Source organism: Callospermophilus lateralis, chromosome 7 (genome assembly GCF_048772815.1).
Source record: "Callospermophilus lateralis isolate mCalLat2 chromosome 7, mCalLat2.hap1, whole genome shotgun sequence".
Taxonomy (NCBI): Eukaryota; Metazoa; Chordata; class Mammalia; order Rodentia; family Sciuridae; genus Callospermophilus; species Callospermophilus lateralis.
Window position 1 is genome coordinate 131,162,162 of NC_135311.1, and position 281,547 is coordinate 131,443,708.

Consider the following 281,547-nt stretch of genomic DNA (forward strand, 5'->3'; position numbering starts at 1 on the left):
CACTGATAGTTTCTTGATGCTAAGTCAAGTTTGTGAGATTGTGGACAGTGGGCGCTGATAAAGGGTTTCTTAGATGAGGGGCAGCAGGGATCGAGTGGCCAAAGAGGAGAGTTTGTAGCCTGGCCTGGGGCCACCTCTGCTACCTCCTGGCCGCTCCTTTCCATGCCCCTTCCTTGGTTTCCTCAGTGGGCTGAGGTCCCGGCGGGAGCAATCCTAAGAAATTCGTTTTAAGAAAATGGCCTTTAGCAGCTGGGTCCATGGGCTCAGGGACAGACTCCTGGGACTTGGAAGCAGAGGCATGTCCTCCACCCCATGGGTCACTAGATAGCGCCTAGAAGTTCCCCGGTGGCACTTAGCAGAACAGGAGACAGCCTTGTCAGGATGTGGTGGCAGGAGCCCTGGCCCTGAAGCCAGCAGCCTGCCTGCACCTCAGGAGGGGTGAGGGCTCAGATGGACGACCCTGGGGTCTTCAAACCTTCCCCTCCCACTGCTGCAGCCCAGACAAATCAGCCACAGGGGCCCTATCTGGGGTGGTCCTGAGGCCTCGGGCCTCCCTGGCTCTGCACATTCACTAAGCAGCTGCTTTGTGGCAGCTCTGGCTCCACCTCCAAGGGCACGGGACCCTGGCTGCTGGCAGGCCTTAGACATTCTGCTGCCTCTGCACCATGTCACCTCCACACACCACGCAGTGCTCTCAGTTACTCCTCCCAGAGGAGAGAGTCTTGGAGCCTCCTTGGCTTCTGTCCTTCCAGACGTGGAAGCCTCCCCTTCTGCCACCTCCTGTGACAATTCACAGTCCATGTAGCTTCCTGGGCTGCTTGCTGAGTGGGGGGCACTCCAGTTATCAGGGAGCCCTAGGGGTCTGGGGGAAGGAGTGTCCTGTCTGACCACCTACTCTTCGCGGTCACAGGGCTGGAGGCTGGCATTGAACCCTCATAAGCCAAAGAGGCTTCTCCCTGTGAACAGATCCGGGGCAGGTCAGAGGGCAGCCCCCGCTGCTCCACTCCACAGCCAGACTTGCCCCACACCTGGCTGCTTGCTCAGCGCCCAGCAGGCCCCTCATGCCCACTTCTGAGTTCCAAGAACTGGCTTTTTCTCCTTTTCTCTCTGTAACTGTTGCTGTTTTGGTGCCGGGGACGGAACCCAGGGCCAAACATAAGTCATGTAGATATTTGTTTTAGCTTTCCACTGCTGTGACTAAAAGAGCCCAACCAGAACAATGTACGGGAGAAAAGGTTGATTTAGGGGCTCACAGTTTCAGAGGTCACCATCCATAGGCAGGGGCTCCCTTCCTTGGAGCTTGAGGTGAGGCTGAACATCATGGCGGAGAGTGTGGAGGAGGGAAACGGCTCACAGCATGATCAGGAAGCAGAGAGACTCCACGCCCAGATACACAGGTATACTCCCCAGCCACGGCCCAATCCCCACCTCCCCAGCCACCACCCAGTTAATCCCATCAGGGGTGGCTGAGTCACTGGCTGGATGAAGATTCTCATGCCCGGTCATTTCTCTTCTGAACCTTCTTGTATTGTCTCATGTGAGCTTTTGGGGGACACCTCACATCCAAACTATAATAATATTATAAATATTATAAAAGTTAAAATAACTTTAAGCACCCTGCCTTATATTCTCAACAGAACTAAGATTTTTAGCACCTGCTGCAGGAAAACCACATTAATCACAGGCTGTTAAATCTGTCAAACTGGACCAGTTAGCTACAAATATTTTGAGAACTTTGTTACTGATCTGCTTTGTTTTATTTATTTATTTATTTGTTTGTTTATTTATTTATTTATTACTTTTAGTTGTAGATGGACACAATAGCTTTATTTTATTTATTTATTTTTATGTTGTGCTGAGGATCAAACCCAGGGCCTCATACATGCTAGACAAGTGCTCTGCCACAGAGCCTCAATCCCAGCCCCGTTGTTTTAAATTTTTGAGGCAGCTCTTACTATGTTGCCCAGGATGACCTTGAACTCCTAGTCTCAATGGTCCTCCTGCCTTAGCCTCCTGAGTAGCTCGGACCACAGGAACGAACCACCGAGCCTGGTTTTCTCACAGATGTTGCAGTTTACTGTGAAGTTAATGATCAATTTATTAAACAGATGGTTCTTTAGCCCAAACTAGTCTGTGCTATCTTTTTCTTGATTTACAGTTTGGGTATCATTTCTATCTCTCTTACTCTATTCAATTACCTTTTTAAAAAGACAAAGTTCAGAATATAAGCATCATTTTATATAAACTTATAAATTAAGTTTCTGAGCCAGATGTGGTAGTACATACCTGTAATCCCAGAAATTTTGGAGGCTGAGGCAGGAGGATTGCAAGTTTGAGACCAGCCTAGGTGATTTAGCAAGACCCTCTCTCAGAAAACAAAAAAGGTTGGGAATGTAACCTAGTGGTGGAGTATCCATGGGTTCAAGCCCCAGTACCAAAAAAAAAAAAAAAAAAGAAAGAAAGAAAAAAAAATGCATTCTGAAATATACTTTATCCAAATTTTCCATTCTTATTTTCTGTCATTTAAAGTGTTTCTTCACAGATGAGCACTCCCATATCACTGTCTCTTCCTCTTTTGTGAAACTTTTTAATCTGGAATTAGTGCTCAATAAATGCTCTGTAGAAGTCAGGCTTGGTGGCACACACCTGAAATCCCTGCAGCTTGGGAGGCTGAGGCAGGAGGATCCCAAGTTCAAGGTGAGCCTCAGCAATTTAGCCAGACCTAAGCAACTTGGCAAGACCCTGTCTCAAAAAATAAAAAGGGTTGGGGATATAGCTTATTTGTAGGGCCCCTATGTCCAATCCCCAGTTATGTAAAATAAATAAATACATGCTCTGTAGAATGAGTAAACTATATCATATGTATGTATCCCTTTGAGTTTTTAGAAGTAAATGAAATCTTTACTTCTTTCTAGCAACTAATTGCCCGCATTCTCCTGCCTACACAGCTGGCCTTCAGACTACTTAGGATTGTTATCTGGGTAGAATTGTCACAGGATGCAATTATATTCTCATTACCCTGAACTTCTCACTCAAATACGTTGATGGACTGTTCAGCATCCACTTATTCACCATTTATTGAACTCCTACTAGGTACTGGGGCTACAATGGTGAACAGGTTAGATGGTCTCTGTACAGTCCTGTGGGGATAGGGAAGTGGGCACAGTGGAGGTGACTGTGTCCTCTGGGCTGTCACAGGGTTGAGGGACTGGATCGGCTGACCCGAGTCAATCCACACTGACAGGCGCCCCACACCGCGCTCAGGGCTAATGGCGATGCCGACTGGCTTAATGCTCCCTCGTCTAGTTCAGGACCTGGCTGCTTCCCTGAGAACCTCTGAGGTCCTGCCATTCCGCCCCGATGAAGCCAAGTCCCACCAGAGAAGGGCAGAAGGGGTGAGTTGTGGACTTCAAGCCTTCCCGGAGAGCAGGAGAGCTGAAGGCCATGTTGTTCCCAAAAGTTCTCAGGTGCCATAGATGACCAACCAACAGGAGGCGGACGCTGCCTCATTGAGAAGGGCCCAGCTGCTGGCCAGCTCCTCCTGCCCCTCACCCCACCCAGGGACTTGGGGGAGGCAGCAGGCTGTGGAGCACGGGGCCAGGCACTTCCACAGACCTAGCCTGCCAGGGTAGGGACGTGTGGGGTGACCAGCCTAGCCTCAGGCTCCCATGCGCATCCTGAGGGAGACCCTCCTGGGCAAGGGCCACTGGTAAGTACAGTTCCATTTCTGTGGCGAAGCCTGGCCTGAAGTCAACACCCACACATCTGGCCTGGGGATTTGGCAGGGAGTGGGGGCTCTTGTCCCATCAGGCCCTAGCCTTGCCCAAGGACAAGAGGAGAGAAGGGAAAGCCACGAGGGTCCGGGCTCTGAACTCCCACCCCACGGCGGTCAGCAGGGCCACAGCAGCATGGAGGTGTCTACCAGCTGGGCTGGCCTGGGAGGAGCCGGGAGCTTCCAGGATGGCTGAGCTGAGACACCCAGCTCCTGCGCAGGCCAGGCGCTGGGCAGCTCACAGCGCGGCCCGTTTTATCATCGCAACTGTGTTCTGAGGCACAGGGCGTCACAGCTGGTCCCACAGGATGAAGCAACCAAACCTTGGGACGTCTTGCCAGGTCACAGGCCTTAGAGGGGTGTGCCTGGGACTCAGGATGTCAGACCTCAAAATCTGTGCCCCCACACTGCCCTCCCACTCGGGTGTCACCAAGTCACCCCACCAGGGCATGGAACATGAGGCCCTGGGGCAGGTCACCAGGCTCCTCCAGCCCTAGAACCAGCTATATACCAGGCTTTCTTTCTTTTTCTTTTCTTTTTTCTTTTCTTTTTTTTTTTTTGTATCAGAGTTTGAACCCAGGGGTGCTCAACAATTGAGCCACATCCCCAGCCCTTATTTATTTATTTATTTATGCACACACTTGATTTGTTTGTTTGTTTTTTAGTTGTTGATGAACCTTTATTTTATTTATGTGCAATGCTGAGAATCGAACCCAGTGCCTCACTCATGCTAGGCAAGTGCTCTACCACTGAGCCACAACCCCAGGCTCTGAGCCCTTTTTCATATATATATTTTGGGAGGGGGTACTAGGGATTGAACTCAGGGGCGCTCAACCACTGAGCCCCATCCCCAGCCCTATTTAGAGACAGGGTCTCACTGAGTTGCTTAGTGCCTCGCTTTTGCTGAGGCTGCTTTTGAACTCATGATCCTCCTTCCTCAGCCTCCCAAGCCGCTGGGATCCAAGATGTGCGCCATCGCGCCAGCCCAACTGCATTCGCTGCATTGGAGCCGCAAATGAGGCCTCCAACGTTGAGGAGGCCAGCTGTGCCCCAGCTGCCCACAGGGGCAGGGAAGACGCCTCCTCCATCACACAGGGCACTCCCCGGGGCAGGGGCCACCCCTCCCCCATCAGACTGGGGCTTCCTGAGCCGAGGGAGCCACAGCTCTCAGCAAACTGGACACCTGAAAGCAAGAGTGCTCCATCAGCCTGGGTACTTCCCAGAGGGAGGGACAATGACACTCCCACTAGACGGGGGCTTCCCGAGGCCGGGCTGTGGTTTCATTTTCTCCCCTGCCCAGCTCTAGTTGGGCCTGCCCTTGGGTTCATGCTGCTACACTGAGCACGGGGCCTTCAGGCTGACAGGGTGCCACCTGGCTCCAGGTGAGCGGCATGGAGCCCTGGATGGAGCCACATGTCGGGCTGGCGAACGGTACCTGACGCAAGCTTGAGCTGTGGCCAGCAGTGGCCAGGAGCACCCTCCCCTGTGGTCCAGGGAAAGGCTGCCCAGATTGGAAGGGGGACTGAGCCCAGCAGAGTAAGGCTGGATGGCACCGCCACACCCAGGACCCCCAGCCAGGGAGGGAGCAAGAGCCCTGCTCCAGGCCTCGGCTCCAACCGGGTGAAGAAGGCCACTGTCAGCCGAGGGCCTCATGTGTCACCCAGGGGACACTCCCAGCTGGGCAACCTTGGCAAGTCACCCAACTCCTCTTTCCCGTCATTCCACCTGTCACAGGGCGCGAGTGGCATGGACTGGGGTCTGCGGGTGACATCGAGGCACGCGGCCTGGCGGCACTCAGCAGACCAGCTGCATAGCCGACGGCACACTAGCTCCACAGCACCTTCAAGATGGGACTGGGGACACTGGCCATTCCTGCTCTCACTGCCCACCTGGACCCCAGTCCTCTCCTCACTCTCTCCAGCCACAGAGGTTCTCCCCAACCAAACCCTGTCCACCCACGAGCTACCTGCACAAGCCCTGTCCCCAGAACCTGGTCCTTGTCCTCAGCCTAGGTCTGGCCTTCATTCAGGAAGGCTCTTGGTAGGTGGGAACGGCCCAGGCCCCAGCCCCAGGCCTTGCACCTGCCCCCGCCCCCAGAATTGGCTTCAGCTGGAGGCCGGGTGCCGGGGCGCATGCCTGAAGTCCCAGCTGCTTCGGAGGCGGAGGCAGGAGGGTTGCAAGTTCAAGCCCAGTCTCAGCAGTTTAGGGAGACAGCCACAACACCCTGCTCTTCCCCTGATGCCTGTCACCACCTCCAGGAAGCCACCCTGTCTCCGGAGAGACCTGACTGTCCCTCTTTTCCAACTGAAAATCACCAAGGCTAACCTTTGCTGAGCAATTACTACATACCAGAGTTTGGAGCTAAACTCCAAACTACACTATCTCCTTTAATCCTTAAAAGGACACATGAAATGGTGTCACTGTCACCCCATTTCACAGAAGAGGTCACTGAGGCATGAAAAGCTAAGAGGCCAACTGAGCTGAACCCTAACTATTCTGCTTCTTCTGAGCACCAGGAACAAGGACCCCACTGATGTGATTCTCACTCCTGTGTCCCCACTACCAAGGTGGGGTGGGTTAGGGCTGTGGGCAGATGAGTCCCCTCCGGCCCCGCTCATACTGGGTCCCCATCCACCATGTTCCTCAGAGCAGCCCAGGCCCCTGGCACCTGGGGAAGGAGCAACAGAAAAGGTGGTTCTGGGAAGTAGCGTTTACTAGGTCATCTTGAGTCAACCGGACTGTCCCGGGTCCACCTGCTGCAGCTGTGGCCCCAGTGTGCAGGCAGAATGAGGTAGGTGGCTGGAGGGGCGTCGCGCTATCTTCTGAGCCCTGAGCTCTCTGCGCAGCCCCTCCCTCGAAGCTTCCTGGGACAGCTGCCTTGGACCGGGAAGTGTCTCCAGGGTGGCTGGGTGGCCCTGGGACTGTCTTGCTTCTAGAAGAGTCAGTCAATCTGGTGGGGAGACAGTTGGGCCGGGAACTCTAGGCCTCCCCCAGGCTGTCACCAGGGCCCACTCCAGGGGCAGCAACACCTCTCGTTTCCTGGGCGTGGCACCTGGAGGTCCCTGTCCTTCTGAGGTGGCGGTCAGCTGGGGAGGAGGGGCTCATGCTCTGAGGAGGCGGAGTTGTTCCTGTACACCAAGAACTGGACAGAGATCTGAGGGCTGGCGTCAAGGCTAATGGAGCAGGAGCAGCGGCCCATGTCCCCTCTTCTCACCCTCCCTCGGTACCCCCCTCTCTCAGGGGAGGGGCCAGGCAGGACCCCCCCACCCCGGCTCTTGCTGTACCCTCCCCGCTGCATGCTGTCCTGGCTCCCAGTGCCCAACCACACTCCACCCGTCTCCAAGTCCAGCCAAGGCCTTCCTCAGGTGGCCTCGCAGGCCCAGGACCTGCTGTCCAGCCACCCTACAGCACCCTGGGGTACACCAAACGGCTAGGCCATTTGGGGCCACTAGAGCTTAATTTTTTTTTCCTTATCACATCCTGCAGGGACTCAGCAAATGTTAAAACAAGGCCCAAGTTTCCTTTCTCCCAAATAATGTCCTGTTCTGCCATTCAGCAAATATTTACTGAGCACACACTGAGTGCCAGGTCACGTGGGGAGTTTTCCGATATCTTATCTGACGTAAGCACCCATTATCCTGGTGAGACAGCAACTGTCAGCTTAGATGAGGATATGGGGACACAGGTGGATGGTCTGCGCTGTGTCACACAGCTATGAAGTCGTGGAGGAGGCAGGATCTGAACCCAGGGTTTCTGACTCTAACTCCCGTGGGGCTCCATGTTCCAGCTTGTATTCCCATGGCCTGGATGGAGCCCTCTTTCCTATTCCTCAGGCCCTTTGCACAAGCTATGCCTGGAACTCTCCTTCCACACCTCTGCCTGACCAACGTCTCCTCCCTCAGGCCAGCTCAAATGCCAGGGCAGTCCTCAGGAGAGCACTCTTGCCACCTTTCTCTGCAGCTCTTGGTGTCACTGAAGGAAGTAACTAGCTGACAGTCCTGTGTCCTGCCTGGCTCTCCACTGAGCTCTAAGGGTCACCAGGCAAGGGCCATTCTGTTCTTGCTCACTAATGAATCTGGTGCCTGGCAGACAGGAGGTGGGAACTCTAGAATGGATTAATACGAGGAGGGAGGGAGGGATGGGTGGGTGGGTAGGTTGATGGGTAGGTGGGTGGTTGATGGGTAGGTGAGTGGTTGATGGGTAGGTGGGTGGGTGGATGGGTAGGTGGGTGGGTGGGTGCCAGGTTGCCCAGGTAGGTGGGTAAATGGTGGGATGAACGTCTAGGTAGACGGGTAGACAGACGCTGAAGCTCCACCCCCCACTGCTCCCCAGCCCTGGACACCTAGAAGGATATGACAGTGTCAAGCAGCAGCACGCCCAGGCTGCCCACGAGCCAGGGCAGGTGGTGCAGCAGGTAGCTGCCCTCGCTCTGGCCGACCTCGGGGTTTTTGAGCAGCACACTCAGTCCATACAGCGTGTTCCCCAGCATCACCAGCGCGAACAGCGAGTAGGAGATGCCCTGGGTTGACTTCCGCAGGAACTGGGGGCCAAGAGGGCTGGGGTTAGAGACATCAAAGATGGCTCTTGTCACTCCGGACCGTAACTGTCCACGTGTCTGTCTGCCCTGTATTATGACACTCTGAGCGGGTTTTTCACCGTGTGCCCAGCACCCAACATGCGGCCTGGCACACAGACCAGCCATATCCAGGGCCAGACACCTCATCCTCGCTCCAACCACTTGACCCAGGCCCTACCCGTGACTGGCGGCCCCAGGTCCTCACTCTCCAGCCCTGCCCGGACTCCTGGGGCCCACCAGCCTCCTCACCGCTGCCCTCACCTTCTCCCCTCAGCCTCCAAGCCTAGCTCCTCCCTCTCGTGTGACCTCCAATTGCCCTGGGACACCCATGGGTCTCATGCAGCCCTCCATGGCGGCCCACACACGCCCATTTTCCAGAGGCAGACACTGAGGCAGAGAGTGGACGTGACTCGCCCAAGCCAACAGTGAGGCAGGTCCCAGACCATCTGAATAAAAATTCCCGCACCAGGCTCGTTCTTAACCCAGGAGAGCTGCTCTGTTCCCTGGCACCCGCCCACCCCTACTCGGGGCTCACGTTGGTGCGGATCTGGGGCAGCCTGGACAGCAGGTACAGCACGCTGGAGATGGAGCCGATGACAAAGCCAATGATCTCCTGTTTCGTGAAGGGCTGGGTGGGGGCAGAAGAGACTGCTCAGTGGCGAGTGGGAGCTGCAGGTGCAGAGAGATCCCTCCCAGAGGGTGATCCCCCACCCCACTTGACCATGCAGCGGGGAGCCCACCCACTGTACCACCACTAACCCCACCTCACCTTATTGCCCGGCTCCACAGACAGGAGTGTCCTCCCCCGGAAGACCTCCCTCTGGGCAGCCACAGGGCTGGTGCCCCTCAGTAGTGGCATGGTACACACGGTCCCCAAGATGAACAGGAGCACAGAATTGATGGGTGCAGATACTGGTCATGAGGCCGAAGAGAAAAGCCAAGGTTAGGGATCTGAGTGGCAATAGACAGACTGGGATAGAGTCCCAGCCTCGCCCCTATGCTTTTAGGTACTGGGTGGCCTTGAGCAAGTGACCTAACCTCTTTGAGGGTTTTTATTTTTACTTTTACTTTTTTGATACCACTGAGCTATATCCCCAGCCTTTTTATTTTTTTATTTTGAGACACAGTCTCATTAATTTGCTTAGGGCTTTGCTAAGTTGGTAAGGCTGGCCTTGAACTTGTGATCCTCCTGCCTCAGCCTCTTTTTTTTTTTTTTTTTTAAGAATTTAACTTTTATTTTATTTGTTTTTATGTGATGCTGAGGGTCAAACCCAAACCCAGGGCCTCCCTTGCTAGGCAAGTGCTCTACTCCTGAGCCACAACCCCAGCCCTGCCTCAGCCTCTTGAGTTGCTGGGGTCACAGGCACGTGATCCAGCTAACTCACCTCTTTGAGTTTTAATTCTTCATCTTTGGATCAGGTAAAATGACAGAACCTTCCTCAAGGTGAAATGACGGCAGCGGGGGCGGGGGGGGCAGTTATCACAAGCAGAGAGGCCAGTGAGGCTCAGTGCCCTCCTAGGCGCCTCCACTGTCTCCGCAGTGACCTGTCTTTAGTGCCTTCTGAGTCCTGCTGGGCAGAGGCAGCCCGTGTGACACGTCCTCAATTCCCAGCTCTGAGGCTGGGGCCAGGCACAGAGGAGCGAGGCCATGTTTGCTGAATGGGAATTCAGTGAAGTGACCCTCCCTGTGGTCTGGGCCGGATGTGTTCACGCCCTGACCTTCCATCTTGTTTCACTGAGGTCCAGGCTTCTAGATAAGGCCTGTGTGCGGTCAGTTTCATCAGCCTGCAGTGGGAACCCTGCTTCCTCCCCCGCCCCGGGCCCCCTGGGCTGCCAGCAGAGCTCCTGACCAGAGCAGCCGCTACTCACAGAGAGAGGGCCGCTTCTTGAACTTGTAGTGGAAGTACAGCGTCAGCATCATCAGGTCGGCCAGGACGTAATAGACAGCTGTGTAGGTCTGCAAGACAAGGGGCAGGGCCCTCGCGCTGGCTGCGGTCCCGGGAGACTGCTGCAGCCCAGCTGGGGGACCTGACTGTGTCACTTCACCTCCCTGAGCCTGTTCCATCACCTGGAAAGGAGGAGTCGCCTACCCTGGCACGAGAGAGCAGGCGGGCCACGGGACCCACGAAGCATCCAGCCCCGGCAGGTGCCACCTCGGGGGTCACGTGATGCCTTGGTTTGGCCATGAGGGCAGTCGAGGCTTTATGGTCCTCTTGGGAAGACACTGTCTTCCTGTGATTCCCAGTTCTACCTGGCCACAGGTCATGATGACATCTGGGGTTCCCAGAGACTTCATTTCCTCAAGGGCCCCACATCCAGAAAACATGTCAGAAGCTAAAGAGCCCTGGGTTTGGTAAACTCAGACTGCAGATGGGGAACCTGAGGCCCAGAGAGGGCAGTGACTTGCCCACTCTCACACAGCACGGCAGGCAGAAGGCTCTGTCTAGGTGTGGGGTCAGGATTCTGAAGCCTGGACCTCTTTTGCTAGCTGCTCCCAAAGCCTCTCTGCCAGGGCTGTCCTTAGCTGCCCCACCTGCCCAGGGACCTGCCCACCTGCAGGGGCAGCTGGTCAGCCAGAAAGGAGCCGATGAGGTTGCAGGAATCTCCGCCAATCCAGCCGAGGAGGAACCACAGGGACAGGGCCTGGTCCATGTTGCCGGTCTTGCAGGCCTTGATGTACTGGCTATGGAAGAGGAGGGGACACAGCTCAGAGGCTGGGGGCTGTGGAGCCACCTTAGAGGGCCAATGAGGGAACCTTCCCCAGAAGAGGCGGCTGACCGTGGTACAGGGAGGCAGGGGCAGCAATGGCCGGCAGGCAGCCCAGGAGCCCATCCTTCCTTCCTTTCTCTGCCCTTCAGAGGATTGCTACGGGGCTCCCTCTTCTGGCCTGAGAGCCCTAGGGCTGCACATCTTCTGGAGAGACCCCAGCACTTCTCAGGATCCCCTCCACAGGACCCGGGGTCCCTGGGGACGTGGGGCCCTAAAGTTTGTGTCAGGCCCTAAGGACAACTTCATAGGTTCCCTGGATGCTCTTTTTTTTGGATCAGGACAGGGGGGTTGGAAGCAAGATGGCATTGGTGGCCGGGCCCAGGACCCTGGAGCACCTGATATGACAGGCCAGACCACAGGCTGATTGTCCTCAGAGGGCCGGCGAGGAGCGCAGTCAGGGATCCTGTCACTCTGGAACAAATGTCTCAGGCTTTTGCCTCCCTGGATGTTTTCCCAAAGGTCCCTGGTGTTGGGACTCTTTCTCTGGAACTGTGATCGGGTGGTAGTATGAGCCCGAATCCCAGCGTGAGCCAGTGCTGCCACAGAGGGTCACAGGGCTCAGAGCCCCTTGTGTGTATTAGCGCCTCCAGTGCCCACAGCCCCCATGAAGTCAGGCCTATCATGGTCCTTGCCCCGGGGACCGCGGAGGTTATGTCACACGGCTTGGATTCACACCCCGACCCAAGCCATTTGCTGCTCAAACTTCCCCTCCCCCCCCCCTAGTGCTGGGGAGGGACCCGGGGCCTGCCACGTGCTGGGCAAGACCGTCACCGAGCTGCACCCTCAAGACCTCAAGCTTCTTTTGAATCATGTGCCAAGAGGAAAAAAGGAAGGACCAGCAAAGGAGAGAAGAGGGGGCTCGGGTGGCCTCATGGTGGGGCTTGTGCGAGGCCCTGGGTTCCATCCTCAGCACCAGAAAGAAAAGGAAAGAGAGAAACTAAACGGCCTCTCATCCACCCGCTGCCCAAGCCCAGACCAAGAAAGCCAGGCCTGGGCCTGGCCCTTGCCACCGCCACATCTCTTACAGCCCCCTCCCCCCCCAGGTCTAGCCAAGTCGGTTCCCCTCAAAGCCACCCTTCCTCTCGGGGATTTTTCTAAAACCCCAATCTTGCCAAAAACAGCTGTCCAGTGTTTTGCTCCTCGGTAAGGACCACATCCTCTGGCACCTCCCTGCAAGGCCCCGGAGGACCCCACCCCGACTCAGGGCTGCCTTCCCTTCACCTCAGGATGGCCTGCAGGCCCCCTCTGGGAAGGGACGGGACGGGACTGGACGGGACGGGACTGGACGGGACACCTCTTCATCTTTCACGTTTCAGAAATAGCTCCTCCCTGGGCTTCCTCCTCGGGAGCCCTGCAGGCCTCTTCTCCTCCCTCTTGGTGACACCCAACAGCCCCACCCCTCCTGGACTCACACTTGCTGGGGGCAGGGGAGAGGCCCAGCAGGGAGAAGACCCTGGATGAAGGCTTACCCCCTGGCCCTCAGGCGCCTCCTAAGATGCTCTGACTTGGTTGTCTCATAAACTGCAGGAGAGTGACTTTGTCCACCCAGGGGACCCAGAGTCCTAGGGAATAACTAGGAGGTGGCTGCCCTTCCGCTGTCACTTGGGGCTCCCTCCACAACCTCCAACCCCCTCACTGGTTAATCAGCCAGGCCCAGGCAGGAAGCGGAAGCCCCAGGAGCTCCTCAGATACTGCTGGCAAGTTCCCCCGGGGGACAGGTGGCCTCCCCAGCCTCCATCAGTCACCCAGCCCCGTGCAGGGTTCCTCCTGTGGCCCCTATTCCCCACCCCCCCCCCGCCCACTGCTCACTGAGCTTCCTGGCCCCCAAGCTCCAGCCTCTCCCATCCTACTTCCCTAGATGCTTCTGCAGAGGTAAGAATGCACCCTTCCGGCTTCCCATGCCGCGGGTCACAGGGCACCTGGGAGCAGGTGACTCAGCAGAATGGAAGCCTCCGACAGGGCCCTGGGGTGATTCAACAGGGAAGGGACAGTCTGTTCAACACACAATGCTGGGACAACTGGAAATCCACAGGTGTAAGAATGAAGGTGAGCCCCTACCTCACACCATATATGATCTCTAACACAAACAGATCAAACCACCAAACGTAAGTCACATCTGGAAACCTCTTAGAATAAAAGGCCCAGTCTTTGGTACTTGGATTAGATATGACACCAAAAGGAAAAACAAAAAAACATAAAGTAGACATCATCAGATACCACGGCACACGCAGGAGGACGGCTGTGATAAAACCACACAGTGCCGGGTCCTGAGGGGGATCTGGAGACAGTGGATCCCTGGACACTGCTGGGGGGAGTGTGAAACGAACAGCCCATTGGAAAAAGAGTCCAGCAAGTCCTCAAAAGTTTAAACAAAGTTAGGCTGGCCATGGTGACAAACACCTGTGATCCCAGGGACTCAGGAGGCTGAGGCAGGAGGATCGCAAGTTCCAGGCCAGCCTCAGTAACTTAGCAAGGCCCTCAGCAACGTAGCCAGACCCTGTCTCAAAATAAATAATAAAAGCCGGGCGCGGTGGCACATGCCTGTAATCCCAGTGGCTTGGGGAGGGGGGGCGGAGGCAGGAGGATTGCGAGTTCAAAGCCAGCCTCAGCAATTTAGTGAGGTGCTAAGCAACCCAGTGAAACCCTGTATCCAATAAAAAATATAAAATAGGGCTAGGGATGTGGCTCAGTGGTTGAGTGCTCAAGTTCAATCCCTGGCAACCAAAATAAATAAATAAATAAATAGGACCTAGGATGTGGCCCAGCACAGTACCACCCTTGCACCCTGCCCCCACGAAAAAGATTAAACAGTTACTATTTGACTCAGTAATTCTAATCCTAGGAAAATTACTCAAGAAAAGTAAAAACATAAATCTCCACTAACACTTGTATATGAACACACATACAACAGGAATCACAGTATCTAAAAAGGGCAATGAATGCATGAACAAAATGTGGTATGTACATAGAATGGAATACTATTCAGCTATAAAAAGGACTGAAGTACTGATACGTGGTACAACATGGATGACTAACCTTCCTTTCTTCCATCTTTCCTTCCCTCCCTCGCTCTCTTCTTATCTCCCTCCTTCCAGCTGAACCCAGAGGTACTTTACCACTGAGCCACAACCACAGGCCTTTTCATTTTTTATTCTGAGACAGGATCTCACTTAGGGCCTCACTAATTTGCTGACGCTGGCCTTGAATTTGAATCTCCTGCCTTGGTCTCCCAAGTTGCTGGAATTGAGACTGCAGGTATGTGTCACTGAGCCTAGCTTCTCTCTTCTCTTCTCTTCTCTTCTCTCTCTCTCCCCCTGTCTCTCTCTCTCTCTCCTCCATCTATCTATCTATCTATCTATCTATCTATCTATCTATCTATCTATCTATCTGTCTGTCTGTCTATCTATCTTCCTCTGAGACAGGGGTTGCCTGAGCTGTCCTTGAATTCCTGGGTTCATGTGATCCTCCAGCCTCAGCCTCCCAAGCAGCTGGACAAGAGGCAGATACCCCTGCACCAGCAACAGGATGAATCTTGAAGACCTTACTGATTGACAGAAACTAGTGCCAAAAGTCACACACTGTATGATTCCATTTAAGTCAATGATGAAATGTCCAGCTCAAACATCTCCATTTGCAACCTAAGGACTGTTGTATTTTATTGACTTTTAAAAATCAATTTGTTCCTCTCTCTAATATTAGTGACTCAGCATATCAATTTAAAAGGACTGTGTCTTGGGGCTGGGGCTGTAGCTCAGTGGTAGAGCACTTGGAGTGTGGGCCGGGGAGAGGGTGGGACACAAGGGTGAGGGATTGCCAGAAAAGACATCATGAAGGTTCTTAAGCCCGCAGGAATTTATGGGATAATTTCCATCCTTAAAAGAGGTCTTTGAAGATTTTCATGCTTTCTTGTTACCGGCAGGGTCTTCTGTTGAAATAAGATAATTTTTGTGTTTGTATACCCCAGAAGAGCAAGATAAAAAAACACAGCCATATTAGCACCATCATTTTAAGGTATCAAACTAAACAAAATGACGTTCTGAGTGAAGGACAGAGAAAAGCAGCAAGCTTTGCAAATGTCGTGGATCAGATACATTGTTAAATATTATAATGTGAATGATATTTATATGCTTAACACAAGTATTTGTATAAGATACTTATATAAAACTTGACAAAGGCAATAAAATTTTACTGGCCTAGTATCTCAGGGGAGCAGAACTGCCATTAGAAATTTCTGGATTAGAAGCAATTCATTAATTACATGAAGAATGAGGTGCCTAAATCTAAAAATATTCCCAAGCTTCATAAATTAAGGGGCTCATTTTTTTTTTTTTCTGAAAAAAACAACAAAATCAAGGGACAAAATTCAGGGCATATAATAAAGAAGCTGCTATCTAGTTTCATTAAATAAAAAGATTTATGCTAATATCAGATATTAAAATATACATATATTTCATGGGTTTCATTATCCAACCTTCCCCATAGCACAATTTCCTTGAAAAATGCTTATCTTATTGAGTTATTATCCAGGTTTATATCCCCATGGGGTTTAAGCAAAGGCCTAAAAAGTTTGATAAATGCTTAAAACATGGCTCCTCTTGCTCATTCTTGTAGTGACAAGAATGCCAAAAGAGGAAAGAGACAGACATTGCATTTTTCATCAAATACTGAAATACAGGTCACCTGTGAAACGCAGTTTTCCCCCGGGAGCTTCTGGGAAGTGGTTTGATGTACTTGATAGAGATCTGAGCGTTTTTTATTGTGTGGGTGGGTGGCTCTGTGTGTGTGCACTTGCACATTTTAGACAAAAAGTGCCATCCTGTTCTCAGTGTCCTGGGCTTCCTGGCAAACTGACCACAGTCCCTCCCCCGATGGCACTGAGCAGGCCTATCAATCACTGTGGCGTGCGGGTGCCGGGCAGGCAGTCTCCCACGGCCTCGTTTTCTCCATCCCCAGCTATCCTTGGGGTTCTTTGAGGCCATTTATATGAAAATTCCGAGTTGACTCTTTTAGAAACACCATCAATTTTAACCACCTACTTATCCAACAGCGAACACCTGCTCACCTAACCAAGACTCTGCGTCCCAGTTGTCTCGTGAGCTCGTCACCTGGACAACCTTCTGTGCTTCCTGTTTCCTCTCAGTTATGTATAAATTTCCAGCTGCTCAACAGAGTGCAGACACGACAGTATTTCGTGCCTGATGAATTGCACTGTAGATCTACTTAGAATGTCAAAGTCAAGGGGATGAATTTAACCTGCAGTTCTCAAAATCCTTTCTCTATGAATCCCTTCATATCCTAAAAAGATTTTTATTTGTTTGTTTAACATCACTTGATGTTTATTCTGACTGTCAACAGCATTCTCATGTAAAACTATGTATGATATAAAATAATACATAAATAAAAAATTAGAATTCTGTTTTCAGGGCTGGGGATGTGGCTCAAGCAGTAGCGCGCTCGCCTGGCGTGCGTGCGGCCCGGGTTCGATCCTCAGCATCACATACAAACAAAGATGTTGTGTCCGCCGAAAACTAAAATAAATAAATAAATAAATAAATATTAAAATTCTCTCTCTCTCTCTCTAAAAAAAAAAAAAAAAAAAATTCTGTTTTCAAAAAAACAAGAAATGTCCCGATCAGGCTAATCTACAGAGACAGCGAAAGGAGATGGGTGGCCGCCAGAACAGAGGGTTGGGGAAAGGAGAAGTGACTGCTGACGGGTGCATTTCTTTTCGGGTGAGGAAACCTTCTAAGATGAATCGTGGCAACCGTTACCCAATTCTGGATCCACTAAATCGTTGACTTATACGTTGAAATGGGTCAGCTGTACCACATGCAAATGCTCTTAACGAAGCTACTAAAACCGCGGGAAGCCCCTGATCAAACCATGATCTCGGGCCTCACAATAAAGAGCAGCGACCTTTTGGTGGTGGTTGTCTTTCTGGGGTTGGAACCCAGGGCCTCCGCGAGCCAGGCACACGCTCTACCATGAGCTCATTTCTTAACACTGGAGAGCAAGCCTCGGGGGGCACCTCCTTTGCTGACCTCCTTGATCTCCCCACACTGTCCAGAGAAGTGCTGTGACACTGTCCCTTGTCTCCTCCACCTGCTGTCCCCTGACGCACTCTCCCCCCAACACTCCAGTTCTCACCTGTCTGACAGCTCCTGGCTCAGGGCGGCCCTCCAGGCCCTTTCTGACTGCGGCCCCCTCCTGCCCTGCAGCCTGGGGAGGCGCCCTCTCCTCTGCGTGTGAAGGCCCAAGTGTCACCCTCGCAGCAACCCAAGGGTGGCAACCTGTCCCCATTTCAGAGACGAGGAGACACCAGACTCACAACAGTGATGTGATGGAGCCCAGTGTGGACGCTCCTGACCCCTGTGCTGTCAGGCACAGTGTCCCTGGACCCCCAAAACAGCAGTGCTCACCCCACAGCTCCGTCTCCACCCCCAGACTGTCCAAGCTCCGAGGTCGAGAGCCCGCTTGCTGCCTCCAGGCCGCCCGCTCCCCACCTTCACAGCTGTGCAACCCAGGGCCAGTTCCTTCACCCCCCTGGGTTTCAGTTCCCTCATCTGTCAAATAGGGAAAGTAACTGGCTCTGTCACAGGGTTGTTAAGAGGACCAGATGAGGTAAAAGCATGTCCAGCCCTTGGAACTGAGCCAGGTACACAGCAGGCACTCAATAAACTGCTGCAAATGTTCTTACGTCTCTATGGCATTGCCCAGCATGAGGCTGGACCTACTGAGGGACTCCAGGCAGCCCCTCCAGAGCTGGCTGGAAGTCAGTGAATATGGCTGGAGGAAGAGAAGGGGGTATACCTGGCCTGGAGGCCAGCACAGCCACTGTCCCCACCCGACTCTGCCACCAGGGACTACTCACGGGAAGGTGGATGCTGCAAAGCAGAAAATGGAGATCAAGCCCAGGCCCACGCTGGCCTCGTCCCAGGCATCCTGGGCACATTCGCCGAACACATCCCATATCCACTGGCTGGATCCATTGGGGCAGCTGGAGAAGTTGCCAGGGCCCAGTTTCCTCCGGACCATGGCTGCAGGGAGAGGGGCCCCCCCCTGTGAGGGCTGCGTGGGAGAAGGCGCTGGCGTGCAGAGCAGGCGAGGGTTGGTCCTACAGGGAGAGAGAGGAGGCCTCAGAGGTGGAAGGTCCAGCTCCTGTCCATGGTCATCCCGACCTATGCTGCCTGGGCCCAGTCATCTGCCCCTGACCAAGCCCCTGAGCCAGAAGAGGAGGAAGACACAGTCCTCCCCCCACAGGATGCAATGGCCTCTGGGGACACTGATCAAATCAAGCTCTGACAACCTCAAACATGCGCTGGGGGAGTGCAGGGGCTGTGGTCAGAGACAAGTGCATTCACCTCCCAGCATCTCGCTAGGCAGCGCTTCCACCGTGGGCCAGTCTCGGCCTCTCGGGCCTCGGCCCTCTCCTAAGCAGTGGGGTAGCGACAGGGCCTGCCTCGTATGGCTGCTGTGCTACTTAAGTGCATTCAGACAAACAGCACGTAGAACTGGGTCCCCAAGGTGATCTTTTGTTATAACCCATAAACATTTAGGTTGATTCTGTTTTTGTTGTAAATTATTCTGGGAGGGTCTGGGAGGCCAGGCCTGTTAAGTTCATGATCTTATTGGAAGGACAGCTGCCTATGCATTGGTCAGATGGCTGGGATCCACACACAGGATGCCCGAGTCCCCCCCTAGGAGCTCCTGTTGTGGCCCATGGGAATCGACAGCCACCTCCCAAGCCAGAACATGGCTGGCATGGGGGCCAGTAGAGAAGGTCCCTCCCAGGACAGAGTAGAGCCATCACTGCCTAAGTGATAACCTACAGGGAAGAGGAAGCAGGGTCTGGCCAGGGCCACCTTCATCCAGGACAGTCACCACCATCCTAACTGCCGGACTCTGTCCAGTATTTTCTGTGCTCAGCAGGGACCACTGATAGATCCAGGAGGCACCTCAAACTAGCAGAGGGCCGTGATCTGCCAGGCCACCCAGATAGGAAGCAACGGAGCCAAGCCCAGGACGGAGACCTGCCACACCCCACTGCCTCAGATGCTTCTTGTCCCTGCTAGTGCTGCTGGCTTCTGGCAGAGGAGAAACCTGGCTTCCCCTTTTCTCGCTGTGCCAAGAGGGAGTTTCCTCACCCAGGCTGGGGGTGTGCTCCTGCCACCTCAGTTCCCACTTATGCCGGGAGTCGGGGGGGGGGGGGTCCTCACAAAGCAATGCCCTGGCTGGATGCAGGGAAATGCTGAGGTCGCAGGGAGGGGGCAGCGTCAGGGAGGAAAAGGAAGCGAGTCAGCTCCTTTTCTTAGGAAGCTGAAGTTCTCAGTCCAAATGTGACTAGCTGTGCTCAGAAGCCCCGGCTCTGAGGGCAAGGGCGTCCCAGGTCACTGTCTGCCCTGCTCATTGCAATATCTCCAGGGCCAGGCTCAGGGTGGCAGAAAGCCTCCTCCTGGATCTCGGTGGCTACCCTTGATGGAAGCATATACCTGATGTCTGTCACTGGCACCCACAAGGCCACCATGATTAACACTCGGTCCAGGTAAAAACTGCACCTGTGCAATGCCACAGGCATTTAAAATCCAGACCTTTTGCTCCCCAGCCAGCCCCTCACCTGGACTGCCTCCCTCGTCCTCCTCCGTGGATTCTAAGCATGCCCCTGCAGTGCATCATGCGTCAGCACATGTCATTAAGAAGGCACACACTCAGATAGTAACCTTCAGGGAACACTGACCCATCTTACAGATGAGGATGAGTGGACTTGGGCAAGTGAGTTAATCTGTCTGAGCCCATCTATAAAACAGGGCTAATGACACTCCATCCTTGGGGTGGCTGGGTGACGAAATGCACATGACCCTCTCGGTCCATGTCTGATCCAACACAGGCTAGTGTCTGATGTAAACAAGAGAGTCCAGTATCTTGACCACCCTGGGGCCTCTTGCTCACTCCCACCTTTCACCAGATTAAGACAGAAATGGGGTGGACAGGGATCCTGGGTTCCCACAGGACCCTCTGCTCAGCTTCTTAAAGAATCCCAGTGCACACGATGCACTTTGAGAAAGGCTGAGCTGGAGAGAGCATCTCTAGCCCCACCCAAACCTTCTCCTGGATCCCAAGGGAAGCCAGAGAGATGACTTCCCACCAAAGCAGAGCAAGTGTCCACCTTGGTTTACCGGATCAAGTTAAAGTCCTTGAGGGCAAGGCCCCAAGACACCAGAACTGCCCTCTTAACTTTATCTCCTGCTCCAAGTCCTCAAAGAGTCATTTCAGGGTTAGACATCTTCACATGCTTTCTCTTTCCCTAGTAAGGCCCTTATCACCCTTGAAGGCCTGGAAAAGACATACTATGACCCAGTTCTGAACTGCCCTATCCAAGAGGCCTAGAAGAGGTAGCCAGGGAAGGCTGCCTCCTTCCCTGCCATAGGCCACACACGAAGAAGGCTTACCCACAGACCTCAGCCAACCACTGCTGTTTACACACGCTCTTCTCCCCTTAACCTGGTTGTGTACTTCCTATTCTCACGGCCTGTGACACCAGGTGCACAGTAAATGTTGACATGGAGAGAAAGGAAACAGGAGGGAGGAAAAGAGAATCAGAAAGGAGGAAAAAGAGAGAAAAAGAGAAAAGAAAAGGAAAGAAGAGCAATATTGTGATCTCAGAGGGCCTGGGATGGAGGGCAAGAGCTAACCTGCCTGCTGCCTGCCAGAGTTGGATGAGATAACCCAGAGCCAGCCCTTAGAATGGTGCCCAGCACAAGGCACACACTCGGACAGTAACCTTCAGGGGTGGCTATTTGTCTGCTCTTGCTATCCCACTCCCACCCCACTCCAACCCACCAGGGTACCAGGCACAGAGTAGCCTTCAGTAAGCTGAATGGACAAGACCCTGGCCAGACCTCAGATATCTAAATCCACACTCCCCCAGCACACACTTGGACCCTTGCTCCAAGTATGGCGTGGGAGGGTCCCATCTGGGCTCCCCTCCCTGCATACCTGGGCAGAATGTGGCGTGGAGCGTCCTGGCTTGAGGATTCCACCCACTCCAAGCCTCCGGAGCGGCGGCCACAACTCCCTCCAGGTGACTCAGCCTGGCGCGGGCCGCCTGTTTAGAAGGATAATGACAGGGCGGCCGCTGGGGCCAGCGCCGCGAGCCCCCCTCGCCCGGCCCGCCCGGGGGAAAACAAAGCCATCGGAAGCCAGGGGGCCCGTCGACCGCGACCAGCAGGTGAAAGAGGACTCAGACCCCAGACACTGGCCAGGCCAGCCCAAGAAGCCGTGGTGATCGCCCCTCAGGTGGGGGCGACCGGGGCCCTGAGGGCTACCCAGTGCCGGCCCGATGTCTCGCCCCAGGATCTCGCGCCACAGGAGGGGACGGAAGCCCGGGACCGTGCAGAGGCTGGAGTAAGATGCTGGAAAGACGTGCAGAAAGCACCAAGAGTCCCGACCCCCAGCCTTGGGGTCCGCTGTCAGCCCCCAGCCACCTCACCACGTCGAGATCCGCCGCGGGACCAGGCTTCTGGGTTTGGTACCAGCCTGGGTCAGCTGACAGAGCGCCGTCGCCAGGTCCCCAGAGCCGCGCGGCTCCGCCTCTTACGCCGCGCACTTGGCAGATGGTCCCTGGAGGCGTCTCCGCGCAGCGAGTGTGCGCCGGAAAGCACCGCGCGCCCTGGCCTCGCTCCCTTACCCCAACGCTCCTCCCACGTTGTAGGCGGGGCCCGCCAGCGCGCAAGCGCAGTCCGATGCTGCTCACAGCGTCCCGAGCCTTGGGCCGCGCTGCGGTCCGCACTGCGAGTGGTTTGGATCCAGCGGGCGCTCTCACTGTCATCATGTCCCGGCCACCGCCGTCTCCTCGGGCTGCCTCGGGCGCCCGGGCCCGACCTGCCACGGTGCTGGGCACCATGGAGATGGGTCGCCGCATGGACGCGCCCGCCAGTGCCACAGCAGTGCGCGCCTTCTTGGAGCGCGGCCACACCGAACTGGACACGGCCTTCATGTACTGCGACGGCCAGTCTGAGAACATCCTGGGTGGCCTGGGGCTCGGGCTGGGTGGCGGCGATTGCCGAGGTAACAGTCGCGCCGGACCTTACCCCGCCGGGTGCAGAGCTCAATCCCTCCTCCCCTAGCGGTGCAGTGGCCACGGTGGTCATCAATGCCCCCAGCCCCTCCCTGCCTCGCCCCGGCTCTGTGAACTCCAAGCTCCTCAGGCACATCTAGCTTCAGACAACTGAATAGTGTTTTACTGCCTTTCCTCTTCTCTGGTAGCTGCATCTCGGTGGCCCCCATCCTGTATCCATGCGCGCCACAAGCACCCTTTTCTCTTTCTGGTCTTTGACGGGTCCCTAGACTTTGTCCTTTGCATCTGGCAGTGCCTCTGGAGCTCACGGAGAACTGTAGGAATGCCAAGGGCCCAGTTGAAGAAGTAAGGGTGGTGAGGTCTGGGGGTGAGAATAAGGCTTCTGTGTCTGCTCTGTGCCAGGCTTTGTCATGCCTTTGTGGGAGGGAAGGTGACCAAGCCACTGAGGGCAAATGAAGCAACCATTGCTCTATGGGGTGCAGAAGAGAGCACTTTAGGGGAGGCAGTAGGGAGGGCTCAGAGAGCATGACCTGGGCATTAAAGAGTCTTTAGTACTTTCCTTGAAGGAGAGGCACAGGGCAGAGCTGGTCAGAAGACAGCTTGGGAATGCAGAGTTCATGGTATGTGGAAGGATGGCCACATGTGGCTTGACAGGGATGCTGTGAGTGGGGACTGCCCCTCATTAGCTCGGTGCCACTGGAAGTGCCCAGGAAAGTACCTGGCCTCCTCTTTACCATCCTGAGGCTCCTCCTTCCCATTCCTGAGGAGTGGTCTCTCTGGGCCCTCCTTGTCTTCACAACTTGGTGGATCTAGAGAGACAGATGGGAATGTGTCCCAGGCCACGCTTTCTCGTTCACTGGCTCCCTCTCACTGATAATGCAGATTTTGTTTCTGGATTGGTTTTTCTTCCCCAGTCCTTCCCTGCTTCCTTCTTTGAGGCCAGGGATTCACTGGACCAAAGTCCTCAGACCAGACTTGAGGCAAAGTTCACACAAGAATGCCTGAGGGGGTGGGGAGCTATGGGCAAAGAAACTGTGGGCTTTTTTCCCGTATTCAGAATGATCAGGGTCAACCTGGTGAGTTGACTTTGCCCAAGTATGAAAAATGCAGAATCTCTCCACCCTTCAGTCTAGAGAGCTGGGATGCTTTCAGGGGGGAGGAACAGGGATAAGTTAGCTCATGCCAAGTTGCTTGGATGGCAGAACACGGTCGTTCTCATGGCCGTTCTCATCGCCTCTGCAGTGCACGGTGGCTGTGGCGGGCTGAGAGTCTGGAAGGGAGAAGGATTCTGCCTGCTGTTCAGTCTCCCTCTCTCTTTCAGATTGGTCCATGCCAGGGGCCCACATTCAGGTGCCGCCATCTCTTTCTTAAATACTGCGATGGCCTATTGACTGGTCTCCTGCTTCCAGGCCTGCCCTCCAGAGTTCCTTCTCCATCCTGCAGAGGGAACTAGCTAAATGGTTCACACCCAAGAAAACATGGGAATGATCAAGCCCAGATTCAGTGGGATGGTATTTGAGGTGGAGTCTGTGTCCCCATCTCTTGTCTCATGTCCCCTGCCCTGGAATTGACAGGCTTATAACTCAGAATTGGACCTGTGTTTTCTTACCTGTGTGACTTTATGTCCCCAGGCTTGTCCTTTGTTGGCTAAGACTCACTCTTGTGCACTCCACTTGAGATATTCCCTGGAGAAAGCCTCCCCTGGATTCCAGGATTGGCCTCGTGCCTCTCTTTGGGTTCATGTGGCACCATGCACATTTCTCCTACTGCACCTAACCATACCGTAGTGACACCCTCTAGACTGTGACTTCCACAGGGCAGAGATCAGTGTGCTTAGTTCATTGCTGCCCCTAAGTCTCTAGCACAAGGCCTGGCAAAACCAGCAGTTTGGTGACTAATGATGGTGATTGGAACAAAGGTGAATATTGAGACCTTAGACATTAATTACTACTCATGACGTCCATGTGGAGACAGTTACATTATTGTCACCCCATTTTACAGATTAGGGAATTGAGACTCAGGGAACTTAAGTAATTTATCCAGTTATATGTCCACTAAGTGGCTCTAGTAAGTCTCTTAACCATTACATTCTTCTCCAAGTGAAAATTGCCACCAAAGCCAACCCTTGGGATGGAAAGTCACTGAAGCCTGACAGTCTCCGGTCCCAGCTGGATACATCATTGAAGCGGCTGCAGTGTCCCCGAGTGGACCTCTTCTACCTGCATGCACCTGACCACGGCACCCCCGTGGAGGAGACGCTGCGTGCCTGCCACCAGCTGCACCAGGAGGTGAGGGTGGCCCCAAACTCTGGGCAGTCACCTCTGCTCCGCTCCTCATCTTGGCACTACCAGAAAAATAGGGCACCCTGAGCAGAGCGGGGGACACACCCGCCACCCTGGTGCCCCCTTCCTGGTCTCCTGGTTCTGACTGTGTTCTCGCCCCCACAGGGCAAATTCCTGGAGCTTGGCCTGTCCAACTATGCGGCCTGGGAGGTGGCTGAGATCTGTACCCTGTGCAAGAGCAACGGCTGGATCCTGCCGACCGTGTACCAGGTGAGGCTCCCTGGTGTGCCAGGGCTGCAGAGGCCTCGGGCTCCAGGGCTCTGCTGCTCCCAGGTTTCCCTGGCCCTCTGACTGGCCCCTGTGCCCTCTACCTATCAGCCACACCCCTGCTCAGAGTCTGTGGGAGGCTCCCAGGTGCCCTCAGGCCCAGCTCCCCAGCCTGGCCCCTGGGCACGAGCTTGCTTCAGTGCGCACCTTGATCCCTTCCTTCCATGCCCCGCTCCCTGGGAGAGGTGCTCAGGTCTCAGTTAGGTGGCTCTTCCTCTGGGAGCCCCTCCTCACAGTCCCAGGAGCCTCCAGTCTTCAAACCTCATATGTACCCACTGTGATCTGGTAATTCTCTTTGTCTTTTGGAGGGAGAGATTCTGGGGACTGAGCTCAGGACACTTTACCATTGAGCTACATCCCTAGCCCTTTTTATTTTTATTTTTTTAAACATCTGTTTTTTTGTTTGTTTTTTTATTTGTAGTTGGACACAATACCTTTATTTTTACGTGGTGCTGAGTGGAGGGGGACCTCGCACATGCTAGGCAAGCACTCTATCGCTGAGCCACAACCCCAGCCCTGCCAGTCCTTTTTATTTTAATTTTTTCATTTTTTAGTACTGGGTATCTAACCCAGGGGCTTAATGAGCCACATTCCCAGCCCTTTTTATTTATTTACTTTTTTGAGATAGATAGGGTCTCACTAAATTGCTAAAGCTGGCCTTGAACTTGCCATCCTCCTGCCTCAGCCTCCTAAGTCACTGAGATTATAGTGTGTGCCACTAGCCTCAGATTTTTATTTTTAGTGGTATTGGGGATAAAGCACATTCATTATACATGCTAGGCAAATGCTCTACCACGGAGCTACACCCCCAGCCTTTTGTCTATTTTTTAAAAATTTGATTATAATATCTCTTAGAGGCAGAGATTTTGCCAGGCTTGTCAATAGTTGTAAATCCAGTATCCAGCCCATAGAATGGGGCCAATAGATATTTATCGAATGATAAATGAAGGCCAGTTTCTCTTCCCTGGGCCCAACACTTCTTTTTTTTTTTAATTTTTTTTTATTTTTATTTTTTGGCAGACACAGCATCTTTGTTTGTATGTGGTGCTGAGGATCGAACCCAGGCCGCATGCGTGCCAGGCGATCACGCTACCACTTGAGCCACATTCCAGCCCACCAGCACTTTACTTCATACCAGTACAGTGTTTAGAAATAATTGCTGAATGCTGGGTGTTCTGGTTCACACTTGTAATCCTGGCTACTCTGGAGGCTGAGGCAGGAGGATCCCAAGTTTGAGGCCAGCCTAGGCAACTTAGTGAGACCCCATCTCAAATAAAATAAAAAGGGCTGGGGATATAGCTCAGTGGTAGAGTACTTTCCTAGTATGAGGCCTTGGGTTCAATCTTCAGTATTGGGGGGTGGAAAAAAAGAGAGAAAGAGAGAGAGAGGGAGGGAGGGAGAGAGAGGGAGGAAGAGGAAGGAAGGAAAGAGGGAAAGAAGGCCTAGGGGCAGGAAAGACGGGGCTGGTGTGGACTTAGAGTCATACAAGAACAAGATGGTGGCACACACTATGCTCCCAACTACTCTGTAGGCTCAGACAGTAGGAGCACTTGAGCCTAGGAGCTCAAGGATGCCTGAGCCACATAGCAAGACCCTGTTTCTTAAAACAAACAAACAAAAAAACAGCTCAAAAAATTTTTAAAAATGTTTTTAATAAAAGGAAGGCTGGGGGGCTGGGGATGTGGCTCAAGCGGTAGCGCGCTCGCCTGGCATGCGTGCGGCCCGGGTTCCATCCTCAGCACCACATACAAACAAAGATGTTGTGTCCGCCAAAAAAACTAAAAAATAAATATAAAAAAATTCTCTCTCTCCCTCTCTCTGCCTCTCTCTGCCTCTTTCTTTAAAAAAAAAAAAAAAAAAAAGGAAGGCTGGGTTCCTTTCCTGGATACACCCACCTTCTCCAACTGTCCCTTCTCCCTGCAGGGCATGTACAACGCCACCACCCGACAGGTGGAAACGGAGCTCTTCCCCTGCCTCAGGCAATTTGGACTGAGATTCTACGCCTACAACCCTTTGGCTGGTATGGGCTGCCCTGGGACAAGGCCCTGGGGGTGGGGGCGCATTCCTGGCCCTGTCTCTGCCTATTCCTGCCCAGGTAGATGCCCAGCCCTGGCCCTGGGAAGTAGAAGGGGCTTTGACAGATGCTGGGCTGCACCCCTCGTCCCTCCTGGGTCCCTCCTGCTTCCCAGTCCAGATCTGTGAGGGGTGTCAGCCCTGGGAGCGGCCTGGGCCGGGGTGTGATGCATGCTTCCGCAGGGGGCCTGCTGACCGGCAAGTACAAGTACGAGGACAAGGATGGGAAACAACCGCTGGGCCGCTTCTTTGGAAACAGCTGGGCTGAGACCTACAGGAATCGGTGAGCCACCTGTCTGCATCAGGATGGGTAGGGTGGAAGGTCCCTTTGGTCTGAGATGTTCCAGATGTTTCCTGGGTCAAGACTTTCCTCTAAGAATGACCAAACCCTCTGCCAGGCCTTTTATTTTCTTGTGGCCTCTGTGAGGACCCCAGGGCCATGTGGTTGTCACGTCAGAGATCTTCCCTGAGGAGCAGCTGCTGAGAAGAAAGTACCCAGATGAAGGCCCAGGAGGCCTGGGGCTGGATCTGGCCCTTGCACTAGCTGTGTGCTTCACTGGGGAGAAGAAAGGCAGGTTTGGTGCTCTCAAGAATAAAGATGTCATTGATGTCTGATGAGGTAGCCAGCAGCCTGGGCGGAGTAGGAAGCCACTGTCAGGGAGGACCTGGGCCTTCACTGCTTCAGGCCTTGAGGGGCAGCCACCCTGGTGGGCTTTTTGACTGTGACTCCCAGCATGACCCTCAAGGTTCTGACCCCTGTGTCACCTCCCCACCTGCTTAGCTTCTGGAAGGAGGAACACTTCAAGGCCATTGCCCTGGTGGAGAAGGCCCTGCAGGCCACCTATGGCACCAGCGCCCCCAGCATGACCTCGGCCGCCCTGAGGTGGATGTACCATCACTCGCAGCTGCAGGTAACCAGCTCTCCCTGGGGCACGACTTCTGCCCTTTTACGGGACCCAAAATTATCTTTGGGTGATTTCTAGAGAGTGTTTTGTCTTTTCCTCTGAAAGCTCTCCTCCTTCCTAAGGAGAGTGTTACAAACGTGGATTGAATTATCACTTATTAGGAAGCATCCCAGTTTTATTGAGAAGGAAACTCGAGCTTGCACAGGTGTTAAGTGGGTAGACATCGAAACACAGCTTTACCTCTGCAACCCCTGGGTCTCGCTCCTCTGGTGGGAGCTGAGTTTCCTTCTCCCAGGGCCCTGTCTGCCTTGTGAAAAATCCCTCCAGCTTTGGCCTTAGGAGTTGCTCATCATGTGACATCCCCATGTCCTCATCATGTGACATCCATGTCCCTCATGCTCAGTAAACAGGGCCTAAGTGTTCTATGTGATTTTTTTCTTTCTCATAACCACATTGAAAATGGAGAACAAGAGTGACTTTCAGAGAGGTTAATAATGAAGCTGTTTGCCCAGCTGTTGGGTAGCAGAACTTTCTTAGGTCTCTATATAAACAGGGGATGAAGAGAAGAGAAAAGAAGGTACAGAGTTTCCTAGGTGTGACTGTTGAAGGCACCTTCAGTTCTTTCTGGATGTAGAGGATATGAATAAAGATTGGGCTGAGGATAGAGCTCAGTTGGTAGAGTGCTTGCCTTGCATGCACAAGGCCCTGGGTTCAGTCCCCAGCACCACACACACACAAAAAAAGAATAAAGATCCCAAATCTTGGCAGGGGTGGGGCAGGGACATGTGACTGGAGCCACTAGACAGTAGAAGCCTGCTGAAGTCTGGCCTTCTCCGCTTATAGGGCACCCAGGGGGACGCAGTCATCCTGGGCATGTCTAGCCTGGAGCAGCTGGAGCAGAACTTGGCTGCAACTGAAGAAGGGCCCTTGGAACCAGCTGTTGTGGACGCTTTTGATCAAGCCTGGCACCTGGTTGCTCATGAGTGTCCCAACTACTTCCGCTAGGCCCTGACATGGCTCGGGTACCAAAGGCTTTTCTATCACTTCTCTTGCTCTCTCACTCTGGCCAGTCTTTGCCTTAAGCTGACTTAGCATGGTCTTTCCTGGTTGTTTTGATCATGCAGTATTTTTCTAGATTCCTGCCCTCTCCCTGCCCCTCTATGATGAGAGGGTGCTGGAGCCGAGGCCCACACCAGCATTTCCTGGCTGAACAGAGCAGGCACTCGGCTTGGCTGCAGCTTGGGCCTGGGCAGAACCACAGGCTCATCTTCTGCTGCTCATCAAGAGGAGTTTTCCCACCTGCCTGGGGACCTGCAAAAGGGTCTGGCACCATGAGCTGGGGTCTCCAGAGAGCAAAGGAAGTGGGAAGGTCTCAGGAACATGCTGCCTTTGTAAGGGTCTCCTCGCCTATCTCCAGCCTGATCGCTCAGTCTTCTCCTGGTGATAGAAAAACGGGCCGTGCACCCCGGGAGTAGTTTCTGCTCATTCAGAATCAACTCACTCGATAGAAACGACAGTCTGGGCAAATGCTACCATTAGTGTCAACATTAAGAAGAATAAAGAAGTGTCTCAGAATGCTGTGGACCTCTCTGTTTCTGAAATGAGGTCCTACTGTTTCGCCCACAAGGGCCTCAAACTCCTGGGCTCGCGCGACCCTCCCACCCAGTCCTCAGGAGCATCTGGGCTTTAGGGCATGCGCGCTCAGTGTCAGCAGTGGCTTTGCTCTCGTCTTAGTGAAGCCTCTTGCCAGGTCATCCTTGGGATGTTTGGCCTTCACTTTGAGCCTCCTGTTGGAGGTGGGGACACAGTGGTATTATAGTTTGGATCTGGAATGTGCCCCAAAGGCTCATATGTTGAAGGCTTGGTCCCCACTGGTGGAAACTAGGAGGTGGGCCCTAGTTAGTTCACTGGGCATGAACCCTGAAGAGTGTACTAGGAACGGGGCCCCTTCCTCTTGCTCTTCTGGCCTCCGTGTGGCGGGCAGCCTTGCTCCACCATTACTCTTGTCCTGACGTTCAGCCTAGCTGCAGGCCCAGAGTGACAGGAACAGAAACCTTGAAGTCATGAGCCCAAAATAAACCTTTCCTCCTTTTAAGTTGTTTTTCTCGGGCATTTTGTCATGACTCCTACCTGCAGCCAGGGTCCCCATTCCCTTGGCAGATCTCTCGTCCAAACAGGAGGCAACAAAGGCCTGAGAAGAAAATCCCAGGTCTGGTGGTTGCTGTTGGTCAGTTTCCATGTGGCAAATCCCTGTAGCTGTGGGAGGGTTGGGAGCACAGGTTGTGGGACAAGTGGCGGCTGCAGTCAGCAGTAAGAGCCCCCTCTGGGAATGATGAGAGGGGCGCAACTGGGAAGCCCCATGTTCTGCCTAGAGGGAGACACCCTGCAGTCCACAATGACGATATCATCATCGTCATCTTGCAGTACTGGGAACGGATCCCAGGGGTGGGTCCACTGAGCTAAACCTCCAGCCTTTTTATTTTTTAATTTATTTTGAGACAGGGTCAGTCTCCCTAAGTTGTGGAGGTTGGCCTGGAACTTGAGATTCTCCCCTCCTGAGTTGCTGGGGATTACAGATATGTGTCACTACAACGAGTTCAGCTTTGTCATTTATAGGAAGAAGTCACTCTCCTTTGTCCTCATCTGTACCAAAGCAGATGGTCCCCAGTGGGCTGGTGTATCCATTGTCATTGCACAACAACCCCCCCCAATTGCATAAATATGTTTTTTTCCAGTTGATCTAAAGGATAGAATTGCAATGGCTTTTTTGGGGGATGGGATAAACAGAATGGGTAAACTGATCCTAAAATTCACAGAAATTCAAGGACCCAGAATAGCCAAAACAATCTTGAAAAAGAACAAAGTTAGAAAAATCAATGTTTCCTGGAAAGGTTACCACAAGCTACAGTATTAAAGACGGTGGGGAACTAGCATTATGATAAACACAGATCAATACCACCAGAGAATCAGAAGGTGAGAAATAAACCCTTACATGTACCTTATATGATGATTTTTTTATTAGTTACACATGACAGTACAATAATCTTATGATTTTTAAAGAGGATCAATGGGGAAAAGAATCACCTTTAACAAATGGTACTGGAACTACTAGATGTCTTTATTCTTCTTCATGTGGAAGAATGAAGTTGGATCCCTTCCTTACACCATATGAAAAAATTAACTCAAAGTGGATAAAACACCTAAATGTCAGCCCTAAAACCCTAGGAAGAGAATCTGGGAGTAAATCTTCATGACTTTGGTGAGATATGACACCAAAGTACATACAACAAGAAACACATAATTTGGACACCATCAACAAGAAAAAGTTTTGAGTTTCAAGAGACCAATGGGAAGGTGAAAAGACAATCCACAGAATGGAGGAAAGTATTATTTATTTATTTATTTATTTATTTATTTATTTAGAGAGAGAATTTTTTAATATTTATTTATTTTCTTAGTTCTTGGCGGCCACAACATCTTTGTTTGTATGTGGTGCTGAGGATCGAACCCCGGCCGCACGCATGCCAGGCGAGCGCGCTACCACTTGAGCCACATCCCCAGCCCTGGAAAGTATTTTTTAAATCACATATCTTCCAAGGAACTTGTATCTAAGACATTTTACATATTCTGTATGGACTCTTACAACCTAATAAAAGACAGACAACCCAATTAAACAATGGACAAAGAATCCAAATGGGCCATTCTCCAAAGGAGATATACGAATGGCCAATGAGCACATGAAAAACTGCCCAACATGATGATAATTAGGAAAAAGCAAATCACAACACTTCACACTCTCTAGGATGCCTAGAGTTGGAAAGAAAGAAAGTAACAAGGAAGAAAGAGGAGAGAGTAACAACTGTTGGTCAAGGTTGGAGAGAGTGGAACTTTCATACATTGCTGGTGGGAAGGTAAAAGGGAGCAGCTATTTGGAAAACAGTCTGGTGGGTGCTCAAAAAATTAAACATGGAGCCAGGCATGGTGGCACACACCTGTAATCCCAGCAGTTCTGGAGGCTGAGGCAGGAGGATCACAAGTTCAAAGCCAGCCTCAGCAACTTAGTGAGGCCCCGAGCGACTCAGCAAGCCCGTCTCTAAATAATAAATAAAAAGGGTTGTGGATGTGGCTCAGTGGCTAAGCACCTCTGGGTTCAATCCCTGGTACCAAAAATAAAAAAGACAAAGGAACAAGTTGGGCGATGTGGCTCTAGTGGTAGAGAGCTTGGCCAGCAAGTACAAAGCCTGGGTTCCATCCCTCGCACTGCAAAATAAATAAATAAAAAGGGAAAAGAAGCTGTGTTTGATCTGAAATGTAGCAACTATATTTAATCAAAATAAGAAAAACTGGTCCATAGAGTATAAAAAATTGAATGAAGCAGCAGAGGCTTTATATTGGAATTGGTTTCTTTTTTCTCTCTGTAGATTAGATGGACAGAATGCCTTTATTTTATTTGTACATGTGCTAGGATCGAACCCAGTGCCTCACACGTGCTCGGCCAGCGCTCTGCCCCTGAGCTCCAGCTCCAGCCCTGTTGTAGGCCATTTTCTATTGCTGGGATAGAGCACTTGAGACGATTGGTAGAGGTCTTTTTTTTTTGTATTTTTGGAACCAAGGATTGAACCCTGGGGCACTTTACCACTGAGCCACATTCCCAGCTCCTTTTAAGACAGGGTCATGCTAAGTTTTTAGGGCTTTGCTAAATTGCTAAAGCTGGCCTTGAAAATGCAATCCTCCTGCCTCATCCTCCCCTGTTGATGGGATTACAGTCGTGTGCCTTCTCACCGGGCAAGAGGTTTTCCTATTGGTCCACAGTTCTAGAGATTGAGAAGCTCAAGAATATGGCCCTGGCATCTGCCCAGGTCCTGGTGAGGGCCTTGCTGCTTCAACTCACCAGGGAAAGTAAAAGGGTGAGCGGGGACCCACTCTCCAGTCCTGCCAAAGAGAGAATTCACTAATTCCCAAGAGCAATGACCCAGTCCTACAGGGTCAGCAAATTCCTCCTGCAGGTCCCACCTTCTAGTACCATCACAATGAAATCCAATGGCAATATGAGTTTCCGAGGGGACAATTCACATTGAATCATGGCAGGAATCAATGAGAAGGGAAACCACTGGTGCTGGAGGCTGCAGAGAGGGCTGACCTACTTGTTTCCTTTCAATTCTGGCCTACTTGTTGCTAATGATTGTGAGAGTGCACATCTCCAGTATTTGCATCCTGAATACATTCCAGAAGCAATCGGAAGGTATGAAGGTCAGGTTCCATAATTGCTTATGCGTATGGATGCTTCTGCTCCATAGAGTTTTAGTTTAATAAGGCTCTTTTCATCTTGACACCATGTCCCACCAGAATTCAAATTTGTCCACAGCAAACCCAAATTTCTATCTTCAACGTTGAACTTTGTAACTAAATTTAACATGACGTTCACAGAAGTGGCAATGCCTCATTTTGAAAAAAATGAGCTTCAAAAACTCTACAGTGGCTCGGGAGGCTGAGACAGAAGGGTGGAAAGTTCAAGGCAGGCTTTGGCAATTTATCAAGACCCTGTCTCAAAAACAAAGATAAAAAGGAGTGGGGGTTTAGTTTGGTGGTTAAGAACCTCTGGGTCCAATCCCAGTAGCAGAAAAAAAGAAGAACAAGGAAAAAAAGAAAATGAACCTTCTGCATTGTAAAAGCGAAATCTCATTCTTCAGATGCAATCTTCAAAAATTAGCAATTACGTCTCTGGGAGTGTCACTCAGTGGTAGAGCACCTGCCTAGCATGCACCAGACCCTGGATTGAGCCCCAGAACCACACACACACACACAGCAATTATATGCCTCTTCAACTGTTTTCTGCTTTTCTTTGCATGTATATGGGGGCAGGGGGTGTATTGAAGGTTGTACCTAGTAGTGCTTTACCACTAAGCCACATTGCCCTTTTAATTTTTATTTTTTATTATTTTTTTCAAGGCCTAGGACCGAACTCAGGGTCTTGCAGATGCTAGGCAAGCACTCTGCCACTGAGCTAAATCACCAACCCCTTTATTTTGAAACAAGGTCTTGCTAAGTTGCCCAGGCAAGGCTTGAACTTGTGATCCACCTGCCTCAATTTCCCAAATATTTGGGATTGAAGGCATGTGCCACTGTGCCCAGCTGTCTTCTGCTTTTCATGTGGCCAGTGACATTATTATACTTCATGACAGAAGACAAATATTGACATTGTGATTAAGTCATGTATTTATTATCAACTTTCTCGAGAAATGGAAATCCAGGGCTTAATATTCAATTAACTAGGCATCTGGCCCTTTGAAAGTGACTTGGACTCTGTCTTTGGCTGATCCTGTTAGAATGGTTGTTCTTCTGTGCAGATACACACCCTGCATTGAGAGAGGAAATGCGAAAAACCTGAGAAATAAGTTTTGGTTTATGATGAAATTGTTGTTGGTAGAATTCTCCCCAGAGATTGTCTTCATGTAAAGTTATGTTGCTATGAGTTAAAGAATATGAATAACCAGGAGCGGTGGTGCACACCTGGAACCCCAGCAGCTCAGGAGGCTGAGGCAGGAGGATCGGGAGTTCAAAGCCAGCCTCAGCAAAAGTGAGGTGCTAAGCAATTCAGTGAGACTCTGTGTCTAAACAAAATATAAAAAAGGGCTGGGGATGTGGCTTAGTGGTTGAGTGCCTCTGAGTATAATCCCTGGTACCTGCCCCCCTCAATAATATGAATAAAGAATCCCCAAGCCCTGAGACTAAAATAATATGAGAGCATTTGAGTATTTTGTGTTGAGTACAATGGCCCTGCCCTGTCTAGAATGCATAATTGAGATGTATATTTATAGTTTTTTGAGCAAGGTGCAAATTCTCTGACATGCTGATTAGAAGCGCTCACAATCTCCACAGAGTTGGTTGCATGCATTGGGTAGAGCACATTTAGGAGGAATTGCCGATGCCCGAAGCTTACAAATCAGGGAATTACCATAGAACCACAGGTAGCAGAGGGGAAAAAATACTCTCTTCATTCAAGAAATAACACAATTCTATTTCTCCATTTTAATAGTATTTTCTGTAGATGAAAAAAGATGGAATCGGTTGGCAAATAAATCACTCTGGACTACCGAAGCTCAAGTCAAAGGGGCCAATTTTGCTCCATCAGCATTGAACATTCATGACAGAATTATTGCAGTTACTGGCAGTTGGCATGTGAACTTGGACTTGCTAATGAATGGGCCTTTCAATATTTAATCAGGCAAAAGGTGGGGAAAAAAACCTCCAAATGCTTTCACCTGTCAAGATATGCAAAACACATTCTCTTCCTTTAACAGAGTTTTCAATATGCTTCTGGATTATTTTTATTAACAGGTTAGACAAACACTAGTACAAAAATATCTGTCACGACAGATGTCCAAACTCTTTATTATTAAAATGGAACTAGGGCTGGGGATATAACTCAGTTGGTAGAGTGCTTACCTCGCATGCAAAAAAAAAAAAAAATAGAACTAAAGGTGGGTGCCATGGTATCCACCTGTAATAACAGCAAATCAGGAAGCTGAGGCAGGGGGATCACAACTTTGAAACCAGCCTGGGAAACTTAGCAAGACCCTCCATCCCTGCCAAATGAAAAAGAAAGTAACCGAGTAGCACACATTCTGATAATGGCTCCCCTGGAAGAAAAGTTATCACTGCACGCATCCAAGACTGTGTGGAACATAAATGGGGGGTCGTGCGAGGGAGGCGCACATCTGTAATCCCAGCAGCTTGGGAGGCTGAGGCAGGAGGCTCACAAATTCAAAGCCAGACTCAACAATTTAACGAGACCCTAAGCAGCTCAACAAGATCCTGTCTCTAAAGGACTGGGGATGCGGCTCAGTGGTTAAGTGCCCTGGGTTTAATCCCTAGTACTCCCTCAAATCCAAGCAATATTTCTCAAGTAATCTTTCTTTTCTTTCTGTGTTTCCTTCCATCCTTCCTCCCTCCCTTCCTTCCATCAGTCCTTCCTTCCTCTCTTTCTTTCTTTCACAGGGTCCTTCTGTGTTGTTCAGGATAAATTAATCTCAAACTCCCGGCCTTAAGAGATCCTCTTGCTGCAGTCTTCTGAATAGCTGGACCACAGGTGCGTACCATCACCATGCCCAGGTCCTCAACTAATCTCATGTGGGGCTACTTTGGCAGCTTCCAGAGACATTTATGACTCCTGTAAAGCAAATTGTTGGCTTGTTGCCCCAGCCATGAAGGACAAAGCCCAACATTAGGAAGCTTGAGGATAGTCCATTCCATGCCCTGAAATTCTATCACATGTTCTGTACCAAGTTATCAGACACACGTTGGAATGGAAAAGGAGTCTTTGAAAGGGGCAGGCAGCAGGGACCAAGCTCTGCCTTCAGGTCCTGTCTCACTGGAATCTTCAAAAACTTACAGGTTGGCACTGGGGTGGTGGCTCAGAGGTAGAGCGCTTGCCTGGCACATGTGAGGTACTGGCTTTGATCCTCAGCACCACATAACAATAAATAAAGATAAAAAAGACTTACAGGTGTTCGTAATAAACACATAACTAGCTAGAGACTGGCGTTTCATTACTATGGTCGTTTGCTCTCCCCTGAGCTTACAGTGCCTTTTCCTTGAGCTCATTTATTTCTAGATCCCAGGACAGGAATTGTGTAATATAAGAGGAGGTCCTGCCTCTCTGATTCAGCATTCATTAATGCTATTTTTTCAATCAAACCCACATAAACTGGGTTGTGTCCAAAAATGGGACCCGACAGGAGAGGATACCATCGAGGACCCAGCATGTGGCTTCCAAGGCCATGTTCATGATAAGTAGCTGCCCACACTTGAGGGACAGAGACTGTCTCTACCACTGCTTCCCTCAAATCACTGGATTTGCCGTGTCTCTGAGATTTGCTCCCTGATAGGAAAGCCCACGTCAGCAGTCAACACCGCAGCCGTCAGCCACCGCCAACCGGTTGGTATTAATTTTACCTCTTCTCACGGGGGTGTAACTGCACCTCCTTGTGGTCTTAACTTGCATTTGGAGATAGTTCCAATCTTTAGCAATCCAGTTTTGTGGTTTGGATGTGAGGTGTCCCCCAAAACCTCCTGTGTGAGGCAATGCAAGACAGTTCAGAGGAGAAATGACTGGCTTGGCGGCGGGGTGGGGGGTGGGGGGGGCGTGGGGTGGGGGGCGTGGGGGGGTGGGGTGGGGGTCTAAGCCCAATCAGTGAATTAATCCCTGAGAGGGATTAACTAGTGGTAACTGGAGTGGTGGGGTGTGGCTGGGGGAGGTGGGAATTAGGGGGGGGCTTTGGTGTATATATTATCTGGAGAGTGGGATCTTCCCCTGCTTCCTGATCATGATGTGAGCCGCTGCCCTCTGCCACGCCCTCTGCCGTGATGTCCAGCCTCACCTTCAGCCCAAGGAATGGGGTCTGCTGTCTCTGGATCGAGACCTCTGAAACGGTGAGCCCGCAAATCAACCTTTCCTTCTTTACAGTTGCTCTGGTTGGGTCCTTTAGTCGCAGCAGTGAAAAAGCTGACTAAAATAGGTTTATTGAGATATAATTTACATGAAATAAAAATCACCAGTTTTAAATGTTGGTCCCTTATACTTTTTTTTTTTTTTTTTTGTACCAGGGATCGAGCTCGGGGGCACTCAGCCACATCCCTAGCCCCATTTTGTATTGTACTTAGAGACAGGGTCTCACTGAGTTGCTTAGTACCTCACTGTTGCTGAGGCTGAGCTTTGAACCCGGGATCCTCCTGTCTCAGCCTCCGGAGCTGCTGGGATTCCAGGTGTGCACCACCACACCCTGCTCCTTATACTTCTTTGTCGTCAGTTATCTCCCCCAAATTTGACTCTTGGCAACCACTGCTGAACCCAGGGCTCTTTGCATGCTGATAAATGTGACTTTTCTAGAATTTCACAAAAATGCAATCATGTAACATAGGTTTTTGTGTCTGTTTTTCGTAGCAAATATTTCTGAGATGCATCAATGACAATGTGTATCAGTGGCTCACTCCATTTTATTGCTGACTTTATCATATTCCATTGTAAGACTAGACCACAGTTTATCCATTCGAAAGGTGATTTTGGTTGGAACATTGTGAATGAACTGATATGAATGTTTGTGTATAAATCTTTTTTTGAATATGTTCTTATTGCTCTTTACTACATATCTAGGAGTATAGCTGCTATCACATTCAAAGTATATTTTTAACTTTTTTTTTAATGCAAATTCTCACCATGTTGCTCAGGCTGGCTTTTAACTCCTTAGTTCCAGATCCTGCCACCCCCACCTCCTCAATAGCTGGGATTACAGGTGCATGCCATCAAAGCTGGCTGTTTAATTTTATTTATTTTGGGTACTGGTGATTGAACCCAGGGGCACTTAACCATTGAGTCACATCCCCAGCCCTTTTTTGTATTTTATTTAGAGACAGGGTCTCACTGAGTTGCTTAGGGCCTCTCTAAGTTGCTGAGGCTGGCTTTGAACTTGTGATCCTCCTGCCTCAGCCTCCCAAGCCTCTGGGATTACAGGTGTGCATGACCACACCAGCTTTCCTTTACTTATTTCTTACACAAGTGGACAGCCAAATCCCGCCAGCTGGGACCAATTCAGTTTCCCTGCATTGGCTTCCTGTAACGTCAGAATCTAAGGAATGACAGGTGAATTTCTTGGGTTTTTCTTTTTGCCACTCATAGATCTCAGATTTAAAGCTGAAGAAGACAGCAACCTGGAAATGCCAACTGGTGAATACAGGAAAGGTCCCAATTAAAGTCTCGTTCTTACCAAATCAAGAGAAAAGGGGTAGGGCAGCAAGATGGAACAGCTGGAGGAAATAACTGCTTTACTCCAGTCAAACACCAGAGAACAGAAACTGGGGCCTTATCACCATCCAGGTGTGCAAATGTTGAATGGGGAGCCCAGACCTCCACCCTTCCAGGCTGCCAGGAAACACCCCAACCTCTCAGGGTGGTTAGAGAAGCTGGGCAGCAGCTTGCACGTTCCTCCCTCCCAGACAGCACAGGCCCCCCCCAGCCCCACCCAGCAGTGTCTGTCCATGGAGACCCCTCCAGGAGCCTGGACCCCCTACCCACCCCCAACCAGAGCAGTGTCAGAGGAGGCCTAGTGCAGTGTCAGGACATTCACTTCTACGCTAAAGAGGCTCCTCACCTCCCAGTGGGGTCAGTAGAGGCCACGTGGGGAGCAATAAGGAGATCTGCCACTCCTGTTAGCCAAGGAGTGATCACTGGAGGCTTGGTGGGGAGACTGCATCTTTACCCTCCCCTGACAATAAGGAAGCCCTTAGAAGTACCAGAAGAAATGCACTAAAACAGAAGGTTTAAATAAAATCAAGAGTCTCATAGCAAGCTGGACACAGTGGCCCCTGCCTATATTTCCAACTACTCAGGAGGCCAAGGAAGGAGGATTGAGTTTGAGGCTGGCCTCTGCAACTAGTGAGACCCTGTCAGAATAAAACAAAAAGGGCTGGGGATGTTGCTCAGTGGTAGAGAACCCTGGATTCAATCCCCAATACCCCGCACGCACGCGCGCACACACACACACACACACACACACACACATCAAGCTCTTAATAGCCCAAATTTCCAGGTTTCAATAAAAAAAAAAACCCAAAAACTGGTCATATAAAGAATCAAGAATATCTTGCCGTGCATGGCGGTCGGTGCTTGTAATCCCAGGGGCTTGGGAGGCTGATGTAGGAGAATCTCAAGTTTGAGGCCAACCTGAATAATTTAGGGAGATCCTGTATCAAAAAAAAAAAAAAAAGAAAAGAAAGAAAGAAAGAAGGGCTGCGGCTGTGGTTCAGTGGTAGACCAGGTCACGCGCTGGCAGCCACAGCCATGCCCCAGGTTGCGCAAGGGGATTGAAGCCGGTACCAGCTCGACCGGAACAGTGGCGCCAGTGGCAGCCACACACTCCCGCCCCTCGCCCGCCGGCCCCGCCCCTAGTGGGCGGGACCCTGCTAGCTTCTTAAAGCAGCGTCCAGGTCGGGGTGCGTCGGGAGGCTGGTGTGGCCCTGGCTCCACGACCTTCAGTCTGAGTTTCCCTCCGCTACCGCAGTCATGTCCCGACCGCTGTCGCAAGCCCGGCCCGCCACGGTGCTAGGCGCCATGGAGATGGGGCGCCGCATGGACGTGCCCACCAGCGCTGAGACTGTGCGTCTCTTCCTGGAGCGCGGACACACGGAGATAGACACTGCCTTCGTGTACGGTGACGGACAGTCCGAGAGCATCCTAGGCGGCTTGGGGCTCGGGCTGGGCGGCAGCGACTGCAGAGGTAACAGTCACCCCGACCTCGCCCTGCACTGCGCAGAGCTCTCCCTTCCCAGCTAGCTTCGTCCTCCAGCACCGACCTCCGGAGCCTGTCCCACAACTCGAGAACCCCAAGCTCCTCAGGCACTTCTAGCCTCTAACAACTGGAGGTGCTTTTCCCTTACTCCTTTCTTCCTCTTTCCCTTCTGGGAAGGTGGCCCAGGACCCTTCCCACAGCGTTGCCCCAGCCTTGGTCTAGCCTGGATCCACTGGACCAGGTCTTTCGGGGGCGGAGAACATTGAAATCTGGTACTGTGCAGCCCCACCCATCTCGTCCCTCTCAAGACCAGCCTCAGCAACTTAGCAAGAACCTGTTTCAAAAATTAAGAAGGACTTATAACTCAGTGGTAATCAACTCTGGGTACAATCCTTAGTACCAGGAAAAAACCTGTCCTTATCCCTGGCATTCTGGAACTGCCACCCAGATCTGACTTTGGACCTGGCGAAGGACTTCCTTATTTGCTCAGGTCAGCCTTTCTCTGGGTCCTAGAGGTAACTCCTAGTAGCTGGCTGCAGGTGGCTATTGGGTTCCCAGTGCCTCCTGCTTCAGCAGGTGGTAGCCCTGGGGGTCCTTAAGAGGGTGGTGCAACTAATCTCTTGAAAAATAACAGAGGAATCGACTCTGGCTCACTCTAGGAGGCTCAGGTTTTAAAGGTGGCTGGGCAACCCTGAAGGGGCACCTCCCCGGAAGGAGCCATGGAAGAAATGTCCCACAGGGGAATGTTGACCTTAGAGAAAGGAAAGAGTTTTGCCAGGGAGGGAGTAAGAGGGGAAAGAGCTTCCAGGCAGTGGGCATGGGTATGCAGAGGTCATGAGATCTGGTGGTGCTGAGGGGGCTGAAGTGTCAGGGGAAGAGGTGTGTATGGGGCAGGTCCGATGCCATTTCAAGTGCTTGCGCACAGTGAGGCTTAGACAAGTTGGCTGTTGCTTTCTTTTTCTTGATGTTTGTTTTGAGATGAGGTCTTCCTACTTCACCAAAACGGATCTCAAACTACTGGGCTCCCATAATCCTCCTTTAGTTTTTGAAGTGCTGGGACTATCAGTGTGTGCCACCCAACCAGGTGATTTGCTTTCTTCTTTTATTTCCCCTCCACATTTTCTACATTGGTGCATTATCGCTGTACCTAATGATGGAATTTGTTGTTCCATATTTGATAATGCACGCAATGTCACAATGTGAAATTTCATGGTTGCTTTCTTCCAAATATTGCCCTTAGCTTCCTTCCTCTCTGGCTTTTTCCTCTGTCCCCCTCCAATGGAGCCTTGCTCTTTGCTTCACAGTGTTACACCAGGATGCAAGAAAAGACCACTGACTCCAGTTAAAATCAAATTAAAGCAAACTTATTATTTCGACCGGCCGGGCTGCCTCTCCCACCCAAAACCACGGGAACAAGACAGCAGCCGCATCTTTCCTGAAGCCGAGATTTATAGCCCAGAAAGTTACACAAAGGGGGGGGGGGTTACAAATAACAGAACTCTGACGAGCATAACACAAAGGCTAGTTTACATTTTTGGTGGCCCCGACATCAGAATTTATGAAGGTCATTAGAGCCTCAGAGAGGTTGTTATCTGGCCAGGGAAGGCCAAGATTTGTGAGGCATCACTAAAGTTTCAGAGAGAACTGCTATCTGGTCAGAGAGCAAGGCATGGGTGAGTTCAAGGCACGGGCAGGCATTCCAAGCTAGTTCAGAATTTGCAGTAATTTATAGTAAAGCCGAAATTAGCTTTGCATGGCTTTGTGGCGAGATGGCTCCAATTTTAAGAGAAAATCTGGCGGCATCTATCACACAGCATGATAGATCTGGAACAAAAGGAGATATGAGTATTTCAATGCCGCCCTCTTTCTAGAACCCCTGGCTGCCTCTCAGTGAGAACTCTGATCTTTTATTTCTGATTTTCTTTTTCCTTTTCTTTTTCCTTTTCTTTCCCAACACCTACTTCCCAGGGTTTGCTGGGCCAAAGTCCCAGATCTCAGATCTAAAGTTAAGTTGACATGAAGGAGGGAAAATGTGGTGGGAAGCTAAAGTTCCAAATGCATACTTCTTCGAACTTGTTCTCTCCTGGGTTTCAAGGGCATTGGGGACTGCCCTCTGACCTGCCCAAGTGACTTTCCAAACACGGAAAGCAAGAAGAGGACTCTCCTCTCACCCATCTGTCCAACTAACTCGGGTTCTCACAGGGGCAGGGAGAAAAGCGTAAACTCACCTGGAGGCCCCTTGCTAGCCTGTGTTCTCGGGAACAGTCTCCAGCTGATACTTGCCCTTTCTCTCCTGGGAGCCCCGAGTTCCAGTTGTGCCCTCCCACTCTTCTCCCTGTCCCCACACCTGTGTTTCATCCATATTGCATTCAGGGTCAAAACTATGACTTTGACCATGGAGCTCCCCACTCAAAGGCGTTTAGTCCCCTAAAGTCCCTGGATGCAGTTAGGGCTGGTTGGTGTCTGGTCTGTGGCCCCTTCTATTGCCCCATGTATGCAACCGGAGACTGGTGCCCTGAGCTGTAACTAGCAAGCATGGCTCCCACACAGGACGTCCTTGCCCTGGGTTCTTGCCTGTGTCCCCATGCTCTGGAGTGAGCCTCCCACTTCTCCTCAACTGGTGGCCTCTGACTTACCCTTGGAGATTCAAATTGTGGTTCTGGGGAAAGCCTTCCTGAGTGCCTAGGTAGCTGTATGCCTCTGCTCCAGGCTTCTCTAGTACCTTGTGAATATTCCTGTCTTCCTTTCTCCTGAGTGGCCCCTTAGACTCAGTCCTTGAGGGCAGGGAGCCCCTTCCTTTGCCAACGACGGAGGAAGAGACCACCAAGAGACCATCTCATGCAATAGCAAAAGGGGTTTATTGAAGATCCAGCTAGCTGGGGCTCCGTGCTCACTCAACAAGGGAGAGCGGCCAAGAGCCCCAAGCAGGGGTTGAGCAGTGCTTAAGTACACTTTTTGGGGAGGGCGGAGGCTTTGCATACATCAGAGCAAATCATCATGAGGCACGGGAAAATCAAACAACAACTCTCAAACATGATTAGTACATTCATTGGCGGGAACAGGTCGGGAGGGGGTGATAGGTCAGTCATAAAGTGGGGTGCACATTCAAACTGATTGGTTTAGGCCCTGAGATGCCTACGTGCTAAGCTGCACAGGGTCCCAGGTTGTTAAACAACTAGGTGGACAGGGGAGATTATCTAATGGGCAGTCCCGGGAATTGTCCTAACAGCTACAGGAATTTCAGGCTTTGGGTGTAGCATAGGAACTTAACAATACCTGGTCCTTTACATTTTAAGTCAGGCTTTGCAGCTTAGAAACTTTACCCTTTCAATATGATCACCATAGTGAGGCCATCAGCAGCTCAGACTTTGGCTAAGTCTGATCAATCTTCAGGATTTCCCTATATGATATCATTTTTTGCTGGGTGCGCGGCACATGCCTGTAACACCAGAGGCTCAAGAGGCTGAGGCAGGAGGATCGTGAGTTCAAAGCCAGCCTCGGCAACAGTGAGGTGCTAAACAACTCAGTGAGAGCCTGTCTCTAAATAAAATACAAAATAGGGCTGGGGAAGTGGCTCAGGGACCAAGTGCCCCTGACCAAGTGCCCCTGAGATCAATCCTCCATTCCAGAGGAAAAACAAACAAACATCTTTTTCACTCCCATTTTACAGTTGAGAGGATTGAGACTCAGAGAGATTAAGGAATTTAGTCAAGGCCACAAAGATAATGGCAGAGCTGGGATACAATCCAGCTCTGGCTTAATCATTATCCTGATGTTTGGTAAACTGGCTTGAGCTTCCATTTCTCTCCTCAAATAGTGAAAATTGCCACTAAGGCCATTCCATTGGGTGGGATGACACTAAAGCCTGACAGTCTACGGACCCAGCTGGAGACATCACTGAAGCGGCTGCAGTGTCCCCGAGTGGACCTCTTCTACTTGCACATGCCGGACCATGATACCCCTGTGGAGGAGACGCTGCGTGCCTGCCACCAGCTGCACCAGGAGGTGAGGGTGGCCCCAAACTCTGGGCGGTCACCTCTGCTCTGCTCCTCTTCTTGGCACTACCAGGAGAATGGAGGCACCTGGGCACCCAGAGCAGAGCGGGGGACACACCCACCACCCCGGTGCCCCCTTCCTGGTCTCCTGGTTCTGACTGTGTTCTCGCCCCCACAGGGCAAATTCCTGGAGCTTGGCCTGTCCAACTATGCGGCCTGGGAGGTGGCTGAGATCTGTACCCTGTGCAAGAGCAACGGCTGGATCCTGCCGACCGTGTACCAGGTGAGGCTCCCTGGTGTGCCAGGGCTGCAGAGGCCTCGGGCTCCAGGGCTCTGCTGCTCCCAGGTTTCCCTGGCCCTCTGACTGGCCCCTGTGCCCTCTACCTATCAGCCACACCCCTGCTCAGAGTCTGTGGGAGGCTCCCAGGTGCCCTCAGGCCCAGCTCCCCAGCCTGGCCCCTGGGCACGAGCTTGCTTCGTGCTTCAGTGCGCACCTTGATCCCTTCCTTCCTTGCCCCTCTCCCTGGGAGAGGTGCTCAGGTCTCAGTTAGGTGGCTCTTCCTCTGGGAGCCCCTCCTCACAGTCCCAGGAGCCTGACATCTCGGGCTCCGTCCTCCTCCCCCTCAGACAGCAAATGTTTGTGCATCACTTGGTGCCCAGTGCTTGTGACGGAACTTACTCGTGTAGTAAGAGGACGTCATCAGAGTTAATTTCCACGGGAATAAGCCCTCTCCACTGCTGTTTGTCAGCACAGGTCCTGATTGGCAGGGTCCTGGGACCGTTAAGGTCTGAGTTGAGGGTTTTGTGGGTTACATCTGATGTCCCTTCCCTTGACACACCCACACTCTCCAACTGTCCCTTCTCCCTGCAGGGCATGTACAATGCCACCACCCGGCAGGTGGAAATGGAGCTCTTCCCTTGCCTCAGGCAATTTGGACTGAGATTCTATGCCTTCAACCCTTTGGCTGGTATGGGCTGCCCTGGGACAGGGCCCTCTGGGGCGGGTGGGCATTCCTGTCCTGTCTGTGCCTATTCCTGCCCAGGTAGATGCCCAGCCCAGGCCTTGGGAAGTAGAGGGGGCTTTGACAGATGCTGGGCTGCACCCCTCGTCCCTCCTGGGTCCCTCCTGCTCCCCAGTCCAGATCTGAGAGGGGTGTCAGCCCTGGGAGCGGCCTGGGCTGGGGTGTGATGCATGCTTCCGCAGGGGGCCTGCTGACCGGCAAGTACAAGTACGAGGACAAGGACGGGAAACAGCCGCAGGGCCGCTTCTTCGGGAACATCTGGGCTGAGATCTACAGGAATCGGTGAGCGGGGTGGACGGTCAGGATGGGACGTGGGTGGGTTCCCTTAGTTTGAGACAGTGATCCCTGAGGCTGCTTTCAGGGGCAGCCTCTTCCCCTGCTGCTCAGAACTAGGTCTCTGGGTTCCCAGGGGCTTTACGGAGCCCCTTCTCCCCCTTTGCTGTCCTCATGGCCTCTGGGAAGGGCCCTGGGGCTGGAGTGTACAACTCTGCTTTCTTCCAGTCTGTACTGTTGTCTGTTCCCTGGGAAGAGCTCCTCCAGGGTCCACAGGAGGGGACAACTGTGGATGGACTTGGGGGAAATGGGGACTCGGTGCTGGCCCTGTCCCCTGCGGCATGATGAGTCTTGTCAACTCTTGGCAGTAACACTGTCATCAGTGCCTCAAGTCTGTTGGTTGGACAGCTGTTGGGGCCAGCCACTTTTTCCCTTCCTTTTCTTTTTAAAAAATATTTTATTTCATTCATTTATTCATTTGCACAAAAGATTGAACCCACAGTACTTAACCATTGAGCTATGCCCCCAACCCCTTTGATATATGTGGCTTTTACATATATAGTGGTGCTGAGGATTAAACCCAGGGCCTTGTGCATGCGAGACAAGGACTCTACCAACTGAGCTATATCCATACCCAGTCCCCATTTTTTTTAAAAATATTGATTTGTTTAATTGTAGTTGGACACAATAATCACAATATCTTATTTTTATGTGGGGCTGAGGATGAACCTATGGCTTCACTTGTGCTAGGTTGTGCCTCTCTAGGTTGTGTTTATCTATCGCTGAGCCACAACACTAGGCACTGCCCCCCACACTTTTACTTTTTGAGACAGGGTCTCATTAAGTTGCTGAAAGTCTCTTTATTTACTTATTTTTGGTACCAGGGATTGAACTCAGGGGCACTCGACCACTGAGCCACAACCCCAACCCTTTTTCATTTTTGAGATGGGGTCTGAGAGTCGCTTAGTGCCTCACCATTGCTGAGGCTGACTTTGAATTCGTGATTCTCCTGTCTCAGCCTCCCGAACTGCTGGGATTACAGGTGTGCACCACGCCTGACTGCTGAGAGTCTCTTTAAATTGCTAAAGCTGCTCTCAATCCTTCTGACTCACTGAGATTATAAGCATGTGCCACTGGTACCATCTAGGGGTTCTGGGTTCTTTGTCTCTGTTCAGAAAAGAATTGAAGAACAGAACACACAGAAAGGAAGCAAATAAATAGGTTTATTTATTTATTTTTTGTTTTAATCTTTATTTTATTTATTTATTTTTTATGTGGTGCCGGGGATTGAATCCAGTGCCTCTTGTGTGCTAGGCAAGTGCTCTACCACTAAGCCCCAACCCCAGCCCTGAAATAGGTTTATTATAAAAGTGGCAGAGATGGACTTCTCCAGAGAGAAGGGGCCCCACAGCTGGGAGTCTGGTGGGGAGTTTTGACCTGTGCTTTTTATGGTCTCTGGAATTTCCTCCTTTCCTCATCTCCTCCCCATCCACATGCTCCTCGCTATCATCGATCGGTGCCCTCTGTCCATGCAAGGAGTTGACCTCATCCGAAGACCCTCTTCTCGCCCCTTTATTCTGGTCCTGCCCGTGACCTCCTCACTTATCATCTTGCCCTGACTTCCTGTGCCCTTCTTTTTTTATTTTTAAATTTTTAGTTGTCAATGGATCTATTAGTTTATTTATTTATGAGAATCAAACCCAGTGCCTCACCCATGCTAGGCAAGCGCTCTACCACTGAGCCACACCCCCAGCCCCCTATGCCCTTCTTCATTCATCTCCCTCACCACCTGCAAATAGATCATACTGTACACAGAAATTAACCTTGGAGGCTTGACTTCTGCAAATTGAGAAATAGTTCTCCAGTAGTCCAAGGGGACGTGTCAATTTAATGAATTAAAGAACGGCAACAAAGTGTATGCCTCAGATCACAAAGTTAATGCTAGATATTTGCTTTTCTTTTTCCCCCAAGGGAGGGGAAGGCAGAGCAAGTCAAGCAGTGTGCAGGAGACCCCAATGCTAGTTTTGTGAAATGGCCAGGGACGAAGAGGCAGAGCATCTGATATTTGTGCTCACTTTGGGTACTTTGCTGATTTAAAGGCTTATCTGCACACACCCTCTCCACCCCCCCACCCCCGTTTTGGGTCCTTCCTGCTGTGTTTAGGAACCATGGCCCTGGTCTGTGCTTCTCAAGTTCCTTTTTGCTTGTGCCAGGGAGCAGGCCTCAGCTCTGGAGAATCAGGGCCTGATGGTCTTCTCTGGTGCGCCCTCTCCTGTCCACAAGGCATGATCAGTTTGTCACCTCTTGTAGTCACTATATGGGACTGGCAGGGAGTGTTTCCTTCCTTCACTGAGCAGATAATTGAGGGCAGGGAAGGGAGGTGGCTTAGCCAAGGCCACAGAAGCTGGACCTGGGCCCAGAACTTGTCATGGGTCCTTCCTGTGACCCAGGGCAACAGATGTGGTGCTATAGGTACTTGAGTGTCCCGATTTGGGAGCTGTATTGTTACCGCCTGCTGGGCATGTTAAATGCCAGGATTCTTGCCCAGTGCATCCCCAGACTCGAAACAGGGCACCTGGAAATCTGCAAGCATTCTGAAGTTCAAAATTTAACACTTCTGGGGCTGGGGTTGTGGCTTAGTGGCAGAGTGCTTTCCTAGCATGTGTGAGGCACTGGGTTCGATTCTCAGCACCGCATATAAATAAATGAACAAAATAAAGGTCTATCAGCATCTTAAAAAAAAAAAAAATTTTTTTTTAAAAATTTAACACTTCTACTTGAGGATGCTGGTCTCAGTGTGTCTAGGACTGGGCCACCCTGGAATGACCCCAAGGTACTGACCCCTGTTCCACCCTCCCCACCTGTTCAGCTTCTGGAAGGAGGACCACTTCAAGGCCATTGCCCTGATGGAGAAGGCCCTGCAGGCCACCTATGGCACCAGCGCCCCCAGCATGACCTCGGCCGCCCTGAGGTGGATGTACCACCACTCGCAGCTGCAGGTAACCAGCTGTCCCTGGGGCACAGCTTCTGCTTTTATATTAGGGGTGGGGGTGAGATAGGGAAGAGGGGAGGGGGCCTATACAATTATTCAGCTATTTCTGTGATTATTCTTTTTCTTCCTCTGAAATGGCTCAGTTCTTTTGGGTGGCCTTCCTGTTGTTCTAGAGCAGTTACTGAAGTGCCAGCTTACCATATTGGCTCAGAGATGCTATTTCATTTGCCTTAGTTCCCACAGCTTCATGTGGTAGGGAGTAAGTATAGATTTGACTCTGAAGTCTGCATTTATGTTTTTAGTTTTGTAGTTTTTTTCTTGGTCCTGGGGATTGAACCCAGGGTTCTCTACTACTGAGCTATATCCTGAGCACCCCCCGCCTTTTTTTTTTTTTAACTTTTTGAGACAGGTCTTGTTAAGTTGCTGAGGCTGGGGCTCTCCCTGACTTGGCCCCCCCAGTGGTGGGATTACAGGCTACCATACCCAGTTCCATTGTTTTGACCATTAGCAATTATTGCCTCTCTGCCTGCCCATCCTGGACAGACCCCAGTTCTACACCTGTGGCTGGGGGACCTCCCTCTCTCCCTGCTGCCCTGGTCTTCCTGACTGGTTTCTCCAGGGTGGGCATTCTAGGGAAATGGCTCCCCTTTAGCGAGCATCTGTTAAGCCCCAGACCTGGAGCTAGGGATGTGGCTCAAGTGGTAGCACGCTGCCTATCATGCGTGAGGCACTGGGTTCTATTCTCAGCACTACATAAAAATAAAATAAAGATGTTGTGTCCACCTAAAACTAAAAAAATAAATATTAAAAAAAAAAAGAACCAGACCTGGAGCAAAGTACTTTGCGAAATATGTAATTGCTACAGCCACCCTCCAAAGTAAAGGCATTTGGAAATGGAAAGTGACCAGCCCTAACCCGCTGCTGAGGCTCTCTACTGATGAGACATGGAGGGATGGCTCTATGAGCCACATGGCTGTGACTATTTGGGGACAATAGAAATTCTTGCCAGAATAATAAAAGACTTAAATAACGGATCCAAAATCTTGGCAGGGGCAGGGCAGGGAGGGACATATGATTGGATCCACTGGACAGAGAAGCATGCTGAAGTCTGGCCTTCTCCCCTTATAGGGCGCCCATGGGGACGCAGTCATCCTGGGCATGACCAGCCTGGAGCAGCTGGAGCAGAACTTGGCTGCAGCTGAAGAAGGGCCCCTGGAGCCAGCTGTTGTGGATGCCTTTGACCAAGCCTGGCACCTGGTTGCTCACCAGTGTCCCAAATACTTCCGCTAGGCCTGAACCCGACTTCGGGTGCAGAGCACTGCCTGTCTTCTTTTTGTTCGGTTTTAGCTTTCAGTTGATTTGGTCCTTCTCTCCCTCCTCACCACAGTTCGCAGATCATTTCTCTTGTTTTCTTATGATACTCCCAGATGCCTTCACAATGCGGGGCCACCTGAGCTCGGCCCCAGCATCTCCTGTTGAATAAAGTTGGTACTTGGCCCGGCTGAAGCCCAGGCCTGAGGTGAAGCCGGTGAATATTTCCTCTGCTGCCAAAGGCTGCTTCTTGCTGTTCTGGGGGAGGAGGAGCATGGGTTGAAGTCTCAAGGGCCTACGCAGCAGGGTCTCCCAGCCCCCACCTCTTGAATCTAGCCTGCCCTCTCAACAGCGGGGCTGCGAGTGGCCTCATTCTTATGTGCCTGATGGATAGAGGGCCACGCATGACGCTGATAGGAAAAGCACTGGCCTTCCTCCCCTTCGCACCTATCAACAGGGAGGTTTTCACCCAGCAAATGAATAGACCATTCAGCAGCAGTGGACACCAGTGGGTGCTCTATCCAACCTGATCTCCAAACCACCTTCTTGGGGGACAGTATCAGATCCCATAGTCCCACAGATTAGGGGGGCAGTCCCCAAGACTGCCCCCCAACGCTTCAGATGACATTGCAAACTTCATGTTGCTTCACCTGTGCTTCTGACCCACTGGCTACAACCAGGGTTAATCTGCTTAAGCAACTCACAGAACTCATTGCTTATAGTTCTTTGTTTACAGTTTTATTATGAAAGATATTACAAAGGAAACAGGTAAAGAGATATGTAGGGTGAGGAACGTGGGGGTGGGTGATGAGTTTCCAGCCCTCTCTGGGTGTGCTGTCCTCTCTCTGGGGAACTGCCGGGTCCACATAGCCAGATGCTCTCTGAATGTCTTTTTTTTTTTTTAAGTACTAGGGATTGAACTCTGGGGTACTCCACCAATTTACCTCCTTAGCGCTTTTTAGTTTTGTATCTTGAGATGGAGTCTTGCCAAATTGAGGCCAGGCTCAATCTTTGTGAGCTGGAATTACAGGTGTGTGGACACTGCACTTGGGTTTTTGATGGTACTGACCCTATGCTGGGCAAGCACTCCACACTGAACTACATCCCCAGCTCTTTATTTATTTTATTTTTTAAAGAGAGAATGAGAATTTTTCAATATTTATTTTTTAGTTTTTGGCGGACACAACATCTTTGTTTGTATGTAGTGCTGAGGATTGAACCCTGGCCGCACGCATGCCAGGCAAGCGCGCCACCGCTTGAGCCACATCCCCAAACCTCCATTAACGATTTTTCAAATAGGGTCTCACTAAGTGTCCAGGATGGTTTCAAATCTACCTGTCCTGCTTTAGAGTCCTGAGAAGCTGGAATCGATGGGGTACCACATCAGCCCCCTGTGTGTTTCTACAGAGGCTTCCTTGCACAGGCATGCTTACCAATAGACTGGGTGGGAAGCCCAGCATGGATGTCTCTTCAGCTTTGTCTTGGCCTCTTGGTGCAGCTTTCCTCCCTTGAGGGTATGGGGCAGGATCCCTCTGGAATGGGGGTCTTAAGACCTACTATTCCAACAGGTAGGTCAGAGAATTTATTTCTTGGTGACGCTGGGAACTGATTCTAAGACCTCAAGCATGCTGTGCTAGACAAGCACCACTGACCCACACACTCAGGCCCCACAGAATACCTTTATGGCCAGGTAAAGGCAGAGGAAGATTAAAGGGAATTAGACGCCATGAAGAGTAGACATAAACCAAAAAATAGATGTTGCCTGAAACAGAAGCTCTCTCATCTGATGCTTTCACTGAATACCTGTATATGAAGCAATATGGACAAAGACCTACCACGGTAGCCACTCAGAGCAGAACCTCCAGAGTGCTGCGAGACGCCCAACGCTCGCTCTCACCCCCAACAGAGGCTTCACATACTACAGCCTTGGCTTCTTGGCAGCCACCAGCAGGCCCTGGTTTAGGGAGCGTGTAAGCAGGGCTGCAAAGGGCCACCAGGGGCCTGGGCCTGGTTTTCTTCAGCAAGTCTATTCCAAGTAAAGGGCATCAAGGCTGGAAAGGAGGACAAAGCCTAGTTCTAGGGGCTGCTCTTGGCTGTCCACAGAATCGCAAAGCTGCACTGCCACTGTGGCCCCACAGGAGCCAAAGCTGTACTGGCCATCTAGGTCACCAGACTGGGTGGTACCAAACCCAAACAGAGCATATACCCAAAGGCCTTTTTTCTAAGAAAAGTCTCCTGCTATCTATAGGGTGGCACCCCATAGACCAAGTTTTATTCTTTATGGAACAGTCAGTTCCCGTCACCCACACTTGGCTTCATCAACAGCAAAAATAAATAACTGCTTCCTCCAGAGGGGCAGTAGCAATTCTGCATGGTGTGATGGAGACCCAGAACGTGCTAGAAGGCCTTCAGTCCTGAGTCCCCGAGTCAGTCATCTTCGTCGTCCTCTGATTCCTCTGAGGATTCAGATGCACTTTCTGGCAAGTCATCTCCCATCTGCTGGAATCTTCCAGACTGTGCATCCCACATGTATTTGACGGTCACCTTGAATTCAGCCATCTCATACCCAAAAAGCTTCTGCAAAGGGAAGTAAGAGTGAGGAGAAGAGTATGACCCCAGGCACAGGGGAACACTTGCAGCGGGTGACAGGTGGCATCCCTCCTACCAGAGCCCTTGTGTCCCAGACTCACCAGGACGCGGGCCTGCTCCGGGGTCAGCACATCACCCTCCTTGCACACCTCGTAGTCAGACAGCAGGGTCACCACACCTGCAGGAGGGTGGCCATGTTACTCCTGCACAGAGGCCTGCATGACACTTTCTGCCACTGTAGCAAGAACTAAGCATGCGGTGAGAGCTCATCGTCCCCATGGCTCATACTCAGTGGGACGGTGGCTGCCTCCTCAAAGTTCTTTAAGTGCTGTACTCTGGTTTTAACCCACTGTCCACTCCAACTAGGAGGGGGGCACTCGACTCCATTTTCACATGAGAAAACAGAGGCTTGCCCGGCCAGGAAGGGGAGAGCCTGTGTGTGCATGCTCCTGGGCTCTGGGCCGTGGCCTCTCAACTCTAGGGACTGTCCGTACCTCTCTTGAGGGCAGTAGGCAGGCCCAGCTGCCTCAGCTGTGGCTCCATGGAGTGGGGGAACTGCTCCAGGGGCCCAGGATCCAGGCTCACGGTGAAAGTTGCTTTGTTGCCAGCTCGGGCAAAGTCCATTTCTGTGTATTTTGTGAACCACCTTGAGGAAAAGAGAAGCAAGAGGTGGGGGGAGGTTCCAGACTGGGCCACCAGCCAGCTGAGGTCAGGTCCTCCCAGCTAGTGTGCTGGGGCCCTGTAGCCAGGCTGGTCACCATGCTGGAGAGAACAAAGATGCCTCTGGTCACAGGCCCCTGGAATCAGTGAGAGGCTTCCAGAAGCCAGCTCCCACTTGATGCCCTTGGGATCCTCCTACCTTCCCTCCCTCTGTTCCTCACCAGCACTTACTCATTCACCTCTTCCTTTGTGCGGTTGGTAAAAAGAAGACCAACTTCACCCCTCAACTTCTTGCTGACCTGCAAACCAAAAGTGAGCCCTGATTCTCTACTGGGGGTGGTGTTGTCCCCCAGGGGACACCTGACAATGTTTGAAGACACACACACACACACACCTCTCCTCACGTCTCAAGGTGAAGGGAGAACTCAAAGTTATAAGACATGCCAGGTATGTCGATGGGCTGGCCACGAGGATGGAGGAGGTGGGTGTGGCCCGTGGGAGCAGCTGGAGAGAAGGCAACTTAGCCTCAGCCCCTCCCTGTGAGGGTCAGTGATTTACCTGGTGCAGGTTGTCTTTGTATTCATCAGACGGGCTTCGGCCCAAGGCCACCATCATCACCTTGTTTTTGCCAAAGAACATTCTACCAAGAAAAAGAGGGGGCTGTGAAGGAAGGCCCTGCCTCTCCATTAAATTCTCTAATTCACAGGAGCCCAGGCCCAAGCACGCCAGGAGGCATGGCTAGAAGCGCCTAGGTATCCACACGGCCCATCATGCTGCTGCCAGCCCAGGGTTCCTTCATTATCTTCCTACCACAGGAACCAACACTGACGACATCCTTCCACAGGCCCACCCTGAGTGCCACGGAACGATCCCTCCTCATCTGGATATGGGCAGAGGCACATCTAGCAGTCTCCCCAGCGCTGGTACAGCACGGCCAACCCCACAGCTGTATTTTTTATTATTTTTTTTAATTTTTAAAAAATTGTTGATGGACCTTTATTTGTATTTTTGTTTTTTGTTTTTTTTTAAGAGAGAGTAAGAGAGAGAGAAGGAGGGAGAGAGAGAGAGAGAGAATTTTTTTAATATTTATTTTTTAGTCTCGGCGTACACAACATCTTTGTTTGTATGTGGTGCTGAGGATCGAACCCGGGCTGCACGCATGCCAGGCGAGTGCGCTACCGCTTGAGCCACATCCCCAGCCCTATATTTGTTTTTATGTGGTGCTGAAAATCTAACCCAGTGCATCATACACCATACATACTAGGCAGGTGCTCTACCACTGAGCCACCACCCCAGCCCTTTACAGCTGGTTCTTGAGCAGCGTGGCACCTTTGCCACTCCAAGGAGTCCTCTTCCCTCTGCCCACTCACCGGCTGTGTTTCCAGGCATTCCTGATGTCCTTCAGCTTGCTGTTCCTCATATTGGCCACAGAGAAAATGAAGAGGTACTTGTATGTGTCCACACATTTCCGAAGCTGTGGGACAATTCATGAGGCTCTGGAGTTCAAGGGGCAGCATGGGTAGGGCAACTGTAGCCTCAGATGGGAGAGAACCTGCTCTAGCCTTTTTTTTTTTTTTGGCTTGAACCCTGGGGGGCTTAACCACTGAGCCACACCCCCAGCTCCTTTTTATATTTTATTTAAGCCTTGTTACCTTTGGGGGCCTGGTGGGGGGGGGGGAGCTTATCTATACTGCTCTATCTATGTTGCAAGCCAAAGCCATCAGGAGGTAGAATTCCATTCTCATTCTCTCTCTCTCTCTTTGGTACTGGGGATTGAACCAGGGGTACTATTAACCACTGAGTCACATCTCCAGCCCTTTTTATATTTTATTTTGAGATGGAGTCTTGCTAAGTTTCTTGTGGCCTCACTAAATTGCTGAGGCTGGCTTTGAACTCACAATCCTCCTGCCTCAGCCTCCTAAGCTGCTGGGATTACAGGGGTGTGCTACCATGCCCAGCAAAGCATTCCATATTTCTTTTGGTACCAGGGATTGAACTCAGGGGCACTTGATCACTGAATCACATCCCCAGTCCTATTGGGTATTTTATTTAGAGACAAAGTCTCACTGAGTTGCTTAGCACCTTGGTTTTACTGGGGCTGGCTTTGAACTCCTGATCCTTAAACTTTAGTCTCCCAAGGTGCTGGGATTATAGATGTGAGCCACCTTGCCAGGCATAGAATTCCATTCTTAAGGAATGAAATCTCTAGCAGGAGACTGAGTGCTCTCGACCTGCTGTGGCCCAGGACTGGCAAGTTAGAAGTAGTGCAGATAGGTGGGTGCAGTCACCTGTACTAGCTAGTCTTTTGACTTTGGGTAGGCAAATAAACCTGGTGAAGCTTCAGTTACCCCAACAACAAAACAGCAATACCATAATTTAGTATCTATATTACAGGAATGCTAGCAGGGAAAGATTTATGCTGAGACAGTCAGCACAGTGCTAGGCACAAAGGAGGGGCTCAAGCAAAGCTGGAGATCCCCATGATGGGAGTTTTTATTGGTATTACTGCTGCTAAAGGAAAAAGGGCTCAATCAGCAGTTTTAGTTTTATTTTCCTTAAAAAAAAAAAAAAAAAAAACTCCCTACAGTAAGCTCCCCTAGCAAACAGTCCTATCCCTACCTTTATAAACCAAACACAGGCACTAAAAGAAAAAGAATGACCTCTTACCTCTTCTATCAAGTTCTGTTTCAGTTCCAACCCTTTCTTGGTGGTTTTGGTTAAGGAAACTAATAAATACAAAGAAGAAAAAAGAATGGTGAGAGATGAGTCTGGATGTCTTGGAGACTTATTTTCTAGCATGCAAGGCCATTCCCAGGCTCTGTGGAGTGACCACTCTCTAGTGTTCCTGGGCCTGGCGATTCCTAGGCACATCTCCTGTAACTTATACAAACGAACCACAGCAGTAGGGGGCCAGGCTTGTTCTTGCTGTTGGAGTGCCCCTCACCTGCTGGTTGAGGTAGATTCCTTTCTGCTCTTGGCCATGGTGCACAGAGGCCATCAATGGTTGGCCTCAGAATGCTGAATCTGGGGACTGTATATCTCCTATTGCATACGTGCACTTTAGAATGTAGCAATGCGTTTGAGGAAGGGACAACTACCTCCACTATATAAATAACTGGGGCTCAATTTGCTCCCTGTCCAGGAGAATTTAGGTTTGGCCAGATCTGACCAGGGATCACCCCACAGAAACAAATTATTCCACAAACACCAAAGCACCATCTGCAAAGCCTTGAGTGCTCCTGACAAGCGGCCTGGTCCCCTCTATTCATCCTGCCTGGTGCTCACAGTCCTTAAAAGGCGCACAGAGTAAAAGGCACTCAATACCAGTCACCGGCAAGTACAGCAAAGGAGGGCAAACGAAATTCAACTGGCCACGTCCGAACACCTCCACTGCTGCGACTTTGGTCCAATGCAGCATTACTGCCAGCCTTGCTGCTTTCATCCTTGCCCTCCGACCCCATCTTCCAGTGCTATTCTCAACAAGGCAACTAGAATGATCCTTTAAAAGCCAAGTTAAACCATGCTATTCCTCCCCTCAAGCTCCAGGATGTCCACCTATTTCACCTGCGTGTGAAAGCCAATTCCTTACAAAGGTCTATGAAGCCCCTCCCCAACTCTATTTTGCCCACTCTGCTCCAGCCACACTGGCCTATTGTCCCACAACATGTCAACCATGCACCCACTTTAAGCCCTTTGCACTTCCTGCTCCCTTCACTTGGAATAAACTTTTCCCAGATATCTCCACTGGTTGCTTGTTTCCTTTCCTCAGACTTCTGCTCATTTGTCACCTCATCACTTTCCTGAGGGCATTATACAAAATAATGTCACCTCTACCTTCTCTTTACCCTACTCTTACTCATCACCACCTGACAAACACTCAATTGGGGGGTGGGGGATATATCTATTTCCCGACTAGGCCCTTCCTGTAACTGCTGTGTTTTCCCACACCTACAGTGCCAGGACCCAATATATTTGTTTGCATGTGCCAGAGGTCCGCGGCGAGGCGCACGGCAGCATAGTAAAGGTGGTTGGGAACGCTCTCAGAAGGTGCCCGTAAACTGACAACCAAGAAGGGACGGCCCCATGAAAAAAGAAGCACAAGTATACTAAGAAGAGATTGCAAAGTGCCAGACGTGGCAAAAAGCCTGTGCTGAAAGTAGGGAAAGGAAACCGGGGTGGCAGGGGCCCAGAGAACGAAGGGACACGGGAAGGGGCTGAGGGGGGAAACGTGGGCCAAATCGACATCGGGCACAGCCCAAGTGTTTGGGATCTGCATTTTCTCCCAGGAGAGCTGCGAGAGCACTCGAGGCCATGCAAAGTCTCCGATCCCTGGACCCGTCCAGGCTCCAGCTCCCTCCCGTGACTCCGCCGCCCCAATCTTCCACCCGCGGATGCTCCAGCGACCCTCTCCGTGTCCCCACCCGCCAGAGCCGCCCCCCACCCCCAGATCCCGATGCCCCCTTCGCCCACCTTTCTTGTCACGCTTGGATTTTGGCATCTCGCTGAAGCCACGTGGGGCACTCAGCGATGTGGGCCGACAGGACGCGGCGCGCGGGCCTCTGAGACGGCCCTCGGGGGCGGCCCTCGCGTGTGCCTGACCCAATCGGCTCTGCGACTCGCCTCTTCCTCGGGAGCTTGCAGAGCGACTTCCCGGAAGTCCCGGAGGCCTCCAAGTCCCGGGCACACTCCAGGGCTTCGCGTGCTACCCCAACTCTATGGTCCGCCGGGGCGGAGCCTGCGGCGCGGTGCATGCCGGGCCGGCGGCGTCTGAGCTCCCGTCATGGCGGCGACGCTGGCTTCCCGGTGCTGGCTCTGGGCTGCGCTGCTTATCCCTGCGGCCGCAGTGTATGAAGACCAAGTGGGCAAGTTTGATTGGTGCGTACGTGTGTGGCCTGTTCGCGAAGTAGATGGCTGTTTTCCCAGCACCTGTCTCTAAGCGGGAGGTTACCGTTGAAGCAGGATCGGCTACATGACTTGCGGCATCCTGTGCAAAATGAAAATATGTGATTTCTTAAATCAGAAACCAAGAATTTTTAGACATCGACCGAGTAGCATTAAGCCAAGCGCCGGGCGCCTCTTCTAAGCTGGTCCTTGTACGGTACAGGTTGCATGCCCACGGTGTCGGCGCCACCATACAGGCAGGCTTTGGGGTTCTGGTCAGGGATCACTGATTCCTTCTCCCTCTTCAGGTTTCATTTCTATGACTGTCAGGTTGCTGGTCTCCCGGGTGTCAGAGATCACCAGGCCTCGGTGGACTTTCAATCTTTCTCTAATTGGCTGTTGTCTCGTAGGCACGTAAACCGGGCTTTATGTCTTGTAAGTCTGAAACTGAGGCCTCTTTCCCCCCTTTTCATCCCAGGGCAGCCCTGGGCTCAGAGTATGGCCACCCCAAACTCATCAGCCAGGAAATGCCATGAACTTATTCACTTACCCCTTCCTTAAGGCCCTGTAGATGGCTTTCTTCTATTTAAATGTCCATTTAGCCCCCTAAGAATTTGTAATCTTGGGAAAGTGACTGAATCTCTCTGTGCCTTGGCTTACTTATCTGTAAAACGAGCTTACTAACTGTCCATCCGTCCTCTAGAAGTTCAGAGGATGAATGAGAAAATCTCTTTAAAGTACTTAGCACAAAGTCTGATTCATCGAGTGCAATCAATAAATGTTACCCATTATTACTGTTTACACTCCATCAGGGCCCAACTCAGATATCTCCTCTTCTGTGAACTGTTTTTGTCTCAGATAGATTCATATATTCAGTCCATATCATACTAGGCAAGCACTCTACCACTACCCCCTGTCCCCCAATTTAGAGATTGGGTTTTGCTGTATTGCCTAGGCTGGTCTCAAACTCCTGGCCTCAGTGATCCTCCTGCCTTAGCCTCCTGAGTAGCTGGAACCACAGCTACGTACCACTGCACTGGCCAAAACAACAGTATTTCAAGAGATAATGTGATTTATTGTCAGAAAGTCTTCATTTTGGGTCCTAGTTCTAACAGTAATTAATTGACCTCTCTGGACTTTGGGTTTCTCACCTGTAAAATGGGGGTAATACTACTTTTTTTTTTTTTTAAACATACTTTGTAGGGTTTTTCAGTGGATACAGTGAGAATAAAATATGTGCAAATGCAGGTAGAAATTGCCAAATATAAACCCATCTCTCTACTACTAGTTTAGTTTCTTTAAAAAAAATACAAAACAAAAAAACTGGACTAGGTACTTGGGAGGCTGAGGTGGAGGATTACAAGTTCAAGGCCAGCCTGTGTAACACTCTGTAACAAAAAATGAAAAAGGGATGGGATGTAGCTTAGTGGTTGAGTGCCTGTGGATTTAACCCCCAGTCTCACACACACACACACAAAAAAAAACCTAGACCAAACAACATCATGATAAAGAGAAATGCAGTGTAAATGTCATGTGTACTTAGTGTGCTAGGGATGGCAGACCTTTTTTGATAGGAACAGGCAAGCGCTCCTATATGTGACAGTCTACCTTGTGAAACTAGTTTTGTTCCCTTTTTGTGCAGGTAAGAGTGCTGAGTGGTGGATGTAGCCCAGCAAGAGAGTGAGTGCTGATCAGGTGGATACTGAGTATGTGTGGGCTTACAAAGGGCCACGGAGGACGAAGGCCTCACCCAGTTGGTGGAGCTGGGTTGGAAATGCTTTTTTCTCCATAGCTAGTGAAAAGAGTTGGATTGTATGCTCATCGAAGGCAGGGCCTGGGTTCTTCCATTTTTAAGTGAGTGCCTAGTCAGACTATCAGTGAATACAGAAAAGACTTTAGCTTTGTTCTAGTGGGATTTGGGACAGGGGCTTTTTAAAGTATCACCTTGAGCAAATACTAAGCTGGAAGACTTAGTATTTCTCAGCTGTTCAGACGTTCATACCCTTGTTCCCTTTGCTTCTGTCTGCATTGCATGGACATCTTGCCTTTAGTCAGCTCTTTCCATTAACAACCACTTCTTATCTGTCTTAAGGTAGATGTGATGATGATAACCCAGTGAGTTGTCTTTTTGCAAAGCATTTTGTGCAGTGATTTTTGCCCCTTATGTTCCCCTGCACTCTTTTTCTCAGGAGACAGCAGTATGTTGGGAAGCTCAAGTTTGCCTCCTTGGAATTTTCCCCTGGATCCAAGAAGTTGGTTGTGGCCACGGAGAAGAATGTGATTGCAGCTTTAAATTCCCGAACTGGGGAAATCTGTGAGTGAGCCATGCAGAATGACTGGCTTCAGGGTGGCAAGGCTGATACTATGAATCCAAGTGGCCTGTGGCTTGCTGTGCCTGCCTGACTAGTCCCCAAGTCAGGGACATGATGGCCAAAAGGTGCCTTTCTTGGTGGATTGTGATAGTTTTTTCAGACGACTTCTCACCTTTGACTATTTTACATATTCCTAGCACTGGTCTTTGCAGTTTATTGTCTCAGTCTTGAGTAGCCTTAAATAAGACACTGCTGCAGAAAGCACATTATACTATTTTGCAGTAACTCCTACCTTCAAATCACATCTGCTGGGTGGATTGTGTTTAGGCACTAAAATCATGACAATAGAATTTATAATCACTGTTTTCTTGTAATACTTTTGTTAATCTTATCATTATTTATTTTGTGTATCTTTTTATGTATATGTGCGTATATATATATATATATTTTTTTTTTTTTTTCTTTATAGTACCTTTGGCTTTGCAAATTGCTAGGCAAGTACTGCAAGTACTGTAAACTGAGTTTCATCCTCAGCCCTTTTTAAAAAAAATTATTTTGAGACTGGGTCTTGCCAGGTTGCCCAGGCTGACCTCCAACTGGCAATCCTCCTGCTTCAGTCTCTTGTGCAGCTGGCATTACAGGTGTGCATCACCACACCCATCTCATTTATGTGTTTGATGCGGGTGGCAGTGGGGCCTGGATGAGTAGACACTTCAGATGGGCATATTTCTGCCTCCTCTCTACCCCTTCTACGCAGCGAGCAGGACTGCATCATGGGCAGTTAGTTGAATTTTTTTCCTCCTTCTAAATAAAATTGGAGGCTTTTATGCAAACAAAGACCTCTTCAGTCCTCTTTTTGGGTCATGGTAATGTTCATAGTAAGGCCTGACTTTTGTGTCTCTCAGTGTGGCGCCACGTGGACAAGGGCACGGCAGAGGGGGCTGTGGACGCCATGCTGCTCCATGGACAGGGTGAGCAGAGGCCTGCGGGGCTTCCACTGTGGGGGCAACCCCTTCCCATTCCTTGGTTCCTTCCTTTGTATGGGGTCTGACAGGGAAAAGAGGAGGGGTGCTCCTGTTTATCATCTGTTTATATGGACCCTAGGAGGTGACAGCAAGTTTGGGAAATAATTTCACCTTGGTCTTTTCTTTTCCAGATGCAATCACTGTGTCCAATGGAGGCCGCATCATGCGTTCCTGGGAGACTAACATTGGGGGCCTGAACTGGGAGATAACCTTGGACAGTGGCAGGTAAGGGAAGAAGCCGTATTTCATTTTGGCTGAGTGAAAGTCTCTGTGGAGCACAGATCTGCATGGGCAGCAACCCCAGGCCTTTTGTTTTTTCCCCCAAGGATAAATGAAAAGGCAAAGATCACCAAATGCCTTTTTTTTCTTTTTAGTACTAGGGATTGAACTCAGGAACCCAGGGACACTTAACCACTGAGCCAAATCCTCAGCCCTTTTATTTTTTGAAACAGAGTCTAAGTTGCTTATGGCCTAAGTTGCTGAGGCTGGCTTTGAACTTGGGATCCTCCTACCTCAGCCTCCTGAGCTACTGGGGTTATAGGTGTATGTCACTGTGCCTGGTTATCAAACATCTGTTCTTGATGTTCTGTGTGGCACATGTTTACTCAGCATTTACTGAGCACTTATTAGATGCAGAGCTCTGTGCAAGGCACAGTGCTTATTCTTATGCTTGAATTCTTTTCCTAATCATGATGCATGAACTTTGCCATGTTCTAGGTATGAAAACATAATATAAAACTTTGTGTTTTAGTTTCATGTTTAGAAAACAGCTTGAGCCACTGTTCCATCTTTGCCAAGGTTAAGTTATAGAGTCATTTACATTAGCTTATATGTCTTAGGATGATAATTCACTTGGTAAATTCTTAGTGGCCCCAGGCAATGGGCATATATGTGAAATAACTTCTTCCATCAAGTTTACAGTCGGACAGGTAGGTAGCCTGATAATGATAGTACTGTCTCATGGGTGCATGGTAGAGGGTTGTGATCTGTTTGCTCTGAAGTTTCAGGGAAAGAAAGGAACAGCCCTTAGGGAATTTGGGGGGTTCAGGGAAGCAGTGTGTAAACTTTCGAGGCAGCTAACAAGCTGGCAGAGACAGGATTAAGATCCAAGCATGTTTGAATTCAAAGCCTGTTTTCTTACCTACCAAGCCTCAGGGAAAGTGGTGGGACTGTCTGCTCTGGCCTGAGGCTCACTCTCTACTTGTACTCAGTTTCCAGGCACTTGGGCTGGTGGGCCTGCAGGACTCTGTGAGGTATGTTGCAGTCCTGAAGAGGACGACTCTTGCCCTCCATCACCTCTCCAGTGGGCATCTGAAGTGGGTAGAACAACTCCCAGAAAGGTAAGGCTGTCTCCTTCCAGATGGTGGCTACCTATTTCCTCTCCCTTATAAGCCCCTTCTTCTCCTTAAGGGGCCTCCAGCGTTTGCCAGGCCCCCTGCACATTGGTGTCACGTGTGGTGGGTTGTGCTCTCTGGATGTGGGTCTGAAGGCAGAAGCTGTGGCTACGCCTGGAGTGCCTTTGCAGGGAGGAGAAAACCCCTGAGCCACCAAGCAGGGGAGCCGTGGGTTGGGTGTTGCTTGCTCCTGGGCGTGGTGCTCTGGGCCTTTCCACTTCTAGTTCCAGTTAAACTGAGCCTTTCGTTCATAGTAAGAGCTAGAATAATCAAGAAGAGTTGTTTCCAGGGGTCTGGTGGAGGACACTTGAAGCTGAGAAGGAACAAGAGGGGGGAGGAGAAGGAAAGGTTCTGTTTAGACCTCGTGTGGCAGTTTTCAGATACGGATGGTATCAAAAGTCAAATTGCTGTGGGACCAAGTGTGTAATATCTATGAGTCACATTGGCCCCATGAGGACTGCTGGGAACTGCAGTGTACCTAGCTTACCTCCAGGGGTCAGCCTTACTTAGCTGATTGGTGTTCTGTGGGTATATAGGTAGACATATACTTAGGTCCAGTGTCACCACATCTCTGACCTAAGAAAAGCTGGAAATATTATTTTTATGTATAATCTCAGTTAGGAATGTTTACAAGAAATTAAAAACAAAAGCAAGTTAATTAGGTGTGGTGAAGTACACTTGAAATCATATACTTTGAAGGTTAAGGCAGAAGGATTGCAAGTTCAAGGCCAGCCTGGACAATTTACTGAGCTGCTGTACCAAAATGAAAATAAAAAGGGCTGGAAGTGTGGGTCAGTAGTATAGAGTGCCCCAGAGTTCAGTCCCCAATACTGTCAGACAAACCCCTAAAAGCAATGAAAAAAAAAAAAAAAAAGACTAGGGGTCTTTTGGTAGAGTGCTTTCCTAGTACAATGAGGTCCTGGGTTTGATCGCAATCCCAGCACTGCAAACAAAACAAACCCAGAAGTAAAACTCTAAACCGTATGAGATAAACAAACCTATCTGGGAATTTCCAGTTTGTGACATCTGTCTAAGGATTAGCATCCAAGTTTTGGAAGACCCTTAAAGATGTTCCTGTCTGAGGGATAAAGCTGTTCCCCCTGCTCTCTCTTGCCTCTTAGTGACAGCATCCACTACCAGATGGTGTATTCCTACGGCTCTGGGGTGGTGTGGGCCCTCGGCATCGTTCCCTTTAGCCATGTGAATATTGTCAAGTTTAACGTGGAAGATGGAGAGATTGTTCAGCAGGTATGGGAGGGCATGACACTTGAGGAGCCTCGTGAATGGGGAGGGGAGTCAAGAAAACCCTTCTTTGCACTGGGGACCAGGGAAGTTGGCTGGACAGATGCAAAAGTCATTTAGTCCCTAATTCTGGTCACTTGCTGCTGTCTTATCTTCATCTGTGTGTATTTAAAGTACGTTTCTTCTTGTGGTTCTCTTCTGGGGTGGCTAAAAATTACACAGATCTCGTCACTGCATGTAGGTGTCTTCCAAGATAATTCTGTAAAATAACAATAGGAAGCCACATTTGACAGACAGTAGGGAAATACCTGTCTGAAGTGTTAGGCATTTATAGATTTATAGTTATCTGGTGTGTTTTCCAGTGACCAGAAAGAAGCTCCTGATTTTTTTTTTTTTTTTTTTTTGTCTTTGGAGGTTCTTGGGAGGCACATTGGGGTTGGGCTGGGGATAGGAAAACCCCTGTGGAACCAATCTAAGCCTTTGGACTTAGGACCCTCCATGGGATTTTAGCAGTGATGCTGCTGATGAGCTGAGAGAAATGTGAAGATCCCTTGTGAGTGTCCTGTTATGTTGTCCCTCTGCAGGTCAGGGTTTCGACTCCATGGCTGCAGCGTCTTACCGGAGCCTGTGGCCTGGTGGATGAGGCTGTGCTGGTGTGCCCTGACCCAGGCTCACGATCCCTCCACACTTTGGCCCTGGAGACAGAGTGGGAACTTCGGCAGATCCCACTGCAGGTGACGGGCTGCAGCTGCTTTCCCTGGTCCTCGGCTTTGCCTGCGGGGTGTGGATAGGGCACACAGTTCTATGGGGGCCTTTCTTCTGGTGGTGTTGCTGCTTCTTTTTTGGGTTGTGGTAGCCTGAGGAGAAGTTCAAGTCTTTGGCAGAGCTGGTGTCAGGGGAAATGGGCCACTTTCCCCTTTGAGGAAGCTGAATGGGAGCTTCTGGGGCCACCTTCCTGGCTTAGTTACATCCCTTAGCAAAGTGGGGCAGAGGACTCCAGCATGGTGGGCCAGTCACTGGTTGGCTTCATGTCCTCATCCTCCTTGTTCTTTCCTCCCTTAGTCTCTTGACTTAGAATTTGGAAGTGGATTCCAACCCCGGGTCCTGCCAACACAGCCCACCCCAGTGGATCCTTCTCGGGCCCAGTTCTTCCTGCAGTTGTCCCCAAATCACTATGCTCTGCTGCACTACCACCATGGGGCTCTGAGTCTGCTCAAGAACTTCCCCCAGGTAACCACTGGCAGTGTGGGTGGCTAGGATTCAGGAGTGAATGACTGGGCTGTCGATGCTAGGAGACAGTGCCCTCGAACCTGGAGACATTGGCTTCTGGACCGAGATTGGAGGTAGCCTTACAGTAGGAATAGGATACTTTTTCTTCTTGGAGGGTCTTTAGAATAAAAGTGTCACCTTCCTTGCAGTCCACAGTCATTCAGAGCCTCTTATGAATACAAGAGCAACATGGGGCTTAGGGGGACTTGTGCCTGGATTGTTAGATGTGGCTGAGGTCTGCTTCTGCTCACAGATGCCCTGGCCATCATTTTCAAAGCTGGGAACACTTTGAACTCCAAGACAGGTGACCCTCCAGAAGGCTGCTGGCTGGCATAACTCCCATTTGGAAACTGACCCTTCCTTTCCCCACAGACTGCCCTGGTGAGCTTTGGCACCACTGGGGAGAAGACCGTGGCTGCAGTCATGACCTGTCGAAACGAAGTGGTAAGTACTGAGAATCTTAGCCGGGTGTGTGGGGGGAGGGTCCTGACTCTTCTCTGCTGGGAGTCCTGAGCCAGTAATCTGGGTGCATTCTCCTGGTCAGGTTGAATACATGAGGCTGCTGAAAGATGAATTTGCCTCATATCTGGAGCTTTCTGTATACCCCCTTTCTCCCCAGGAAGGAGGCCTTAATAGGACATCCCCACTTTTACCTGGGAGTTAGAAAACACATAGGCTTTGTGGCCAGGATGAGAAGTGAGATTTGCCTTCTCTAAGAGACAAGAAGACAGAAATAAAAGCTTTGTTTGGGGATTGGAAGGGACCCTTTATCTGAATTTTCTTCTGTCCTTCTCTTTCTTCTAGCAGAAACCTAGCAATTCTGAAGATGGGTCAATGGGGAGCTTTTCGGAGAAGTCTAGTGCACAGGTAGGGTGTGGCATCTGGCAGCATGCCAGACCTGGAGTCCCAGGAGGCCACTTGGGCAAGTTGGGAGCAGCTGAGGCTAGCTGGTCTCCCTGAGTTCCCCTGGGTTTCTAACTACTGTCAATTAAATGGTGTTGCTCTTGACCCCTTTTCACGGTGAGATGAAGAGGTAGAATCCATAGAATCTGTTGCTAACTGCGTCCTTCTCTAGGCCTCAGTTCCCCTGTTTCTTTTGGGGTCCAGCTGGTAGAGCTGAGTGTACCCTGTGCAGTTGCTGTGCGACAGAAATGTGGCCCTGGCTGAAGGCACGAGTTGTAGCTGTGGCTTCCTGTGAGCTCTTCCCTGCTTTCTGTCCTTGGGTAGTCGCGCCTCTTTTTGGGACGCCTCTGCCACACTCTACTTACTGGTTTCCTTCTAAAACAAGTGTAGTAGTTGTAATTTCATTTATTCACCCAGGTGCCTCATTTCTGCCTCAGTATTTGGCTTTCTCTGTTTTTTTATTTTCCTTTGCGACCTATTTCCCTTCTGGCCTGGTCCCTTCTCTAGGGTTTTTGCCCCTGGTATTGGATATCTTTTGGGGGACTGACCATTGGCAGATTCCTCTAGTTGATATGTGCTGTTTGCACTCCTAGGACTCGCTGGCTTGCTTCAACCAGACCTACACCATTAACCTCTACTTAGTAGAGACGGGTCGGCGACTGCTGGACACTGCAATTTCATTTAGCCTGGAACAGAATGACACTCGGCCAGAGCGGGTGAGCCAGGACCTTGGCCTGAAGACGTTGAAGTCCTGCAGGTGTCTCATCATGGGGCTTCCTGTCCTCAGAGCTAGGTCACAGCCATGGGTCCTGGGTTAGGGCTCTGGACATGGGTTCTAGCTCTTTCCTGAGCCTCTGACTAGTCACAGACAGCCAAGGCAGATATTGTTTATGCCTGGTTGTCACTGTGCTCCAGGCCCTGTGATGAGCTTTTTGCTGATGCACTAATTGATGTGGCCTTCTTGTAGTCCTCTGAAGTGCTAGTTACTGACCTGGTTTTACCAATGTAACTGTGGCCTGGTGGCAATTGGTACCGTATCCAGAGTTGCAGAGCTGGTAAGACGTGTTGCTGGGGGTGCAGCTGGCGCTGCTGAGCTGCACAGCCTGCGTTTGTGATCCCAGTGTTCCTTCAGGGAACTGAGTTGTGTTCCTCAGCCTCTTGGCTGTGGCTTCTTCATCTTACGATGGGAAGTCTAGTCCTGGCCTCCTGCTGGCTTTGTGGGGCATGGATGGGTGATGTGATATGTCAGGTGCTTGGGTTCCTTCATGGACTGGTCTGAAAGAGCTGAGGGACCATTGTATTGACTCCAGGGAACGTGTGTTACCTTGGTGGTGTGTGGATGGTAGTTATAGATGTTGCCGTGACCTGGACCTGATGTGCCTAATACTTGAATCCTGGGATTCTTATGATCTTGGTTTCTAGCTGTACATCCAGGTGTTCTTGAAGAAGGACGACTCAGTCGGCTACCGGGCCTTGGTGCAGACGCAGGATCACCTGCTCCTTTTTCTACAGCAGCTGGGTGAGTGTACCTCATTCAACCTGGTTTTGTTTCAGCCTGCCCAGACTGGTTTTGGGGGACTGTGAACAGGTCTGGGAAAGGTTCAAGTGGAGTATAGCTTGAATATTTTCTCCAGAACCATATGTCACCTACTTTTGAGTAATTCCTTAGCATTATAGGGTGGCATATAGAACGTTCTGCATTTGACTTGCTGATTTCAACTCCTTACTCTGCTATTTCTGATTCCTTATTTTATTTTATTTTATTTTATTTTGGTATGGGGGATTGAACCCAGGAGTGCTTTACTACTGAGCTCCATCCCCAGCCCTGTTATATATGTATATGTATACATATATATATATACGTGTACCTGTACAATACATATATGTGTACTTATATGTATGCTTATATTTATGTATATGCATGTATGCATACATGTATGTTCAAGTTGTTCATGGACCTTTATTTTATTCACTTATTTGTACGTGGTGCTGAGAATCAAAGCCAGTGTGCCTCACACATGGGCAAGTACTCTATCACTGAGCTACAACCCCAGCCCCCAGCCCTTTTTTACTTTTTTTTTTTTTTTTTGAGACAAGTTCTCACTAAATTGCTGAGGCTATCACTGAACTTGTGATCCTCCTGCCTCAGCCTCCTGACTTGCTGGGATTACAAGCATGTACCAGTGTGCCTGGCTTTGCCTCAGGTCAGGGAGGCAAGCTGAGCTTTTGCAAACTGGTTTCCCATAGCAGGGAAGGTGGTGTTGTGGACCCGGGAGGAGTCCCTGGCAGAAGTGGTGTGCCTGGAAATGGTGGACCTCCCCCTGACTGGGGCGCAGGCTGAGCTGGAAGGAGAATTTGGCAAGAAGGCAGGTATGAACCCAGGGACGGGACAGCAGAGGTGCTGGAGGGGGCTGCTCTGGACTGAGTTTGCTAGTTGAACCCGAGGAGATGCTGCCTCATGGTACCCTGGCGCACTGATTCAGCCAGATGGCCAGTCTGTTGTGAATGAGCTCCATTTCCAGTGCATTGGTGGCCCTGTGGTTTATGCAGCCACCCTTTCCAGTGTATGAGTGAACTGTGAACCCCCCAGGAAAGATTCTGGGGCCAAAAAAAAAAAAAAACAACTCAGTAAAGCAATAGCTCTTATCCCCTGAATATCTAAAGGTTGTCAGACACAGTTGTTAAGCACTATCCACACTTGCAGAGACAGGACTGTATTAATCTGTTTATTATGGAAATAGCTCCATGTCCTTCAAAGCCAGCCATAGTCCCTACTGCCCAGATAAGATTGATCCACCCCACTCTGATTCAGTTTTACCTCCTTCCTCTCCCCTTCATGGAAGTGGTTGTTAGGGTCTGCTCTGGGCCAGGTGCCCTGCTAGGCATTGCAAATTTTCTTAAGTGGAGAATTAATTTGATTTTACTGTTTATTTCTGCTTCCTGGATCCAGCGATTCAAGGTAAAGCCCACCTCCTGCCGCCTTGCTGCTTGCTGCCTGCCCACACGGCTAGCTTTTGATTAATTGTTTTTCCTAACTTGCATCAATGAGGTGTATGCTGTGCGTGTGAACTGCTCTACTTGTGACTTGTTCTCTCTGCCTCTCACTTCTCTTCCTTGAGCTGAGGTGAATGGAAAATAGATCAACAAAGGTTCTATTTTGTAGTGAGCACTTACGTGCCAGGCACCATGCTAAGTCCTGTATCTGTGTTCCGTGATCTGATCTCTATAACAGCCCTCCAGGATGCAGGCTATTTTACAGATGAGGAACTCAAGGCCCAAAGGTCTCACAGGAGTAAGGAGTAGATTTGGGATTTTAATCCAGGCCAGCAGGCCCCAGAGACACTGCTGTTTACTCTGTCAGCTGGTAGCTGCCACCAAGTCTCCAGTCTCTGATGATGAAGATTTGAAGAATGCAGCCTCATGATGAAGTTAGGAATAGAGGGAAGGAGGGCCTTGGGATGGGTCGCAGGTATGCTGTCAGGAGATGTTGAGCAGTTGACAGAATAGGAATGAGGCAATGGGAGGTGACAGCGCCTGTCCATGATACACACGTGAACATACTCGTGCCCCTTCACCCCCACCCCATACTCTATGGCTCTGTGTGGCACCCAGAAGCCTTCCCCACCACCCTCGGTGTGGGACTGTGCTAGACATTTCACAGCATGGCTGCATCCTGCATGGTGAACCTGGCCTCAGTCCTCTAGTCCCAGTTCCAGGCAGACGTGGTTAAAGGAGCTGGAAAAGTGGGTTTGTGAAGCTTGAGTGTGGCTAAGTGGGAGACTATTGTTGTCAGAGCAAACTGCCCTTTGGTCTTTGGCCTGGAGCAACAGTGACCTGGATGCTCTGCAGGAGAGAGCAGGGTCCCTCCTTGGAGAGTGGGTCCAGACGCCTTTCCAGACCCCCTGTCTGATGGGGAGTGCTTTACCCTTTTCCTGATGCTAGATGGCCTGCTGGGGATGTTCCTGAAACGCCTCTCGTCTCAGCTCATCCTGCTGCAGGCGTGGACTTCACACCTCTGGAAAATGTTCTACGATGCTCGGAAGCCCCGAAGCCAGATTAAGAACGAGATCAACATCGACACCTTGGCCAGAGATGAGTTCAACTTGCAGAAGATGATGGTGATGGTAACAGCCTCAGGCAAGGTGAGGGCTGTAAGCTCCGGGTACCAAATCTTCTGAAGTTCAGGGGGTGGGAGTCAAAAAGCCTTGCTAGAGGATGGCACTGGTTCCAGTTTGCAAGGGCGGAATCGGTTCTTTGGCTTCTCTATAGTGAGTCAAGTATTTGTTTACCTTGCAGCTTTTTGGCATTGAGAGCAGCTCTGGCACCATCCTGTGGAAACAGTATCTACCCAATGTCAAGCCAGACTCCTCCTTTAAACTGATGGTCCAGAGAACGACTGCTCACTTCCCCCACCCGCCCCAGTGCACCCTCCTGGTGAAGGACAAGGTGAGGCTGTCTTGTGTGACTTGAGGCAGAGTGGGTGTGGCTCTTTTGGTGTTTTGAAATTTAATTTTTGCCCAGGCTTTTGGAATTCTCCAAGTGCCCAAGAGGAACATTCAGGGGTTAGGGGTTGTTTCTTCCAGTTTCTTGCCTGGCAGGAAGAATTGACTAGAAAATGGATCTAGCTCTAGCCAGCTTTCTTCTTTTCTAGTCATAGGCTACTGTTGGTGACTGAGTGACTGTTTTCTATAAGGAAGAGTGGAACACAAAGCTATTTATATCTCTCTCCCAAAATCAGAATGGATTTGGGGGATCTCTGATAGTAAGAGAGAGGGAATGTGGACACTTCTGGAATGGCCGTTGTGGGGTTGCTGAATTGGTATTTACGTGACCTTCTTATTTGTTCTTTTGTTTTTTGTATCTGGGACTGAACCCAGGGGTGCTTAACCACTGAACCACATCCCCAGCCCTTCTTATATTTTATTTTGAGATAAAGTCTTGTTAATTTCCTTAGGACCTTGCTAAGTTGCTGAGGCTGGGTTTGAACTCGCAGTCCTTCTGCCTCAGTCTCCTGAACCGCTGGGATTACAGGCGTGCACCACTGTGCCTGACTCTTATTTGTTCTTCAGTGTGTCCAGTTCTTGGTTATGTTTGGAACTAAAGGCAGTTTGACTTTTTTCCTTTGACATTAGCTCTGGGACTATTCACCTTCAGCCAAGAATCTATTTCCACAAAGAGGGCAAAAGAATAGGGACTTTCTCACAGTTGAGCCAAAGTCTCAGCTATACTGATTTACCCTTAGGATTTGCAATTTTTTTGACAGTTTGCTCTGTCCATTTTAGGAAACAGGAATGAGTTCTCTGTACGTCTTTAATCCCATTTTTGGGAAGTGGAGTCAGGTGGCTCCCCCCGTGCTGAAGCGGCCCATCTTGCAGTCCTTGCTTCTCCCGGTCATGGATCAAGACTATGCCAAGGTGCTGCTGTTGATAGATGATGAGTACAAGGTACTACATTCCTGGGGGATGCATTCCTGGGGAATGGCAGGTGGAGTAGGGTGTGGCATGGGTTGGTCAGACACAGGTGGCGCACAGGCAGATGCTGTCTGCAGTCGGCATATGCTTGCCCTCAGAGACATGACTGCTGTGTGTGCCTGGCTTTTTTGTGACTGCTGTTTCTGAACATGTGAATACACAGGTATTAGTAGAATTAAGCTTAATCCCTAAACGGAGTTGCTTCTAGATCCTTTAGGATTTGCTCTTTTATTTTTGAGGCTGTCTCTTATGGGGAAGCAGTAATGAGTATTGGGAAATGGGGCTGAGCAATTCCTGAATTTTTCTTTAACGTTTTTTATGGGTTCTCTGGGGTTTTCAAGGTCACAGCTTTCCCAGCTACACGGAATGTCTTGAGACAGCTACATGAGCTTGCCCCTTCCATCTTCTTCTATTTGGTGGATGCAGAGCAGGGACGGCTGAGTGGATACCGGCTTCGAAAGGTAGGAAGAGTGCTCTGGCAGGACTCTGTGGGAGGATGTGGGTGTTGCCAAGTTATTTAGCTGAGATGCTATTCATCTTTTTGTACACTTAGATCAGCACAACCCTGGTATCTGATTGAAACTCGATCACTTGCTCATGTTGGTTGGCAGGTTCTGCGTTGGTCTGGGTGCTGTGGACAGAGCAGGGCATGGTGGACTAAGCCTCTGTCCTCATGGCCTTTTTTTTTAGGTATCGGGATTGAACTTAGGGGCACTCACCCCCTGAGCCACATCCCCAGCACTGTTTTGTATTTTATTTGGAGATAGGGGCTCACTGAGTTGCTTAGAACCTCACTTTTTCTGAGGCTGGCTTTGACCTTGTGATCCTCCTTCTTCAGCCTCCCGATCTGCTAGGATTACAGGCATGGGCCATTGTGCACGGCTCCCTCATGGTCCTTTTTTTTTTTTTTTGGTACTAGGGATTGAATGCAGAGGTCCTTCACTGAGCTACATCTCCATTTCTTTTTATTTTTTTATTTCAGGACAGGGTCTTCGGGTCTCTCTAAGTTGCTGAGGCTGGCTTTGAACTAGGGATCCTCTGCCTCAGCCTCCTGAGCCACTAGGATTGCCTGGCCCTCATGAACTTTTCACTCCACATTTCTTTCCTATAGCCCAGGGAAAGGATGTTTCCCCCTATTCTTAGAGGGAAAGGAGGGTGGGACATGGGAATAGGGGTTGAGTAATGAGTTGTATATTTATATGAAGGAGATATTATTGGACAGCTCTTGATAAAGCATGTGCTTTAAATTTTATTTCTAGAAATAGGGTTGGTTTGCTTTGATCCTGACGCGCTTGAGCTGAGCTCTTCCATACAGCAATACACACCAGCTCTGAGGTTCACAAGCGATGGCTTTGGCCTAGTTAGCAGGGCTGCATAGAGGGGTACTTGGTGGTGTGTATTCAGCGAGAGACCTCCTCTCCTGTCCTGGAAGAGCTTTTATTTTATTTATTTATTTACTTTTTTATTTTTGCAGTGCTGGGGATTGAACCCAGGAACACTCTACCACTGAGTCACTCCCTCAAATTATTTTATATTGTTTTGAGACAGGGTCTTGTTAAATTGCCGAGGCTGGCCTTGAACTTGCAATCCTGCCTTAGCCTGAATGACTGGGATTATGGGCATGTGACGTCATGCCTGGCTTAGCTCTGTCACATTAACTTTGTGAACTGGGACATATATCTCCAATGTTTTCTTGTCTATAAAATAAGATGGTAAAGGCACCTGCATCAGGTAGCTGTGAGGATCCAGGGATTCTTACATGTAAGTCATGTAAATCAGTGGCTGACATTGAAAAAGTTCCATTGGAGGTTGGGCTCTTGTCGTTTTGACAGTGTGATGCCCTTTCCTGACGTATGTGTGGCAGCTCAACTTTATCATAAACAGCATAGGAGTGGCCTGCCCAGAAAACACATGCTTTACCCTCACGGGGAAAAAGGAAATTATCTTTCTAAGTTCATAAAAGGGACCTTGCAGGAGATGTTCTTTGTAGACAGGGGAGCAAAGAGGACGTGGCTGTTGTGAGTCAGTGATCAAGGGAAGATGGAGGAGGCAAATCTTCCCATGGGCCTAAGCCAGGGCTGCCTTTCCATCTGACCTCCAAGCGTGTTCACTGCCTGTCCCCTCATGTGAATGTTTTAGTCCTCAAAGGAGGCTGTGGCAAAGACACCTTATTTGGTATTAATAAGAAGGTTTATTAAAACACTTTAAGTAATGCATGAATTCATTCTCATCACGAGAGATTGCATTGCTACCGAGGCACACGGCAGGGTGTGAGAGCCCCGCCACCCGCTCCCTGCTGTCGTCCCATGGCACTTGCCGCCTCTTCTCTGGTGCACGTGCATTTATGAGGCTGTGTCCACAGCTGTGTGGATACACACCTGTGTCTCAAGAAAGTTTTCTTACTGAAAGGAAATTGGCCTATATTTATTTGCTTTTTTCATCTGATGTGTTTTCTGCTTTAACCTTTTGTTCAGAATTCCGTTTTGATTTAAGTGAAACATTGAAAAAAGTATAAAATCATGAGGCTCAATGAACCTGCATGAAAGAAATCCACTGGTGTATGTGGCAGTCACATCAGGAATCGAAAGAGCACCAACACTTGGGAAGGCTCCTGTCCCTTTCCAGTTCCGAGCCCTCTGTCCCCAAAGGCTCCATGTAATTCTGTGGTGTGGATGTCTAACAACATACTGAGTGGTGAATGCATGTTGGTTTCCTACGACTGTGGAACCATACAGGAAAGGTTTTGAGGTCCTGGCTAGCTGACTAATTCACTGCTGCCCTGGTGTGCAGGGATCTCAGATTTTATTAGTAAATGCTAAACTTTCCTTGGAGACATCCTCCTTGGATAAACATTACTGTTTATGGAATACTGTTGGGTATTCTTTTCTTTACTGGCTTTAGTATTTTTCTTTCTTTGTTTTTAATACTGGGAATTGAACCCAGGGGCACTTTACCAGTGAGCTACATCCCCAGCCTTTTTTATTTTCTATTTTGAGATAAATAGAAAGTTTTATAGTCTGGCCTCAAATTTATGATCCTCCTGCTTCAGCCTCCTGAGCCTCTGGGATTATAGGCGTGGGCCACTGTGGTGCCTGGTATTTTAGTATTTCTCTTGATCAAACCAGGGGTTCCAAACTTCTTTATAAGCTAGGTCTTTATTGCTATTTTTCAAGGAGTTCTGATCTTGTTTCTTTTAACCCAGAATATTCAGACACTGAACTGCAAGATGGACCAGCTATAGCTGCTGAGGTCTGTGTGTCCCCTTCTGAACACAAGCACTTTTTTCCCTGCCCTAGGATCTCACCACTGAACTGAGTTGGGAGCTGACCATTCCCCCAGAAGTACAGCGGATTGTCAAGGTGAAGGGGAAACGCAGCAGCGAGCATGTCCATTCCCAGGGCCGGGTGATGGGGGACCGCAGTGTGCTCTACAAGGTATGTTACAACAGCCTGGCAGAGTGAGGCCTTTAGTATGAGGGAAATAAGGGCTTCAGTTCTGGCACTAGGACTAGTAGATAGATGACCTACTTTTGCTTTTAATTCCTTTGAGCCTATATTTATTATTTGTGAAGTGGGTGTCATTTTTTCCCTTTGGTGCTAGGGATGGAACCCAGGGTTTCCCCTGTGTTTGGCAAACTCTCTACCACTGAGCTACACCCCAATCTGGATGTGATATACCTTCTTCCTAGAGTTGTGGTGATGATCACATGAGATAGTATGCTGAACCCAGTGCCTGCTGTATAGTAACTACCTGATAGGTATTAGCTTTTATCATTAGTAGTAGCACTGATAAAAGCTAACCCTTAGTTAACTGGAGCTAACCGTTAGTCAGTCCGTCAGGGAGACAGGGTGACGGTGGGCTGCAAGACTGTCTTGTGTGAGAAGGTAATCCTGGTAGCAATGACCTTTCATACCTCTTTTGATGGAGTCAGAGACTAAGTTGGAGGAGGGTGCAGTAGAATAGTGTAACAAGACTGTGGAACCTCCCCAAGACGCTGCTTCCCTGAGCATGAAGCACACAGCAGAGTGCAAGCCTCCAGTGGGACTGTCAGGTCCAGATTTGCCCAGCCACAGACTTGCTCTTCATCAGGGGTCATTTACTTAGTTACTTACTCTTCCTCTGTGACGAGTATCATGGGGTTAGTAGCACTGACATCTGAGGATTGTCTTAAAGGTTAAAGGTAACATGCTTGGAATAGTGCCTGCCACGGGGTCACATTATTATTATACTTATTTATTTGATTCCTTATTTTGAATACTGGGAATTGAACCCAGGGGTACTTAATCACTGAGCCACATCCCCAGCCCTTTTCTTCCTCTTTTTCTTTTTTTAAAATATGTTTTTGGTTGTAAGTAGACACAATGCTTTTATTTTTACTTATTTATTTTTATGTGGTGCTAAGGATTGAACCAAGTGCCTCACCCATGCTAGGCGAGCACTCTACCACTGAGCCACAACCACAGCCCTTCTTTTTTTTTTTTGGTGGTGGTGCTGTAAATTGAACCCAGGGCCTTGTGCATGTGAGGCAAGCACTCTGCCGTGAGCTATATCTCCAGGACCCCCAGCCCTTTTCATTTTTTATTTTGAGACAGGGTATCACTAAGTTGCTTAGGGCCTCCCTAAGTTGCTGAGGCTGGCTTTGAACTCCTGATCTTCCTGCCTCAGCCTCCTGAGCAGCTGGGATTACAGGCATGCACCATCGCATCTGTCCTTAACTTGAATTCTTTACTGATGAATGTCTTCTATGTGACAGCAGTCAGTTTTAGTTCATTTGGAATGCCCAAAATGTTACAAATTCTAAAGTACATTTTGGGCTGGTGGAATACTTGCCAGGCATGTACAAGACACTGGGTTCCATCCTCAGGATCATTAAAAAAAAAAAATCATATTAGTGTGTGTGTGTATATACATAGATAAATTTTTAAAAATAAACTTTGATCCATAAGTATAAAAGTTAAAAATCAACTAGACCACTTGTACTTTCATGTGCTGAAAAGAATAGTAGCTACCAGTAGGACTTTGTGACTTCATAGTCATAATCCAGAGGTGCTCTACCACTGAGCCCTTTATTTTATTTTTAATTTTGAGACAGGGTTTTGCTAAGTTGTTGAGGTTGGCCTCAAACCTGTGATTCTCCTGCCTTAGTCTCCCAAATTGCTGAAATGACAGGTATATGCCACTACACCAGGCTCCTGGTCTCAATAGTTTTATTTTTTTATTTTTTTAATTGTTGTTTTTTTGTTTTTTAAATAAGCAGATTACACAAATACTTGAAAATTTGCCTATTTTATTTTTATTTATTTATTTTTTTAAAGAGAGAGAGAATTTTAATATTTATTCTTTAGTTTTCAGTGGACACAACATCTTTGTTTGTATGTGGTGCTGAAGATCGAACCCGGGCCACACGCATGCCAGGCGATCGCACTACCACTTGAGCCACATCCCCAGCCCTATTTTTTTAGTTGTTGATGGACCTCTATTTTATTTGTTTACATGTGGTGCTGAGAATTGAACCCAGTGCCTCACACATGTTAGGCAAGTACTCTACCACTGAGCTACAACCCCAGGTCCTGAGCCCCTTTTTAATATATATTTGGAGTTTGGAATGGCGGGGGAGCCAGGATTTGAACTCAGGGGCACTTGACCACTGAGCCACAACCCCAGCCCATTGAATAGCTTTGATGAGTACTAGTCAGGTGTCTTGTAGAATGCCTCTCAATTTTGGAGTGTCCGATGTTTTTCCTATGGTTGCACTGTGGCCATGGGTTTTGGAAGGAGGTCCACAGAGGCTTAGCAGTGACTATTTTTGAGTGCTGGCTGGATGCTGTATGTTGTTTTTAGATAGCGGAATACAGCAGTGACTCAAAGAACAAAACTTCCGGAGTTTATGAGGCTGTCATTGTAGTTGAGAGAAGTTAATAGTGAAAACAATAAATAGATAAAGCATACAGTGTGTTGGCAGGCTCGGGTTTAAAACAGGTGGTAAGGAAGGCCTCCCTGTGAAGGTGGCAAAGAAGTAGAGACACAGAGGGAGGAAATGAGTCATGGTGGCCACCTGGGGAAGAGCCTTCCAGACAGGGACCAGAGCATGCCTGGTGTGCTTGAGAACGGCAGCAGGCTGTGTGCCTGGCACAGAGCGAGTGAGGGCCCGGACTGCTGAAGACAGTGGGACCCATCACAGGCTGCCACTCGGGCTTCATTTGGAGTGAGAGGAAGAACCCCTGGGAAGCTTTGAGCAGAGAAGTGACGTAGGCTGAGATTTAACAGGCCCATGCAGCCCAGATTGGACTGTAGAGGGCCCAGGAGGAAAGCAGGACCAGTGGGCTATTGTCGTCATCCAGGGAAGAGGGTGGCAGCAGAACTGGGTTGGAGGACGTGGTGAAGGGGAAACTTATTCTGGATACTTTTTGAAAGTAGAGTCAATAGGAAATGTTGATAGGTAGGGTGTGTGTGTGTGTGTGTGTGTGTGTGTGTGTGAGAGAGAGAGAGAGAGAGAGAGAGAGAGAGAGAGAGAGAGATGACTTGGACAGTTTGGTTCTGAGACATCAAAACATGGAGTGCTGTTGACTGAGGTGGAGGCCCCAGGCAAAGCCAGGTACAGCCAAAGAGTCAGCCTGGGGCTTGTGAAGTTTCAGGTGAGATCTAAGGAGAGGTCAATGGCTGATGGTAATACCTGGAGTTTTGGGAGCTGGGGTCTGGCTTGGATGCTTAATTTGGACATTGCCAGCATTTGTAAATAGTGGTAAAGCCTGAGGTTGGCTGAGGTCACCAGGAGGTGAACTTAGAGGGGAACATCCAAGGCCTGAGTGCTGTGGGTATTTCTATCACGAAGGTCCTGGGGAAATGCGGAGGATTCCTCCAGAGGCTGGGAAGGGGAGGCCAGTGAGGCAGAAGGAGACCAGGGGGAGGTGTCCAGGGTGAGGAGGGCGTGCTCACTCTCCCAGATGGTTCTATTGGTCAGGTAATATGAGAACCAGCACCTACCCACTGGAGTTAGGGGCAGAAAGGCTACTGGTGACCTTGGGGAGAACAGTCCTGGTAGAGAGAAGTGACAGTGCTAGAGTGGTATCCTGAGGTTCCAGACCTGAAGTCTCCAAAGGCCATCTTAGTGCCAGCTCTGAGACTTAACAAGTCACTCACTGCCCTGACTTCCTCATTGGTGGACTGTGGGTGGTATAAGCCACTTCACAGGGTTGTTGAGGGAATTAAGGGAGAGTCAAGGCACTTGGCATGGCCCCTAATCCTAGTGGACATAAACTAAGCACAGGGATGAGAAGCTCTTATGACTAGAAACACTGGTTCCTCTGCGAGGCCAGTGAATCACAGGTCAGCCTCACAGTGGCCCTGGGCTCATGTGGGGCCAAGCACATGTCATGTCATTGTTCTGAAGGAGCTTTTCTGTTTCTCCCCAGAGCCTGAATCCCAACCTGCTGGCCGTGGTGACCGAGAGCATGGATGTCCACCATGAACGCACCTTCATTGGCATCTTCCTCATTGATGGTGTCACTGGGCGTATCATCCACTCATCTGTGCAGAAGAAAGCCAAGGGCCCTGTCCATATTGTGCATTCAGAGAATTGGGTGGTGGTAAGAAGGGACTAGGGACATAAGGTAGCTCAGGAGGTCTCTTGCATTTTTTTTTCAAGTACTGGGGACTGAACTCGGGCATTTGGCCACTGAGCCCCATCCCCAGCCCTATTTCATATTTTATTTAGAGACAGGGTCTCAATGAGTTGCTTAGTGCTTCACTGTTGCTGAGGCTGGCTTTGAACTTGCCATCCACCAGTCTCAGCCTCCCGAGCCAAGCCGTGGGGATTACAGGTGTGCGCCATTGTGCCCAGTGGTCTCCTGCATCTTAAATCCTTTCCAGAAACCCAGTTGCTGCTCTCTGTTTTCATAGGATCCAAAGGTCTCTGGATGGCAACATAGGTCCTGGTTAGGGGCAGAGGCTCAGGAACCACACTGCCTAGGTGTGATCTTGGCTCTTCCTATTCCTGACTGTATGACTGTGAGTTAATGCGTGAGCTTTCCGTGGAATAGGGATGATAACAGTCACCTCGTCTTGCTAATAGCAATTCCTAGGACCTGGTAAGCACTCAAAGGCATCTAGTTAGCTGTTAATATAGCTTCTAAGAATGTTGAGAATTTCTTTGTCATGTGGCAAATTGTGAATAGCCTAGTTATATTGGCTTGAAAATTAGTAAACTTAGGAGCCAGGAAGTAAGCTGGTGTGCTAGGCGCTGCTTTTCCTCCCTGGGTCTGTAGCTGAGTTGAAAGGTGCCTTTCAGAGTAGTTTTCCTCTCCCTGCAGTACCAGTACTGGAACACCAAGGCGCGGCGCAATGAGCTTACTGCACTGGAGCTCTACGAGGGTACCGAGCAGTACAATGCCACCGCCTTCAGCTCCCTGGACCGTCCCCAGCTGCCCCAGGTCCTCCAGCAATCCTACATCTTCCCCTCCTCCATCAGTGCCATGGAAGCCACCATCACTGAGCGGGGTATCACCAGCCGACACCTGCTCAGTGAGTGTTGGGGGCCGGCTCTGGGATGGCCGGGTTCCCTGAGGCAGCTACACTGAAGGACAAGGACTGTCCTGTCTGACCACCTGTAAGGGAAGGTTGGCTAAGAGGGCTCCATTTCAGGGGAAAGTTTAGCCTTGCCCTATAAAGATGACCACTTCTTCTTAGTCCTCATTTCTGCTGAACCACTTACCTTCTTTGGTGTTTTCACCCAGCTAGAAAAGCAACCCCTGATGGTATTCTTTTGTGTGTATGTGTGTGTGTGTGTGTGTGTGTGTGTGTGGTATTGGGGATTGAACTTGGGGGTGCTCTACCCCAGCCTTTTTTTTTTTTTTTTTTTTTTTTTGAGACAAGGTCTCAAAATTTCAAAGCCAGCCTTGAACTGATGATCCTCCTGCCTCAGCCTCCCAAGTAGTTGTGATTACAGATGTGCACTACTGTCCATGGTCCTGATATCATTCTTTTTTTGTTGTTCTTTTTAGGTTACATGACATTAGGATCCCATTTTTGTACATCATGTGGCCTGATATTCTTTTTTTTTTTAGTTGTCAGTGGACCTTTATTTTATTTATTCATATACAGTGCTAAGAATCAAATGCAGTGCCTCACCATGCTGGGCAAGTGCTCTACCACTGAGTCACAATATCAGCCCCCTGATATTATTCTTAACATAGCCTGAGTTGACTTGTTTAGACATGGGCAAGATTTCATCTTGTATAGTCCAAGTTCAAGACTCAGTGATTGTTCAGTGGTCTCCTAGGCCTACATTTGGGGCTCTCAGCGTAGACAGCCACTGGCTATAGTATGGACTGTCAGATCCGAGGAAGGCATTCCTCTTGGCAGCGTAAGAGCTTCCATCAGCATCACTGATGCTAACACAAACTCATGCTGCTGGCATGCTGCCCTCCCTGGCCGGCCACACTGCCAGACACAGCCTGGTTTGCTTAAGGAGAAGGAGACTACTGGGGGGAGGCAGAGGGATGATGAAGTCCAAGTTGCCTTCCTTCCACACTCTTCTCTTTCACCGTTACCCATAACTTGATTTAGAACTTCATCTTCTAGTGTCATAGGATGATGGTATGGGAAGAAACCAGTATCTTCAAAAGTGGGAACCTTCACTCAGACTCACGTATATTATTGGATTACCATTTTTGATGATTTAAAGGAGCCTCCTTGACCAATCTTTTGCTTGATTTAAACTCTTTATTTGAAATTTCTGTAACAGTATTTTTGTAACTGACCCTCCCTGTGTTTTAGGTAAGTGAACATTCCCTTCTTCCTTTGCAGTTGGGCTTCCTTCTGGAGCAATTCTTTCCCTCCCCAAGGCCCTGCTGGATCCCCGGCGTCCTGAGATCCCAACGGAACAAAGCAGGTGAGGCCCTGTGGCTGTAACTAAAGGCTCTGGCCATAGGTACTTCACCTCACCAATGAACTTTGATTCTTAGCCTGTCCTGTGCCATCTTGCCAACCTAGGGACTGGGGACTTGAATAAGTCTGACAAAGAGGAACCTACCTTCTGGTGGACAATAAATAAATAAATAACAAGTAAATTAAGTGCAGTATCCAGCACTTGTAATGCCGAGGAGGAAAAATAATACAGAGCGGGCTACAAAGGGATGTGTCCAGGTGGGATTTGCAATCAGGTGGCCTGGGAAAACCCCTCTGAAAAGGAGAATGACTTGAGTAAAGCCCTAAAGGAGGTGGAGGATCCTGTGTTGTGGATGATGTAGAACTTTCTAGGAAGAGGGAGCAGGTGGGCTGAGGCCCTGCAGTCATGTCTGCTGAGTTCGGGAGGATAGGCCTGTGTGGCTAGATCATTGAGTGTGGAGACACTGGCGAGTCGTGGAAGTCATAGGGCCAGACCTGGGTACAGCCGATAGGTCATTCACTGTCAGCAGACACCATCTCTGTGTACATTCCCACCTCCATCCTGACTTCTGTTCAGTTAGGGGCACGTGCCAGTGTGGACATTGGAAAGATAGCAGATTTGTCCTTGAGGGGCAGGGGAGTGTGGTTTGGAGCACTGCATGGGAAAGGTGGCTAGCGCCGGGGATGATGGCCAGGAGGAGCGGGACAGAGGCACTGGAGTGGAGAGCAGGGGCTGGCCTCATGGCTCAGTGTATTGGTTTGAAAATGGCCCTGACTTTTCTCCTCTGTGTGAAATCCCCTTCAACTGTATATTACTGCTTTTCAGGTTTAGAGCAAAGTAGGAATCCAGATTTCAGCATTATCCTCCAGACTGCCTTCCTAACATTCAGCCACTAAGATTTTAACCACTTAATCCAAGTAGGCCTCACAGGAGATTTGAAGTTAGGTATGTGGCCTGGAAACATCCCAGGTCCAAGGAGAGGCAGCCAAGGGGTCCCTGTATAGCAGCTTCAGAGTGCCTGTCCCTTCTATTGTTTTGCAGAGAGGAGAACCTAATCCCGTATTCTCCAGACGTACAGATACATGCAGAGCGGTTCATCAACTATAACCAGACGGTCTCCCGGATGCGAGGCATCTACACGGCTCCCTCAGGCCTGGAGTCCACTTGTTTGGTGAGTGGAGCCCACGGCCACCCTGTAAGGCATCTGTTCATCGTACCACTCTTGGGAAAACAGCTGAGGATAGCATTCCCTTCTGTCCCCGAACTTGAGGTTGTGGTGGCTCTCCGGCTGCCATTCTTCCTAATTCTCATTCCGTCTTTCTCCCAGGTTGTGGCCTATGGTTTGGACATTTACCAAACTCGAGTCTACCCATCCAAACAGTTTGATGTCCTGAAGGATGACTATGACTATGTGTTAATCAGCAGTGTCCTCTTTGGCCTTGTTTTTGCCACCATGATCACTAAGAGACTGGCACAGGTGAAACTCCTGAATCGAGCCTGGCGGTAAATCCTGAAGACATTGTGCTGGTATTGGAGAGCCTTGAGGACGTGGGTCAGCTAGGGAGTGGCAGCGGTGGCCTGGTAGGTCAGTGGCAGGTGTGTCTGCTTCTGTTCTCAAGAGTTGGAGGAAAGAAGATGAACTTTCATGCATAACTGCTTTTGGGATACACGATGCACAGTCCCACGGATGCAGACCACACTCTCCAACTCAGCTGAGGATCACAGAGCACCTGAGGGGTTCCTGCTCAAGTTCACGGCTGCTGCTCAGTTCTCTTTCTTTGTCCACTTATGGAAGTTCTGTTTCTTCATAAGACCTCCAAATGATTGTCTTCTTTTGTGAGACCTGTTTAATTTGATTTCAGTTTGCCTTTATTTCCCAGTCTTATCTAGAAATCCTTCTGACTTTTCCTTGCCTCTTGCATCAAAATCAGAGGGAGCTTTTCTTGCCAGCTCCACGTTATAGGTGCATTTACTGCTTGACCTTGAAGGGTAGGGTGGGCTCTTCCTTAGCTGAGGGTTGAGGGCTGATCAGCTTCTTAAGACTTCCCTCTGAAGTAAGGTGCGTGTGGAAATTGTACATGGTGTCAGAACCAATTTTAACTATGCCTCTTGTTTCATGCTTATTTATTAGGTTGGGCCACCCAGGTTTTGCTTCAGTCCATCAAGGCCAAGTGCAATAATTACATCTTGGTTATTTAGGTATTACTTGTGCTTTTCTCCAGAGATATGTCAGAGCTGAAGCCTTTTTTTTTTTTGAATTGTTTTTGGTGGTGCTGGGGACAGAACCCAGGGCCTCACACATGCTAGGCAAGTGCTCTACCACTGAGCTGCATCCCCAGCCAGGCTGAGGCCTTTTAAAAACTACTGAATTATCTGAACCTTAAACAGATTTCAAGTGAATGGAAAGAGGCTGCCTGTTTCTTGGTATCTCATACTCTCACTTTACCCATGGGCTGGCCTAGTCATCTTATGGCTTAGTTCAAGAAAATTGTCCTTGTTTAAGAACCCTATTATTTATTTTTAGTTTAGGGCTTTTTTGTTTTATTGTATTTTGGTGCTGGGGATTGATTCCAGGGCCTTGTGCATACTAAACACACAGTCTACCACTAAGCTAAATCCTCAGCTAGTTTTAAATACAAATTAAAATGTGTGTTATATTTCCTCTTAAGATGAGGTTTTAAATCTTACTGATCTGACTTTTTTTGTGTGGTGCTGGGGATCTGACCCAAGACCTCAGGCATGCCCGGCAAGGATCTACCACTGAGCCATATCCTGGGCCCCCAGCCTAATCTTTGAAGCTTTCAACAAGAGAAGAAGAACTGTGCGGGTGCTACAGTGTCGAGCTGGGCTGCTGTGACTGCTTCAGACAAAAGGCCATCTGAGGGCTTCATGGACTTGGGGAAGAGTGGGGCTTCTCTTTACCATGATAGCACAGGTCATCTCTAGCCCTTTGGTGAGAGGGAGAGGTACACTCAATCTTCAGAATAAAGTGATGAATGACTGACCTGAGTCCTGTTCTGTATCTTAAGATGACCACTATGAGATTACTTTTACATTAGAGTGGAGAAAAGCAGTACAGAAGTGGAGTGAGTGTATTTAGTAAGAAAACATGACAATTGAGTTGGTTTAGGTTATTTAAAAACAATTTTTCCTCTTTCTGTGGTCTTATTCTGAAGGTAGGTTATCATGGAGAAGGAAGAAAAATGATAATCATTGCACTTTAGTAATAAGGTTGTCAAATAGATATTAGTGAGGGCATGATTATGTATTGTCTGGAAAATATGTCTATTCACCCTGACTCAGTGTGTTTTGTTTAAAGTAACCTGGACTGGGTGCAGTGACACGTGCCTGTAATCCCAGCAACTCAGGAGGCCCAGGCAAGAGAATCACAAGTTCAAAGCTAGCATGGGCAATTTAGTGAGCCCCCATCGCAAAATAAAACAATAAATAGGTTTGGGGATATAGCTCAGTGGTAAAATGCCCCTGGATTCAATCTCCAGTACCTGAATAAATACTTAAAGTAACCTGGGAGAAAGGAGTAAGTACAAGTTAAAAAAAAAAAAAAAAAAAAAAAGTTGCCTTTGTTTTGAGATACCTGGCTGGAACATCGGCTGTCTGTATTTATATAAAGATACAAAAGTGACATCATCAGCTATTGTCTTGCTGCCTTTTCTGCTTCCTCAGCCCACATAATCCATAAGATTCTAGTTTCATTTACCTACGTTTCCAAATCTCAAAGAACAAGCTAATGGAGGGAAGTTACCTGCAATTTATAAGATTCCCTTATTTGGGCTCTAACCATTAACCATTACCATCTACTACTCAAACTTACCTTGGAGCAGGTGCTTAACATAGCTGATGCCACAGTCACACCCAAGTCTCTGTCCTCAGGTGCAGCCTTCAGTCACCTTGAAGTTGCATTTGTCTGACCAGCTACTCCATCCTCCGCACAGCTTGGGACTCTGTTTCCTCCCTATTCTCTGATCCATTTGCTTGTCTTCTTTCTGTGCACATCCCTTGGGCTTTCTCTTCCCTGGTCTCACTAATTAGGTTAGTTTGGGGCCCCCTATGATGTTTAACTTAAAATGGGTGATTCCTTAGTATTTTCTGGGCCAATTTTTAAATTTGGTCATCCTACTAGACCTTTTGGCATAAATTTTGCAGCTAAGTAGTTCTGAGTACTTAGTGATCTAAATCCCTGTTGGGAATCATGTAAAATGGTTTGTGGCTTTTGTTGATTTCTCCTTAGCCTTGGACTTAGGATGGGAATTGATTATTGAGGAATGTGCAAGAATTAGAAACAGAATTTCAATTGCAATAGAAGATTTAGGGTTAGGAAGAATTTTTGTTTGTTTGTTTTAATTGAGATTAGTTTTTGTATGTACCCATCCCTTTATGTTAAGATTTTTTTTTTAAAGAGAGAGAATTTTAATATTTATTTTATTTTTTAGTTTTTGGCGGACACAACATCTTTCTTTGTATGTGGTGCTGAAGATCGAACCTGGGCCACACGCATGCCAGGCGAGCGTGTTACCACTTGAGCCACATCCTCAGCCCTATGTTAAGATTTTATTGCCGTAACTAGAGGTGGTACTAATAGACAACTGACCTTGTAACTTAACTACCACATGAGTTATAGGGTTCAACTTTTCTGAAATCCAAACAATTTTTGTTTGTATTGTCCAGCATTTATTTAGCTACCAGAGTCCACAATTCTAAATTGTGAGTTAACTCATTTCTCCTTTTTTCAGTGGAGTGGAATTCTGGGCCTGTCCACCCTCTTGTCTGTACTGATCAAATGTGAAACTTCTTGAAGGCAGTCTTTTGGCTGCTTAGCCATAAATCCCTGTCAGCTTCTCTCTCTCTCTTTGTGGTACTGGGGATTGAATCCAGGACTCATGTATGTCACGCAAGTACTCTATAACTGAGCTACCTCCTCAGTCCACTCCCCCAATCCTTTTAAAAAAGTTTTGAGCTCTGGCTATGGCTTAATGGTAGAGTGCTTGGCTAGTATATGAGAAGCCCTGAGTTCTATCCCCCATACCTCAAATATAAAAACCAAAATCTCCCCTCAACCCCTGTTTCACAGGTCACCACTGAACAATTTGATATGTCTCTCTTTTGGCTACCCAATTGATCTGCAACTTGAATTTATCACTTGGTACACCATAGAGAGCTCCTGTCATCCATAGTATGAATCTTCCATGCCACTTTTAATGGTTACAAGGTTGAAAATTTTAAAGAGATTTTTGTCTTTGGTACCAGGGGTTGAACTCAGGGGCTCTCGACCAATGAGCCACATCCCTATTTTGTATTTTATTTAGAGACAGGGTCTCACTGAGTTGCTTAGCACCTTGCTTTTGCTGAGGATGGCTTTAAACTCTTAATCCTCCTGCCTCAGCCGCCTGATCTGCTGGGATTACAGACCTTCGCCACCGTGCATGGCTCCATTAGAGATTTTTTTTTTTAATATTTATTTTTTTTAGTTTTCGGTGGACACAACATTTTTATTTTATTTTTATGTGGTGCTGAGGATCGAACCCAGCGCCCTGTGAATGCCAGGCGAGCGCGCTAACGCTTAAACCACATCCCCAGCCCTCTATTAGAGATTTTTATTGGATCAATTAAACATTCTTTCAGGAATGTAATCCCAGCAAATCATTATTATTATTTTTTTTTAAGAAAGAGTGAGAGAGAGTGAGAAAGAGGGAGAGAGAGAGAGAGAATTTTTTTTTAATATTTATTTTTTAGTATTTGGCGGACACAACATCTTTGTATGTGGTGCTGAGGATCGAACCTGGGCTGCACGCATGCCAGGCGAGCGCGCTACCGCTTGAGCCACATCCCCAGCCCCCAGCAAATCATTATTATATTATTATATTATTATATTATTTGGGCCATCTTTTCAGTAAGAATTTTAGCATAAAGGATGTGTACACACTCATCCCTCCCCCATTTTTTAGGAGTTAGGGGTGTGATGCTGGTTGAGAGTTACCCCCAGCCAAGAAGGCTGTTTGCCACCAGCCTAAGTGCTGATATAAATTTCTGACCCTTGGTACCAAGAAAGTATGTTTTTTTTGTTTTTTATTTTCCAGAATAGAGGCTAAGGCCACTCAGGAAACTAACTGTACAAAACAGCCAGAATTATACTGAAGTACCCTGCTCTTCTATCCCTTAGCAAGAATGAAGGGCTGGAGTGTGGCTCTGTGGGAGAGGGCATCCCTTGCATGCACAGGGCCCTTCGTTTGATCCCCAGCAGCTCTAAAAGAAAAGAATGAGCATCAAGAAAACAAATTATTAAGTGGAAATTAATTTGAAAGGCACACTCACTCCTAAACTCCATCATACCTCGTGGTTCACATCATGGCTGTGATGACATTATGTATCCTATATGCTATGATGAAGTCAGAGTTGGACTAGTAGACTGACACCAGCCAGGCATGGTGGTAGAGCCAGTGATCCCAGTGACTTGGGAGCCTGAGGCATGAGGATTGCAAGTTTGAGGCCAGTCTCAGCCCCAAGCAACTTAGTGTGAATGTGTCTCAAAAAATACAGAGGGCTGGGGATGTAGCTCTGTAGCTCAGTGGTTAAGCAACCCCGGGTCCAATTCTCAGAACCAGAAAACAAAATAAAACAAAAAACCAAAACTGATAAACCAGAATGTCAGTTCACTAATGGGGAGCCCATATAATTGGCCTTCCATATCAGTGGGTTCTGCACCCTCAGATTCAACCAACATTGAACTTAAAACATTTGAAAAAACAACCAAAAACCCTACATTTATCCTGAACATGTATACTTTTGGGGGGTGTGTGTGTGTGTGTGTGTGTGTGTGATTACTCCTTAAATAATACAGTATATAAATTACATGGCATTTATATTTCATTAAGCATTATAAATAATCTAGAGATGATGTATATGGGAGAATGTACATAGGTTATATGCAAATACTGTGCCATTTTATATTACGGTCTTGAGTATCTAAATTTTGCTATCTGCAGGGTATCCTGAAAAAAAAAATATCTATTTGATACACACACACTCACACACACTAAATTCCCTGTAGGATGATTTTGTCAAAGTGAACTACTACTATGTAGTACTGAGAGCCATAGCCAAGTAGGAATGACGCATGGCATTTTTGGTTGAAAGGTGATGCCAGCAAGCCATTGAGATGATAATGATTATGTTAAGATGTGCATTCAGTTGGATATTAGACCCCTGCAGTCCACCTCTGCCTGCTACTTTGGAGCTGGGGGTGGGGGACTCCTGGAGAGTTCCCATTGGTTGGGGAAGTGTGGTAGGAGGGATTTCCGGAGGAGGGATTTCTGGTTGGTGTGGTGTATCCCGGGAGAAGGCCACGTGCGTGGCGTTCGGGGGAGTTTTGGAAATAAAGTTTGTTCCTGTTTGAGTGGCTCGTGATTTTGTGCCCAACCAGACTGCGGCAATGTAGAACTATAATGCTTTAATAAAAAAAATAAGTTTGGGCTGGGATGTGGCTCAAGCAGTAGCGCGCTCGCCTGGCATGCGTGCAGCCCGGTTTCAATCCTCAGCACCATATACAAAGATGTTGTGTCCACTGAAAACTAAAAAATAAATATTAAAAAATTCTCTCTCTCTCTCTAAAAAAAAATCATATTCTGTAAAAAAAAAAAAAGTTAATGTTCTTTTTTTTTTTTTTTCCTCCTGTAAAAAAAAGCTGATAAGCTAAAAAAAAAAAAAAAGCTGATAAGCTAAAATGCCATTGTAAATGTTTGCTTGGTCATTATGGGGTAAGAAGAGGAAGTGTGATATTATATCCTACTCATGGCTTTTACTGTAGACATATATCTGTAAAGGAGACAAGATTACTAATTTCACTGATGAGGACTGATCAGGACAGCACTTCTGTGCCCCAACTTCCAACAGTGCTAAAGAACCACTGTCCCTATATGGATGCTACTTTCCTTCTGTTAGGTGTCTATTACATAGTAGGTGCTCTGTCGTTATACTTTAATCATGCTTTCCTAATTATAAAGCAAAATATTTACAAACTTTTCCTCACACAAGTTTATATAGAAAAGTTGCAAGAATAGTATAAAGAATTCCCAGAGACCTTCCACCCAGATTCCTCAAACATTAAGTTTTTTTTTTTTTTTTTAATGCATTACTTCTTTGTTTTTTGTTTTGGCACTGGGGATTAAACCCAGGGGCACTTAACCACTGAGCCATATCCCCAGTCATTTTTTGGTATTTTATTTAGAGATAAGGTCTCACTGAGTTGCTTAGGACCTTGCTAAGTTGCTGAGGCTGGCTTTGAACTTGCAATTCTCCTGCCTCAGCCTTCCCAGCCGCTGGGCTTACAGGCATGCACCATTGTACCAGGTCCGCCTTCCCTCTTGATCTCCTTTAACTTCACTGATCCTCCCTATATCTTTTTTTTTTTTTAATATATGCTTTTTTTTTGGTGGTACTGGGGATTGTAGGTGAACACAATACCTTTATTTTATTTTTATGTGGTGCTGACGATGGATCCCAATGCCTCACATGTGCTAGGTGAGCACTCTATGACTAAGCTACAACCCTCAGCACTCCCACCCCCTGCTTTTTAAAAAATATTTTTTTAGTTGTAGAGGGACACACAATATTAATTTATTTTTTTATGTGGTGGTGAGGATCCAACCAGTGCCTCACAATGGTAGGTAAGTGCTCTACCACTGAGCTACAGCCTCAGACCCCTCCCTATATTTTTATGATATCCAATCCCACCCCCAAAGGCTAACGTTTTACACGTGCTTTATCCTTTCCCCTCCTGTCTCTCTCTCAATCTGATGGGTCAAAACATTCTTGAGACTGTAAATCCTAAGAGATGTAATAGAATTGGAAATTAAAAATAAGATTTCACAAAACTCTTCTACTTTTGATTTTTTGTAAATTATTCAAGCTAAGTTGGCACATCTAAACTTCATTTTATAGCAATTTGTAAGTTAAGCTCTTATTGATTCACATTGGCAACTAATGAACAGCACTACAAATTTGGATGTTCACCAAGTCATACTGATTTTAATAATTCAGTGTTGCTCTTCTTTCCTTCCTTGGTTTTCTGTAAGTCTTGCTTCCTCCTATTTTAGTCGAAGTAGAATTAACCAAATTTCTTTCTTAAAGCAAAACGGTTGTAAGACACATCTTTGTTTTCAGTTCAGAGTGTTATTGGGGACAATAATAAATACTTGTAGACTACAAATAATTGTGTCATATTGCTAAATTGAATTGTTTCTAATCTAAATATTTATATTCTTGGTAGTTGGGGGAAAATCTGTTGTGACTGACCAAAAAGAAGTTGCTCCCCATTTGTATCTTTCAGTATTCAAAATACAGTGGGAGTTTCCACAAAACAGGCACAATTACTTTTTCTTGTAACTTTGTAAAAGCTTAGATTGACCTCTGTGGCTGGTCCCTGGGAGCTAAAAGCTATGAGTTTTTTATTCCATTGTTTCTAAAACACTGTATCTATTAGAATTTATTTTAGGCAACTCTGTATCAGACAGAATTTTTTTTTTTTTTAAATAAAAATGTCAATCTCTTGCTTTTGAGGCTCCAGCTGTAAGGCAGATCCACCTCTGGTTGTTTGTTTTTAAATAGTTTGATGTACAATTTACAACCACTAAAGTGTACAAATTATAATTGTACGACTCAGTGAACATGCCATGTGTGTATATCCATGTAATTCCAATTTGTGTCAAGATAATCCTCCCCCAACTGTGGTACTGGGGAATTGAACCAGTAGTGGTCTGCCTCTGAGCTACACCCTCAGCTCTTTTTACTATGATTTTAATTGAGCTGGCAGAGGATGCATACCTGTAGTTGCAGTGATGACTGAGGCTGAGGCAAAAGAATCCCAAGTTTGAGTCCAGTCTCAGTAATTTTTTTCCCCCTTGTGCTGGGGATTGAACCGAGGGGGACTTAACCACTCAGTCACACCCCAGCCCTTTTTTAATTTTATTTTGGGACAGAATCTTGCCAAGTTGCTCAGGACTTCACTAAGTTGCTGAGGCTGGCTTTGAACTAGCGATTCTTCTGCCTCAGCCTCCCAAGCTGGGAGTGTTTACAGGCCAGTGCCACCATGCCTGGGAGAGTCCCAGAAAATTTGGGAGAGCACCCAGGTTCAATTTCCAGTATAGGAGGAAGAAAGGAAAGAGAGGAACGACTTGAGGGAGAATGAATATAAGTTAATGCACGTGCCCACAGATAATTTTTTTTTTTTTATTCTCTGCAGGTGTCTTCATTAGTATTTCCACATTGATTTTTTTTTTCTTTTTTTTGGAATGGGGGAATGAACTCAGGAGCACTTGGCCACTGAGCCACATCCCCAATCCCCATTTTGTATTTTATTTAGAGACAGGGTGTCACTGAGTTGCTTAAAGATTTATTTTGGATCATAGTTTCAGCAGTTTATATTTTATTTATTTAATTTTATGTGCTGCTGAGGATCGAACCCAGGGCCTCGCACGTGCTAGGTGAGCGCTCTACCGCTGAGCCACAACCCCAGTCCCTCGTGCCTTTTTCTGAGTCTGGCTTTGAACTCGCGATTCTTCTGCCTCAGCCTCCTGAGCTGCCGGGCTTCCACACTGATCTTTAGACCATACCATTTAGCAAAGTTTGTGTTGCATCACCTGTGACATGACTGTATCATACATTTTATAAATTTTAAAATTTATTTCTGTTCCATGTCCAGCCAGTTGGGGTGAGCAGGTCTTTGCTTGGGATTTTAAATCCTTTAGTTAAATTCATAAAATTTTCTTACTAGTCATTAGTTTCTGTTTTCTGGGTCAGATATATCAAAATCAGAAGTGTTTTGGTCCGTTTTTTTCTTTGGTCGCTTTCTGCCTAATTTGTCATCTAAAGGCTGTCGATGCCATTCCAAGCCTTTGGGGCAACACTAGAACGATCCTCCAATATTGAAATAAATGTGGTATTTATAAAGGAAGATCTTTATCTGAAGCGCCTTCTCCAAATTTATTAGGCAGAAACACTGGAAAGTGTGATGCAAACACAAGCTGGTAGGATTATTACAGACGGAAATCCAAACAATTTGAGAGTGAAGAGAATAAGGATTAGTGATTAAAATAACCGCAAGTGGGTTGTGAGATGGAGAAAGTTTGCACACTACTAAGTTCTAAGAATGACCGCTGTGGGGACGCTAGGCAGGGGACGCGGGTGAGAGTGATGAGTCTTCGGCCAGCTCTTCTCGTCTTTGGCATTCCAGGGCTGGGGCCAGTACCTTCGCCGATGCGCAGTCTGCTCTGCCATCGGGCACGTTCCATGAGCCCAAGCCCGGAGCTCACCTTCCCTGGGCTTCCGGGAGCCACATCGCGCCCACCTGCAGCAGCATCTCCGGCGCGCAGGCGCAGAGGTCAGCGCTCTCGGCCCTCGTCCGGAGCTAGGTTCTGCGCAGGCGCAGCACCTCTGACCAGCCCCCAGCCGCACTTCGTTCCTCAAGTGAGACGGGAGAGGCCGCCCCGCGCGTCGCGTTTTTTGGCCGGCGACTGCGGCGCGCAGCCTGACGCGACGGATTGCGTCACTTCCGCCCCCTCCCGGGAGGCGGCGCTGGGCCGGTGGCAAGCCCCCGGAGGGAGCCGCAGTAGTACGACGGAAGATGGCGACGAGCGGCGGCGAAGAGGCGGCGGCAGCGGCGCCGGCGCCCGGAGCCCCGGCAACGGGGGCGGACACGACCCCGGGCTGGGAGGTAGCGGTGCGGCCCCTGCTGTCCGCGTCCTACTCCGCCTTCGAGATGAAGGAGTTGCCGCAGCTGGTGGCCTCAGTCATCGAGAGGTACCGGGCGGCGGCCCCGGCGGGACGGCGCAGGGGGGAGGGGAGGGGAGCCGGAGCGTCTGGACCCGCTTCCCGGGCCGCCTCCTGCTCTTGGGGACCCCCGCCCCAGCCGCGGCCTCGGGCGCCCCGGCCCTGGAGGCCAGGGCTTGCCTCCGCTTCCCTCCGCCGCCTAGGGAAGCCATCTGTGCCTCAATTTCCCCTCCAGAGCAAAACTTTTAAGGCGGCCTCGCGGGAGGGCGTGGTCGCACTCGTTGAAGTGACTTTGAGATGTATCGCGCCCCAAGTGAAACGTCCCGGGGATGCCCCCGTGCTAAGGTCAAGGCTGGGATGAGTTTGCATTTCTCGCCTGCACTCATCCTTCTAGCCTGGGCCGGAGCGTAGCCCGGGTTTAAATTGGAGATCTACCACATAATTTTATAACGGTCTCCCTGTGGTGCTCTAATAACCAGAGGCACGTGTTATTTCTGTGACTGAAGCCACTAGTTTCCACTGATGACTTTCTTTTTACTTTGCATTTCTTGCACATTTCTGCTGTAACGGGTGTTTGATTAGGAACATCGCAGTCTGAGAGTCAGAGATCATTTTCCCGGAGGAGTGAGTACTTCCTCTCCCAATTCTTGCAATAAAATATCTTCAGACTCTTACATGAGACTGTTTATCGCCTTACTGTTTCATGGTTTTTTTTTTTTTTGTTTTGTTTTGCAGAGATTCTTAGACTGCAAGAGTCATGTTCATAGGAAGGCGGTGATCTCAGAGTGTCTACCTTTTCCTGACATACTGTACTTAGAGCGGTCTTTCATTAGTTTAATAGTAGACTTAACATTTTTAAGGCCAGTCTCACTTTCATTTTCCTAGCCAAACCTTGCTTTGGCAACTCCCTGCAGTTGCTAACTGGGTCATTTTAGCTTCTTACCAACAAGGGTATATCTAAGTGTTATCGAGGATGTTAGAAATTGCTATTGATTAATTAAGGAAGGCTCATGGTTTGACACTTGAGCTTCTTATGGTGCTTATTGTTCTTAGGCTTGTGATGTTTTGGATGCAGAATTTTAAAAATTATAATAAAGTAATTGTTGGGTTTGATAACTTCAGAGTTAAGTGGATTTTCCTTTGTAATTAGTAAGCTGTGAATGTTCTAAAGATGTAAACAAGTATCAAAGATAGCGCTCTCAAATTATGTAGCTTTTTAAAAAAACTGTCTTAAACATTTGGATTAGTGGTATTTTTTTCCAGAATCATACTCATAATGTTACTAGCTGTTAACAATGTTCCACTCTTTTTACAACATTTTCTTTTATGTTTTTGTGGATCTGAACCAAGAAGGTCATAAAATCAATTGTTGACACCTCCTGTACATTCTTCTCTTCTGGGGCCAAGCCTTTTAAACTGTATTAGTTAAACAACTCCTCCAACCTGTTGAAGGAGCCAAAACCAAATTCATCAAAATAGGTTTGAATTTTGCTAGTATAGGCTTTAATGACCCCTCCAACACATCTTGTATTAGCTGAGATAATGAGTAGTTGTTTGTGGTTGTAGTTATTAGTGGGACTTCTTTGTGGTTTAGAAAAGAAGTCCAAACTGATAGGTTAAGTAACAGTTTTATTGGAAGGCAAGATCTTTGAAGGCCCCATTTTTGTTTTTGTACCTCAGTTAATTTTCAGGGTGGTGGTATGGGGATTGAATTCGGGGGCACTTGACACTGAGTCACACCTCCAGCCCTATTTTGTATTTTTTATTTAGAGACAGGGTCTCACTGAATTGGTTAGCACCTCGCTCACTGTTGCTGAGACTGGCTTTGAACTCGTGATCCTTCTGCCTCAGCCTCCCATGCCACTGGGATTACAGGTGTGTGCCACTGCACTGGCCTCAGTTAATTTTGAACGCCTGTTATTTTTTCCTCTTTGTGTCCTATAAGAGAAGTATGATCATAAGAAAAATTTACGGAAGAAATATCTGACTTACAAGTTCTTTATGGTGTATACCAATTAAACATAAAATGTTAGTTTGGTGTAGAGCTCAGTGTTGGTAAACTTTGGGAAGAGCCACATACATAATAGCAGGTCCTGTGGTCTCTGGACTGCTCAACTCTTCCATTGCAGCTATGGGCAATATTGTATATAAATGAATGGGGTGCAGCTGTGTTCAGAATCTTAGGTATGGACTCTAAAATTTGAATTTCATGTGATGTTTACATGTCACAGAATATTCAATTTAAAAACCATTCTTAGATGTGAGCTGTACAAAGATAGGCAGCTAGTTGGACTTGATCTGCCAGCCACGCTGTGCTGATTTTTGCCTTAGAACACACAAATTTTAGGGAGAGAGAATTTTTTTTTTTTAATATTTATTTTTTAGTTCTCGGCAGACACAACATCTTTGTTTGTATGTGGTACTGAGGATCGAACCTGGGCCGCACGCATGCCAGGCGAGCGCGCTACCACTTGAGCCACATCCCCAGCCCAGAACACACAAATTTTATACCAAGCCATCAGTTTGAGAAGTTTTCTTTATTTGCCTTTCCAAAAAATGAAGAAAAGTTCTCAAATTGTGGAATTATTTCTTGCATAGTGAGTTATAGCCACAGAGTGTATAGTATCAGACCAAACACTGACAGATACTGAGGTGAGTTTTGTCTTCTGGTTAATCATAGGCTTAGATGCCCAGGCTGTACTTTGCTTGTGTGATTGTCACTCCTAACTTCTGCAGTTCCCTTATTTCTAATGTTATGCTTGCCCTGTTTTTCTTCCCTATCTCCTGGGACCTTCTATTTTTCTGTTGTAATTTTCTGTTCTCTGCTTCTCTTTTTGATGTTCTGGTTCCATCATATCAACTTTTACTTCCTGTCTGGCAGCCTGCTCATCTATTGAATTCTTCTCCTTTGGTTGTTGGGTATGATGGTACTTAATCTGAGAGATTCCTCAGTACTCTACCATTCTACTTCCTAGCTTTTCCTTCATGCTTTTATAGTTGAAATAGATACTTTTTGACAAGTTTGTTTGACTTTATAACCTGGTTGTGAAATGAAGGAGGAATGGATTAATATTAGCATGAATAAATTACGAAGTAAAAAGAATCATTAGGTTTTTAAAGAAAGAGATAACTGAGTTATTGACAAGGGTTCATTTTCTTCTCTCTCTCTTTTTTTTTTCTGGGGGTACTGGAGATTTAACCCAAGGTTGCTTCACCATTGAGTTACATCCCTAACACTTTTTTGCTTTTTGAGATGGGTGTCTCACTAAGTTGCTTAGGGCCTTGCTAATTTGCTGAGGCTGACCTTAAACTTGTGATCCTCAGCCTCCCAAGCCACTGGGATTACAGGTTTGTGCCAGCATGCCTAGTAGAGGAATAACTTTTATTTCCATTGTCTATAGCTAGTATGCCTTTTAGTAGTAAAGACTTAAAAATCATTTAAACAACATTACCTCTTCAGATCAGAAGTGGCTAAAATTTGTTCAATGGACCACATACTATACATGGGATTAATTAATATAATTGCTGAATGTAGAATGTAGCTTTCTGTGTTAAGGTATAGAGAAATCCTTAACTCTGTGCAAGATATGTTGGTGAGCATAATTGCCATTAGACAGTCTGAGTCTTTACAGATTAAAAACAAACTGGAAAAGAAAAACAAAACAAAACACACCAAATCCCCAATCAAAACAAACCTTTTCCTTGAGCTGACCTGGCCTCTTTACTGATAAGCCTCTGACAATTTCTGCCTCCCAGATATTTGAAAAAATTTAGGGCAAAGACATCTACTTGGGAAGGGGAAGCTATTACAACATTGTAATTAGATACTGCACAGTCATTTCTTAAAAATCTCGAAAGGGAGAATGTGATGCCATAATGCACAAATGTGCTTTTGCATTTGTAAGCTGTGATGATTGACCTACAGGGATCAAAAAGCCCACTGTCGAAAGATAGTGTCTCATTGTGAGATTAGTTCTGGTGTCTAATGATTCTATGTCTTGTAAGACATTAACCATAGGTCTGTCAGTGTGTGAGGAAAGTATCTGAAAGAAAGCACTTAAATTTTTGGATAACAACAGAATATTTATCTATGTATCTATGTATGTATAAAGTATTATGAAACAAATGTAATGAATTTCTATATTAGAAGTTCAGGTATCTGATAAGGGGTAAGGGGCTTGTGGAGTTTAGTTTTTGAAACAGATATTCAATATGTTATTAAAGAGGGAGAAGTGAGGTGAATCTGTAGTCTTTTATTATTCCCCCACCTTAGATTTCCATCTCATCCTAAAAAGAGGTGGATATTTCTAGACTCCAGTCAATTCTTTTTTCACTTACACATCAAATTGGATTTCTCTGACCTGGCTGCTTAGCTGCTGTTTCCCTTTGTGCTCTGCACTGCATTTATTTATCACGGAATAGAAAAGCCTCAGATTCCATGTCGATCAGCTGTGTTTCAGCCTCAGTGGTGCTCTTGTTAAAATGTGTTAGAAGAGGCAGGTGTTTCAGGAAGATACCTTCGCCATCCCGAATAAAGGCATACTCACCTTTAAGTCTCCTTGTTTTTCTTCCTTTGGGTTGTATTTGCCTTCAGTTTATTCATTCTTCTCTTTCCCACCTAACCTCTTGCCCTACATTTGGTGTTTTGGTGTCTGTCAGTTTATTGGGGAATGAGGGTGGGGTAGGGAAGTGTGGCAGCACATTTTTATTAGGTGACTCATGACTCTGACACTTTCTTTAAAAATCAAGAGATCTGACAGTGAAGCCATGATGACATGTGCCTGAAACCCCTGCCACTTGCTACTCTGGGGATAGTCTAGAGGATCACAAGTTCAAGCCCAGCCTGGGCATATAGTGAGACCTTTTCTCAAAAAAGTGATAGTGCCACGCACAGTGCTTTTCTACTGTTCTTCAAGTCTATTTAAAACTAATCCTTAGTTACCCTAAACAGATTATAAGTGGAGGTCAAGAGGGCTCCATATTTCCTCTGCCATTGTTCTTCTGTTTCCTTATTGAAATAAGACTGTTGAATATTTCTAGGGGAAGAAGTTTGTTAAGTCTCAACGGGATCCACAAGTCCCTAGGTTCAGTCCTCCCCCCAAATGAAACAAAAATAACGTCCAACATTGCCAGGCACCTAAATGAGTTTATTGCTATTATTTAGAATGCATTTCATTACCAGAATGGGAGTGAAAGCACAGAATGAGTTCATCCTTTGGGTGGGCAGTGTTCCCCCTGGATTTGGTAAACCACAGCTGAAAAATGTGGGGGTAAGCAGCTTTGAGTTTTTAAAATAAAGCAGTGGAGGTAAATGACTCAGTAAAGCACATCAAATTATGGAGCAGGAATACCTTAGGACAGTGAATAAGAAAGGAAATGGAAGTGAAGGAAAAACTAAGTAAAGGAGAAGCAAGGGGATCTAGTAGTTTTCTGCTGAGTATATGAGTTATAAATGAGCTGGTCAACAGGAATTTTGAGTGCTGCTTAGTAAACTAAGTTTTTGTTTTGTGTTTTGGTGGTGTGAAGGATTGAACCCAGGAGCATTCTTCCTGTGAACTTACATGCCTAGCTATTTTTAAAAATTTTATTTTGATACAGGGTCTCACTGAGTTTCACAGGTTGACTTTCAACTTGCAATCTTTCTGCCTCCCGTGTATGTGGGATTATTGATGTGGACCACCACACCTGTTATTTCGAACTCCTTTGAGGGAATGGGGTGTTGGAATTGAACCCAGGGATGCTCAAAGTTATAGCCCCAACACTTTACTTTTTATTTTGAGACAGAGTCTTGTTAAATTGCTGAGGCTGGCTTTGAATTTACAGTTCTCCTGCCTCAGCCTCTGAAATTGCTGAGGTTACAAAGCATGTTCCATTTCATCTGCTTGTTTCTTCTGTTTTAATTATCATAACAAGTAGGGAAAAATGACCCTTGATGGACAGGAAGATCCTTGTATATCATAGGTGTTCCGTATTTTTTTCTCTTGATGAAGTAGCTGTTCTAAAATAAAGGACTAATCTTTGATAAATACCCACTTAATCCTTGATAAATCTCCAAATAACAAAGTCCTTGTAATGCCAGACTCTTCAGTGTTGCTTGAGGTGATTCATCACTCACATCAGCACCTTTGAAACATTGACTTGTGTTTTTGGCTTCTACATTCATTTTGCAAGCAAATACTCTTGCTGGCAGTGAATAGAATCCTAGCTATTTATGTTTCCCTTCCTAGGCTAATACTTCTTGCTGGGGATGAATTTACTAAGGAAATTATTGACCATATAGCTCTGCTCTTTTCATTAAATAAGATACATTTTACTCTTTTCTTTGTTCTGTGTTTCTTGTTATCTAGAGTAACATCTGACTTCATAGAGAAAACAACTTCATTGTATCTAGACTTTATAACTAGTTGGACTTCAGATTCTCACAGAATAGGGCCTTTCCTCAGCTAAAGATGAGGAATGTGGTTCGAAAATCACCAAATCTGTTGTGATCTAACTTTAGCTCCCTTGGGGTGGTGGTGGGGTGTGTGGAGTGGGGAAAATGTTCTTATATTCTGGTGGTGAATTTTGAATTTTTACTCAGGATTTTTTTTTTTTTTTTTTTTTTTTTAGATTCTTGGTTGTAGATGGACCTTTATTTTATGTATTTATGTATTTACTTATTTTTAATGTGTGTGGGGCTGATGATTGAACACAGTGCCTCACACATGCTGGGCAAGTGCTCTACTACTGAGCCACAACCTCAGCCCAGATCAGAGGATTTAACTTAATTAAAAATATATAAATATAAATATATATATTTATGTTTATATTTATATCTTTATTACTTTTTCCTTAACCTTGAATTGATTCTTTTCAAGTTACTGAATTCTGGGCTGCTAGTGGTCTTCAAGATGAGTTACTTTAATCTGTATTTCCACTAACTTTTTATTTATTTATTTATTTTTTGGTTTGGTGCTGGGGTTGAACTCAGGGATGCTTGACCATTGAGTGACATCCCTACCCCTTTTTACTTTTTTATTTTGAGGCAGCGTCTTGCTACATTACCTCGGACCTCACTAAGTTGCTGAGGCTGGCTTTGAACATAACGAGTTGCTGGGATTACAGGTGTGCACCACCATTCCCAGCTCTGCTAACAGTATCTTGAGTGTTCTGGTCTGCCCACTTTTGTTGGTCATCAATGATGTTATTAGCTTTTGGTCTTTGCCAATCAATAATATAGGATAGACTGGCATCCTGTTATATTTTTACTTGTGTATCTTTAGTTCTAAATGAATTTGAAAATGTTTTCTGTTTATTATTCTCTGCTTCTTACTAAGATTGATACCTTGAACAAGATACTTAATTCTATGAGCTTCACCTTCCCAGTTTTTTTTTTTTTTTTAATGATGTTAAACCCAGGGCCTCAGGCAAGTGCTCTACCACTGAGCCACATCCTCAGCTCCAAATCTTGAATATAGAGAATACTACCTACCATGTAGGGCTGCTGAAAAGGATTAAATGAACTAATTCCTATAAAGGGATGTATGGCACATAGTAGGCACTCGGTAAATGTTGGCTGCATTGTTTTCTTTACAGTGAGTCAGAAATCCTGCACCATGAGAAGCAGTACGAGCCCTTCTACTCCTCTTTTGTTGCGCTTTCCACACACTATATTACAACAGTTTGCAGCCTCAGTAAGTATTCCACTCTTGTCATTCCCTCGAGAGCTTGTGAATAGGGGGATTGTTTATCCTCTTGTCAGATCATCCCAACAAGTTGTTAATGAGGTCTGTGTTTTAGCACTCCTAAGCTGTCCCCTGAGGAGTGGAGACTATTGTCAGCTGTGCCGGGCTCCCTTACCTAGGCCAGCGGAGTGGCCTTTAAAAGCTACTATGCTTCAGCATCCGCTTTGTAACCATTAAGTTGATCTTCCTTTCTTTCTCATTCAGAAGTATTTTACTGATTTCACACATTTAATTCCTGGTGTGTGAATTTCTAGGGGGATATTGGTACCCCCATAAATTAACTACTAACCTGTATGCACAGGTTAGACTTTGTTTCTTGTTGGTTTTGTGAGAATGTGAATTCTCCTCTTGTGTTCTCTGGTTTATGAAGAGTTCATCTTCAGTTCCTCATTTTCTGAAATTTCCTACCCTCAGAGGGACCAAGCCCTATTTTATGTTATTTCTGAACTTTTGCATTTTTAGTTTATTTTTATACTAAATTGAATAGTTCTGAAGAATTCTAGTTATTTATTACTTGAATAATTGGCTAAGCAAATAAACTAAAAGGAACTGTAGAGCCATTGAATAATCTGTGTCCAGTGCTGTTTATTATATATAGGACTGACTGCTGCTGGAAAAACTACTTTAGCTTGAAGAAACTGTGTAAAAAGTAATTTAGAACTTGTGGGAAAAGAGAGGAGGTTACTCTCATGGTCAGGAGCATAAACTCAAGAGGCAGAATTCTTAATTTGAATGTGATGGGCAAGCCACTTAACCTCTCTGTATGTTAGTTTGCTTGTTTATTAGAAATGGGAGGGGAAAATAATACCTGCCTAATAGGTTTTGTCTAAGGATTAAATAAGCTAATATCATTTGAAGTACTTGGCACTTAGTGTAACATATTTCATTATCATTATTTTAATTTCCATTGAGTGTAAGATGAATGGATCTATAAGCAGTTGATGGTTATCAATGCCAAAATGCCTTTACTCCTTGGCTTGTTGGTTCTGAATAATTATTTTCATGGAATGATATTGGGAATGTTGAACATACAGAGCTCAATATTTGTTTTGTTTGGCTTATTGACTGTGAGACTGAGCAGTCAGATTAAGTAAGGTTTATTACTTTCTCAGTTCCCCGGAATCAACTTCAGTCGGTGGCAGCAGCCTGTAAAGTCCTAATTGAGTTTTCTCTCCTGCGTCTTGAAAATCCAGATGAGGCTTGTGCTGTGTCCCAGGTGAGAGTGATGGGTCTCTTTCTGGCCCTTATTTTGAAGTAGGATTGTGATTAGTGGGTTTGATGGAAAATGGATGGCATAGAGCAGAGGTTGCTAAAACTCTGTAATTGAATAATAAATTATTTGTGGACTCTATGGTAATTATTGCAGCTAGTCAACTGTGCCCTTGTACTGTGAACACAGCCATAGACAATATGTAAATGAACGAATATGGCTGCATTCTGTTAAACTTTATTTAAAAAAAAAAAAAACAGGAAATGGGCTGAATTGGGGCTGTAGTTTGTCAACCTTTGGTGGATAGGACTGTGGAATCTTTTTCAAGGATTGCAAATTTATATACTTATAGGGGCCAGGCAGGTAATAGAACATGAGTGAAATGTGCTGGTTGACAAGGTTGGAGGCGCCAATGAAAGGAACCAACTGTTATTTGGCTCTGATTATTGCCATGTAGAAATGGGGGCTCCAAGTGGTTATATCTTGTGAATTGTTGAGAGCTGTAAGAATTCTGGATTTGTATGTGAAACCTTCCATTTTAAAAAAACTTAACCATAACTTCAAATTGGGAAAAAATAATTACTGTGAGAATAAGACAAATCTGCGGGCCAGGTAGTGTCTGAGGACCATCAGCTTTGCATCTCTGCTTTTTTTTTCCTTTCCCCCAAATTGCAGTTCTTTATGTGAATGTAAATTTGGCCCTGTGCCAGTTGGAATTCCCAAAAAGAGTAGAATCTCCTGAAAGACATATTTGAATTTGTTTTCTTTTCAGAAACACTTGATTCTCCTAATCAAGGGCCTGTGCACTGGTTGTAGCCGACTAGATAGAACTGAAATTATCACATTTACAGCAATGATGAAATCTGCCAAGCTGCCACAAACAGTGAAGACACTTTCAGATGGTGCGTGTTCCTTCTCCAGACCTGGTTCATGGCCACCTCCTTGGCCAGCTTTGCCTTTTGGTGGCACTCTGCTGATCCCCCTTTTTTTGTTTTTGCTGTATTACAGTGGAAGATCAGAAAGAGCTGGCCTCACCAGTAAGCCCTGAGCTAAGGCAGAAGGAGGTACAGATGAATTTTTTGAACCAGCTGACCTCAGTTTTTAACCCTAGAACTGTAGCTTCACCGCCTATCAGTCCACAGGCTCTGGTGAGTTCCTTCAGCCAAATATCCTCTTCTCTGGGATTTGATAAGGTGGTAATACTGGAACAAAAATAACTATGTATTTTGTATTTGTGATATAAGGTGATAGTCACATACCACATATAACGTTTTGGTCAAGGATGGACCATATGGTCCTGAGAAGTTATATCGTCTAGTGACCTCATAGCCATCTTAGTTTAAGTATACTCTGAGATTTTATACAATGACACAGTTGTCCAATGATTCATTTTTTAGAATGTATTCCCTCTGTTAAGCCATTGCATGACCGCACATGCCTTTGGTAGAAATAAAATAATACAAAACTATGAAAGTAAAATTCATGCCAATTTAATCTGTCTGCAGTTATTACTATTTTTTTAAAATATTTTTTAAATTGTAGTTGGACACAATGCCTTTATTTTTATGTGGTGCTGAGGATTGAACCCAGTGCTTTGCACATGCTAGCTGAGCGCTCTACCGCTGAGCCATAACCCCAGCCCCAGTTATTACTATTTTGAGGATCATTCTTCTAGGCATTTTTCTTTCTTTTTTTTTTAATATTTATTTTTTAGTTTTAGGTGGACACAATATCTTTATTTTATTTTTTTTATGTGGTGCTGAGGATCGAACCCAGTGCCTCACACATGCCAGGTGAGCGTGCTACCACTTGAACCACATCCCAAGCCCTTCTAGGCATTTTTCAATGCATAAAGACCATATAGAAGCTGGGTATAGTGGTTCATGCCCATAATCCTAGTGACTTGGGATGCTGAGGTGGGAGGATTGCTAGTTTGAGGCCAGGCTCAGTAACTTAGTGAGGTACTCAACAAGATCCTGTCTCAAAAAAAAAAAAAAAAAAAGAACCAGGAATGTGATAAAGTGCCCCTGGGTTTAGTCCCCAGGGCAGGGGCGGGTGGGAAGGACCATGTACAATTTTCTGTAAAAGGCATCACTCTAGCTGGGCATGTTGGTGCACACGTGTAATCCTAGCAGTTTGGGAGGCTGAGGCAAGAGGATTGTAAGTTCAAGGCCAGCCTAAGCAACTTGGTAAAGCTTTAAAGACTTTAGTGAAATTCTGTTTCAAAATTTAAAAAAGTAAAATAAAAAGGGCTAGCAATATAACCAGTGACAAATTTTCCCTGGGCTCAATCCCCAGTACCCCCCCCCCCCAAAAAAAAAAGGCATCACTCTGTGTTAGATATTTTCCTCTTGGGAAAATATCTCTATTTTTTCCAATATTAGTGAGGAATTTCCCCCCCTCATCATAAGAGAGTCTGAGTATCCCTAGAATTGCTGTTCAATTTTCATTTTGTACAGCAGGGCAGATTGAGGTAAACAGGTGGTAGTGTCTTGATAGACCTGTGTTGTTTTTCAGGTGGAAGGAGAAACTGATGAGCAGTCATCCACAGATCAAGCCTCTGCTGTCAAAACCAAGAATGTGTTTATAGCTCAGAATGTGGCTAGTCTTCAAGAGCTTGGTAAGACGTTTCCTGCTGTTGGAAAATGATTTCTGTGCTTACAAAAACTCTTTAAGCATGCTTCTTCCATGTGGAGAAAACAGACATCAAACAGAGTCTTGTTTGTGAGGTTGTGCGTTTTCATAATGCAGGTGGCTCAGAGAAGCTACTGCGTGTGTGTTTGAACCTGCCATATTTCCTACGCTACATCAATCGGTTCCAGGATGCAGTGTCAGCCAATTCCTTCTTTATCATGCCTGCAACCGTTGCAGATGCCACAGCTGTTCGTAATGGGTAAGGTGCTCCTCCAAGCTGTGCTTTACATTCTAATCAAAAGAGGTATGCTTCTAGCCGGGTGCTGTGGCACACGCCTGTAATCCCAGAGGCTTGGGAGGCTGAGGCAGGAAGATTATTATGAGTTCAAAGCCAGCCTCAGCAACGGTAAGGTGCTCAGGCTGAGTGCCCCTGTGTTCAATCCCTGGCACACCGCCCCCCGCCAAAAAAAGAGCTACCTGTTTCATTTTTATGGCATGCTATATTTTTTAAAAAAACCAAATTATAGAAGCAAGCAGTTCCAGGAGATTCCTTTGATCTTCTTTGATTTTTCTCTGTTATGTTCCAGTTTTCATTCTCTGGTGATTGATGTAACTATGGCATTGGATGCTCTTTCTCTACCTGTGTTGGAACCTCTTAATCCTTGTCGTCTACAAGAAGTGACAGTCCTCAGCCTAAGTTGTCTATATGCAGGTGAGAAGTTATGATGTTTGGTCTTATTTTCTTTTTTTTTAAATTTTTTTAAATTGTTGATAGATCTTTATTTTATTTATTTGTTTAAATGTGGTGCTGAGGATTGAACCCAGTGCCTCACACATGCCAGGCAAGTGAGCCACAGCCACAGCCCCTGGTCTTATTTTCTTAAACACAGATATACTTTCAGGAAACCATGAGAATCCTGAGTACTTGTCCCCCTTAACTAGTTCCTTCTCCTAGAGAATCTCTAATTTAGTCACATGTAGGTGAAATAAAGTTTCAGTAGGAATCTTTGTAAAGGACCCTGTTTAACTGCTGGCATTGTGTTATATGCACATTCGATTTCATAGTATGTGTAGATATTAAGTATCTACTGCATGAAGAACAAAATGACAAGGACTTTGGAGATATCAAGATGAATAATATATCATCCTTGCCTATAAGGATTCTATACCTGAGATTTATAGAATATAAATCTCAAGGGAGCTTGAATCTTGCTGTGGGACCAGGTTTGAAGGAGACTGTGGGACAGAAGGTATCTGTTTATGTTGATAAATGTGAAGAACGTTATTTATGTTTCCATAAAATACCTTCTTTCTGTTGACCATGATGTCTTGGAAGCAGGGCCTGACAGCTGATGTTTATTCTTTGAAGTTAATGTTAAAGTGACTTTTTAACTCAAATCACTGATCCTTGGTTTTAAGTCTTGGACATACCATAGCCCTGGTATGTCTTTGAAGGTATAGCAATTTCAGAAATTCACTTGGTTCTGCAAGTGAGGGTTTGTGCAGAAAGTCTTGGAAAATATACCTGGGGAACATCAAGAAATTGCTGAGGTCGGTTCATCTCCCTACCTATTTTTTTTTTTTTGGTAGTACCCAGGCTTGAACCCAGGGGCATTTAACCACTGAGTCACTGCCACATCCCTTTTTTAAAATTTTTCATTTTGAGACAGGACCTCCCTAAGTTGCTTAGGGCCTTGCTAAATTGCTGAGGCTGGCTTTAAACTTGTGATCCTCCTGCCTCAGTCTCCTGAATTGCTGGGATTATAGTTATGAATCACTGCTCTCTGACCCATCTCCCCACATACTTTGAACGGCTTTAGTTAGACCATCTTTGTTCAAACAGAAACAGATAAAAGCATCTGTGTTTTAGAGGGTATTACTAAAAAAACTTTTTTTTTTTTTTTATATCAATGAAAGAGGCGAGGAGAAATTGCTACGGAATTTTAGAAGTAGTGGAATTTGTTTTAGGGCTGGGGATGTGGCTCAAGCAGTAGTGTGCTCGCCTGGCATGCGTACGACCCGGGTTCGATCCTCAGCACCACATACAAACAGAGATGTTGTGTCCGCCGAAAACTAAAAAATATCAAAAAAATTCTCTCTCTCTCTCCCCCCTCTCTATCTTTAAAAAAAAAAAAAAACAAAACAAAACAAACGAATTTGTTTTAGTTGATGAAGGCAGTAGTCTCCAAGGAGTTCTGATATTGTTTCTTAAAGGACAGATAGGGGCTGGGGTTGTGTCTCAGTGGCAGAGTGCTTGCCCAGCGTGTGCAAGGCATGGGGTTTGATTCTCAGCACTGCATATAAATGAATAAAACAAAGGTCCATTGATAACTAAAAAAAATTTTTTAAAAATTTAAAAAAGAAGACAGATAGGATTTCACCTTGGCTACGCCTAGGCAGAGGCAAAACAGGTCCGAAAGAATTCTGGAATTTGGGAGAACATACTGCACTGCATGCATGTGTGTAAGTCTGTGGATTTTGTGGGTACTGGTGGGGGTTGTATAGATGGACCAAAAGGAGGCTCATGTAAAAACGCAGATTAAGTCATTTGGACCATATCCTATAGATAGTAGACAACAGGTTCTGGAGTGTGTGAGCCTATGAGTTATATTTTATAGGAAGAACATTTAGACAGTGGAGTACTGGATATGTTGGTCTGGGGAAGTATTGGAGGCAGGAAGATGGATTAGGAGGAATTTGCAGTTCATTTAGGCAGGACACATTTAGGGCCTGAGCTAAAGAAGTAGCCTTAAGAATAGAAAGCTAAAGAGGCCTAAAGCTTTCTTTTTTTTTGGTATTGGAAATTGAACCCCAGAGGCACTTTACCACTGAGCCACATCCCCAGTCCTTTTTTCCCCCCTGGCTGAACATGGTGTAGAGTCACACCAGTAGTGTAATCATATGTGTATATAGGGCCCAGTCCTTTTTATTTTTTGAGATGGGGTCTCAAACTTCTAACTTGTAATTCTCCTGTCTTAGTCTCCTGAGTCATTGGGATTACCGGCAGTGAGCCACTGCGTCCAGCAGTGACAAGTTTTTTAAAAATTCATGGTTGGATTATATATCTCAGATTTAGTTTATTATTGAAAATTGATCCTTTGGGATTGATTTAGGAGAGAGATTTAGCTTGGATGCTTTTGGGAAATATCATGTAAAGCTCAAGGTTTTTTTTGTTCATAATCTTAAATTTTTTTAATATATATATTTTTAGTTATAGATGAACACAATACCTTGTATTTTATTTATTTTTATGTGGTGCTGAGGATGGAACCCAGGGTCTCACATATGCTAGCCAATCAGTCTAACACTGAGCCCCAGGCTCCAAATCTTAAATTTAATTTTTTTTTTTCATTAAAAAAGTTACCCAGATTTTAGCTAGGTGTGTTAATTAATACTTGTTTGTAGTCACAGCTATTTGGGAGACTGAGGGTAGGAGGATCACTTGAGTGCAGGAATTTAAGGCTAGTCTGCGCAATATAGCAAGATCCTGTCTCAAAAACAAAAACAAGTATAAGAAAGAAAAGTCAGATTTTGTTTAAAGTACTTTTAGTTAACGGAAAACTTGAATAGATTATATGGAGTTCTCATATACCTCCTTTCCCCTTGCATAGTTTCCCCTGTTAACATCTGAAATAAGTATGATAGATTTGTTATCATTAATGAATCAGTTTGACACAGTGTAAGTGAAGTCTTTAGTCCTGTAGGGTTCCCTGTTTGTGTTGTGTAGTTCTATGGCTTTTGACAAATTTATAATGTTAATGTATCCATCATTATCATATCATACAGAGTAGTTTCACTGTTCAGAATATCCCCTGTGCTTCACCTATTTAAATCTTACCCTCTTTTCCAACCCTTGGTAGCCATTGACCTTTTTATCATTTCTGTTGTATGTCCTTTCTCAGAGTGGCATGTAGTCAAAATCATACAGTATGTAGCCTTTTCAGACTGGCTTCTTTTACTTGGTAAAATGCATTTAAGGTTCCTTCATGTCTTTTCTGGTTTAATAGCTCATCTTTTTTTTTGTTGTTGACTTATGTTCTATTGTAAGAGTGCAGCACAGTTTGTTTATCATTCCCCCATTGATGGACATCTTGTTTGCTTCCATTTGTAGGCAGTTGAGTACAGCTGCAACGTGCAGGGTTTTTTTTGTGTGTGTGTGTGTGTTGGGGGGGGTGCAAGTTTTCTGTTCATTTGGGTAAATAGGAGTGTGATTGTTGGATTATATGGTGTGACTATGTTTATTATGGTCTTGCCCTTATGGAGTTTCTTTTCTTTTTTTAATATTAATTTTTTAGTTATACACAAATACAATATTTTTATTTTTATGTGTTGCTGACGATCGAACCCAGTGCCTCACACATGGTAGGCGAACGCTCTACATCTAAACCATGACCCCCACCCATGGAGTTTATTTTCAATACTCAGTCATGGAATTGAGATACGTTTTATCTTTCAGTTTTGGAATCTCTGCTTGTTCTTTTTCAGGTGTGAGTGTGGCAACCTGTATGGCCATCCTTCATGTGGGTAGTGCCCAGCAAGTACGGACAGGGTCCACAAGCTCCAAAGAAGATGACTATGAAAGTGATGCAGCTACAATTGTCCAGAAATGTGTAAGCCAAGTTTTGGGTACAGAGAATCCTGATCATTCAGATGAGGGGCATGCCAGTTCCTTTTCCTTAACAGGGACAAGGGTTGGGATATTCTCTATATTCCTTTCCTTGTGTAGTAGGTCTAAGGCTGATTTCCTTGGCATATTGGTTTGCAAAGATGTGTCCCTTTGTTGGCTCTTTAGGAAACATGCAACTTTGTGGTAGTAGTGGGCTTTATGAAAGATTATTCATTCATTCAGCAAATCATTTGTGGGCCTATTAGGTGTTCATATACTTTTCTTTTTTTCTTTTCTGGTACTGAGGATTAAACTCAGGGATGCTCTGCCACTGAGCTACATCCCCAGTTGTTTTTATTTTTTATTTTGAGACAGGGTCTACATTGATGAGGCCAGCCTCAAACTTACGATCTTCCTGCCTCAGCCTCCTGAGTTAGTAGAGGCACACAATAAATGAGATGCTTTCAGATAGTGATAATTGCATATAAGGAATGAATGGTGATTGAAAGCCATCTGATGCAGGCTTGGTGTGCTACTTTAGATTGGGTGGAGGGAATACCCCTGAGAAAGAAAGGGAAAAAAAGTAGATAGATAAACTAAATATAAGGCTAGGTGTGGTGGCACATGCCTGTAATCTCAGCGACTGAAGAGGCTGAGGCAGGAGGATGGTGAGTTCAAAGCCAGCCTCAGCAATGGTGAGGCGCTAAGCAACTCAGAGAGACCCTATCTCTAAATAAAATACAAAATAGGGCTAGGGATGTGGCTCAGTGCCCTAAGTTCAATCTAATATCTGCCTGTTCCCGCCAAAAATAAAAAAAAAAAAGACAAAAAACTAAATGTAAATTGGGCTTCAGCTCCATGTGAAAATCAAGCAATGTATGGTTGGATAATTTAATTGAAAAATGGCCTGTGGATATTTAACTGTTCAAGTTAAATTAATTAAGGTTAAGATTTGGTATCTATAATGAAATATGTCACCTTGCTGAGATTTTTTTTTTGTGTGTTTGATACTGAACAGCTTGAAATCTATGACATGATTGGGCAAGCGATAAGCAATTCCCGCCGGGCTGGTGGTGAGGTAAGAAAGCATGACTCTACTGGGTTCCTGTCTTATAGTCTATAAGGTATGAATTCTTCTCCATGTTCATGTTTTGTGCCTTCTTTAACAGCACTACCAGAACTTCCAGTTGCTGGGCGCATGGTGTTTGTTGAACAGCCTTTTCCTTATACTGAACCTCAGTCCTACTGCATTGGCTGATAAGGGGAAAGAGAAAGACCCGTTGGCTGCCCTCCGAGTCAGAGACATCCTTTCTCGTACAAAAGAAGGAGTAGGCTCTCCCAAACTGGGGCCTGGCAAAGGGTATGTGTCTGTTCCTGTGACTGCCACATTGGTTGAGGGGCTGCTCTAACTTCTCTCCTCTCTGAATTAGAGTTTGTGTGTGTGTGTGTGTGTGTGTGTGTGTGTGTGTGTATGTGTGTATGTGTTGGAATTGAGCCCAGAGCCTTGCACATACCAATCACTTGCTCTACCACTGAGCTGCACTTGCGGCCTCTCCTAACCTTTCCAACAGAAAGATTCAACTTCCTACATGGTTTGAATTTAACAATAAAGATAAAGCTTGTGGTCCACTAGTTCTGCATTATAGCTGTGTGATTTTGATAAGTCACTGGTTTCCTTTGGCCCTGTTTTCTTATCTGTCAGATGGAAAAATATCTGTAATGTGTATTTTAGAATTATTTTCAAGTTCAACTGAAAAAAAAAAAAATGCTTGTGTTGTAAAATGGCTCTCTTGACTTAGAGTGAGTGTTCAATCACCTGTTTAACCTGTGGGGTGAGGATGTTGTCCGCTCATGCTGGAGTGCTTCCTAGAACATTTGTCACTGTTGCCACCCTTTCTTGAAAGGAGGAGATATGACTCATGTGCTGTTCAAAGTTTAGTTTTTAAGCCCAGGCATTTCTGGATTTTACATATTCTTTTAGTGCCTATCATGTACTCTGCTCTATTATATAGAGTATGGAGGATATAGCACTTAAACAAGCAGTGTCTTTGTCTTTATGACATTTGTTTTCTAACTGGAGAAACAGTGAACAAATATACCATTAAGTACCTTGTAAAGTGTCATATGTAAGTGTTGTGGAGGGAAAGAAGCCAGAGTAGGGATTAATGAATGACTGTTCTTTTAATTGAGATGGAACTGGAAAGGACTCTGAAGATGGTACATGGAGACCATATATGAAGTGACAGGGTGAACCCTGTAGATATTTGAGGTAGAGTTGTTCAGATTCCAGGCAGAGGTGTGATTGGCAGTTTTGAGGATCACAAGGTCATTGTGACTAGATTGGAGAAATTAACTCAAGAAAGTGGTAGAAAATTAGGTCACAGAGTTTCCAGTGGCCAAATAATATAGGGACAAGTGCTGTCTGAGGGGTTTCATCAGGAGAGATGTGACCTGATTTATTGGTGATCTGAGGACCTAGCTGCTGTGTGAAGATGAGACTTCAAGAGCATAGAAGGAAGGAGAACTGCAGTTATTATTAGTTATTATTAGTTATTATTCTATGTGATTTGTTAATGATGGGCAGTCACTAAGTAATTATATCATAATTGACTAATTTCATTAGTGATTTATACTTAGATTATGCCAGATTTATTGTTCTGATAATTTTCCCCTCCTTTTTTAAGTATTAGGCATTGAACCCAAGGGCTCTCTTACCGCTGAGCTATACCCACAGTCCTTTTTCTTTGAGACAGTATCTTGCTAAATTGCCAAGGCTGGACTTGAGTTTGTGATTTATCTGCCTCAGTTTCCTGAGTTGCTGGGATTACAGTCATGAGCACCATGCCAGGAATAAATCATGCTTCTTGGTAAACCTCCTGAAATGTAAATCTTTTTTGGTGGTACTGAGATTGAACCCAGGGCCTTGTGCATGCAAGGCAAGCATTCTATATATCTCCAACTGAGCTATATCCCCAGCCCCTGAAATGTAAGTTTTTGGAAACTTGTTAAGCTGTCTCCTTGGAGTAAATTCTTAGAAGTTCAATTGTGGTGATAAAGGACACAAATATTTTAAATTTTAAAATATTTTGCAAAAAAAAAAAAAAAAAATTAGGGAGCCGAGATCTGGAGGGAAAAGAAAAAAAAATGTTTATATCTTTGATTACTAGTGTGGTTTTCTTTCTTTTCACTGATTTATTGGTCATTTGGGTTTCTTTTGTATCCTGCCTTATGTTTTTTGCTTCAGTTTTTCTTTTTTTTTTCTTATTAATTTACATGGCTTGTTATATATTTGATAAGTAAACCCTTTGTCATGTGGACATTTTGGGCATATAAAAGGTTTTATTCTCTTTGGTTTGGTCCCAGATATTTTACATAAGTTGGTAATTTTAATCTTTTTCTTCCCAAAAAGAAGGATTCTTTAAAAGTCCAGTTAACATTTAAATGTTGGTATTTTTATATGACCATCATGGCTTTGAATTGGGAGTTTAAAATCCAAAAATCTATGAATTTGAGTTTCTTCTAGTCCAGGAATTCTTGCCATGATGCCTGCAGATCCTTTTGCAGTCCATGGATGGGCTTCAAGAGACTGTGTTTCTGTTTAAATGCCAATTTTTTGTGTATGTACAATTTTTTGCAGTGTGGGGGAGGTCCATAGAGCCTCCAAGGGATCTAAGATCCCAGAATGACAAAATATACCATTTTAGAGACTGTAATTGATTGTTAATTATGTAAAGGTTGTGTTTTGATTTTTCTTTGTGTAGGCATCAGGGATTTGGAGTACTCTCAGTGATATTGGCAAATCATGCCATCAAGCTGTTAACATCTCTATTTCAAGACCTGCAAGTGGAGGCTCTTTATAAGGTGAGGAGGTTATTCTCTTGGAATCAGCATATCAAGTGCTAGATCCACTTTGGGGTCAGCTAGCTTGATCTATTAACATAGGTTATTTTTTTTTTCTGGCTAAGTCATATCATTAATTTCCCTTTGATATTGATATTTTCAGGGTTGGGATACAGATGGTCCCCCTGCTGTCTTAAACATTATGGCCCAGAGCTCTTCCATACAAAGGATTCAGCGGCTCATTGACTCTGTCCCACTGACGAACCTGCTATTGACATTGCTCTCAACTTCTTACAGAAAGGTGAGTGGAAATCAAACCATTGCTAATTTGGAAGAACTTATATACCCTTCTCAAAATGAATAAGATTCACTATACACTATCATCTTTAAAAACCCAAATTTATGGTAATAGTTTTGAAAAGGAGAGGGGTTTTTTTTTGGTACCACAGATTGAACCCAGAGGCTCTTTACCACTGAGCTGCCCTGTTTTTATGTTTCTTATTTTGAGACAGAGTCTTGCTAAGAGGCTGAGACTGGTCTTAAACTTGTGATCTTTCCTCCTCAGCCTCCCAGGTCACTGAGATTACAGGCGTGTGCTATGCCTAACTCCAACTTAACTTTATGTAATTTAATTAGACCATATCTGTTATTGCCACCAACTGTCCCTTGAGGTCCCACCATTTGCATGGGCGCTGTAGCTACAGAAATACCTATTTGTCAAATACAAGCTGTTCCCTACATCTTTTCCTTCTTAGAACATCTATTCATCAGTCAACTAAGTCATGTGAGAGTGGAGACCACGTATTCCCTAACATTTCTGGGCATAATCCTCAGAGCAGGAACAGACCAGAAGGTCTAATACTCTTGGATTTAAAAAAAAAAATGACATATGGAGAAAATGCTTCATGTGGTGAATAAGATTAAGTAGAATGGCCCTGTTTTTGTAATTGCCAATTACGGAAATCTCGTCGTTCTAGGCATGTGTCCTGCAGCGGCAGAGGAAGGGTTCCATGAGCAGTGACGCCAGCGCCTCCACTGACTCCAACACCTACTATGAGGATGACTTCAGTAGCACAGAGGAGGACAGCAGCCAAGGTACAGGCCTCTCCTTTTCTCTCCCAGCTTAGTTACAGAGTGCAGCAGATTACATAGTTCCTTGATTACCATTTTGTTTTCACTTGCCTGGTTTGAACCTTGCTTTTATGTGCTATCAACGATGACATGATATTTAATAAGAGCAAGTTGAGCATTGAAGAATGAATGAGGAATGCTACTTTCAGCTAAGCTCACAGTGTGCCTTTTCCACCAAAATCTCTGTTGATCCCTGTTGTGTAACCTCTGCTTACAGCTTTCTTAGTGCAACTCTAAATGTCACATCTGAGGTACTTGGTTTGGCTGTTGTTCATAGGTTTGTAGTGGGGCAATTCAGGGGAGGAACTGGAGAGTCTAATGAACAACAGGCCTGATGGTCCCTTCTGCCTTGCTCTTCACCGCTAAGTATATGAGAGCAGTGGGAGATATTGAGAGAGGTGTGATTCTTATATTAGGGTTTACATTTGATAAGACAAATATAAATTTCCTCTTATAAAATATTTCACTTGTTATCAGTAAAATAAAGCAAAATTGGGACTGGAGTTGTATGTAGTTCAGTGGAAGAGCGCTTGCCTAGCATGTGTGAGGCACTGGCTTTGATTCTCAGCACCACATATAAATAAATAAAAATAAAGGTCCACCACAAGTAAAAAATATTTAAAAAAAAAAATCAAAATTATTTCTCCTTGTTGGGATCCTTTTAAAAAACTTAGTGTTATTGAGATATAACTTATATACTATAAAATACTCTCATTTTATGTATACCTTTAGAGAAGTTTTGACAAACTTGTGTACTTTGTAGCCACTTCTATGATCAGGATATCCTTGTGATTTTTGATTTAGAAGAAAAATGTTTTTTTTGTTGCTTTCTTTTTCTCTATTCAGATGATGACAGTGAACCTATTTTGGGCCAGTGGTTTGAGGAGACCATCTCCCCCAGTAAAGAAAAAGTGGCACCTCCACCCCCTCCCCCACCCCCTCCACTGGAGAGCTCTCCTAGAGTTAAAAGCCCCAGTAAGCAGGCCCCTGGTGAGAAGGGCAATATTTTGGCTAGTCGCAAAGATCCTGAGTTGGTAAGAGTGGATTTTTGAGGTTTAGTGGGAGGGGATTTGAGTGGAGTGATTGTGATAATCAGATCATTTGAACTAAAAAAACATAGGTTAGATGACTAGCATTTAAATATAGTTTTGCTTAGAATTTATGTGTATTAATTATGTTTCATTAAATAATTTGTACTTCTGGTATTGTTTCTCTGATGGATAGTTATTAGCACAGCCTGTAGAGTAGACAAAACTGGGTTTGAATCCTATTTCTACCACTCAGTGACTCCAGGCAAGAATCTGAATTACTTACTCCAAGCTTTAAAACATTTTGTTACCTGTAATCCCAGTGACTTTGGAGGCTGAGGCAGGAGGATCCTGAGTTCAAAGCCAGCCTCAGCAACTTAATGTGGCCCTAAGCAATTCAATGAGACCCTGTCTCTAAATAAAATATAAAAAAACGGGCTAGGGATAAGGCTCAGTGTTTAAGTGCCTCTGGGTTCAATCCCTGGTACCAAAAAAAAAAAAAAAAATTTTTTTTTGTCTCCTTATATGGGAATGATTGTACCTGCCTCTAAGTATGTTGGGGGAAAATATTTGAAAAACCTTTAGCATAGGTCTCACATATGTACTTTGTAAATATTGGTTTAGCCAGTATTTCTTGATTATCTACTATATGTCAGCCCTGTTCTGATAATTTGTCAGTCAGTGACTTAGTTACAGTTTTTAGTTTCATGCAGTTTACACACTATTTAAGGTTATGAACATAAATATTTATTCAGTAATTGAAATTAATTTTAATAGAGAAGTAAAGAGTCAGAAATTCTACATATGTGTAATAATCATTAGTATAGGTTTCAGAATTTACTCTGTTAATAATTTCTAGAGCTGGACAAAGGCCCTTCAAGAAACAAAGGAAATGCGTTAGTAGTTGGAAATCATGTATCTTTATAGAATATATTCTGAAGTCTGTTGTATTACATTAGCATACTATTTTATGTCGTTGGTGGAATTACATAGGAAAGAGTCTCATAAATAAACTTAGGAAGTGGTTTAAAATCTGATTCTTTAGTTCATTGTGTTTACTGCATGAGACCTATGGGCATATTTCCTTTTTATATTCAGGGTTTGTAAGAACTCAGGGCTTATGATCCTGATAATGAATGGTTTTGTGTTCCTTTTAGTTCTTAGGTCTGGCTTCCAACATTTTGAACTTCATTACCTCTTCCATGTTGAACTCTCGGAACAATTTCATCCGAAACTATTTGAGTGTGTCTCTTTCAGAACACCATATGGCCACTCTGGCCAGTATCATCAAGGAGGTGGACAAAGATGGACTGAAGGGTTAGTAGGCAGATTCTATGCTGGACGGATTTTTATTGTGGAGTTTGGCTGTTGGCAGGGTGTTTGTGATACATCACATAGCTGCTTGAGTAACTGGCTTCCCATCTTTCTTAAGGTTCATCAGATGAAGAGTTTGCTGCTGCTCTCTATCACTTCAACCACTCTCTGGTGACTTCTGACCTTCAGTCTCCCAACCTGCAGGTTTGTGTGCACTGTGGCTTGTGAGGCCAGGCGCTCTTTACACCAGCTCCTATGGGATACAGTTGTTCCCATTGTTAAAGAATGTTTTGTCCTTGAATTACCTTGCTGGAAAGAGCACTGGGAGATTATTCTATTATGTTTCCTGTGCCTTATATAGGACCATTTCCAGAAAAAGAAAATGTATCCTTTCCCTCCAAATGAGTAAGCTTAAAGAAAAGTGAAAACAATAAAAACAAACCCCTAATGATTATGCCTATAGAAAAGCAGACAAAATATACAAGAAGGCCATTTATAAAAAAAAAGAAATATAAATGACCAAGAAACATAGGGAAAAAGTATTATAATTAGTAATGGGATAAATACAAATTAAAATGCATTTTAAAAGATCTGTCAAATATAGGAGGAAGATGTTCTCAAATACACTTATTTGCAAAATCATTACTGTGAAGTTTTAATCTTATAGTTCTGTCTCCACTGAGGTGGCTGATGTTTTGAATCTTAAATCTCAAGCTTCTCATTTTCCTAAATCCATATATGTCTATATTCCTTAAATTAAAAAAAAATGTTTTTAACTTTATAGCAACTTTATAGCATGCTCTATGCAATCTTTTTTCAATATTATATAGTATTGCATTGCCAGGATTCACCTGTATTGTTGTATATTTGTATAGTTTTTGTTTGAGCTGCTGTATGATTTTCTGTTGTTTGTGACTGTACCAGCTTTTTCCTCTCCTATCCTCTTCCACTAAAGTTCATTTGAATTATGTCCAGGTTTTATTGTTACTCTTGCTGTTGCTACAATTTTTCTTATATTAAGATCCCCTGTTATATAGGGACAGTGATTCTTTCGGGAATATAATTAGGAGCACAATTGCCAGGTTATACAAGGTATGACCATCAGCACACAAGACCCAAGACAAGTTCTCTAAAGTAGCGGCAACTGTTTTTACTACCATCAGTGATATATCAAATCATGTGGTTTCACATTTTTTCCCCAACATTTTGATGATAATTTGATATCTATATATAGTCAGAGTCTATAAGGATTCCTGGACATGCTTATTGAAAATGCAGATCCAGGGCTGGGTGTGCAGCTCAGTAGTAGAGCGCTTGCCTTAGCATGTGCAAGACAAGACCTAGGGTTCAATCTCTAGTGCCTTAAAATACAAAAATAATTCAGATTCTTAGTTAACCTATACCCTGTTCTCTCAGTAGAATTTAATCAGGTCGGTCTCCAATTATTTATCCTGAGTGTATTTTGAAAAATGTTACTCTTAGGATTATTGTAGGAGATTCTCAGAATCAAGATAAAATTTTAAGAACCTGTCATTTGTTCTGAAAGGGACGATATCCAGGAAGCTTTATTTTGAGCCGTTTCTTAATATATTTTGTTATTTAAAAATGTGGTTATGTGGGCTGTGGGCATGGCTCAGTGGTCTAGTGGTAAAGTGTTTGCGTGGTTGCACCTGTAGCACAGGTGGGGAGGGTACTTAAACTTACTTTAAATGAAAATTTATTATTTATTAAAAATAAATTTTTAGTGGTTGTAGATGGACAGAATGCCTTTATTATATTTGCTTTTTATTTATTTTTAATATTTATTTTAAGCTATAGTTGAACACAACATTTTTATTTTATTTATTTATGTGGTGCTGAGGATTGAATCCAGAGCCTTGCATGTTCGAGGCGAGTGCTCTACCACTGAGCCAACCCCAGCCCTATTTGTTGATTTTTTAATGTGGTGCTCACAACATCGAACCCAGTGATCACACATGCTAGGCAAATGCTCTGCTGCTGAGCTACAGCCCCAGCCCCTAAATGAAAAAATTTATGTTGGCAGGAAACAAATTGAGTTGAGAGGTTGTTGACCTAAGACAAAGGAAATACTTCAGTTAGCATACAGCCCACAGTATCCTCCTAGACATACAGGTGCACTTCCAAAGTTAGTAGCTCCTTTCCTAGATCAGGTTTATTTAAGGAAGTTTCAAAGTTCACAGATTTAATCTTTGCCTGCCTAAACTTGCCCAAAGAATAGGGAAGAAATATTTTTCTCTAGAGGAGTTCTTAAGATTCCTGTAATGACATTATCCTCTTGTCATTTTAAAAATAACTACAGGCCTGGTGTGGACATGCAGTCTGGTTGCCCCAACTACTTACATTATGGGAAAGGAAATCATCAAATCTCCCTTTTCATTCCATCTCCAAACATGGGACTTCAGGTTCTTCCCCCAGGCTTCTTTTCTGTGATGGAAGAAAGTGAAGGATAATTGGTTTAATCTATCTGCTGTTGAATTCCTTTCCTACTTAGATATTCTTTCTTTCTTTTTCTTTTTTTAAGTATTTTTTTTTTAGTTGTTGGTGGACCTTTATTTTATTTGCTTATTTTTATGTGGTGCTGGAATCGAATATAGTGACTCACAATACAAGGCAAGCACTCTGTTGCTGAGCTACAACTCCAGCCCCTGGGTGTTATTTCTTTAGAGTAATGTGAAACACATCTTTACCCAGGTGCGTGACTTCCGTGGCAAGACAATACACACAGCATCCTTCAAGGAAACTGAAAATGTACCCAATCTGTGAGAGTAAATGTACAGAAGTTAAGTCTTAAATTTGGTCTTTGGCTGTCAGGACATTAAAGGAGTCTGATTCTGACTGTGAAAGACCAGTTAAGTTACTCACTAATTAGAAAAGAAATTAAAACTAGTGGTGTTTGAATATCTTTGAAGGTAGACTTTCTGCTGAAAGTTTGTGGGAGAACATTTACTTAGCATTTACTTGTTCTCACTGTACATTTTTCTAATCAAGCAGTCTGGTAAGCTAGCCAGAGTACTCTTTGGGATTGCTAGATTGTAGGATGTCCTTTGTTGGAAGGCTGTCTTCCTAGATTCTTCTTCTTTTTATGTTGGTACTAGGGATTTAACCCAGTGTACTTCAATACTAAGCTACATCCTCAGCCCTTTTATTTTTTATTTATTTTTATGTTTTAATTTTTTTGGTAGTGAGGATTGAACCCAGGGGTGCTTAACCACTGAGCCATATCACCAGCCCTTGCTAAGTGCCTTGCTAAGTTGCTGAAGCTGGCTTTGAATTCATGATCCTCCTGCCTCAGCCTTCTGAGCTGCTAGGATTACAGGCGTGCACCACCACACCCGGTTTATTTTTTATTTTGAGACAGGGTCTCACTAAGTTGATAAGGGGCCTCATTAAATTGTTGAGGCCGGCCTTGAACTTGCAATCCTCCAGCCTCAGCCTCCTAAGCCTCTGGGATAACCAGTGTGTGCCACTGCACCCAGCCCTAGACTCTTTTTTTCTTTTCTTTTTTTTGGGTGTGGTACTGGGGATTGAAATCAGGGGCACTCAACCACTGAGCTACATCCACAGACCTATTTTGTATTTTATTTAGAGACAGGGTCTCATTGAGTTTACTTTTTCTTTAATAAGTATTTATTAGCACTTTCTTTAATAAGTATTTATTAGCACCCTCAAGGAACAAAGTACCTTGCTAAGTGCTGTGAGATAATCAAACGTCAAACAAACCCTGTTGTCTAGGAATACAGTGTGGTAGGTACACAGATCACCAATTTAATACTGTAGAATGTCTAGGTGGAGGAAGTGGAGTGGATGTTGAATGAAGAGGGAGAATGCCTTGGTGAGGGGTTCTGTGGGAGAGAAGGCAGTACGTCAGAGCAGCTGAAGTAGCAGAATGGATGCTGTTATAATGCCACAGAGGAAATGGAAGGGTGCTAGCAGGGCTCAGGAACTTCATGATGTAATGTGGTTCATTTTGGTAAGAAAGGATACAAAATAGTTCAGGCCAAATTTTAAGGAGTCTTGAATTCCCTAAAGGAGGTGAAATAGTGGAGAGCCACTGGAGTATGTTTTTGTAAGATTAGTGTGGTAGTAGAATGAATATTGGGGAAAATGGAGGCCCAGATCTTTAGTGATAAGTGTTTAAAACAGTGCCTGGCAGGGTCGGGATGTAGCTCAGTGGTAGAGTGCCTCTGGGTTCAGTCCCTAGTACTTGTGGGGGAAAAATGCCTGGCTTAAGACAACACAAGTAGCACTTCACACCCACCAGGTTGGCTACTTTAAAAAATAAAACAAACAAACCCAGAAAATAAGTGTTGGTAAGGCTGTGGAAAAAGTGGAATCCTTGTACATTGTCAATAGGGATATAAAATGATGTAGTTGTTGGGGAAAATGGAATGGCAATTCCACAAAAAATTACAGATAGAATTACCAAATGGACTGTGCATGTTACTCAGTACTAGAGTGCTTGCCTATCACGCACTGGGTCCCCCCCAGTACTGAAAAAAAAAAAAAAAATTACCATATGACCCAGTGGTTCCACTTACATACCCCCAAAGAAATGAATGTTCAAATATGCCTCATGTTCAAAACAGTATCATTCACCATAGCCCAGAGAGGGAAGCAACTAGGTGGCCATCAAAATTTAACAGATAAAAGTTGTTATAGTGAATATTTTTCAGCCTTAAAAAGGAAGGAGATATGGGCACATGCTGTAGTGTGGAAGAACCTTGAAGACATTATGCTAAGTGAAATGAAGCAGTTAGAAAAGGGCCAAATATGTGGTTCCACTCACAGCAGTCTGGTTTCTAGGGGCGGGAAGTGGAAGGGCAGGTACCTAGGGGCTGATGGGAGGGTGGGAAATGAGTGTCTAGTGGGGCAGAGATCCAGTTGAAGTTGAAAATTTGATCTGGAGATGGATAGATCTAGAGATGTAGGTTGCATAATAATGCATATATATTTAATGCTAGAGCTATACATGAAAAAAGGTTAAAGTGGTAAATTTTATGTTAAGATATTTTATGATACAAAAGTGGCAAAGATGTGGTGTGGTGTATACCTATAATCTCAGCAGCTCCAGAGGCTGAGGCAGGAGAATCCTGAGTTCAAGGTCAGCGTCAGCAACTTAGTGAGGCCCTAAGCAACTTAGTGAGACCCTGTCTTTAAAAAAAAAAAAAAAAAAGGGCTGTGGATTGGGGATTTGACTCAGTGGTTAAGTGCCCCGGGTTCAACTCCTGGTACCAAAAAAAAGGGGGGGGGTTCAACTCCTGGTACCAAAAAAAAGGGGGGGGGGCAAAAATGTACTGTTTGATACATTATAGTACCAGCTAAATGTGAGCTGCTATCTTTATGATTTTATTATTGGTATTTAATAATAATATGGCAGTTTCTAGGTCCATTCATATACATTGAACACCTGCTTGTTATAGGCATGAGGAAATAAAGTTGTTTTGAATTCTATGGGATGATGAGGATGGAAGGAAAAATGGTGTGAATATACATGTTACAGAGATCATGAGGAATTACTTAAATAAATGAGGTGAAGGATGGGAAGAGGAAGGAGTCTTAGATATTACCTGCGTTTAGAACTCAGATAAGACTGTGATACAACAACAATGAAGCCAGCAAGGAGAGTTGGTTTGGGGAAGGAGAGACAGTGCATTTCATTTTTTGTTGTTATTTTTTTCCATATTTTTAATTGGTGCGCTATAGTTGTACATAATGGTAGGACTCGTTATTATGTATTTGTACATGCACACAGTGCATTTCATTTTAAATATGAAGTTGGGGACTACCAGTGAGGTAAAGATCTAGAAAATCATTGGAATCATGAGTCTGAAGTTAGTTAGAAAATTCAGGTTGATTGTATGGCTTTGGGAATTATTCACACAGGGGCAGCTATTGACATGATGAGAAACCATGAGATGAGTGGAGAAGAGCAGTAGAGCCGAGGCTCCCTCCTAGAGGATGTTGGGGAAGGATCTTGAGAGTGGAGGGGTGATGACTCAGTCAGGATTTTGCTGCCACACACACCACAGCAGTTTTACTTATTAGAAAATGAATTAAGCGTTGGAGAGGTCTTTAAAAACCAGGCTCCTTTGGAAAGTTTGCTCCTTTCTTTTTTCGCAGTTCTGGGGATTGAACCTAGTACCACTGAGCTACTTCCTTAGCTGTTCTCACCAAGTTTGCCTGGGCTGGCCTCGAACTTGCAGTCCTTCTCTGAGTGGCTAGGATTACATGCGAGTGGGCCTCCCATTGCGTGTTTACTCATTTCTTATGGCTCTGAGGCCTAAAAAGGCAGACAGAAAGATGAAAACAAAAGCTCTCACTTAAAAATATGCAGAGTCAGGCGCAGAGATGCATGCGCATGCCTATAATTCTAGCGGCTCAGAGAGGCTGAGGCAGGAGGATCGCAAGTACAAGGCCAGCCTCAGCAACTAAGTGAAGTTCTAAGTAACTTAGTAAAACCCTGTCTCAATATTTAAAAAAAAGGACTGGGGATGTGGCGCAGTGGTTAAGTGCCCTGAGTTCCATTCCTGGTACCAAAAAAAAAAGTGCATCTTCCCCCCACCCCCTTTTTTCCCATTGGCAATCTGTTTACTCTCATTGTGTGTGTTTGTGTTGGAAAAAAATAAGTTGCAGTTTAGATAACTGACCTAAAAATGAGGCTTATTTAGAAGTTCTATTACAACTGGAGGCAAAGGATGCTCTCAATTAGTTCTAAATCCCTTGATATCTTAAAGGCAGAATTTCTCTGCTAATACTGTTACTAGGAGTAGTTGGATTTACAAATTATTGCATCTCCCCACAACTTGGGTTATTTGGGTGCTTTTTTTTGTCTTATGTAACTGGTTATGAAAGAGATGGTCAGCTACTACAGTTCAAGTAGTTTTCCTTTGGAAATTCTCAAAGCATTTCTCCTCTTTTAGGATTCCGTTTCAGACAGTAATTGAACTATGGATGTTATTGGGATAGATTAGTAATTTTTCACTTAAGTTTTTTTCTTGTTGAACAGATGATTTTTCTTCTGAGATCAGATTGGAAGCATGTTCAGGGTGGTATGGCCATAGACCAGATGATTTTTCTCCAGATCACCTCTAAGTTTGAATTTCTTGATCCCTTTTTCTTTACTCTGTTCAGTGTGAATAAAATGGGTGAAAAAGTAGCATTGAAGAGCATGAGTAACTTTTTAGCCTGTCCCACACCTTTTCCCTAATGGTGTTATGTGTGTCTTTCATATCAGAACATACTGTTGCAGCAGCTGGGAGTTGCTCCTTTTTCTGAGGGACCTTGGCCCTTGTACATTCACCCTCAAGGCCTCTCTGTGCTTTCACGGCTCCTGCTCATCTGGCAACATAAAGCTAGCACACAAGGTGACCCTGATGTCCCTGAATGCCTTAAAGTTTGGGACAGGTAAGATAACTCCATGAGAAGATTATTTACTGTCTTTATTTGTTTGAGTTCTTTGTAGTTAATCTTTGAGATGCTACTGTGATGGTGTGTTTAGAGTATGAAGGGTGGAGGAATGATGGGCGAATCCTGGGAAGCTGAGCTGTTAAAAACAAGGGGCCTGAATCTTGAACATAACCAATTTTATCCTGACCTGGTTTTTTGAGAGAGAAGGAGCTAGGAAGCTAACTCTATCCTTGGTTATTTTGCTTTTAACATGAAACCACTTAGAGTGACTTGCAGTCTTTTTTGGATAAATTTTAAAGAATTTGTTTCCTTGGGGGAAGCTCAGATTAATCATTTAAATCCTTCTTAGATGGACCTGTATTTGCCATTTTTGTTTACATGGTTAGAAGTCTTCAAAGCAGTTTGTTTTCCTAAAAGGCTTTGGTTTTCTATTCCTCATTCTAGGATCAAATAGCTCTAATGTTGGATTTGAGAAATCATAAACCTCCTTGAATGCCAGAGGCCCACTATATTTTTCCTGGTGGAATCTTGCAAAAAGGCCGGGAGCTGGCAGTGGGGGGTGCGAGTGAGGGAAGGGTGGCCTTATTAAAACACAAATCTCTTTCCTAATAGCCAAAGGCAATGGAAACAGTTGGCTATGTGCTATGTTCATTTTTTTTTTTTTTGCATAAAAGCGTTCCTGACACATTCTCAAATATTATAATTTCTTTTTTTATATTTTTGTGTCTGATTTATTTTGAACTATTATCATGCAATGATTATAGCCTCCAAACTTTCAAAACCAGACTTAAATTATAGAATCAGAATGGGAGTGTAAGTCAGTAGTAGGTGTCCTTGGTTTAGTTTTTAACACACACACACACACACACACACACACAAAGTGTGGGGAGAGAGAAAGAAAGAGACTGAGATCATCAAAATATAGGAAAATAAAGTATTTGGACTAGTTCTACTTCTCTGGGTTTTTTAGGTAAACAGCAACACCAACAACACCTCTTGGGGAGTTTACTGTTCTTTCCATTGTCACAAATGGCAAAGTGGACATTAATGCTACTGTGGCCACAGTTAAGAGAATCAAAAGGATCTTGTAAATATTTGGGAGCTAAGTTAATGGATTTGTAGAAAAAATTTAATTTTTGCTTTTACCATGTAGCCCTTTTGCTGCTTCTTTTTGTTATCTTGGTGGCTATGTTTAAGAAGTTTAACTCTTACAACGCTAGAAGTTGTAAATTTGGGAGTTGCTGGTGTTTTCCCAGTAGACATGGTCTCCTTCTTTGTGGTAGGTTTTTGACTACGATGAAGCAGAATGCCCTACAGGGAGTGGTACCCAATGAAACAGAAGATCTGAACATAGAGCATCTGCAGCTGCTTCTCCTCATTTTTCACCACCTCTCTGAGAAAGGCCGGCGAGCCATACTGACCCTGCTTGTCCAGATCATTCAGGAGCTAAGCGTCAGCCTGGAGGCTCAGATGCGCTCTGTGCCTCTTGTCCTGGCTCGCCTCCTTTTGATCTTCGATTATCTGCTTCATCAATACTCCAAAGCCCCCATGTATCTGTTTGAGCAGGTATAGACCAATATGTTGTGTCTGTTTTACTGTTACTGAGAACTTGATTCTTCTTTGCAGCTATGATCCAAAGCCAAAATGACCTGCTTTGCTCACTTTAGGTTTTAGGTGTTTAATGTAAATTTATATGTAGGATTAAAAAAAACTCCTAGAACTTTCATATGTGCAGTTACACTTTATGGAGTGGCAAGTATAGATTACTTGATATTTGTTAAAATTAGGTTTATGCTCTGTTCACATATGTTATTCTTGAATTACTCTGCTTTACCTGTGTAATATCTGAGCATTGTTGGTGGTTGAAGAATGGTCAAGCAGTAAATTTTATGGATTTGTAAAGTTCCTTGTAAGGATTCAATCTGAGGGTGGGAGGCTGAGTTAGTGTTATTATGTCTAGCAGTTCTTGAAATGTTTTATTGAGCACTATTCCCCTTATGTTCCATAAAAAATTCCTTTCTAAAAGAAGTCACAGAAGATTAAATTTTTATTTTGGCTTGTGAATTTTGGTTTCTTATACTGATCTGTTATCATGCCTGGTGACTGTATATCCTCAAATTGAGTATTTTTATTTTAAAAGGTACAGCACAATTTGTTGAGTCCACCTTTTGGGTGGGCAAATGGATCTCAGGACAGCAGTAGCCGCCGGGTGACCACTCCTCTCTATCATGGGTTCAAAGAAGTGGAAGAAAACTGGTCTAAGCATTTCTCATCAGGTCAGAAACGTTCTCGTAAGAAACTGGCTTATTGATTCTTCTTAGCAGGATTGAACTTGAAGTTTGGAGATGCCTGGAGGATCTTTTGCCAGTTGCTTTAATCTGCTCCCTATGGATGGCAAATAACCTATGGGTTTAAGACAGTTTTAGAAATTGACTCCCACAACCCTCATTAATTTTTATTTTTTTCATTGAGATGTAGGAATTAGGAATGCTGGTATCTGGCAATAGGGTAAAATGTATGATTTCTTGTCACTCTCAGGAATTAAATTTAATTTTCCTTGTAGGGATATGGTTCTCACCCACAAGTTAAATTCCCTTTTGGTCTTGGTGATATTACTATTCTGAAAGTCATGGGGATGTAATATTCTCTCCAGTGTTTTTCTCATATAGCAATTGTCTTATTCTTTTGATGAGGTATCTCTGGGTTTCATTTTTTTTTTTTGCAGAGCTGGGGATTGAACATAGGTCCTTGCACATGCTCCGCAAATGCTCTGCTGCTGAGCATGGGGCCCCTGGGTTTCATTTTTAGTGTTTGCTCTGATCTGGAGGATCATTAAATGTTAACTTTCATGAAGCCTTAGTGTGAACTTACTGGTTAGCCCCTTTGCTATTGAGGAAACAGCTTATATGTTTATTGCATTCAATCTAATGATAGAGTTATGTTATAAACTGGATTGCTGAGTGCCTGAGTTGACTCCTAAAGCAGTGAGTTTAGGAGTTCAAATATCCTGCTGCATGGGATATTTGCTAATGTTTTGACGTTTTTTGGTTGTCACACTTGGTGGGGTTGCTTCTGGCATCATAGGCAGAGGCCAGTGATACTCTTAAAGCTCCTGCGATTCTTTGGGCAGTCTCACAAAGCCAAGGATTATCTGGTTCCAAATATTAGCAGTTCAGGTGTGAGAAACCTTGTTCTAATGTAATTTTAAGATTTTTATGTTTTATGTCTGGTAGACTGAGTTGAGAATGAAACTGTTCATTTAATAAGCACATTGTTTTCCAGATACCATCCCACAACCCAGATTCTACTGTGTCCTGTCCCCAGAAGCCTCAGAGGATGATTTGAACCGACTTGATGCTGTGGTACTAGGAATTTTAAACCCCATTTTATATATGGGCCTGATGGTCTCCACCAAATCAGTGTTTCAGGGAGAAGGGGAATGACTTACTTTTTGTAATGAGGAAATTTGGTCTTTGTTAGGATTTGAACTTCTATTAAAAGGAAAAACGTTACTTTGGGATTTATTTGCTGGGCTACACCTTAGCTAAAAGGTTGTTACTTCTGACACAAACTTCTGTAGGCAAATATATATATATGTATATATTTGTCTTTTTAATTGCATTTTTAATTGTAGTTGAACATAATACATTTACTTATGTGTGGTGCTGAAGATTGAACCCAGGGCCTCGCATGTGCTAGGCGAGCACTCTACCACTGAGCCCCAGCCCCTATATTTTTTAGTATTTATTTTTTAGATGTAAGTGGACACAATATCTTTATTTCATTTTTATGTGGTGTGAGTGTTTGAACCTAATGCCTCATGTGTGCTAGGCGAGTACTCTACCACTGAGCCAAAACCCCAGCCCCTAGACAAATATTTTAATGGACAAAAATAGTTCACTTCTTTCTTATTCTGAAGCTTGCAGTTGTATGCTCACAGTGGTCCCCAAACTGAGTGAGGTCCCAGAATCTGGAATCTGCTACAGGAAGAAACCAATAAGTATAATTCGATGGGATATATTGTCAATTATGAGGTTAGGTGGTAGTGCAAGGGTAGAGGAAAACAAGTTTTAAAAAATAAAATGAAATAATTATGTTTCTTTGTTGATCACAGGCATGTGAAGTTCTTTTCTCCAAGCTTGTCAAGTTTGATGAGCTTTACAGTGCATTGACAGCCCTACTTGCAGCTGGATCCCAGATCGATACCGTCAGGAGGAAGGAAAACAAAAACGTAACAGCCCTGGTAAGACCATGGAGGCCTGGGGAGTTTGGGCTGTGTTTAATAATTGATCATTTCTACCAGAAATTTCCTTCTAGGATCTAATCAGTTTATCAGATATCTATTTACAAAATTGATCAGTGCTTCAGTGTTTATGTCATTTGAGTAGTTCTCTTCACTGTAGAGACAGTTTTATCATTTTTTTCCTATTCTCTCAGCATTGAAAGAAATATGACTAAGGACTAGTGGCCACCCTAGATCTGTGTTGCTTATGACTACTGGTGTAATGTTGAAAACCTCACACTTGAGCCTTTTTCATAGTCCTGTGAACATATGTCTGTACTTCTAGGAGCCATAGCAGCAATTCTAGGCCACACAAAGGGCTGACTGATTATGGACCTGCCCCGACAATGTCCTATTCTTTTTTGGTTAATTGGTGAATTTGGGGGGTTCTAGAGTTGTCGCTGAGCAACCTTTTTGGCCTATAAGGTGTGCAGAATGTGGAACAAATTGTATGTTCATTTTGCCATTTTCTGCTTTATCATTTTGGTGTGCTTTCTAGGAAAATCTGGAGAACAGACTCTAGGGCCAAATCCCTGTTGAAAATACAGACTATGCAGGGGCATGATATTGGCCAAATTATATTGTTATATTGGCCAAATTATTATTATATAGTACGAATGTATGAATATGTAAGAACAGTTTCCTACCATTTATATGACTGTAATTAAAAAAATGTAATAGAAATAAAAAGAAAATAGAAAATAGAGATACCATACAATAACTGCTCCATTTGCTTTCTCCAGGAGGCCTGTGCCCTTCAGTATTACTTCTTGATACTGTGGAGGATCTTAGGTATTTTGCCACCATCAAAGACGTACATGAACCAGCTGGCCATGAACTCACCTGAGATGAGTGAATGTGACATCTTACATACTCTGCGATGGTCTTCCCGCCTCCGGATCAGCTCCTATGTGAACTGGATAAAGGTACCACAGTGGAACACAAAGCTTGCTGCCAAGGGCTATTCAGAGTTACCTTGCTCTATGTGTATGGGGGCTTTTAAATTTGATGAAAGCTTTGGACTATTCATATTGATCTTAAAATGCTTTTTTTCTTGACATCCAAACAGGATCATCTTATTAAACAAGGAATGAAAGCTGAACATGCTGGCTCTCTTGTAGAATTGGCATCCACCAAGTGTAGCTCAGTGAAATATGATGTTGAAATTGTAGAGGAATACTTCGCTCGACAGGTATGGTAGTGTTGGGACCATAATGACAACTTAGCTTCTACCACAGCCTTTGGCCACAACTAATTAATATCCTGGGTGTTTTTAAAGATTTCATCATTCTGTAGCATCGACTGTACCACCATCTTGCAGCTCCATGAAATTCCTAGTCTGCAGTCCATCTACACCCTTGACGCTGCTATCTCGAAGGTCCAGGTGTCTTTGGATGAACATTTTTCTAAGATGGCTGCAGAGACTGATCCTCATAAGTCATCCGAGATCACCAAGAACCTCCTTCCAGCCACGCTCCAACTCATTGACACCTATGCATCGTTCACTAGGTGTGACGAATTGCCCACCTGAGATGTGCTAGTACTGCTTACTCTGTGCAGCTCCCCCGGGGACTCCCCTTAACCGCCCCATGCTTGGTATAATGTTTTCTTCTCTAATAAGAAGGGGTGCCTATTGAGGAATTTTTCACCTAATAGCTGGGAGGAAATTTGATTTCTTTTAATTCTTTAAAATGTTTTCTAGAATTATATTTGTGGGATTCAAAGAAATGTAAATTTTAAAAGCTCCATCATTCCTATTATTAACTGAGTTCCTTTAAATGCTCTTCAAATTTCATGGTATATAGAGAGGAAAAACTTCTTTTTTTTTTTTTTTTTAAAGTATTTAAAAAAAAATTTATTTTTTACTTATCGGCGGACACAACATCTTTGTTTGTATGTGGTGCTGGGGATCGAACCCGGGCCGCACGCATGCCAGGCTAGCGTGCTACTGCTTGAGCCACATCCCTAGCCCATCTTTTCTTAATGAGTTAGAGGATATCTTGAAATTTTGTCCATTCTACAACTTATATTGAAAATTGGATGTCCTATAGATTTTGGTCTGCAAATGATGTTTTACAACCTTAACATTGCTGGGCATGGTGGCACATGACAGAAATCCCAGTGAGTTGGGAGGCTGATGAAGAAATCAAACATTTTGAGACTAGCCTCAGCAACTTAAGAGAATTCCTGAGCAGCCAAGCAAGACCTTGTCTTAATAAGGGTGTAGCTCAAACCCCTGGGTTAAATCCCCAGTACCAAAAAGTACCTCACAAAAAAACCAAATAAACAACAACAAACAACCAAACTTAAAATTTATTTTTAACATAAAATTTGGAAGATTATTTAAAAATTGAGATTTTTTTTTTTCTTAAATTTGAAGAACTGGCAAAACTGGACTCCAGTCATGACAGTAATAGACTGGAGCACAGGAGGGGCTTCTCCCTGCAGCAGGGCCTACTTTGATGGTGGCCCTGTTCAGCTCATTTATTTATTTGATCCCTTGTAGTGTCTCACGGGTGAGCACTTGCTTTGTGAGTTTTGTACAGGGACGGGGTTCATTATAAAACTTGTAAGACTAACTATAAAGACTAATTATAAATTAGAAGACTAATCTTGTATTTTTGGGTGCATATCTTGCAGCAGAGAGAAGGTATTTGCTTGAGGCTTTTTTTTTTTTTTTTTTTTTAAACAAATAGAGGTGTAATGTAAATAACAAATGTGAATTCCTACTCTGTGCCATGGAGTGTTCTTGGTATTTAGGGTATAGTGGTAACCAGAGCAGACCCAGTTACTGCCCTGTGGATATTCTAGGCTCTAATCTGGCCTACTCGGCCAATGCTTTTGAAAATAGAGTTTTTAATAGATATTCCTGTGCAAGTAAGTTTGGGAATGTTGGGTAAATTTAATAGGGTTTTATTTTGATTTTTAAAATATGATACTACTTAGAGCCTTTTATATATACATTGCTTATTTTCCAAGGTTGAGAAAGGAGGCTAGATAGAATATTCATGGTTTCCCAAATTTATTTGTCATGGAATCCTGTTTTGAGAGTATTTTGGAGGATTGGCTATTCTTGTATTCTTGGAGAAACAATTACCCATTGGGGTTTCTATGAGGGGGCTGGCATTGTCAACTATATTTAGTAGGTTAGGAAACTGAGATACAGACTATGCAACTTCTCTGAGGTTGGTTTCTCCTGACCGTGATGATGGGATTAGATTCCTATAGCTTCTCCTATTCACTTTCCTTTTTTCTTCAGAGCCTATTTGCTACAGAACTTTAATGAAGAGGGAACCACTGAAAAACCTTCCAAGGAGAAGCTGCAAGGCTTCGCTGCTGTTTTGGCTATTGGTTCTAGTAGGTGCAAGGCGAACACTCTGGGTGAGTGAATGTGCTACTTCTCTCTTTACCTGTCTACTGGCATTTACAAGCATTTGCCTTACTGTGAGTCAAAACATTTACAAAGGATTGTCTGTTTTGAACTTCACAGTAACCACAGGAAGTAAAGTATTATTATCTCCTTTTTACTCACTAGGAAAACTGGGACTTAGAGAAAGCAGTTTATTTGCCCCAAATCCTACATCTTGCAAATGGTGCAGCTAACTTGGATCAAAACCAAGATCAGTTTGTTCTGAAGTAGAAGGCTGTTTTACCTTTATCAGAGATCTTGTGTTCTTTTCACTTACAGAGAGTAGGAAAACTAGCCACCCTGCTATTTCATGCTTGAAATAATGTGTTTCCTGTGTACTAACACAGGATCTAGAAGAAGTTTATTAGAGTGGACAGTCAAAGGACTTGAGCAGCATTGGAATTAGGTGTAGAAATTACCCTTTAAAATTTATGGCCGATTTGTGTTTTTCTTAATGTCAAGCTTTAAATACTCTTATTATTCAGAGTCTCAGTATCATTGAATGTTCTTCATTGAATGCTGTTCTTAATGTGCATTTATGATCTCTGGCCTCCAGATTTGTTTTTAGGAGAAAAGAGATTCCTTGCTTATAGAAGGGGGAGCAGATGTTTAATGGTGATTTTAGCCTGATTTGCTAAAATGAATCCCCCTCCCTTTGTTTTCAGTTGTCTTTACTTGCAAGGTTAGAAAGTAGATACAATGGAAAATGAAAACTTTACAATTGAGATTCTTAGCTAGTAAGCGATTAGCTGGTTCTTAGACATAGGACTGCTATTGGAATATCTAAGCTGTCCCAGTAATTATTTTGATAGTCTGAGCTATAATGTTTTTGCATTTGAACTTGGCTTTTAAAATGCTGTGTGTCATTCCTTTTTTTCTTGTGATGATTTCTTGTCTTTTCCGTTGCCTCCAGGTCCAACTTTGGTTCAGAATTTGCCATCTTCGGTGCAGGCTGTGTGTGAGTCCTGGAATAATATCAACACCAATGAGTTTCCTAACATTGGCTCTTGGGTGAGTCATGGGTGTTCTAGGGGTAGATGCTGAACACAGGCTGTTCTGTGTTCTGTTCTTACTCTTCACTCTTACCTGCAAAGAGATCTATGCTGCGACTTATTTGCTGTAAGTGTTAACGGTTTCCTTTCACTTTAGGTTATGTGTCAGGAACTTTCTCCTTTTGCCATGATTTTATGCAGTAACTTTTAGATTTTCTAAGCTTTTAGATGCTGTTGAGTCTTCCCTTAGTTTACTTGATCTTTGTGTATGCTCACACAACCTCTGTTAGTATATTATTCTGCCATTGAAGTTCTTTGGAAATGTGAAGTGTTATAATCTTATTATCCCTGCTTTGTAATTGTGACCTCTGTTTATATCACCCAGAACTGTGTTACAAGTATAATTATAATCTATGTAATGGAGATCAGATACATTGCAAAATCCACCTCCATCTCAGTTATTACAGGCAGACAGTAGTTTACTGCTAAATGTAGTATATTGTATATTCCATTCATTTGGAATTGGTATTGGGTGTTAGTTTCATTTGTTAACTTTGTACTTCATAGAATTTGTGAACTGCCCTCCAACCCCTCTGTCTTTCTTCCTAGGATGAATAACAGTGTATACTGGGTAGAAGCCACAGTTTATAAACCTCAGTGGAACCTTAATTTATGTCTTTTTTTTCCCCACTGGACAATTTTATCCAGGGTAGATGATCTGTCTATTCACATCTGATTTGCTTTCTTTTAGCGCAATGCTTTTGCCAATGACACCATCCCTTCTGAGAGTTACATCAGCGCTGTGCAGGCTGCTCACTTGGGAACGCTCTGTGGCCAAAGCCTGCCCCTGGCAGCATCTCTGAAGCATACTCTCCTCTCACTCGTCAGGTTGACTGGAGATCTGATTGTGTGAGTATCAGTACCTAGACTTTATTGCTTTGTACATCTGTGCTTTGCTGTAGCTTAAGGATAGTGAGAGTCTCTATAACTATACAACAGTGGTTTTCTTATATCCTTCCTGATCCAAGAGAATTTGCTGTTTTAGAGTAGAGGGTAAGCACTTAATCTTAGAATGGTTTTTAAAAACTCAGATCTGAAGGGCAGCAGAGGACTGCCTCCTTTCTTTCTGTGTAGTATGTTTCAGAAGAGGCAAAAAACTATTGTGATTTGGAGGTGCTTTGGGTTTAAATGTTCACATGATAGGGACTGATTACTAATGTTTCTCCAGTGTCATTGCCTTCCTAAGGAGTAGGGAAGGCACAGTTTGTCTTCCTGTACATAGGTCACAGGTAAAGTCCTACACTTCAGTGCTGTACGAGTAGTCATATTTCCAAATTAATATTTATTTTTTAGTTATAGGTGGACACAGTATCTTTATCTTATTTTTATGTGGTGCTGAGAATAGAACCCAGGGCCTCACGCATGGTAGGCGAGCGTTCTACCTCTGAGCCACAACCCCAGACCGAGTAGTCAGATTTCTGAGAGTTCATCCAGAAAACCTTCTAGGTTGGATTACTTTATAAGATTTAATTACTTTTTGAATATTACAAACATGTATCTTATTAATTTGATGCTTAAGTGTATTTTTCATATGAAAATGATTTTTCTTCTGATATAATATTAAATTATGAAATTGCATGATAATATGTATGTAGAAGACTTATCAAGGAAAAGACTGGAATAAAAGCCCCAATAAATAATTGAATTATCCTGCCTTGCAGAGTTTGGAGTTGTATATTCACTTAACATAGTTCCATTTTCTTTGCTGAAGGTGGTCAGATGAGATGAATCCACCACAGGTCATTAGGACCTTGCTACCCCTTCTTTTGGAGTCAAGCACTGAGAGTGTTGCTGAGATCAGTAGCAACTCTCTGGAACGCATCTTGGGCCCTGCAGAGTCTGATGAGTTCCTGGCTCGTGTTTATGAGAAGCTAATCACTGGTTGTTACAACATTCTGGCTAATCATGCAGATCCTAACAGGTGAGCCTAATGGAGGAAGCAGTCAGGTTCCCGAGACTGCTGTTGCTGGAGATGTATCACTTCTGTTGTTTCTGTATCATTAGCTGAGAGCTTGTTACTACTGTGCTTTTCAACTAGAAATTCTGTGCTTGTGTGCATTTTGCATTCTTGTGGAAATGTGTGAAGAATTATTTGGAGTCCTCTTTTGTGATTAATTCTTAGGAATAAATGTTCAGAAAATGGAAGGTTTAATGTTCTGATTTGGAGACAATTGAACAAATTACTGGACTGGGTATGATGAGATAGATATACAGGGGAACACCGTAAAAAATTAGTTTTTAGTATTTTGGTCACCATACTTTTGAAATGGGTGGTCTGTGGAATTGGAGGTCCTGCTCATTGTTTGACATTGGTATTTTATGCTGTGTTGATGTAGGTAAGCGATATAAATAAAGTCATGTTGTGCTTACTCCTTAGAGAATTACATATAATACAAGGGTCTAAGTGTTGGGATATCCTGTGTCTTTGAGTCTAGGTTTTCATAAGCAACTCTTTTTTTTTTGCTCCTCTCTTTCCTTCTTTCTTTTAAAATAAGGAATTTGAAACATTTTAGCTATGTAGAAATGACTCATCTGAAATGTCTCCTCCCCCCAAAATTATTGGCCAAATCTGGATGAGTACTGTAGGCTTCAGATGCCTTTCTTATTTAATTTCCCAAGAAAAGGGCTAGTAAAATAAAATTGAGGTGTTGTTATTCATTCATCAAACATTTATTGACTACCTGCTGAGTGCCAGGCTTTCTGCTAAATTTTGACAAAATTCAACTGGAAATTTCCCTCAAGGTCGAGTTGTAAACAGCTTAGATTTTCAGAGTCAGTATGAGGAAGACATTGAAACAGATCTTATTACTGACAGTTAATTATTCCTTTTAATCCTCAGCGGATTGGATGAATCCATCTTGGAGGAATGTCTCCAGTATTTGGAAAAGCAGCTGGAAAGCAGCCAGGCCCGGAAAGCTATGGAGGAGTTTTTCTCTGACAGGTAAGATGTGTTTTTCTTATTTAGTGTGAACATTTTTGAATGTCTCCTGAGAGCAAGGAAGTTCATTTAGGTGTTCTCAGGCAATACATAAGGCCTGCTTTTGCATCTCTCTTGAGAGTTAATTGCTTACTCCTCGGGGTTATCAAACAAGGGCTGGATTTCAGAAACACCTTGTGTTGCTGACTGACGAGTGACCATCTTCCCTAGAGGAGATGAGATTGTGAAAAAATAGAGATGGATTCCTTTCATATGAGGCTTAACATGATTCTTCCATTTTTCCCCCTCCCGCCTCCCAGTGGAGAACTTGTGCAGATCATGATGGCAACAGCCAATGAGAACCTTTCTGCTAAATTCTGTAACCGAGTCTTGAAATTCTTCACCAAACTCTTCCAGCTGAGTGAGTGACAGCTTTTAGTAATCTTCTTATGGGAACTTTGATGTCCAGCTAATACTTTGCCTATCTTCTGCCTGAGTTTAACTGCTGCATGAAAATGCTAACAAGTGGAGAGAATCCCTCAGAGAAAGTTGGGAAGGAAGTAGAAACTACTTGGAGCCTTCCCCCTTTTCTGGCTCTCTGTCACCTTCTTGCCTTTTCCCAGCCCTTCCTTATGGACTGTAACCTCTCGGTCTGTTCCTAGCTGAGAAGAGCCCTAACCCCAGCCTTCTACATCTCTGTGGCTCACTGGCACAGCTGGCTTGTGTGGAGCCTGTGCGCCTGCAGGCCTGGCTCACTCGTATGACTACATCGCCCCCAAAAGATTCCGATCAGCTGGATGTAATTCAGGAGAACCGGCAGCTATTACAGTTACTGACCACATACATTGTTCGAGAAAACAGGTAGACACACGTGTGTGTTGTGTCCCTAATAATTCTAGAAATCTGTGGAGAGCATTTGCTGGCATTAGTCTTAGCATTTTCAGTGGTTCTGTATTTGCCTCTCGATGGACTTCAGGATTCTAGTCTAGCTTTTTGATCTTTCCTTTGGGAAAAAACCTCTGGAATGACTTGGCCCATCATTGCAACCTCAGTGAATGTTTTGTGCTATAGTAGCCCCAGTCCAAAGCTGAGATTGGTGTGTAGAGTCACATGTTTAATATTTAATCAAAACTTCTTCTAATTGCTCTTACAAATTTGAAATACACAGAGTCAGGTTCCTGTTGGTAATTCACCAATTTGTTCTTTCTTTTCTACCAGCCAAGTTGGAGAAGGTGTATGTGCTGTGCTTCTGGGCACCCTGACCCCCATGGCAACAGAGATGCTGGCCAATGGTGATGGAACTGGCTTCCCTGAACTGATGGTTGTAATGGCCACTCTGGCCAGCGCAGGTCAAGGTGCTGGTCACCTTCAGCTTCATAATGCTGCTGTGGACTGGCTGGGCAGATGGTAAGATGTTGAAATTAGAGGACCCTGTCCTTCCCTTCCTCCACTACTCTCCCCTCTCCCACCCCCCACTTCTCCTCTTCTCAGGATTGAATCCAGGGGTCCTTTACCACTGAGCTACATCCCAGCCCTTTCATTTTTTATGAGACAGGGTGACAGGGTCTCACTATTGCCAATCCTGACTTTGAATTTTGAATTCTCCCAAGTTGCTGGTATTACAGCATGTGCCACTGTGTCTTGCTTCTTTATTTTCTTAGTAGAGAAAATAAAATCCTGCTTATTACTCTTAAGAAGTCTTGGGAAAATATGCCAAATGTCAATGGTAGCCCTAAGAACAGAGCCCTCCAAGATATATAACTATATTTCTTATATTTTTCTGAGGATATTTTTGCTTCATAGTGTCCACAAATTGATTCAAGGCTCATAAAGATTTTTTCCTTTGTTTGATGACTTAGATAACTTAATGTTTCCCTCTCCTCTCCTCTCCCTCCCCCGCTTTGGGACAGCAAGAAATACCTGTCACAGAAGAATGTGGTTGAGAAACTGAATGCCAGTGTAATGCATGGAAAGGTAAGAAACATGAGAAGTAGGAACAGGGAGTCGGGGGAGATGATCTTGTCATTGTGATTCAGTGGAAACCTCTCCTTTCTGTGGCTTGGGTTAGCCTGCAGAGGATGAGGCTGATGATCTCAGGACCTAGCAGTATGTCATTCCTGACTGTGTGCCCTCAGTCCTCTTCCAGGTGGCAAGAAGTGATTGGAAGGAAATGTCCTTGTAAAGATCCACCAGAATACATCTGAAAACATAGTGACTTTCTCTCAGTTTGAGACTGAGAGAAATTTTGCATTCAAGCACTTTTTTTTACCACTTAACTCATGAATCTGATGTGGTGGCCAGGGACAGATAATTGGTCTCTGATACCACAGCAGCATTCATCTCTCCCTCCATTTTCCCTCATCATTATCCTTTTTGCACTGAAATGTCACAGTGCAGAGGAAAGAGCTTAGGCATCTGAGTCTTTGTTGATAGTCTGTTGGTATTTTTAGGGAAATATGAACTAATTACCTGCAGTTGTTTGTTGGAAACTTTTTCTCTTTATCTCTAAAGCGATTGCTTCCCTTCTGCATTAGTTCAATTAATTAAAATGACTTTCACAATGGTTAAAAAAAAAAAAAAAAGCAGAGGGTAAGGGAAAAGGCCAATGAGAGCCTCTTTGTATTTATAATGTGGTCTTCTCTTGAATGATTTGTGTCCAATTTTACTTCATTCTCCCAGTTTCAATTCTGCTTTATAAGAGTTCATGAAGAGTTATTTTTGTGCTTAAGAACAAATGAATGTACACTAATTCACTACAACTTACTGACTAGCTATGTGTAGATAGTGGAAAGAGCTGGGGAAATAGATAATTAAAATGATCTTAGTTTTCTTCCCTGCCTGTATACCATTCCTCTGATCCTTATTGTGAAAATGTGGTTTACATAATAATTAAGCTGGAGAACCAAGTTTCTGTGAGGTTGTGGTCTTCTCTTGTAGCATGTGGTAGTCTTGGAGTGCACGTGCCATATTATGTCTTACTTGGCTGATGTCACGAATGCCCTGAGCCAGAGTAATGGTCAAGGGCCAAGTCACCTTTCAGTGGATGGTGAAGAGCGAGCCATTGAGGTGGACTCAGACTGGGTGGAGGAATTGGCAGTGGAAGAGGAAGATTCCCAGGCTGAGGATTCAGTAAGTACTGAGCACTTAGTACCCTCTAAGTTAGCCTTTTAAGGTCAGGGCTAGTGTGCTAATAAGCCTTTGGTACTTTTCCCCAGCCCCTTCAAAAACTTCCCAACCCTATTCCTTTCTTCCAATTCCCATGCTTCATGCCTGGTTTGGCTTTTCTAGGCCTGCAGGAGCAAGCTATGGGGAGTTAATCTCTCAGGGAACGAACTTTTCAATAAGCAGATGCCTTTCTTTTGTTCAGAATCACTTGTCTTGCTTCTTTACTTTGTATCCAAAGTAGAACTTCAGGGATGAGTCCTTCATGGGGATGGGAGTGCTTTTGAAGAGAAAGCATTGATTTTTCTCTTAACCACAATATCCTGAGGTTGTACTTGAGGTTGCTGCAGATTTTCAGCCAGTAGGCTGTTTCAATTTGGATAGGTTTCTGTTGTTCATTGAGTGTGGAAGCTCATGTGGTTTTCTGGATATCTATATGGAAGAATAGATTTCTGATTAAAATTACTTATTGTCTTTAAGGATGAAGATTCTCTCTGCAATAAACTCTGCACTTTTACGATCACACAGAAAGAATTCATGAACCAGCATTGGTAAGTGCTCTTCATTTTAGATGAGGATTTGCTAGGCTTTGATTTTTTTTTTTTTTTTAATAAAAATTAAAAAAAAATTTTTTTAAATTGTAGATGGACACAATATCTTTATTTTTGTTTGTTTATTTTTATGTGTACTGAGGATTGAACCCAGGGTCTCAAGTGTGTGAGACAAACAACCCCAACCCTAGGCTTCGATGTTTGATGCTTCTGAGCTTGCTTGCTGGTTCTTATTTTTTGTAGGTACCACTGTCACACCTGTAAAATGGTGGATGGGGTTGGTGTGTGCACAGTATGTGCTAAGGTGTGCCATAAGGATCACGAGATTTCCTATGCCAAATATGGATCCTTTTTCTGTGACTGTGGAGCCAAGGAAGATGGCAGCTGCTTGGTAAGAGATTTACAACTTTCTCTGAACCATAAAGGGTGACTTATTAGTGACACTGGAATACTTAATCCAAACTGGAAAATTTCCACATCACCTCAATGGTACCTGGGTTTACGAACATATTCATGTTCTGTTCCTGATCTGTACAGTGTGGCCTATGCACTTCACTTGGAATATTAGAACTCACAGCCTCTTTAAAGATCTTGCAGTCAGTTATTCCTAAGAACTCCCCAGTTGCAGATGATATAATCAAAGCTTGACGCTACATTTGGGCAGCAAAGTTAGATATTAGGTAAATACCATGAATTTTAGTATTTTGAATAATTATACATGCTTAGGTAATTTCTCTTTTGGCTCCAAGATCTTAGGAAATATTTCATCTGTGCTCTGGTAAGAGCTGAGGGACCCTGATGTTTTCTGTCCCTAGGCACTGGTGAAGCGAACTCCTAGCAGTGGCATGAGCTCCACCATGAAGGAGTCGGCATTTCAGAGTGAACCCAGGGTTTCAGAGAGTCTGGTGCGCCATGCCAGCACTTCACCAGCTGACAAGGCCAAGGTCACCATCAGTGATGGAAAAATCACTGACGAAGAGAAACCCAAGAAGAGCAGCCTATGCCGTACAGTAGAGGGCTGCCGGGAGGAGCTACAGAACCAGGTGGGACTTCCAGATGGTCCCTGGTACAGTAGAAAGAGTTCAGAGCCTGGCCAGTTAGTGTGAAAGTCAGTAATGCCTGGGGCTCCCCTTGCAGTTTGTTTTCTTTTTTTCTCTCTTAATTTTCACAGTGCAATATAAATAGTATGTGTGATCAGTCTCTAGAGAAGGATTTGTGATTGAGGAGCATTAGTAGTGCAGGGGTTGGTGTGAGAATAACTTTTAGTTTTGTAATACTCTAGAGCATTCTTTCTTCCTTTTTTTGGTGGGGAGGGGTACTGGGGATTGAACTCGGGGGCACTCAACCACTGAGCCACATTCCCAGCCAATTTTGTATTTTATTTGGAGAAAGAATCTCACTGAGTTCCTTAGCGCCTCACCATTGCTGAGGCTGGTTTTGAACTTGTCCTCCTATCTCAGCCTCCTGAGCTGCTGGGATTACAGGCGTGCACCACCGCACCCAGAAGTAGAGCACCCTTCTTGGCCTGGGTTTCTCATTTGGAGTCCAGAATCAGAAAATGATTTGCTTATTTTCTCAATTTTCCTACCCTATATATATGGGAGAGAAGTTAGCTTATTATATCTGCTGGGTGTCTTGGATCATTAGGGTTTCTCTTTTGGGCACCTAGTTTGGAAATAATCCTCTAGAATTAGTAGCATGGTAGCATATTAACTGGAATCAAATCCAGGATTATGGAGAGAAGGAGATGATGATTTGGTTAGGATATCAACTGGAAGTGAGGAAACTGGATTCTGAAGGCAGTTACTGGCAAGAATATTATGAGTATGACCCATTCTCATTCTCTCTCTCTCTCTCTCTTTCACTTTTGTATTTCGATTTTTCTCAGGCCAATTTCTCCTTCGCTCCTCTCGTGTTAGACATGCTCAACTTCCTTATGGATGCCATTCAGACCAACTTTCAGCAGGCTTCTGCTGTGGGAAGTAGTAGCCGGGCACAGAAAGCCCTCAGTGAGCTGCACACAGTGGACAAGGTGGTTGAGATGACAGACCAGCTAATGGTGAGTGTGTCAGGGCATGAAATTTGGTAGTTATAGGAACCAGCAAGTTGGTTGGAATACCTGAGTGTGCTAGATCCTCTGAGGAAGGCACTTACAAGTCAACCCCAGACCATTCAGGACTTAGTGTCTAAGATATGACCCTCTCCCCCCAATTGTACTATAAACAATGTCATAATCAACATGTGAGGCATGCCTCAAAAGAAGAGAGTCGGGGCGTTTAAGTCAACCTGACTGATCCAAGTCCTCTTTGTAGTTCATGAGTGTATGAACCCCCAAGATGTGGGAACTCCACTTTGGGGCAGTTATAATAGAAATTTCTTATTTATATGAAATTGAAAATCTCCTTATTGTGTATTCTTCCTCAGGATTTCTCTTGTCCTCTTTTGATTATAGCCCTTTAGACAATTTACATTTAATTCCTCATAGGATAGGTATGGTTATATGGTTATCAGATATAAGTCATTATTCACTTTAAAACCAGCTGTTCAGCACTGAATATGACTTTTCAGTGTGGTCTTTCTGGTTGTTTTAGTAGCAGTAGTGAGTAGGAAGTGAAGTTAAGGCAATTTCTGAAGAGGAACAAACAAATATGAGTGAGACCCTTGAGCGGATCTATCAAGGTGGCTATTACTAAGGGAGTAGTATTCATTTGGAAGCACTAACATGCGCATATATTCTGGTATTTTATTAAAAATCAGTTTATAAGAGACCAGTACGTTGTATTGATTAAGTTTAGGAAAAACTTGACTGCACTGTTCTTATTGGGCTGACAAATGCCTGACAGATTTACCCAAATGTACCTGAGTGGGAGGTTGGAACCCATTGCTTTTGAATGACTAAACTGTGCAGTGCATGGCATGTGAGTGCTGTATGAATCCACTGGACCTTAGCAGCTTATTACTGCCTGCTTTCTCTGCTTTCCTCTGCCAGGTTCCCACCTTAGGCTCTCAGGAAGGTGCCTTTGAGAATGTTCGGATGAATTATAGTGGAGACCAGGGCCAGACCATACGGCAGCTGATCAGCGCTCATGTGCTCAGGCGGGTGGCTATGTGTGTGCTCTCTTCCCCCCATGGGCGTCGCCAGCATTTGGCTGTCAGTCATGAGAAGGGCAAGGTGAGTCTTTGGATTCCTTCCCACTTATTTAGGTCATGCTTGTTTTAAACCCCAAGCAGAATAAAGAGGTGACCATGGTCACACTGGGTTCTAGAAGTGTATTAGGGACAGATTTCATTGAACTTTTCTACTTGAACCTTGAGTTGTTTGATTAGAGCTGATATAAGTAGGACAAAGACTGTTCTTATTTGTAAATTCCCACTCAAAGCATCTTTCATGCTCTTAGGAAATTTGAAGGGACTAGCAGGTTCTTAGGAGAGCTTAGTCCCCAGTCTTGCCCAGTTTGGTCACTCTATAAGGGTACAAGCTGAGAGATTAAAGCCTTCATAGGAAGACCCAGTGTTCCTTATTCAGTCTTTTTCCGTCTTCCTGGCTTTCTAAGGACAGGGAAATTTGTGTTTTATGGAACTAGTAGAAGTTGGAAGAGTGCTTAATAATTTATGCTTTTCTGGAATCTATCCTCTCTCATCACAACTATGATCCTTAAAAGAGCTACAAAATATTTCAAAAACAGTTTCTTAGAAAACTAGGAAAGGACAGAATGACATAGGGAACTATTTTGTGAAATATTCTACAAGGAAAAATTGGTTTTATTACTACTCAGTGTCCTTTTAAGAAGTGGGGATTGAAGTCATTTTTTTTTTTTTTTTTTGGCCAGAACAAATAGAGGCTAATATTTGTCTAGAAATTTCCTAAGAGACTTTTCCATTAAAAAAAAAAAAAAAAAAAAAGCCTGTGGATTAACATGTCTACTGGAGGAATTTTTGTCATGTGCCCTGTGTTCTCTGAGAAGAATAGGGTTGGGAATAAATTGATAATGTTTCCTTTGCAGATCACTGTTCTGCAGCTTTCTGCACTCCTAAAACAAGCAGATTCCAGCAAAAGGAAATTGACACTGACCCGCTTGGCTTCTGCCCCAGTTCCATTTACTGTGTTGAGCCTCACTGGAAATCCCTGCAAGGAGGACTATCTTGCAGTTTGTGGGCTGAAGGTAAGAATTCTGATCCCAGTTTGGTTTTCTTCAACTGTGTGCCCTAGTCATGTTCTCTCCTGTTCTGAGCACCAGTTTTTCTTACTCATTGTTGAATGGAAGCTTAAATGCTATTGGAATGAAGAAGAAATCTTCCTTTGGATTTCTTCCAGGTCTTCCAGATTTCCCTGTGTTTGAGCAGTCTGTGTGTGTTCTGCAAACCTGAATACGTTACTAGACAGTATAAATACTGTCTTAAGCCAGGGAATGGCAGGGAAGAAGAGGAAGCATGAAAACTCAGATGAATTTGTCTACTTGTCAAATCACCTTTAACCACTTTATCTTTAAACTGTGTTCAGGACTGCCATGTGCTCACCTTCAGTAGTTCAGGCTCTGTCTCGGATCACTTGGTATTGCATCCCCAGTTGGCGACAGGAAACTTCATCATCAAAGCCGTGTGGTTGCCTGGCTCACAGACTGAGTTAGCAATCGTCACTGCAGACTTTGTAAAGGTACAGTTACAACTCTATGACTTATAAATCTAGAATATCTGATCTCCATTATATGCTAGCTTCTTCCCCCAGAAATCAAAAATAAAAAACACAACTTTTTTTTCTTTTTGTTAATGTTGCTGAGTAGGAACTTTCTGTGTGTAATTGATTATTTCTATCCTCATTGTACCAAGTATCCACTTTTCTGACCTTGTTACAGAATTTGTGTGTTTCTTTCCCACTCATTTTTTGAGGAAGAGTAGAAGATATTTCATTCATATTTGTATGAATATACAAATATGTGCCTAACACTTAGTGCCTAGTGCCTAACACTTAGTAGGAACTTGCTGAATGGAGAGTGAATGCCCATTATCAACTGCAGCTGTTAGAATTCTCCAGAATCCTTGGGGGATGGGACTGAATTATATTACCCTTTATTTAGGATTTCCTTCCATTTTACAGATTTACGACCTGTCTGTTGATGCCTTGAGTCCAACCTTTTACTTTCTCTTGCCAAGCTCAAAGATAAGAGATGTTACCTTTCTGTTCAATGAGGAGGGAAAGAACATCATTGTCATAATGTCTTCAGCTGGGTACATCTATACTCAGCTTATGGAGGAGGCCAGCAGTGCCCAGCAGGGACCTTTCTATGTCACTAACGTCCTGGAAGTCAATCATGAGGACTTGAAGGTTAGTGCAGGTGTTGCCGTTTCCTTTTTTTTTTTTCAGGTTTAATTAGTTTAGTAACTCCTCTGTTTTTGTTCCATTTTCTTTCTTTTTTTTAGTTTGTGCTTCTAACTTTTTAACCTAACAGCAGAAGCTCTTGTCCTTCATGACTAAACTGATTCAACTTGAAATTCCTTTATTCTGAGAACATTTTTTAAGTTTCCCCATGGGAATCTCATGCTTGGAGTGTGAGAGTACCTGAGCATGATTTAAAACTCATAGCCAGCATACCCTGGAGGCTGGTAGCCAGGACAACAAATTGATGCACATGTGTATCTTGCCCCGCTAGGACAGTAACAGCCAGGTGGCAGGTGGAGGTGTTTCTGTGTACTACTCCCACGTGTTGCAGATGCTGTTCTTCAGTTATTGTCAGGGCAAATCGTTTGCTGCCACCATCAGTAGGACAACTCTGGAGGTATTGCAGCTCTTCCCCATCAACATCAAAAGGTAGGAATTGAATGTCCACCTTCCAATACCCTGATTCAACAGAGGCTATTCACTCCTCTCCCAAGTATTGGTCTCCATCTGAAGAGGTGTAAGAAACTTATTTTTCTCCAGCAATCCTCCTTTCTTGCTAGATATCCTTAAAATCTAGTGGCATTCAAGGTTGGCAGGTTCATCCTCCACCATGGAGATTTAAGAAGTAGTTGGCAGTGGTAGGGGGGCGGGGTTCCTGTTATGCAGAAGGGAGAAAGCTCTATAGTCAATTCAGCCCATGTGATTGTAATAATTACCAAATTTTGATTAGGGGACATAAGGTACTCATCCTGCCATTATGTCCTTTACATTTCCTTCTTGTGGGAAACTTACTATATCAGGAAGTAGAACATGTTATCAGTACTGGAGGCATGGCTGGAACTAGGGGAGGCAGAGACTTTCATCCAATTTCCAGATGAGAGGTATGTGTGTGGTAGTGGGTCTTATTTAGGGAGAAGGAACAAGAGATTTAGTATCTCTTTTAGTACTATCTGTTACTCAAGAGCCATTATGGCAGTCTCTCAGGCCTCTCTTTTGGGAATTACCTGGTTTGGGATGAAATAAAATGGACATGAATTCAGACATAACTTGACATGCTTAGAGATTCTTATAGGATGCTGGTCATCAGCCTTAGGCAACTCCTTGGCCCTATGAGTTGAAAGCCTCTGGGCACTTAGTGTCACTTGTTCCTTCAGACTGTGATAGCTTAGCAGTTTAGATTTTAAATGAAGACCCTTCCTGGGAGTCCACACTAGAATATATGAGTGTTTCCCAGGGTTTGGAACAAAACTGACCCATAGATGATCTGAATCCTTGGTCAAGGTTATTATTCTGGAGTCAGCTAGTTGGAGGGTGGCTTTAGGTCAAGAGAACTATTAAATGGTGATTGATACCCTAACTGTGGGAGTTTTATTGTCTGCAGTTCCAATGGTGGCAGTAAGACTTCTCCTGCCCTTTGCCAGTGGTCTGAGGTGATGAATCACCCTGGCTTGGTGTGTTGCGTCCAGCAAACTACAGGTGTGCCACTGGTAGTTATGGTGAAACCAGACACTTTCCTCATCCAGGAGATTAAGACTCTTCCTGCTAAAGCAAAGGTCAGTGCCCGAATGGCCCACTTATTTATGAAACTTTTCTGTCTCTTTTCAGTGGAAGCCTTTAAAAAGATTTTTCAATCCATTTCCCCTAGACGCCTTTTCTTTGCTACCCTTCTGCAACCCTACCTGACTATGGAACCAGTAGCCTTTCTGGATCTTTCTCTCTGTGGGTTCTAAGCTCTAGGTGTAGGAACTGACCTTCCTTTGTCTCTTCCACTCAGATCCAAGACATGGTTGCCATTAGGCACACAGCCTGCAATGAGCAGCAGCGCACAACCATGATCTTGCTGTGTGAGGACGGCAGCCTTCGCATTTACATGGCCAATGTGGAGAATACCTCCTACTGGCTCCAGCCGTCCCTACAGCCCAGCAGTGTTATCAGCATCATGAAGCCTGTTCGAAAGCGCAAAACAGCTACCATCAGTAAGGCCCCTTCGTGGGGAATGGGTACACAGTCTTATAGGCAGTGACAGAGTAGACCACCATAAAGATTTGAGAAGAAACGGTGACTATCCTGCTTGAACATTTGTCCGAAAAAAGAGATAAATTTTAGACAGTTTCCTCAAAGGAAGGATTCCAGATGACAAGCACATGTTGGCTGTCTATCTGCTGCAAGTCAGCAGTTCTTTGGTGCCCCATAAAGAATGATGTATGCATCACTTTGGTGCCCTTGCTTGAGGGGTTTTCTTTCTGGGTTTGGAAAAATGACTTGCTCGAAGGATTGAACTGCTTGAATAATAGATGACCTCATTTGTTTAATTTACCACTGAGTAGTGAAGAAAACCTATCACAGTCTCTGAGCTGATGATTTTGCTGACTGAAAGAGGACTCTTCAAGGAAGAGAAACCTTGAGTTTAGGAGTGAGAGAACCTGGCTGAACAAGGAGCATTGCAGCTATCATCACATTACATTGTTCTAGAGTCTGTTTGAGATGATGGTGTAGCACATCCTCCTGTACAGAAATAGTTTGAAACTAATTCTTGCTTGCCATATACCCACCATCAGTACGAGACTTCTTCTTTTTTTTTTTTTTTTTGGATACCGGGAATTGAATCCAGGGGTGCTCAACTACTGAGCCATATCCCTAGCCCTTTTTATATTTTATTTTGAGAAAGGGTCTCACTAAGTTGCTTAGGGCCTCACTTAGTGGCTGAGGCTGCCTTTGAACTTGTGATCCTCCTGTGTCAGCTGCCTAAGACATTGGGATTATCCATGCATTACTAGTATGAGATTTCTTGGCATTGCTAGGTCAAGTGTTTAGGGATAGTAACTACTAGAGAGCTGGTAGGTATCACGTAGGCATCATGCTGATGCAAATCCTATGAGTTTGTTTAGAAAGATGAGAGGGAGCTTGTGACCTCAGTCTGGGAAGAGTCCTTAGCTGTGCAGTGGGAGTGGAGGTGGCCAGAGACCACCCATACCAGTGCTCTCTGGCAATCTGGTACTGTTCTCCACAGCAACCCGCACATCTAGCCAGGTGACTTTCCCCATTGACTTCTTTGAACACAACCAGCAGCTGACAGATGTGGAATTTGGTGGTAATGATCTCCTACAAGTCTACAATGCACAACAAATAAAGCACCGGCTGAACTCCACTGGCATGTATGTGGCCAACACCAAGGTGAGGACTTTGTTGGACTGGGTTTAAGCCTTGGATAGAAGGACTGGTCAACAGTATGGTTCAAGAACATTTTCCTTTTAGAAATTTGTGCCCATAATCACTGACCCTCATTTGTGGCTAAATGATCCTTGGATGAATGAACACTTTCACTCACACGTGGAAGGACTCCGATCCTGTAAGGCTAGGTTTCCACCATTTGGGGTCACTGTGTAAGAAGGCAGCAGAGTGTCGTTAAATGCTGGGGAGAAGGAAGTCAGACATGAAAAAAAGTCCTTTCCCTGCCTGTTTTTGCATCCTTGGAAGCAAGACAGTCATCACTGAGGAGTTAAAAGAATAAAAGTCTTATGTGGGTGTACACATTAAGACTATATCAGAGCACTGAATTTAATTTAAGAACTTCTCTTAGTTTTCTGATTCCAGTCTTTTCTCCCTTCAGCCTGGTGGCTTCACTATCGAGATTAGTAACAACAACAGCACCATGGTGATGACAGGCATGCGCATCCAGATCGGGACTCAGGCCATCGAACGGGCCCCATCATACATTGAGATCTTTGGCAGAACTATGCAGCTTAATCTGAGTCGCTCACGCTGGTTTGATTTCCCCTTCACCAGAGAAGAAGCCCTGCAAGCTGATAAGAAGCTAAACCTCTTTAGTGAGTTGCCAACCCTGGGTGCAGACTTCTACCCTTTCATTATGAGTGCTGGATTAGAGGCCACCAGTCTGTGGTCCATCAGTGTTCTGAGCTCTCCCAGCTTTACTGATTTCTCTGTGGTCTCTGCTGTTAGAAATCTTTACTTGAGATGTAAACAAAAGGCAGGTGCCAGGGAAAGAGCATACTTGAAAATAGGAGGGATAAAGATAGGGTAAACTCAGCTACATGTTGATTTCTGTGGGGTGACTTAACCTCACTGATGGGGCTACGCCTATGTCCAGGCAGAGGGGAGGCAGGACTGGCGTGTGGGATTGCAGGGCCTTCTCCAGATGAGGCCTCAAGTCACATGTCTCTGTGAGATGTTTAGCAAGGCCTTCTTGTGCCATCGAAGACTTAAAAAAGTTCCAGGTACAAATCTCTAAGCTTTTCTTAAGACTGGCATCTTTTCTGTCATTTACTGGCCACCCATCTGATGTTCTTTGTCCTAGAAATAGTTGTTTTTAATGTGAGTGGTGATGACCTGTACTTTGAACAGTGAAGTGTTTGGAGACTGCTGGGGATGGGACAGCACAAGAGGGTCCTTATGTTGATGTTTGGGGACGCTTTGGAAACTTCATAGACTTTTATTCCATGGAACTGTTTCTTCATGTGTTTACCATCTAAGGTGCCATTAGTGTCTCAGGAGATAAAATTCCTCTGTTTATAAAAATTGATGTGATTTGTGCCTTTGCCCAGCCTGGTCTGGCCTTTGCTTTTGAAGAGGTGTTCATGGCTCTTCAGAGGATGCGCTTCCACAGGCTTCTCTTGCTCATTGCAGTCGGTGCCTCGGTGGATCCAGCAGGTGTCACCATGATAGATGCTGTAAAAGTTTACGGCAAGACGAAGGAACAGTTTGGCTGGCCTGATGAACCCCCAGAAGAGTTCCCTTCTGCTTCCGTCAGCAACATCTGCCCTTCCAACCTGAACCAGAGCAATGGCACTGGCGACAGCGACTCAGCCGCCCCTACCACGACCAGTGGCACTGTCTTGGAGAGGTACCAGCACTGGCGGGGGTTGGCTTCAGTTCTCACCATTTTCTACTTGCTGCAGAACCTCACTGTGTCTTGAGAGTCTGCCTCTGCACCTGTCCCAAGTCTAGCCTGTGATTTTCTAGTTTTCATATACCACCCCCCACATTCAGTGTCTCCTTACTGTGCAGCTGAAGCCTGAAAAGTGGGTGCAGAGTCATCTGATGCCACAGTCTCTGCTAAGGCAGATGTTTTATCCTTTCTCTTAATTCTTAGTACATTTTGGAGCAGCCAGAGGCCACAGACTGGAAGGTACTTAAGTCTGTTTTCTAGAATAGGATCCAGACTTGCTAAGATGCTAGGGAAACATCTTCCCTTCCATGCCGGTTGCATCATCTTCTCATCTTCCTGGGCACTAGCTATTTACTTTGGTAATGACATTGCCAGCAAGAGAGGCTGCTGCTGCGCCCTGTAGCAGAGCCTCCTTAGGTCTCCCTATGGTGGCATTCTCAAGCATCGCGCTTGGCTTCTGTGTGCTGGGGAGCTGCTGGTTTGCCATGGTAGATGAAATAATTCACGATGTAAGATTGTGAGTTCTTACATTGTAAGCTGTAAGAATAGCCCTGCTTGAAGTCAGTGCCTCCCACCAGCAACCACCTCCTTCTTTCTCTTTCTTTTCCCCCACCCTATTCATATATGGTTTGCTTAGGATGTGTTTCAAGGATTCTCTGAGCTTCACATTTTTTTCCTTTTTTTTCTTTGCCTCTCCCCCAAGTTCTGAAACTGAGTCCCTAACCAAGCTGGACCGGTTAGTATGCCCTCTTTCTTTTCTCTGCACGAGTGAGTGTGTGTCAGAGAGCAGTGTGTGTGATGGTGTGGCTTTGCATTGATTCTGCTTCTGTGAAGAGTCCTCCTGCTTCTTTCTGTTCCGATCATTGCATGGCTGCAGCGCTCTCCATGTGTAAAAATGGAGCATACCCAGGATCGTGAGTGCACCTTGGTGTTGGCCATGTCAGACTCTTTTAGCTCTCTCCCTTACCCCAGTCCTCTCTACTCCTCTGCAGTAGATGAGAAAGGGTGGGAGCGGAGGGGCAAGCAGAAAGCCCTGTCAGCTCATGAGCCATAGAGGGCTCGTTCCAGCCACATTTGTTCTGTACCTCAGGTCCTCTTCCCTAATACTTCATTGCCTTCCTTTACCCTCATGCCTTTTCTCCCCAGCTACCCTCTCAATACTTATCCTTCTCTGTCCAGAGCTTCAGCTGTCAGGATGTTGGTCTTTTCACTGTGCTATGTTAAATTCAAAGGAGTAAGCCCTGGGAACATGTTACTTGGTACCTTTAATAGCTGGGCTTCCTATTCCTTTCCTAAGGGAGAATTGTCAGTTTTTGAGAGATGCTTTGCACTGCCCTTTGAATATTAGCGAGTGGCATGCACCTGAAAATAGCTCGTTTACTCTGCCGTACCTTGGGACTCAGGAAATGCTCTTGTGCATTTTCTTGGAAGTGTAAGAAAAATCTAACCTTCCTAATGTAGGAAGATGGCTTTAACCTTTCCCTTTGTGTCTCCCTTGCCCACTGATCTCTGGGCACCTGAGCTTCGGGTCCCATTGCATCAAGACTGCTAAGCCCATCTCAGTGATCCTCGCCACAGGCAGCAGAAGGAAGCACATTTATCCTCTTTGAGCAAGAAAAACCCTGTCTTTGAGTTACGGATTATGAACATGGCCTCAGGTTGATCTCCGAGCAGGAGCTGGGTTTCTTCTGGCCTGTAACACAGGCAACGATATGCATGGTGCCTGTGGCAGGTCTTATTGTGCTTTGATTTTGTATTTGGCATTCATTAGCTGTCCCCAAGGTCCTCACGACCATAGTTTGCCTAGGCTAAAGCACGAGGTGGAGAGAACGGTTGTTGTACTCAAGCCAGGTTTTCTGTCTCCCCAGGCTGGTTGTGAGTTCTTTAGAAGCCCTGGAAAGCTGCTTTGCTGTTGGCCCAATCATCGAGAAGGCAAGTTACTTCTTCAAAGCACTTGGGAGCTTTCTGAAGAGGCAGGAAGTCATTGGAGTTGTCTGAGGCCCAAGGCCTCACAGTTAAACAACACTTATAGCCTAATCTTGATTTGCAAAGAAGCTCCAGAGAAGTCTTCAGCTTTGGGCCTCACGTCCTGCTTTTGGGAGCCCGTAGTGAGCCATGTCAGAGAGTAGGATATGTGGTTGTGAGCTTGGATCCTAGTCCTTCACCTGTGTTATATGAGAATTATGATTTCTGAAACCGGTTTTCTTTTTTTGGTCTTTTCAATCTATGACATATGACCTCACTCTGGTGGCCTCAAAGGCAGGATGGGAGGGCAGACTAGAGGGTTCATTCTGCAGTGCATTGTGGGGTTAGTGATAACTGCTGTCTTTCACATCAGGAGAGAAACAAGAATGCAGCTCAGGAGCTGGCCACTTTGCTGCTGTCCCTGCCAGCACCTGCCAGTGTCCAGCAACAGTCCAAGAGCCTTCTGGCCAGCCTCCATACCAGCCGCTCGGCCTATCACAGCCACAAGGTAATCGTTCCCTTTCAGGGAGGCTTCTGTAGAATTGGAAGTTGTGGCCCTGACAGGGAGCTGAGTAAGTTGGTTTTGTGTATGTGAAGTGAGGGCACAGCTGTGTAAGCTGTGGAGAGGCTTGATAGCAGTGAGATTAGACCTGAGTCTAGAGTTTTCTTCTGGGAAATGCATGAACACCACTCTGCTGAGGGTCAGCGACCAGTGGGCCACTGGTTTGTGTTGTTTTTTTATTCCTTTAGTAGGATCAGCAAGGCTTAAGAAAGAGAAAGACACTAAGGGTGGCAGCTTCTCCCCAGAACAGTGAGGGGAGGAGAGTCACTCAGTGGATAGAGCTGCCAGTGTTTTCACCCCACCCCTGGCTGTAGGATAATGTGAAAGGCATCCTGTTCCCTGGAGCAGTGTTGACTGATTAGTGGTTGGGGAGCATCTGAAGGGCCTCCCCCATAAAAATCAATAGATGCTAAAGGAGGTGAGTTGGGCCAGTTTCCTTATTTGGACGAGATGACAGTTTAGAAGCCACTAGCCCAGAAGCCTTGGTTAGCTTTCATGTCTCCTGCCCATAAAATTGAGAAATGTGAGTTTAACTTGTGACCCTCCCCAAGGAAAGGCCTTTTTGGAAACATCACCCTTAGGCACTAGGAACTTGCTGAGAAACTGCTCTTCTGCTAGAGGGAGATTGGGCTGCTGCAGTACTGGAGATTTGAGTGGACTCTAATTTTCCTATCATGCTTTAATACTGATTGCATGACTTTTGACTTGTTAAAGACTTTAATGTTTAGTGCTGGGATGTAGCTCAGTGGCAAAGCGTCTGCCTTGCATTTGCAAAGCCCTGGGTTCGACCCCCAGTACCAAAAAAGAAAAAAAAAAAGACTAATGTTTTATGTGTTTTAAGTCCAACATATTGGGCTGCTTTGAAGGTTTGTTCTAGGTGGTTGGTGGGAATTGATCTGTTCTCCTGAGAGGAGGTAGCAATCCTGATGATTGCCACTCCCCTCTATTTTTTGTTTTTAGTGTTCAGCCTTTGCTTATGGTTGATTCTCTGTGATGCTGTGTTGTATAGGATCAGGCCTTGTTGAGCAAAGCTGTGCAGTGTCTCAATGCATCCAGCAGAGAAGGCAAGGATCTGGACCCTGAGGTGTTCCAGAGGCTGGTGATCACAGCTCGTTCCATCGCCATCATGCGACCTAATAACCTTGTCCACTTCACGGAGTCAAAGCTGCCCCAGATGGAAACAGGTGAACTTGGCCTACGTGGCTGTGGTCCTGAAATCTGCTTACACTTCTCTACCCTTTCTGCTCCTCTTTCTATTCTCACTGGCCTTTCAACTGACCTCAGGCTCTGTGATAAGGATTTTGCTGCCTGTTCTATATCTTGTGGATGTTAGGATTGTCCCATTTTAACTGAGTGCCCTTTCCAGTGCTCATCTTGAGTTTTATTTGATTATACTTGAGTTTATTTAGTGTTCTGAACATCAGGTATAATTTGTCTCTGGAGTTAACATTGTTACAGTCGTCAGGGTAAAGCTAAACTTGGTCGGTCCTGCTCATATTGAAGTTATGGGTTGTATCTTGTACTTTCATATTGTCTTTTTGCCAGTACTTTATTAATATGTTCAGTGGCCTTTCTCAGTGCTGCATTCTGTTTCTTCATCTCTTCTTACATTGACTGGGTACCAAACCTGTTTTGCCATTTTCAAATAGAATTAATTGATGCCTTTACATTTTTTTTATTATTTATATGTCCCATGTGCTGTCATTGTCCTGCTTGTCTTCCCTCCTAACACTACAATCCTAGAAACATTCTCAGATGTTCCCCTAGATTTTAGAAGTTGAACAGTTGGAATGGACATCTTTTAATCTGCTGTAAAGATCCTGAATGCTCCCCTTTCTACTTAATTCTAACATTCAATGTTTTCTGTGATATTCCTTTCCCAGACTGTTTTTTTCCTAGATGTGCCTGCTGGAATCTAGGGATAGTTGGCATATTGATTGGGGCCCCACTTGAAACTCCCTCCGCAGGCAAGCTTCCTTGACCTGAGTTAACCTTAAAACAAATTAAATTCCATCTTTGATTTGCCATCGTTAATAATCTTCTTTCTCCTGCGTAGAAGGAGTGGATGAGGGAAAGGAACTGCAGAAGCAGGTGGAAGGAGATTGCTGTAGTTTCATCACCCAGCTTGTGAACCACTTCTGGAAACTCCATGCGTCCAAACCCAAGAATGCCTTCTTGGCACCTGCTTGCCTGCCAGGTATCATATTAAAAGAGACACTTGAAAACTTGATACATAATGAAGTTGATATAAATTCTGTCTTTGAATAGCTATGACCCTTAGCCTTCATCATTCACTTCTTCCAGAATTAATAATTGGGAACTAGAAGTCTGTGAGTTCAGTGTATTATTCCTGATACAGGAACTAGCTTTGTGGCAGAGAGTAGGGTTTTCTTGTGCTGTATCTCTTCACGTGGGGTTGCACGTTTCATGTAAAGAGATACTAGTGTGTGTGTGTGTGTGTGTGTGTGTGTGTGTGTGTGTGTATGGTATATGTATCTTCTATGGTATTTATTATTGTTTTTAAGAACATTTTTTAAAACTTATTCAATGTTTATTCGAAAGTTAAAAATTAAGTATCAGTCTTGAATTATTTTATTTACAAGCTGCTACTGTGTCAGGTATCTTAACTTTTCATGCTACTGAAAGCTTAGGCGGAAGAGGAAGCAACAGAGAATAGTAGAACAACCTGGTATTCATCTGTTTGGAGATTACTTGGACGCTAGACCAGCAGGCTTGTCAAGGTCATGTTCTATCATTACCTGAGGTTTGGGGATTGTAGGGGGCATTTAGCATCTGCCTACCTCTTCACATTTCCCTGCCTTGTCTTTTGATAGCTGCAGAGTGGACAACTGCTCACTTCTATCATGCAGGATATCTGGAAAGGCTTTTGAGGACAGTTTGGGAGATTAGAAGACTATTAATAAGACAAATCACAAATGCTGCTGACAGTCCACATTCTGTGTGTGTGTTTTGTGGGTTTGTTCTGCTGTGTTGTGCTTATTGTCTTTTGCTAGCTTGACCTTTATGTGGGAATAAGAATTTGTACTTTATCTTAAGCTCCCAAGTATCTAGAGGCTTTTCCACCAAGTTTTCAGATGATATTTTTCTTCCCTGTAGGCCTTACTCATATTGAAGCTACTGTCAATGCACTGGTAGACATTATCCATGGCTACTGTACTTGTGAGCTGGATTGTATCAACACTGCGTCCAAGATCTACATGCAGATGCTATTATGTCCTGTACGTACCATTCCACATGCCTGAGAATGTCTGGAAAAAAATTTTTAATAGGCTTAAAGGAATTCATAGTTTCAAATATCAGTAAAAGCTTTAAGATCTTACAGCATGGAAGAGTAAGGTTAGGAAAGGGAGTGAGTGGGCTTAGTCTTTCTTGTTCAGTGCTGAATCCTTAAGGACTAGTCTGGTATTTGCTATATAGTGCTAAGTATTACTTAAACTTAAGCACATGAATGAATGTAGCACATTAAGATGTCTCTTTCTAGGAACCCTGTCACAGAAGCTACATGTTAGAGGTACTGTTTATAGCACAGAGCTAAGAGGAGCACTGAGGGCTTGAACATCTGAAGAAAAGCCAGTGTCTATGTGTAAGGAGTCAAAAGTGACTTCAGGGGCAAATGGCCTGCCAGACTGTCACCAGGAACTGAGAGACAGGAAGGCAGTGAATGGGTCTTCTGTATGCCAGGTTGGAAGTGCCAATCAGCTTAACCTGCTGAATTTGGGTCAGCTGGGTGCCTGTGAGATAGGTCTTCACAACGCATGTGAGTGAGCCACTGAGAAAGTGTCGCAGCTGCTTTTGTGAATAAGCATGACAGTTTCCTTTTTAACTTCAGGATCCTGCTGTGAGCTTCTCCTGTAAACAAGCTCTAATTCGAGTCCTAAGGCCCAGGAACAAACGGAGACATGTGACTTTGCCCTCTTCCCCTCGAAGCAACACTCCAATGGGTAATGTGAGGTGTGGGTTTGGGCTTCTGTCTGGGTTGGGGGGGTGGGGGAGAAGAGGTGCAGTCTTAGGAGGTGCTGCTCATGTTGACCAAGAGCCTTTGGTTTTTTTATTTCTTACCCTACTTTTTCATGAAGAATTTTAAGGTGACATATAAAAATGCGAATAGTTAAGTAGAATAAAAATAATGAAAGTCAAGACTATGTAAAAATAAAGGTAACAATGAAAACCAAGCAAAGGATATAGGACTCTTCATGACAGGGTCCCACGTGGTCGTTAGTGAATACCTTGTACTTGGCTGGAGCTTCTCCGGAGTCCAAGCATAAGAACATTTGAAAAGATCATGGTGACCAAACACAAAATGAACTTAATTTCCCCTGGCACCAAAACTCTTTATTAAGGCTCCATTTTGTTTTGCGTAAGGGACAAAATCCTCAGTGGCCATACTGATAATAAGTTTGACAGATTTCACAGATTTCCCTCATAATACACTTGGCCGTGGTCAAGAGTTCATTTTACATTTTAGTAAGAGCAATTCTATAGACTGTCTAATAGCATTATACTATATAACTCTTTGGTTACTTGATTTGTTTTGAAAGTAAGTTTCAAATGAAAGTTACATATGTTTTTAAATTTTCCAGCAGCCACATAAGGAGTATAAAGAAATAAGGATAATTAATGTACTAAAAATTTACTTGATCTAGTGTATCAAAAATATTATTTCAATATGTAGCCAATATAAAAAACCAATAGTGAAGTGCTTTGTTTTCTGGCGATATCTTTCATGTCCAACGTGGATTTTATGCTAGTGGCACATCTCCAGATGGACTTGCCAGAGCTCAGTAGCCACCTGTGGCTGCTGCCTACTGTATGGGACAGCCTGGGTCTGGAGGAGTGTATACAACTTGGTAACTTTCAGACATTCTTCCCTGAGAACATGTATCTTATCTAAGGTTTTGATGAGTTAGGTAGTGGTTTGCAATCTTTTCTCTAGCAAGAACCTACACTGCCAACAGTTTGTGTTTCTTCAAGCTTTTTTTTTTTTGGTATTGGGGATTGAACTCAGGGCCTTGTGCATGCTCTACCAACTGAGCTGTATCCCCAGCCCAACAGTTTGTTTTTCTAATTAAGGACATATTTGCCTGTTTTAATAATCCATCAAACCTGGCCGTGCATGGTGGCCTATAATCCCAGGGATTTGGAAGACTGAGGCAGGAGGATTAGAAGTTCAAGGCCGGCCTCGGCAATTTAACGAGGCCCTAAGCAACTTAGTGAGACACTGTCTCAAAAAATAAATAGGGCTAGGGATGTGGCTCAGTGGTTAAGTGCCCCTGGGTTCAGTCCCCCCCCCCCCCCGCCCCAAATTCATTGAGTAGAGTCTCCTCTTCTGACCATCAGGAGTCTCACCTGGACTGTTTCTTTTCTAGAAGGCCTTCCCACCTTCCCATGGAAGTGGGCTTACATAGGACCTATTATGGAGTCCTTAGTTCCCATTTGATAGTTTTACATTTTAATTCTAATTCTTCTCGTGATTATGTAGTGTGAAAGTCTTACTAACCTAGTTGTTTTGGAGATAAGTAATGAATAAACACTAAGCTTCCATGACAGATACACATCTCAATTGTATTATTTTTCATGTCTTGTCGAAGGCTTCTTGAGAATTGGTGGGAGTTTGTCAGGCCTTAGATTTCTTTGCTTTAGGGAAATCCTTTTCAAATCCTTTTTCAGTCCTATTCCTTGGGGACAAGCTATCTGTGCTTAACTCCATCTTCCTAGATTCTGCTAGGTCCAAGAAACAAAAGAAAAAGGTCTCTGGGCGTAGCACCCTGGAGTTTTACCCTGGAAGCACAGGGTGCCATGTGCTGGCCTTTTGCTGTGCAACTTATACCACCACACGTTAAGGAGGAAAAAAGCAAGCACCTTCAGGTGATTGAGGGTTTCTTTGACTCAGGAGACAAGGATGATGATGACGATGATGATGCAGATGAAAAAATGCAGTCATCAGGAATCCCGGATGGTGGGCACATCCGTCAGGAAAGCCAGGAGCAGAGTGAGGTGGATCACGGAGATTTTGAGATGGTGGTGAGTCTGGCAGCAGGAGAGGGGAGAAGGAGCTTCAGCTCCCCTCTAGCTCTTGTTCAATAGACTCCAAAATTTGCTGTTTGCTAAGGGACCCTGACAGAGTTTTCTCTCTGCAGTCTGAGTCGATGGTCCTGGAGACAGCTGAGAATGTCAACAATGGCAACCCCTCTCCCCTGGAGGCCCTGCTGGCAGGCGCAGAGGGCTTCCCTCCCATGCTGGACATCCCGCCTGATGCAGATGATGAGACCATGGTTGAACTAGCAATTGCCCTGAGCCTGCAGCAGGACCAGCAAGGTAGAAGGCAATGCCAGGAATAGAGTGGCCTTTGCCTTGCACAGCAAAGAGGATTTGGCAGTTACTGATATCCAGCTGACTTAGCTTGTCCCCACTTTTGGGGAAAGGTTGATCTGGGTGAGAGCTGTTAAGGGATACAGGTGGAGAGTGAGAGGGATTGTGGTGAGAATTTCGGGCTGGGAGCCAATCTCATTGTCTGCTGGTTTGGTCTTTTGGATTATTTACTCCTGAATCTCCTAGATTCCTCCAGCCTCTGTTCTGCCTGAGCTGAAGGAAGCATTCCACCACCTCTGTAACTGAGTTTGGGGGGGGGACAGCAGTGGATATAGGCCAGAGAGGGTCATGTGCTGGCTTGTAGAGACTCCTGAGGGCAGCAGGTGGCCAAAGCAGCTGTGGACGGGGTCTGGAGGGGATGTCGTGCTCACTCTCCACTTGTTTCCCAGGCAGCAGCAGCAGTGCCCTGGGCCTTCAGAGCCTAGGACTGTCCGGCCAGGCACCCAGCTCTTCCTCTCTGGACGCAGGAACCCTCTCTGACACCACAGCATCAGGTAACTGTCCACAGCAAGGAGCACGGCGCAGGGCCCCAGGACCCTTGGCCTTGTCTTAGTGCTGTGAGAGCGTAATGGGCAGCTGCTTTGACAGGCCATTCTGGACTTCCTGCTTTTGCCTGGCTTTAGGAATATGGGTGTGGTAGGCATAGTGCTGAACTTGGCAATGGTGCTCATGGCTCTGCTTCCTCACACTTCGCATGCTGCCTGACTTGAGCTGATTCTTGAGGAGAGGTCCAGAGAGCAGCTGGTAGGCTGATTAGACTAGGGCTTGAGTTATATTGTTTAGTATTCTTTGTAGAGTTTTAGCATGTTAAAAAATTTAAAAGGGAGACAAGATACTATAAAGTTTTTACTGTTTAAGTTTTTACTCTTCCTTTGCAAAGAAAATTAAAGCTGCAAGTAGCTGGGTTGTGCTTCAGAATTGTGGGGCTATGTGGCTGACCATTAGGCACCTATGAGCAGGAGAGGTAGGGTTTTTGTGGATAACCAAGATCCACAGGAAATCCTCAGAACTCATTTTGACTTGAATTTCACTCACTTTCCTAATGTGATAAGAAAAAATAAATATTTTTGAATAGAGAGTTGAACCAAACAAAGGAGGATGTCATACCTGAGAAACCCACTGGAGAATCAACCCTCAAGTAATAGAAGGGTTGATTTATACTTTTTCAGACTGATGAATCTCTGTATTTGTTTCTATTTCTTTTCTTTCTTTCTTTTTTTTTTTTTAATGTTTTATTCTGGGAGTTTGACCCTGGATAGATAAGAAAAAGAGAAACTGGCTGTCCCCACCTGCTGCCATGGCTTGTTGCTTTTCTGAGGTCTCTTCTGTTGCTATCATTGCAGGCTCTGAGGTCGCTGTCGTGTTGTCTGGTTGTGTGCATACTGTACCTGCTCTGTGGCTGTCGTGGCTTTCCCCCCCTATGTATCTCATCCAGCATTTTCCTCCTGTCTCAGCTCAGCCCTGATCCTGGATGCTGTGGCTGTCTCTGGGGAATTTCCTTGCTTCATTATTAGCATCTGATGAGGATGATTAGGACGTGTGAAATTTCCCAGTGAGCCCCCTTTGGGACCACTTGATTTTTAAAAAAAGCAGTCAATTCAAAAGCTCATGATAAGTGATTTCCTAAGCATAAATTGACTGATTGCAAAACAAATCTCATTAAAATCCAGAGTTTTATGCTTTGAATGGCAATGGCTAGTTTGAGATCTCTCAGCAGGTGTCAGTAACACCTAGACAATGGTGACCATGAAGCATTTAGCTAGAAGACCCAGTGTCCACATCACTGATTCTTGTTGAATCTCTGCGCTGTAGTGTAAGAGCGAAGGAAATGCCCAGTGAACTGGGTTTTTACTTCTGTCTCAGTACTGTTTGCAATGCACCATGTACACAGTGTTTGTTCCTGTTAGTGGTCAACTAGCGAAGCAAATCTTTCCCTTTTTTCTCTGACTACAGGATACATAAACTGCATCGTGTCGTCTGCACTATGTAGTTTGATACTTTCACCCCGAAGAGGGGTTTTTACTTGTAACAGCTCTTGTTACTCTCTCAGCTCCAGCCTCAGATGATGAGGGCAGCACAGCAGCGACTGACGGTTCTACCCTGCGGACCTCTCCTGCCGACCATGGTGGTAGTGTGGGCTCGGAGAGCGGGGGCAGTGCAGTGGACTCAGTGGCTGGCGAGCACAGTGGTAATGTGCCTGGGGGTCTTGATCTCGCTGGGCAGAGGGTGGGGACAAATAGGAATCCTTGCCTGGAATTGCTTTCAGCAAAGAGAAGTTGTAGGGACTCATTGAAAGTCTTGTGGAGTTCATTTACCCTCAGTGCTGAAGTTTCAAGTGTTGAGTTTGCTGACACTCAGTGAAGTAAACATTGAAATATTTTACAGGCATCTGTAAGTTTTTATTAGTGGAAGAAAAGCAGTGACATGCACAGTTCTACATCTTGATTAAAATAACTGTGACCTTGAAACCCATTAGTCTATAGTTTTTGCTCTTTATTACTAGGGGGAGCATATTTTGGGGCAATCCTATTAAAGATCAGATGTATTGATGTAGCAAGCCAACCCCACAGTACACTAGCTAATAAGTGGGGGACTCTGGAATCAGGGAGCATGATAAAGCCATTTTTGTTTGAAAATGAGTCTGTAGTTAACAATTGACTGACAAATTTTTATGGAGGAGATTAAGAGTAGCTCTGATAATTTCTAGATTTACATATCAGGTTTGTTTTCTCTGAATTATTTGATAAATTTGTTGAGATGAAGATCATTCTTGTGGGTGGAGCTTGGGTACGATAGGAGGTTGAGTGACTAGAGAGCATGATTTAGTATGGTGCTGTGGGATCAGGATCATGAATTCAGTCCTCATTCAGCTTCATATAGAAAAAAATGATATCTAAAGCTACCAATTATTGTCTAGTCTTTGCTAACTTCAGAGTGTATTGTATTCCGTTCTGCTTTGGAGTCAATTTTTTTTTAACCATTTTCCTCTAGTATCTGGCCGGAGCAGTGCCTATGGTGATGCTACAGCTGAGGGACATCCAGCTGGACCAGGAAGTGTCAGTTCAAGCACTGGTGCTATCAGCACCACCACTGGGCACCAGGAAGGAGATGGCTCAGAGGGAGAAGGAGAAGGGGAAGCCGAAGGAGATGTCCACACTAGCAACAGGTTAGGACTGACCATTCACCATCTGAAGCTTTATCAGAGTATTTCAGAAACAGAGGTGGAATGGTGACAATAGTGTATTTCTTATGAAATATAAAGACAATAAACTCATGAAACAGATTAAGATCTTAGGAAGTGCTCCAGAGCTATCATCTTCTCCTCTCTTCCTCCTCCTTCTCTTCCTCTCTCCCTTCCTTCCTTCTTTTTTTCTCCCCCCAGTACTGGGGACTGCACCAGGGTTTTTTGCATTCTAGGAATGTGCAGCATTCTAATAATGAGCAGCATCCCTACTCCTTATTTTTTGTTTAGAGATAGGGTCTTCATAAGTTGTCACAAACTGGCCTCAAACTTTTAATTCTCATGCCTTAGCCTCTGAGGTAGCTTGATTACAGTTGTATGCTCCATATGCAGCTTAGATCTGTTGTCTGATTAGAATTCTGTAGATCACTTTCAGAGAGAATAGAAAATACTCTTTTTCTGAAAGCTTCCTAAATTCTATAAGTCTAAAATTATTGTCATAAAACCATGAATTTTTCTTATTAAAATTTTGTTTCATTAATACTGATGAACTCATTATGTTGCATCCTTTTTTGTAAAAGGCGCTGTTTGAGGCTCATCAATAAGTTAATAGGTAGATTATATCAGAAATAGTTCCTTATTCAGCTTGTATACAAGGTAAAGGAGAAATAAGAGCATTGGTATTTCTAAATACCAGTGGTAGAATATTTTGAAACAAGATAATCTGTGAGTTTCTAATCCATCCCCCTTGGATGGTGATGGTATTTGATACTGATTTGGTATTTAACCAAAGAGTAACTAGAGAAATAGAAGTGGAGGAAGAAAAATTTAAGAATAACACTTGGGATAGCTGGTCACAGTGGAACACACCTGTAATCTCAGCTACATAAGAAGCTGAACAGAAGGATTGCAACTTCAAGGCCAGCTTTAGCAATTTAGTGAGACCCTGACTCAAAAAGTAAAAGGGCCTGGGGATGTAGCTCAGTGGTAAAATGTCTCTGAGTTTAATCTCCAGTATCCTCTTCCCCTCCACAAAAGAATAATACTTGTGATATAATGTTTGTTGAATTTGTTGAGACCAACAGTTATCACATTAGTGCCAAAACAATGAATCCGCATTTTAAACTGAATGATTTCTATCAGGAAGAAAACAATCACTGACATAGGCATTAGAGACAGAATAGAACATCTGTGAACACCTCCTATGTTCCTGTACCCTTCTGCTTCAACGTTAGCCACTTATAACATCTCTTTGAATGAAGATGATCTCAGACACTGTTAACTGTGATATTTTGATGGAGGGTTTTAAAAACTTCTTCATAGGGTTTTCTACTGATTTTTTAAAAAAATTAATGTGATTTTTAGGTTAATTCCATTGTGTTTAGATAATATGGAATCTCTGAGATTGCTGGAATTTTTTTTTTTTTTCCTGCTGGGACTCAAAAACCCAGAGCCTTTTGCACAGTAGGCAAGTGCTCTATGTAGCACTGAACTACATAAGATAGTTTTCTTTCTTTGTTTCCTTAGTTGTATGGGAATCTTGAATGTATGGGTTAGTATCTTATTAGTTTTGGAAAATTCTCATGTATTAATCTCATCAGATGTTGTTTCTGCCTCACTTTTTATTTTTCTTTTTGGGAGTCCATTTAAATAGATGTTAAGTTACCATAGTCTCTTTCCATGTGTCATAATAATCACTTTTCATTTTTATTCCTTGTGTGTATAATTTGTTAAGATTTATTCGAGTATCATTAAATAATCACATGTAGGAATAAGTTTGACAGATAAGATTTATATACTGAAAACTGCAAAATCTAATGAGAAATTAATGAAGACCTAAATAATTGGAATACTTACTATACCATGATTATGGATTGAAAGTCTCATTGTAAAGATGACATTTGTCTTCAGATAGATTCAGATCCATGTAATCCCTGTCACAGATCCCAATTAGTGTTATATATGTGTTAAATTGACAAATTGATACTGACTTTTGTTCGGAAGTAAAGGACTAATTTTAGTCAAGACAATATTGAAGAAAATCCATAAAATCAGAAAATATAACAATGATAGTTTATTATAAAGCTATGATAATTAAGGCAGTGTGATTGGTGTAAGGATAACAAGTAGGTTGATAGAACAGGCTGGAGTTCAGATGTAGATTCCATACATACATGGTCATATGATTTATGCCAAAGGTGACATTAGGGAAGGCATGGTGTTTCCAGTAAAACTGGGGGTTGGATGGAAATTCATACAGTATAAAATTAATCTTACATTATGCCCCAAACCAATTGAACTGTAGATGTAAATTTAAAAGGTAACACATTATCAGTTTTAGGAGACAAAATATTTTCATAACTCAGGCTTAGCAAAGATTTCATAAGTAGTGTTAGAGCCACACCCCCAGCCCTATGTTTTGTATTTTATTTAGAGACAGGTTCTCACTGAGTTACTTAGCTCCTCACCATTGCTGACACTGGCTTCAAACTCGTGATCCTCCTGTCTCAAGTCTCCTGAGCCCCTGGGATTACAGGCGTGTGCCACTGTACCCAACTAGGGTTTGTTTTAATAGATATTCCTTATAAAATCAAGGAAATTTTATTCCTAGTTTATTAGGAGACAGTTTTCTCTAGTTATGTTTTGAAACTCTCCAGTAACTTTTATTGCATTTATTGAGTTGATTATATCACTTTTTCTCCTTTATTCTGTTAATGGTTGTAAATTACATCAATTTTTCTCTTAAACCAACCCTCTATTCTGATGTTATCCTTTATATTTTGGGGTTTTTGATTTGCTAATGTTTTGTCTAGCACAGTGATTTTCCTTTAAAATAAGTTAGGACATGTTTCCCATTTCTCATTTCTTTGGAAGGGTTTGTGTAATAAGATTGCTATATTTATTTTTCTATAAGTTCTTGGAAAATTTACCAATGAAGTCATCTAGATATAGACTTGTTTTAAGGAAAGATTTTAAATTATAGATTCATTTTTTAAGTGATAGAGAATTATTTCTATTTCTTCATGTATCAATTTTAGCATATTATGTTTTGTAAGGAATTTGTTCATTTTATTTAAGTTGCCAATTTTATTGGCATATAGTTGTTTGTAATTATTTTTTATCATCCTTATGATTTTATAGTATCTTTTCTTTTTATAACAGTCATCTAGCTAGTGGTTATCAACTTATAAGGAACTGTTTTTTTTCTGTTTGTCTGCGTTGTATTTATTCCTCTCTTATTTCCTTCTTCCACTTAGTGACTTTTTTGTTTAATTTTCTATTCTTTTTTTTTTTAGCTCCATCAGATGGAAACTTAAACTATTAATCTTAAATTTTTCAAAATACATGTTTGAAACTGTATATTTTATTCTAAAATTCCCTCTTAACCTTGCTTTGTCTGTAGTCCACATATTTTGATATTATGTTTTAATTGCTGTTCAGTTTAATCTGTTTTCTGGATTTTGTTGTAGTTTAGTCCTTGGCCCAGGGGATATTAAGAAGTATTTACTAAATTTCTAAATATTTTGGGGAATTTTCTAATTGTATGTTATTGATTTATAGTTTAATTTTTTTGTGTGGTTGGAGGACATACTAGATGATTTTAGTCCTTTGAAATTTTTTGAGATATCATTTATTTTGTTTTATTTTTGAAATTATGTTTATTTAGTGTATGTACATTTAAAAGGGAAATTACTCTGTGACTTCACCAAGCAGAAAACATACACATAATAAGGTATATGTGGAGAGGAGGGACACCAACCCCAAGTTAGCAGTTGGGATGGTGCGATCCTGTGAGTAAAGAGCCCCAGTCAGGAGAGGGCTGGATTGAAGTATCCAGCAGGCTGGAGCCCCCTGCTGCTGGCCGTAAAACAATGTGCTCCATAGCCAGAGGTCTATTCAGTGCCTTCAGAGTAATACCGCTGCCAGCCCTGCTGTGTCCTCTCCTCCTCAGGGTCAAGGATGCCTCGGCCTTCCATGCACAGCTCAGTCTCTCCACTCTTGTCAATGAAGGTCAACATGATGGTAGCAAAGTGCCCCTTTGGCCAAGAGTTAAACCTCCCTTCATCGCAATATGTTTTTCAGGAACTGGATCAGAAAATTCCCCAGAGACACTGCCATCTCCATGTGAAACTTCTCACCTTTGTCTGCTTCTGACATTGTGGGATCATGGGTAAAGGCCTGAACCAGCCTTGGTGGTTAACTCTCTATAGAGTTCCTCTGGGGATGTCGGAGAAGGTCTCTCTAAGGATGCTCTTATAAACGGGGGATTTTGACACCACCAGGTTTGGCCTGGGTTTGTTTGAGGAGCAGAGTTAGTCTTGTGTGCCTCAGTTTTCAGTGCTGGCTCCCCTGTTGGGTCTACTCACTCTCCATTCACTGTCTGTAAGATCATGCCCTGGGTGAACTCTGTTTTTTGAGGGTGCTGATGTAAATTCCCATTGCTTCTCTTAGAAGTTTCACCTGTTTTTCCTTCATTAAAGCCACGAAATTTGTGTCAGGCTCATCTTTGTTAAGGCTTACACTAATCTCTTCATCCACTCTATTTTCATCAAATTTGAGATCCTCACATGTCCCTTGTACCAAACTCCTGACTTGGAGGTACTTGTTCAGTTTAATTTGATGCTTCACTCATGAAAGAAGATAAGTTTGCCTTTTCGATTGTTAATGGATGCCTGTCCATCAGGCTTACTCACTTCTGTCACCTCACACTTGCCTTCCTTGTTTTGCATTCTTGCTGCCAGGAACAGTGTTTTTAGCTTTTCTGTGGACCAATTAGAAGCATCCCTCTCTGTCAAATGCTAGTTGTTCTTGTTGCTGGGGTCTGCGTGCTCCTCCACGGTCCATCATGGATTGCCCTCACCCCACTTGGCCATAGGCTTTCCTACCGCATCCCCCACCAACTCCCAAGCGGCCACATCCACAGCCTCAGGACCTCTTGGTCCTAGCCACCTGGCAGCACCTGGAAACTACTAGAAGCAGTCATAGCACCTCCTGGCTTGCTTTTCTCTCCATCCCACCCCTCCCATCTTAACTTTCCGAGACTTATCATTTTTTAAAAAATGTTATAATATCTTTTTAGTATTTTTCATTTGGTTTTAGGAGAGTCAGTTTAGGTAACCTAGCCATATTGGTGGTGGGAGTCTATAGTGCTTTTCAATTCCCCTTTTTTTTTTTTTTCCCCATAAATAAGTTAATTAAATGGTCACTGAATTTTTTAAAAGAATAAAATACTTTAAGTCACCCAGGAAAAGAAAACTGCAATTTGGGGGCGCACGTTTTAATTGTCTTGTTAAATTTCAAGAATAGCATCTGTTTGGAAAGTCAGTAATATGGTATGATCTTGGTTGAGATCTGACTCCATTCATTTTGTCTTTTTTCTTTGTACCTGTGTGTTCACATGTATCTTTTCCAAATCTGAAGACATGATTCCATCCCCAAATCTGTTTTATCTATGAAACTATTAAACTCCTGCTGTTGTCTTACATTTCCTCACTGGTACCTCGTCCATCTCTGAGCAGTTCTTAATCATCTTACTCACAGCTTATAGCTTCCCAAGTTGTTCATGGGTGCCCGTGTGGAATGTTATATATTATTGTACTCTGAAGAACAGTTAACTCATTCCTTTGAGTTCTTTTTAGAATAACAACCGTTTATGGTTCAGGTAAGATCCAGTGCTTTCATTCAAGTATTTATGATTTTGAAAATATTCTGGATACCTGTTAATCATGCACATTTCTTACAAATAGTCCTTGAGGTGAAATGAAGGGACAGTTTACTAATTATGAAAGTGAATTCGTTCATTCAGCAACCACACTTTTAATCTGTCTGTGATCGTGTGTTAGGTGAGGCTGCCAATCTTGTCACCGGGACCTTAAATGATAAATTTTCATATTGTTTTTCTTGAGTCAGAATATTAGCTAGGTGGGCATTTGGTACATAAGGCCAACTGTGTATCTATAGATGAAGAAGGCTAGTAGGTAGAAGCCAACTAAATATGTCAGAAAATTCCTGGGTCTGTAAGAGAGTGGTTTTGACATTGAATTTTACATTAGGAAAATGATGGGGAAGATGTGAGAGAGAACAAAGCAGTTATTGACCTTCCTAAGGACTTAGGAAACATGAAAAAGAAAAGGTCAGGTTATGGTGCAACAGACCTGTACGTCAGATTCCAGAAAATAATGCCTGGAGGCAGGTTAAAGGCATGTGTTAGGAAACCATGAAACCTATAATTAAAGGTTTAGTTCTTTTTGTTGTTTGTTTATTTGTTTCGTTGATGCTATTTTGGTACTGGGAATTGAATCCATGGCCTTCCCTTGCAAATGCTAGGCAAGCACTCTACCACTGAGTTACATCAATAGCTTTTAAAACTTTTAAAATTTTATTTTGAGATAGGGTCTCACTAAATTGCTCAGACTGTCCTCAAACTTACAGTCTTTCTGCCTCAACCCCCTAAGTAGCTGGAATTGCAGAAATGTGCCACTGTACCACCAGAGGTTTGGTTCTAAGAATAGCTAGAACCTGATAGTTTGCTTGGGAAATATTTTTTAACCATCAGTTGTAGATTAGAATAGTTTTGCTCCCTTTTAACAGAGTGAGATTTCTGCTCCTATGTTGCTGTGTATTAACATTTCTTTTTTTTTTTCTTTCTTTCTTTTTAAATATTTTTTAGTTGTAGTTAGACACAATACCTTTGTTTTATTTATTTATTTTTATGTGGTGCTGTGGATCAAACCAAGGGCCTTGCACGCGCTAGGCTAGTACTCTACAGCTAAGCCATACCCCAGCTCCTATTTCTTAACATCTTTTTAATGCTCCTTCTTTTGTTTGGTGGCAGGAGGAAAGAACTATCCTCAGCTGGTTCTCTTGTGTGCTAACTCATGTTTCTTGTATTTCTCTTGTTCTTTTAGGCTGCACATGGTACGTCTAATGCTGCTGGAGAGATTATTGCAGACCTTGCCCCAGCTACGGAATGTTGGAGGTGTCCGGGCCATCCCGTACATGCAGGTATCCCTTGCTTCTCCTGGGTCTACTATATTACAGTGGAAATGTCCTAAACAGAGATCATGTCTTCCAGAGGACCAAAAGCCACAGGTGACAGAGGATGGAGAATAAGCCACAGCCCTTCATTTTTAGATGAGAAGGCTAAGGGTTAGAGAATCCTTTTAAAATGCCCAAGGTCATCACTCTAGTTTTGGACTGAGCCAGGAGCAGAGGCTTACTCTTGAGACTCTTACTCTGTTGTCTCTAAGTATTAAAATGTGGTCTGGTTGCTATTTTTCCACTAGCTGTCTTCCTTGGAGGCAAATTGTTCTACAATTCTTGGCTCAGCACACTGTCTTATTTTAATCATCTTTGGATGGATATAATATAGGTTAGTCAATTAATTTGTTCACATTTTACAAAACCTTTAATTTTTTTTTTTTTTTAGTTGTAGATGGACACAATACCTTTATTTTATTTATTTATTTTTATGTGGTGCTGAGGATTGAACCCAGTGCCTTACACGCGCCAGGCAAGTGCTCTACCACTGAGCCCCAGCCCCAGCCCCAAAAATATGATTCTTAACGACTCTGGACACTTAAACTTTAGAAAACTTGGAATATGGAAACGCTTCAGTGCATTACAGTTATGGTCAACAGGAAGTAGGATTAGGATTTCTTTAGAGATGCCTATATTTAGAGTAACTGTTCCTTAGGAAATTGGCTTTCATGTTTTCTTTCTCTTTGCTTTCTAGGTCATTCTAATGCTCACTACGGATCTGGATGGAGAAGATGAGAAAGACAAGGGTGCCCTGGACAACCTACTCTCTCAGCTTATTGCTGAACTAGGCATGGATAAAAAGGTAAAAATTGGAGCAGCATACCAAGTAAGAAGCAGAAATTGACTAAGATCCTTCCTCTGGTTCTCATTCCTCTGGAGGAGCTTCACTTGGCTTCTGAGGGTGACCATTCACTGACAGCTCCCCTTCTATTGATTGACTCTGTGGGTTCAGGGCTTATACTAGCCCAGGCATACTTTAATATATTGAGCACAAATGATGAACCAGACAAAGTTCCCACCCTCATGAACCTTTTGTAACTCATTGAGATGAAAACATCTAATTAGGTATTTGTGTCTTACTGTAGCTTTCTGAGTGTAGCAGGCTTTTGATCCCTCAGGGACCCTGGAACTTGGTTTTTTGATTCCACCCAAGAAAGACTAGGGCTGATGGGATAAGGGACTTTTATTCAGAGGCTACCTCAAGCTGTAAGTAAGTGCAGGCTTCTGGGCTTCTGCTTTTCCCTTCAGGATGTCTCCAAGAAGAATGAGCGCAGTCCCCTGAATGAAGTCCACCTAGTAGTGATGCGACTCCTTAGTGTCTTCATGTCTCGCACCAAATCCGGATCCAAGTCATCTATATGTGAGGTATTTTTGCTTTTAGCTTATGAATTTAGAGAAAGGTAAGAGGATTGTCCAGTTGGTGCATGCTGAGGGCAGAGGTGATACTCCTCTTTTAGAATAAGGTTATTGTTACCTGAGGGGAGTAAGAGTCTAAGCTATTACCTCTTCAAGAACAGAACCTCCACCTTTTTCAGAATCCCTTCCAAGCTCTGGTGTTTGCCAATAATTCCTCCAATGGAGGGGTTAAAGGGTTTGGAAGTTCTATTATTGAAAAGCAAGGGCCTGTTCTGCAAGGCACAGAGTGGCTAAGAGGATTCCCCTAGTGTCTGTTGCTATAAGGTATGGTAATAAAGCAGAAAGAAAGCGAAGTGTGTGTGGTGAAAGGAGATTAGCACAAAGCGGAGAAGGTAGAAATTGAGGCTGAACTGCATCCAATCTTAATGAGCTTATGGGCTGTGGGGTTTGCTGGGATTTGCAAGGCTCTCCTAATGGTCTTATTTACAGTAGCTTTTCTCCTACTTTTTTATGCATGTGATCACTCACCACCGTCTTCTTTGGAAACTGGCTCTATGGAAGCACCCCTACTGGGAGGGTGAGGTTGCTGTGATAAGAACTTGTATGGAAAGTTCTCTCTTTCCTTGTTGCCCAAGGAAAAAGAAAACCAGGAGGTTGTTTCCTCTTACTCCAGGAGGAATGGTTATTCTAGTCCTCACCTCCCTGGCCTCTGGCACATGTGTGTAGAGAGGATAGGCTGAGCACCTGTATTCATTTTCTCTTATGTGTGGTTGTTCCAAAGAGTTGGGGGAAATCTTTGAGCTAGTTGGGACACTTTTACTGCAAGAGACTAATGAGCTCACTTCCTTAGCAGCTGATTTTAAGACTGCTGAGAGTGCGTTTCCTACCCCTTAGCACTCAGTTGGTTTATACAGCTTTTATAAGACATTCTTGCTTTCTGTATGTGTATTTTCTCCCTTCCAGTCATCTTCCCTCATCTCCAGTGCCACAGCAGCAGCCCTGCTGAGCTCAGGGGCTGTGGACTATTGCCTGCATGTGCTCAAGTCACTGCTGGAGTATTGGAAGAGCCAACAGAATGATGAGGAGCCCGTGGCTACTAGCCAGTTGCTGAAACCACATACGACTTCCTCCCCACCAGATATGAGCCCGTTTTTTCTCCGCCAGTATGTGAAGGTGAGGTCCAAGGAGCACTCCTAGCTCTCCTCCCAAGCACTCTGCTTTGTACTCTCAGTGAGTTTAGAATGAGCTGCTGCAAGAGGGAACCAGGTTCCCTGGTGCTGTTTAATCTCAGCAGAATTTAATAAATGACTGCTTCCTCACTCCTGGCATTCTGATTCCTGCCTATAGGAATCAGAGGAACTAAATGAAATCAGTCATCTCATTCCACATGAAGCTCCTTAGAAAAAGATGAGACGTGTACAAGGTAGTGCCAACTGCTGTGGGTCATGTCCTGGTATATGTCAGATGGCCCTTTGCTGTCCTGTCACAAGAAGCTCTTGAACATGCTAGTTACCATGGGCTTTCTGATGGAAGAGTCCAAGAAGAGTTCCCGCTGAGTGTTCTAACCTAGGTCAAAAAGTCCATTGTGGATCCAGCCACCTCCTTAATTCTCTAGCTTTATCACCTACAGCACACCCTATAGGCAGCCCTGCCAGGCTTTGTGTTTCCCTAAATGTGGCATGTTGATTTTGTGCGTGTTGTGCCTTCTGAAATTCTTTTCCTGTGATCATTTCTTCTTCCATTTAGCGAATTCCTAGTCCTACTTCAGCATCCACCTTAAGCATTGGATCCTTGGAAAACTTTTCTGCTATCAGGTTTTATCTCCAGTGCGTAGTATAGAGCCAGTAAGAAACTGGGGATTGAATATGGGACATATTGTACTCCCAGACTTCTGTAAGATCCTTCCTTTGGGACTGCACAGTTTGTAAGATAGCTATTATTCCTGTCATCCTCAAATCTCTCAGTACCTCTGCCTGTTTGTGTGATACGAACCCAGGAAGCTTGACTGAGTGATTCTGGCCTGCTTGGTTTATTGAAGTATTTGATGTTATAATAGAAAGTTTTGGTTCTAGGGAATGTGATACATCTCTTGTAGAGAGATAGAAAATCTTTAACTGCTCCTTTTTTTTTTTTTTCAAAATTTTGCAAATCTAGCTCTAACTTTTGTGTAAGCTGAATACACTTGATGCAGTGTCTCAATTCACAGAAGGAAATGCCAGGCCATCATCAAAGAGCTTTGAGGTGTCGCCACTGTAACTTTGTATTAAAGTTGTCCTAGGGCTTTCTGAGTTTGTGAACTAACTTGTCTATCAATAATGGTTGTAGCTTTGAAAAGTGCCCTTTACCAATCAGCATGTAGAATGCCTAGTGAGCAATACCTAGCCCTTTCCTGATCATGGCCGTGGAAAAGTGGCAAGCACTGGTTCTCATGTTCATGTTCTCCTAGGGCCATGCTGCTGACGTGTTTGAGGCCTATACTCAACTTCTCACAGAGATGGTACTAAGGCTTCCGTACCAAATCAAAAAGATTGCTGACACCAATTCTCGAATCCCACCTCCTGTCTTTGATCACTCGTGGTTCTACTTTCTCTCGGAGGTGAGTAAAGGTCCCCTGCAGTGTGCCAGTCTAGAAGCAGACACATCTGCTGTCACCTTGTTGGCCTGTTTTCTTCCTAACCGTCACCCAGTGTTTTTCTAGTGGAGCTTCCCATTCATTTAGGTCATGATCTGGCCCCTCTGGAACCTGCCATTTAGCCAGACTGTGGAAGCTGCGTATCCCAGCAAGCCATCAGCACTAGTTTTTGATTGTATATGTTTAACTTCCCTCACATGGACAGTGATGAGTAGCTTCACTCATTCAGGCTCTGTCAGAGAAACAAGAAGCACTCTAGTTATCTTTAGAGATTTCAGTGTAGGATCTTGGTTAAATGCCTATGTGAGAACCAAAAAAGACATAAATGGGACACTGTGGTAATACGGATAGCTACCAGCAGCCCTGGAATGAAGAAGAGAAGCCCATAGATCTGAGCAGCAGCTCTTTGAGGAGTGGGTACTGCTGCTGGTACCCTCTGAGCTCTGAGGGGATGTGATGTGAAGATTCAGGGAGCACTCAAAGAAACTGCTGTTTAGAGCTGACAGCCATCCTGTGTGAGGCTGTCGGTAGGACTGCAGAGGTGTTAGCCCCTTGCCGCCTTTCCCTCCAGTGCTCTCTATTGGTAGAACCTTTGAGGGAGCTGACTGGCAAAGGGGCAGCACAGGTGATGTGATTCAGACCTGGGCACCACAGTGGAGTAAGGTGGGTGGGGTTGAAGTACAGAGACGGAAGCTTAACCAGATGGCAAACCTGATATCAACTCTGGGAAGAAGAATCTCAGACGCCCATTTTGAGTTGTGTAGCTGCACCACCTCAGCCTCTTTCCTAGCTCTTTTACCTGGAAAAGTGATTCAGAATGCTTTTTTCCTTCTAGGTATTTATGGGCAGCGTGAAACTGCCAGCTTCCGTGCAAAATATCTCAAGTACTTGAGGAAGGAAGAGAAAAATTAATATTATGATTCTTTTTTTTCCTTTTAAATTATTTCTTTCTGTGCTTTTCTTTCTCCTGTTCCCTTTGAGGGATACTTAAGTTCATCAGAGGCTGACGTGGCTGAAAGGAAATACAGTTGGCCCTTGGTATCCACATGTCTATACATTTAACCAGCTGGACCAAAAATACATGTTTATTTTGTTCTGTTTTGTTTTTTGATACCAGGTATTAAACTCAGGGATGCTTAACCACAGAGCCCCATCCCCTGCCCCTTTTATTTTTTATTTTGAGACAGGGTCTTGCTAAGTTGCTTAGGACCTTCCTAAGTTGCTGAGGCTGGCTTTGAACTCTGAATCTTCCTGCCTCAGCCTCCTGAGGCACTGAGATTATAGGCATGTGCCACTGTGCCTCATCAAAAATATCCATTTAAAAAAATTGTGTCTGTACTGAACACTTATGGATTTTTTCTTGTCATTATAAATAATATAATATAACATCTATTCATATTCAATATAACCATTAATTGGCAGAAATAAAACATTTACATTGTATTGGATGTAATAAGTAACAATTACTTAAAATACATGGAGGATGTGCATAGGTTCTATAAAAATACTATACCATTTTACTTGAGCATCTATCTGTAGGCTTGGGTATTGGGGTGGGGGGGGTTCCTGGAACCAGTCCCTGTGGATTGGGTTGTGGATTGGACAGCTGTGCCTTGGCTTGGATTGCTTACCTTTTTTTAATTACAGTTCATTAATATTCAGGGTTTTAGAGTCAAGATTGTACAGATACAGTCCCAGAGATACTGACCCTGTCATGTTTATCCCCTCAAGTATCTAATGATCCAGCAGACTCCATTTGTGCGCCGCCAAGTCCGCAAACTTCTGCTCTTCATCTGTGGATCAAAAGAGAAATATCGCCAACTCCGGGATTTGCACACTCTAGACTCCCATGTGCGTGGAATCAAGAAGCTACTAGAGGAGCAGGGGATATTCCTCCGGGCAAGTGTGGTTACAGCCAGCTCAGGCTCCGCCTTGCAGTATGACACGCTCATCAGTCTGGTACGAGGGCTGGGAAATTGTAGGGTAAGGGTGTGTGATGAGACTAGTAGGTAATTGGATAGATCAGTACAGAGCTTTTAAACATTTAGATTTTAAGCCTGGCTAGAGTTGCTCCATGTAGATTGTAACACCTGAATGCATGCTGTATCTTGTGTAGTTGGCTTCAGGGTCTGTAAAGTGATGGAGGGTTAAGGTATATGATGTATTACTGCCTGAAAAGAAACTGTTTGGACTTAGGGGACTAAATAGAACCTTTTGCTTTTGAGCATCTAGAAAGAATAGCTTCAATCTTAATAACTCCTAGCTTGCTCATCTAGTGTTTTGTGTTTGTAGCAAGAAAAATGGTGAACTGGATTATAGTTTCTCAGCGCGTGGCCTACCTTGCTTTTGCCTTATGAGTAGCCTGAAGGTTCCCTGAAAACAAAGCCCCGCTCCATGTGGTGGGAAACAGAACAGAGGGAGCCTCCTACTACTCCAGTTGTTGTGGGCTCTGCTCCCAGGTTCACTAGCAACCCTACACAAAAGACCATTGTCACTTTGCAGTCTCAAGCTAGGTGACAGTCACTAAAGACAGCAGGTGTGGGCTTATTTGGGCCGTTGGTGGAGCTGCTCATTACCTGTGAATGGTTTCCTTTTCAGATGGAGCACCTGAAAGCCTGTGCTGAAATTGCTGCCCAGCGAACCATCAATTGGCAGAAATTCTGCATCAAAGACGACTGTAAGCAAAGCTGCTTTTTGTGGTTGATAGACAGTTCTAGAAGGAATGAACTATTGAGGCTGCTTTGTGCTAATAAGCACTGAACTGGATGCTAGAGCTGTAAGAAGATATAGAGACAAAACTGCCTAGCAAAAAAGAAAGTAAAAACTTAAGAGTCATAAGGACTGATTGTCAAGATTTGGGGTCTGTGGGAGCACAGAGTAGGAGTATCTGAGATTGTGGCAGTGAAGCTAAAGAGGAGTAGAGAAGTTTGGAGAAACCTCTGTTCAAAGGAGTGGAGGCTGGGTCTAGTTGTCTTCTTAGAGAAGAAAGCTGGTGGGAGAAGGGCAGCTATGGCTGTGTGGCACAGTCTTCCCATTCTTCTGTGTCTGACCACCACCCCTCTGCTTACAGCTGTCCTGTACTTCCTCCTCCAAGTGAGCTTCCTGGTGGATGAGGGGGTGTCCCCGGTGCTACTGCAGTTGCTCTCTTGTGCTCTCTGTGGCAGCAAAGTGCTCGCTGCCCTAGCAGCCTCCACGGGGTCTTCTAGTACCGCTTCTTCCTCGGCCCCCATGGCCTCCAGTTCTGGACAAGCCACGACACAGTCCAAGTCTTCCACTAAAAAGAGCAAGAAAGAAGAAAAAGAGAAAGAGAAAGATGGTAAGAGTCACTTCTGATCTTGGTTATTGGGATAAAGTGTTTAATTCCCTTTTGGACCACGTACTTTGTTCTGAAATTCTGAAAAGTCCTTCATTCTGGTTTTCTGAAATGCTCTCTAGCATCTGTTTTTTATCTCATTTTCAGTTATGGTGAAGGTAAGCCTTCCTGTACCAAGTGACTAATGGGAAAGGTCAAAGTGCATTGAACATTTTTAGTAGGGCAAGCTTTTTTTTTCCCCCTCCTGTGAAATAATAAGTAACAATACCTACCCTGTGACGTGATTGTCAGAATTAAGTGAAATCCTGCTTAATCTACTGTGGATTCTCTGTGGAGGTCAGCTCTTTTGGCTGACCCCTTCCCTTAAGTCTTGCTGCTTTTCTTGATCCTTGGAGACCTGACACAGGTTATCAGCAATTGGTAGCAAAGGAGGTGGTTTACATTGCATTATTTTGAGTCTCAATTCAGGCCATCCCTTCTGTCCCCCAATAAACTGAAAATTGTTTTGCAAATTATAATCATCTAGTTGAAACTTTTAGAAATAGGAAGAATTCCCTCTTCTCCTTCTGATAATGCAGGCCTAGGCCCCTGGGTGACTTCTTCCTGTCTTATTTAGTCCTCAGTCCTGTCCTGATCTTCTAGGTGAGAGCTCAGGCAGTCAGGAGGACCAGCTGTGCACGGCTCTGGTGAACCAGCTGAACAAATTTGCCGATAAGGAAACCCTGATCCAGTTTCTGCGTTGCTTTCTGTTGGAGTCTAATTCTTCCTCAGTGCGCTGGCAGGCCCACTGCCTGACACTTCACATCTACAGGTAGGGCCAGTAGATGTGGTTTGGCAAATGGGCATGCGTCTGGAATCAGGGTGCATATGAAATAGTTCTACCTTGGCTTTTTGTCATGTATTCATTGTCACAATCATCAGTATTGACACCAGCCTGAATCCTTTTGAGCATTAAAGATTTCTTCTTTGAGCTATCGCTTTCTAGCTGTTCAGCTAATTTTATAGGTAAGAGATTGTTTTCTGCTCATAAACCTGTTTTAAGAGTTTTTAAAACAACCAGGCTTGACTCTGTTGGCTAAACAAAGCTCAGTTTCCGGCTTTGGAGTAAGGTTGGATGAGAATAGACCACCTACTGAAGATTGAGTGATGGTGCTACCTTTGTTAGGATTGATTGTCAAAAGAGCCACTAATCCATTCAAATTTAATCCATAGTTTTTAGAAAGTAGATATGTCTACAGAAATAATACATGGACCTTGGTGATAAATAAAGGTGCCTCAGCATTTTGTGCCACCTGGTAACAGGAGCTATCATTTATTTACAGAAATTCCAGCAAATCTCAGCAGGAGCTCCTTCTAGATCTAATGTGGTCCATCTGGCCAGAACTCCCAGCTTATGGTCGTAAGGCTGCCCAGTTTGTGGATCTACTGGGTTATTTCTCCTTGAAAACCCCACAGACAGAGAAGAAGGTAATAGTCAATATGGTCAGAGATGCTAATTTGCTATTTTTCTTTTTTCTCTTAATAAAATTATGACCAACTAGATTGGAGAGGGGGGTTCATATGTGAAATCTCTTTTGAAGATATGTATTTTTAATTAAATGTGCCAAATAAGTTTGTATATCATGTAGATAATATGCACTAGCACATAAGTACAATCTGAATTTGACTCTGCCAAAAGAAGTCAGTCAAGTAAGGGAAGAAATGCAACCCTGTGCAGTTGCTTGGGAAAGAGAATGGCCTCCTGGTGCAAGTAGCTCATTTTTGTGCCTAAAAATGTTTCTATAATTTGATAACCATTTCATGACTTTCCAAAAGAATAAAAATTATCTGGGCTGCGGTTGTGGCTCAGTGGTAGAGCGCTTGCCTAGCATGTATGAGGCACTGGGTTCAGTTCTCAGAACCGCATATAAATAAATAAAAATAAAGATCCATTGACAACTAAAAAATTTTTTTTAAAAAGAAGAATAAAAATTATCTTTTCTGTAACGTCTGAAGGATGACCTATCACTTAATCTTTGAAACTTTTAAAGGAGGTGTTAGGAAATGAAACAGTTGGGAATTAGGGCCAACTTTGTATGATTGTGAATGGAGACTGAAGTCTGGTACTTGGAGGGTTGTCTTTGGCCAGAAAGCCAAAAACCAAAAAAAGAAAATTATTTTCAGTAAGACTTGACTTTTAACTGTGTTTCTTCACTGGATCCCGTTTCAGTTGAAGGAATATTCACAGAAAGCTGTGGAGATCCTGCGGACTCAAAACCATATTCTTACAAACCACCCTAACTCCAACATTTACAAGTGAGCTTTTTTGTTTTGTTTCCTGCCTGTTTGAAGCACAGTTACATTTTGAAAAGCTATGTGCCTGTTGATAGACTCTTACATATAATTGAGAAACTCCTCAGGGGTTTATATAACTTTATTTACTTTTTTATGTGGAACAGCAAACCCACCTAGTTGATAAAGTCTGATACTCTCCCATGTGCTCAGACCTTTGGCCCTGTAAGACACTCAGAGTGTAATCTCTGAATTCACATGGTGGTAAGGAGTAATATCAGAAGGTCTCTGGTTTCAAGGGCTTAATCTAAATAAGATAAAAGAGAAAAAAAATTAATCTCTTTAGTCCTGGGGATTGAACCCAAGTGCACTTTACCACCGAGCTATACCCTCACCCCTTTTTACTTTTTATTTTGAGTCAAGGTCTCACTAATTGCTGTGGCTGGCTTTGAACTTGAGATCCTCCTGCCTTAGTCTCCCAAGTTACTGGGATTCTAGGTGTGCACCACCCCACATCCAGCAAAATGAAATAAGTTTACAGAAAATGTTTCCTTTTTACATTTTAAGAAGACTTTTTAAAAAGGACATTGCTTAAATTGATGGATTATTATTTCCCTGGCTTCAAAGTGACTTTTTTCTTCCTTTTTTTTTTTTTTTTTTTGGTACTGGGGATTGAACTCAGGGATACTCAACCCCTGAGCCACATCCCTAGCCCTATTTTGTTTTTTATTTAGAGACAGGGTCTCACTGAATTGCTTAGTGCCTTGAAGTTGCTGAAGCTGGCTTTGAACTTGTGATTCTCCTATCTCAGCCTCCTAAACTGCTGGGATTGCAGGCATGCGCCACTGTACCCAGCTAACTTTTTTCTTTAAACAACTTTTTTGAGGTATAATTTATCACAAAATTTTCCTATTTTATTTAATTTACTTTTTTAAATAGTTTGATTCTTTCTAGTCTTAAAAAATATATATAACTTTATTTTTTTAATGTGCTGAGGATTGAACCCAGTGCCCTACACGTGCTAGGCAAGTGCTTTACCACTGAGCCACAATCCCAGCCCTACCTATTTGAAACATAGAATTCAATGACTTAATTCTTTTATTTATTTATTTAGGTAAATTTAATTATGTCTTTTCTTTGAGGCAAGTTTTAGTGCATTTTGAGATTCCACTGAATGTCAACTGAGAAACAGAAAGTATCCAAGGTCAATTAGTTGAATTTTTTTCCTATAGCTTCTAAACCCTGCTGGGATTTTCTCACTTTCCTTATTTTCTCACTCTGGGATGGCTGATAGTGGCTTTGTTGTGCTTCTTTGTGAAGCTCAGTGTTTTCTAAAATGAACTTTCCTTATGCTGAAATGGTTTCTTCCTTAGCACCTTGTCTGGCTTAGTGGAGTTCGATGGCTACTACCTGGAGAGTGATCCCTGCCTGGTGTGTAACAATCCAGAAGTGCCATTTTGTGTAAGTAACATTGTTAGCATGCTATTCCTGGGTGGCAGTGGGGTGGGTTTCTTGGTTCCAGAGATTGGTTGTTATTGTGTAGATGTTCCTTCTCTAGTGTCTGTTTACCCACAGTATAGATTCTTGCCTGCCACATTTGTTACTCTGAGTAGCAGCTTCATCCATGGGTGAAGAATGGATTATGCTGATGAATGTTGAAGGCAGGAGGAGCTTGTTAGCCCTTGAACTAATTCTGTGTTTTTGTGTACCCTTGTATCTAGTATATCAAGCTGTCTTCTATTAAAGTGGACACGCGGTATACCACCACTCAGCAGGTTGTGAAGCTCATCGGCAGTCACACCATTAGCAAAGTGACAGTGAAAATTGGGGACCTGAAGAGGACCAAGATGGTGCGGACCATCAACCTGTATTATAACAACCGAACTGTGCAGGCCATCGTGGAGTTGAAAAACAAGTATGGGATTTGCAGGCTTGGGGGCGGGTAGCAGGTTTGTAAGGTTTAATACCAGTTGTTGGCTTTGGTTCCTGGAAGGGCACAAAGTAGCACATCCCTAGAGGCCATTATGGCTTTATGGCTGAGTCACTGGTGACTGAGGGACAAAAGTGAAATATTAGTTCTTGAAGATATTGATAGATTATTGTTAAATTAGTTCAGTGACAACCTAGAGGCCTGTGAAAGTTCCTCAGCAGCCTGCCTCCAGAGGCAAGTCAACAAGGGCCCCTAGCATCTCATGTCCATTTCAACTAGAGTGATTCTAGTCTTATGGGAAACCATCTACATTGCCACTTCTTAGATTAAGATAGCTATACTTTTCCACATAGAGCATGAAGTGTTTCTCAAGAGTGTATTCTTTTCATTTCTGCATGGTGCCTATCCTCCATGTCTCCCCACTCTGAATCTTTGTAACCCCTGGGCCCCAGCATCTGGATCAGAGCATGTGTCATGTGGGTCCAAAGAGGACTGAGGCTGTTATTATGTCTACTGTCACAAAGAAAGAGTTCTGTCTGTTGAAGTGTCACTCCTTGCTATTAGAGAACATAGGTAGCTGCTATTTGCATATTAAGACTTGTGTTGCTTTCAAGGGCAACTTCAGCAACTTAGCAAGACACTGTTTCAAAATGAAAAAAGAGGGTGGTGAGGATGCTGGAATGGTCTCTGGGTTGGATTCCTGGTACAAGAAAGAAAAGACTTATGGTGCTGGAGAATGGAATTGTTAACTATTATTCCAAAAGGCAAAATAATGTGAGTGCACCCCATCAACACATGGCCAGCAGCTCTGTGTGAAGGATGTTTTCTGTTCTTCCTTTGAGAAGCAGTGTTAACAGTGGAAACCTGAATCCAGCTGCTGCCCATTTTGGTAGCACCTGCAGAGACTGTGGATTTGGTTTTCTATTGTATTGAGTCAGCACAGCTACTGATAGATTATGTGCTTTGGTTCCCAGCTGTGTGACTTTGGAGGACTGACTTAAACTTTGATTTGCACAAGTATAAAATGAACACAAGTTCTCACTTTCAAGGTCTTTAAGGTTAAATGACTTAATATGTATAAAGTGCTGGGAACATTGCCTAACGTGGTAAGTACTCAGTAACGTGTAACTCTAATCATATTATTGTAGTCATCCCTAAACTACTACAAGCCTGTTCTCTTTATGACTTGGTTTAGCACTTGGTTTTGACCCTAACCAGATCCTGGTATATGCCTCTGCTCTCAAGTAGCCTAGCTGTATCCTTCCAAGGTAGTCATTGTGATGGGAACTTGGTGGCAGTCACCATTGTGCCCCTTGGAATTATTTGAGACATTTGTGTGGCATACTTTGGAGTAATGTTTTTCATTATTTTCTTGGAATCTCAAGTTGTATGTAACAGTTTAAAGTATTTATATGATCTGTCCATTTAAAAAAAATATGTATTTTTTTTTGGTTGTAGATAGACATAATACTTTATTTATTATTATGTGGTGCTGATGATTGAACCCAGGGCCTTGGATGTGCTAGGCGAGCACTCTACCCCTGAGCCATAACCCCAGTCCCTATCTGTCCTTTTTTATAGAGAAAACATAGTGGAAAATTTTTTTAAATTAACTGGCAATTATTTTAGAGCTACCACTTAACTGCCTTAGAAAAATATAGAGAGTAGTCTTTCTCTTTGTCTCATCCATGCTGTCACCATAAAGGGTTAAATGACTCTCAGGCCCTCTGTTTGCCTGACACTGTCTCTTCTAGGCCTGCTCGCTGGCACAAAGCCAAGAAAGTTCAGCTGACCCCTGGGCAGACAGAGGTGAAGATTGACCTGCCCTTGCCCATTGTGGCCTCCAACCTAATGATCGAGTTTGCGGACTTCTATGAAAACTATCAGGCCTCCACAGAGACCCTGCAGTGCCCACGCTGTAGTGCCTCTGTCCCTGCCAACCCAGGGGTCTGTGGCAACTGTGGAGAGAATGTGTACCAGTGTCACAAATGCAGGTAAGTCAGTGACTGTCCCCAGGCCAGGGCCAAGCACCTTCCTTGTAATTATCTGTTTTGTTATAATCAATTTCAGGGTTGGTGCCTTCCATATTTAGAGGATTATGGGTATGTACAGTGGGTGCATGGATTGGGAGTAGAACGAAAGGAGGCGGAAGAATGTGGTATGTGTCTGTGTGTGTTGCCTAATGGCAGGGGTGTGGACCCAGGAAGGGAATTGAGTTTACTTCTAGTTCTACCCATTTTTGTTACCTGGATGGGTACATCATCCTCACCTATTGTTATTGTTTCTTGGGTAATTCCTGTAATTGTTTCCAGAGTACAGATGTGGCATAGTCCATCTCCTCAGGCACCTATGCAAACTCTGCCACCCACTGACTCAAATACTTTGGTTCTTCAGATCCATCAACTATGATGAAAAGGATCCCTTCCTCTGCAACGCCTGTGGCTTCTGTAAATATGCTCGCTTTGACTTCATGCTCTACGCTAAACCTTGCTGTGCAGTGGATCCCATTGAGAATGAAGAAGACCGGAAGAAGGTAAGGCCATACATACATGGCTTAGACTCAGGGCAGTGGCTTTGATTTGAACTTGGGCAGAGCTGGTACAGTGCAATGTGCTTTTCCTTTAGCCCGTGTTTTCCTCAACCCAGTAAATAATGGGCTTAGGGACCAGCTTTCAGGTGGGAGCGAATAATGGCATAAGTTGCCTCCGTCTCATAGTTTGCTTAGGAGTTCAGAGAGGTGTTGGTTGGTCTTGAAACTAGAGCCCAAATTTAGACAGGCAGAAAGAAAGCAGAGGATACACCCTGCGTTTGTTGCATAGGTTGTTTCACACCAAGGCTGCCAGCTTTCCCTGAGCATTGTGGGTAGTAAAGGGCAGTGAAAAGCAGGGAACCTGCTAGGATAACAGCAGAGCTTTTAGCTTGGAGCCAGGGACTCAAGGCTCCATTCTAGCTGTGCTTTTAATTCTTATGTGACCTGGTCTGAATTACTTCTCAGCATTGTTTTTTTATTTATTTATTTTTTTAGTTGTAAGTAGACACAACACCTTTATTCATTTATCTCTCTCTCTCTCTCTCTCTCTCTCTCTCTCTCTCTCTCTCTCTATGTGATGCTGAGGAACCAACCCAGTGTCTCACACGTGTGAGACAAAGTGCTCTGCCATTGAGCCACAACTCCAGTCCTTGGCATTGTTTTTTGTTGTCTATCATTAAGAAAAATATACCAGCTTCTAGGATTATTGTGAAAAACACTTTCTAAAACATTGCATCTGACTTATGGGAAATGTTTTAGTAAATGGTTAGCAATTGGAATTACTCAGGGAAAGTCATCATGTTGTTGAGTGTTTTGAATATTCACGTAGTTCCTGTCACTTTCTGAGTAGGCTGTTTCCAATATCAACACTCTTCTGGACAAAGCTGATCGAGTGTATCATCAGCTGATGGGCCATCGGCCACAGCTGGAGAACCTACTCTGCAAAGTGAACGAGGCAGCTCCAGAAAAGCCACAGGTAATCTCAAACTGGAGAGCATTTAGAGAGGTCTTTAGGTCATGATCTGAAGAGTGCCCCTATGTACAAGTCTTACAGTCACCCTCTTGTGATTGCAGGAAGACTCGGGGACAGCAGGGGGCATCAGCTCCACTTCAGCCAGCGTTAATCGTTATATCCTACAACTGGCTCAGGAATACTGTGGTGACTGTAAGAATTCTTTTGATGAACTCTCCAAAATCATCCAGGTAGGGAATGGGAATAACTTTCAAATGTCTTGTCCAAGTGTCATTGATACTATCTTCAGAGTAGTCTGTTGCTGTCATCCAGCAGTTAAGCTCTTGGTGCTGCCCTTGCAGCTGCTGAAGTAGGCAGAGCGACCACATCAAACATCACCTCTCACCTGGTAGATCCTAGCATTCGTCAGAGAGCTGAGTTTATTATCTGTTTTCTTGGCCATTAGCTTTTCCTTGTTTTTTTGGTTTTGGTACTGGAGATTGAATCCAGAGGAACTTTACCACTGAGCCACATCCCCTACCCATTTTATTTTTTATTTTAAGACAGGGTCTCTCTGAGTTGCTGAGACTAGCCTTGAATTTCAGGTCCTGACTCCCCAAGTTGCCAGCATTACAGGCATGTGCCAACGTGCCCAACTGATTTCTTTGTTCAATAGAGGGGTTACTGACTTAAAAAAAAGAAAGGTGCCAGGATTCTGTTCCCTCTTCTTCTGATATGCCAGATTTAGGCTACAGTGAGGGTCAGGGCACATCAGCTACAGTTGACCAGAGTGACCATGTGTCTGTTAATGTACTAGACTAGTCCTTGAGAGAGGGAAACTGGCCATAAGCAATGAAGTCTTATATGAAGAGAGCACCCATTTTTGCCTACTCCTCGAATTGCTGGTGTGCTGTCTTTGCTACATTTGCATACCTTTCTTTAAAGGACAGTTTCCTGGGAGTTAAGAGTGAGAGCCTGTGATCAGAGTCTGATTTCTGACTCTGCCCCTTACTTTGGTCAAGCCACTCTTTGTAAGTTTGTTTCCTCCTCTGCAAAATAGGGTTAAAGTATATAACAGGTATGGTGTATGGTTGTTGAGAAACTTCAGTTATATCATGCACATTAAGTTTTGACCAAAGCAAAACTAATTTTCCAATTTACTTCCTCTTTCTCCTTATTTAGTTGTCAGTTTCTTTCTTTGATGTCTTTTCATTCTTAGAAAGTCTTTGCTTCACGCAAAGAGTTGTTGGAATATGACCTGCAGCAAAGGGAAGCAGCCACCAAATCATCAAGGACCTCTGTGCAGCCCACATTCACTGCCAGCCAGTACCGCGCCTTGTCTGTCCTAGGCTGTGGCCACACTTCCTCCACCAAGTGCTATGGCTGTGCCTCCGCTGTCACAGAACATTGTATCACACTGCTCCGGGCCCTGGCCACCAATCCAGCCCTGAGGCACATCCTCGTCTCCCAAGGCCTTATCCGGGAACTCTTTGATTATAATCTTCGCCGAGGGGCTGCAGCCATGCGGGAGGAAGTCCGCCAGCTCATGTGCCTCCTAACTCGGTTAGACCCTGCTTCGTGATTATTGGGCCTGTTAATTCCTACTATCACTGGGGTGCTTCTGGGGGCTCTAAAGGGTACAGGAATTGTACTGCTGCCTGCCACATGGGTTAGTTTATCACAGAGGAAATGTGCGAAAACATCCAGGTGTTGGTGAGCAAAGAGAGAGAGCATTGAAACCCAGGCTTCCTTGCAGACTGTTTATTTGGCTTATACTTTGTTGGTTCTAGTGATGTGTCCTGAGGAAACTCTCTGGGTCTTGGTAAGGGAGGGTGAGAAAGTGGTGGTTTTCTTGGACTAAGAAACTCACACGCAAGAAGACAGTGGAGAGGAGGGGCTTAAGCTTAGACTTTGGAACAGAAAGAATGAGGCGCTGGATATGGTACTTTGTGCCATGTGCCTTGAGGAAATTCCTTAATTTCTCTGAGCCTTTTGAAAGTACTAACAGTAGTAGTGGGTGAGTACCTTACAGGCTCGTGGAGGAGAGATGCAGTAGTCAAGTGAGTAAGAACTCATGTTGTGGAGCACTTAGTAGAGACCCACTGTGTGGCATAAGTTCTGGGACATACTGGATGTTCTTATGTTCACTGTGTGGCATAAGTTCTGGAACATACTGGGTGCTTAGTAAATGTTATCTGCTATGTTATTTATTCACTCATTTAACAGGTATTTATTGAGTATCTGTTGAATGCCAGGCTCTAGGGATAGAGTGGTAAATAAAGTACTTACTCTCATGTGGCCTACGTCCTAAACGGAGAAAGCTATAATAAACAAACAGAGATACAATATAATGTCAGAAAGTAAAGATTGTGAAGAAAAGTAAAGCAGGGACGGTGAGCCCAGGTGTAGGAGGACTTGCTGTAGTGGGTAGGGTGGTTGGGGACTCCTCTGAGGCAGGGTGAGGAAGCAGCTGATGCAGAGGCTGAAATGCAGGCTTGTGCAGGGAGTACGGGCAGTGACAGAGAAGCCTCTGTGGCTGGGGAGAGAAGGGTGCAGTCAAGAGGGAAGGAGGGCCAGAGTTTGCAAAGGAGCAGGCCCCACAGTTTTGGAGGCATCGACGGACTTAGGGTTTTATTCAAAATGTGTTTGGAAGCAAGAGAGTGGCATGGTGTAGTTTTATTTTTTTTTCTTGATGTTAGTAGTAACGGAGATATTACAAGGGACGTAGATAGGAAGTGTGGGTGCTGTGTAGGAAATGACTTGAGGCAGTTGGAGAAGATGAGGAAAGTCTGGTGTCCTACACAGAAGACAGTGGACTCCTAGATTTGGGAGACTTGACACACTAGACAGCTCCTGGGGGCCCTGCAGATTGGTATGTGGTCCCCAGACATTGGTGTTCTTCCTCACCCAGCATCTGTTCCCAGGAAAGGTGAATGTGACATGTCCCTTTTTATTACAGAGCAGGGTTTTATAAGGCTAAAGCTATAGTCTCACCCTGGGAAGGAAGTGGAAAATTTTGGGCATAGAGCCCTAGCCATTCATTTTCTCTGGACCTCTTCAGGTGGACAGGGGGGGCCATAACTAGTGATGAATAACAGAACTCCATTGCTTTTCCTCCCCAGAGACAACCCAGAAGCCACCCAGCAAATGAATGACCTGATCATTGGCAAAGTCTCCACAGCCCTGAAGGGCCACTGGGCCAATCCGGATCTGGTGAGCAGGCCAGCTGTCCTCTCTGACTCTTCCCTTGTATTCCTTTATGTTCTGGCTTCTCCTCCTCCAGTTCCATTGGTAGAGACTAAGGAGGGAAGAAGGGACCCTCTTGGAGAGATAACATCCCATAATGACTTCCCAGTCGCACTCCATAGCACAAGGGTCTCCAGTGCTATTTTTCCTCTGATGGAGCTTCCCACAGCCAGACATTAGTTAGGCTCCCTGATCAGAGCTTGGACTGCCCTTTAGAGCCTTCTTGACTCATCTCTCTTCCTACTTGCCTTCTAGGCAAGTAGCCTTCAGTATGAGATGCTGCTGCTAACAGATTCCATCTCAAAGGAGGACAGCTGTTGGGAGCTCCGGTTACGCTGTGGTGAGTTTGGGAAACATCTTGGTCAAGGCTTTTCCAGGAATGGAAAGGGACTCCAAGGTGCAGTCTTGGCCACAGAGGAGAGGTGAAGGAGAGAGGACGCTTGGGCAGCCTCTGCTGGGGCAGGTGGCATGTGTCTTGTGATTGTGACTCTATCTTTCCTGACCATCTTTAGCACTCAGTCTTTTCCTCATGGCTGTGAACATTAAGACTCCTGTGGTAGTTGAGAACATTACCCTCATGTGCCTGCGGATCTTGCAGAAGCTGATTAAACCACCTGCTCCAACCAGCAAGAAGAACAAGGTACTAGGCTCGGGAGCTCTTAGCACTGCGCCCTGCCTGAGGCCTCTGCTTACTTGAACTCATCTAACCTGGATGGGCACCAAGCTGCTTCTCAATTCATCAGAGATGGGTTGGGATTTTTGAAAAGGAAGTTTAAAGTAATCATTAAAATGCCTTCATATAGGATACAGTACTTGGAAGGACTATGTCTTTCTGAAGTCACATCAGAAGACTTGCAGCTCCCAGAAAGCATTGTGTTCTTTCCCGCCCTTTGTGAGTGCATGTGTGTCATGGTGCAGTGAGGGAATCCCAGGCCCCAAAATTGGTTTGGTTCCAATCCTACCTCTTCTTTTTACTAGCATTGTGACCTTGGGGAAGTTACTTATGATCCTCAGTTTTCCATCTGTAAAATAGTCTCCACCTTTAAGTTTGTATAAAATAAATGATTTAATGAGTTCCTTGAATCTAAGTTATAGTAATTATAGTAAGGACTGTCTTACTATAATTTTTTATTTCTGGTACTTAATGTGGTATCTAGCATATAGTAGCTGCTCAGCGAATCATTCAATGAATGAATTAAGCTAAGCTTTTTTTAAAAAAAAAACATTTTTTTAGTTATAGGTAGACACAATATTTTTATTTTTATGTGGTGCTAAGGATCAAACTCAGTGCCTCACACATGCTAGGCAAGTGAGCGCTCTACCTCTGAGCCACAACCCCAGCCCTTTAAGCTAAGTTTTTATCCTAAAATAACAATAGCTGAGCCACAGGTTGACCTGCTTACACAGCTTGTAGAATATGTAGGCCTTAATTCTTTCTCTTGGGCATGCCTGAGGCTGTGTGCCTCCAACCCACCCTGGGTTGGTCCTTAGGCCCTTCAGATTCCTGCTGCATCAGATGGACCATGGCTTTAGCAAGTGGGAGTGGTGGTGGTGGTGGGTTATCTTCATGGCAAAAGATTGCTTTGTGATGCTGTGCACTAGGGGTTGTGGCGAGGCATCACACAATTTCCTGTGTTTCCCTTGTCCTGGTCTAATCCACCTGTCCTCGGCAAAGACAGGGCTGGGGCACCATCATTTCTTCCCTTTAATGAAAAATTATTTCCCCAAAGCTGATTCCCAGCTAATACAATTAGTCCTTGATTGGAAAGAGGAACCTCACCCCCAGTATAACGGTCATTTTTTTCCACCATGTGAGGCAAAAGGAGATTTTCACAGAATAACTTACTTCCTAAGTATCAAAGCACAGTGTTGATGTTTGCCTTTTGTTCGGGTTTTTGCTTCACAGCTCCCTAGACGTTCCCAAGACTTTCAGGGCATCTGTGTAGACAAAGCTGTTTTCTGGTTAGTGATGACTTTCCACATCCTGTAAAATGTGCAATGAACCCTGGAAGGTCTGTGCTTCTGGAAACTGCAGATTAGCCTTGGGATGGAGATCAGTATATGTGGTTGTAGGACTTTCCAAATGAAGGCAGCTATACCTTCTGCACTGTGGAAGCCAGTGATCTTAAGCTCAGTGTAGAGTGTATGTCGCCCGTCACTCCTTAGGGGTCACTGTCATTTCATTGGAGCTAGGGTCTTGAACTCTCTCGCCTCTGTCTACTTGGTTCTTCCAGGATGTCCCTGTCGAGGCCCTCACCACAGTGAAGCCATACTGCAACGAGATCCATGCCCAGGCTCAGCTGTGGCTCAAGAGAGATCCCAAAGCATCCTATGAAGCCTGGAAGAAGTGTCTTCCCATCAGAGGTGTGACTGTCTGTCCAAGATGTGCAGAGCCCCTTCCTCCTACCTTGGTCCTGATGGCATCCTTTTTCGATCACTTCTTCATACTCACCTATCTCTGCAATCCTTGGTCTTTCAGGGACAGATGGCAATGGGAAATCCCCCAGCAAGTCAGAGCTCCGCCATCTCTATTTGACCGAGAAGTATGTGTGGAGGTGGAAACAGTTCCTGAGCCGCCGTGGGAAGAGGACCACTCCCTTGGATCTCAAACTAGGACATAACAACTGGCTTCGACAGGTGAGTGGCCGCCTCCTGGGTCCCTTGCCCTCCATGCCCTGGTCTCAGCAGTGTGTGTTTGCTCCTCATCATGTCTGTCCTGCTTTTCCTTTGCTGTTCTTATTTCCTTTCAAATAGTAGAGCCTCTTAATTAGAACCACCAGCATGGGGGACTGGCCAAAACAGAACTGTTCATCTAAAAAAAAAAAAAAAAAAAAAAAAAAATTATATAGTTGTAGCTGATAAAGGAAAACTTTTCAACATTTTGCAAAAGACCACAAGCATATCACTTTTATTATAATGTATTGTCATACATGTTGTATTTTTATTATTATTGTGTTACTTTCTGTGCCTAATCTATAAATAAAACTTTTTTCTTATGTAAAAAATAAATAAATAAATAAATATACATATATTATACAGTATATGGTTATATGTATACCATTTAAAAATGAATAAATTGTTTTTTTTCTCATGTGTACCATCTAATTTAATCCCTAAGACAATCTTGTGAATTTAGTCCTAATACTCTGTAGTAGGAATGGAGACTTTGACAAGAAAGATACTCTTTTATATCATGACTTATAATTATGGGCCTAGGACTTAAACAGAGGTCATTGGACCCTGAAACAGGAGCACACTGTACTTAAACTTGCATTGGCACTGAAGATCCCTGTCTGTATGGTGCAGTGTTCTCACTGATATATTCTTATGAATAGACATCATTGAGGAGCTGAGCATGTATTCCCTTGGGAAGTAAACTCCATGAGAACAAGAATTTTAATCTGTCTTATTCATGACTATAAATCTATTACATAAAGTAATACCTGCATCATAGTTAGCAATGAATGATTTTTATATGAAGAAAAATGAAGAAGCAACTTTACTTGGAAGTAGACAAAGATGAGGAAAGACATTGACGTTACTGGTTAATAGACTTAATCTAAACAGTTAAATTTGGTGCAAGGATTAGAAGGTCATGAGCAGGCAAGGGATTACCAAGATCCTGAATATAATCAGACAAATTTAAAAGCAAGAAGTGAATATTTTTGTTTTATCAATTCATTAAAGTCATTTGCTGTTGCTCTGTTGTCATAGATAATTGACAGATAACTGGTTCTTCAACTCACCTATCTGACCCCTAATACATTTCAGAAATGTAAATAAATATGCAATATCCATCTGAAAAAAAAAAAAAAAAAGAACTGTTCATCTGCCTTTCTTGTCAGACTCGTTGTGCTGTCTGCCCCTCTCTGCTTAAAGGACTAAATGTCAGCACTGTGCTCCTTTCCTCTGTCCTTTCTGTGTCTGCTTTCCTTCCTTCCCCTTTCTTCCTAGCTAAGGTTTTAAAGGATTGAAGTCATTATATGCTTTTCATTGATTAATAAAATAAATACTTTGTTTAAATTGAATTGCAGGTATGCCCAAAAAGAATGACCAAAGTTTTGCTAAGAAAAATGCTGGCTTCACCTTTTCTCTTTTAGTCATCTTAAGTATATTCTCCAAATTATTTGGTGGAGAGACTTCCACAAAGAAGGGGGGCTTTTTAACAGCCTCTTTCTCAGTCTGCAGCAGTGGGTCCTGTGTTAGCTGGTGACTTGAATTTTTAGCCCTTTCTTAGAGAGCTTCCCAGAAGACTTCTGGATGGGTGGTGGTTGGATTGCCCTGCTGGGGCATGTTAAAACAGGGCGTCTTTTGAGCTGGTCTTTTCTCATGTCCTGCAGGTCCTCTTTACTCCGGCGACACAGGCTGCACGGCAGGCAGCTTGTACCATTGTGGAAGCTCTAGCCACCATTCCCAGCCGCAAGCAGCAGGTCCTTGACCTTCTCACTAGGTATATATTTCAGGGTGGGATGCAGAGAGTGGCTAGATTTCATCTAGAATGGTTTCCCTGTTCCCAAGGGAGTCCACTGATGAGGGCTTGGAAGCATGTGTGTGTATAACCCTCTCCTTGCCTATCACAGAAAAAACACAGGGTAAAAAGCTGCATTTTAGTACTACTGGTAGTAGTAGTAGTAATGGCAGCAGCAGTAGTAGCTAGAATTTATTGAGATCTTATGAGCACATAAAGGGTTAGCATGCATTATTGTATGCAATCTTTGTAGCATTAAACACCAAAATATGAATGCATTCACTCCCTGAGGTACTCTGAAGTCTTTCCAGGTTGCTCAGATGTCCTCTTCCACCTTTAGAAGGAGGAGGAAGAGAGGCAAAGCAGAAGATGTGTAAGAGGGAGTACTGGGTCTCTCAGAGCACTTCTCTAGTGATGTCCTGTCTCTTGATGTCAGTTACCTGGACGAGCTGAGCATAGCTGGGGAGTGTGCTGCTGAGTACCTCGCTCTCTACCAAAAGCTCATCACTTCAGCTCACTGGAAAGTCTACCTGGCAGCTCGGGGAGTCCTGCCCTATGTGGGCAACCTCATCACCAAGGTATTCTGCCCCCTTGCAGCAGAGCCCTCGTTTCCCTAATTCCATCAGTTCTTTTTTTTTTTTTTTTTTTTTCCCCTCTTTTAAATCATTTAACTGCAATAGGGGATAAAGATGGTATTTGAAACAGTGGTGTGTTTTGGTACTGGGGATTGAACTCAGGGGGACTCAACTACCAAGCCACATCCCCAGCCCTATTTTGTATTTTATTCAGAGACAGGGTCTTAACTAAGTTGCTAAGTGCCTCGCCATTGCTGAGGCTGGCTTTGAACTTGTGATCCTCCTGTCTCAGCCTCCTGAGCTGTTGGGATTACAGGCGTGCGCCACCGCACCCAGCCTGAGAGTTCTTTTTTGTTGGGGAAAAATATTTGTTGAAAATATTATTTTCATGACTTAGCATTATTTGTTTCATGGTTGTTGGTATTTGTATCAATGGTCTGTTGGCCATTGAGGCTGCTTCCAGGTTTAAGCAGTGCCCTAACAGCACTGCAGCTGCCCTTGGCTTCTTGGAAAGGAGCCCCAAGACTTAGAAGAAGGAGATGCAACTCCTATGTGCCTTGATTGGTGTTACAAGCTCCTTGGGGTGGCAGTGGAAGGGACTGGGATCATTGGCAGTGCTGTCACACTGTGCTTGTCATCCTGTTTAGGAAATAGCCCGCTTGCTGGCTCTGGAGGAGGCCACCCTGAGCACTGATCTGCAGCAAGGCTATGCCCTCAAAAGTCTCACAGGTAGAGAGAGCCACCTGGCCCTTCTGTTAGGGCATCCTGGGCATGTTTTAAGGACTGACACTTAATTTCTGGGTGTTGAGTCAACTCTCTTCCCTCTTGTGTTGACCATGGTGCGGTTTTAAGCTCTGCATTTTTCCTCCTCATTGATAGCTTTGCACTTGTGAGCTCCCGTTCACTAGTGACCAGTGACACAGGCCTTCCTTGCCTACATTCTCATCAAGAGCTCTTGCAGCAATATTTTCCTCTCCCCACAGGCCTTCTCTCCTCCTTTGTTGAGGTGGAATCCATTAAAAGGCACTTTAAAAGTCGCTTGGTGGGTACTGTGCTGAATGGATACCTGTGCCTGCGGAAACTGGTGGTACAGAGGACCAAGCTGATCGATGAGACACAGGATATGCTGCTAGAGATGCTGGAGGACATGACCACAGGTAGCACTTCCTGGGGGCTGGAGCCCAGGTTCACACACCCCTCCTAGACTGGCAAAGTGCATGATTCTGATGTCCCCAAGCGCTACAGAGCTAGAGGACAAGTGGCAAACATATCCCCGTATCTCCCCGTATTCAAGGAGAGAAACCTATCTCTTAAGAGCACTGGTTCTTAGAGCTCGGCTCTGTCAATTTGGACTTAATATGTTGTGCTGTAAAGCAGGAGAAGGGCAGGAGTTCTTAGACTGGTGTTTTTAATCAGTCTAGAAAAGTCTCAGCCATGTCTCGTTGGTCAGCTCTACTCTGTTCTCCCTCTTCCTGTGGCACTCCCTTCCCACCATCTTCCATGGTGCTCATCTCGTCGTGTGTTTGTGGTTTGGATAATTTCTTCAGTTTAGTCATTTTTTCTTTGCTATGTGTAATCTGTTTAATCTGTCATTGAGTTCTTAATTTTGTCTTTTGTTTTTTATTCATGTCTCCCATCCCTTTTAATAGCCTTTAAGCATGTTAAACACATTTGTGTCTGATAATTCTAAAATTTGAAATTTTTATGGATCTGATTCTGCTGTTTATTATTCAGGTTCTTGTATGATACCTTAAGAATTGTTGTATTTTGTGATTCTTTTTTTTTTTAACTATGACCTTGTTCTCAGGTTATTGTGGAAATTCTTTAGTATTCAATCCCAAATGGATTTCTCCAGAAAGAGTTTTATAATTGCTTCTGTGAAGCATCCCAGGGCACTGCCATTTCAGAGCTACCTCAGAGGAAGCCCTCAGTTTCAGGTTGTTCAGTCTTGGGTAGCAGAAAGTTGGAGCCACAAACCCCTTCAGGCAATAGTTGGTTGTAGTTCTCAGTGGAGATTTGCACCCTTACTCAAATAATGCCGTAATTTAAGGAAAGACAATTTAGTGTCTGTTATTTTGATGATGCAAGAATGAGAAAGTTATTTCCAGTTGACCCATATGTCAAGAGTATAGCTCTTTTGGGACGACAGATTTATGTGGGTGGTGGTTATGAGGTGGTTCCTGCTGCACTCCTGTGCTGGCAGGTCCAGGGCTCTGTATATAGCTTGCAAATCTGGGTAGATTGTGGAAATCAAAGCTCAAGGCCAAAACCACTTTGGTATTTTGCTCATCTTCCTGGGTTCCTGATTTCTCAAGGATTTTGGCTTTTGATTCTTCTTGTTAGTATAGTAGTTCACTGATACATATTCATTTAACTTTTAAAAATTGCTTTTAGCAGTGAGAAGTAGGGAGTAAGTCAGGGAACCTCTCTTGCTGTATTATCAAAATGGAAATCCTTTTTAAAAAGAAAATATTTTTTTTAGTTGTAGTTGAACACAATATCTTTATTTATATATTTTTATGTGGTGCTGAGGATCGAACCCAGAGCTTCACATGTGCTAGGCAAGCGCTCTACCACTGAGCCACAACCCCAGCCCCGAAAATGGAAGTCCTTTTGATGCCACTTTCATCGTGCCATGCTAAGCTGGCTGGTGACCTTACAGTGCCACCCATTTAAACACCATATTTCTCCCCATCATGTGACTTAAAGTTCTGTTTGGCTTATGAGGTCAGTCTACCTAATCTTTTATAAAGAAGCTTAAAATTGGAACTGTCCTTTGATTTGACTGGAATACACAGTCAGGATTATTATTTGACCTTGTCCTGAGATCTGTTTTTGGCAAGGGGTTGCTAAGTTGAGTAAGGCATAGTTCTCTCCATAAGGAGGTCCTACCCTCAGGAAAAGCAGCATATATACAGAACCAGCCATGAGGCACAATATTGATTTGGGTATTCAGGATGTCTAATCAAATGTGTCTGAGTTTAAAATAAGTCAGCATCAGATTTCCAGTTGAACTATTGGTGTTGCCAGGTAGAATACTTAAAGACTTAGCAGGCAGAAAGGATGTAAGTGATGGTACTTTGTTGAAAGCCTTGTCTCAGTTCATGTGGGTGAAGCTTTTTCCTAATTAACTTGGCCACTTTGATTTTGGCAGGTACAGAATCAGAAACCAAGGCCTTTATGGCTGTGTGCATTGAGACGGCCAAGCGCTACAATCTGGATGACTACCGGACTCCTGTCTTCATCTTTGAGAGGCTCTGCAGCATCATTTATCCTGTAAGCAGCGTGGTGCTCCCTGTGGCCTTTAGCTGTCAGCGCAAGCCATGGTGCTGAAGCCTCTTGGGGATTCATGAGAGTCTTGGGGAATGTTGCCACCTATGGACCTTCAGTCAAAATTGTAGGACGATCCCCTGACACAAGAGCAGAAGCAACCTCATGTTCTTAATGATAGCAAAGCAATGGTCTCCCTTGGTCTTACTTCCTAGATTCTAGGTCAAGATTAGTCTTTATTTTTTAATTACCAAAAATCCCATTGCTTATCAATCCACCATGCTATTTGAAGAAGCAGTTTTGAGTGAGTATAAAGGTATCCTTCCTCCTTCCTTCCCTCCCTCCCTCCCTCCCTCCCTCCCTCCCTCCCTCCCTTCCTTCCTTCCCTCCCTCCCTCCCTCCCTCCCTCCAGCCCCTTATTCTGTGGACATGCAACACATGTGTCTTTTCTCTCTGGCTTGAGCTACATGGAAGCCCAGTGTGAACCCAAGACCCCTTCCTGCTATTGAGGAAGACATGAGTCTCCTCAGACAGCAATAAGAGGGCAGTGGGGCTGGGTTTACAGTGTCATATAGTGTTGTGTCATATAGAGAGGTCCTCTCCACAACTTCAGGGTCATCAGTGACGCAGTCACTGGTCTTGCCTAGCCTTGCATGAGATGAGCATGTCACTTCCTCTCTGCTTTAGTTGTTAGGCTTCCTCTCCTCATCTACCTGAGTATCAGAGGAGATATTTGATATTTAAGGCTATTTGGATTGTATGTGGCCATTTAGAATGACCTCTGAGTTTTCTGTCCTTTATGTCTCTCATGTTTAAAGGCTGGATGCATTTGGCATGTTCCCTTGGAGGGTCCATAGAACAAGGTAGCATGGTATAAATCTCTCCTTCCTCTGTCCCTTCTGATACATCTTTGTCTATCTCCTCTAGGAGGAGAATGAAGTCACTGAGTTCTTTGTGACTCTGGAGAAGGATCCCCAACAAGAAGACTTTTTACAGGGCAGGATGCCTGGGAACCCGTATAGCAGCAATGAGCCAGGCATTGGGCCACTTATGAGGGATATAAAGAACAAGATTTGCCAGGACTGTGACCTGGTGGCTCTCCTGGAGGATGACAGTGGGATGGAGGTAATCAGGGAAGATAGTCTGCCGGAGACTAGGAGTGTGGGCTGGGATCAAATCCAGCTGATTGTTCTAAGTAGCTGATTAGCCCTGGGAAGAGAGCTGATTTTGGCCTCCTCACCTATAAAGTACGGTTAATGATTCCCACTCTCTGCCTCGCTGGGTTTTACCGTTAATTACCTATGAATGGCTCTGCCCAAGGCATGGAATAAGCAAGTGGTTAATGGCTGTTGGTTACAGTGGTGATATGTTTCATTATCATTGTTTGCTTCTGGCAGAGATTTCTGAGAGATTCCAAGTTAATGGTGCTCCCAGAATCCTGGCATTTTAGTGCCTATTTAAGTTTGTAGCCCTGTGTCTGATACTTTCTGGCAGACAACCTCTGGCGTGTGGTGTTAAATGTACATCATGGCCAGGCATGGTGACACATTCCTATAATCCCAGTGGCTCGGGAAGCTGAAATGGGAGGATAGCAAATTCAAGCCAGCCTCAGCAACAGCGAGGCTCTAAGCAACTCAGTGAGACCCTGTCTCTAAATAAAAATACAAAATAGGGCTAGGGATGTGGCTTAGTGGCCAAGTGTTCCTGAGTTCAATCCCCAGTACCAAAAAAAAAAACAAAACAAAAATACACACACACATTGTGTAGGACACATTGAATAAAACAAAAAATTGCCTTTTCTGGTACTAAAGTGGGCTCAAAATAGAAGGTCCTCAGCAGGGTTTCTAAACTGGAGTCCATGGTTGGGTTAGGGTGCTTGTCCCTGAGCAGGTGTTTGATGGAAAGATCCATGACACACGGAAATTATAGATTATGAACCACTGCCATGAAGTGTTCTTTGATTTTGAGACTTACTTGCCTTACAATTAATTTGGAATAACGGCCTCATCTTTTCCCTTCAGCTTCTAGTGAACAATAAGATCATTAGTTTGGACCTTCCTGTGGCTGAGGTTTACAAAAAGGTCTGGTGTACCACAAATGAGGTATGTGCTTATTTTCTTGCTTGGAGATATGGGTGTCCTTCTCTGACTCAACAGACTTGGACCAGGAAGAGCTGTGTCACCACTTACCCACCTCGGAAGAACCCTTAGGCATTTTGTTTTCTCTGTTTTATGGGGAATCAACCATTTATCTTGTCTGCTTTTGGAAGCATCTGACTAATGAGGATCAAAGAGCTTCAAGAAGGCACCAGCATTTTCTGCCTTGCAAGGTCTCAAATCCCAAAGATTTGAGGCCAGGTGGTATTTTTTTCTGAGCCCAGGCTGTGATGGGGAATGCTGGCTATCTTGAACTTTGTATCCTCTTAAGAATTCAGCTTTCTCAGGCACACCCCCTATGGAAAGCTGGGTCAGGAAGCATTGTTCCTGTTTTATTCCTTGGGGAATTGAAACTCAAATAGGCAGTTGTTCTCAAGGAGGGGAAAGGGAAATGAAGGAAATACAGTACTGTGGTCATTTTGGTCACCTTGATGCTTTTTGTCCTCTTAGGAAAGTCAGACATTTTACTTCCCCTTTCCCTCTTTTGTGTTTCTTTCTCTCTGTTTTCCTTCCTTTCCTCTCTTTCTGTGTCCCTTCCTTCTTCATTTTTCTGTTTCTATTCCTTTTCTTCTTTTGTCTCTGCTGGGGTTCTTCAGTAAACATCAAATGTTTAACTTAGTTACAGCAAAGTAGTGTACTAGTGAAGCATAGCAAACATCTTTGTTTTGTGCTCTACCACTGAGCCACATCCCTGCCCCTTTTATTTTGAGACAAGGTGTCACTAAGTTATCTAATCTGGCCTAGAACTTGCCATCCTCTTGCCTCAGCCTTCCTTTCAAGTAGCTGAGATTGTAGGCATGCACTATCATGCCTGGCACAGCAAACTTTTAAAATACTTAGTCCCAAATATTTCTGTAGGAAAATAAATTGGCCATACACTGTACGTTTTTGCCTCTCTCCTTTCTGTCCTCCCACTATGCCAGGAATCCTGGTCCCTGTTTCTGTTGCCAGTTAGGTAAATGTAGCATTATTGACAGAGTGACAGACAGAAGACTGTCCCAGCCATTGTACCTTGCCAGTGACTTATTAGCATCCAAATAGAACAATACGGGCTTAATCTCTAATGCATGTTAAAAAGAAAAAAAGTAAAGATTAAGCACCCGTGGGCACTCTTGTAAGTGGTGGTGGTACACCAAAGAATGCATGTGAGCATCTCCCCTCTGAACCATGAAGTCATATTTAAGTTGAAAATCATTCATTCTTCATGTTGGTGTGCTTACTTCACTGAGGGGTTCTGGAAAATTCCAGAGTTCATGATAGTTTTTTATCTGGGTCTTCAACTTCCTGTCCCTTCTCTACCTTCCGTCTGCCTGATAAATAGCCCATCTCTTTAGTTACTTTCCTGTGCTCTATTTTCTGTGGTGGTTTTCTCTGAGGAATCCTCACTGGGCTTCCCTAGCTGGAGGCCCTTAAAGAACTGGCCTTTCTGACAGGGGCTCTTGTCTTGAAGCTGTGCATAGAGTTGGAAGCAGGCAGATGGCATTGGGGTGGTGCCCACTTGCCACTCAATCCTAGAGCATGTCGTTGAGCTCCTGCTTCTCACCTCTAAACCAAGTGCACCTGTGCTGGGGAGCCCAGCCCAGTGCCTGGCACCACATGGATTCCCACAGGGGCTTATTCCCAATCGTTCTAGTTCTGTGGGTGTTAGCATGGAGCAGTCTGGTCAAATCCTCTCCTTGTATGATAACATGGAGATTTCACACTCTCCCAGGTAGAAACTGATGGGTTCTCATTTTTCCCTCGGTGCCTGAGACCTGCATTGAAGCTCTTTGATGTAAATGAACTTGCTTGACGTGATTCTTTGGGTAGTAGTCCCAGGAGTTGGAGTTTTTCCTGAGCAAGGCAATGGCTTAGATTTAGAATGGGGCCTACGGCTGGATAACTGAACAAGCTGTTGAGCCTGGTACAAAAGGATAATGTAAAGTGCTTCATTAGCATAGGACCTACTTAGCCCTTAATAAAAAGGTGTGAATGAGATTACGCATAAAGTCTATGTGATGCTTACCCTGCAGTGGACACTGGGCCGCCTCCTTTCTCCTAAGGAATTGCAGTGCGTTTGGAGTCTGAGAGATGGGGCTCAGGCCTTGTAGAAAAGCAGAGGTGCTTCATGTTGCTGGGCATTAAGCCTAACAGGTGCTGGATCCTTTGCATTTTTCTGGGCTTATTATAAGTGCTTTTCTCCAACTTTCTCTGCTCAGGGAGAGCCCATGAGAATTGTTTATCGAATGCGGGGGCTGCTGGGCGATGCTACTGAGGAGTTTATTGAGTCCTTGGACTCCACCACAGGTAACGTCCCTTCCACTTGTAGTGCTGCACATGGACTTGGGGTTTCAGACCACATGGTCCTGTCCAGGAACTTGGGTATTCTCAACAAATACTCTCTTATACTCTGCATCAGAGCTGTAGATTTACCTCTCTATGGAGGAAAATATAGAAATCAGGGCCTGATTTCAACACATCTGAAGATTGAGAGTGATCAAGCTTTTAGGGCGAAAATGCAGTTAGCAATAAATTTGAGTTCGGTTTTATTTTTGTTCTGGTTTTGTTTTGTTCTCCCATTAGTGATAGTGATTGTTGTAGTTTCCTGTTTGAATAAGTGATTTTAATTGACTTGAACCTTAAGAAAAGCTCTTTTTGGAATGATGTTATATAGTCTAGTATCCAATATTGACCCTTTTTTGTGTCTGTCTTTATTAGAGATAGGGAAAAGGGCCTTCTGCTCTCAGCCCTGGAGAGGGCTGTTGCATTCTGGGGATTCTGATTTATTCCCATCTTCACCTATCTCCATTCTTCGTGGCTTTCCTTTTCTTCCAGATGAAGAAGAAGATGAAGAAGAAGTGTATAAGATGGCTGGTGTAATGGCCCAGTGTGGAGGCCTAGAATGCATGCTTAACAGATTGGCTGGGATCAAAGATTTCAAGCAGGGCCGCCACCTTCTAACAGTAAGTTGTGGGCAGCAGGGCTGGGATCAGCCTTTCTGCACTGGGAAGGAGAGGCCTCTGCAGCACAAAGCTATGGCCATTTGTGCCACTTAACCCTAGAGGGCAGCATGGTGCCATGGACCAACGAAGAACCTGATAGTTCCCTACACACTCTGAATCATTGACCCCCTACTCCTCTTTCCCGGCCTGCTCCCACAAAACAGAGTGTCATGGCAGCTTCTAGTACTTCTTTAGTACTAGACTGTACTCTATACTTCTTTAGTCATCTATGGAACCAATAATCTCATTATTTTCCTCCAAGTAACTGCACTATGTCAGTCATCATTAATAATTTTTTTTATTGCTTTTTAAGTGGATCTTGTAATGTAACTAATTTCTCACATTGTAGGATCTTGTTTGGAGGTTTTTCTGGCTATTTTATTAGTCAGAATTACAGGATTCCAGAGGCACCACAAATATTTCACTACTATTTTTATCCCTAGAATATACAAGGCTAAATATTATCATGTCTGTTGTAAATGACCTGCCTGGTGCTTGAACTCCCATAGTCTCTAGGAACTTTGGCATCATTCTGTTTACCATTGGTTTAGGCTCTTAGTGTCAGAATTTCCCCAAGACAGAGTATCAGTACTCATCCGATTAGGAACCTGTGTCACTGCCATCATTCAGGGATGATAGAAAGAAGCCCAGCTTCTGGGTGTGGCCTCTGGAGAACATTGCTGTTTTAAATGCCAACCTGTTAAGAGCCCCGCCACCTTACTATGTCTCCTTTGTGTTCACTTCCCCTGCTGACCCCCTGCATTTCAGAAGGAGTACCTACTGATTACACATAACCCTCTGAGACATACGTTCCTGCTGATCCCCATATCTTACCCTTGTGGACACTCTCATGGGCTTTGATTTGCTTCTCTTGTCAGGTGCTGCTGAAATTGTTCAGTTACTGTGTGAAGGTGAAAGTCAATCGGCAACAGTTAGTCAAGCTGGAAATGAACACTTTGAACGTCATGCTGGGAACTCTAAATTTGGTAAGAAGTTGAGGCTTCAGATGATGAAGAGGGAGCATTAGTAGCCCTAGGTCGAGGCTGGGGGGCATCTTCAGTTCTGGGCAAGGTGAAATGGACTTGCAGCCTCTTCAAGGCCTCCATCTCTCTGACTGACTGATAGAGAAATGTGGGTCCTTCCAGTGCCCCCTTCCTCCTGCTAACTTTTGCCTGTGCTCTTGCTATGGCACCCCAGAGCTTCCTTGTCCCTTTTCTGAATTCAGATGAGAGGAAGGCAGTCCTTGAAATAGTCCATAAGCCACACCAATAGAAAAGTAGTACCTTTCTCCTCTGGGCACCCAAGAAAGAGACCCGCACATTTTCATTGTTGTCAAAATCCCACATGCTTATCTCCTTTTCAGAACAGGCACGTTGTGTGTATTCACACATTTTCTGGGAATTAAGGCCATGTAGGGCATCAGATGTCATCAGCAATGGTTGTATCCTGAAAGTGTCTGGGTCTCTTCTTCTACAGGCCCTGGTAGCTGAGCAGGAGAGCAAGGACAGTGGGGGTGCGGCTGTGGCCGAGCAGGTGCTTAGCATCATGGAGATCATTCTAGATGAGTCCAATGCTGAGCCCTTGAGCGAGGATAAGGTAAGTATAGGGCCCACTCCCTCCCTGACTGACAGCAGGAACCTGCCCTGTCTCATTACCAGCAGTAGGCATGTCTGTGTCCAGCCAAATTGAACCCAGAATGACCCTCTCAAGTCACAGGAATGGCAAGATTTAACTATGGGGACATCATCATCTTAGAGCCTGAAATCTTTGAATTCAGAAGAAACATAACTGCTAAAGATGTTCTTTCACTAAAACAGTGCTCCTTGATGGAATCGGGGCATGTCTTAGCTGATAGTCGGGGACCTTTGTCAAATGAGGATACCTTAAGCCCAGAGAAATGAAATGAGCTGTTCCGATGCCTTATAGTTGATCACTGGTAGATTCAGGCCTAGAACATAGTTCAGTTTCTCTCCATTGTCTCCACCTACAACTCTCTCCATTCTTATTGGTACCAGTGATTTGGCCAGAAATATGCCCAGATGGATGTTCGACCCTCTGGATTCTCTGGGAGGAGGGGAGATTGTACTAGTTCATTTTGACCACCTGAGATTGTTGAGAGACCATCACAGAAACTTAGAAAGTAATTTATCAAGTGAAACTCCTGCTGTTTATAATTGCCCAGGAAGTGTTAAAAACCAGTTCTTCTGTGTCTGATGGGAATGGATGACCTTATGGGGTCAACTGTTGACTACACAGTCCTGACTTCACCCTCGCTTCTCTTTTGCAGGGCAACCTCCTCCTCACAGGAGACAAGGATCAACTTGTGATGCTCTTGGACCAGATCAATAGTACCTTTGTCCGCTCCAATCCTAGTGTTCTCCAGGGCCTGCTTCGCATCATCCCATACCTCTCCTTTGGAGAGGTGGAGAAAATGCAGATCCTGGTAGAGCGGTTCAAACCATACTGCAACTTTGATAAGTATGTGAGAGTCCCCACAAAAGCCTAAACTAGTTCTGTGAGACCAAGGAAGGAACACTGAATTTCTGTTGGATTTTTATGTCCCCCTTCTGGCTTTTAAGGAGCTCAGTCTAGTGGGGGAGGCAACAATTGAAATATATTGTGTTAAAGTAGAGCTGGCTAGCAGACAAGGTGAAGTAGTTTGTGAGATGGAAAGGGGCATAATAAGGTGGAGCTGTGTACACAAAAGCTTGAAAATGCAAAAAAAAAAAAAAACACGGTGTGAGTTTTGGCACATAGCAGCTAAGAGGGAGAGTGGCATGGTCAGGTCCAAGGATTTTTATCATGATGGAGTTTGGACTAGAGGTGTTTGGTGATTGTTAACCAAGAGAATGACGTGGTGGGTTTTTGTTTTACCTTCACACCTTCAGATTCTGCTCTCTGCTCCTAGGTACGATGAAGACCACAGTGGTGATGATAAAGTCTTCTTGGACTGCTTCTGCAAAATCGCAGCTGGCATTAAGAACAACAGCAATGGGCATCAGCTGAAAGATCTGATCCTCCAGAAGGGAATCACCCAGAATGCTCTGGACTACATGAAGAAGCATATCCCTAGTGCCAAGAAGTGAGAAGCCCTCCTCCAGGGACTGGGACTTCCCTCCCTGTCCTTGGTCTTCTCTGTCACCATCTTGGTGCAGAGCTTCATGCCCATTGCTCTTCTGGGAGACTTCCCTCCCCTTCTGGAAACTATTAGGGTGACCACTCAACACCTGCAGAGTCCTTAAGGAAAAGATGGCAGCTTTTTTGTTTCTATTCAGGCTCATCACTTCCGTCTAGTTTCTAGGCTGAGCTGGGTAGTTCTTATCAAATCTTTGTGACATTCTTAGAGGGTCTGGTTTAAATCAGTAGTGGGAAAGCCAGGTGTAGTAGTGCAGGTCTATAATCCTAGTAACTCAGAAAGCTGAGGGAAGAGGATCACAAGTTCAAAATGAGCACGTATGCCCTGGGAGTGTTTAAGTAAGCCAAAATGAACAACTGACTTCCAAGTGCTTTGCTTCTCTGGCCTGCTAATACGATTTCTTCTGTTTTGCAGTTTGGATGCTGACATTTGGAAAAAGTTTTTATCTCGCCCAGCCTTGCCATTTATCTTGAGGCTTCTTCGAGGGCTGGCTATCCAGCACCCTGCCACCCAGGTGAGTGGCCAGTGTGCATGTGAACCTTGTTCTGTAGATAGGATGTGTGGTAGGAGGGAGCCATTTACTCTCTTATATCTATCACCAACTGAACAAAGAACCGCTGATGTGATTCTACTCAGTTCCTAGAGTAGAAGGGACTTTCAGGAGTCATCTAGTTCTCTCTGTGCAGAGGGAAGTAATTATATTTGTGATTTCCACCTTTGCTTAGTCTTAAGTAAGGTTTCTTGTCTCATGGATCAGCTGCATAGCATTTGAACTGTGAGGGTCATGACTTGGCCAGACTGTAAAACAGTTATGACTTCTGACCACAGTTTCTGGGACATTCGCAATACCATTGCCACCATTTTCTACAGTGCCTCAGGCAGCTGAAAACTCCACCAGGGGAGGTCCGTCCATTCTACTCAGCCCGTTCCTGATCTTTCCCCACTGGGCTGAGGTGTCTGTTAATCCTTCACAAATCCTAACTGGCCCCCCAAAAGCAGGTAACCAGGGCTGGTTTTTTTTTTTTTTTTTCTCCAAACTTCATTTTATATAACTATAGATTCATATGCAGTCATTAAATAATACAGGGAAATGGTATGTACCCAATCTTTTCCAATGAAGGCATCTTGCACAACTACAGCATGTGTCACAGCCACTGTTAATCCTGACAGTCAAGATACAAGACAAATTCATCACCACACGGGTCCCTCTTGTTGCCCTTTTGTAGCTGCATCCACTTCCCTCTACGCCCCTGCCAGAAGACACTGGAGCTGATCTGTGTTTCATTTTTATAATTTGTCATTTCAGGGGTTGTCATGTGCATAGAATCATACTGTGTGTAACCTTTTGGGTTTGGCTTCTTTTACTAAGCATGATTTTCTAGAGATTGACCTGGCTGTTGCCTGTATCAATACATGTATTCCTTTTTATTGCTTCACAGTGTCCTATGGTAGAGACATAGCCCAGTCAGTTTAATCGTCCACCCACTAAAGGATAATTGGTTGTTTCCAGTTTTGGACTATTACTTATGAAGCTGCTGTGAACATTCAGATGCAGGGTTTTGGGTAAATTTAAGTTTTCAATTTCTAAGAAAAATGCCCAAGAGTACAGTTACTCAGTTGAATAGTAGTTGCATGTTTTGTTTACAAGAAATCAAAGATCCCTACAGCAGCATGTGTGTAGTCTGGTTTCTCTGCATCATTACTAGCAGTTGGAGGCTGTGTTGATTTTCCGCCTCCTGCAGATGTGCAGTGACCTCTTGCTGCTGTGCTGGCTGTGTCTCCCTGGTGGCTGTGCTGCTGCACAGGTACCCCTTTCCATGTGCTTCATGTGTGTCTCTTTTTCAGTGAAATGACTTTATATCTTTTGGATTATTTAATTTTTTTTTAATGTTGAGTTTTAAGAGTCCTTAGGGTTGTATTTTTTTTTTAATGTCTATAATGTTCTATATTGAATGTGGTTCCAATTTCTTATTTGATGCTCTGTTCTGATAACTCGCTCCAAAAATGTGATAATTTTATTAAAGATTCTTCCAAGTGTTCTACTCCAGTCTTTATTGTTCTAAACTCTTGTTCAACTCAGTACAGATTGTCACAATTAGCTATTTTTGTAGAGATGATTTTTTGCAGTAAGGGTCTTCCCATACATTGTTTTCTGTTGCTGTGAAGAAGCTCTATTTTGCAGAGGACTAAGTCAAGAAACAGCTGTGATTGAGCCCTATAGTCTCCAATCAGCTGCTTCCTGGGCTTGCTTTCATTATTAAATTGAATTCTTTTCTTTAGAGTAAAACTTTATCTAGTTAAATGCTTGGCATTCATAATTTTCTTTCAGAGGATTTATTGAGCAACTGTCATGTCTGGTACTGGGCTGAGCTAAGTTGTTGAACGAGATGTTCAGTGTGCCTGATGGAAGATGGAACCAGAAAAATAGTAGTGACCATGCAATGAGATAGATGTAGTGTGGAAGGGGACAAAGGGAAGAGGATTTTTAGGAAGAGAGAGTGATACCTGGAAAGACTCAGAGGCAAAAGAAAGCTTGAAGCATCATAAGAAATGGAAGCAGTTGTGTAGGGCAGAGGAGGTATGGCAAGAGCTAACAGTGAGTCCAAGAATATTCTCCAGTGAGAGAAGTGTGCATTTTCTCTAGTGGGCAGTGCCTGGCCATATTACAGAGAAGACCCTGAAGGGAGGTGAGACTGGAAGTAGGCTGCTGTCATGATCAAGGGGAGTGCAGTGGCAGCTTGGACTAGTTAGTAGACTCAACGGAGACCTGGGAGGTAGAATAATGGATTTAGAGACTGTGCACATTGAAGAAGCCGGATGGATCAGTAACACTGTTCAGTCCCTGAATTGGGTGTCAAGGTGAATGGCAGTGTGGTGCAAGGAGGTGGTGGATCCGGGAGGTTTGAGAGTGTATGGGAAATATTCTTTAGCATACATTGTGGATATTTGTTCTATCCTCTTTGCTGAAATGTGAACTGACAGCAGAGTCTTTTGTTTCCCTGTCACCTAAAACACTCCTTCACACACATATACATCCATGTGCACTCACAGTAGATACCCAGGGTGTTAAGTTTGGGGCACCTGTGGGAAAAGTTCAATAGGATTTAAAATATGGGCTCAGCTTATAGAAGCACAAGACATGAGATAACATGTAATTTTGCAGAGGTGCGATTTAAAGCATAGCTGCAGTGAGAGTAGATTTATGAGCTAGCAGATGATCTGAGTTGAGGGCTGAGTTTTGCAAGTTAGCTTTGTTGTTTTCAACTTATTGTCAGATATATAGTCATTGCCATCAGTTTACTGGTGATGGGGTGGTGGTGATGCTCAGTGAGCACACCTGGGGGCCTTTTCCAGGCACCATCTGCCTTGGGTGTTCTGACATCCTCCACGGCGCCTGATGACCACTGCCATGGTACTGTGACGTCCAACCTTCTCAAGCACGGGGGTTGATATCTGTTTTTATTTGTTTTTTATTATCTGTGCTCACACATATACTAGTTGTGCCTCTCATATCCCTGGGTTGAGGACGCTGTGCCCTAGGTTCAGAGGGCCCGGAGGGCTCCTGGATGAAGAACCTAAGTGCAGTGTGTCATGAACCACAGTGCCTGCCCTGCCTGGCAGGCTGCTGCTTCTCTTGTCAGGATAAGAGGCCCTGATGGCCCTGTTCACTCTCATTGTGCTAGCTATTTTACATGGGCCATTTGATTTTTAATTTTCACTTCCACCCTGGCATTATCCTTGTTTTACAATTGGAAACACTGGAGCTAAAGATTGTAGCAACAAGTGAAGGGCAGTAGCAGAACCACCCTCCTTCCATGTGTCAGTGTGGAATCAGAGTGTCTCATTGCATTTGAGCAAGTGTCAGATTGTGTGTATTGGTTGATTTTTCAGATCTTTATGCTTCTGGGAAGAAGGCTTGTCTCAAGAGTTGGATACATGTATCTCTCTGGTCTCTCTCTTATCTCTCTTATTCGCAGGTTCTGATTGGAACGGATTCCATCACAAACCTGCATAAACTGGAGCAGGTGTCCAGTGACGAGGGCATTGGGACTCTGGCAGAGAACCTGCTGGAGGCACTTCGAGAACACCCTGATGTAAACAAGAAGATTGATGCAGCCCGCAGGGAGACCCGGGCTGAGAAGAAGCGCATGGCCATGGCGATGAGGCAGAAGGCCCTGGGCACCCTGGGCATGACGGTAAAGCCACTTCCTCGAGTCCTGGGTTGACAATGGTGCAGGTGAAGGCAGGACAGGAGGAGGCAGGAACTAAGAATACTGGTACCTCAGAGGTGTGACTGCTGTTTTGCTTATAGATGGGGGCTCAGGATTGACTTAGCAAAAGTTAAAAAAAAAACAGTAAAAATACCATTGGGTATTGAGGATATGCTGCGTGCCAGGCACAATGCTGGAACACCTTACATATAAGATTTTTGTTTAAACCCTCAAGTGATTCTAAGAGTTGATAGCATTATATTCATTTTTCCACATGAAGAAATTGAGAAGTCAGTAGGTCAAGGCACAAAACTAATTGGTTGACAGGGCTTTGATCAGGATCTGTTTGACACAAAGGGCTCTGTGCTTCACTATCCCACCTTAGAGGAAGCAGTAATCCTAGAAGAGCCTTGTCCCTGCAAACTTGAGTGTCAGCAGTTTCAACATCACACTGTAATGGTGAGCCAGTCAGAATGCAGCAGCTCTTCCCAGCTGGGACCTGACATTGCTAGAACAAAGAAAGGGGGCTTTTTTTGGTGGCAAATGGAAGTACCACTTGGAGTTCCCATTGGAAGTTTTCCTCTGCCTCAAGGTTTCTGTAGGGAGGGGAGAATAGCAGAAGAATCTGAGTCCGAAGGACTTTGCTCTTGAGGTTAACAGTGTTTTAGCGTCCCCAGGTCAGGGTGGAAGGGCATGTGAGAATCCCCTTCTGACATGCTACCTGTGTTCTCTTACAGACAAACGAAAAAGGCCAGGTGGTGACCAAGACTGCACTCCTGAAGCAGATGGAAGAGCTGATTGAGGAGCCCGGCCTCACATGCTGCATCTGCAGAGAGGGATACAAGTTCCAGGTACCACTGCTGGGCAACAGTTAGCCTCAGGGACATGGGCTCTGAGGGCATGGTCTGGCCTCATTTTCAGGTAGCGTCCCTTTCCTGCAGACCCTATTGTTCTTAGCCTGGGGTCAAGGCTGTATGCTGTCCTTTTTTAAAGGCAGGAAGGCACACTGAACATCACCATCCCTGATGACAAATAGCACCCACTGGGTTCCTTCTGTATGTGAGGCCTCAGGCTCAGAGCTCTGTGTAAACTGGGTAATCATGTCTCAAATGTAAAAAAGCCCCAGTTTATGGTCAAGAAAACAAAGGATACATGGTGGAGCCAGAATTCCAGCTGGAGCTACTCTGACTCCAGACCTGGGATCTTCACAGCACACTGTGCTGCTTTCATTCAGGATGATGGGGGGAAAGATCAGAGCCCCCACTTCCCAGGCATATTCAAGTTAGATTAACCTGAAAGGAGCAGAGCAGCAGGTGACCTATTTCTCCCCAGCATGAACTAACCACTCTCAGCACCCAGGGTGTGGAAGGGCAAGTGTCTCTGTTGGTCCTGCTGTACTGCAGCTTCCTCAGCACTGCCTGTCAACTCCTGAAAAGCAGGTGACTTATCAAGAAAGCAGCACGTCCTGCATTTCCAAATGGATAAGGCCCGGAGAGAAGGATGGCATAGGCTTGCTCCTCTGCCTGTCTGCTCAGCCCCTCCTGTTGACTACTCTCATACCCCTTCCCCAGGCTGTACCTAGCTTGGTGCCAATGTTTTGGTACATTTCTGCTGCTATATGTAACAAAATGTCCAGATCAATCTGTAAAGAACAAAGATTCATTTAGCTTATAGTTCTGGAAGTCCAAGAGCATAGTGCTGAAATCTCAGTTTCTGGTAAGATCTCTTGGGCAAAGTGCAAGGATATGGGGGCCGGGGCGTCCAAGAGAGGCACCAGGCCCTCTCACGACACCCCTCAGGGAACTGCTGGTCTTTGTGAGGGTGGAGCCCCGACCTGATTGCCTCTTAAAGATCCCACCACCCTCAATGCTGCTCTGAGGAATTACACCTCAGCTTGGTTTTTGATGAGAATAAACCATTTTCAACCAGAGCACCTGCTCTTCTGAGCACTTCCCTGCATAAAGCAGCCTAATCCTAGGGCATTGCCTGGGAAGGAGGACACTCAGTTCTCCTCACTCTGTTCTACCTCCTTCCTAAGCCTGAGGTGGGGTTTTCTCCTCACCTCTCCTCTCTTATCATCTGTTGTCTTTGCAGCCCACAAAGGTCCTGGGCATTTACACCTTCACTAAGCGGGTAGCCTTGGAGGAGATGGAGAACAAGCCCCGGAAACAGCAGGGCTATAGCACCGTGTCCCACTTCAACATTGTGCACTACGACTGTCACCTGGCTGCTGTCAGGTAGGCACTGGCTTTTGCAGAGTGGCTCCTTCAGCAGGTCTTCCCAGAGCCTCCCTTTTCTCTCATGTATGCTTCTGCTCTGGACCTACATTATTTCAGAGGAGTGGGCCACTTCCCTAAAGCCCTGGAGTTGCAGGGAGTGGGACTGCCAACCTCGAGGTTCTAAATCTACACCTTAGTCTCTGCGGAGTATTCATGTTCTACCTTAAACCATAGGCCAGAAGCCATTCTTGATGTAGGGACCCAAGGCTGGTAAAAAGTAGTTTGTTGACCTAAGTTAGTGAAGCCAGCCTTTGCCATGGTTTATAGAAGTCTGGACCTGCCACGGCCCACCCAACTACAGGGTGAGAGAAAGGAGCACCCTCAGTTTATGGGGAACTGTTTAAAATTTTGATTGGTTACTCCACTCCTCTCTTCATTATGAAACTCAGGTCTGTAGACTTGGTCCTTAAGTCCAGAGATTATAAATGGCTCATTCTCCCTATAGGTCAGAGCATGGCCTAACGTACTTACTGTTAAACAGCAAGCCTCCCTTTCCCCCATCTGCCCAGGTGTCTGATGCCAGCTTAATTCCAGTAGTCATTTGTCCCTGCTCTACTCCCCACCCAGGTTGGCTCGAGGCCGGGAAGAGTGGGAAAGTGCCGCTCTGCAGAATGCCAACACTAAGTGCAATGGGCTCCTCCCGGTCTGGGGGCCCCATGTCCCTGAATCGGCTTTTGCCACTTGCTTGGCAAGGTGAGTATCAAGCATTTCCCATGGTAAAAACTGTGGAATTTGCCAAGCACAGTGGTGCATGCCTGTGATATCAGCAATGGGAGGCTGAGACAAGAGGAATATGAGTTTAAGGCCAGCTTCAGCAACTTAGTGAGACCTGGTCTCAAAAATCTAAAAAGGGCTGGGGATGGAGTGCCCCTGGGTTCAATCCCCAATACCCTTCCCCTTCCAAAAAAGGAGGATTTCCAGGAAATGGAGAAGATAAGCTGTCAGTCCAGCCCTATTTCCTGTCCCCTTCGTTGGGCATCCATGAATCCATGATGCTCTTTGTTTGCTGACTAGAGAGCTGTGCAGGGCAAATGGGGACTGGAAGTAGGAATTGACAGAAGTCCTCGCCTGCTGAGCCCCACCCACAGGGTGAGAGGAAAAGAAGAACCTTTGGTTTCTGAGACACTGTTTAAAATTATGGTTGGTCATTCTCCTTCTGCTGATTTTATGACATAAAACTCAGACTCCTGACTTAGTCCTTAAGGCCAGAATGTCCTGGAATTCACTTATAATTGTATATGGCTCTGATGTTTAAATAATAAAAATAACCAGGCCTGTGATGTATGCCTATAACCCCAGCTACTTGGGAGGAGGATCACAGATTCAAGGCCAGCTGAGGCAATTCAGTGAGACCCTGTCTCAAAAATGGCTGGGAATGTAGCTGAGTGATAGAGTGCCTTGCAGTCAATCCCCAGTAACAATAAAAAAAGGAAAGGAAATAATAACAACAACAACAACAACAATGAAAGTAGCTTAGTTGCACGGAGGATACTGGACTCCTTTTAAGGCCTCCCTGTATCTGAAAATCCAGAGTGGAATAGCTTAAGCTTCTCTGAGATTCATGTCCTGGTGGGGCTTCATGGCACAGTGGCCCCTTACCAAGTCCTGTTTTAAAGCTCAGTAATAAGAAGATATTTACTATAAACCAGGCTCTTAGAGTAATAATGACGAAAGTAACAAACGGTATCATATTTATAGGTCTGCCGTATGTTATTTCTGGCAGTACAGAGAGGTTAAGTAGTTTACTCAAAGTCACCCAACTAATAAGAGACAAGGCCCAGAAGGACAGGAATATATATTGACTTATTTAAAAAAATAAATAAATGAATTTGAAGGTTGAAGAGAGAGTTCCTGTGGGTAGATCATCTTGCCAGAATGGAGTAAGTTCCATGTTTCCTCCAAAATATATCATGTATCCACAATATATGCTATGACATCTGTCCACACTTAGGGAATGTCACACTTGGTCACAGCAGAAATGAAAATGCCCTGTGGTCTTGTCTCCTGCTGGCCCTGCCCTTGTCCCCAGTTCTCCCTCTGGTTCTGTCAACCTGGCTTTCTCCAGGAACTCACTCCAGCTTCCATGTTTGTGCTGCTTCTCTCCAGGCACAACACTTACCTCCAGGAGTGTACAGGCCAGCGGGAGCCTACGTACCAGCTCAATATCCACGACATCAAGCTGCTCTTCCTGCGTTTTGCCATGGAGCAGTCATTCAGCGCAGACACCGGCGGGGGTGGCCGGGAGAGTAACATCCACCTGATCCCGTACATCATTCACACTGTGCTTTACGTCCTGAACACGTCAGTATCCTGTAGCCCAGTGGGTAGCCTACCCCATGGACCCTCTGCCCCACAAGATCCCCTGGCTTTCCCATCACCTCTCTATTTAGTTCCAGAGTCAATGTCTGACCTTAGGCAGCCTCTACTGAGGTAGAGAGGTTCATCTGTAGCTTTTGGGAGCTTCTCAGAATAACATAGGGTGGGTGACTTTCTAACACTGCCCTGTGTCCCACTGTGGGCAGCCATGGGCTGCATCCTCAGACTGGCCTTCAGCCTGGAGGGTAGCAAATTGGGCAAAGCCATTCTGCCCTCTTGCTTGGGGGGCCATGGTTGGAGCCCAGCGCAGCACTAGTCAGGGCACACGAGCTGTCGCAGGGGGAGGCTTCCCATCGAGGCAGGGCAGTGGAGCTGAGGCCCCACTGCATGCCTGGAAACTGGGATTGCTGTTCCTCTTTTTCTTCCAGCAAGTAAAATTCTGGCAAGTGAGAGGGGAAGGGACCATTGAAGATTATCTGGGAAGTCAGCTGAGAAGGAAGGCAGCCAGGAAGAAAATGTGTTTTTTTTATCTGTGTGCACAATATGGCATAGTTAGGTGACACCTAGAAGTGTCTTTTAAAAGAAGCACTCAGGAGGTGGAGAAGATTCTCCCATTCCACTCCAGGTTTTAGAAGCAAATTAAGAGATTTATTAGGCCTTAGCTCTTGGGTGTGAATGGCGTCTTACTTACAGGACGTGTTCCTGGCAGAGCCCCACAGCTCTGGTGGGCAGGAAATTGGCAGCCTATGGAAAGCTAGGCCACCCACCTGAGGCACTGCCGTGCTGAGGAGGCAGCAGTACAGTCGGCTTTTGTCCTTTTTGGCCTTCTCTCATCAACAATGTTGTTCTCTCCTTCCTTTCCTGTCCTTGAGATAAAAGGCTGACCTCCAGAGCGCAGGCTGCATTGTTACAGAGGCAGGGCAGGGCTTCCTCGGAGTGCATTGCATCATCGCCAGACTCCTTAGGTATCAGAGGAGACACCTGGCCTCGCTGACGGCACAGGCATGCCCACTGTCCAGACTCTGCCGCAGGCCTGACAGCACTCATTATCAGTGTTCTTGGGGCCCTGACAGCAGGTTTTTGTGAGACGTGTCTTGGCAGCCATGGGGTGGAGAGGACTGCTCCATTCCCCAGGGGGAGAAGCCAATTCGTGAGGAAAACATACACCCTGCTTGGGTAGAGCTGGTTACTTAGGTACTGCCATGATCCTGCATGCCAGATGTTTAGAACTCCTGCTCCAGACCCTGAGTTGGAGGGGAGTTGGCTCTTGACAGTTACTTTGGACAAGCAGAGGCTGACCCAGAGGCTTCTGTTCTTCCAGTACATTCTGCCTTCCCTCACTAACCATTTGACATCAGTGTGAGCTTGGTTACAGAGCACTGAGTGCCTCTGGTGGACATGTACAAAGATGAGTTGGTCACACCATGACACCTGCAAGCCACGGTGAGCTTGTGTAGATCCTAGGATGTCCAGAAGCCTCGGGTTCCCCGGGGGGTGGAAGAGCCAATCAGGTCTGTCTGTCCTTTCTAGCCAGACCCATTCTGTGGGGAGCAGAAAGGAAGCAGGGTATCCTTGTCCCACCCCCCACCCCTTGTCTCCATAGCCCAGCAACTGTGGCAGTGCCACCTGCAGATCTGGGAACTGGGATTTGGGTGGCTGCTAGCATGGTTTGTTTACTCCCCACCCTCCCCCTACACTCACTGAGTCAGGATAGGGCATCAAGCATTTGAGGCATGAGAACAGTGGCCAGGTGATGAGGAGGCAGTGTAATCAGGAAGGACTGGATGATCTCTTATTGACAGGTCCATGACCACTGGTCAAAACTTCGTTATGGGGATGAGGCAGAGTTAACAGTGGACAGGCTCTGGAGCCAGATTGCCAGGGTTCTCAGCCAAAGTTCATGACTTTGGGCCAGGTCCTTAACACCTCTGTTCTACAGTTTTCTTCTCTGTAAAATTGGGTCAGTGGTAGTACCTGCCTCACAGGGTTCTTGTGAGGATTAAATAAGATAATCCACATAAAGCACTCAGAATGGCCTGGTGTTCAGGTTTGCTATGGTGGCGATCACCACATAGCTTAGGCAAGAGTGCGCGCGACCAGCAGTGCGTGCCTAGGAGAAATTGCTCTGCTTACAAAGGAGGAAGAGCACCTGCCGTGAAAAACAAACCAAATAGAGAGCCTGGGAAAGCAGCCAGGTGCGCCTCGGTGCCTGTGAGGGCAAGGGTAAGTTTGGACTGTGGTCGAGTCAGGGAGTCTAGATCCTTCCACACTCGATACTGTCACTCACTGGCTTAGTGACATTGGGCAAGTGTCCTCACTTTCTGGGCTTCCAAAGTGGTCAGGTAACTCCACATTGGAGTCAGTGAACATGCCAGCCGCAGGGCTCTCAAAGGTGAGAGGTCCTGGGTTGAGTAGGGGTTGGGGGTGGGAGGCACGGATCGGCCATGAACAAGGGCCTGGGAACATTGATGGCGGAAGGGGCTCTCCGCTCTGCCCATGTTCAGCCAGCTCTGAAAGACGCTGGCACCCCACTGTGTGACACCATGCCACTTTCCTGCTCCCACCATGCCCCTTTTCTTGCAGAACCCGAGCGACATCCCGAGAGGAGAAGAACCTCCAAGGCTTCCTGGAGCAGCCCAAGGAGAAGTGGGTGGAGAGTGCCTTTGATGTGGATGGGCCCCACTACTTCACAGTTCTGGCCCTGCACGTCTTGCCCCCTGAGCAGTGGAGAGCCACACGCGTAGAGATCCTGCGGAGGCTGCTGGTGACCTCACAGGCACGGGCAGTGGCTCCAGGGGGGGCCACCAGGTCAGTACCTGCTTCAGGAAGCTGCTGACTAATCCATGAGTGCTAGGTAAAGGCGAGCTCGCTGACTCAGCAGTCGATGTTAACACTGGTTCCCTCACACTGAGAGTCTAGGCTGATGGCTGGCAGTTTCCTGGTCCCCTCTGGTTTTGTGTTCATCCATGGAAAAAGTGAAGCCAGTTTTACCTTCGGTAGAAAATTCAGGGAGGAAGGCAGCCAGGCACCAAGTGATACAGCTACTAAGATTGTCAGCAGGAACTAAGCCTGGTGACTAATTTTTTTGATTTGATAGTTTTGCCATAAACTAAGAAGTTTCAGGGTGACTGTGATAGGGGGTTTCTTTTTTTCTTTCTTTCTTTCTTTTTTTTTTTTCTTTTATAATAATTAAAAGCTCATCCTTCTCACTTCTTGGTTACTGTTCATATCCCATCTGTCCCATGTTCTGTGGGCCTTTCTTCTTCCAGACCCACTCCCCTAATCATGGGGACACCCCCAAAGAGGAGCTGCACTTCAGGAAGGAAGTAGTCCTTTGCTTTCATGACCTTGTGCTACAATTTGGGTCAGATGGTGGGTGTCCTGGGAGAAACAACTGAACAAAAACAACCACCCCCAGCTCTTTGAGGTGACCGCAGTGGTGGCTGTGTGGAGTGAACTCTGGCCCCGCTCAGGCTGATGTCGGGGAGCAGTCTGCCTGAGCTGGGGAGTAGGCGTGGGGTAGTCCAGTAGCTTGCTGCTGCCACTTGAGTGAAATGTGACCCTGCTTCATTTCTGGAAGATGTCCCTTTGATTCTGCTTCAGTTCTCTGGATCCTTTGGTTCAGGATCTGAGGATCATTTCCTCACATAGGGGCCAACAAGGGAGCAGCAGAGGGACTTTCAGACCCATGATGATGACAAACCAAGTGAAGTAGCAGGGGCCTGAGTGGGCACACTTGGTCCTTCACCGCTTTCAGCTCTAGGCACTTGGTGCCCCAGAAAGACCAGACTGGAGCTGTCCTATGGTGTGGCCAACTCTAGCCTGTTGGGTACAGGGAGGGAGGGAATCTCGTTAGTCTCCTGTGTGACCCTGTCCCTATTCCACATGTGTCACTGGCTGGTGTTTCCCAAGAGCTTGAACATTGGTAGTCAACCAGCTCCTTGAAATCTAAAGTCAGATCCTGTGACTGTGACATTGTTGATCAGCCAGGCTGAGCCTGCACCCATGGCACGTAGAGTGGCCGTTAGTTGGGCACAGGTTCTCGGCAGGTGTGGGGTCCAAGCTTTCCAGAGTTGTTCTGCCTTCACTGAGGAGACTGGGGTTCACTACTGTCCCAGGCAGTTAAAGAAAAGTCAGTTTGGTCCAAGCTTAATTAGGAAATTCACTGTGAGCTACATTTATGCATTGCCATTTTCCCTGTAGCAATTTAGTCACCTTTACTAATTAGCCTTAAATAATTAAATTGGGCAGGGTCACCTAAGAATTCCTGCTTACCAAGCAGGACAGCCACAGAAAAGAGCCAAGCCTGGCCATGGCCTGGGCTGTGAACCTGCTACCTATGAAACAGACCCGCAGAAGTGCTAAGGGCTTTCCCAGTACTGGGACACCCTCCAAGGAGAGGTCATGACTGAAGGGCATTTATTCCACCTGTCTTGTGTTCTGTGGGCCTTTCTTCTTTCAGGCCCACTCCTCTAATCCTGGGGACATCTCCCAAAGAGGGAGCTGTACTTCAGGAAGGAAGTGGTCCTTGCTTTCATGACCTTATGCTGCAGTATGTGTCAGAGAGTGTCATGCTGGTATTGGGCAATGTCACTGTCAGCAGACTTTGTCCTCAGTCTACTACTTTTTTTTTGGGGGGGGGATACCAGGGATTGAATTTGGGGCACTCAACCACTGAGCCACATCCCAGCCCTATTTCGTGTTTTATTTAGAGACAGGGTCTCACTGAGTTGCTTAGTGCCTTGCTGAGGCTGAGGCTGGCTTTGAACTTTGGATCCTCCTGTCTCAGCCTCCTGTACCGCTGGGATTACAGGCGTGTGCCACCACGCCCAGCTTCAGTCCAGTACCTTTTGAGGTAGGAGCAGTAGCAGATATATGCAAAAGTAGCTCAAGACAAACTAATGACTTCTGCATATTTTACATTCAGAAAAAAGTGGTTCTTTCTCTGCTGGGAACTTGAAGGTATTTAAGGCTAGGAGTTGCTCAGGCCTTCATCACAACCTTATCTACTGTCTTATTGCCAGGACTTGGGTGCCAGGACTTGGGGGGTGGATAGTTGCCCTCATCCAGGGGCCCACCTGACAGTAATTTTTACTTTATGCTGCAGCACCTCTGGGCTGGGAGGCAGAGGAGGAAGTGGGGCACTTTGGAAGATCTTGGGCAGAGGGGGGCTAGGCAGCATATTTTAACATTCATCTCTCATTTTATTATCTACTTTACATTTGTGAATTGAGCATCTGCTGAATGCAGGTGTGAATGGCCTGTCTCATGCTAGGTGCTCCCTTCATTTGAGGCCCATGTTTTTAGCTTTTAGGAAATAACACCTGTGCTTATTTCCCTATTATTCTTACATATACATGTATTTTGTACTGAACAGTTCTATACATGTCCCTTTAATCATGAGAAGTGTTCCAGGGTATAGAATATTCCATGGCAGGGTTCATGGCCTTTACTTACCTATTACAGATGTGATGGCTATTTGCAAATGAGCTCTCTCATAGAGCTTAGGTGGTAGAAACCAAATCTTGACTCTGAAACTTCACTTCCTTCACTGAAGGGAGTCCAGTCTTCCTATTTTTCATCAGGTTGTACCTGGTGTGATCATTCTTCAAGCCAAGACTGTCTACTGTGAAGGCCATGGCCCTTGTCAGATGCAGCCCCTGGTGTTCCAAGGCACTGACTAGTCTTTAATCCTGAACTGAATCATTAGACTAAGTGGCGACAATACAGGTTAGAAATAAAGGGGTGTGGTGAAAGCTAGCCCTGGGATTACCTCAGTATTTAGGAGGTGTTGGGGTGGTTGCATGCTCCATCCTAGACAGTACTGTTGCTCAACACCAATTTTTCTATCAGCTTGCTGTTTTTAATGGAGCATGTGTTTGACAAATTATGGCATTTGGCTGGTTTGCATCTCCTGGCTGTTTATAAAATTTCTTCTGGTGGGAAAGTAAAGATTGAGGTGGCGGGGCATTATGGTACAGACCTGTAATCCCAGTGGCTGAGGAGGCTAAGGCAGGAGGATTGCAAGTTCAAATATAGCCCCGGCAAATTAGCAAGACCCTGTCTCAAAATAAAAAGGGCTGGGGATGTGGCTTAGTGGTTAAGCACCCCTGGGTTCAGACCCTGGTACCCGCCCCCCCAAAAAAAAAATTGAAATAGAACCTTGTTTCCTCTTCATATATTAGGCACCATCATGTCCAAAAGCTAGTGTAGGGCTAAACATGGGAAACATTGGAACTGTTTACATTTCTTAAGTCAGGAGGCTTGATTGCCTTTGGACTCAGGTTTCCCCATTGGTTTTACTGTGCTTTGGAAGATAGTGCTAAGAATCAAATGGATTTCATGGACTGTCTTTGTAATGAATAACCCTCTGGCCCAGGGCTTCAGATTTCCTTGCCTACAGCTGCATTTTCCAAGAAGATAGGCACATAGACCAAGCCATGTGAGGCAAATATCATAGTAACTCTGCCCTTGGCCCTAAGCTTGCTTTGCTCTGCCCTTGCAAGTGGCCTTCTAGGAACTTCATGGAATGGGTTTGGTTTTCTTTTCCAGGCTGACAGATAAGGCAGTGAAGGACTATTCTGTTTATCGTTCCTCCCTTCTCTTTTGGGCCCTCGTCGATCTCATTTACAATATGTTCAAGGTAAGGAATCCAGGGGGCCCAGCTGGTTTCTGCAGGGGTATAGGATGTCTGTGGTCCTGGCTCTGACCTGGCCTCAGCATCCACAGGCTGCCCTCACTGGTTGGAGGCACTTTGCTTCTCAGAAGCGACCCACGCATCTGGGTTATCCATTTGTATGTAGCTGGGTCACTCCTCATGTCCCTCAAGCTTGCTGCCTGCTCCTTGTGCACTTCTCTAGGGAGCTGTGCCTTCAGAAAATCAAAGTGTTTAGGGTGGCTTCTGTTGTCATCTGAGTGAGACAGCTCGGTCAGAGCATGGTGATGATTCCCTTAGCTTCGGCATGCAGCTGTGAAACCTGTGGGGAGGAAAGAGAGCGGCTGTGGTGGTGCTCCTAGGTTCTGGTGGCACGTGCATTATGAGAGCTCTGTGAGGAGTGACTGAGGTTCTTTTGGTCCTGGAGGTAGAACACATCCTTCAAGAAGCTCTGTGTACAGGGAGAGCTCTTTCCATGGGGTTGAGATGGCCTGACCAGCTCCAGGCCAAGGACCAGGCAGTGTTCAGTGAGTCATCTGTTCCTATCTGTTGGTTCTTGTAGAAGGTGCCTACCAGTAACACGGAGGGCGGCTGGTCCTGCTCTCTGGCCGAGTACATCCGACACAATGACATGCCAATCTACGAAGCTGCCGACAAGGCCCTGAAGACCTTCCAGGATGAGTTCATGCCAGTGGAGACCTTTGCAGAGTTCCTTGATGTAGCAGGTCAGTGTGAAGGCTTGTCTTGTAAGAGCCACAGGTGTGAACCAGCTCCCACCAAAGTGCCTGGGAAGAACGTGTAAACACCAAGCCACGGACAAGCGGGCAGCAGCTCCGTTGTGTACTGAAACTGAGCACTGTCTGCCTCCGAGGCTCTGCACCCCTCGTTGAGTCTGAGTTCAGTCCTCTTGGTTGCCCCATGTGAAAACGCCACTCTGCTTATCCCCAGTTTTATAGACGCAGTGAGACTGAGTTTCCCAAGACAAAGTCAGGGGCCAAGTAACATAGCCAGGAAATGTGATGTTCAGAGAATTAACATGAGAAAGGGGGTGAATCTGTCTTCTTCCTGCCTTTTGGGGACAGGGACCTCTCATGTCACAGCTTTTTTTTTTTTTTGGATTAAACTCAGGGGCACTCAACCACTGAGCCACCTCCCCAGTCCTATTTTGTATTTTATTTAGAGACAGGGTCTTGCTGAGTTGCCTAGCGCCTCGCTCTTGCTGAGGCTGGTTTTCCACTCTTAACTCTTAAATAGATGGTAAATCCAACAGCAAAAAGCACCTCTTGAGTGTCTAAATAGGGTAGCACATTAGACATATTGTGGGAGTCACTGGTAGACGGCTCCTTTCCCAAAGCTAGCGAAGCCGAGGTTCATTATTCCTCCTGTGCACAAATTCTTTGTGTAATAAATTTGTCATCCTAATTGCAAACACATTAAAATTATGTTTGGATTTCATGATCCAGCACCAGGTAATAGCAGGGGGAGGTGACTTGGGTTCCAGGCCTGGGAAGCCCACCTAGGAATAAAGTTCAGGGCCCTCTGGTGTCACAGCGTTGTTGCTTCACAGCCTTCTGTCAGAGGTGTCCTGATAGGAAGCTGCCCTGGGCCAAAGCAGAGGTAATAACATGCCTAGCTCTGTTTTGCTAGCTTGGTTCTCGGTTTCACTGTTTCTGACGCTCATTGTGAGGATTGTGTAAGTGTAAAAATGCAGGGAAAAAAAGTTTCCCCCAGATCTCATTATCAAGAGAATGCCTCTGTTTACGTTTATCTTTTCATTCTCTGGAAATGAGACCGGCTGAAGGTATGGAATGATATGCAGTATGAATTCCTCTTTCTTCCCAGCCCACTGCCAACTGACCAGCTCTTCCAAGAGCTTGGAGCCTCTGCATTGGCTGTTCCTAGCAGTGGCCTCGGTGGAGGGCTTTCTTCAGCCCAGTGCCTGCTTATGCTGTCTGTGTGGCCACATGCAGCCCTGCTCGCCTCTCAGTCTCTCTCAACCTCGCCGACTCTGCTGGGGCTGGGGGCTGTGCACGCTGCTCCTACCCACCCTCTGCTCTGTGTTTTCCAGGTCTTCTGTCAGAAATCACTGATCCAGAGAGCTTCCTGAAGGACCTGTTGAACTCGATCCCCTGAACATCCCCACGGAAGCTGCAGTTGACGGAGATTGAAGCTAGCTTGCCTTCCACCCCTCTGTTGTCCCCTCCTCGTGCATTGATTCCCCCCACAGGATGCTGCATTATTACCCTTCTCCCCTCCCTCATTTTTCTTGGAGTGGCTTGGGGTTTTTAGGCTTCCTGTTTTATCTTGTGTGTGTGTGGTGCCCTAGCTATGAAGTTGTCTGTAACCCAAGCCATTGAAGGACCTGTACATACCTAGGAGCCATGAGTTGTCCTGGCCAACTTAATACTTGAGTGTGCACATCTTGAGAAATAAACGAATGACTTAAGGTGTGGGACTCCTGCTTGCACCCACCTTGTGATGCTGCCAGGTGCTTGAGCTCAGCCCTCAGTGGGGTGAACACCAGAACAGGCTCTGGGCCTCTTGTCAGCCCCACAGGGAGTCCGTCTGTTCTCAGCCAATAAGTCGGGGCACTGCATTTAATGGCTATGATTCCCCCCGCAAAACAAAGCCTGACCAGCTCCAGGCCAGGGCCTTGATCTTAATTTTTGGCCTTAAGCGCTGGAATCCAGATTCAGGGGCCCTGGTAGTTTTCTAGTGACCAGCTGAAAGGGGGCAGGCACAGTGGAGCAGACACTGTTTTTTCTCTGGCAGGCCTTGGAGCATGCTGGCTGCCTGTTGGGCATCCTTTGATGACTTTGGGGTTGTCATGGGAAGAGAGGCCAGGGAAGACTTGGGATCAGGACGAGAGTAGCTGCTATTTCCATTTTCCTCACTGACAAGAAGGGCCAGTGAACTAACTTCATGTGCCAAGGTCAGCAGCCAGAGTGGTCAGGTTTGTGCCTCTGAAGCTGCATTCTGCACCTGAGACCTCCTCCCCACATTCATGGGGGCTCCTCAGAGCCTCTCCCAGATTTTAGCAAAAGGCCTGGGGCTGTGTGGAATTGCTATCCCATAACAGCTAGTGCGGAGTAAATCAAGAGCGGCGTCCTATGGGGCTGGGGTGGGGGCAGTGTGGACAGGGAGTTGGACCCACCCGCTGGATGCCAGGTTTGCTGTTGGGTGTCTCTATTGCAGGCAGCTGTGTTTGTTGTCACACCTTGGGACATTGGGCACTGACCCAGAACCTTCAAAAGCTTCTCCTTAGCCTGCCCCCAGAGTCTCCAAAGCTCACTACAAGGTGTCTGTCTTGTGAAGGCCTTAGAATCTTGGCCCCAGCCCACTGTTACAGCTTCCCAGTGGCCCTGCCACCATGCCAGGCAAGCTGCTGACACAGTAGCCACGCAAGTCTGTGATGGATCCAGGGCTGCGCCTTGGCCTCAAGTGGGAGGGGAAGCTGGTGTAGGGAGAGCAGCGCCTCCCCAGCCACGTCCCACGGCCCTGGGAGCAGCACCAGCAAGCGCCTTCTGTCCTCAGCCACTTCCTGGGTTGCTGTCTTTCTCAGCCCCATTGTGGAATTTGCTGAATCCAGCTGGCAGTGCCTGGTGGCAGCTCAGCTGAAGCCCCTGAAGCCTGTGTGCAGCAGTTACTAGAGGAGGGTCGTTGGTCTAGCCTCCGGTGTTCCTTGCCATCTTGGTGTCCTAGCTTCCCAAGTTCAGTACTCTGTTAGAGATTGCATGGAAGCTGGGTGTCCCCGCTTTTCACTAGGCCTACTACCTGTCCCCCCGACCCCAGGCATGTTTGCTGAGAAGCTGGGGCTGTGCTAAGCTCTTTGCATTTCATTCTTGAGCCCTGAGTTAGGTGGCAGTTTTCTAGTCTCCAGATGAGAGAACAACCCCAGAAAAGGTGCCTCGCCTGCGGGAGTCAGGATGTGGGACTCCAAGGACCATGCATTCCACAGCTGACATGTTTGCCTGGTACCAGGTGGGCACCAAGGGCCCAGTAGTGTGTCAGGCCTTGTCCTCGTGGAGCTCTGCTTCCATGAGAGAGATGATCACCTGGGTGGTCTGGGCCTATAGACTGGGAGTATCCTCGTCACAGACCCCCACAGGGTACCCCTTTCTCCTGTCGAAGATCCCCCCTAAGGGCAGGGCCATTTGTTTGCCTGGAGCTGGTTCTGGTGTCCCAGGCCACAACAGACCTTTTTAGCCGGGGCTGAAAGCAGAGCTGAGGAGCAGCAACAGGGACATGGGAAGTCCCCAGATGGGGCTCCCGGATCTGGCTGCCGAGGGTTACCCCAGGGCAGGGCTAGGACAGAGCCCAGGACAGAGCCTCGGCCTCTTGGCTGCCCTGTCTGTGCCCAGGTTATTTGGTCCCCACTCACTTGCAGAGGGAGAGACAGAGCCATGACGGAAGGAGCAGGGATGGGGACCTCTGCCTGGTTCCTGGGGAGCTGGGGCTTCGCCTGCCCAGGCCCAGGCACCAGGAGGGGAAGGACCGAGGTGGCCCAGGGCTGTCAGCTCTGACCCCTGGTCAGGAGAACTGGCCATACTTCCTGCTGGAGCTGGAGGACCTTGGTGAGGGGCTGAGGCTGCCTTTGGGAGTGGAGCCGGTGCGCTTTCACCCGACCTGCAGCCAGAGGTTGTGTGGCAAGTGTTCATTGCCCAACTAAAGCAGCTGAATGTCTTGGGCTCCTTTCATCTGGTGGCATGTGGTTGTGGTGAGATAGGGCTCAGCAGGGGGGTACAGCTCTGCCTTGGGGCTTGGGCTAGTTCCCGGTCTGTGTGAGGATGCCATAAGCGAGTTTGGGAGAAAGGCCTAGAATCTGGCCCATGCTGGCCTGAGCTGCCGTGCTCAGCGTGTGCAGCAGCAGTACACAGAGACTGCGGCGGAGGGCTCTTGGGGAGCACTGCGCGTTGCTTCTCTGGGTGGCAGGGAAGACGTCCGACCCGATAGGCGAGCACTCGCAGCCTCGCCCAGCAGTGCAGTTGCCTTGGCGATGTATGTGTTTGCTTTCCTTTCTGTCTCTGCTGTACCACATTTCCTGCCCCAGGGGGACTCTCCCTTCCCTACCTGTCCTTGTTTCTTGCCCAGTCTTGGAGCCTGGCCCCATCTCTGTGTGCTGCCAGCTTGCCCCCTGTGGCCTCCTGAAGGGCCTGGAGATGCTGGGCCAGGCGCATGCAGATGCAGGGCTGTCTCCCTGCTGCTTAGCCCTCTGGCCCCCACTCTCTAGGGCTGGGGATAATGCACCTAGAGGAGGAAGGGACTTCCCCAGGCCACGACTCACAATCTGTGCTTACCCATGTCCAGGCCTCAGGGGTCCTGTGCAGGGCTCAGGGGCACTACAGGCAGCCCAGCCATGTGTCGCCCAGCAGGGTGTGACCCACAGGAAAGAGTGGTGCGGGGTTCAGGGGTGAGCAGAGTAACCTATGGAGTAGAGCGTCCCCTGCTCACCCCTCTGTCCACACTGGGCTTAGATCGGGGCAGATCTCTGGCCCAGGCGCTGAGCTGAACTTCAGCTGCTGGAACAGTGGGGCTTCCTCTCGGGAGCGAGGGGTCATACTGTCCCCTTCAGCACCCTCCTGGGATGGGGCCAAGGAGGAGCAGGAAGCAGGAGTTGCCCAGACATTGGGGACATGAAACACTGTTGGTGGCCACCATCTGCAGATGGCATGTGGCAGCAAAATCCACACTTCACTGGGTCTGAATCCAGGGGCCAGACAGTAGCAGAATTAGCCCCAGGTGACAAGCACAGGAGTGATCAGTGGGAGAGCCCATCCAGGGCCTGTTGGTGTTGGTGTTGTGGGCAGGAGTGTAGGAGGGGCCTCACACTTGTTGCTCTTTGACCTCTGCCCCTCAGCTCTCTCTACCTCCTTTGCCTGATGACCTTGTCAGTCCATTTCCCCCATCCTGCTCAGTCTTCAAGAGTAGCTACAAGGGTCTCTATTGGTGTGTTGGTATACACCTACAATCCCAGAGACTAAGGAGGCTGAGGCAGTTTGAGAGGCCAGCCTCAGCAACTTGTCTTAAAATAAAAATTTTAAAAAGGCTGGACATGTGGCTCAGTAGTTAATCGCCCCTGGTTTCAATCCCTGGTACAGAAAGGAAGGGAGGGAGGGAGGGAAGGAAAGAAGGAAGGAAGGAAAGGAAGAGAGAGGAAGGAAGGAGTAGAAATTTGGAGACGCCACAATACTCATTGAGTACCTTCTCTGGCCAGAGCACAGTGCCCGGCATGATTGCTAACCCTCAGTTACTACTTTTCTTTCTATTTTGCAGATTAGGAACCTAAGGCTCAGAGAGGCAAGCTCACTTGCCCAAGACTACACAGCTTGTAAATGAGATTTAGCTAGCCCCTGTCTTTCCAGACAGCCTGAGCCCTTCTCATTCATCTGGTCCTGCTTCCTATCTGGCCTACACATGGATTCATTTAGATCATCCCAGCTCCCAGCAGCTTGGGGAGCCAGGACCTGGCCAGGTGCCCAGCAGGCAGGCGGTGGTGGGGGACACAGCCGAAGGCTAACTGCCTCATGCTGGGAGTTGTGCTCGGGGCTGGGTAGATGAGCTGCAAGGTCCTGGGAACCAGCTATGGGCTGGGATGACAGGGCCAATATGTGGGCCCCAGTTGGCCCTAATGCCAGGGCAAACAGGGCAATTAGAAGGTGGCTTTTGTTTGATGGGGCTTAGGGCTGGGAGTGCAGGTGGCCCAGCCCCAATCACACAGCCTCTCTTGGCCCTGGCCCCTTCCTGTGGCAGGAATCTGCTTGTCCGTGGGGACAGGGTCACAACCCTGTGGAGTATGGCTACAAAGAGTCAAACAATGCCACTCTGTCTCCTCTCCCCATCCTGCAAGTGGCGGCGGGTAGGCTGATTCTTTCCAGAGCGCATCTTGACTGGGGCTCCCAGCCCTCACACCCCTCCTGCTTCTGGTGGGCAAAGGGCTCCTGTCACCTCACAGGGGAACTGACTCACAGAGGTGTCCCAGGCCAGGGTACCAGGCCCACTGCCCTTCACACGTCCCTCCCTCTGGTTTCTGCCTCAGGAAAACCCCTCTTACCTCCTGCTCATGTCAGTAGCAGGTATCACCTCCTTTGTGCCCACAACTCTCTGGGGTCAGCTACTATTTCTGTTAAAATGAGGAGATTGGGGCTCAAGATGGGGGTGCCTCATCCACAGGCTGTGCTCAGATCAGGCGGCCAGAGCAAAACCAGCGGCCAAATAAATGTGAACTTCAGGTCGACGACTTAGTAACCTAAGTATCTCTCCAGTATTGCACAGGACAACTTAGTATGAGTATGTCCTGTGCAATATTTGGGTCAGACTAATATTTAGAAATGACCCATTGTTTCTCTGAGTGTCACTGGGTGTCCTGTACTTTTCTTTGTTGAGTCTGACCAACCCGTGAGCTTGCTGGACACACTGATTCCTCACTTGGAGGAGCCCCTGCAGAGGGGGAGCTGAGACCAAGCACAGACCCCTTTTGTAGGGGCCACAGGAGCCACAGGAGCCCTGCCTGGAAGCTGGGGAGAGAGTAGTGTGTCTGGGGAACTTGAGATGGACAGGCCTGGAGCGTGTGTTTGGGGGTGTCAGAAGCTGGTGCAGAGGCTTGTCCAAGGGTCGTGAGCAGGTGACGCAGTCCCAGCACCCTCATCTCTGGCATTCTGCAGCTACTGCCCCTGCGTGAACTGTGCTGAGACCCCCTGGCCAGCCCCAGGTCCTCCCCAACCCTGCCCCATATCCTCTTTCCAGCACCTGACCCTGCAGTTCCTTGTCCCGCTGTTTGGCTCTGCATGTGGCCCTGGTGGCCAGGAATGGGAGGCAAAGTCATCAGGGTCAGGGTCTGGAGTCAGATTTGGGTTCAGGACTGGCTGTGTGGTGGCCTTGAACCCAATCCTTCAGCTCTCTGGGCCTCAGTTTCTTCATATGTAAACTGAAATGTCTCATGGAGGCTGTGGAAATAAGTCATTAGGCTTATGAATGACAGCCCAGGAAGGGCTGTGTGGAGGTGCTTGGGTTCCATCTTTAAAAAAAAAAAAAAAAATCAGTGCCAGCGGCAGAACCTGTGCAGTGGGAAGAGCTACTGGAGGGGCTGAGTCCCCCGTCACAGTGGGGAGGCATCCAGGAAGGGGCAGCCCAGCCATGTGTCAGGCTGGTCACATGGGGGTTGATGACATTGAAGCTCATGTCCAGCTAAAAGGGCTTCTTCCATCAGGTGGAAAGGTCAGGGTTCTGGTTCTATCCTGGCTGTGTGACTTCAGACAGGCTGCTCCACCCCTGGGACAGTGGCTCTACCTCCCAGGACTGGTGTGACCAAGAGCGCTCTGGAAGAGTGTGGGTTCTAGGAGTTGTCTCCCTGATGTGGGAAGAGAGGCCTCTGAGGAGCTTTTCCTGGGGCCAGGCTGGGAGCCAGCCAGTTCCCCTCCCTGCCACTCTGGCTGGTCCCCCAGTGGGTGGGGCTGTGCCGTGGTGAGAACAGGCTTCTCAGAGCCCAAAGGAACCAGGGAGGACAGTGTCTGCTGCCGAAAGCAGCCCTGCCACCCACCCGACACCTCCAGGGAGGGGCTCCCTGGCTTTCTTCCTGCCAGGGGAGGGGAGGCAGCCCCGAGCCCGATGGGCAGTTCTCAATGGCGCCCGGAGCACCAGCCGGGAAGACTGAGCAACCATGGCCCACCTGCGTGTGACATTTCCATTCTATGAACTCCTGGGGGGTGGAAGGGCCTGAAGTGATTTGGTCTAGTCTGACTTAAAGACGGGGAAACAGGCCCAAAAGGGCAGGGACTTGCACACCTTCATGGATGTCGTTCACGGGCGTCGGGCCTGGGCGGGCCTGCAGCCTGGTCCTGGGCTGACCGAGGCGCTGCTCAGACCAGGTCCCAACAACAGCTGATGTGGGCCTTGTTCCACGGTGAGGGTTTAGGGCGCTCAGCCGTCACCCTGTGGGGTGGCACTGTTTTCTTCCCCATCCTAGAGGTGAGGGGACGGAGGCTGCCCTGTCAGAAGTTGAAGAGCAGGGATTTCCGTCCATGGCTACCTAAGGCCACCATCCACATTTCTTGCTACTTGTCTTTGTCCTTGTTCCAGTCAGACACTATCTTGAAAACCTAGGCACTTGACTTTCCAGGACTGTGGGGCAGATGGCAAGGACTCTTTGCTGTCCGGGAGGCCGACCCGCTCCAGGAGGGCGCTCCAGGGCCTGACGCCACCCGGGGCCCTCGAAGCCCCAGTCCTTTCTGACTCCACGAGTTTGCCAAGCTCTGGTTCAGACAAAGCCTGGCCAGGCTCCTTTCATCCCGGTGGGGTGTGAGGCTAGCTGTGGCTTGGTTGGTGGGGACTGAGATATGACAGGGAACCCCAGATTCACCCCAGGCGGAGAGCACAGCCACGGACCAGAGGCATGTGGCCTGAGACCCTGGGGACCACGGGGAGGCTGTCCTACGCCCAGCCACCCTCCTTCCCAAAACGGGTGGGAGGCTGGACAAGCTGGGTGGCTGTGGAGCCTCCCAGGTGGGGACTCGTCTGTGCCTCCCCCCGCTCCCCCCCACCTTCCTTCTGCTCTGGGACATCTCCACCTAGAGCACCTGCCAACCCAGCTGTCCACCTTCCTGAAACCTGCGCCTCCTCCCCACCCACCCCTGCCCTCCTGGGCCTCCTCTTCCCTCCTTCCTTCCCCCACCTCTCCCAGGTCAGCCCCCCTCACCCTGTCCTTGGAAAGCCTCACTCCGAGCCCCTTGGTCCCCAGAGAGGCCTGGGCAGGGCAGGGAGAGCTGGGGTCCATGCCACAGCATGCGACACATCCCGCCTTCCCTCCTCTGGTCAGGGGCAGCCCCCCTCCCTGCCCTGCCACTGTGACACTGGGCCCCACCACCTTGCACAGCTGGTCCCAGGTCCTGAGCTGTGGCACCATCTCTGGAGGGGTGGCCCCAGGTGTAGTCTGACATGAGTCTAGGCACCTGAGCCAAGGCAGGCTGGGGGTGGGGGCAGCACAGCCATGAGCCAGGGGCCCGAGGTCTTTGCCTCCTGGCGATTTTCTGGCCTGCCCAGGGGTGGCCTTGGTCCTCTCCAGAGCCTGGGGTCTCTTTGTGTTAGGCAGGAATTCCCCTCATCTTGAGACTCTGGACCCAAAGTCCACAGTCAAGGGCAGCTGAGGTTCAGGAGACAGGAAGCAGTTCACTGTGTTCACTTGCTCAAGTAACAGGTGGAGCTGGGGGGAGCAGGGCCCCCAAAATGTGACAAAGCCATGTAGAAACAGCTCCTCTTGCACAGCCCTTCTGACCCTGCAGCAAGCCAAGCCCTCTCTCTGCCCCAGGGCCTTTGCTTGTGCAGTTCCCTCTGCCTGGAAAGCCCTTCCCTCCGACTTCTAGAGCTTCTTCAGGCCTCAGATCTCAGCTCACATGCCATGGTTAAGGGCCTCCCAGAGCTTCTGTCCGTGTTGTCCTCCTCGTTCTCTCTCCCACTGTCCTGTTTTTACACAAGATGTTGTTGTGCTTCAAAGTTACTGTATTTATCTACTTCGGGCTGATGGTGGGCTGCCCCCTGCACTGCAGGCACAGCTCAGCCTCGGTCCCCCAAGGTGGAGTGCAAACACCTCACTCAAAACTGACAAATAAAGATCGTATTAGTTATGGTCCGTGGCAAGATGTTTTGAGTGCGTGTGCATCTGGAAGGGGTGAATCAAGTACCTGACGCAGGCTCTACCTCTCAGACCTCTGTGTGCAGTGAGGACTCTTAAAATCCACTTTCTGAGCAACGCTCAGGTGCACAACGCATTAACTACGGTCACCATGTCGTGTGAGAGATCTCTTGACCTTATTCCTCCTGCGGAGCTGATGTTTGTCCAGTTGCCCTGCCCACTGCCCCTGGGGACCACACTCTCTGCTCTGCTCTATGAGCTCCTTTTTTGTTAGTTTCCATGTGTAAATGAACAATGCGGCATTTGGCTCTCTGTGCCTGGCTTAATTCACCCAGCATAGCGCCCGCCTGGGTCATCCGTGTCGTCTGGGATCTTTTTCTTTTCTCAAACCTGCCTAGTGTGTATAGGAACCACGTTTCACTTTCCCGTTGATGGACACCGGGGTCGACCCACACCTCGGCTGCTGTGAACAAGGTCTTCCGGGAACGTGGACGGCAGGAGTCTCCTTGGCGGGCGGATTTCATCTCCTCTGTGTGCGTGTCCAGAAGCGGGATTGCTGGATCACACGGTAGTTCCATTTTTAGTTTTTTGAGCAGTAATTGTCTTGGGTCAGATGCCAGGTACCCTGAGATCTCAGGGCAGAGACTCCATCCTGTCCTGCCTGCTCCCCTTTATCAGAGTGGGGGCCTTGGGGTATTTCTTCTTATCTTTCTCCTCCTCTTTTTTTTCCCCTCATTCTCTTCTTCTCCTTCTTCTCTTGTAGTGCTGGGAATTGAACCCAGGAGTGCTCTGCCACTGAGCTACCCACCCAGCCCTTTTGTGTGTGTGCGTGTCTGTGTGTGTGTGTGTGTGTGTGTGTGTGTGTGTGTGGTGCTGGGGATTGAACCCAGGGCCTGTGCATGTGAGGGAAGCACTCTACCAACTGAGTTACACTCCCAGCCCACCCAGCCCTTTTTATTTATTTACTGTTGTTACAGGGCCTTGTTAGGTTGCCCAGGCTGGCCTTGAACTTGTGCTCCTCCTGCCTCAGCCTCAGGCTGCCTGGAGAGCGGTACAGAGCCCCTGCTGGAGACGGTCTCGTTCTCCAGATCGGAAGCCGAGGCCCCAGGTCTTTCCACAGACCCTTTCCCTTCTGGGTGACCTTGCCACCCCGGCCAACATGTGCTTCGCCCCAGCAGAGACTCGCTGTGCGAGATCTGTCTTCACCAGCGTCATGGAGGGCACTCAGGCCACGGTCCTACTCCAGACGGCCCCTTAGCCGACCATGACCTTGTCCTCCACCCTGGGGAGGGTTAGGGCCCCTGAAGTTTTCGGGTGGGCAGAGTCCTTGGAAGTCCCCCACAGTCCTGCCTGGCGGAAATGGCTCTACCTGCTGAGGGTGGCACTGCCCGTCCTGGGCTGCACGGAGACTCGGCTCCCAGCCTGCGGAATTTGGGGGAACCAAGGCTGTTCCCACTGCAGGGAGTGGCGCCTGGGCAGGGCCAGGTGAGCTGGTGCTGAGCTCAGCTCAGGCTGACTCAGGCCGCGCCTCTCCCAGGGCCCCGTGCAGTGGCCCCGCTGCAGGAGCATGGCTTCCCCGGGGCTGCCACGAGGCAGCACTGGTGGCTCGGTCCCTGTACACGTGCGGGTTAAGGACCGCGCCTGCCCAGCTGGCTGCCCCGCCTGTATTCTGGGCTGGAGGAGCCGCCCTGAGCCCCAGGCGACGCCTGCCACCAGCGCCTGCTGACTGGGGTTCTGTCCTTCGTGGGGGCTGGTTTCTCCTGCAAGACTCGAATGGGGGAAGGACACCAGTTTGAGGGGGGCTGCCTGTCCTGGGTGTAGATGAGATTCACTAGGGACAACGAGGCAAATGACCCCATAGAACACACAGGTTCAGCCTGCAGTGACTGGTCCCAATGGAAGGGAGAGGGCACTGGGCTTCCAGGAAGAGAGAGTGTGGGTGCCCAACTCCGCTGTGATGTCTGCCCCAGATTGTGAACTCCTGAGGACAGGGACGGAAATACCCCACCATGTGGGGTTCAGAGTGCACACCCAGGGTCTTCAGGAGGGGGTGGGGCTGTGGCGAGCCCCTCTGAGCTAAGCCATCCCCGAAGACAGAAGCAGAGTGGTGGGGTGCAGGGGGCACTCAGGGGCTCGGGCCTGGACAGCCAGGCCTAAATGGGGTTCCCACCTCCGACGCCTGGCTGTCCCATATGGACTTGGCTCAGGTCTCTGAGTCAAGTCTCTTGCCGGCCACCGCCTGAGACTCCAAATCACTGACTATAAAACAGGCTTCCTGATCTCACCACAGTGAAGACTCAGCAAGTTTACCAAGAGCTTTGTGAACTGAAAAGTGCTGTTTAAAAGTACGATGTTTTTATTATCTGCCACAGGTGGGAAGTCACCCCCAATCCTTCACCCCCAACTTCACCCTGCGGAGGCCTGAGGGCCCTGCTAAGCTGCAAGCCAGTGGAGCAGAGGGCCGGGTCTGCAGCCCCGGCAAGGGCTGGAGGTGGCCTGCCCCTTCCCCCTGGGGTTGTGGCTGAAGCTCCCTGCATTCCTTGGAAGCCCCAGTCGGGAGAAATCAGGAGCAGCCCAGACAGCCTCTCTCTGGATTTTGTGGGAAACACAGTGATGAAGAGCCTGGGTCTGGGTCACAAGGGCCTGGAGAGCTTCCTGGCTTGAGCCCCTGCTAGCTCTGTTGAGGAGCGTGGGTGTCCGCAGCAAAAGTGGCCCAGAGAAGGGTCAGAGCCCCAGCAATGGAAGGGGGTGACCTGCGGAAGGGAGGCCTGGCGGGGAGAGCCCAAGTGGGGAAGGGATGTCGGGGGTGTCTCTGTGGGGGGGGGCTTCGATCAATTTGGTAAATACGTTGAGGATAAAGGGGGACCAGAATTCATATCAGGGACACGGAAGTTACACGTATGGGAGGGGAGAAAATGAAAGCAAATGACATTGCTGGGCGCGGTGGCCTCTCATCCCAGTGGCCAGGGAGGCTGAGACAGGAGGATCTCGAGTTCAAGGCCAGCCTTAGCAACTCAGTAGTTTAAATGCCCCCAGGTTCAATCCCTGGTACCAAAAAAAGAAAAAAAAAATGAATGATGTGGATTGGAATTTGAGGTACCAGGATGAGTGAGTTCATGGTTTGCATATAAGAGAGAGCGATAGATAGATACAGATGGAAATGTGCATATGGAGTGGTATTTGCCTAGAACCCAGCACATCCTCCCATATGTTTTAAGTATCTCTAGATGACTTCCAGCAGCTAATACAACGCAAATGCGACGTGCAGAAAAGAGTGTTGTGCAGAAAAGAGTGACCAGAAAAAGTTTGTTGTGCAGAAAAGAGTGACCAGAAAAAGAGTCCACGCATGCTCAGTACGGGTGCAGGGTTTCTAGCAAATATTTTCCATCTGAGGCGGTTGATCCTGAGGACGTGGAACCTGCGGAGACAGAGGGCCCAAGTGTGCATGTACTTCCTGTCCTGAGCCTGCCCCTGTCTCTTGAGAGGCTCTGGCAGCAGCCCCACCCCCAGCCGTTGGCTTGGAGGTCCCGTCCTCCAGGGACCAGCAGGGACGAGGGAAGAGATGAGTGAGCCCGCAAGACCTCTTAGCGCCAGCAAGTCAGGAAACGGTAAAAGAATGATGGTGATCTGTCAAAATGCCATGGAGCCGCCTGAAGGGGCAACTGCTGACCAAATCTGGGGACAATTTTTGCATTCTCATAACAGGGACCGTCGTAGATTGTAACCCGTCGGATAAGAGACCACAAGACCGCGCTCCAGAGGTAAGTGGGTGAATAAATTGAGATTTTGAAGAGGCCTGGGACCAGGCCTGGGACATTCACACAGGCTCTAAGTATTTCTTCACAAAATATTTAATTACAAAGGGAGAAAGAATAACTTCTCAGTGGAGAAACCTGATAGCCACCGTGCTAACAAATGACCACATTTAAAAATCTAACATCACCACTGATGTCACAAATGCAAAACACCCAGTCGCGCCACCAGACAAGGTCCTGCCAAAACACTTATCCTGACTCTGGCCACGAGGAAACAGCAGCCAAACCCAAATTCTACCAAATTTAACTGGTCTGGAATCTTCCAAAGCACCACAGCTGTGGAAGGGAGCACTGAGCTACCAGCCCAGACTGACAAAGGCCTGACAACCTCACGCCTCAGGACACTGCAGGGGGTCCCCCAATACAGGGACACTTCGGGGACAGTTGGCAAGGCTGGTGTGGGGTCTACGGAGCGGAAACGATCAACTAGTAAACTCTCAACCCTAACTCTGACTTGGTGGTTTAACTGTGAAATGAAATGTCCTGGTTTGTAGAAAATAAATATTAGAAAATTGGGGGACAGTGGGGCCCTCGGTCAGTAACTTTTCAAAGGTTGTGGGGAGGGGGGAACTCCGGCATAAATCTTATATAGGTCTGCAATTTCTTCAGAACTTAAAATTATTCTTAGTATAAAGACATAAAATGAGCATCAGGAAGAGCGTTCCCCAGGTGAGAGCACCCGGGCGCAGCTCTCAGGTAAGTCTGGACGTCGCCCGTGCTCATCTGATGTCACCTGGTGACTCGCCGGCTCCCTGCATCTGCTGGCTTTGCCTTCTGTTTCTGCTGACCTCTGCCGTTTCCCTGGATGTTCAGAAGGAACCTCCTCCAGGAAGTCCTCCTGGACGGGTCATGTATGTCACCGACTCTGGTCACCCCCATCTTCCAGGTCCTGGCCTGTGGCTTTGTTTTCATTCACAATTGCTTGTAGCACCGGAAGCGAAGGAGAGGGTTGGGTTAATGACACTGTGTCCCCTTCCCCTAATCTCCCAGTGTCCTCTGATCTGGGTGTGCCCCACCTTCTTCAGAGCCGTGCCTCCTCTGAAGCCACCGTCCAGGGGAAGTCCACCCCATAGTCACAGTGACTCTGGCTGGCCACGTCCACTGCCCTGCCTCTTAATCTGGCTTGGTAAAGCGGCCTCGTCTTTCCCTGCATGCCCAGGGAACAGGGTGTCCACAGTGTCAGCTGAGACCAAAGTCTTTGTGATGAGAGCTGTGGACTCCAGGCAGAGGGTGGGGCTCGTGCGGAGGGTTCCCTGCTGGCCGAGCCCGGGCACTCCCTCCCTCAGCCCGTTTGAGCTGGTGCAGCGCCTTGGGGTGCTACAGCTGCGCATCCTCTCATGGATGGGCAAACAGAGGCCCAGAGAGGGCCGAACCCTCCCGAGCCTGCTCTGGTCAAGCTGCCCGGCCCTAGCCAGAGCCTCACCCCCAGGGGTTCATTCTCCCAGGAACCGCGAGCTCCATGTCATTCTCGATTATGGCGGCAGGGGGTTGAAGCTTCTAGAATTTGGGGAGGGGGCTCTTAAAGATCACAAAGAGACTTTATTTAAGTGAGCCCATTGCCAGGGCCCCACCCACAGTCAATCTCCCTACAGAGAGGTGCAGCAACTGGACCTGGGTCCCTCAGCCCAGCAGGACGGTTGGACCCACTGCTGGGTGAGCCTTCCTCTCCCAAGCTCCTCTCCTGTCAGTCAGAGCCACTTCCTGCGCCTTGAAACACTCTGAAGGGGAACCAGGCAGGGCTGAGAGGGCTTGGCCTGGCTTTGGAGTGGGGCTGGGCTCCAGAATGGCCCAGGGGTGGGGGGGTTGTCAGGAAGGCAGGTTCCTGGGCACCCAGACACAGATCCTGTAGGTCTGGGGCAGGGTCTCCAGGTGAGGCAGAGGCTGTCATCCTTTGGGACCTTTGGCTTTGGGGACACCTGTCTTGCCCCAGGCTCTGTGTCTGGCTCTCTTCCAGGCCGGGCGGGCAGAGCGGCCAAGCTGTGTTAACAGGCTGCGCTCACCATGCCATTAGCAGCCCGAGAACAATGCCCTGGTTTTGATCATGACCTCGGAGCAGCCTGGCCACGGCTGCCCGCTTCACTACCCTGCAAGCTCCGGCGTGGGAGCGGGCAGAGCGCCTGCCCCTCCTCTGGCTTCCCAGACACCTGCCAGCTGGCGGGCCGGGAGCAGGGGAGACGCCTAGGGTTGTCTGGCGCAATCCGGGAAGACTTGCTGGGGGAGGTGGCTGCTGGAGAGACCCACCAAGGGACTGGGACCTGGCCAGGTGCTGGGGTAGACTGGCATTCAGGACAGACACCGCCCCTGCCCTCGTGGGACTCGGAACCTGTTGGAGGCCAATAGGGAGAGAAGCCGCTGCAGCCAGAGTGATGACGGCCAAGAGGGACCCCAACTCTTGTCATGCCTCCCATCCCCCTGCTGGATGACGTCACCATTTACCCTAAAGGGAACTTAGAGGGTCTCAGGTACAGCCGCCCAGCGGGAGGCTGGAGGCCCCAGCTCACCAATCGGAGTTCACCATTCCCCTGGCCACAGCGATTGGCTCAGGGTGGTCATGTGACCGAGGCAGGACCAATCAGAGGAGAGTGGGAACCGGGCTGGGAGCGCTGGGATGCAGACGCCCCTCTTTCCGGCCTGGAGATAATGGTGTGACTCGTCGCCCAGGAGCCACTGTGGGGTCAGGACAGGCAGCCCGCCCGGAGGTTGGAGGAAGTGTGGCCTCCTGGTGGCTTTTGGAACAGTTGAGTCCCACTTGCCTGTTTGAATCCGACTTCGGTTCCCTGTGACAGTGACAGTGCCCCCCCACACACACACCGTGGAGGCATCTCTGCCGCCAGGCCAGGGGCCACCTCCAGGCTCCTGGTCCTTTGACCTCTGAGTCCCTCCTCCAGGTGTCTCGTCCCTGCCCTACTGCGGTGGGACCCAAATGAGGTGCCCGCTCCTGGCTCCTGGCCCTGCCCTGGCAAAGCCTTTCTCACGGGGCCACCTCTTGCATCTCACCCACCATCGCCAAAGCCACCAGCCTGGGCCTTGAGTCACCTTCAGAGGCCTCCGCACTGAGCTATGAGGGACACACCTTCTCAAATTCCCCTCTCCGCCTCTGGCTGGGGGCGGCACAAGGAAAGCACAGGAGGGGCTGTCTCCTGGTCAGTCATGACCCAGTGGGCCCCAGGTGTTGGAGGTCACACAGGGGCTCTTCCCACATGCTCTCCTGCCTCTTTGAGGGCAGCAGCAACAGCAGATGCCCGCTGTGGGTCAGAGGCTGTGCCCTTCCAGGGAAGTCCTGCTCTTGATCCTCAAGGCCACCTCAAGTTAGCAGTGTGACTCTGGAGCTCAGCACAAGGACTTTGGAGCCAGAGTCCTGGGTATGAATCCCATCTCTGCCACATACTGGCTGTGTGATGTTGGGCACCTCTCTGTGCTTCTCAGCTCTGCTGCCCATGGATTGAGACACTGAATGATAGGCTCTTGAATGAAGAGCTGATATCCATAAAAACCTTAGAACCACACGTGTGGGCATAGAGTAGGTATCATAGCGTGTGATTATCATTCCCGGTTTCCAGATGGGAAAATGGACACCCAGAGAGGATGAATAAGTGGCCCAGAGCACAAAGCTCAGTAAGCCAGGTGCGTTGGATTCCAGAATCAATGACGCATTTTATTGCCACTTGAAGGAACTCCTACATGGGCCACCTGAGTGGCTTTCTGTAACTGGACCAGCCAGGGCCTGGGTTCAACGGGAGCCTGACCCTCTAGGGAGGCCTGGGACTGCCTACAGCAATGAGGTGGCCACTGACCTCCAGGACTGCTCCCGTGGACGCGTGACCAGCCCAAATGGAGGTGTGCTGTGAGTGTAAGATACGCCAGAGAGAGAGAGAGAGAGAGAGAGAGAGAGAGAGAGAGAGAAAGAGAGAGAGAAGGTGAGGTCTCTAAGACTCATGCTGAATTGATAACATTTTGGATGTGTGGGTTAAACCACATATTATTAAAGTAAATTATGCCTGTTTATTCTTACTTTATACATGGCTCTAGAATACGTGTGGCTGCCGCAGTCTGGCTGGGCACAAAATAACTGAGCCACCAGGAGGCACTTCTAGGTTCAAAACAGGAACCCCTTTATTATCCGAACTCCCGCGAACACTACCCACACGGCCCTTCCAGGAACCACCAACCGGAATCCCTCCTCTGGCACTTCCCCAACCAATGCGAACTCTCCAGGAATCCCTTCGAGAACTCCAAAGTAGCTGGGGGACAGCAGGGGTCTAATATACAATTGAATACACAGCTTAACACAACCATCATCATCTCACTATCTCGCTGGTGTCACCTCTCAACCACTCCCTTCTGGCACAAATGCCATGCGTCATTCTGACTGGCTGTGGCTCTCAGCATGTGGCTACGTCCTATTCTAGGGGACAGGCCGATCTAGGCCATTATTCATCTAACGCAGGAGGAAAATGGGGCCTGGGAGCAACTGGCTTTAAGGGGTTTCGCTGGCCCAGCTGGGCCTCCCAAATCCTGCTCCCATGCCCCCTGGGAGCGCCACCCCTGCGGCTGGCAAGAGGGGGCTGGGCTGCAGAAGTGGCTGCAAGCCCTGGTGGCTGGGTGGCCCTGCTGTGTCCCTTGCTGGTTGCCCGCTCCCCCTTGCTTCCAACTTCCCACAGCCTCGGTCCAGACCGCGCCTCAGGGTATCGCCTGAGCTTCCTGAGAGGCCCCGTGACCAACTCACCAGTCAGCTTGACGGAGAAGTCTGCCAAACTGTTCTGGAGGGAAAGGCCCCTCCTGCTGTCTATGGCTCCATCATCCCCGTGGCTTCGCTCATCCCAGTCTCCAAGGCTTTCATGGAAGTCCTCCTGACGTCTGACCCCCATCTGTCATGCTGCCACACAGGCCTTCTTCCCCTTCCCTGGCTCCTAAGGGTTTTCTCTAGAACCGTCTGGCTGTGGAGGTTATGTCCAAACAAGGAACCTTCTGGAAGGAATGAGCTGTTGGCAGAGGGAGCCACTGCTCCCTGCCTGGTGGTGGCTGCTAGACCTTCTCTCTTACCACGCTTCTGGGCAGTGACGAACAGGGTGATGGAGTCAGGTTTCCCTGAGCCCTCACCTCTGGGTGCCATTCCTCCCCCAGTGAGAAAGGGAGCCACTGCATCAGTGGGACAGTGTCCACGGGCACCGTGCTCCCAGCTCCAGTAGGAAAAGCGCTTCCCAGGGCGGACTTGCTGTCTACCCGCACCTGCGCCCAGAGCTTTAGGGACACGCTCCTCCATTATGCGCAATTTTCTACTCTTTTCTACCCCATTCCATGTCATTTTTTAAAATGCGGCTGCGGCCCACTAACTGGACTTCACGCCCCCTGGGGACCTGTGGCTTGGAGCACTGGTCCAGGGCAGGAGCCAGTGCAGGGGGCAGGCTTCTGAGAGTGCACGGTGCTGGGCTCGCAGGGGTGTGTCAGAGACAGGTGGGCCCCTGGTGCGCAGGAAAGGGCAGCTGCCATTGGGAGGCTAGGGTGCCACTGTCACCTCTGGCCTGGGATTGTCACCTCTAGGGAGTGGCACGGTGATGTTCTCCACCCACCAGGACCTCAGTGTCACCACAGATAGGCCGGGAGGGTGAGCGCGCTCTGCCCACGTGGCTCCTTTCATGTGACTTGGCCCCAGGTACTGGGGACAAATGTATTCCTTGGACTCTCTGTCGAGAGAGAAGGGAACTCAGGGAGAATCCGCGCAGGAGGTGGGGTTAAGAGGTTGGCACCTGGAAATAACCCCTGGACACATTGCCTGGGCATGGTCCCTGGCCTGGGGTCCCCCAACCCACTGCAGTGATGCTTAAGTGTAGATCCGCTCCCCATACTCAGGCTAAGCGGGCTCCATGCGCCTCTCTAGTCTCTGGACCTCAGTTCCTCACCAGCAACGTTGTGAGGGAGGGGAGCACAAAGTGCCAAAGAAACAGCTTCCCGCACCATAGCGGGCACACAGTAGGACCCAGCCAGATCCGCCTGTTTCCCTTCCCCGGCCCCTCTCTGCTCCTCCACACCCACCGCCCGGGAACTGGCTCCTGGGGAAAGATCTGCTCGGTGGGGCAGCGAGTCCCCCGTCACTGGCGGTATTCAAGGAAAGGCTAGCAAACCAGGTTCTGAGCCTGGTTCAGGCACCGAGTAGGTGCTTTATGGATGCTGAATGAATACATGATGCGGATTCCTGCACTGGGAAAGAGGTGGGTGTAGAAGAGTCCCGACATCTGGTTATACCATAGGTTCACCTGGGAAATTAAAGCAGTGTATCTGTCTGCTTGGACCTCGCCCCTGGGTTCTGACTGCCCTGGAGAGCCACTAGGCCCTGGGATTCCCCAAACTCCCAGGCGGACCCTGCACCATCAAGGTGGAGAACTAGAGCGCTAGGTTTTTTCCTAACTCCAATATAAGATCTTGTTTCTGAACAATGTAGCAGCTACAGTGAACAACAATATGTTGTTTTCTGGAAAAGGATGAGGTCTAACGCAGGGAGCAATGAGCTTGACTGACCCATTCCACGAGGTGAACCTGCATCAGAACGTGGCGTTGCATACCATCAGTACATATGATTTTTTTTTTTTTTTAAAGAGAGAGAGAGAATTTTAATAATTTTTTTTTTTTTTTTTTTAGTTTTCGGCAGACACAACATCTTTGTTTGTATGCGGTGCTGAGGATCGAACCCGGGCCACACGCATGCCAGGCGACTGCACTACCACTTGAGCCACATCCCCAACCCACATATGATTTTTATCAGTCAATTGGGAACATGTTTTTAAAAAAGATTGTGAAGTCATTTACATTTTAGTACGAAGTTAGTTCAAAGTTACGGCACCCAGCAGGTAATAAGGGGGTTTAACAAATGGCTTAAAAATATGGCCTCAGAAGTGAGAGTACAGCGAGGATTCTCCTGGCGGGGCAGAGAGGGCCCAGGTGAGCCGGCTGGGCCGTGAAGGCAGTGGCCATCTGCATGCGCTTAGTGGGGCAAGTTCAGCAGGAAGCCCTGGCGCAGGGTCTTCTGGGCCTGCGGAGTTCAGACAGGAGCCTGTGTCCAATGGAGGAGGCAGAGCCCTGACTCAGGAGTCGCTCAATGAGCGTCAGATGGCGAGGCCCAGCCCTTGCCTGCTGGAGACCTCCAGTCTGGGTGGCCACCTCTGCTCCCAAGCCAACGTTTTCCAGTTTACAAAGTGTCTTTGTACCGCCATCCTCAGTAAGTGACTGGCCTAATGAGGAGGGCCAGGGTCCTGCTCGTAGGGAGCTACCTTGGCCATTTGGAGAATGCGGAATCTTCCTCCCCAGCATTTCCAGAGCTGATGGAGGAGGCCCGGCTACAGAGTGGACGGAAACATGGAGGCTGGGCCCCTGCTCCCTGGGAACCCTCTGGGCTCCTCAGGGATTGGGCAGCTCCGTGGAGCCTTTAGCACGCCCAGTTCTAATTGTCTTTGGCTGTTTGTTACCTCTTCAAAATGAGAACACCCTCATGGTTGCCCTCTGTCTTATTTCCCCTGGGTCCCCTGAAGGTTTGCTGACTGACTGTTGGACCGACCTAGTGAGCAGATGAGTGGAAGAAGGGGGTGCAGAGGAGGTCCCGGAGGGGACGCTCGCTGCTCGCTTTTCCTGGAAGCCGTGAAGCCTCCTGCCCAGCTTCTCGGAGTCCCCAAGAGGACTGCCACCCCCGTGCAGGTGTACTGCTCATCGGCCTAGTAAAAATGTGCCCAGAGACCAGGTGATGCCCGAGACCCACAGGACAGGGTCACGACCCCGCCACCAGGATGCACAGCTCAGCGGGAGGCGCGAGGGGCAGGGACAGGGTGGCAGAGCAGCCCCTTCCTTGGAGGTCCCTTGCCTCTCCTCTTCCTTCTGCCAAAAATCACACCTGGAGCCGAGCGAGCCCAAGGGAAATGCACCCAAATAAAACCGTGATGGCTTGGGAGTAGGGTGGAGGTGACATGCCACACTGTCCCTGTTCTTTCCTAGGTCCCCAGACCTGGCCTTGACAATGAAGCAGACCTTAGCTCCTTGGGATTCACTGGAAGTTCCTCCAGGTGGGGTCCGCAGCTGCCTGCTTCGTGATTGGTGAGTGCTTCTGAGGGCTGGGGCTGCGGGCGCGGCCGCCTGTTCCCCTCCGCGTTGCCAGCATGGAGTCCATGCCAGGAATATGTCCCAAACAACCAGAGGTTACTCAATAAATGTCACTGACTGCTGCCCCCAGGGGGACTGAGCACATTCCTAGTTGCTGAGATCAGGGACCGGAAGAGGGCAAAAGTTACCCGCTCCCTCCACCTTGTAGATCCCTCTTCACCACCCAAAATGAGTTTGGACTTGTGTCTCCACTGGGCCCCAAGATCGTTTTCTACTTTATCCACCCATTCCTTCCTTAACTAACATCTCACTGTGCTCATTAGCTCTACGGTGACCGCCCGGTGTTACCGCCGTCGCCCTCTTCCTCTGGCCTGGCCTCCTCCCTGTTCTCCACTTTCTTCTTTTGTCTCCTCAAGAGTGTTCCCCTCCCAGAAATATTTCACGCTTCCTCCTCTGCACCATCTCTGGTGCGAGGCTCGGAGGCCAAGCGCCCAAGCACAAGGCTCTGGCTTGAAGGGACAGGTCCGCTGGCTGGGAAGAAAGATGGTTAACAGAATCTAGGGGAAATGCCTTGAGGGATGGAGCCAGAGGGCAGGCGGGCTGAGTGGACAGTGGCACTCCCCAGGGACCTCAGGGGGAGTGGACTGGGCAGAGGGGCGGAAGGAAGGTATGGGGGCCATCGTGTGCAAGAGCTTCAGTCCAGGCTGGTGGGCCCGTGGCCGGGCTGCTGACCCCTGCAGAGTGGTCACCCTGCTGCCCTTCCTGCAGACCAGCTGGGGGTGTGGGCAGGGGTGCTCCCGCCAGCCAACAGGGTGAGAGGCTGCGCAGCTGTGAAACCAACCGCAGCCAGATCTGGGGGTTACTGTGGCCCTCAATGACCCCGGCTCTATTTTACCTCTTGGTCTTGCCCTGGCTTTGTGCAGGGAGTTAGGGACTATCTGAATCTTGCCTTTGGACCGAGAGACAGCAGCAGGCCCCTCTCCCGTCTCCACCCCTCTCCTCCTGGCCACCAGGTCAAGGGCGAGGAGCCAGCTCATGGCCCACTGGGCGTGAGGGACAAGATGGCCATCCAGGAGACGGCAGCCAGGTGACGGGGCGTTTCATCAGCACACGGTGTTGGCTGAGGGGTCCGGGGGTGCCTGGCCCCACCTCCTGTCCCCAGATGGTCACGGGCTTTGCAGTCTCTCATCTTCAGCCTCAACTTGGGAGGATCTGGGGTTACTGAGGCCACGCAGGAGTCTGTCCCATCCCCAGAAGGTCTTTGAGGATCCAAGGTGGCAGGAGGCCAAGTCAGAGCTCCGGAACCCCACACAGCCTGGGGCGGCCCCCTCCAAGGTCACAGTCTAGAGCGGAGCTGTCCCTGGTGGCTGGGGAGCTGTCTGGGCCTGTGGCAGGGCCTGGCCAGCGGCGTGCTCCGTGGGCCGTGCAGAATGAGGCACGTGCTCAAACGGGATGGGGAACCTTGGGATGGCGATGCAGAGCACCAAACCAAACAGGCGCTGGAGCCCCGTGACCGCGCGGTTGCCCACAGACCCGCAGCCAGCAACGTGGCCGTGCCAGGGACTGGCCAAAGCTGCCTTCCTGCAAAAAGAGCCACAGCTGGATGGCTTAGGACCCAGAGGAGCCTTGTCCTGCAGAGCGGGGACCAGAGGCCTGGCAGAGGGGTGGGTGGGGGTGTCCCGCAGGGCTCCAGGGCAGGTCCCCGGGGCCTCTCCCTGCATCAGGGGGCTGCTGCTCTTTGGCATCCTGGGCTTGCAGATGCCCCTGCCCTTCGTTGTCACGTGGCTTCTTCACCTGTGTCTCCTCGTCGTCTGCCTCGAAGGCACCTGGGTCCACGTTGTCCCTTCTAGGGTCCCCTGTCCTAGTCTGCTCTGCCTCATTTTAACCTGGTCACCTCTGCAAGGACTTGATTTCCAAATAAGATTGCTCAGAGGTTGGGGGCCAGGACTCCCACGGGCCTTTCTTGGAGGTGACACAGTCCACCCTGCAGCACTAGCCCCGCTCAAAGGCCTCCATGGGTTTGGCTCGGCGTGGTCCGTGGTGGACGTGGTGGACGTGGTGGACGTGGTGGTTCTGTGCCCAGCTCCCTCCTAGGGCAGGTGAACTTGCCTGGAGCAGCCTCCTGTCCCCACAGAACCCTCTGGCCGGAGGCAGCTTGGAGTCCCAGCACCGGTGACTGCCAGGCCTTGGCCTTGCCTGGGGGGGGGCGGGGGGACCCAAGGTCCCTAATGTGACCCTGGGAGGGTGTGGACCCTGAGGACCTCCCAGCTGGGTGGGAGCCCAGCCACCACCTCGTGGCCAAGCTACGTTGCTGTGGACCCCGCCGGCCCTCCTTGTCCCCACTAGTGCCCTCGGAGCAGTCGCTGCCTGGGAATGGTGGCTGATCCTGTCCCTTTGTCCAAGAGGATGACCCTGAGAGGCTGTGTCGTGTGTTCTTTGCTTCCGGCTCTTCCTCTGAAGCCCGGGTCCATGGCCACAGCCAGCTCTTGGTCATTTCACAGACACCCGACGGCGCCCAGCCCTCTGCAGGCCGGGACGAGGCCCTCCAGTGTCCCTGCGTTCCGGGCTGTTGGTGGGAAGCCCTGACCCAGCGGGAGGCATGGAGCCCTTGCGGGTGGCCCCTGGTGACGGGCAGGGCTGCGCCACGTCCTGGGCTCCGTTGGCCCTCGGCGGGGTGGGCTGGGTCCTGGCCCCCGGCCTGGCACACACCTGGGGCTGTGCCCGGGCTCAGTCCAGGACGGTGTCATCATTCTTTCCGAATGAGCATTAATTACCTCCAAGAAGCACTGCCAGCTGCAGGATCCGGGCTCCTCCCTCCTATTGCTTTTCATTTTTCTTTTTAACGAGGGATGCGCTCAGCCGACAGGTGAGGAGAGCAGCTGCCCTTTTAAGGTCAAGGCGGCTCCCTTCCCTGACTCACGCCTGCTCCTGGCGCTAGGCACGCACCTCGCCTGTTCGAACCGCCCCGCCCGCCCCGCCCCCTCCCCTAGGGCTTGGAGGCTGACTCAGGGTGAGGTCACCTTTGGCTTGGTTCTCAGGCGAGCACCTTCTTGCCTGGCCTGCTGGGTTCCCACTGGCACCCCAGCTCCACCTGCGCTGGCGCATGGGCTGGGACCCCGGGCGGGTGGTCAGTGGGCAGTGGGACCCCAGGCCCACCTGTCACCCTGCCTTAACCCAACCCCTGTGGGCTGAAGGCTGACTCTGGGCCGGGCTCCCGTGTTCAAAGATGAGGATGACCCAGCCCAACGGGGCCAGGGCGAGTAGATGCACAGAGGTGTCCAAACCCTGGACTTTGTCCTGACCTGTGTGGTGTACCCAGGAGGGAGCATCCCGCTGCCTGGGGTCAGGATGGGGTGATGCTTGGAAACATGTCAATCAGAGGGAACGGCATGTGCAAAGGCCCAGACACAGGCTCAGGGGAGCAGGGGTGGGAGGAGGCGGTGGGAACACGGCTGGGTGGCAGAGGCTGCAAGCTACCCCAGAGTTGGACCCAGGTCTTGGGTCTACATAAGCGTCTGAAGAGGAGAGTGACAGGTCCGGGCTCAGTTTTTAGGGGCAGGGGACTGAGAGGTTGGTTCGATGAGCTCTGGGCTCCTGGACAGAGAGGAGATTCCTTACTTTGCTCCCAAGCCCTTTTCCTGTTTCTGGCCTCTCCACAAGGGTCTCTGACAGGCTGGCTCACCTAATGTGTCCCCCTGACATCCTGTGACCCAAAGTGCGCCTGGCCCCCCACTGTGCGTCCCACCTGCCCTGCTGTGGGCTCACGGGGAAGCCGGTGCATGGTGGAGCAGCCACCGAGGCACGTCTCCCCACATGTGCCTGCTTCTAAAGCGGGACTCTGACCCGGAGGGTGAGCCTGCGCTGAGCACCCTCATCTGCTTGCCCAGCGGGATCCGGGCCCCTTGCACAGTGGGAGGGAGCCCCGTGTCAGAGGCAGGCAGAGGCGCCAGGCCTGAGGGTGCTCCCGTGGATAACTCCATCTCTCCCCACCTCCAGGGTCTCTGAACAGACTGAGCCAGGGCGCAGGTAACTCTTCCACCCTCAGGAGGGAGGCTAGGAAACTAGGAGGCTAGGAGGCTAGGCTCCTGCCATCAGCTGCCCGGTAACGATGATGTCCTAGATCCAAACTCAGCAGGCGGGAGCTGGGTCCCCGCTCTGAGGTTGCCGGACAGCAGGGAGAGTGAGGCCTGGGTTGTCCAGAGGGGCTGGAGAGCACTCCCAGGAGGGACTTGCAGCTGGCCCTCTCCTTTGTGTCCTCTCGGAGTGTCCACCCAGGACCGCCCTATGTGACCTGCAGGACATCTGCAGGCCAAGGCCTGTTTGCCTTTGGCCCATGACCTAAGAATGGCTTTCATGTTTTTAAAGGGTTGTAAAAACCAATAACAACAGAAGAATGTGCTGCAGCAGGCGCGGGATCCACAAAGCCTAAATTATTTAGGCCCTTGCCGGGAAAACATTGGCCAACCCTTGGTCTACAGAAGACTCAGCCTCGACCTGTATTACTGCCACGATGGCAAAACGGCAAAATGCATCCCGTCTGGAAGGTTGTCAGCTCCCCCTCAGCAAACACAGGCATCGGGATCATTTCTCTATTTCAGTCCACACGTCCAGGTTGGGCACTGTGCGAGACTGACCTTCCTTCCTTCCTTCCTCCTCCAAACTCCCCGAACACCTCTATGTGCCGGAGACTCATAGCCAACGGGAGCCAGACCCAGACACAAGTCACCACGACTCTCTGTCCTGAGTGCCATCTGACACCTGCTCAAGACGGAGGGGTCGAGGGCCAGGGCTCTGGCCGTGCTTGGAAGTAGGTGAAGGGTCCTCCAAGGAGGACCTACTGTGGGATCCTGCAGTCACCTGGGAGCCAGGAAAGGCCCTCAGAAAGGTGATCCAAAACGCCAGGCGCCCTAGGCTGGACCCCAGTGAACGGCGCGTGAAGTCCCCCCAACCAGGGTTGTCCGAGCTGGTTTGGTGACCAACACGGGGCCTGTGTGAAGACTTGGAGTCCAGTGTCAGCAGGTGGAAAGCAGGGGTGGCAGTCGGCGGGGGTCAGCACATCTGGAGCTTGATGAGTTGGGGCTCAGAAAGGTATTTTGGGGCAGAAGGTTTGGGGTGAACCTGGGGAACAAAGAATCACGTGCCAGCCGGGGAGCTGGGAGCCCGCAGGGGTCTGGGTGTCCGGATGGACGCGTGGGATGGGGCAAGGCAGCTGCTGGAGGCAGCGAGGCTGTTGCCACCCGCAGACCCAAGCTCCCTCCCCAGACTGGGCCGGACCAGTGCAGGGAATTGGGAAACCACTGTGTGGGGCTGGGGTGGGGAGGCCGGGGGACACCCCTTCCTTCCTGTTAATCACTGGATCAAACTTTCAGTACATCTCTCAGGCATTAGTCATCCCTGAGATAATCTGACTTTCCTAGCACCCAGGACAACTGAGGCAAGACACCAGGTTGTCAGGGAGGTGCTGACCCAGGCTGTGCCCCTCCTGGGTGCTGGGACTTAGGAGAGGAGCTGAACGAGCAGGTCAGCTCCTCCTAGAGATTTCTGAGCTGGGATTTTTGCAAAACAGATCATGGTGTAAATCCTAGCTCTGCCACTGTGTGATCTTGGGCAAGTAGCTTCACCTCTCTGGACCTGTTTCCTTATCCTAAAGTGAGGCCAATGAAATGCACACGCACACACACACACAGAATGTATATACATTGCCCATAAAGTAAACAGTAGGTTTGCAGTAAACATTTGTGCCTCCTATAAGGAAACTTTGAGAAGCCAGGCTCGCCCTCCAGAGGCTCCTGGTGAAGCTGGGCGAGAGCCACGCCCTTGGCTGACTAGGGCACTGGCTGAGTGACATAACATTGCCGCTTTGCCCCGCCCTTGGAAACAGGAGTTTACACCCCACACCTCCGTGGCCCCTGGGGTAGTTGCTGACCGGGATCTGGTCAGTGGGGCTTCTGGACGGTTCTTTGAACTCCCACAGCTGGGCCTTTGCACAGGTAGTCCCCTCCGCCTGGAGCCCCGTCCCTCTTGCTGCCTATCCTGCCCCCCATCCCACTGAGATCAAATCAGCAGAGGTGGTCGCCATAGCTACCTGCAGAGTTTAGATCAGAGAGGCCCAACCCAATTTTTGCAACACCCCAGGGAGATTCTAATTATTCTAAAAGGTATCAGGAAACTCCCCAGGCAAGATGGAATTAGACTCACTTTAATTAAAAAAGAAATGACAGCCACCTGGCATTTGGGTGGGCAGGAGGAAAAGGGGGAGGGAGACTGCCGGGAAGGAAGCCGGTGGCCCTGGGTCCCCGTGATCTCAGCTCCCGTGAGGCTGGTCCCCTCTGTGCCTTGTTTCCCAGGAGGCTGCCCCCTCCCGGAAGGGGCCGATGGCTCCCCTCTCGCTGTGCCCACAGGACTTGGAACTCCGGTGGAGTCCCACACTCTGCTTTGCAATGACTGGGTCACATGCCTTTCTGCCCGGTTGGAGCGGGCTGGCCCTGTCTCCATGGTAGCTCATCTTCCCGGCCAACCTCGCCTAGGAGGGTGGCAGTTGGCAGCACTTGATGTCAAACCAGACGTGAATATAGGTCAGCGCATCCGGCCTCGGCCGGCCGTTCCCTGCTCTGCGTGGGCTTCCTGGTGCCCCGTCTGTCTTTGCAGTTCTCCTGAGATATGTCACGCAGCGTGGAAGTCACCCATTTCCGCACACAGTTCAGCGGGTTTCAGGGAAGGTGTATGGGGTGCAAAGCTCAGCCTGCCCCCGAGTCTCCCTCCCGTCCCTTTGCGGTCTCTCTGCAGCCCCAGGAAAGCGCAGATCCGACGGTTTCTCATGGTGCTTTTGCTTTTTTTTTTTTTTTTAGAATTTCACATAAATGAGATGGAACAGTGTGTGCGCTGTGGAGTCACGCTTCTTTCACGGAGCTCGACGTGTTTGAGGGTCGCCCTAGGGGTTCCATGTCCTGGCGACTTGTATCTTTTTAAATACTATAAATAAGGCGGCTCTGATCATTTGTGTACATATCTTCACGTGGAGAGACTTTCAATTCACTTGGGTGGCTAGGATCCCCAAATCCCAAGTCCAGGAAGCTCCAAATTTTGAACTTTTGGAGCACTGACAGGAAGTCGTGAGGGGAAAATGTCACTCACCCAATGTCATGTGACAGGTCACAGTGAAAACATAAGCTCACCAAAAATAGTGTATAAAATCGCCTTTAGATTACGTGTATAAGGTGTGTGTGTGAAGGGCAGGTGAGCCCTGTGGCTAGACCTCGTCTCATCCCCAAGATATTTCACTATCTATAAGAAAATATTATTTAAAAAAAAAATGGTTGGAGTTGGAGAATATCATGCTAAGTGAAATAAGCCAAGCTCACAAAACAACAGGCTGAATGTTTTCTCTGATACTAATTCACAATAAGGCGGGGGACACTAGGGAAGAACAGCGTTACCTTAGATTAGGTGAAGCGGGGAGGGAATGTGGGGATAGGAAAGACAGTAGAATGAACGGGACAGACATTATATTATTACTGTATGCATATATGTGACTGCATGACCGATATGATTCTGCAATGTGTACACTCAGAAAAACGAGAAGTCATACCCCATCTGTGTATGATGTATCAACATGCATCAATGCATTCTACTGTCATGTCTAACTAATTAAAACAAATTTAAAAATTAAAAAAAAAAAAAGGAAACCTGAGACATTGCTGGTCCTGGGCATTTCAGATAAGGGGCCCCCACGTGTATTTAGGACGAGAACTACTGGATGGTCATGCAAGGTGCTTTCTAGAAAGCCGGCTGAGGGCCCTCTCTGGTGGCCATATCCAGGAGACAGGCCCCACCTTGATGCTCTGGCCAGCGTGGGTGTGGGCACCTGTTTGGTTTTCTGGTCCTGCCATTCTAATGGGGGGTGGCGGCGCCAATGCGGAGTGGAAAGGCAGAGCGGGACCCACCTCCTCAGGGGTCTCAAGTGACGTGACCTCCAGTCCACCCATTAGGCGCCATGCCAGCGGGAACTTCCTCACGGGGTTCTTGACCAGGTGGAGGAAGAGCCCTCCGACTCCCTGTTTGCTGAGAGCTTTTCTCGGGAAGCCGTGTTGAATGTCGTCAAGTGACTTTTCTCCCAAGGGGACTGTGCGGCTTCCCCACTGCCTGAGAGCGTGGAGTAGTGCGCAAGGGGGTGGCTGGATGTCACTCGCGCCTTGCTGGTCCTGGGCCAGGAGGTACCATCCTCTGAGCGTGTCTCTGGGTTTGATTTGCTAATATTTGTCCAGGAGTTTTGTCTCCATGTGTGTGAGGAGTGCTGATGGTGGTTTTCTCTCTTGTGATTTCTTTGCCTTTGGTACCAGGATGATGCCAGCCTCATGAGATGACCTGGGAAACCCTTCTTCCTGCCGTGTTTTCTGGGTTTCTGTAGGATCTGCAGTGCTTCCTCCTCATAGATTGGATAGGATTCACCCGTGAGGCCACCAGGGCCTGGTTTTTTCTTTGTGGAAAAGTTTAAAATCACCAACTTAATATATTTACTCGATGTGATTGTATTTAGATCATGTAGGTCTTATTGAGTCAGTTTCACTATTTTTTTCATCTTTGGGGATATTTGTCCACTTCCTGCACATTTTCAAGTTTTTGGGTGTAAAGGTGTCTGTCGAGTTCTTTATTGTCCTTTGTCTTCTCTTATTTATATTTATTTTGTAACGATTTTATTGAGATGTAATTAACATGCAATGAACTACATATGTTTAAAGAGTACAGTTTTAATAGTTTTTTTCTCTCTCTGTCTTATACACACACACACACCTGTGAACCCACCATTATATATGATGAACAGATCCATCCCCAACAAAGTTTTCTTGTGTCCCTTTATACATTTCATTATAGTTTTCATCTCTTAAATTTTGATCTTTTTTTTTTCTTCTAATCACTACTTAGTCATTTTAATCTTTCTTCTAGGTTTTTTTTTTCTTTCCTTTTTTTTTTTTTTTTTTTTTTTTTTGGTACTGGGGTTTGAACTCGGGGGCACTAGACCACGGAGCGACATCCCCAGCCCTATTTTATATTTTATTTAGAGACCAGGTCTCACTGAGTTGCTAAGTGCCTTGCCATTGCTGAGGCTGGCTTTGAACTCGTGATCCTTCTGTCTCAGCCTCCTGAGCCACTGGGAATACCCTGGGATCACCAGCGTGGGCCACTGTGTCCAGCTCCTCCAGTTTTTAAACACATGGGATTCAGTTATATGTTTTATTTAATTTTATTTATGATTGTGGTGCTGGAGATCAAACCCAGGGCCTAACACATGACGGACAAGCACTCTCCCACTGAGCAATACCCCCAGCTCCAGCATATGTTTCAATGCCATTATCTGCTAAGTCTAGCATTCATGTCAATTCCAAGTCCGTTCAATTCACTGAGTTTTCTCCTCATGATGAATGGTATTTTCTGCATTTTGCATGTCTGGTAATTTTTTACTTATAAATTTTACTTTGTTGGATGTTAAATATTTTTGCATTCCTATATCTTACTCTATTTTGTGTTGCTGGAACAAAATACCTGAGGTCGAGAACTTTTTCATGAAAAGGGTTTATTTGGCTCACAATGCTGGTGACTGTAAGGTCTGAACATCATAGTGCTGGCGTCCTAGAGAGGGTCACGCGGATGTGTCACAATATGGTGGGAAGTGGAAAGGGAACATGCTACGTGCAGTGGGGCCACATGCAAACATCCAGAGGAGGGTCCAGTTTTGCTCTTTTATGACAATCTATTCTTGGGGGACTTCCCAAGAGAGCAAGAATGAGCTCCTGTGGGAAGGGCATGAGTCCCACTTAAAGACCCCGTCATCTTCCTCTGGGCCACACCTCACAATGTCCACCACCTCCCTGCACGGCTACACGGGGGACATTCTTGGGCTTCTGGCATGTGACTCTTGTTGGACACTCAACCATAGGTAAATCAGAGTCTCCTATAAGCATTCTTGAGCTCCTCCACCCCAAACAGTTAAGCTACCTGGAAAAAAGTCCAGTTCTCTTGGGTCTTGACTTTACGGCTTGTGAAAAGGAACAAGAACAGAAGGATTGGGGCTGGGGCTGGGGCTGGGGCTGGGGCTCAGTGGTAGAGTGCTCACCTAGTACATGTGAGACCCTGGGTTCAAGCCTCAGCACCACATAAAAATAAATAAATAAAATAAAAGTACGGTGTCTAACTACAACTAAAAAAATAAAAGAACAGAAGGATTGCCAAGACCCGTCTGAGTACCACCCAGTGACCTGAGAGTTCTGAGTTTTTCCAGTCTGGGGATGGAACCAGGCACTGTTTCTAGCCTGTGTGATCTCTGGTGACTGTTCCCTTTCCTCCATCAGGATGGCCCTACCCGTGGTCTGAGGTGGCTTTCCCTCCCTCCTGTACCAGTCAATACTCTGATGTCCCTTTTACAGGGACTCTCTGCAGAATTCTGGGGTTCTTTCCCTGGTCATTTCTCTCTTCAGTACACTGCCCTGCAACTCTTGCCAACTTAGTCTCTATGTCAGCGTTCTGTTACTGTAACAAATACCTGAAATAATCAATTTATAAAGAGAAAGGGGGATATTTTTGGCTCAAAGTTTTGGAGATTCCAGTTCATGATCTGATGGACCTGCTCCCTTTAGGCCCCTGGTGGTGGGGCAGCACATCAAGGTGGCAGCAATATGGTAAAGCCAAACCTCTCACCACATGACTGGGAAGTGAAGAGGAAGAGGCAGGGTGCATGGTCCCACAATCCCCTTCCAGGGCACTCCCCAATGACCTCACTTCCTCTCATTAGGCCCCACCTCTTAAACGTTCTCCCACCTCCCAGTGTCAAGCTGGGGACCAAGCTGTCAACACGAGGTTCTTTGGGGCATTCCAGATTGAACCCTGGAGGTCTCCCTGGACTCTCGACTGTCACCTCAACTCAGGGAATCTTCTGGGCCCACCTGGTTCCCCTCCTGTGCTGCAGCCTGGCGACTCATTCAAGGCAGAGAGCTGGGGTAATTGCCGGGCTCACTTCTGTCTCTTGGGGATATGATTGTTTGTTGCCTGTTATCTGAGGTCTGCAAACTGGTGCTCACTGTGTTTTGTCTATATTCTCAGTTGTTTCAAGAAGGAGAGTAAAATCTCATCCCTGTTATTTCATTTTGCCTGGAAGCAGAAGTCATCCTGATGGCGCTTTTCCTGTCTGTAGGATCCGTAGTGATGCCCCCATTTCATTCCTCACATTGGTGACTTGTGAATTCTTTCTTTAAAATCAATCTAACTAAAGGCTTATCAATTTTATTTGTCTTTACAAAGAAAGATTTTAAATTTCATTGATGTTCTTAATTATCTGTTTACTAATTTATTAGTTTCTGCTCTTCTTACTTCCTTTCTTGACTTAATTCAGACCTAATTTTCCCTCCTAAGTGGACACTTTGATTTTATTCCTTTCTTCTTCTTCTTCTTCTCCTTCTCCTTCTCCTTCTCCTTCTCCTTCTTCTTCTTCTTCTTCTTCTTCTTCTTCTTCTTCTTCTTCTTCTTTAAATAGTACCAGCATTTAAAGACATGAACTTCCCATCAGGCACTGCTGTAAATAAATCCTGAAAATTTTAATATGAGTTGTTAGGTTAAAATATTTTTCTAAATTCTTTTGTGATTTGTTTTCTTTTGGCCATAATTTATTTAGAAGTATATTGTTTAGTTTCCACATGTATGGGAGATTTCCATTATTTCTTTTTCTTTTTTTTTCTTTTTTTTAAGAGAGAGAGAGGTAGAGAGAGAGAGAGAGAGAGAGAATTTTTTTTTAATATTTATTTTTTTTTAGTTATCGGCGGGCACAACATCTTTGTATGTGGTGCTGAGGATCGAACCCGGGCCGCACGCACTCCAGGCGAGCGTGCTACCGCTTGAGCCACATCCCCAGCCCCCCATTATTTCTTTTTGCTATTAATTTCAAACTTAATTATTTTGTGTTTAAGGAATATATGCCACATGTTTTCAATTCTTTCAAATGTGTTGAGACCTATTTTTTGAACCAGGAAATGACCTAACCTGTAAAGGTGTCGTGTACACTTTGAAAGAATTATATTCTACTTTTTGTCAGGTAGAGTTTTATGAATACCAATTATATCAAGTATTGTTCAAATATCCTGTATCCTTGATTTTTGGACCCTTTTTTTAATCAATTACTAAGGAAGGAATTTTTAAATCTTCATGCATTTGGGGACATTATTGTCACGTGCATATACACTTTTAGTTGCTATATCTCTGTACTGTGTTGACCCCTCATCATAATGAAGTGTTCCATTATGAAATGGTCTTAAAGTCAATTTTATTTTGTTATTGATGTGGCCAGTCTAGTTCACCATGCTTTTATTTACATGGTATCTCCTTTTCCTTTCTTTTACTTCCTTGTAGGCAGAATGTAATTGGAACTTGCTTTCAATCCAGTCTAAAGTCCATGCATTTTGATGGGAGGTTTAGTTCATTCACATTTAATGTAGTTGTTGACATGTTTGAAACTGGTCTGAAATTTTGCTCTTTGATTTCTATTTGTCTGCTTTTGTTGTACCTCTCTTCCACCTATTCTGACTTCTTTTTCCTCTACCCACATTTTTTATTGGTGCGTTAGGTTGTTTGTAATGAGATTTTTTGCTACACAGTTGTACATGCACATAATACCAGTATAATTTGGCCACTGTTATGCTTCCTTCTTTGTTAAGCAAATTTTCTTAAATGTATCATTTAAATTCTTTTTTGCTGTTTTTGTGGGGTTTTAGGGACTTCTTTGGACAATGCAGCATCTTAATTTTGTCACAATCGCTTCAACTTATTAATGACTAACTTTTACCAACAGAGTTCTATTACATACCTCTTTTGTGCTCTTGTAATTATGTATGTGACATCTACATACATTATAAACCCAATGATAAGTGTTATTGTTTTTTGCTTTAAATGGTCATCATCTCTTTTTAAGAAATTAATTAAACAAAACAAAATAAATCACATGTTTATGGATTCCAACCTAGGGGTCTGGATTACCATTAGGTTTCATTTTTCTTTAAAGTTTTCATTGTAATATAGTTCTGTCCATAATCGATTTCTTAGTTTTTATGTATCCATAAACGCCTTTACTTCCCCTTTATTTTGATAGACAGGTTTACTGAATAGACCAAGTTTTATTGACAAGATTTTTCTCCCAGCACTGTAATGTGTCACTTCAGTGTCTTCTTGCCTCCATTGGCTCTAGAGAGAACGCGGCTGCTTATCATATCCTTGTTCTTTTATAGAAAATGTATCATGTTTTCTGTTGCTGCTTTTAGAACTTGTCCTTTATCTTTCAGCAGTTTTACTGTGATATATCTAAGTATGATTATCTTTGTTGTTGACCTTCTCAGATCTGTTAGTCAATGTTTTTCACCAAATTTGGTAACATTTGGCCATTGCGCTTCAAACTCTTTCTGTTCCTCTTTTCTCTCCTTGCAGGGCTACAATTATACATAAGTTAGAATGCTTGATACTGTTCTTCAGATTTCTTTTTTTTTTTTTTAATACAAGTGCAGCCAGAACATTATATATATTTATATGTTTAGTTGTTGATAGACCTTTATACCTTTATTTATTTATATGTGGTGCTGAGAATCAAACCCAGTGCCCCCACATGCTAGGCAAGCACTCTACCTCTGAGCCCCAGCCCCAGCCCAATGTTGGGGGATTTTTATAGGGACTGCATTGGCTCCGAGTTGATGTACACTGTTTTGAACCAGCCGTGCTGGTAGTCAGTGAGGCAAAGTTAGGCAACTACCTCAACTGCTCTTCACAGCAGTGGGAGAACAGTCCTTGACCTGTGGAGTAAATAATGTGGCTCAGAGCTCGGCACAAAATAATCAGCAAATGCTTCTCCCTTGCCTGGACATGCCTGAGATTGGAACTCAGGGTCTTTCTCAGCCTAACCGTTTGATGACTGTGATTGGAAGCCTGAGATACCTCTAGTTCTGTAGCCTAGCTTGAGGGAAAGGAAAAAAAGGAAATCTTTCTCCCCCTTTTATCTATCTAACCACAGCCTCATGGGGTTAATTAATTGACATCTACAGATGTCAATTAATTAATTAATTGACATCTACACCCCATGAGGCTGTGGCAATGTGCCATATATTTTAATGTAGTTTATGTTTTATATAAAATCTCACTTTGTTTGCCAGGCACAATGCTAAGCACTTTATAAACATTAACCCATTGGACTCCTTCAAGCTGAAAAAGGGAAAATCAGCTTGGACTGAGAAAGAACCAGTGTGGCCTTCATTGGTCAGTCTGGAGTGACCGGCATGCATGTGGCCACCTGTCAAGTCACCAGGACACTGTGGTTCTCCCACGGTCATGCTGCAGCCATCAGACATCGTAGCAACTTCTCCTTTCAGGGACAGCTGCTTCCTCGTTCACAGAGAAACTGTCCTCTCAAGTAAGTCCTAGGTGACCAGGAGCCTGCTTCTTTGAAGTCTTGTCAGTGGGGACTTGGGAGGGAGAGGATGGAGGAGTGAAACCTCCCGTCTTGCCCTGAGGATCCCAGTTGCTTGGGCAGAGAAACAGCCCTGGTTTCCAGCCCTGTGTGGAGGCTCAGATAAGGGCTTTGCGGACACAGCCTTTGACGTCTGTCTGAACTCTGTAGTCTCCAAGGAAATGGGACTTTGGAGCCACTTTGCGGTGCGGACGGTGCCGATCCCTCTACCTGCGGCTCTGCTCTGAGCCTATCCAGATGGCCCTTCCCGGGCTGGGGATGCAGCCCAGTTGGTAGAGCGCTGGCCTCGCACGCACAAGCCCTGGGTTCCACCCCTGGCACAACGACAACAGCGAAAAAAGGCAAGATGGCCCTTCACTGAGCTTCGACCCCAGTTCCGTCCTCCTCAGAAGCCTGGGACGTCACCACCTTCCCCTCTTGCTTCCTTGAGTGTTTCTCCCTCACTGAGCAGGTCAGCTACGGGGACCTTGTGGCACTGTGGGCTTGTTCTGGTGGCCTGGGGGAGGACGGAACTCAACTCCAAAGCTGCCCTCAGGACACCTGGCGGCAGCCCACCCTAATCAGTGGACCTTGGGGACACAGAGACTGCCACCCCCCCCCCAGGGGCTCTGACTTGCATCTGAAGGCTCCCGGGGAGCTGGGTCTCTGGCATGTTCCCAGGCGCTGCTGCTGCTGTGTGTCCCGGGGACCACCTTGGCGATGGCCTTCGCTCCCCCGCGTGGCTCAGCATCACAGAGCAAGGGCTCAGCCACGGGGCGTGAAGAGTCGGCTCAGGACGAGGCTCCTGCCGCCCACCAGCGGGAGCTGCTGTCATTATTTTTAAATTAGTTTTTTAGATTCTCCAGTCCATCTGCTCACCTCCTGCTCTTTCTGCTGTCATTGCCTGGTGTGAAGTCCTAGGTCATGGTGGGGGTCACGGTCACGGTGCTCCCCTGGGGCCCCTGAATTGGTTCTTGCCCGGGGGTTGTTAGGAAAGGTGAAAGCCTTCCTGTTTTGCCACGTGTTCTGCCTCTCTCACCCCTGTTCCCGCCATGATGTCACCAGAAGCCAAGCTAGTAGAACTGCCAGATCTTGGACTTTCAGCTTCCAAAACAGTGAGCTAAGGAACCCTTTTCCTTCGTAAGTTCCCAGCCTCAGGTTATTTCGTTATAGTAACAAACAAAAGAATTGGACTAATGTGCTTTCTTTTAGTGGGGTGACAAATTCACGGCTGTGGCCCTTTGAGAGCTTTCAGTCCAGGGCAGAATCGGGGAAGCAACTGAACAAAACACAGTGTGGGATAAAATAAGCTCTGTGCATAGATGTGGTTGGAAGCTGCAGATTCAGAGTCATAGGGTAGATACTTTTACCCTTGCTGATTTTTTTTTTTAATCACCAAGATTTCACCAGGTCTTGATTAGAAAGCCTCCCAAGCCAGAAAAATTAGGGGCATCTCTGATGGATTCTGTCTGTTCTGCTGTGGGATTTGATTCCTCCTGATGTGCGCAGCTCTCTGTGAAGGTCCTCCCGGCAAGCTCTTTGTCAAAGGCATAGATGACGTTTTTAGGAAAGAAACCTATGATGGGGAGAGGGTTGGGTCAAAAGGTGTGAACTTTGAGTCTCCCCATAGCGGGTCAACTGTCTCCCATCTTAGACAGGAAGGCTGCTGGGGAAGCTTCCAGATGATGACTGCTGTGGCCTTGTGGTAGATCTCAGTGATTCTAAGCACAGCCAAGGACAACAGGCCCGGCAGCAGGCTCTGTGTTTGCATTTTTTTGCATTTTGTGGACACAGCGCTCTCCTCGCTCCCATCTCCCTCTGCTCCTCGGCCAGGATCTGCGGTTCGGGGAAAGCCTTGTCTCAGCTTCCACCATCCCGTCCCTAATGGCCAGTGGATTTCGTCATGGGTTTTCAATGAAGCGTGAGGCTTCCATTTCCTGTAACCTTTCTTTAACCCCAGGCTTGGCTGAAGCTGGAGTCAACGGAGGCAGATGGTTACGGAGCGTGGAGTGGCCCCCTTCACCGCTGTCACCAGAGGCCACCCAGGCCTGCCTGTGTACAGAGCACCAAATGTGGGTGCTCAGCATATCCCTGCCCTGGCTTCTAAAGACTCGTGCAACCACACCTGAGAAACCTTCCCCGCTGTCCCCAGCCTAGGGAATCTCCCCCCGAGAGAGGTGCCACCATCTCATCAATACGCACAGAGCTCTGCACACACACGTCTAGAGAACTGAGGCTCAAGCAGAGAGGGAACTTTCCTGAAAGAGAAGGAAGTCAGGCCCTGTCTCCGGAGGCCAGCTGCCTGCCCCGTGTCGGTCCCCGAGGGTCCACTGTGCATCGTGGGCTAGAGCCTCCTCCGGCTGCCGATGGCTTCGCTGCATTTGGAGCCCTTGGTGGTGAAGCCTTGATCATCTTTTTGGTTATGGTCTAGTATCTTCGACACCTCGCGCGCTGTTTTCTGGTGAATGCAGGGCTAGGCGCAGAGCAGGTGCTCAGAGATGCTTTGTGACTTCCCTTCCCTCCCTCTCTCCCTCCCTCCCTCCGTGCCCAGAGGGAGGATTCTGGGTGCTCCGCTCACTGCAGGAACTAGATGGAGGCGAGGGAAACATTTACACTCACGGCCTCGCAGTCCAAGTTTTTATAGAGACCCACATTGTCCAAACCACCCTCCCCTAAACCCTCGGGGACGGTAGAGAAGGCGCTGACTCTGAATATTCCTGGAAGCTGACCACTAGAGAAGCTGCACAGCTTGGCGACAGGGGCTCCTGTTGCAAGCACCAATCACCCTCTCTTCCCTTTTTTTTCCTTTCTGTATGCATTTTCCATCAAAATGTGGCCTCCCTGTGCCAATGGCGACTGGGCAAACGAGGCAGGTGAGACGCCTCTGCATTCTGCGTTTACCACTGGGTCAGGACAGCAGATGACCAGTGTCAAGGACTTCCTGGAGGAGGCCACCCTCTGCGTGTCCTTGATAAGTCCAGTATAGCCTGGATCCTGGACCCACGTCTCCTCGGCTCCTGGGATGAAAGGGTGGGAACTGTCTCCGAGTTACTTATTCTCCAGCAGCTGCCCAAGCGCCACTGCTCCGCCCCGCCCCCTGTCCCACCAGCTACCACCTGGTGGCCCTTTGGAGGTGTCTGGGAAGGCAAGTGCTGAGTTAGCGCCTCCCAGACCGGCCTCCTGCAGGAAACTGCTGCTCTGTGCAGTGACTGGCGTTTCTCAAATCACTAAAACCAAATCGTGGTCATTTTTCAGAACCCAGAAAAAAAATTAAATTGATAGAATATTTTCAGCTATCAGTTTGGGGAGACTTGCTCCCTTCTGTCCACACCATGACTGGGTATGTGGTCATGTCTCGTCTGGACCCAAGTTAAGTTTAATCCACTGACATCTCATAAAGCTCCCTACAAAGCCCTCGATCTCACTGGGGAACTGCTGCTGCCCTGGCACCTCAGGGCCTGAAACTGCCCGGGGGCTGCTAGCCCAGCGCTCACCCCCTCCCTGCACCCGCAGCCCCCTGTGGCCATGTCCCCTTCACTCCTGGGCCTGTGCTCTGGGCAGGTGGACCTTCGCCTTGGCCTGGACAAGCCACAGTTCCGCACTGGCTTTGCCTACTGCTTTTCCCTGCCTGAGCAACGCTTGGTCATCTCACCCTCTCCCACGTGGACTTTGCTCCTTTGGGACGTGTGCCCTGTCCCGCTCCTGCCCACCCAGGACTGACCAAGGCCTCATTACAGGCGAGCCCAGCACCTGATAGCCCAGCACCTTTCCTGGCTCTATTTACTCTCCACTTAGGGGTCACGGGACTCATGTCTGTCTTCTGCCCTAGAATGTGCACTTTTCAGGGGCGACAAGTCGGAATCTGTGTGTGTGTGTGTGTATGTGTGTGTGTGTGTGTATGTGTGTGTGTGTGTTGAATGAGTGTGTGTTATGAGCTCGTGTGCATGCACGACCATTTGTGCATACATGTGCACCTGCGTGTGTGCATTTCCCTGCTACCATTTCCCGCGAGCCAGCCTGCTCCTCCACACACAGAGCTCCCTGCAGCCTTTGTCACCAGGGTGAGAGTGCAGGGCCTTTGGGAAGCAGTGACTTCAGTTTGCAAACAGAAAAGCTGAGGCGTGATAGGACACGCAGCGGGCCAAGGTCCTGGGCTAGGGAGGGGTGGGGCCGGGTTTGACCCAGGCCTCTGACTCCACCGGTGACCTGGCCGCCAGCTTCCTGGAGGTCGGCAGGTTAAACAGAAGCAAAGAATTGGGAGGAAATGAAGCAACAGGCAGAACCTTCACCAGCGATGACTCCACCTCCTCGCGGTGGAAAGCTGTGCCTAAAAGACATGAAAAGAAAATTCCTGAGCAGTGAGCAAGCAGGCGGCGGATCGCCGGGAGGGCTCGCTTTATAAGGACTCGCTGGGGTCCCTGGGCCTGCCTTTCGCCCTGGGTCCAGGTCCTGGACAGGGGAAGTGGGTGAGCCCCGGCTGGACGCTGGGCTCCGCAGCTGCTGGCGGGGCCTTCCCTGCCCCTGCTGGGGCATCTCCAGCCATCGCCAGCCATGGGCAGAACAGGGACGCTTGGACAGCGCCCACCTGAGTGTCTGTGGGTCTGGCCGCTAGCTGGGCACCAGCCGTCACAGGGCAGGGGTCAGCATGTCTCGGTCCCCATGCTCATGAGTCCAGCTCCTCACACCAGCGCTGCCCTTCTCTTGTCTGACCTCTTCCTTCTGTCACAAAGTCGCTGAGGGGCCCTGGCTGTGGTGGCCAGCATTCTTTTTGAGAATGTAAAGTAAGTCAAGAGGCTGTTTCCCAAAACTCCCTGCCACCCTGGCCATGATGTGGGCTCCCTGCAGAAGTGGGGCAGAGGGCCGGGCAGGTGGCACATGCCTGTAGTCCCAGTGGCTCAGGAGGCCGAGGCAGGAGGATCGCGAGTTCAAAGCCAGCCTCAGCAACTTAGTGAGGCCCTAAGCAACTCAGCGAGATCCTGTCTCTAAATAAGATACAAGAAAGGACTGGGCATGTGGCTCAGTGGTTGAGTGCCCCGGACTTAATTCCTGGTACCAAAAACCAAACAAAGCAAAGAAAAGAACAGTGGGGGAGGACTTCATCTGTGGGGGTCCCACTGCCTGCCCTCCAGGGACTACCTACACCCGTGGCCCCATCCCATTCTCCCTCTTCTTCCAAGTGACCCCTGCTCCACGAGGGCCCTCTATGCACTGATGGACACCTGCAGGCTGCCCCCTCGTGCCTGCTGGCTCCCCAGGAGCGTTTGGATTCGGGGCAGTGAGAGCTGCAGAGGCCAGGCCCCAGCTGCTGCTCGGTCCCCTGGGAGGTGGGATTGTCACCGCCCCCCCCCACCCCCAGTTCAGAGAGGAAGAAGCGGAGCTCGGGAAGTGAGGAAATCTGCAGAAGTCTTACAGCTGGAAGGGACAGGGACAGCCCCGCAGGAGGCTCCGACCCGCTCGGCTGCACCCATCAGCACGGTGAGATGCCTTTGCCTGTCCCCTGGGCCTGCCACAGACATCCGTCCCCAGGGTCTGCAAGGAGAGCCTGGGAGTCTTAGGAACAGGAAGGGGAGGGAAAGGGTTGGGGGGTGACATCACCCAGGGAGAGCCTGGGACTGGTAATGGTTAAACTGAAGGTCACCAAGGGAGAGGAAGTGTGGCCCAAGGCCACGGCTCTCTCAGGAGGTTGAGATGACAGGTGTCTGTGGAGCAGCCCAGGAGCCCGGGAGCACTGCTCTGCAAGGGTGACTGTCATCAGCTGAGGTCCAGCGACAGGGCCAGGGGCACGGCAGGCACAGAGAGCCAGGTCCCACTCCTTTCTGTGCTCTCCTAGCTGTGGCCCACCCCCACCGTTTCCTTCCTCCCCTCCCCCTCTCCCTCCCTCCTTTCTTCTTTCTCTCCCTCCTTCACTCTCTCCTCCTCCTGGTCCCTCTCCATCTCTCCTCCTTCCTTCCCTCTCTCTCGCCTCCTCTCTCTCTATCTCCCCCCCTCCCTCCCTCTCTCCCCCCTCCCTCTCTCGCTCTCTCTCTCCCTCTCTCGCTCTCTCTCTCTCTGGTCTTGCTATCTTGCTCTGTTGCCCACGCTGGCCTCTAACTCCCAAGCCCCGTCCCCTCCCGATTCCCCAGGAGCTGGACTACAGGTGCCCCCACGCCTGGCTTTGCGCCTCCTGTTTGCATCTGTGAAGTGAGAAAGCACAACCCCGGGTTCATAAGCGGGTTGGGAAGATTAGTTGGGATAAAGTAGGTCAAGGGCTTTGCAAGTCTCAGATACCCAGCTCCTAGTGGTGACATTCCCTCCTCCTGCCACCATGTGGAATATCACTGCTAATGCCAGACACTCTTGGGTGGGGGGCTCCCGGTCCGCACCCTCCTGTACCTTCCCTGGCTGTCCCGCCTGGACGGTGCTCTCCCGCCCTCTTAGCACATCGGCAGCCCCGGCGGCATCTCGGGTTTGCAGCAGGACAGGATGGCGCATCGTGACATCTGAGTTTCTAAGCTCCAGCTAAGTGCTGGGGCCTCAGTGGCACCTCAGTTTCTGCATTTCCAACAGGCTCTTGGTGACACTAAACTGTGGGTCAGGGATCCCGCTGAGAATCGTGAGGTGACACTTGGGCAAGGGGCAGGCGTGGAACAGAGGTCCCCCTGGGCCACATGATTGGGCTGAAGGTTCTCTACTGGCAAAATACTCTTCTTCAGTCAACCGATACCTCAGTGCCGGGGATGGGCGGTCGGTCCCTGTCCTCTTGGAGCCCTAGTGCCGGGGACACCACTGTAAGAACCGTGGTTGCCCAAGAACAGCTGCCCGTCCTGAGGCAGCGTCCTGGTCCCTCCTGGGCTCAGGGGAAGCTGGCGGACCGGGGCCCTCACGCCAGGTGCCCAGGAGCAGGGGGTGCGGGCTGGATGCAGGAGGGGCAAGAGGTGTTCAGGCAGGTGTGGCGTGGGAAGCAGGAGCCACACAGATGTCCCCTCTGTGTCACCAAGTCACAACCTCCTGAGAGGAATGTGCCAGGCTTGGGCGGTAGGGAGAGCTGGGGGTGACGGCTCTGCCTTTGGCACCCTGTGTCACCCGGATGCTGCGGACCTCACCAGGGATGTCCCCCCTCGGGGTCTTAGTGTCTTCCCCTGTAGTGTGCAGGTGCTGGCCCTGGCTCCAGTGCCCTGGGCAGGGGAGGGTTAACTGAGGCCACAGTAGGGAGTCTGGCCCCAGGGTGCCCCGCCATCACAAAGCCCCCCAGCAGGGGAGACCAGCTGGCCTCAGGTCTGGGCTCCAGGGGCCTCCGGTCCACACACCCCCCTGCCCCACCAGGCTTCTGGGCAAGGGTCCCAAGGGGACTGGTTTGGTCAGTCACAGACTTTAAACTCCTTGTCACTCCTGGCAAGAAACCAGGACCTGGCCGATAACAGGGCTGCTGCAGTCACCGTCTCCTGGGAGAGGGGGAAGAGAACAAAGCCCTGTCTGTCCCCCCTGATGGGCCACCGGTGGCCTTCAACCTCCCAGACAGCTCTGCAGCAATGGCCCCGGCTAACCTGGCTCTGGAGCTGTCCCTGGGGACCCTTCCTCAGCTCCCAGCCACCCTGCTTCTCGGGCCTGTCTGCTTCTGGGGCTCAGTTGTACCTGCTTATCCAGAGGGGGTGGGCACGGAGGCAGGAGGGCGGTGGGGGGCGGTGGGGGGCCAGGGGTCTGGCGTGGCTCTGGGGATCAAATCCTTCCAGGGCCCTGTGGTTTGCCTGTGATGGAGGGCATCCTGAGACGCCAGACTTTGGTCTCAAAGCTGGGACAGTCCTGGGAACATTAGGACGAGCTGTCACCCTGGTTCTGTGAGCCCCAGTGTACTCATGTCTGCAACGAGGCTCCTTACCATCAGGCCCGGAGTCAGTGGGTGATGGGAGGAAGCACCAGCCCATAGCACATGCCCAGACCTCGGGGATGGTCTTGGTTGCTTGTTCTTCTGCCTGGAGGAAATTGCAGGGTACTGACCTTGAATTTCTCACCTCCCTATTCCCAGAACCTTTTCAAATCAATACAAAAGCAGATTTGGGTAGTGTCTATGATTGAGAAATTATTAAAACCATCCATTGTGCTTTTACCCAAAATGCCCTTTGATAGACCAGGCACACACAGGGAACAGACACAGTAAAGGGAAAGGGTGGGTGGATCCATTCCTGACTCTGCCTTTGATTTGCTGTGTGACCTTGGACAAGGTGCTATGCCTTTCTGGGCTTCAGCTTTCCCATCTACAAAATGGAAGGTTGGAGAGCACAATCTGTAAGCGCACCTCCCAGCTCTGACACTCGGTGATCCCACAGTCTGATGCCCATTACCCTGGAAGGTGGGATGGAGGAATTGCAGGGGATAGAAAGACTTGGTGGGTAAAGGGGCGTGGAGAGAGGAGAGACTAAGCTTCTGGCACCTTCCCAGGCACCAAGAAAAACGTGAAGAATGTCATCAGATGGACAATGACTAGGGCATCTCCAAGATGGAGCAGTTGGTTGATGCCTATGAAGCAGACAGGGTGCCTCAGATGCCAGGCTGCTGGGCTCGTTTCTTGCTCACCGGCTTCCCTGTGCACTCATCGGGGTCTTCATTCCCTGTGTCACCTGTTCATTAATTTATTTCCTCGTTCTCTCACCGAGAGGCGTGGCCATGGAGAGCCCAGACTCCCAGGCCAGTCTGCCTGGGTTTAAATCCCACTTCTGCCACTTGGCTGCTGTGTGACCCTGGCAAATATCCTGAGTCCTCTGAACCTCTGTTTCCTCCTTGGTAAAGTGCAGTCACCAACCTGGTGGGGTTGTCCCTCGTGTTAAATGAGCTGATGTGTGTGAAGTGCTCGGGAGAGGGCCTGGCGCGGAGGAAGGGCTGTGTGTGTGTTTGCTATTGTTTGTTTATTCTGTTGCCACTAAGAGATGACTGTGGCTACGGGGCAGGCACCGGGCTGGGCAGGAACCAGGGATTCCGACCTGAAGGGCCGTCCCTGACCCTGCGGAGGTCACAGAGGGCTAAACAGGCAATTATAAAGTCATGTGGTCAGTGTTTGGTGCAGGTAAACCCAGGACGCTATGGAAACCCCGAGAAGGGCACCCAGCCCCGACTGAGAGGGGCCCCTACTGGGAAGATTTCCTGGCCGAGGTGGCACTTGACCTGGTCTCACTGGCTGGGAGGTGAGGAGGTGGACGACAGGAGCGGCTGGCGCCTGTGCAGGGGATGGGGGCGGGACCCTGGTGTTCTGGGCAAGGCACGGCTTGGCATGGCTGGCGGGGCTGGGCAGGTGGTAGGTAAAGGTGGGGGGTGGGGAAGGAGCAAAGTGTGGACAGTGGGGGACCCTCTGGGCCTGCTGAGGGGGTGAGGCGCCAGCAGCTGCCCCAGCGTTTCCAACTTGCAGGATCGTGCTGGAAATAAACAAGAAAACGTCCGTTACGTGGGGATTCATTCATCACTAAATCAAACACTTGTACCACCTCACAAATATTCCACGCACGGGCAAGACTCAAGAACTGGGGCAGCTGAACCCTGAGGAGCAGACTGGGTAGAGAGAGAGAGACCCCGAGCCAGTGGCTCTTCTTCCGCGTCCCCTGCATTGGACTCTGGTGCCCCCACTTTAGAGCTCTATGCTTTAAACCTGGGGTGCTTCAAAGGCCTCCTGGACATCTATACGCTCCGGCCTCCCTACAGTTATTAAAACAGACACAAAACATTATCAACATCAAAAGGTGCTCATCTAAGAAGCAGGGAGTCGCAGGGTGACCAGCTCTCCCAAACTGTCCCGGACCCGTAGTTTTCTGAGATTTAGGATTTCGGTGCAAACCCCAGGTCTGTGCTAGTTGAACTGGGTCACCCTAGTAGTTTGTGGACAATCCCAGTAAGATCTAAAGGAATGTTTAGTAAAGGGGTGAGAAGCAGCCAGCGCTGTGGCAGCACCCGAGAACCCAGTTGCTCAGGAGGCTGAGGCAGGAGGATCACAAGTTCTAGGCCAGCCTCAGCAACTTAGAGAGGCCCTGAGCAACTTAGTGAGACCCTGTCTCTAAATAAAAAAAATTGAAGAAGGACTGGGGATGTGGCTCAGTGGTTGCTGTCGCTGGGTTCAATCCCCAGCACACAAAAGAAGAAAGGCTCTTTGTCCAAAATGTTAAGCTTGGTCATCTCTGGGTGACATTGGGCCAATAGGCAATTAAGGGTTCTTTTTTTTTTTTTTTTAACTTCTTATTGATTAATTTGTTTTGGGTTTGCTTACCTGTATTAAATATGTGTCATTGATACCGCCGGTTATCGGTGAGTCCTGCTCCCCGACATATTGAAGTATAACATTAGAGAAGCACCCGAGGCAGGCATATGAACAGGGTTTATTCAAAAAGGGGTAACAGAGACTGCTCCTGTGAGGGAGGAGGGGGCCATAGCTGGTGTCCTGGTATCCCAAGAGGCAGGGGTTCTGCCCTTCTTATATGTCCTACGATTCCTTTGTTCTCCTGCCTTTTCTCCTTCCTGCATAGTGACTGCCCAGGAATGCTCAGTGGGGTGGCCAAAAGGTGGGACACAGGTGGGCTGAAGGGGGAAGGGCAGGGTGGAGTGGACAGGACACTGTAACAACCTTAGGGCTCCCTGTGGGGAGGGGAGATTCCTGGGACAATTTTACCTTGGAACAGGTTGGACCAGGGGCAGGTTCTTGATAAGATCCCTCAGGGGACAGTCTCCAACTTCCCAGACTCACTCAAGATTGGCCTCCTGGATCCGCCCCGACTCCATTTACCTGTCTACACCGACTGTCTGTCTGATTCTGCCTTCATTATTGTTTGATTTTTTAAGACATGGAACATAACAAAGTCGAGGCTTCCTTAGCAGCCGGGCAGAGAGGGGTGGGAGGCGACCGGGAGTCAAGGAGGTGGGGGTGGACTTGGCGGTGGCAGTGGGAAGGACAGAAGGATTTGAGCCAGTGACTGGAGAGAAAGATCCCCGGGTCTGGCTGACCAACTGACCCAGGAGGCCCAAGTCCGGGGGCGGGGGGTGGGTCGGCATTAACTCTCATGGATCTTTCTAGAGAATCCACACTTTTGAGCAGGTGGTGGGAGTGCTGGGAACACAGCTGGCCTGGTGTTGGGCACAGGGACGTGCCTCGGGGACACCAGGAGTAGTTGGAGCAGTGGGATCCATCCCAGGAGCTCGGGAACGGGCTGTGAACAGGGCGACTCAAACTTTCATGGCCACTGCCTCCTTTGAAGAGTCCCCAGACCTTCAGTGACCTGCCCTGTGACCCCGAGTCCTTCCTGACCGACTCTTGGCCTGGTCTGTAAAGAGTCAGGCCTCCAGGCCCCACAGCGGCCTGTCACCATCAAAAATGTGCCGCGTGCGCATGACAAAGAAGGTTCTTTTCTGTCCTTTAGCTTTGGGAACTTGTGTGCCCCTTATTTTTCTTTTTTTTCCAGATTCACTGTGGCTATTTCAATCCTCTTAAAGGTACAGTCTCAAGGCCTCGCCTCTGTGTGTCTTGGTGAATGTCCCCTGTGCCCTTAAAGACATGTATTCCCTGTTGGTGGGCGGGGTGTTCTGTAAACGTCAGCAGGTTCAAGTCGAGTGACAGCGCTCTAGTCTCTCCATCCTCCTGACTTTCTGCTCACCTGTTCTCTCAGCTCCACGAGTGTGGAAATTTCCAGATCTAATGACGGATTTGCTCCTTTCTCCTTTTAGGTGTGTCGCGTTTTGCTTCAAGTATTTTGAAGCTCTGCTGCGAGGCGTGTGCACATCTAGGGGTGTTATATCCTCTTGATTGTTGATCTCTCGCTCACTGATAAATGCCCTCATTAACCTCTCATAAGGACCTTGTTCTGATGTCCACTTTGTCTGATATTAATACAGACACTCCAACTTGTTTTGTGATTGACGTTTCCCTAGTGTCTATATTTGGTTTTCCATCCGGATCTTTACGTTTCTTGTAGACAGCGTGCAATTGGGTCTTGTTGGTTTTAAATCCACTCTGACAGTCTCAACCTTTGAATGGGACTGTTAGATAACTTGCCTTAAATGTGATTGCTGATGTGCACAGTTTTAAACGTTCCATCTTGATATTTGCTTGGCTTTCTATTTGTCCCATAACCTCCTTGTTCCTTAACTTCCCTTCGACTGACTTCTTTTGGATTCATTAGAGAATTAGTCCAGGGACTGGGGCTGTAGCTCAGTGGTAGAGCCCTTGCCTAGCATGCATGAGGCACTGGGTTCGATCCTCAGCACCACATAAAAATAAACAAATAAAATAAAGGCATTCTATTTATCTACAACTGCAAAAATTAAAAAAAAAAAAGAATTAGTCCATTTTGTTTTGACTCTTAAAATTTTTTTAGTAGTTGTTTTAGGGTTAATAACATAAATCTTTAAATTACCACTTAGTGTTCACATCACTTTATGCCTCTTTGCATGTTTGTTAGTCAAGGCTCAGTCAGAGAAACAGAACTACTGAGTGTGCTATGAAATGAGGGCTTTATTATAGGAGTTTGCCTTACATAATTCTGTGGAGTTGGCTAAACGCTCTGTTCAAGACTCTTTTCTCGTGTCTGGTGCTGGTACTGATGGATCAGGGAAGCAGCTGGGAGGGGGAGATGGATTTAAAGTTGGGACAGGATCGGGGAGAGCAGGAATAATCTAGAACTCAGGTGTCATCCCTCACCTCCTCCCATTCACCTTCAGTGATGGGAATGACTTAGAGGAGAAGCTGGGGACTTTCTCACACCTGGGCCTGGGTCACAGCAACCACAGGACAATTCAGCAGTAGCTAGAGGAGCCAGGGGCCCAGCTGCTGCCTGGTGACAGCAAGGTGACCCAACAGTGAAGTGACTGTGTGGGCAGAAGCTGCCATGGCACCTGGCCTCCCTGCACCAGCTCTCTGCAAACAGTTTTTAAAAACTAAAAAGCTAAGAGCTAAACATCTCTCGTGATCTGTACCAACTCCAAATAGGAGGAGAGGAATCCTGAGAAGCAGCCCCAGCGTAGCTTAGTTCACACCAGAGAGGGCCACTACCACAGAGGGCACAGACGCTGACTGTTGCGAACGACTCTACACCAACAAACTGGGGAACCTGGAAGAAATGGAGAAATTGCTGGACACACATAACCTACCATGAAGACGCGGAAAATCGGAACAGTCTCCCGACAAGCAATGAGATCGGATCAGCCTCCCCAGTCCAGCAGAGCCCAGGAGAGGACGGCTTCACCCCTGGATTCTACCAAACCTTTAAAACACGGAGCTTGTGCCTCCTTTCCCCAAGGTGCCCTGTGTGAGCCTGCAGTAACGCACTTGGTTTCTGGATACCTTACAAAGGCCACCATACACTGTCCTTGGTTTGGTTTTAAATAGGTATCATTTTAAAGAGTGGAAAAACAAAGGGCAGACGTTTACATAAACTCACGTGTTCCCCACCCCGTCACCTAAACTCACGTGTTCCCCACCCCGTCACCTGCTAGTCCTCTGGGTACACTTTGAGTTCCACCCAGGATCATTTTTCTTTCACTTTAAGAACTTCCCTCCCTGCTTCTCGTAGGGCAGGTCTGCGGGTGACAAATTCCCTCAGCTTTTGTTTGTCTGGAAAGATTTTTATTTCTCTTTCATTGCGTGGCTCTTGTTGCTGGGTATACTCCTGCACATTCCAGAGGTCCCATTGTCTTCTGTCTGCATAGTTTCGGAGGAGAAGTCTCTAGATTCTTATCATCGTTGTCTCTATGGGACATGACTTTTTTTTTTCTTTTTTCTTTTAATTTGTTGTTGTTGTCAGTGATTTTAGCAATTTAAATGTTATATACCTTGATGTGAATTTTCTTTTCCTTTTTTTAAACATTTTTTAGTTGTAGTTGGACACAATACCATTATTTTAGTTATTCACCTTTATGTGGTACTGAGGATCGAACCCAGGGCCTCGCCCGAACCAGGCACAAGCTCTACCGCTGAGCCCCAGCCCCAGCCCCCATCATCTTTCTTATTTCTGGGTCTGCTTTTGTTGATGGATTCGTCTTGCACTGGGTCACAGCTCCCTGCTTTGGGCCCATCTGGTGATTTCTGGCAGGGGGCAGGGTGCTAGACATCATGGACGTGACATTGTTGAGTCTCTACTTTCTTGTTTTCCTTTAAAGAATGTCTGGCTTGGTTCTAGTGGGCTGTAGGTTGCTTGCACACCGTCTTGGTCTATTTGAACCTGGTTTCAGGCTCTGCTGTGGCTAATCTGGACTCGCCCTCACTCTAGGAGTAGCTCTGTTTCGGCTAAGGCACGACCTCTGTCTGCATTGATGGGTTTTCAACGCGTTCTCACACTCTGACCCTGAACAGTTGCAACTCAAATATCTCCCGTCCTGCGCGAGTTCCAGAAATTGTTGAGCTTGCAACTTTCCACTTGTTCTTTGCCTTTCCGGCATTCTGTCCTACGCAGGTGTGACCTGCCCACAGCCACAGCCACATCCCCCAGAAAATCCCAGGCAGGTTCCCGGCCGCGTTTTTCTCCATAGTGTCCTCCTTTCCAGAATTTTCACTGCAGCCCTGAACTCCAAGCTCCGAATCCTCGATTCAGCAAGATGACAATATTTCACTTGGGATGCCTGTCCCTGAACTATGGTCTGGCCATCCCAGGGCTCCCCACTTGTTTATCTTCTTTTAGGGATCACACCTGGCCGCCCCTCTTTGGCAATGATTGGAAACAGTTGTTCCATGTTTTGTTCATTTCTCTGGGTGGTTAGTGTGGGGAGGTGAGTCCATCCCTGATAATCAGGAACTGATATACAGAAATGCTCTTTAAGGTTCAGTTTAAACGCTGCTCTTTTCTCTTACACATGTCCTTTGACTTGAAATAATCACATGCCTATGGGACTTAGAGGTGGGCACAGGGTCTCTCCCTTCTTAGCTACCCCTCTGAGCCCAGCATGTGATAGGCCCTTGGAAAATGAGGCTGGGTTTCTTTGTGTGTCCTGGCAGTGACCTGAAGTGACCTGATGAGGTGACGGTATCCCAGGCTGCAGCCCAGGAGGCCCAGCTCTCCCCTGCGCGGTCACCTTAGGCAGCTCCAGGTGAGATCACAAGGGTTCTCCTGTATTGGGCAGGGGACGGGGACTTGGCTTAAAGGATCCAGGCCTGCCCAGACTTGCCACACACGTCACCCTGGCACTGGAGCTTGCAAAGCTTCAGACCTCCACACAATGGAGGGACTTGGCCACGCTTCCCCGATGGTGTCAGATGATCCTTCAGGGGGGCAGGTCCCTGGATGAGGGCCCAGGAGCTCAGGTCACTGCCCTTCTCTAGAAGTGGAGTGCGGTTGGCGGGTGGCAAGGGCTGGGCACTAGCCCGACCTTTGTGACCTTGATCATCTGACTCAGTTTCCCCAACTGCAAAACGAAGCCTCAGGATGGTGCCCAGGGCTCTTTCCCCCTGTAGTGAGGATCCTGAGGATGGGGTCCTGGAAGCCCGTTTGGTGGGATTTTAACAACCCACGGTTCTGGGACACTGGCTTTCTGTGGCTCGCAGTGACTCAGATATTCCACGGTGCTGTGCCCCTGACACTCTGTGGTTCTGTTGGCACGGCCTGTGGGATGCTGAGGCCCTTTGTGTGGAGGGCACCCTCTGGAGCACCCACTGCCTCAATCCCCATCCACAGCAGGAAACACCCTCAGCTTCTCTCTGCTCCGTGGACCAGACCTGCTCCTCCTGCCCTGCTCCTGGGCTGTTCCTTCCAGTGAGTCACTTACAGGAGCCACAGAGAGACAGAGAGTCAGGGACTGGCAGCCCAGCCTCCCGGGCCTGGAGGGGTGGACTGTCTGCCTAGCTGAGAGCGCCTTGGTAGTCTGGCGGGTGGGCCAGGCTGGGCCGGCTAGCAGGGGGCTAGGGTACCGCAGCCCTGTGCCCATTCTAGGGAGGTTCTGCCCTCCTGGCCCATTACCTGGCATCTGGCTTCCCACTGATACTGAGCCCCACCAGGAGGGTGAGCAGGAGGTCAGGGCTGGGCCACTGCCGATTCTGCCCCACAAGCTCCTGGCGTCACCTCTCTGGGCTTGTTCCTGCTTTTCCAACCTCGGTTGATGCCCTGGCTTCTGCCTGGTTCCTGTGGAACCCATCCTCCAGGCACACCTGTGGCAAGAGTGCACCTGGCACCGCCCCACAGAGCTCCTCCAGACCTGGGAGAAGGTTTAATGGGCTCCAGAGTCTGTCTCGCCTGGTGGGACACTGAGAGGAAAGATATGATCAGAAAAACTCACCATCCATTCATTTCTGTACCTGTTAGTTTGCTCGTCCATCCACCCATCCATCCACCTACCATCCATCCACCCATCCATCATCCATCCATCCACCCACCCACCATCCATCCATCCATCCATCCACCCATCCATCATCCATCCATCCACCCACCCACCATCCATCCATCCATCCATCCACCCACCCACCATCCATCCATCCATCCATCCATCCACCCACCCACCCATCATCCATCCATCCACCCACCCACCCACCATCCATCCATCCATCCATCATCCATCCATCCATCCACCCACCATCCATCCATCCACCCACCCACCATCCATCCATCCACCCACCCACCATCCATCCATCCATCCATCCATCCAAGCTCAGGATATTTGCCAATCATTGTTTTAGGTGCTGGTTTTTATCTTGGGAATTCAACCGAGTGAAGGATTTACTGCACCTGGACTCAGGAAAAACAGCTCAGGCTTGGGTTAGGAGCATGCTGGGGTCCACAGGCATGAGTCTCTGCCATCACCTCTCCCTCGCTGAGTGGCCTTGGCAGATTATTTAGTCTCCAAGTCTCTGCTCATCTGTCAAATGGGAAAAGTAATGGTGATCCCCTGCGAAGGTTGCTGTGACAACTGACAGCTATCCAGGGTAGCCTTGTGTGATGGAGTACAGGCGCCATACATAGTGGCATTACGTTGGAGGTTAAGGTCACAGGTAGCAGATGACCTGTGTTTGAATCTTAGTTCTGCCTCCGGTTGGCAGAGGGGCCTTGTGCAGGTCATGGGGCCTTTCCTGCCTCAGTTTCCTGGTTTGTCAAATGGAATTGAGGTTCTATGAGGATTAATTTTTTTTTTTTAAATGTAGATCATCAGCTGGGTGCAGAGGTGTGTGTCTGTAGTCCCAGCTACTTGGGAGGCTGAGGCCGAGGCTCACTTGAGCCCAGGAATTGGAGGCCAGCCTGGCAATCAAAAGAGACCCTATCTAAAAAAAGAAAAGCTAAACTAGACAGAACAACAACTAAACCTGCAGATTGTTTGGCCCAAGGCCTGACACTTGGCAGGCTTCAATAAATGGAAGCCAATAGTATAAGATATTCCTGGTGCTACTGAGGGCCCAGCCTGCTTGGGCTTCATTCCTGAACTTTGGAAGGTGGTGCTCCGTGGGGGGCGGGGCAAGAAGAGCTTCTCTTATTTGCATAGATACTTAAAAACCTTCCCCTTTCAAAATGTCTCCTTTGTATGTTAATGTAGATTGTATAATGTGCATGGTAGTGTAATCTATCTAGGACTTGTGAATACCTAAATGTGTATATTTGGAGAGTGAGCAGGAGGATTGCGGACCATGGCTCTCTCAGTGAAGGTCCCCTCCTCCCTTGGAGTGGGTGACAGGATGCTGTGGCCTTGGACAAAGGCTGGCCACATGGTAAACAGGGACTCATCCTGGAGCTTGGGATGTCTTTATATGGAATGAGGCCTGGTGTCCCGCACCCGTGGCCCAGTTGGCCCCACCGGAATTTCTAGATTCCTAAGGCCCTGGTGAAGAAGGCACCCTCCTTGCCCCTCGGGTTTCCCAGAGGGCTTGGTTTCTGTTTTGGTGTCTTGTTGTGGGGTTTCCATGGGGCTGCCCCGCTTGGTGATGGCACTGATCTCGGCTGCAACACCCTTGCTACCAAAGCCTCCGGAGGCAGGAGGGGGCCACACCTGCAGCCTTCCCCCTGGGGCAAGATGGAGGAGAAGGAGGAAGCCAGGAGGAGGGTGGCACTTGTCCCTGTAGCCACAACAGTCACTGGGCTGGGAATGGAAACTCTGGCGGGTCCCCAGAGCTGGACTTAGGGTGAGCAAGAGGAGAGCCCTGTCCAAGCACCGGCCAGTACCAGGAGTGTAGCTCTCAGGCATCCTTGCTCTGAGGTCCGCCTCCTGTTTCCTGTCTGCCCCAGTTTCTGATGTCTCAGGCTCCTAAGAGCAAACGCGGGTCCGGTCCGCGGCCTCTGAACGCATTCATTCCTTCCGTCACTCTTCATTCCCATAGTCAAGATTTCCTGGAGAGCCACCTGTTACACACCAGGCCTGCACTAGATCTAGGGGAAGGGTGGTGGACTTGGCACCTTCTGGTCCCCAGGCTACCCACAGGCTGGAGGATCTGGCCAATTATAGCCCACCTGAAAGACAGCAGCATAAAAACACTTTGGTGCCCGTGTCACAGACCCCTTTAGTGAAGACTGGGAAGCATTGCCCAGAAAATGTAATGAGCACGTGCATGTGACGTTTTGCATAGAATTTCAAGATGCTTAGGAACGCCCCTGACGTCCATTCCAGAACCCCAGAGTGAATGTTCCTGAGTCACAGTGGGAATGTGGCTGAGAAGGCCGAGCCAGGAGGCTGGAGGAATGCAGAGCCCGGGAATGTTTCTTAGCCTAGGAGTTCACGGAAGACTTCCTGGAGGAAGTCCACCTATTCATCCAACAAACACTTAGTGAGCACCTACTCATGCCATCCCTTGGGAGGCAGACCACTGAACAAGAAAGATAAGCTTCCTCCTTTCCCGGGCCATACACAGCCCAGGGGGAGAAGGCAAAGAAATAAACCAGCCAAGAACACCTGCAGGCCAGGGGAGGCTCTGGGGCAGATCAGGCTGAGCCAAGCAGAGATTCTTAATGGAAAGGCAGGTGGCCAGCCCGGCTGGAGCGTGGTGAGGGCTCTGCGACAGAGATGGAGTCAAGGGCAAGGGCCAGATCCCACCAGCCCTGTGGCCAAGGGCAAGACTTTGTGATTTGACCCAGATGGTCATGGAAACCATTTTTTATTTTTAAGGTTAGAATATCGAGTTTGCACAATAAAAGCAGCGTGTGCATCATTTTTCTACCGCCTCCTTCTTTTCATGTGAAAATGTTTGACAGATGTAGGTATAAATTAGTTCCTCTTTTTGTTTTATTTTGTTTTTGTATTTACATTTGTTTTTGGTACCGGGGATTGAACCCAGGGGCACTTAATCACTGAGCCACATCCCCAGCCCTTTTTCATATTTTATTTAGAGACAGGGTCTCATTGAGCTGCTTAGAGCCTCGCTAAATTGCTGAAGCTGGCTTTGAACTCATGATCCTCCTGCCTCAGCCTCCTGAGCTGCTGGGATTACACACGTGCGCCACCGTGCCCAGCTATTTCCTTTGAACTGCTACACAGATGGTTTTCCACTCTCCGTGTCTGATTAACGATTTTTCTATTTTATGAGGGGGGTGAAAGGGACTCGCATTCAGTAGAAACCATGCTTTGCATTTTGATTCTGTTCTCTCCCCTGCTGTGGATACGCAGTGGGATACCCCTGGAGGTGCTGGGCAGCCTCGGTGCCCCCCAGCCCCGCGGTCAGGAGGGGCATGACTGACTCTCCACCATGTCCTGTGTTACCAGCATTTTTTGGACTCAGGTACTGGACAAATTACAGGCGAATGCATCCTGCTCTCACATTACAGCTCGCTTTGAGATGGGGGGGTGGGGGTGGTGGCAGGACACGCACGATTTCAACGTTCCGAGAAGCTGCCCCTTGGTTCCCCGAAGTTGTTTCGCTCATTGATGTTCCCACTGGCAGCCTCTGAAAGTTCCTGTTTCTTTATGTCCTTGCCAACCGTTGATCTTGTCAGCCTTTTAAAATTTTGACAATGTTTTGGGCATAAAATGGTAACTCGGTTTAATTTGCGTTTCCCTGATGACTAGGGAGGCTGAACATGTAATTTCGTATTTATTGGCTTTTGGGATTTTTTTCTCTTGAGAGCTGTCTCTTCACACCTCCTGCTCCTTTCCCACAAGCCATCTTCCTCTAATTGATTTGAGGGAGTTGTTTATTTATTCGAGTTACTAATCCATTGACTTCTACAAATGGTGCAGCTACCTTCTCCCAGGCTGTTTACTCGAGGGTTTTAAGGAGACCTCGACATCTGATTTGCATTTTTAAGAGGTCCCTCTGGCCATGGCATGAAAAATAGACAGGGGCCATGGGCAGGGGTGTAAGTGGCCAAGCCATGTCAGAGGTCATTCCAGTGGCCCGGGGAGGCAGGCAGGTGACCTGGACTGGGGGGCAGGAGGGAAAAGTGAGTAGTTCCAGGGCACATTTTGGAGATAGAGTTGACAGATGTGCTGATGATTGGAAGTGGGGTGAGAAGAAAAGATAGGAATCAGGATGACTCCAGGTTTTTGGCCTGAGCCACTGGGTGGACTGGGTGCCGTCGACTGAGATGGAAAATGACAGGTGGAGAAACAGGTTTAGGCTGGGAGCAGGAGAGCCGGCATTTCTGTTTCTAGGACGTCGATAGCCTGTAGATAGCCAAATAGTTGCAGGCAGCTGGAGTGGGGAATCTGGAGTTCAGGGGGCTGGGCCAGGGCCAGGGCCAGGGCCAGGGTCAGGGCCAGGGCCCCGAATGGGGTCCATCAATACGTGGATGGAATTTAAAGCCCTAAATCAGAATTAGAGGTAGTGAAGGCCGATGTTAGAGGCTGAGCAAGATCTGCCCTCAAATGTACTTCCACAAGGGCGGCTGTTTTGTTCTGTTGACTGCCTGTGCAGGATAAGGCTCAGCACATAGTAGGGCCCTTGGTTAGCATGTGTGGAAGGGACACAGGAAAGAATAGACCCAAGAAGAACAGAAGGAATGGCCAGAGGTAGGAGGAGGGGAATGGAAGCCAAGAGGAAGAGAAAGATCTCAAGAAGTTAGGATGGGTCGACTGTGTCGAATGCCATCAAGGAGTTGGGCACAAGAGATGGGCGCCAGAGTGACTGCCCAAGCTGGCGACACAGGGGTCCTCGGAGGCCTGGACAAGGGCAGTTGAGGCTTGAAAGATGGCAGTCTGCAAAGCCTATGGGGTGGGGGCCAGGTGGGGGTGGGGAGGGGATCAGCCTGTGGAAAAGCCCTAGAGGAGATGCTGGGGCGGCTTGTGTCACCGCAGCTGTGCCCAATGACGGGCCGTGAGAGCAGGACGGCTGCGTGGGGAGAGGCTGGGGCCCGCAGGGTGGGTGTCAGGGCAGAGGGCCGGGGAGGGGGCAGCCGGTTAGACCAACCTAAGGGTGCCCAGCAGGAGGTTTTGGAACACGCCCACCGAGCGGAGGTTAAGGGGGTAACCAAGGGTCCAAAGGTTATTCAGGATTCAGGGGACACGATTCCAGGTCAAACTGGCTTCAGGGAAATGGATTTCGTCTTCCTCCACAGGCAACAGAAGTCTAGGGGGAGATCTTGGCTCAGATGCTAGACTTGGACCCTCCTCACTCTTGGTCCTCCTGTCCCTGCGCTGCCTCCTGGTCAGCAGCAGCTCTGGACAGGGAGGAGACGGTCACCTGCAGGCCTAGGGCTTCATCCGCCTTCCCTAACCCCAGCAGAAAGCCCTTCTCAGTTCCAAACTTTCCCATTGGTTGTGCCTGGTGGTCAGGTGTCATGCCCGAACCAATCGTAGAGGTCAAAAGTGCGTTCTCTGCTCTGATTGGTCAGGCCCGTGCCGGGCCTGGGTCTCCCTATAGCTAGGGTGCAGGTTCTCTCCAAGGTAATTTTCCTCTGGAAAGTCAAGGTGCAGGGGCAAAAAAGTGGGTGAGGTCCGATGTTAGGCAGTCAGGCCTACAGAATGATGTGCCTACAGAGCTGGACGAATCAGAATCTAAAAAAAAGGAAGTGCATTAAAGAGGTTTTCTAATCCAGTGCTGTCCAATGGAAACAGAAGGTGAGCTTATATGTAACTTTAAATTTTTAATTCTCACACTAGGGAAAAAAAAAAAGGAGAAACAGGAGAAATTTATTGTAATAATATAATTTATTTAACCCATTAGATGGAATTTGTTACCTCCACATGTAACCAATATAAAAAGTACTGATATAGAAAGTATCACATTCTTTTTCATAGTCTTCACAATCTCTGTTTCGGACTAGAGCACATTTCAGTCCTAGTGCTGGATTTTCCTAGGCACTCAGATCTAGGTTCAGTTTTATAAACTTCACATTGGAAAACAATAGGCTCACAGTGTGAAGGCTGTGGACGCAGCCCAGTGGCAGGGCACTTGCCTCGCCTGGGTGAGGCCCAGGTGCCAGCCCAGCACCACGAACACAAAATCCAGCACTCCAATGACTGGCCTGTGTCTCTGATTTTAAATTTAAGTTAATTAAAAGCAAATAAGATTCCAAATTCAGTTCCATCCCAATGGCCACATTTTGAAGTGAGACACTTCCACATTGATGGCACAGCTCTGACCCCACATGTTCACCTCACCCCTGGCAGTAAGGTCCAGAGAGGGGAGTGGCTGCCCAGGGTCGCTGAGCAGGCAGGAGGAAGGCCCCTTGACTCCATCAGGGCCACTCCCCTGCACTGTACCCCCTGCCCTGTTTTCAGCAGGGGGAGACGCCAGCCCTAGAAGCAGCAGTGTTGGAGGTAGAGTCCGAGTATCTCCTTGTCCTTGTTCCTCTTCCCAGCAGCACAAGTCCCGGCCTGCTGGAGGCTCGGCCTGAAGTGGTGAGAGTCCAGATCTTGCTGAGCTTAAATGCTTCCTCAGATTGTAAAATTTTTATCATGACTTGGTTTAATGTCAGTCTTCTCCATGAGCAGTCTCTACCATGGGTTACAAATATCTGTGGACGGAGTGCATAAAAAGACTTCAGCAAGCACTTATTGAGCTCTACTGTGTTCTTGACACGGTACCTCACCTTGGGGACATGGAGGTGAAGGCAACCCAGCTCCTGTCCTCAAGAGGCTCACCTCTGGCCCAGGTACACACATCACCTAGGGCACGCACAGGGTGGTAAGGGCCCTGCACAGAGCGCTACTGAGCCAGCAGATCACGTGCCCCGTGTAGGAAAACCATCACTGCCTCCTGGCAATTGAGCCTCCCAAGAGCTGGACGGGACCTTGGGAAAATCTGTGGGAGCTCACACCTAGCGCTGCCGGTGTCTGGCCTCGGCTGTGGGTGTGAGGGTGTTTGGGTAACAGCCTAAAGGCTAGGAGGGGTTGTTTTTGTTGTTGATGTCTGGAGCTGAGAGGGGCTATTGTTGGGTGAAGTCTCAGCTTGTTGGTGTGTAGGGTTGGTTCAGGATTGCAGGCGGGGTGGGGACTGGCGGGGCTCTTGTCATTTGTTAGCATCCCTTTGGTGCAGCAGCAGCCCTCTCTCTCTCTCTCTCTCTCTCTCTCTCTCACACACACACACACACACACACACACACACGACCAACTATATAATTTAATTGGCAGAAAGAAAACATGGACTCCTTTGTTCAAATGTTAAGAATTTCAAGATGGCGGCAGGGGAGAGCACTCAGCCAAGAGCTGCCACACACCAGGAAGCCGGCCCTGCGCACACCTTGTGCAGACACACAGGTCCCCACTGTTTGTGCGGCCTGTCTTCCCCCTTCTCCACCTGCTGTAAGGAGACCATAAGCATGCCTACTTGTGCCCAGGGCATTCCAGAATTTTCTCCTGTTCTCTCTCAACATCTGGATGTGAAAGGTGGTTGACAGGCCACTTTGCATATGAGGACACGAAGGTGTGCAGGAGGACCCAAAATGTATCTAAGTCCAGAGCCCAGGCTCCCCCCATGCACCCCCACCCCTCCTCCTTAGAGAAATAAGCCACTTCGTCTTTGTGAGTTCTCTGATTTTTTTTCTAACGCTCATTTCTTCTGAAGATGGCAAATCTGGTAGAAAAATAGAATCACCAATTTCCTCCAATCGGGTGGGGTCACCCTTGCCTTCAGCAAGTACCCGCCAAGGGGACCTAGCACATGTCACCAGGGCTCTCGGGTGCTGGGACTCCTCTGGGTCGCCTCTGTGTCCTGCAGTCGCTCCCTCCTCCCTTCCCCTCGGGACCCCCGAGCAGCCCCATTTTACGTTAACTCCTCGTGGTATCACTCAGGTGAGCAGCACAGGCTTTTTCTGAGACTTGGGGTCACAGAGAGAATAGCAGGTAGCTAAGGTGACTTTGGATGCTCATCTCAGCAATCTCCAGGTCACCACTGCCCCAGGACTCCCACCTGGCTGAGGTTCCCCAGAGCTGTCTCTCCGTGGTGAAGGACTCCCTTGCTCCCCGGACACCCCTGCTCATCCCTCTCTATTGTCCCTGGTTCCCAGGCTGTCTCTCCTCCCTCTTCCTGGAGATGTCCCATTCACTCACTCACCCCTTCATTCTTCAGGACTCACTGAGCACCTAGGATGTGCTGGGCATGGTGCTGGGTGCTGGAAATACAGAGAAGGACAAGACAAATCCCCTTGTCATCGCCCACTCTGGTGGGAAGAGGAACTCAAAGCAACACACAGATTAGCTTCTAAGTTTTGGTTCTGGCAAGTTCCGTGAAGGCAAAGGATGGGAAATCAGACAAGAAGAGGAGGCTCCGTTTAGATTGCACGGTGTTTGAGCCAAGCCCTGAACACTGAGCAGGGGCCAGCAGGGAAGGAGGGGCCGGGGACCCTGACGGAGGCTATACTGTGGGCGAGGACCTGAGGCAGGAGGAGCTGCGGATCTGTGTGCCATAGGAAGGGACCCAGGGGCCTGGACGGAGTCCTAGGGGCCGAGCCAGGCAGGCGGAGCTGGAGAGCAGGAGGGGTCCGAATTCCCAGTCCAGCAGGAAGCTCCGGGAGGACCTTGAGCGTGAGAGGATGGGATCTGAGTTACGTTCAGGGAATAGTTCTCTGGCTGTCGGGTGGAGAATGGCCTGAAGGATGGAGGGACAAGAGGGGACATGGGGACTCATGGACAACTTCAAGGTCCAGGTGGCCATTGAGGATGTCAGGGGTGGAGGTGATGGAGGCAGACATTGGCATTTGCTTTGGAGATGGAAGCCACAGTGCTCCAAGGGGGAGGGTCCTTGCCAACCCTCACGGGGCTCAATCCCCAGGCGCTGGGCCTTACCCTGGGCTCCTGGTCATCTGAGATGGGCAGAGAGGCTGCTGGGCCACTTGCAGGGTGTCAGGACCCAGTGGGGCATTGCACAGTGGAGGGGGTAGGAAGGAGGGCTTTGAAAAGCCCATTTTCTTCCTTATTATTGATCTCACACACACACATATACACACACACACACACACACACACACACAAATTTAAAAGATTGATGATATCATGGGTTGGCAAGGAATTAGAGAACCAGCTATCTTCAATACTGTTAGTGGTAAAATCAATAGGAAAATCTCATCTTGGGAGAGGACTTGGGGTTATCTATTTAAAGTTGAAATGTGCATGTCCATAGACTGTACTTCTCAGACTCTGCCGTGGAGCAATGAATATGCACTGGAGGTATACAGGCCTGGGCCAGGATTTTTACTGCATCAGACCCGGAAAACAAA

The 281,547-nt window shown here is 47.1% G+C and overlaps 6 protein-coding genes and 1 pseudogene across 17 annotated transcripts; 4 read left to right on the forward strand and 3 right to left on the reverse strand.

Annotated features, from left to right (window-relative positions):
* Positions 1–7,044: 7,044 nt before the first annotated feature.
* Slc66a1 (solute carrier family 66 member 1) lies at positions 7,045–21,681 on the reverse strand. Of its 3 annotated transcripts, XM_076861139.2 has the most exons (8): positions 21,604–21,679; positions 21,111–21,219; positions 17,989–18,231; positions 10,902–11,031; positions 10,218–10,305; positions 9,118–9,260; positions 8,884–8,976; positions 7,045–8,312 (listed from the first exon to the last, which is right to left on the reverse strand). In XM_076861139.2, exons 3-8 carry the CDS (start codon positions 18,150–18,152, stop codon positions 8,115–8,117), a joined length of 816 nt encoding a protein of 271 aa, XP_076717254.1. In that variant the 5' UTR covers positions 18,153–18,231; positions 21,111–21,219; positions 21,604–21,679; the 3' UTR covers positions 7,045–8,114. The 3 variants fall into 3 exon arrangements, with proteins under 3 accessions (XP_076717254.1, XP_076717253.1, XP_076717255.2); XM_076861138.2 differs by having other exon boundaries at positions 21,111–21,681; XM_076861140.2 differs by having other exon boundaries at positions 7,045–8,328; positions 21,111–21,681.
* Positions 21,682–21,837: 156 nt separating this feature from the next.
* On the forward strand, positions 21,838–29,353 carry Akr7a2 (aldo-keto reductase family 7 member A2). Of its 2 annotated transcripts, XM_076861142.1 has the most exons (8): positions 21,838–22,181; positions 24,292–24,479; positions 24,639–24,743; positions 26,724–26,820; positions 27,057–27,156; positions 27,655–27,784; positions 28,622–28,800; positions 28,914–29,353. In XM_076861142.1, exons 1-7 carry the CDS (start codon positions 21,857–21,859, stop codon positions 28,781–28,783), a joined length of 1,107 nt encoding a protein of 368 aa, XP_076717257.1. In that variant the 5' UTR covers positions 21,838–21,856; the 3' UTR covers positions 28,784–28,800; positions 28,914–29,353. The 2 variants fall into 2 exon arrangements, with proteins under 2 accessions (XP_076717257.1, XP_076717256.1); XM_076861141.1 differs by having other exon boundaries at positions 28,622–29,353.
* Positions 29,354–39,737: 10,384 nt separating this feature from the next.
* LOC143404984 (aldo-keto reductase family 7 member A3) lies at positions 39,738–49,868 on the forward strand. Its single transcript, XM_076863293.1, has 7 exons — positions 39,738–40,050; positions 43,880–44,067; positions 44,236–44,340; positions 44,929–45,025; positions 45,262–45,361; positions 48,222–48,351; positions 49,473–49,868. The coding sequence occupies exons 1-7, from the start codon at positions 39,837–39,839 to the stop codon at positions 49,632–49,634; spliced, it is 996 nt and encodes a 331-aa protein (XP_076719408.1). The 5' UTR covers positions 39,738–39,836; the 3' UTR covers positions 49,635–49,868.
* Positions 49,869–50,371: 503 nt separating this feature from the next.
* On the reverse strand, positions 50,372–57,492 carry Mrto4 (MRT4 homolog, ribosome maturation factor). The gene is made up of 8 exons (XM_076863298.2): positions 57,375–57,492; positions 55,572–55,630; positions 54,275–54,378; positions 53,463–53,544; positions 53,136–53,203; positions 52,739–52,890; positions 52,346–52,422; positions 50,372–52,232 (listed from the first exon to the last, which is right to left on the reverse strand). Exons 1-8 carry the CDS (start codon positions 57,400–57,402, stop codon positions 52,083–52,085), a joined length of 720 nt encoding a protein of 239 aa, XP_076719413.1. The 5' UTR covers positions 57,403–57,492; the 3' UTR covers positions 50,372–52,082.
* Positions 57,493–57,671: 179 nt separating this feature from the next.
* Positions 57,672–83,974, forward strand: Emc1 (ER membrane protein complex subunit 1). Of its 3 annotated transcripts, none has more exons than XM_076861144.1 (23): positions 57,672–57,779; positions 59,975–60,099; positions 61,003–61,068; positions 61,254–61,347; positions 62,334–62,462; positions 63,638–63,764; positions 64,343–64,492; positions 64,821–64,988; positions 65,400–65,471; positions 65,832–65,894; positions 66,524–66,646; positions 67,353–67,449; positions 68,178–68,300; positions 69,873–70,072; positions 70,227–70,376; positions 71,213–71,374; positions 71,743–71,862; positions 74,698–74,835; positions 78,814–78,987; positions 79,711–79,921; positions 81,206–81,290; positions 82,329–82,458; positions 82,615–83,974. In XM_076861144.1, the coding sequence occupies exons 1-23, from the start codon at positions 57,685–57,687 to the stop codon at positions 82,792–82,794; spliced, it is 2,982 nt and encodes a 993-aa protein (XP_076717259.1). In that variant the 5' UTR covers positions 57,672–57,684; the 3' UTR covers positions 82,795–83,974. The 3 variants fall into 3 exon arrangements, with proteins under 3 accessions (XP_076717259.1, XP_076717260.1, XP_076717261.1); XM_076861145.1 differs by having other exon boundaries at positions 65,835–65,894; XM_076861146.1 differs by lacking the exon at positions 65,832–65,894.
* Positions 83,975–92,881: 8,907 nt separating this feature from the next.
* On the forward strand, positions 92,882–221,501 carry Ubr4 (ubiquitin protein ligase E3 component n-recognin 4). 7 transcript variants are annotated; one of them, XM_076861150.1, is made up of 107 exons: positions 92,882–93,098; positions 100,644–100,741; positions 101,905–102,008; positions 102,775–102,904; positions 103,011–103,150; positions 104,520–104,622; positions 104,754–104,895; positions 105,224–105,348; positions 109,122–109,246; positions 110,261–110,320; positions 110,412–110,602; positions 113,004–113,103; positions 113,246–113,383; positions 114,060–114,177; positions 115,060–115,247; positions 116,399–116,558; positions 116,674–116,759; positions 123,811–123,980; positions 125,267–125,549; positions 126,124–126,259; positions 127,266–127,345; positions 128,098–128,226; positions 129,009–129,191; positions 129,335–129,457; positions 129,545–129,774; positions 131,525–131,646; positions 132,588–132,685; positions 133,418–133,575; positions 134,438–134,647; positions 135,566–135,667; positions 135,964–136,064; positions 136,306–136,504; positions 136,862–137,050; positions 137,554–137,617; positions 138,581–138,772; positions 139,286–139,356; positions 139,600–139,747; positions 140,172–140,399; positions 141,245–141,415; positions 142,346–142,528; positions 143,361–143,519; positions 143,858–144,010; positions 144,452–144,679; positions 145,005–145,162; positions 146,115–146,286; positions 146,508–146,709; positions 147,744–147,907; positions 148,344–148,560; positions 149,378–149,594; positions 150,343–150,375; positions 151,508–151,571; positions 151,978–152,112; positions 153,176–153,350; positions 154,223–154,363; positions 155,284–155,405; positions 156,017–156,128; positions 158,078–158,208; positions 158,325–158,502; positions 158,946–159,050; positions 160,607–160,744; positions 161,548–161,722; positions 168,646–168,742; positions 169,473–169,580; positions 170,027–170,143; positions 171,098–171,307; positions 172,581–172,730; positions 174,498–174,725; positions 175,365–175,443; positions 175,837–176,082; positions 176,722–176,890; positions 177,402–177,546; positions 178,289–178,374; positions 179,724–179,811; positions 180,072–180,265; positions 182,035–182,274; positions 182,675–182,813; positions 183,661–183,786; positions 183,885–184,013; positions 184,982–185,325; positions 186,885–186,975; positions 187,264–187,348; positions 187,521–187,648; positions 189,243–189,372; positions 189,488–189,645; positions 191,349–191,458; positions 191,913–192,054; positions 192,699–192,780; positions 193,035–193,208; positions 195,206–195,327; positions 196,249–196,446; positions 197,343–197,423; positions 199,676–199,763; positions 200,292–200,419; positions 201,337–201,444; positions 201,935–202,054; positions 202,746–202,936; positions 203,367–203,540; positions 204,009–204,108; positions 207,572–207,790; positions 208,543–208,656; positions 209,900–210,042; positions 210,622–210,777; positions 212,191–212,385; positions 214,984–215,208; positions 218,953–219,043; positions 219,618–219,780; positions 221,124–221,501. In XM_076861150.1, exons 1-107 carry the CDS (start codon positions 92,923–92,925, stop codon positions 221,186–221,188), a joined length of 15,609 nt encoding a protein of 5,202 aa, XP_076717265.1. In that variant the 5' UTR covers positions 92,882–92,922; the 3' UTR covers positions 221,189–221,501. The 7 variants fall into 7 exon arrangements, with proteins under 7 accessions (XP_076717265.1, XP_076717268.1, XP_076717267.1 ...); XM_076861153.1 differs by having other exon boundaries at positions 160,613–160,744; XM_076861152.1 differs by having other exon boundaries at positions 158,081–158,208.
* LOC143403460 (activator of 90 kDa heat shock protein ATPase homolog 1 pseudogene) lies at positions 165,547–166,611 on the reverse strand (annotated as a pseudogene).
* Positions 221,502–281,547: the final 60,046 nt, after the last annotated feature.

What these genes read in the sequence shown, in the direction of transcription:
- Slc66a1 (XM_076861138.2), bottom strand. Translation starts at nt 18,152, where the DNA reads ATGGTCCGGAGGAAACTGGGCCCTGGCAACTTCTCCAGCTGCCCCAAT. An exon ending in TTTGCAGCATCCACCTTCCC is followed by an intron (nt 11,032 to 17,988) that starts GTGAGTAGTCCC and finishes CCTCTTCCATAG; the next exon opens with CCAGTACATCAAGGCCTGCA. An exon ending in CTGACCAGCTGCCCCTGCAG is followed by an intron (nt 10,306 to 10,901) that starts GTGGGCAGGTCC and finishes CTTGTCTTGCAG; the next exon opens with ACCTACACAGCTGTCTATTA.
- Akr7a2 (XM_076861141.1), top strand. Translation starts at nt 21,857, where the DNA reads ATGCTGCTCACAGCGTCCCGAGCCTTGGGCCGCGCTGCGGTCCGCACT. An exon ending in GCCACCAGCTGCACCAGGAG is followed by an intron (nt 24,480 to 24,638) that starts GTGAGGGTGGCC and finishes TCGCCCCCACAG; the next exon opens with GGCAAATTCCTGGAGCTTGG. An exon ending in TCCTGCCGACCGTGTACCAG is followed by an intron (nt 24,744 to 26,723) that starts GTGAGGCTCCCT and finishes TTCTCCCTGCAG; the next exon opens with GGCATGTACAACGCCACCAC.
- LOC143404984 (XM_076863293.1), top strand. Translation starts at nt 39,837, where the DNA reads ATGTCCCGACCGCTGTCGCAAGCCCGGCCCGCCACGGTGCTAGGCGCC. An exon ending in GGGCGGCAGCGACTGCAGAG is followed by an intron (nt 40,051 to 43,879) that starts GTAACAGTCACC and finishes CTCCTCAAATAG; the next exon opens with TGAAAATTGCCACTAAGGCC. An exon ending in TGCCTTCAACCCTTTGGCTG is followed by an intron (nt 45,026 to 45,261) that starts GTATGGGCTGCC and finishes ATGCTTCCGCAG; the next exon opens with GGGGCCTGCTGACCGGCAAG.
- Mrto4 (XM_076863298.2), bottom strand. Translation starts at nt 57,402, where the DNA reads ATGCCAAAATCCAAGCGTGACAAGAAAG. An exon ending in ATCCAAGCGTGACAAGAAAG is followed by an intron (nt 55,631 to 57,374) that starts GTGGGCGAAGGG and finishes TGTATTTATTAG; the next exon opens with TTTCCTTAACCAAAACCACC. An exon ending in GCCTACTGCCCTCAAGAGAG is followed by an intron (nt 52,423 to 52,738) that starts GTACGGACAGTC and finishes ACCCTCCTGCAG; the next exon opens with GTGTGGTGACCCTGCTGTCT.
- Emc1 (XM_076861144.1), top strand. Translation starts at nt 57,685, where the DNA reads ATGGCGGCGACGCTGGCTTCCCGGTGCTGGCTCTGGGCTGCGCTGCTT. An exon ending in TGATAGATGATGAGTACAAG is followed by an intron (nt 71,375 to 71,742) that starts GTACTACATTCC and finishes GGGGTTTTCAAG; the next exon opens with GTCACAGCTTTCCCAGCTAC. An exon ending in ACCGCAGTGTGCTCTACAAG is followed by an intron (nt 74,836 to 78,813) that starts GTATGTTACAAC and finishes GTTTCTCCCCAG; the next exon opens with AGCCTGAATCCCAACCTGCT.
- Ubr4 (XM_076861150.1), top strand. Translation starts at nt 92,923, where the DNA reads ATGGCGACGAGCGGCGGCGAAGAGGCGGCGGCAGCGGCGCCGGCGCCC. An exon ending in AGGCTTGTGCTGTGTCCCAG is followed by an intron (nt 102,009 to 102,774) that starts GTGAGAGTGATG and finishes TTTTCTTTTCAG; the next exon opens with AAACACTTGATTCTCCTAAT. An exon ending in AGTGGCTGGCGAGCACAGTG is followed by an intron (nt 160,745 to 161,547) that starts GTAATGTGCCTG and finishes ATTTTCCTCTAG; the next exon opens with TATCTGGCCGGAGCAGTGCC.